At 43.9% G+C, this 288,358-nt stretch overlaps 5 protein-coding genes across 12 annotated transcripts in view; 2 read left to right on the top strand and 3 right to left on the bottom strand.

Moving 5' to 3' along the window:
- LOC139418996 (glycine receptor subunit alpha-3-like) overlaps positions 1–23,196 on the bottom strand; it is a 102,494-nt gene extending 79,298 nt beyond the window's left edge. The window contains exon 1 of the mRNA XM_071168802.1: positions 22,838–23,196. Within this exon, the coding sequence (XP_071024903.1) occupies positions 22,838–22,908 (71 nt within the window). The 5' untranslated portion in view covers positions 22,909–23,196. The remainder of the gene's footprint in view (positions 1–22,837) is intronic.
- A 115,498-nt stretch (positions 23,197–138,694) lies between these two features.
- Positions 138,695–213,421, bottom strand: LOC139418993 (neuronal membrane glycoprotein M6-a-like). 4 transcript variants are annotated; one of them, XM_071168800.1, is made up of 7 exons: positions 213,237–213,421; positions 150,159–150,351; positions 146,737–146,893; positions 145,136–145,289; positions 144,626–144,702; positions 143,758–143,823; positions 138,695–142,020 (listed from the first exon to the last, which is right to left on the bottom strand). In XM_071168800.1, exons 1-7 carry the CDS (start codon positions 213,238–213,240, stop codon positions 141,940–141,942), a joined length of 732 nt encoding a protein of 243 aa, XP_071024901.1. In that variant the 5' UTR covers positions 213,241–213,421; the 3' UTR covers positions 138,695–141,939. The 4 variants fall into 4 exon arrangements, with proteins under 4 accessions (XP_071024901.1, XP_071024899.1, XP_071024898.1 ...); XM_071168798.1 differs by having other exon boundaries at positions 138,695–141,327; XM_071168797.1 differs by lacking the exon at positions 213,237–213,421 and adding an exon at positions 192,539–193,154 and having other exon boundaries at positions 138,695–141,327.
- An 8,009-nt stretch (positions 213,422–221,430) lies between these two features.
- LOC139419711 (WD repeat-containing protein 17-like) lies at positions 221,431–250,600 on the top strand. Its single transcript, XM_071169696.1, has 27 exons — positions 221,431–221,467; positions 236,023–236,151; positions 236,377–236,560; positions 237,139–237,369; positions 240,479–240,730; positions 240,992–241,114; positions 241,578–241,765; positions 241,965–242,133; positions 242,875–242,966; positions 243,215–243,384; positions 243,581–243,745; positions 244,005–244,207; positions 244,660–244,809; positions 245,027–245,157; positions 245,455–245,580; positions 246,013–246,168; positions 246,550–246,614; positions 246,767–246,899; positions 247,102–247,193; positions 247,361–247,460; positions 247,809–247,948; positions 248,333–248,444; positions 248,635–248,879; positions 249,118–249,219; positions 249,341–249,439; positions 249,573–249,762; positions 250,239–250,600. Exons 2-27 carry the CDS (start codon positions 236,029–236,031, stop codon positions 250,356–250,358), a joined length of 3,861 nt encoding a protein of 1,286 aa, XP_071025797.1. The 5' UTR covers positions 221,431–221,467; positions 236,023–236,028; the 3' UTR covers positions 250,359–250,600.
- Positions 250,601–253,491: 2,891 nt separating this feature from the next.
- On the bottom strand, positions 253,492–262,760 carry LOC139418992 (ankyrin repeat and SOCS box protein 5-like). 5 transcript variants are annotated; one of them, XM_071168796.1, is made up of 8 exons: positions 262,422–262,760; positions 259,118–259,175; positions 256,677–256,756; positions 256,207–256,314; positions 255,887–256,037; positions 255,577–255,711; positions 255,039–255,230; positions 253,492–254,732 (listed from the first exon to the last, which is right to left on the bottom strand). In XM_071168796.1, exons 1-8 carry the CDS (start codon positions 262,440–262,442, stop codon positions 254,605–254,607), a joined length of 873 nt encoding a protein of 290 aa, XP_071024897.1. In that variant the 5' UTR covers positions 262,443–262,760; the 3' UTR covers positions 253,492–254,604. The 5 variants fall into 5 exon arrangements, with proteins under 5 accessions (XP_071024897.1, XP_071024893.1, XP_071024895.1 ...); XM_071168792.1 differs by lacking the exon at positions 259,118–259,175; XM_071168794.1 differs by lacking the exons at positions 259,118–259,175; positions 262,422–262,760 and adding an exon at positions 260,633–261,050.
- Positions 262,761–263,387: 627 nt separating this feature from the next.
- LOC139418991 (signal peptidase complex subunit 3-like) lies at positions 263,388–266,558 on the top strand. The gene is made up of 4 exons (XM_071168791.1): positions 263,388–263,613; positions 264,204–264,354; positions 265,808–265,923; positions 266,358–266,558. Exons 1-4 carry the CDS (start codon positions 263,471–263,473, stop codon positions 266,488–266,490), a joined length of 543 nt encoding a protein of 180 aa, XP_071024892.1. The 5' UTR covers positions 263,388–263,470; the 3' UTR covers positions 266,491–266,558.
- Positions 266,559–288,358: the final 21,800 nt, after the last annotated feature.

Genomic DNA, 288,358 nt, shown 5'->3' with positions numbered 1-288,358 from the left:
TTCCCTTGACTGGCTATTACAATGACTGCGTGAATCCACCTGGCCAGATGTTTGATGTATTGCTGTGAAGTTGACATGCATATGGCGATGACTTGGGATTGATGGACCTAACGAGACCTTTGTATAAACACTTTTTTTGATCCCCTTGAGGCTTGATTACGTCTTGAATCCAAACCGCCCATTTTGACCCATGTCATTTTGACGACTAACAGCATTAGCCACTGTGTAACGCTTCTCGTTGGTGGAAGGAGAGGAGGACCAAAATGCAGCGTGGTAAGTGTTCGTCATGTTTTAATTGAACAATCTGAACACTACACAAAATAATAACGAAGCGAAAACGAAACAGTTCTGCCAGGTGAACAGACGCTAAACAGAAATTAAACACCCACAACCAAAATGGGGAAAACAGGCTACCTAAGTATGATTCTCAATCAGAGACAACAAACGACACCTGCCTCTGATTGAGAACCATACTAGGCCAAACACATAGAAATATAACAACATAGAAAAAAGAACATAGACTACCCACCCCAACTCACGCCCTGACCAACCTAACACAAAGACATAAAAAAGGAACTAAGGTCAGAACGTGACACACTGATCAGGTTGCTTAGGGGAGTTATTGGATGGTAGTACTGTACATTGGAAGGACAGGGCCAAGCTTCAATTGTTTTCAGGAAATCAATATTTAGCTTTTTTTGAAGGGTCACACACGCACACACGTAATCCATACACACCCTGAGAGCCTCCAACTCCGCAAAACATCTTCACACACCCTGAGAGCCTCCGACTCTGCAATACATCTTCACACACCCTGAGAGCCTCCGACTCTGCAATACATCTTCACACACCCTGAGAGCCTCCGACTCTGCAATACATCTTCACACACCCTGAGAGCCTCCAACTCTGCAATACATCTTCACACACCCTGTGAGCCTCCGACTCTGCAATACATCTTCACACACTCTGAGAGCCTCCAACTCTGCAATAGATCTTCACACACCCTGAGAGCCTCCAACTCTGCAATACATCTTCACACACCCTGTGAGCCTCCAACTCTGCAATAGATCTTCACACACCCTGAGAGCCTCCAACTCTGCAATACATCTTCACACACCCTGAGAACCTCCAACTCAGCAATATATATTCAAACCCTGAGAGCCGCCAACTCTGCAATACATATTCACACACCCTGAGATCCTCCAACTCTGCAATACATCTTCACACACCCTGTGAGCCTCCAACTCTGCAATAGATCTTCACACACCCTGAGAGCCTCCAACTCTGCAATACATCTTCACACACCCTGAGATCCTCCAACTCCGCAATGCATCTTCACACACCCTATGAGCCTCCAACCAGCAATACATATTCACACACCCTGTGAGCCTCCGACTCTGCAATACATCTTCACACACCCTGAGAGCCTCCAACTCTGCAATAGATCTTCACACACCCTGAGAGCCTCCAACTCTGCAATAGATCTTCACACACCCTGAGAGCCTCTGACTCTGCAATACATCTTCACACACCCTGAGAACCTCCGACTCTGCAATTCATCTTCACACACCCTGAGAACCTCCAACTCAGCAATATATATTCAAACCCTGAGAGCCGCCAACTCTGCAATACATATTCACACACCCTGAGATCCTCCAACTCCGCAATGCATCTTCACACACCCTATGAGCCTCCAACCAGCAATACATATTCACACACCCTGTGAGCCTCCGACTCAGCAATACATCTTCACACCACCTGAGAGCCTCCAACTCAGCAATAGTTCTTCACAAACCCTGAGAGCCTCCGACTCTGCAATACATCTTCACACACCCTGAGAGCCTGTGCAATATATCTTCACGAGTGCACATGTAACATAAGGGATTCCTTCGAGTCATGCAGACTTGACTGAGACCTGAAGACTTGTGTTAGCTTCCCCAATGAATTCCCTGGCTTTAGGTCAACAGGCTCACATAGTGTGGCTCACAGACAACCCGGTTTCAAAACCAGTAGGGCACACACTCAAACATAGCCACGCAAGCAATCCCAACCTATCACAAACACTCACACACACTTCATTTAATCCATTTACTTAATGCTTCCATATCTGTCTGAAATATATCTGTCTGCACAATAGACTGATTCTGTGTGTGTGTGTGTGTGTGTGTGTGTGTGTGTGTGTGTGTGTGTGTGTGTGTGTGTGTGTGTGTGTGTGTGTGTGTGTGTTTGACTGGGGCTCTACAACATCAATACCAACCTCAGCCAGTCGAGCAATCAATCCACCAGCCAGGACTGATGGGCTCCCTGGGACATCGATATAGAGCACAACTCACTGCCATCATATCTCTGACAATTTAATATCCTCTTCTACAGCACATTAGCCTCACATCAACCATCTGAGGCAGAAAACACAGATCTATTCGTACCGGGGCTGAAGACAAACATAGACTAGAGTCCATTGCCTTGGTACTGTGACAAGTCTTCCGTTGGGCTGTTTGGTGATGAGAGAGCGATAGAGAGGCAGAGAGAAATAGAGAGAGAGAGAATCTCTTCAGATGTACTGTATCGAGTGAATTCGAGTGAAATGTCCAAGATGTCTGATGTCAGAAAGATCTTTCATAGTGAAAAAGAGAGTGAGGGGGACATGTGTTACATGCTGTCTCTACTGGAGTACCTCTCTTAGTGGATGGTTTCTCCCTAATCTGTCCTCTTCAGAACACAGCAGGTAATAAAAGGCAGTGTATGTCTAACCTCCCACATGAAAAAATACTACAGTTTACTATAGAATACTACAGTACTACTAGTATACTGTAGAATACTATACTGCACATTGTAGTATCCTTCGATCATGTGTAGTACTTACTGTATCATATTCTAGTGTACTGTAGAATACTACAGTAAATACTACAGTATTATCCACCAAAAAAACACTGCAGTAAATACTACAGTTATGTCAGCAAAAACATGAATGTTTTTTTAACTATAGTAAATGCTACAGTATTTAACTAGCATATACCCTGCCCAACCCCTCCCCCATATCTCAATGTGTGCCACACATGAGTGAGAAACCTACATATATTGTGTTCCCTACAGGTTGTAGAAAAGAGAAGACGCTCTGAGCTATCCATTCAGACCAGGCCCCCAGTGTACGGTCTGGAGTGTGAAGTCACGAGCTCTGCTTGCCGGCTACTGTGTAGCAACCTAGCAGGGCCAAAAGTCCGGGTCTGCCCTAGAAAGCATGTGTAAATTACGATCGCCAGAGCGGCCAAACAATATTTTTTAGACAGCCGCTTTGTGCTCTAAAACGTGTTTATTTTGATCAAGTTTGATTATTTCCAAGTTTGATTTATTTTTAAGTTCGCTACAAGTCGAGATATGTAATTAAATAGTGATCCATTCTGACTACTACATTTGTTGTCACACGGGCCCTCATGCACGCTCTTTGCATGTGTATCTCAGGCTGGATGAAAACAACTACATCGACCATAATCCTTTGCTAGTCAACAATATAGCACCTTCAACAATATGGCACGCTTCAAATGTAAATACTTAAAGTGCCATCAGGAGTTTTCCATATGAATACATGGATGACGTCAGCGCTATCACTAAATCAATCAAATGTTTTTATATGTCTTATGCGCCGAATACAACAGGTGTAAACCTTACAGTGAAATGCTTACTTACAAGCCCTTAACTGACAATGCTTTAAGAAGTAAAAAATTATACTAATAATAATTTAACAGCTGCAGTAAAATAACAATCGAGGCTATATACAGGGGGTACCGGTACAGAGTCAATGTGGTTAGTTGAGGTAATTTAGGTAATATGTACATGTAGGTAGCTGTTCAGGAGTCTTATGGCTTGGATGTAGAAGCTGTTAAGAAGCTTTTAGAACCTCGACTTGGCGCTCCGGTACCGCTTGCCATGCTGTAGCAGAGAGAACAGTCTATGACTTGGGTGGCTGGAGTCTATTTTTAGGGCCTTCCTCTGACACCGCCTGATATAGAGGTCCTGGATGGCAGGAAGCTCGACCCCAGTGATGTACTGAGCCGTACGCACTACCCTCTGCAGTGCCTTGCGGTCGGAGGCCGATCAGTTGCCATAACAGGCAGTGATGCTATCGGTTTTGTTGTGCCCGGTTCACGACTGTCTTAGTGTGTTTGGACCATGATAGTTTGTTGGTGATGTGGACACCAAGGAACTTGAAGCTCTCAACCTGTTCCACTACAGCCCGTCGATGAGAATGGGGGCGTGCTCAGTCCTCCTTTTCCTGAAGTCCACAATCATCTCCTTTTTCTTGATCACGTTGAGGGAGAGGCTGTTGTCCTGGCACCACATGACTAGGTCTTTGACCTTCTCCCTATAGGCTGGCTCATCATTGTCGGTGATCAGGCCTACCACTGTTGTGTCATTGGCAAACTTAATGATGGTGTTGGAGTCGTGCCTGGCCATGCAGTCATGAGTGAACAGGGAGTACAGGAGGCGACTGAGCACGCACCCCTGAGGGGCCCCCATGTTGAGGATCAGCGTGGCGGATGTGTTGTTACCTACCCCTACCACCTGTGGAAGGCCAGTCAGGAAGTCCAGGATCCAGTGGCAGAGGGAGGCGTTTAGTCCCAGGGTCATTAGCTTAGTGATGAGCTTTGAGGGCACTATGGTGTTGAACGCTGCGCTGTAGTCAATAACTAGCATTCTCACATAGGTGTTCCTTTTGCCCAGGTGAGAAAGGGCAGTGTTGAGTGCAATCAAGATTGCATCATCTATGGATATGTTGGGGCGGTATGCAAATTGGAGTGGGTCTAGGGTTTCTGGGATAATGGTATTGATGTGAGCCTTGACCAGCCTTTCAAAGCATTTCATGGCTACAGACTAGAGGTCGACCGATTAATAGGAATGGCCGATTAATTAGGGACGATTTCAAGTTCTCATAACAATCGGAAATCGGTATTTTTGGGCGCCGATTTGCCGATTTCAAAATATATAAATATATTTTTATACCTTTATTTAACTAGGCAAGTCAGTTAAGAACATATTCTTATTTTCCAATGACGGCCTAGGAACGGTGGGTTAACTGCCTTGTTCAGGGGCAGAACGACAGATTTTCACCTTGTCAACTCGGGGGATCCAATCTTGCAGTTAATTAGTCCAACGCAATAACGACCTGCCTCTCTCTCGTTGCACTCCACAAGGAGACTGCCTGTTACGCGAATGCAGTAAGCCAAGGTAAGTTGCTAGCTAGCATTAAACTTATCTTATAAAATACAATCAATCATAATCACTAGTTAACAACACATGGTTGATGATATTACTAGAAATGATCTAGTGTGTCCTGCGTTGCATATAATCTGACTGGGCATACAAGCATACAAGTATCTAAGTATCTGACTGAGCGGTGGTAGGCAGAAGCAGGAGTGTAAACATTAATTCAAACAGCACTTTCGTGCGTTTTGCCAGCAGCTCTTCGTTGTGCGTCAAGCATTGCGTGGTTTATGACTTCAAGCCTATCAACTCCCGAGATGAGGCTGGTGTAACCGAAGTGAAATGGCTAGCTAGTTAGCGCGCGCTAATAGCGTTTCAAACGTCACTCGCTCTGAGTCTTCTAGTAGTTGTTTCCCTTGCTCTGCATGGGTAACGCTGCTTCGATGGTGGCTGTTGTCGTTGTGTTGCTGGTTCGAGCCCAGGGAGGAGCGAGGAGAGAGACGGAAGCTATACTGTTACACTGGCAATACTAAAATGCCTATAAGAACATCCAATAGTCAAAGGTTAATGAAATACAAATGGTATAGAGGGAAATAGTCCTATAATTCCTATAATAACTACAACCTAAAACTTCGTACCTGGGAAGACTCATGTTAAAAGGAACCACCAGCTTTCATATGTTCTCATGTTCTGAGCAAGGAACTGAAACGTTAGCTTTCTTACATAGCACATATTGCACTTTTACTTTCTTCACCAACACATTTTTGCATTATTTTAACCAAATTGAACAAGTTTCATTATTTACTTGAGGCTGAATTGATTTTATTGATGTATTATATTAAGTTAAAATAAGTGTTCATTCAGTATTGTTGTAATTGTCATTATTACAAATAAATAAATAAAAATTGGCCGATTAATCGGTATTGACTTTTTTGGTCCTCCAGTAATCGGTATCGGTGTTGAAAAATCATAATCGGTCGACCTCTACTACAGAGGTGAGTGCTACTGGTCGATAGTCATTTAGGCAGGTTACCTTAGTACTCTTGGGCACAGGGACTATGGTGATCTGCTTGAAACATGTTGTTATTTCAGGGACAGGTTGAAAATGTCAGTGAAGACACTTGCCAGTTGGTCAGTGCACGTCCCGGCATCGAAACGAGCATAGAAGTAATTTCGGTCATCTGGTAGGTTTGTGTCACTGGGCAGCTCGTGGCTGTACTTCCCTTTGTAGTCTGTAATAGTTTGCAAGCCCTGTCACATCCGACGAGCGTCGGAGCCGGTGTAGTACGATTCAATCTTAGTCCTGTATTGACACTTTGCTTGTTTGATGGTTAGTCGGAGGGCATAGCGAGATTTCTTATAGGCTTCCGGGTCAGAGTCCAGCTCCTTGAAGGGGCAGCTCTACCTTTAGCTCATTGTGGATGTTGCCTGTAATCCATGGCTTCTGGTTGGGGTATGTATGTACGGTTACTGTGGGGACGACATCCTCGACGCACTTATTGATGAAGCCAGTGACTGATGTGGTGTACTCCTCAATGCCATCAGAAGTTTCCCGGAACATATTCCAGTCTGTGTTAGCAAAACAGTCCTGTAACTTAGCATCCGCTTCATCTGACCACTTTCTTATTGACCGAGTCACTGGTGCTGCCTGCTTTATTTCTTGCTTGTAAGCAGGAATCAGGAGGATAGAATTATGGTCAGATTTGCCGAATGGAGGGAGGGGGAGAGCTTTGTACATGTCTCTGTGTGTGGAGTAAAGGCGATGAAGAGTTTTTTCCCTCTGGTTGCACATTTAACATAATGATAGAAATTAGATAAAACTGATTTAAGTTTCCCTGCATTAAAGTCCCCGGCCACTAGGAGCTCCGCCTCTGTATGAGTGTTTTCCTGTTTGCTTATGGCCTTATACAGCTCATTGAGTGCGGTCTTAGTGCCAGTATCGGTCTGCGGTGGTATATAGACAGCTACAAAAATTTTGATGTAAACTCTCTTGGTAAATAGTGCAGTCTACAGCTTATCATGAGATACTCTACCGTAGGCGAGTAAAACCTTGAGACTTTCTTAGATTTTGTGCACCAGCTATTGTTTACAAATATGCATAGGCCTCCCCTTGTCTTACCAGAGGCCGCTTGTCACGTCCTGACCTTAGTTCCTTTTTTTATGTCTCTATTTTAGGTTGGTCAGGGCGTGAGTTGGGGTGGGCATTCTATGTTTTGTTCTATGTTTGTATTTCTATGTGTTTGGCCTGGTATGGTTCCCAATCATTTTATTATCGATTGATTGTAAGTTGGCTAATTGGACCGATGGTAAAGGTAGATTACCCTCTCGGCGACGGATGCTTACAAGGCACCCGGATCGTCGTCCACGATACCTCCGTCTTTTCCTCCTGCGAATGATGGGGATGTGGGCCTTGTCGGGTGTCTGGAGTAAATCCGTCCCATCCGACTTGTTGAAGAAAGATTCCTCCAGTACGGGGTCTTTGTTCACACCCTAGAGGGGGGAATTGACTTCAGCTGTGTGCTTTTGAGGGGATTTGAGCGCATGACAACAAGTGCTAGACTATGATGACTTATAATAGTGTAGTTACAATACATGTACAGTATTAGGGCTAGCATGACTTTTTGTGTAGCTTATACCAAATGATTTGCATGGCGTATTTTCAAGGAATCATTACGAAAATATATCTATCACAAACCAACTAAGTTGCGAAGAAGTTGTTATATTTCATTCCTACTAGTCTCTACAGTAACATTAAGTTCATATTGAAACGTAAAAACCATCACTGCGTAGCTCGAGGACCCCAAAGAGCAACAACTGCAGCATTTATGTTGGCAAAAACTCACAATAATGACTTGAGTAAACTTAATTAGTGCATGGAGAACTCTCTCAGTGAGTTTATTTATTTTCAGTCAACCCACATGATGAGCGGTTTGTCTCAGAAATGACTCACGGCTATTGATTAATTTATTTAATAAACATAAAGCCACAAGAATACAAACCACCCCCGAGTCTTATTGCCATAGCGATGCTCTAGTCTCTCTAGCCTAAGTGATACACAGTCAAAAAAATGATTCCTTGTGAAGTCTAATTGTTACCAGGTATATTTAAAGCCTCCCTCCAGATCCTTGCTTCCTTCTCATCCGCCTGCATATGAAGCAGGCTCACACTAAACTCATCTTGGGCTTTACCCGCCTTGTTTTCAGTGCCTGTCAAATGCACAGCGTGATTCACCTTTACGATATAACACCAGTTTTGCCTGCCGCCTCAACCACCGAAAAAGAAGCCATTCAGATCTGCTCCAGCAGAGTATAATAGATATTATGGTGGGGAAAAGACTTGGGATTATGTGATAATTGTTTCTATATATCTAAGACTTCTTATATGCAGAAAAAAAAGCTTTCTGTTCATATCATTCAGCAAGCCAAAGAGATATCCAGTCTGAGAGACAAACTGTATTTGACGTCGTATTGTGGTCGTAAAATACTGCCTTCTCTTTCCCTTAGCTCCAGCCAGGCCTCTCCCTTGTCTGATTACAATGACTAGAGACAAAACAGCGGGCCTTCGCTGGCATTTCTCATCTTCTGCGACGTGTTCTCCTCTCCGGAGTGTCATTTGTACTCTTGTTCCCACAAGGACATTACAATGAGGGTCATGCCTGTCACACACACACACACACACACACGCACGCACACGCACACGCACACACACACACACACACGCACACGCACACACACACACACACAATAAGATGCAGACACACGCTGAGTCGACACTAGGCTGACACTGGGCCGACCCTCCAACCCCTCAGGCAACATGCCAGCATAGCCAGCGGTGCCCGATGACCTCTTGACCTTGCATCATTCCCCCTTGCCCCCTGTGTCACCCCTGCGTGTCACGGAGGGTTACGGACGAAGGGGATGACAACTCAACGGGGGTGACACCGGACTGGCCTGCCTCACAAGAGAACGCGACAGGCTGCAGCCCAGCTGTTTGGGATTCGCTCAAATGGCAGAGTCACAGGCACAGCCATGGGTAAAGAGATGCCTGCGGAGTGGCACGACATGATTATTTTGGGCTAACCGTCTGGCCCTTTCGCTTGCTTGCTTAGTCGCTCACTGACCCTACCTCCTCAGGTCATGCAGTTGTACGGAAGTAAGTAAAGAAGAAAAACTACCCAGGTTGGGTTAGATTCCATTGTTTTCTAGTATCTTTGTAGAACTCATATAACAAGCTGTCGGGAGAACTGCTTCAGTGTCCAGTTCACTCAATTTCAAAAAGCTAAAGGGTGAAATAAAGGTCTGCTTGGGAATGTTTTGGCAGCGTGCCATATGACAAATCCCAGTGTGTATGTGTGTATGTATGTACCAGTGTATGTATGTATGTATGTATGTGTAAGGGCTTTCCTCCTCTTCGTCTGAAGAGGAGAGGCGAGAAGGATCGGAGGACCAATATGCGGCGTGGTAAGTGTCCGTGGTTCTTTTAATAAGAAATACTTAACATGAACACAACTGAATACAAAAACAATAAACGTGAAAACGAACGAAACAGTACCGTGTGGTGAAAAACACAGACACGAAAACAAACACCCACAAACAAACAGTGAAACCCAGGCTACCTAAGTATGATTCTCAATCAGAGACAACTAATGACACCTGCCTCTGATTGAGAACCATACTAGGCCGAAACATAGAAATCCCCAAATCATAGAAAAACAAACATAGACTGCCCACCCCAACTCACGCCCTGACCATACTAAATAATGACAAAACAAAGGAAATAAAGGTCAGAACGTGACTGTATGTATGTATGTATGTATGTATGTATGTATGTATGTATGTGTGTGTGTGTGTGTGTGTGTGTGTTCAGTGCAGCCATGCCTGACCCTGACTCACTCTTGTTGTGCTCACTCAGTCAACTCAGTAGGCCACTGAACACTGGGGTATTCACTCTACCACTTGGCTATCTACAGAACACAGAGGGGTTGAATCAATGTCAACACAAAAACATATCCTCTGTCAAAAGAGGGGCTTTCTTCGACTTAATATTAACATTGTTCCTGTATTTGTCTCCACATTCTACACGGGTGAGTTGGGTTTAAGTGAGCTAAGGCATTATTAACCTCTATGTCAAAACCATCATGAATCCCATTATCTTAAGAACATAATGTTTATTGCATGAAAAGAGTGTTTCATCATAATTCAAGAAGAAAAGGTGGAGTTTTGCATCATTACAAATTCAGATACACACACACACACACACACACACACACACACACACACACACACACACACACACACACACAGAGCATTTGGAAAAGTATTCAGACCCCTTGACTTTTTTCATATTTTGTTAGGTTTTACAGCCTTATTCTGAAAAATTGAATAATGACAAACCAAAAACAGGTTTTTAGAAACTGAAATATATTTACATAAGTATTCAGACCCTTTACTCAGTACTTTGTTGAAGCACCGTTGGCAGTGATTACAGCCTTCTTGGGTATGACGCTACAAGCTTGGCACACCTGTATTTGGGGAGTTTCTCCCATTCTTCTCTGCAGATCCGATCAAGCTCTGTCAGGTTGGGTGGGGAGTTTCACTCCACAGCTATTTTCAGGTCTCTCCAGAGAAGTTAGATTGGGTTCAAGTCCGGGCTCTGGCTGGGCCTCTCAAGAACATTCAGAGACTTGTCCCGATGCCACTCCTGCATTTTCTTGGCTGTGTGCTTAGGGTCGTTGTCCTGTTGGAAGATGAACCTTCGCCCCAGTCTGAGGTCCTGAGCACTCTGAAGCAGGTTTTCATCAAGGATCTGTCTGTACTTTGCTCCGTTCATCTTTTCCTCGATCCTAACTAGTCTCCCATTCTCTGCAGTTGAAAAACATACCCACAGCAGGATGCTGCCACCACCATGCTTTACCATAGAGATGGTGCCAGGTTTCTTCCAGATTTGACCCTGACCAAGGCCCTTCTCCCCCGATTGCTCAGTTTGGCCAGTTGGCCAGCTCTAAGAAGAGTCTTGGTGATTCCAAACTTCTTCCATTTAAGAATGATGGAGGCCCACTGTGTTCTTGGGGACCTTCAATGCTGCAGACATTTTTTGGTACACTTCCCCAGGTCTGAGTCTCAAAACAATCCTGTCTCGGAGCTCTACGGACAATTATTTTGACCTCATGGCTTGGTTTTTGCTGTGACATGCACTGTCAACTGTGGGACCTTATATAGACAGGTGTGTGCCTTTCCTAATCATGTCCAATCAATTGAATTTACCATAGGTGGTCTCCAATCAAGTCGTAGAAACATCTCAAGGATGATCAATGGAAACAGGATGCACCTGAGCTCAATTTTGAGTCTCATAGAAAAGGGTATGAATAATTACGTAAATAAGGTATTTCTGTTATTATTCTTATTTTTGTAATAATCAAAAAACTTTTTTTGCTTTGTCATTATGGGGTATTGCGTGTAGATTGATTATCCCCCCCCCCCTCCCCTCCCCCCCATTTTAGAATAAGGCTGTAAAGTAACAAAAAGTGGAAAAAGTCAAGGGGTCTGAATACTTTCCGAATGCACTGTGTCATTTTATATATATATATATATATATATATATATATATATATATATATATATGTGTGTGTGTGTGTGTGTGTGTGTGTGTGTGCGTGCATAGCATTAGCATTAGGCTAGTGCTGCCATGCAGTGAAATCAGGCCTGAATGTTTCTGCTCCAGATCCTCCATAGCTTTGAGATAACTTAAATAAACATAGTTTTAAGCAGCTTACTAGGCCAGCTAGCTGCTTCTGCTTTGGCTCTGATTTCCACAGGCAGCTCTGAAGATTTTCACCCAGCAAAAAGACAGAGAAAGGGAGAGACAGAGAGAAAGGGGGGGGGGGGCAGAGTGCCCATACAGAGAGATGGGGGAAAGAGAGAGAAAATAACTTCAAGAAGAAAAGAGCGTTGGGGCAACGAGCGACGCGTCCAGCAAACATCATCAATACCTCAACACTTCCCCTCCTTAATCTATCCGTTAAAATGCAAGCCAGTGACACAAGGCCGACGGAGGGGGGAGGAAGGGAGCGGATCGAGTTTAAGACCCCCAGATTCTCCTCTCTCCCTTCGCAGAGAGAGTTATTCCCGAGAGTCAGAGAGCCAGCGGCGTCAAGCGTACGGCTATTATGTGCTAATGTAGTCAATGGTAAAACATAATGGATATGTCCCTAAGCAGGGCAAATCAGACACTGAAAAACATATAACGGAATTGTCCCAAAGCGCACATTCAAGTAGAGTTAGAATGGCAGAGCCGCTGCTGAAGCATAGAAACTATGAGTTAGCGGGGAGACATAAAAATACGTTATAGAATTGTCCCCAAGCACACCTGGAAGTATAGTTACAGTATAATGGAGCAGAGGAACTATGGCTGGGCCCTGGTCAAAAGAAGTGTACTGTATAGGGAATAGACCAAGACTATAAATGAGCAGTTATCTGTGCCCAGGCGGGTAGGGTAGATGCATGTCTCATGCCTCATGCCCCTTGCCCTGCACCCGGAACATTCCACTCCAACGAGCAGCCAGTGAGTCGCCCTATCTGGAGAAAGAGAGGGCACAGATGTGGTTTCACATCGGCCCTAGCATCATGTAGGGGGGGTGAGAAGACGTTTATACTGTCGTATCCACTCATACATCAAGTACCATGCAGACGTATAGTTACTTAGCTATCTGTATATCTCGGAGTTAAAGCTCAAGTAGGAAGAGGGAAATGTCCAATTGACTCAGGCTCAAGGTGATGTACAGTAGCTAGCTGGTGTAGATATGCAAGGCAAAAATCCATAGTGCCTCTTGTAAACCATCTCATGTTAATACAGGCTAAGTCAGTGAAACGAGCCATCAAGCAGACCGTTGCTCTTTTCCCTCTTATATCCAGAACCTTACATCACAGTCACATGTATCTCAAAGAAAACCATCCAGCTGCAAACCAGTACTTTAGATTAGAGCGTCCACCAGCCAGACTGTGTTAAAAGTGTTGTTAGTTCTATGGCAGCAGGCGGATATCTACCAGAGCTTAGATCATAACCACATCTTCAAACATCCTTTATAACAGTGCTTTAGAAGAACCACTATCAGGCTTTGTGAGTGTTGGTAGTTCTAGCAGGCAGATAGTTATCTTCCAGAGCTTATCTCCTAGGACATGGTTGGAAGTTCTAGCAGGCAGATATCTATCTTCCAGAGCTTATCTCCTGGGACATGGTTGGAAGTTCTAGCAGGCAGATATCTATCTTCCAGAGCTTATCTCCTGGACCTCCATGTTAGAGCACAGTGACCATGTCAGCTGCTATGACATATTTTAAAACGGGTTGTTTGGATCCTGGAAGCCGATTGGTGGATAGCAGGGAGTTATAGCATCTCAATCCCCAAATTATCCAGGTAATGCCTGTTAACAGTTCCATTAGATTGATCAATGCACATCCACTTTCCCTCAGCCGTCAATTTATAAGCTTCATCTCCCGTGGAAAAAAGTGTCTAGACAATATTTCACCATGCTACCAGGCTAGCATTTGGTTTGCAACAGTTGGGATTTGTCTGAACCTTGCTGTCTGCCTGACCTTTTTTGTGATCTCCACTGTGCCATGCATATGAACGTGAGGAGGCTGACAGCTTCTCTGACCCACGCCAATTCATTTATCAGGATCATTAATGGATATATCCAAAGAATTGGAAGTGCACATAGTTGGCTGTCATTTCAGCTGCTTGGTGTGATTTAGTGGGCTAGCTAGCTAGCAAAGGAGAAGTAGCTAGCATGCATAGATAACGTGGTTGCTTAGCAACAAAACCGACGCGCAGCGCAACTATGGGGCAAAACAGACGGTTCGCCTTAGATTGTTTTATTACATTTTTGCACTGTCTATATGCACACACACAGGACTCTACACACTCACTGACACTCCAACACACACATAACAGGCTCACACATTTATACTGACTCTACACACACACACACACACACATATATCCTGATGCCTAGTCAGTCACCTTACCCCTATACCTACAGTATCTACCTCTACCACTCTTGTATCCCAGCATATTGTAAATGTGTATAGCTTCTTACTTTCTCGTGTCCTTATTTCTTTTTCTTTTTTTCTCGTGTGTTTTTGTTCTACCTTGTTATTTTTAGTGCTACATTGATATTGATCACTGCATTGTTGGGTCTGGAGCAAAAAAGGCATTTCACTGTACTTGTGCACGTGACATTAAAACTTGAAACGTGTAAACTAGATTTTGTCTCCGATGTTTATTGAAAACATAAATACATTTGCACAATGAGCACTTGTTGGTTCTCAAATACATCATTACAGTTGTTGATTAGCTAGCCAGCAAATGTTGGGCATATTAGCATGGACATGACATCTGTCAAAACACTTAAAAAGAAGTCATGGTAACAAAGAACAATATAAAACTAGCTGAAACGAACCACCTACGACTCCACACATTGCAGCTTCTTGTCATTGTCTCTAGCTATCTGGCCATCCAGAATCACAACAACACACGGCCTTCTGCCCCATTGAAGCACACGCATCATTTTTGTGATGTTGTCAGCTAACCCTTCTATAGCTGCATGCCAGTGATTTGTTTAGCATCGCTACCCACTGCAAATAGAATAGATAGAATGAACAACCAGCCCATTTGGCTAACAACTTCACAATCTCAGAACTAACCACTGACTTTTGCATGGCGGAAAGATTAATTAAAAAATGTACTCAATATAACAACATTTCTGAAAACATGTTGTTCATCTTTTTTTATATGTGGACAACCATTTTATAAAAGCAATAAGGCCCAAGAAACAAGGAACTCCCTCCTAAGGGCTGTAATTCCCTCCTAAGGGCTGTAACTCCCATCTAAGGGCTGTAACTCCCATCTAAGAGCTGTAACTCCCATCTAAGGGCTGTAACTCCCATCTAACGGCTGTAACTCCCATCTAAGGGTTGTAACTCCCATCTAAGGGCTGTAACTCCCTCCTAAGGGCTGGAACTCCCTCCTATGGGCTGTAACTCCCATCTAAGGGCTGTAACTCCCATCTAAGGGCTGTAACTCCCATCTAAGAGCTGTAACTCCCATCTAAGGGCTGTAACTACCATCTAAGGGCTGTAACTCCCTCCTAAGGGCTGTAACTCCCATCTAAGGGTTGTAACTCCCATCTAAGGGCTGTAACTACCTCCTAAGGACTGGAACTCCCTCCTATGGGCTGTAACTCCCATCTAAGGGCTGTAACTCCCATCTAAGGGCTGTAATTCCCTCCTACGGGCTGTAACTCCAATCTAAGGGCTGTAACTCCCATCTAAGGGCTGTAACTCCCATCTAAGGGCTGTAACTCCCATCTAAGGGCTGTAAGCTGTAATTCCCTCCTAAGGGCTGTAACTCCCATCTAAGGGCTGTAACTCCCACCTAAGGGCTGTAACTCCCATCTAAGGGCTATAACTCCCATCTAAGGGCTGTAATTCCCTTCTAAGGGCTGTAATTCCCACCTAAGGGCTGTAACTCCCATCTAAGGGCTGTAACTCCCATCTAAGGGCTGTAACTCCCATCTAAGGGCTGTAACTCACATTTAAGGGCTGTAACTCCCTCCTAAGGGCTGTAACTCGCTGTAACTCCCATCTAAGGGCTGTAACTCCCATCTAAGGGCTGTAACTACCATCTAAGGGCTGTAACTCCCATCTAAGGGCTGTAACTCCCTCCTAAGGGCTGTAACTCCCATCTAAGGGCTGTAATTCCCATCTAAGGGCTGTAACGCCCATCTAAGGGCTGTAACTCCCATCTAAGGGCTGTAACTCCCTCATAAGGGCTGTAACTCCCATCTAAGGGCTGTAACTCCCTCCTAAGGGCTGTAACTCCCTCCTAAGGGCTGTAACTCCCATCTAAGGGCTGTAACTCCCTCCTATGGGCTGTAACTCCCTCCTAAGGGCTGTAACTCCCATCTAAGGGCTGTAACTCCCATCTAAGAGCTGTAACTCCCATCTAAGGGCTGTAACTCCCATCTAAGGGCTGTAACTCCCTCCTAAGGGCTGTAACTCCCATCTAAGGGCTGTAACTCCCATCTAATAGCTGTAACTCCCATCTAAGGGCTGTAACTCCCATCTAAGGGCTGTAACTCCCTCCTAATGGCTGTAACTCCCATCTAAGGGCTGTAATTCCCATCTAAGGGCTGTAACTCCCATCTAAGGGCTGTAACTCCCATCTAAGGGCTGTAACTCCCATCTAAGGGCTATAACTCCCATCTAAGGGCTGTAACTCCCTTCTAAGGGCTGTAACTACCATCTAAGGGCTGTAACTCCCTCCTAAGGGCTGTAACTCCCATCTAAGGGCTGTAGCTCCCATCTAAGGGCTGTAACTCCCATCTAAGGGCTGTAACTCCCTCCTAAGGGCTGTAACTCCCATCTAAGGGCTGTAACTCCCATCTAAGGGCTGTAACTCCCATCTAAGGGTTGTAACTCCCTCCTAAGGGCTGTAACTCCCATCTAAGAGCTGTAACTCCCATCTAAGGGCTTCGCCTCGGGAGTTATCACATGGTAATCCCCAGGTTCTCATGCCTTATTGCTTACTGAAGACCCTGTCAGGCCTATCCAGCACCTCGTCACAGTCCACTCACTCAATCGCCCTGATACAGAGGGTTGAGTCACTCTGTGTGTGAGTGTGTGTATGTGTTTGTGTGTGTAAGACACAACCAGGGTTGTATGAGTCAGCAAGCCAGTGTGGCCACATTCATGACAACAAATAAAGTGCAGGGCCCAGAGAGACCGCAAGCTCTGGAAGACATGACCAAGTCAGACACACACGAGCGCACACCATTCAAAACCAATTTCAATCCTTAGGCAATCTATGTTTTGGGGAAAAGTGGTGAGCACTATCACAACATCCAGCTTTATTGTCATATCTTGTATTCTTCCACATTGGATTGATACGCGCCTGTAAATACACTAGAAGAAAAAGTCTACGTCCCAAATGACACCCTATTCGTTCTTATAGTGAACTACTTTTGACATAGGGCTCTGATCAAAAGTAGGTCACTATAGTGAAAAGGTTGTCATTTGGGATGTAGGCTAATAAACTAAGGCTGTTTTTACAGAGACAGCCCAATTCTGATATTTTTTCCCACTTAATGGTCTTTTGACCAATCACTTCAGATCTTTCCACATCAGAACCTGATCGGATTGGTCAAAAAGACCAAATTAAATCAAGTCACATTTTGTTACATCTCACATAGGTTAATAGACTAACAGTGAAATGCTTACTTACAGGCCCGTCCTAACAATGCAGCTAGAAAGATTTCAAACATAATAGAACAAATAATAACACGAGGGATAAATCCACAATGAGTAACGATAACTTGGCTATATACACGGGGTACCAGTGCCAAGTTGATGTGTAGGGGTACGAGGTAATTGAGATAGATATGTACATATAGGTAGTGGTAAAGTGACGAGGCAACAGGATAGATAATAAGCAGTAGCAGCAGTGTATGTGATGAGTCAAAAAAGTTAGTCCAGGTAGCTATTAACTATTTAACTATTTAACAGTTTTATGGCTTGGGGGTAGAAGCTGTTCAGGGTTCTGTTGGTTCCAGACTTGGTGCATCGGTACTACTTGCAGTGTGGTTGAAGAGAGAACAGTCTATGACTTGGGTGGCTGGAGTCTTCGACAATTTTTAGGGCCTCCTTCTGACACCGCCTGGTATAGAGGTGATAGATGGCAGGGAGCTCGGCAGGCCCCCGTGTTGAGGGTCAGCGTGGCGGAAGTGTTTGCCTACTCTCTGCACCTGGAGGCGGCCTGTCAGGAAGTCCAGGATCCAGTTGCAGGGGGAGGTGTTTGGTCCCAGGGTCCTTAGCTTAGTGATTGAACGGTGAGCTGTAGTCAATGAACAGTCTTCTCACATAGGTTAATTTGGTCAAGGTGGGAAAAGGCAGTGTGGAGTGCAATAGAGATTGCGTCATCTATGGATCTGTTGGGGCGGTATGCAAATTAGAGTGGGTCCAGGGTATCTGGGACGATGGCGTTAATGTGAGCCATGACCAGCCGTTTAAAGCATTTCATGGCTACAGATGTGAGTGATCTCCCTGAACCAGTCTGTCATTTAGACAGGTTACCTTGGCGTTCTCGGGCACAGGGTCTATGGTGGTCTGCTTGAAACATGCAGGTATCACAGACTGGGTCAGGGAGAGGTTGAAAGTATCAGTGAAGACACTTGCTAGCAGGTCAGCGATAGTGAAGAAAAGGCCAGAATTGTGCTGCCTGTGTAAATGTAGCCAAAGAGATTCCAGATAATTGACACCAATTAAGTCCCCAAGGGTTGCTCTGACATTTACACTTAGAATTTTACACCAAATAGGGGTCAAATGGTTAAAGGTATCTTCCAGCCAACAACACATTACTGTACAGTATTACCATTGGTCAAAGCTCTGTGACAGAGAGAGAGAGAGAGAGAGAGAGAGAGAGAGAGAGAGAGAGAGAGAGAGAGTTCCGCACTACAGAAACCTGACCTCTCAAAACACCCCCACCACTAACAGCAGCACATCTCCCTCTCGACACAGGACCTTAACTGTCTGTGCTGAATTAGTACAAGGAGAGAGATGAAGTTGAGTGACAGCAGTCAAGAAGGTGCTTCTTAGTGACCTCAGTATGTTTGGCTGAGCATGGTGTTCGTTTGCACTACCATAGGTGGGATTTGGTTTGATTTCCTGCATGGGACACTAAACATAATTACATGTTCAACTGTTAATCACTTTTGCGTAAAAAAAACGTCTGCTAAACGACCATATTATATGATATTATCAGATTACAGATTGAACTGCCTCTAGTGTGCTTTCCCTACGATGTCTGAATCCTGCATTGGACACATGTATAAATATGACTAGGTGTTGAACTGTAAATCGTTTAGGATGAACGAGCATATCATCATTACTATTTATGACAGTTTAAATAGGTTTCCTCCAGTGTGCTCGCTCTCTCTGCGTGGTGTAGACCGCCTGCGTGTGTCGCCCACTGGTTGGCACGGTAATGCCCGGTGGGGCGTGGGAACACTCGCTGTTTACCTCAAAGATCATTTAGTAATCCCCACAGAGCAGGCATGTACTGAACAGCAGTGCACGTAAAACAGTGCATGTTAAACTAAACCCAGGGGGATGGATTGGAGGATACAAACACGCGCGTGTGTGTGTGTGTGTGTCCCAGTGAGGGCGGATGGACACACAGTAGATGCACACACCACATGGGTTCTGGTGACAATCATGTCAGATTGTCCAACAGAGGATTTGGAGATTAAGACTCTTTGTTCTAAGTTAATGACTCACGAGGCTGGGCTGAAGAAGTCTAGCTGTTTGCGTTTATCAGTGATTTAGACTCTTTGTCCTAAGTTAATGACTCACGAGGCTGGGCTGAAGAAGTCTAGCTGTTTGCGTTTATCAGTGATTTAGACTCTTTGTCCTAAGTTAATGACTCACGAGGCTGGGCTGAAGAAGCCTATCAGTTAGTGTTTATCAGTGTTCCCCAAACCTCTCTTCGGGAACACACAGCCATGTAGCTATACTAATTTGATGTGTTTCAGCACTGGTAGCCCTTGATTAGTTGAATCAGGTTCCAGTTGTGGAATAAATGAAATAAGTGGAACTGGCTGGGAGTACGCTGACTCCAGGAGAGGTTAGGGAAACCCTGGTGTACATGAGTTACTCCCCAAAATATAGTGACTGCCTGCCTAAACGTCCGCAGGGGGACACGAATGAGTCCAAGCATGAAATCTACAGTGAAATATTAAAAGCTCTGCTTTCCAAAAATCCCCCTCCCAAAACTCCAGTCTGCCTGCAACATCCTCTCCCTCAGACTTCCATTTTGTAAGCAGTCCAGCAATGACATGGATTCAAAAAACAGATCCTATAAGAGCCCAAATGGAGGTCATTAAACTTTGAGAAGCAGGAAAAACATCCCTTTCTTGTAAGTAAGCATTTCACAGTAAGGTTCACACCTGTTGTATTCGGCGCATGTGACAAATACAACTTGATTTTATTTTATTTTTGTGTGCTAAAAATGGAATCCACTACTTCTCCTGGCAGTGCTGCCCGCCAGGTCACCTCTCTCTCCTCTCCCAACCCTGGTATGACAGAGAGCTTTATCGTGGAATACTGCCTCTAAAATGGTGCCTACCAGGGCTTACCCCTACCCTCTTCACCATGCGCTTACCCCTACCCTCTTCACCATGCCCTTACCCCTACCCTCTTCACCATGCCCCTTGCCACCAACTCTACAACCCTGTCTGATGCCGCTTCAATGGTTTCTGACCGTTTGCTCATGTTGCTCCACATTGCCATAGTACAGCACAAGGGTCTGCTCTAGAGGGAAGCTAGCACCCCTCGCGGACCACAATGCCCGGCACAGTGCAAACTTTGCAAACAGTAGGCTAGGTACCCAAGTGAAATGTCTCCCTTGATGAAGATCTATCTGGCCAGCAAAACATAGACAGACTTTCCCATAAATGTTTCATTTGCAAGTACTCAGCTTCCCCTACACAGTGTGCAAAGAGTCCCTTTCGCCATTCAAGTGAAGTGACAAACCTCAAACATGGACTGGCTGCCATGCACGGCCAGAGTATTGAAGATGAGGGAGAACAGTGTTTAAAGCCTAGACCCCTCAACCAAGAATAAGCATCTGACCTATATATCCTCGGAATTCTAATTACACACATAATCAGAGTCCCAAATGCCACTCTATTCCCTGCATAGTGCACTATTTTTGACCAGGGCCCAAAAGTAGTGCACAATGTAGTAGAATAGGGTGCTATCTGGGATCCAGCCCATAGATAAACCCTATAGAAAACTCTCCAGTCTCCTTGGACTCTGAGCTGACACTAAACCAATACACATTGCAGTGGCCTGCATCCCAAATGGTACCCGATAGCCTAAATAGTGTCCCACTTTTGACCGCTTACGGTGCCTTTCGGGACACAGCCATGATATCAATAATTCAATACAGGGGGGGGATGCCAGCGGAGGACCATTACTATCACAGACACATCACACGAGAATAATGCGTTGTGTCGTTAAATAATGGAGGATGATCGACGGTTCATGTACTGGGCCTTTGAATGAGAAGACTTGTGTTGGTGGGGAAGATGCACGGCTTGAGTGGGATTAGACTTTGCAGCAATTGCATTACCTCTGTGGAGTTGTACTGTGATTAGTTGAGAAGGACTCAGGGAAGGAATGAGAGCCGGAGAGAGTATTGAAGTGGGAAGAGAGTATTGAAGTGGGCGGGCTAGAGATATCCTTAGAGAGAGAGAGTAGCTATTGAAAGGGGAGTCCAGCCCGCTTACAACGAATAAGATATTGCAACATGCCGTGTGTTTTGTAGAGATGAGTGGGCCCGACGGTTTGCTCTGTAGCATAGCTGTTTGTCAAGCCTGACATAATGTCAATTAACAAGGCCCTATGACGTGGGTAGACTGTCAAACTTGTTACACATGAACCAAACTGACATCTGAACACTGCACTTGGCTTGAGCAAACATATGTGGATCAGACATGTGTAGGTGATCATGTGTAACCTGCTCTCTAGATGGTAAGTAGATTTGGGTATGTGCTTGAGTTGTATCAACATGAAAAAAGGCTTTTGTTATATCTATCAATGTTACATATCATGTTTCTTGGACATATGTGCTTATGTGTGAGTGAGTGAGTGAGTGAGTGAGTGAGTGAGTGAGTGAGTGAGTGAGTGAGTGAGAGAGAGCTTTACTATTAAAGCCTTAATATTTGACCAAATCCAACACACCAGCCTCTCCAGCATGTTGTATTCCATAACAAATGACAGTGGCTGGCTGGGACCATAATTGCACTATAAAGATTGCTTCTATGTGAGAAATCTTATGTTATAACTTGATCTACAAATACCTTCACTTTCACAATAGCCAATAGTGTTTAATCGTTAATTAACTGTCAATCATTTAAGGTGTTACATATATAGAGATAATTCTGCTCATTCGGATTGCAGTCAAATATACAATTTCTTTGGATAATTTACGCGGCTTTTTCTTTGATCTCGGCCCAGAAATCTATTCCATGAGATTTCTCGATAACGGAACCTGTTACTGAGAGAGTGAGAAGAGAATTCCTCGTCAAGATCAGATCAGCACACTGAGCATGCCGATCGAATTCCTGGGAAACGGGGATTTGAGAAATACGCAGACAGTTTACAGGGTCTAAATTTAATACAGACAGAAATGTAATTCACTTATCACGAATACTAAAGGGCGGTGCATCATGATCGTACCGTTTCTGACTGATTTGTTGGGTAATGGCCAAAATCCCTCGCGGAAGGATCACCACATGTGTGTTTGTCGAGATAAGACATCATGCATAGGTGACTCTCTTAGAGGCTTTTGTACTTGATATGATTCTTATATCTATGTGCCTGTAGCCTAATCCCCAAATTTGAGAGGAAAATCCACTCCGTATTAAACGCTTCCAGTGTTTTAGGGTCATATAGCCTATTTGCGAACCACTCAAGTCATTGGCGCAATCAAAGCACCTAACATGAATCAAACAGTTCGGGAACTTCAACAATCAGTGTGAGTAAATCAAGCCGCGTAATGTTGGCTGCTGCCGAACTCCCTTACCTTAGCAACACAGCTATTTCCCACGCGAAGAATCCCAATACAGCTACAGATTGCAGCCTTTTCCGCGTCATCTCAAGATTTGAGTTGCATATACATATACCCGGGAACGCCTCAGCTGCCTCTGTTCGCCACTTAGGGTAAGACTCTTGACTTTCAGCACCGTGGACAGTGCTCCAACTGATGTCGACACAATCCAACACGCGGCAGGCTCGTGGCGCACGGTAAACGCAAACGCATAACAGTTTCGGAATCCCACATATTACTAATCGACTTCACTACTCATAACTGGACAGGTTTTTACCGACCTAGCAACGACATCAACAAGAGAGCATAGTCAATTCTGAAATACGACTCTAAAGTAGGAACACCAGTAATGTGGGGTAGCGCTCGGCAGCTGTACACATTCTTGACACATTCACAGACATCTCAGCGGTCTTGGAGAGCGGGGGCACAGAGAGAGCTGGCCCCAGACGCGCGCTGCACCTGTGACTGACAGCGAATTATTCCACTCGCTCCTATAAATGTTCCAGCAGAGCCACGCTATAGCTTCAATTAGACAAGCACTGATGTGGAACATCATTACTGCATGGGCATCCCGCATCTCTCTCTCTCTCTCTCTCTCTCTCTCTCTCTCTCTCTCTCTCCGTTTCATTGACATATTACAGCACGATCCTGTAATATGTATCCAATTTGTTGTCATTTACTAGATGTTACTTGTCGAGTTGCTGTCCAGATCAGCCTCATGTGTAAGCTATAGCAGCCATAGTTTACACATGACTATTTACTATTATATTACAAAACAACAACATTGAGTGTTATTCATGATTGCTTTTAAGTACCATTATGGATTACTACATTATGCGTCGTATCTCTACGGGTCTTGATCGTTTCCCCCGCTATGACCATGAGAAAAGCAGTCAGGAAAGCTTAATAAATAAATAGTCCATTCATGGATTTTAGAACATGGACAATTAGGATAGAGTTACTGCCAGGGAATGTGACGTTTCAACCAAAGCTTACCTTCATATGAGTAATATGTCCGTTCATGTATACAATATTGAGAACATCCGTATGCATATGATATTATGTATAAGGTCGGGTCGGATCTGCACGCACGCACGCGCGCACCCACACACACGGGATGACGAGTAACATTGTGAGTTCAAAGGGGGTGTATGATGCCAGGCTAATGAAGACTGGCAGTGTGGTGCCATGAGCAGGGTGTCCAGCACAGCTGGGTGGAGGTGGTTGCATCTGTGTGTGCTGTATTGTAGACACACACACAATCACAATCAAATGTAGTGGGTCATGTTTTTGTCAAACCGATCTGGAATCAGATGATAAGCAGGCATGGGGCAGCAGGCATGCACTCCGAGTTTAGCCTGCCGAACAGAGCACTCATGCAGTCAGACTATTTGGCCTGTCCCTGTCAGTTTGACTTGCATAACTGATGCTATCAGAAATCCAGTCTCTACACATGTGAAAATTGCTGTTGAACTGGGTTGAACCCTGATGTCCATAGAATGGTGTGTAATTATTTATTGATGTTGCCAAGGTGATGGGGGGGATGGTGTAGAAGTGTAGTGTGGTCAAGTGCTGGTTCCTCAACAGCTGTGATGACTACACCACAGGCCAGGACAGGTCTGTAATGCCTCTGGGCTGCTGGTGATAGCTTGTTAATTTCATTTTACCCCAAAATTTTAAAATAAACATAATATGTTGCTCAAAAGATGGAGAAAATTGAGTGATTGAACTCATTGGAAGTCTGGTTTAAATCTTCTTACCTTGACACGTGGCTCTGTTTTCAGAGGACCGTGGGTAATTCAAACATTTTAGACTTATTCATTATTTTACACAATGTTGTATGCATGCTTGAAGAAAGAAAGTGTACATCTATATTACTATTAATATAGATGTACTTTTTTTTCTTCGTGTGTAAGCTTCTTGTGTTTTCAACCTTTCCTGTTAGTGCTCCCAGTCCTTGGCGAGGTGTTGCACCATACGTGATTAAGTGGTGTTACAACACGCCATGTAATGTTTCAGAACATCTCAGGGCCATGTTTCAATACTCCAGCAAAGTTAAGGTTTCGTCTCCTTCACGTTGGTGGCAGCTCAGTTGCCAGTAGTTTTGGTATTACAAAGCACTTCATTTTAACAGTGTATGAACAGGAAAAGACATATTTGAAAAAAGGATGTCGGCTATCAGGCAGCTCATTTCTTATAAAAATTTATAAAAAAGTGACACATGACATGCAACTTCTCCTAGCTTCTCCTAGCTGGCTCCCTAATTGCTTTCTGTATGTCATCTAGTGCTAAAGCACTGGCCTTGCTCTCCTGATAGTTCTTTCTATCCTGTTAAGGAATGATTCTCAAACTTTTGTATAATTTCAGCCAGTAGTTTTGAAAGTGGTGCTCACAAGCCAAAACGGTTCGCCGTTATTTGTGTATTAAGTCATCCATTTTGTGTTATATGTTCCCGAATTTTACAATTCTTATGATATTGTCAGAATTTTGCAATTTTTGTGATATGTTTACAGATCCAATTCTCGCAATCTGTTACGAATTTGTTCTTAAGATTCCAGAGTGCATCTTTAAGGAAAAACGAGAAGCTCCTCTTTGGAGGAGGTTGATTTATTTATCCTAATAAACTCAGTTTCACAGTTTGCGACATTTCCTTTAACCACTTGCCTCCCTAGAGTGCCTGGTGACTCAAACTGGCATGTGCCACAAAGCTTCAGAACTCAAAACGCCCCCTGGTTGGAAGTTTACAGTCTAATTACAGAATACCCTAGTGAGTGTGAGGTTGATGCCGGTATCTGCAGATGTTCTTCTGACGCACAGTGAGAAAGAGAGAGCTCTTATGGATGCTAAGTTCATTGCCAGGCCATGTCTGCCACTGTCAACATTCTCAGTCAGGCTAAGAGCTTGTGGTGAGAGAACGAGAGACGATGAGAAGTTTGAAAGTCTGCGTGGGTGGGTGAGAGGGTATGACAGATGAAGAAGGTGAGAGAGAGGGTGGTTGGGATGTTATGGATGCTGTGGATAGGTGGAGAGGATGAGAGACAAGGAGGGGGTGGTCTGGTATCTAAGGACTTTTATTATCCATACTCATCTATAGCCGCTTGTCAATTTGCCCTCTGATAATTTCCCCATCCTTCCTCGGTGAGAGAGAGATGTTCAGCAAGGCCAAAGATCCATGACTGATCAGTCCCTGTCACTGTACCTGTCCCTGCCTCTGTCTCTGTCCCTGTAATAGATTCATATCAGGGACTATGTTCCCCTATTCACACTAGAATGCATGACAGAAACAGTGCTTCATTTGAATTGGTTTGCTAGTGTGGATTTAGGAATAGAGCTTGGGACTCATACATCTTTATACAAAGTGTAGTATGAGTTTGGACAACTCTTATGGCCTTGCTGGTAAAATGTAATTTAGGAGAGCCAGGATAAGGAGGACATATCAGACCTAAGTGGCATCAGGGAGACTAGAGGGACTAGAGAGGAGAGAGGAGCTCGAGAGTGATAGTCTGTAAACCCTGGATGATGATTTAAGAGTGTGGTCAGAGTGGAGTATAGACTTGGCTTTCATTGCCGGAGACCCACAAAATGCGAAATATGGAAATTGCAGGAGTAATAACAAGTAGCTTCGAAAGTCTCACAGAAGTATTTAAATCTACCATTTTAATTGCAAATGAACACATCGTTTTGAATAGAATGACACTGTGAGGCTATCCAGACATCTGGTTCAGTTACCTTTGAACGAGGCACCCGTATTATAACTCGACAAATGTATCTACAGAAACCCTTTCTACGGGGCAGCGTCCATATCTTTGATTGTGCATATTAACCAACTGTCATCTCTCAGGTATCCCTCCCTGGGATGATGGTGCTTCCGTTTGTCACGACTCTCCTTGTTCGGGCGGTTCTCGGCGTTCGACGTCACCGGTCTTCTAGCCATCATTGATCCATTTTTCATTTTCCATTGGTTTTGTCTTGTCTTCCCACACACCTGTTTTCAATCCCATTCATTACCTGTTGTGTATTTAACCCTCTGTTTCCCCTCATGTCTTTGTCAGAGATTGTTTATTGTCAGTGTAGTGTTTTTTGTATAGGTGCGCGACGGGTCTTCGTACCCATATTTGTTTATATTCATTGTTCTTATTAGTGTTATGGAGCATGTTACTTGGACATTTATTAAAAGACTCCATTTTTACACTCCGTTTGACTCTCCTGCGCCTGACTTCCCTGCCACCTATACACATATCTCTGACACCGTTTGCTTAACCAATAGGACTAATCTGGTGGATTTTACCTCCTTATGTTGAGTCTGGCCAATGTGCATGGATTAACAGACACTCCCATCAACATGACTAGAGGTTGTTAGGCAGGTGATGAACGATATTCTACACACAGGCAGCCAAACGACTTCCCCCATTCACATCCATCATTAAACAGAATACACTGTATATCTCCGCCTCGCAGTAAACAGGCAAGCTGCTGATCTTATTATGACACTTATTTCTTAATCTACGGGATGAAAGCCAAGCATGACATAGTGGAGGGGCTCCATACGACAGAGATTATGGCTGCTGTATCGTAGCTGCGGAAAAGATAAATTGCTCAATTGTGGTTTTGTGGCCAGCCATTATAAATCTTCCCCCAGTGTGCTGTGGCAGAGTATTATGGAGAGGTTTATATTGGAGGTGTCGGTGGGGCATGGTTGTAGTTCAGCGGGTCTGGAATCTGAAGCATATGGAGTGATTCATAAATAATGGAATTGTTATTATTAGCCTTGTTTTTATTCCTATAGGGCCTTTCAAGACAACGCTACAATGTCTTCTGTGTTTATTGACATGATAGACAATGGAATAGGAATAACAAGATGATGTCATTGTATGTACATATGTAGGATCGTATTTTGATCACTCTTTTGTTCTTGAGAAATTTCCTGCACCTCAGGGTATACAAACTTGTAGTGCATTCAAGGTTTCAAAATACTTCTAAAGTTTGTAATTTACATTATTAAATGTCAGACTTGATTTGCCCAATCAAAAAATGTTTTAATTCACATTTCCTGTTGCGCCATGATTATTTTCCTGCTGCAGTAAACGGATTCAAATTAAGATCCTACATTTGTGTATGTTGTCTATAGCACATATATCCACTACATGGCCAAAAGTATGTGGACACCTGCTTGTCGGACATCTCATTCCAAAATAATGGGCATTCCACTAGATTTTGGAACACTGTTGTGGGGACTTGCTTCCATTCAGCCACAAGAGCATTAGTGAGGCTGGGCACTGATGTTGGCCCGGGGTTGAGGTCAGGGCTTTGTGCAGGCCAGTCAAGTTCTTGGACAGGGATGTCGAGAAATGATTTCTGTATGGACATCGCTCCGTGCATGGGGCTATTGTCATGCTGAAACAGGAAAGGGCCTTCCCAAACTGTTGTCACAAAGTTGGAAGCACAGAATCGTCTAGAATGTCATTGTCTGCTGTAGCATTAAGATATCCCTTCCCTGGAACAAAGGATCCTAGCCCGAACCATGAAAACCAGCCCAGACCATTTTTCCTCCTCCAACAAACTTTACAGTTGGCACTATGAATCCGGGAAGGTAGCGTTCACCTGGCATCCGCCAAACCCAAATTCCATTGGACTGCCAGATGGTGAAGCATGATTCATCACTCCAGAGAACGCGTTTCTACTGCTTTCTAGTCCAATGGCGGCGAGCTTTACACCACTCCAGCTGATGCTTGACATTGCACATTGTGATCTTAGGCTTGTGTGCGGACGTTGCTTCCAGAGGCAGTTTGGAACTCGGTAGTGAGTTTTGCAATCGATGACAGAGGATTTTTACTCGCTACACTCTTCATTCCCTCGGCAGTCCTGTTCTGTGAGCTTGTGTGGCCTACCACTTCGCGTCTGAGCCGTTGTTGCTCCTAGACGTTTCCACTTAACAATAACAACACTTACAGTTGAACGGGGCAGCTCTAGCAGGACAGAAATTTGACGAACTGACTTGTTGGAAAGGTGGCATTCTTGACAAACACGTCACGTTAAAAATCAGTGAGCTCTTCAGTTCGGTCCATTCTACTGGCAATGTTTGTCTATAGAGATTGCATGGCTGTGTGCTTGATTGTATACACCTGTCAGCAACGGGTGTGGCTGAAGTAGCTGAATCCACTAATTTGAAGGGGTGTCCACATATTTTTGTGTGCTAGTGTCCATTGTATTGTATTTGACGTAAGACAATAGAAGATTAGCCATAACATAACAGATCTTTCTGTTGAAATCAACAACGATCTTTCTGTCCTGCACAGCCGTGATCACAACATGGCCCCTGATTCACGCTCTAACAGAACTCACTTTATTATATAGCATACCCTGCAACAAGGACAGAAGTCTTCCCTTTCATGCATAGTTTTATGCCATCTTTAGCACTCTGGGGGTATGCTAATTCCAGGAGCTTTGCAGTCGTTAATGATTTACTCACAAGCTGCCAAAGGGAGGCTCGTACTGTAGCAGCACAAATCAAATGGGTCACACCAGCGCTAAATAACCCTCTAGCTAGTGCCTATACGGACCTCCCTTAATAAGAGGACTGTAGTGCAGACACAGCTAGCCCCATGGATGGATCCAAACAGAACAGGCAATTTGGGGGAGACTCCATCGAGTCATCAACATTGGGCATCTGGACTGGAATGGTCTGGCTGAATGTTAGGGAGGGGAGCATGGTGTGTGTGTGTGTGTGTGCGTGTGTGTGTGTGTGTGTGTGTGTGTTTGTGTGTGTGTGCGTGCGTGCGTGCGTGCAGAAGAGGAAAGAACAGGAAAATATTTTCCTCCACACTAAAACCCCAATATTCAGCCCTGTGCCGAGTTGTTGTCTGTCTGGAAGGTGGTTTGATTGTCTGCTATTAAGAGCCACAGGCTGGCTGGCTGGGGAGAGATATTGGAGAGAGAGTCTGGTTGGAAGAATGGAGTGTATTGCGAGTCAGAGTAAGTACATTAAAGGTAAACAACTGACTTATAAGAAGTGGTAGGAGTTTTGATTCCCCCATGCTTTTTGGCTGTGGTGGCCAGTCATGATAATGATTCAAAAAATACATGTGTATCTACGCGTGCCAGGAAATAACATTTTTCCAAAATGACATCTAACGATATAGGCAACCTTTGACATTTTGTTCTGTGCTGTTCTGTGCAGTGCATTGGTTATGACGACTTGACTTGACCCAGACTGGAACAATAAACACTTTGGTTTACAGTTGACAAACTGTTTCCCTCATGCTTCACGCACAAGAAAATACCACAGAACATACCATAGGACTGGAAGGTCCAGCATTATTCCAGAAAAAACATACATCAAGAACTAAGCACATGACTCATCTTCAGCCAGTACCTCTTCTTCAGAGAACATATTAAGTGTGTGTGTGTGTGTGTGTGTGCGTGCGTGCGTGCGTGCGTGCGCGTGTGCGCGCGTGTGTGTGTGTGTGTGTGTGGAGGGGGGGGGGGGGGTGTTCAAACATAATGCGTTGTGAGAAGTCACATTACACAACATGTTTTATTCAGCCGTCTGTAGCAATCTCATCTTTGATGTTAATTGTATTCTTCTTAATTTGCCCACATACAGTACTCTCAGGACCTAAGCCCTCTATTTTATTTTTACATTTTAAAATGTAACCTTTATTTAACTAGGCAAGTCAGTGTGCTAGCCTACAATAACCATCTTGAAAGGACTATCAAATATTTACTTTATTTTTTATCTAACCTTTATTTAACCAGGCGAGTAAGTGAAGATAAACATCTTATTTTCAAGTAGCTGCAGATGTAGGATGTTAATTTGAGCCAGTTTGCTAAAGCAGAGAAATATTCCTGCAGCAACAGGAAATGTGAATTATTATGTGGATTATAATGAATGGACATTTTTCTAGGGGTCGATAATTTTTTTTGAAAGGGAAAATCAAGTCTGAAATTTCAAAGTGAAAACTACAAATTTCAGAAGCCTTTTTAAACCACAAATACACTACACATTTGACATTTTCTACAACAGGGTGATCAAATTAATATCCTACATCTGTTGCTGCACAAAGACTAAAACCTTCTGAAATATGCAGATGTACCCAAAGCCACATGCTTTGTCTGCAAGAACTGAGTATTCAGTCAAACATAAAAAATGATGTCACACAAACATTATGATAGAAAAGAAGGGAAGAATGAATGACGGAAGAAGAGAAGCCAAGGAAAACATATCAACTCAAAACCTTGATCCAAGGCTATATTGTGTTTGTCGTTATCAAGAAAACAGGGTCACCATTTGGCCCCAAACTGTGATCACACCATTCTACAGAAACATGAAATTGAACCGTTACTAATGTAAACCTCCCATGGGTTTGATCATTCCAACAATTGTTGCTATACATAATTTACCCTAATGGTGTCTGCCTACAGGGAAGAAATTATGCAGTATCATCACCACGCCAACCCAGCCAACCACAAAAGCCAAACCAGCTAACACTCATATCCCAGTGCTACACTAACTACACTGCCACTGCCCACTCTTTTAGCTACAGATGTAGGACCTTAATTTGAGACAGTTTGTGAATTGTGAATTATTATGTGAATTATAATCAAACTTTTTTGTTGGGGTTGAATAATTTTTTTTTGTCAGGGAAAATCAAGTCTGACATTTTTAAGTGAAAATTACAAATGTTAGAAGCCTTTTAAAAACCCAAATACACTACAAGTTTGTATTTCATGCTGTGCAGGAAAATTCTCTGCAACAGAAGTGTGATTAAATTAAGATCCTACATCTGTATAGTACCCCAGAGGAAATACTAATGATACAATCAAATATAAACTGATAATGAGGATAAAACACACATAATATCCAAAAAGACAACGCTCATATCCCAGTATTTTTTTATTTTATTTTTGTTTTATTTCACCTTTATTTAACCAGGTAGGCTAGTTGAGAACAAGTTCTCATTTGCAACTGCGACCTGGCCAAGATAAAGCATAGCAGTGTGAACAGACAACACAGAGTTACACATGGAGTAAACAATTAACAAGTCAATAACACAGTAGAAAAAAAAGAGAGTCTATATACATTGTGTGCAAAAGGCATGAGGAGGTAGGCGAATAATTATAATTTTGCAGATTAACACTGGAGTGATAAATGATCAGATGGTCATGTACAGGTAGAGATATTGGTGTGCAAAAGAGCAGAAAAGTAAATAAATATAAACAGTATGGGGATGAGGTAGGTAAAATTGGGTGGGCTATTTACCGATAGACTATGTACAGCTGCAGCGATCGGTTAGCTGCTCAGATAGCAGATGTTTGAAGTTGGTGAGGGAGATAAAAGTCTCCATTATAATATCCTCACAGCCACTGCCCACTCCTTACGATACACTACTTCCACACAGGATTGGATAGGTTTCTTTAAATAGTTACCTGTCCAAATTTGTAATCAGCAATTTAACGTAAAAATATATATACATTTCCAATGCTGAATTAAATGTCATTGAGAAAACAGAAAGCTGTCATGATTTTAATCACACTTCTAAGAAGTAATTATCTATCTTATTCAAAAGTATCGATCATCTAATTACAATATTTTGGCTGTTAACGTAACTGATTACAGTTTATTTTTTTGTAATCAGATTACTGTAGTCAGTAAGATCATATAGATCAGGGACGGGCAACTGGCCCACAGACCAATTTCACATAAAAAAATATAGAAATTCAACTTAGAGACTTAAAATAACAGAATACACAATGTGCAATTTTGCAATTTCAAAATTTGGTTATGCATCAACAGTAACTCAATTAACTCATGTCAGCTAAACATTTATAGATGGGTAAATGAGTCTACCAGCCAGCTATCTAAACTTATAGTAAGCAATGGTTGAATTACCGACCGGGTGGGGCCCATTGATCATCAGTTATCATGTTAAAAACTGCAAACAGTTGCCTCCACTCTATGGCAAAATGTGTAGAATTGCAGGAAATGAGCTGTAAAACTGCACATTTGTCTCTCTGCCCCATATTCAAATGTGTAGAATTTCATGAAAGGAGTTACAACATTTCAAAATCTTTTCTCCGCCCTATGGAAAAATGTGTAGTATTGCAGCAAACTTGCTTTAAAACGGCACCATTTTCTCTACGCCTCATGGAGAAATCTGCAGCAATACTACCCCACCCCCGTCAAAGTTGCCCATCCCTGAAATAAATTATACCATCAGAAATGGACCAAAAAAAAAACACTTTCAGAAAAAAACCTTCATAATATCACTCTCACCCACCCACACAACTGCAACCCCCAAACACACACACACACCATAGTATCCCTCTCTCCCATAATGTCATGCACACAGCTACTTTGAGTCGTCTGAGTTGGGAATGCCCCAATTCAATGAGATGGGAGACAGAGCCAAAGAGCCTGTATAGTGAGGGCTTTCCAATTGAATCGTGCACATGTGCGGCCTCTCTAATCCCCCTCGAAGCGCTCCAGATCTGACAAGATCGGGATCTGGATCTGTCAGACCGACTGGAATGACAACGAGACCAGAATGAGTTGTCAGAAATGCCCGTGGCGAGGACGTGATATGCAAACACAACATGCTTCCTTCACCACTTAGCGTGCGATGTGGGATTACGACACAAACAATCAACCTATTATTTTGTATGTTGTTCATTGTGGAGGACATGGTAACGTATCAGGTACCAGGGATGTTAATGGGCATGGGGGTTTAGAATGTAGCTGTATGTGATGGAGAGGCCATATGTACAAAATGTATATGAATAGAAGTAGTCTCAAATTTCCTTAAAATAAATATCTTCCTTCAGAATTGAGTAGTCTGTCGCTAGAGGACGATTAAATAGCTGCTCTTGAGGATCAGAGATGCTATTTTCCGGGTTAGTTCTCCCTCCTACGCAGTTTTCTTAGAAAGAAAGAATTTTGTGCAGTGTTGATAAGGCCTCGGCTCTAAAGCGAACAGACACAAACCATCACGTTATCAAATGGGATGAGGGAAGAGATGAGGGAAGAGAGAGAAGAGAGAAATTGGGGAAGAGAGAGAGAGAGAGTGTGTGGGGGAGAGAGAGCCCTATAAAGAGCGAGAGATTGAGAGAGATAGAAAGAGAGAGAGAGAGTGAGAGAGTGACAGAGAAAAAAACTGAGCAAACTAAAATGTTATTTGGCCCTAAACAGAGAGTACACAGTGGCAGAATACCTGACCACTGGGACAGACCCAAACTTAAGGAAAGCTTTCTCTCTCCTGCCAAATATATGACCCTCAGATTACGCAGACCCACAAAGAATTCGACAACAAATCATATTTTGATAAACTCCCACATCTATTGGGTGAAATACCACAGTGTGCAATCACAACAGCAAGATTTGTGACCTTTTGCCACAAGAAAAGGGCAACCAGTGAAGAACAAACACCATTGTAAATACAACCCATGTTTATGCTTATTTATTTTCCCTTGTGTACTTTAACCATTTGTACATTGTTACAACACTGTATATATATATAATATGACATTTGTAATGTCTTTATTGTTTTGAAACTTCTGTACATGTAATGTTTACTGTTAATTTGTATTGTTTATTTCACTTTTGTATATTATCTACCTCACTTGCTTTGGCAATGTTAACACATGTTTCCCATGCCAATAAAGCCCCTTGAGAGAGAGAGAGAGAGAGAGAGAGAGAGAGAGAGAGAGAGAGAGAGAGAGAGAGAGAGAGAGAGAGAGAGAGAGAGAGAGAGAGAGAGAGAGAGAGAGAGAGAGAGAGAGAGAGAGAGAGAGAGAGAGAGAGAGAGAGAGAGAGAGAGAGAGAGAGAGAGTCACACCCTGACCATAGTTTGCTTTGTATGTTTTGGTTGGTCAGGGTGTGATCTGAGTGGGCATTCTATGTTGGATGTCTTGTTTGTCTATTTCTATGTCTGGCCTGATATGGTTCTCAATCAGAGGCAGGTGTTAGTCATTGTCTCTGATTGGGAACCATATTTAGGTAGCCTGGGTTTCATTGTGTGTTTGTGGGTGATTGTTCCTGTCTCTGTGTTTTGCACCAGATAGGGCTGTTTTGGTTTTCCACGTTTGTTGTTTATTCATGTATAGTTTTCCTTTATTAAACAAACATGAATCATCACCACGCTGCGTTTTGGTCCGCCTCTACTTCACCACAAGAAAACACAGACAGACAGACAGACAGACAGACAGACAGACAGACAGACAGACAGACAGACAGACAGACAGACAGACAGACAGACAGACAGACAGACAGACAGACAGACAGACAGCGGGGGGAGAATGGTTATCAAATGTTCCGTTTACAATCACTTCAAGAATAAGTAAATATTCATAAAGTCCCATAATGAATAAATATACACTATTCACAAATTCATGTTTTGATATTTTGTTTCGACTGAACTGATTGTAGTGTCAATGTTCTTATGCAAACAAAAGACTAAATAGACCTTCCTGTATTCTCAGCATTGGTGGAGGTAGATGGTAGTCGATCTACAGTACAGTGGGGGTTGGGGATGAACCCATACACATCTTCCGTCAGCCTAAATCAATCGGACATCTCACTAGAAAAATCAAAGGAGAGTCATTTATTGAACAGGCTTCAGTGAAGTGCAATCATATAGGACGACTTTCAGGGCTATACAGCTATAGGTCTAGTTCACCTGAATAGCTTGCTTGAGTTGCTCACATCTGGTATTCTCCTGATGCTGCAGCTGGTCATTTGAGATTAATATACTTAATTTATTTACACCCACAAAATTACAGGTTTTACTTTTGAATGATGTGACAAAATTGACCCCTGTTTTCCACAGATAAATTCCCAATTAGCTAGTAATAACAGACTGTGCTAATTGTAGCTGTATGTTTGAATAATTCCACACAGCTTTATGCCTCACAGTGTGTAATAATATTGCTATCATACTGCTGTTAGCCATTATGATAATTTACATGACACTGATGATGGAAGGCAGATGAGCAGCAGTAGCTGAAGCCAGCAGTCAGAGGTCAGTGGCTAGGTGACTAGGGCAGAGGTAGATAATATAATGTACTAGGTGAGGTCAGAGGTCAGTGGCTAGGTGACTAGGGCAGATAATATAATGTACTAGGTGAGGTCAGAGGTCAGTGGCAAGGTGACTAGGGCAGAGGTAGATCATATAATGTACTAGGTAAGGTCAGTGGCTAGGTGACTAGGGCAGAGGGAGATAATATAATGTACTAGGTGAGGTCAGAGGTCAGTGGCAAGGTGACTAGGGCAGAGGTAGATAATATAATGTACTAGGTAAGGTCAGTGGCTAGGTGACTAGGGCAGAGGTAGATAATATAATGTACTAGGTAAGGTCAGTGGCTAGGTGACTAGGGCAGAGGTAGATAATATAATGTACTAGGTAAGGTCAGTGGCAAGGTGACTAGGGCAGAGGTAGATAATATAATGTACTAGGTAAGGTCAGTGGCTAGGTGACTAGGGCAGAGGTAGATCATATAATGTACTAGGTAAGGTCAGTGGCTAGGTGACTAGGGCAGAGGTAGATAATATAATGTACTAGGTGAGGTCAGAGGTCAGTGGCTAGGTGACTAGGGCAGAGGGAGATAATATAATGTACTAGGTGAGGTCAGAGGCAAGGTGACTAGGGCAGAGGTAGATAATATAATGTACTAGGTAAGGTCAGTGGCTAGGTGACTAGGGCAGAGGTAGATAATATAATGTACTAGGTAAGGTCAGTGGCTAGGTGACTAGGGCAGAGGTAGATCATATAATGTACTAGGTAAGGTCAGTGGCTAGGTGACTTGGGCAGAAGTAGATCATATAATGTACTAGGTAAGGTCAGTGGCAAGGTGACTAGAGCAGAGGTAGATCATATAATGTACTAGGTAAGGTCAGTGGCAAGGTGACTAGAGCAGAGGTAGATCATATAATGTACTAGGTAAGGTCAGTGGCTAGGTGACTTGGGCAGAAGTAGATCATATAATGTACTAGGTAAGGTCAGTGGCAAGGTGACTAGGGCAGAGGTAGATAACATTTTTTTTATTTCACCTTTATTTAACCATGTAGGCAAGTTGAGAACAAGTTCTCATTTACAATTGCGACCTGGCCAAGATAAAGCAAAGCAGTTCGACACATACAACAACACAGAGTTACACATGGAGTAAAACAAACATACAGTCAATTATACAGTAGAAAAATAAGTCTATATACAATGTGAGCAAGTGAGGTGAGATAAGGGAGGTAAAGGCAAAAAAGGCCATGGTGGCGAAATAAATACAATATAGCAAGTAAAACACTGGAATGGTTGATTTGCAGTGGAAGAATGTGCAAAGTAGAAATACTGGGGTGCAGTAGGGAAATACAGTAAATACAGTAAATACAGTAGGGAAAGAGGTAGTTGTTTGGGCTAAATTATAGATGGGCTATGTACAGGTGCGGTAATCTGTGAGCTGCTCTGACAGCTGGTGCTTAAAGCTAGTGAGGGAGATATGTGTTTCCAGTTTCAGAGATTTTTGTAGTTCGTTCCAGTCATTGGCAGCAGAGAACTGGGCGGCCAAAGGAAGAATTGGTTTTGGGGGTGACCAGATAGACATACCTGCTGGAGCGCGTGCTACAGGTGGGTGCTGCTATGGTGACCAGCGAGCTGAGATAAGGGGGGACTTTACCTAGCAGGGTCTTGTAGATGACCTGGAGCCAGTGGGTTTGGCGACGAGCAAAATTGAGCTTTTTGGCCATCAAGGAAAACACTATGTCTGGTGCAAACTCAACACCTCTCATCACCCTGAGGACACCATCCCCACAGTGAAGCATACTGGTGGCAGCATAATGCTGTGGGGATGTTTTTCATCGGCAGGGACTGGGAAACTGGTCAGAATTGAAGGAATGATGGATGGTGCTAAATACAGGGAAATTCTTGAGGGAAACCTGTTTCAGTCTTCCAGAGATTTGAGACTGGGACGGAGGTTCACCTTCCAGCACGACAATGACCCTAAGCATACTGATAAACCAACACTCGAGTGGTTTAAGGGGAAACATTTAAATGTCTTGAAATGGCCTAGTTAAAGTCCAGATCTCAATCCAATTGATAATCTGTGGTATGACTTAAAGAACCCACCCAACTTGAAGGAGCTGGAGCAGTTTTGGAGCAGTTTTGCCTTAAAGAATGGGCAAAAATCCCAGTGGCTAGATGTGCCAAGCTTATAGAGACATATCCCAAGAGACATGCAGCTGTAATTGCTGCAAAAGGAGGCTCTACAAAGTATTGACTTTTGGGGGTGAATAGTTATGCACGCTCAAGTTCTGTTTTTTCGTCTTATTTCTTGTTTGTTTCACAATAAAAAATATTTTGCATCTTTAAAGTGGTAGGGACGTTGTGTAAATCGAATGATACAAATCCCCCAAAAATCTATTTTAATTCCAGGTTGTTACGGCAACAAAATAGGAAAAATGCCAAGGGGGGTGAATACTGTCGCAAGCCACTGTATGGGTGGTACAGTACAGTAGCCTACTGCCTGGTGCTCTTGGCGGAAGACATACAGATTTAATTTACCTATAGTGTTTTGTATCTCTCCCCACAGTTCTCTGACACCAGGAAGTGAAGGGATGAGGGTAGGGATGGGTACCGAAACCCGGTATTAAATGTGCCCCGGGGCTAAATAATGAAAGAATGTAGTATCGATAAGCTCCAACGTTATTGATTCTGCTTTCGGTACTGGAGAAATTAAGAAAATACATGTCCTTTTTGTTATTGCTACATAAACGTTATCTTGCACATTTAATCTCATCAACCGTTTCTAATTTGCAATAAGATGAAGACATTTGTCTATGATGCATTTTCGCTATTCCCAATCCAGAAGAGAGATCTCTCTCACTCTACAGCACCCTGCTCTTAATTAGTGACCATGGCGGAAATAACTAAAAATGCAAGGTGTGGCTACACTTCACCAGAGTCGATGCTGACAATGCTCGTTGCCACAAGTGCAAGGGCGGAAACACGAGCAATCTGTCCAAACATCTATGGAAAGTGCATCATGTACAGGCAGAGAAATGCACAGTTTTCGACTGCCTAGCTCGTAGTTCATCTCTCGTCTGATCTACGTTAGGTATGTATGCTAGCAGCCTAGAGCCACACACGGAGTTAACTAAATTTTGCGAACATGGGTTCATGATCAAAAGTAACCAGTAGCCAGTTGCAGCTACAATGAACCAACCCACTCCTCCCTCTAATATCGCTGGTCCAAGCCAAAGACAAGCCCAAAGCCCCTTCACGCTGGCAGCTAGTGGGAGGATGACTGAAGAGAGATTGAATGAGTGCCACCTAGCTGTGTCATAGTGAAAGGCCTACACCCCCTTTACACCCCTTTGTGGAGTCCAAGGGCTTTAGGTAACAGTCTGTAAGTATATATGGAGTTGTATTCATTTTCAGGATATTAAAAAAAAGAAGTTTTTATTTAGTAGTATAAAAGGGTCCCATCACTCCACAGTACAATACACAACAAGACAATAATTCAATAATGATAATTCAACACATGAAAACAATATTTTTTTTTACTGTAGGAAGAGGAGCAAATATACCCCTCCCTCCAGGAGTTACCTCAGTGACGCATTCATTCCTACCTGGTATGGTGTAGAAAAGGCCAATGTGATCACTGAGCTGAAGGACGTGCCAAAGCTGGCCATCACATCAGATGGGTGGACCAGCCTCTGTCCGGACCACTATCTCACTGTTACAGTGCACTACATAAGCCAGGGCAGTGTAAAACAGAAGGTCCTCCACACCAGGACAGTGTAAAACAGAAGGTCCTCCTCACCAGTGCAGTGTAAAACAGAAGGTCCTCCACACCAGGGCAGTGTAAAACAGAAGGTCCTCCACATCAGGGCAGTGTAAAACAGAAGGTCCTCCTCACCAGTGCAGTGTAAAACAGAAGGTCCTCCACACCAGGGCAGTGTAAAACAGAAGGTCCTCCTCACCAGGGCAGTGTAAAACAGAAGGTCCTCCACACCAGGGCAGTGTAAAACAGAAGGTCCTCCACACCAGGGCAGTGTAAAACAGAAGGTCCTCCACACCAGGGCAGTGTAAAAACAGAACGTCCTCCACACCAGGGCAGTGTAAAACAGAAGGTCCTCCACACCAGGGCAGTGTAAAACAGAAGGTCATCCACATCAGGGCAGTGTAAAATAGAATGTCTTCCACACCAGGGCAGTGTAAAACTGAAGGTCCTCCACACCAGGGCAGTGTAAAAAAGAAGGTCCTCCACACCAGGGCAGTGTAAAACAGAAGGTCCTCCACACCAGGGCAGTGTAAAACAGAAGGTCCTCCACACCAGGGCAGTGTAAAACAGAAGGTCCTCTACACCAGGACAGTGTAAAACAGAAGGGCCTCCACACCAGGGCAGTGTAAAACAGAAGGTCCTCCACACCAGGGCAGTGTAAAAGAGAAGGTCATCCACACCAGGGCAGTGTAAAACAGAATGTCCTCCACACCAGGCCAATGTAAAATAGGTCCTCCACACCAGGGCAGTGTAAAACAGAAGGTCCTCCACACCAGGGCAGTGTAAAACAGAAGGTCTTCCAGTCCAGGACAGTGTAAAACAGAAGGTAATCCACACCAGGGCAGTGTAAAACAGAAGGTCCTTCACACCAGGGCAGTGTAAAACAGAAGGTCCTCCACACCAGGGCAGTGTAAAACAGAAGGTCCTCCTCACCAGGGCAGTGTAAAACAGAAGGTCCTCCACTACAGGGAAGTATACAAATTGCAAACTGGTGAAGTAGTGGCAGAGGAGATCTCAGACACTCTGGAGGAGTTTGAGATCGAGCCGAGCAAGATTGTAGCTGTGACTGTTGATAATGCTGGCAATGTGGATGTTGTCATCAAGAGGCTACACATCCTAAAAATAGGATGCTTTGCGCACACATTGAATCTGGCAGCGCAAAAAATCTACACAATGACTTCCATTGATAAATGGGCAACCTGTGTGGTTCAAGAGATCCTCAATGTCCAAAACAGTCTTGAAGGAGAAGCAGCATCTCCTTGGTAAGAAGCCAGTTCAATCTATTAAAGTATTATTTTGAAATTGCCACATTTAACAATTTAATTCAATATTTAACACTCACTCATCCTTGATGTAAAGACCAGATTGAACTCACTCTATCTAATGATAGAGAGATTCATGGAGCAGTATCCAGCGATCCAAGCAGCAGCCTTGGATACACGACTGCGAAAAGCAATGACCAAGGACAACCTGGACTGTCTGAAGGAAGAGGACTTCCATAAGGCTGAGGAGCTTGTCCAGCTCATGGGAATCCTCTATACATCCACACTGTGTGTCATGTGAAAAGAATGCCACCTGTGGACAGATCAAACCCATCCTCCACAAACTGGAAGAGCACTTCACTGAGAAGCATGAAGATACAATGTTTGTGGCAACCATCAAAGATGAGGACATTCAAGCCTTCCTGCATGAGGCCACAGCAATGGACCCCAGATTTAAAGGGAAGCCGGTTAGTGACGTCACCTGGGACAGGCTGAGGAAAGCAACTGTCGAGGCCAATGTGACAGGAGCAACACCAGGGTTGACAGAGGAGCCAGAGTCGACAGACACAGAGCACCAGTGGAGACGGAGAAGGAGAGGAAATGGAGGAGACGGTCCATCCATTGTACACAACAAGGAGTGCCATGGATGAGCTGTTCTCAGAGGATGACAGGGACCTCACCCTCAGCGACCGTGTTGACCTAGAGGTGGAGCTCTTCAAAGGCCTGCCTCCCATCCCCATGGCTGAAGATCCTGTGATGTGGTGGTGGGAGAAGAGGGCTACTCTGCCCCTCCTCACAAACAATGCAACAAGCTATCTCTGTGCTCAAGCCTCCTCCACCCCTAGTGAGAGGGTATTTTCGACTGCAGAGAACACAATAAGCCAGGAGAGGTCCTGACTTCTGCCAGAGAAGGTAAATAAGTTGATCTTTCTCCAGAATAACTGCTAAGAACTGTTGGTCCTTTTGCAGCCCGCCTGCATTCCCCACCCGTGTTGCTCTATACCACTGTATTGTCTTCTGCAGCCTATCTGCATGCCCCACCTGTGTTGCTCTATACCACTGTATTGACTTTTGCAGGAAAATATGGTTTATTTAATTTGTTTTACATTTCCATCATCACAACATTAGTCTATAATAGTGATCTGTTCAAAACATTTGTTTCTTTTGTTGTAAATAATAGTTTATTTAATTTATTTTACATTTCAGAAAATAAAGCAATGTTAATTCTGTTTTGTTTCATTTTTTGTTGTTGTAAAAAATAACAAAAGGAACCGATAAGAGTACCGTTAAAGTACCGGATCGATAAGCAGTATCGCTAAGAGTAGTAATACCGTTAAAATCTTAACTATACCCTTCCCTAGATGAGAGGTGGCGGATGGGCGCATCCTGGTTCAAATCTGGAGTCAGAGTGGGATCAGTGCACCCTAGTGTGTCAGGATTACCACCGCTGGGGCATGGAGGGAACGGGAGGGGAGCTAGGAGAGTCAGAACATCCCATCAGTTCAAACCGGATGACCTGGAGCAACGACTAAAGCCGTGGTCTAAGCATAATGGTTCCCCCCTACCCCCTTCTCAAAAGTCTCCTTGACTTAAAAGTTTTCCTCAGGAAGCCAAGCAGGAAGCCAAGCATACTTGGCTTCTCTTAAGCTGCATTCAACACTGAAGCCAGCCATTACTTTACTATTCTGACAAAATTATACGCAAACGTTACCAAGGCCGGGAGTTACAAAATGTTTAACTTGTTGTTGTTGTTGCAAAACGATATTCCTCATGTGTAACAAACTAGTGACGGCCTGTTACATAATTTGTTGCTGTGTGCTGAAGTATAATTTAAAGGTCTTGATATTCATCATTCATGTTGTTCCACATCCATATCTCTAATGAATCACGCATAAAATATGCAACACCCCTCCCATGTAAATGCCGCTCCCGCATAGAATGCACTCACTTTTTCAAAAGTGTGTTTAAGGCTCAGTGAAAAGTTAAGTTTTGCCTGTGTTTTGTGTCATCTTGTACAACTGCTGATGAAACTAACTCTGTAAAAGTTTGAATGAATTGGATCAGTGTTATTTCCTGATAGTTTTGGTTTGCCTGGTGACATTACCAGGCAGCAAACTGGTTGTTAATAGACCAATAACAAAGAGAGTTCCAGACCTCTCTGCCAATAAGTGCTAGTTTTAAGTTGTCCCCTCCCCACTCCCCACCATGCCCAGACTGTCCTAGCAAACATTTTTTTTTTTTATATATATATAGTTTTTGGCTAAAAAGCTATTTTATTTATTGGAAAACTATTACAGTAAGGCACTTAATGATTTGTGATTTATATAAAGATGGCTGCATTGGGCCTTTAAGGGTGATTGCATTCTGCACCGCATTAAAAACACACACACACACACACACACGTTATGAAATCTGGAAAGGGGAATTTTCTAATCTGTATTCAGTCAATTAAAACTAAACCACAGTCTATCAAATGGAAAAACAGTATGTGAGATTAACAGCTGCGTCACGTGTTCCTCTCCTCCTGTATGGGGGTAACTTCCACGAAGGATGGGGGACATTTACTCCCCCTCCACACATTCTGAAAGGAGGACCCACGAGAAGTTGTGCCCCCCCACGTCTCAAATCAAAGTTCCATCCCTTGTCCTCCTGCTTCCTAATCAATCTTCTAAATGATATCTATGTATGGTCAAAGAAAAGCGATTGATTATTTTATCAAACAAAGTTGAATGAGTCATAAAGACGTGTTTATCTGTTGATGTGCAGCAAGAACGTCACTCCAGAAAGGTCTTTGCTAAATGAATGATTCAAAGTTTAGAACTAGCGTAGAAGAACACGAAGGTGATTCAGCTTTGTCTAGATAAATAATACATGGATCCATTTTATTGTTGCGTCTGTATCCCTTAACGCCTTTATGAGATTGCTTATTGGATTTACAAAAAGATGAATACCTATAAATAATTGATGTGTCGAGGCGTGTGATTTTGTGGCAGTTTAATTTGTTTGGTAGAGTTGGATAACTTTCAAATCAATTATTCAGAAGCAATTAATAAAAACAAAATGTGGAAATAAACGGGATCTTCCATCATAACTTCTTCACGGGCCAACGGTTTGGGGGGGGGGGGGGGGCTACAGTTTATGGTGGTTTACAACAGGGAGATGTTATCAAGCAGTGTAAAATTAACACTGTGCATATCTACAATGGCTCTCGTTGCAGTAGTGTGTTAGTAAAGGGGGATGAAATAGCCTCAGGTTAGTCTTAGGCATATTGTTGTTTAATCAGACACTGGACGTATGTTTATTGCTTTTTCCGTGGGTGACAACTGATCCCCATGGAGACCAGCAATAATCACAATAATGATAATGAAAGTCAGGTGTGGCCGGGCTATTATTTAGCTACAGGTATGAAAGATATATAATTATGAATATCCTATGAATGCACACAGCATGCAGTTCTTGCCAAGTGCTTACTAATCAAAAGGCAACATGAAGATGGCTGTTGGCTGTTTTAACACATACTGTGCCTGTTTGCAAGGGGATTCATACAGTACATGCCTTTTCTGCTCATTATGAGGTGTTTTCTCTACTCTTTTAGGTAATGCGTGCATGTATGTTAGATGTGCTTTCATCTTGGAGTGGGTACATCATAGTTGGTTAACATATTTCTTTCTCCCAACACATCAAACACATGCCTGCCTGCTGCATCAAGTGGATTAGGTTATTTCCTTCCCTCGAACAAAGTGGTGTGTGTGTGTGTGTGTGTGTGTGTGCGTGCGCACAGCCACTCAACCAGTCACTATGACACAACATATTGATAGACTTTTGAAAATACATTTATAACAAGGATCAAAAAGGATTTCTTGGCCAAACGAATGATTTTACTGCTGTTTGCTCTGCCTGGATCATTCATCGCAATGAAAGAAAACCCTTTCTGACATAACAGAGGTCAGAAAGTATAGAATTTGCTAAGTACATTTATTTCAACTGTATCAAAGTCTATAAAAAACTATGTTAGCACCTTTTTCTGGGGAATATAAATACCTAATTGATGCAAGGAAGAAAACACAACCCACATATTTGTCAATGGCCAGACACGGGTCAATGACCTCTGGTCCAGATACAGAGCCATGGTTCAGGAAACTAGAGGGAAAGTCACAGTCCTTCAACAAGATACCTAAAAACAATCAATACCTCAATACTTCATTCAGCTCTGACCCTACACAGCAAGGTCGGACGAGCAAGAAAGCCAGGGAAATTCACCAAGGGCTGCTTGCTTATATAACCAACACAATGTTGGGATATCCTGAAGCTACTCTAGTTGAGGAAGTAATACAAGTAATCAGAATATAGGACCTAGAATAATGGTAACCATTAGATGGTAACCATTGGTAACCAATGGTAACCATAAGATGAAATAAATACCATAGTGCAGTTTATTCAAGGTTTCACAGGTAACCTATAAGCCTATGACAGTGACAGGCTCAAGAGATATCAACAACATCTGACAAAAAACAAAAGAAGGGACCTCAAAGCACAACAAAACCCAGACCACCCCATCACACCGTCTCTCCATCCCTCCATCCCGAGAATGGAATGCATGCCAATCAGGACTGCTGAGAGATGGGGTTCAGGGATTCATGCTCAGGCATACATCTGATCATCCCTTCGTTCTGTTAATCTGTTGCACCAGATGTGAAAAGCGAAACAGGATGACCTTGCTCCTGGGCTTCCTGACCTTTCTCATCGGAAGCATTCTGCTATTGACAGTGACATGCTCTTTATAGGCTGTTTGAACCTTCAATCCCGTGTGTGACGGCGTGAGAGAGGCATGTGAAGTGGGAAGTCAGAAGTGCCCTCAGCGAAGTGAGTGAGTTAACGAACGTGCTCCTATATTGTCGAGGCAGAGTCATTTCTGCTTCGTCGCGACACAATACTCCACAGGAGACATCATAGAAATAGAATCATTAGATTCTATTGCTACGGGAGAAATATCACTGTGTGGATGGAAGCAGTGTGTTTTACATTTAGACCTGTGATACTGTGTAAGACTGAATAAATTCAGTGATCGCTGCTGTGCTTTTTACTCCTCTCCTCTCTCCTGTCCGGCTTGCTCATCTCAAAAACGAATCCAATTTTCTGGGGCTTTTCAAGATGAGTGCAGCTTGCTTCTTTCTCTATGGCCATGTCTGTGGGAGTGTGACTCTGAAATGAAGCATATGAAATAACACTGGATAAGGGGGTTGGACTCGACAGACTTCTAATAGATAGGATAGAGTCAGACGTGAATGTGGAGTTGACTAAGAGGGGGGTTTTATTGAACAGCTATTTCGTAGGAGAATGAAAAAGCAGTTGTGTTGACAATTGATCAATCTGAATGACATTCCGGGCCCCAATGGACACGTAATAGGCCTATATCCACCTAGTTCAAATATAGCCACAGTTTTAAATACGGAATCCATTCAAATGTAATTCAGTGTCAACACTGGGGTTCCAGTGAATCAGAAAATGTACTACTTTACCTGGAAATCAAAATGTGGTTTCAATATAATATGGACACCAATTAGATATAAATACAATGTGGACAAATTCAAATGAAGGGTAAACACGTTATGTTGGTGTTAACTATGTGGAATATGGTATAGGAGTCAAATCAATCCATCACCCAATACAGTATAGCTGAGCCTTACTCAAAGTTATAGTCTGGGAATCTGTCCAATGGTCATTTTCATTCTTGATATACACACATTACAAACACATGGCGGGGCCAGTGTAGCTTTCATAGGAGTATGTCCTAACTCTTACCTTTCCAAGAAGAATCTTCAGAACAGGCTCATCCTTCCATCCATGGACTCAGCAGATGTGGGGGGAAGAAGGGATGCAGAAGGAGGGAAGGCTCTAGGGAACAGACAGGGACTGCATTAGAGTTATTGGTCATCCCATCCCATCCCAGGCTCAGGAGGGCCAGCAAAACCCAACTGCATTAGAGATTCTAATTTAGGAATGGCTCAGCACTCAGTAATCACTCAGGAAGAGTTCCAAGTTCTGATCACTGAGGAGAGGAGAGAGAGGAGATGCCTGAGAATTGTTTCATTTGCATATCTCCATGATGACCTCCGTGTGACTTGTTCTTTGGTTTAGCTTTTGCAGACGAGTGGCTTCACCAACACATCAACAATGTTTAAAAAACAACAGACCTACATATTTTCAAATTTAACGTATAAAGGATTATTGAATGTAAAAAGCAATTTGCGGTTTCATTTTCTATTTCAATTGTTACCTGTTGATTGTGTAGTGGCCATCACCACTGATTAGCTCACTAACACAGGTGGACGGAATTGGGTTGTTTGATTAAAGCCTACAGTGGTTCTCTTTTAAAAAGTTGCTTCGTAAAAAGTTGCGTCGTACTGCAGCACAGCTTGCAGGCTACCGCAAAATTCTCAGGCACATTATTTGAGTGTCAGCCATTGCTGCTAGTTAGTGCTAGTTTGACCACCAGAGGGCATTTTTGAGAAGCTTTTGACTGTTTTTAATGTTGGCTGCAGTAGAGAATTTAAAACCTTTTTTTGTAAGAACATAGTATATGGGATTGATTTTAAGAAATTAAGCTTAATTAACTGTATTCATATAATGGTGTTTCTATTCCAATAAAAACAAAAAAAATTATACAACAAGACTAGTCCCCATGCTCTGTCATTCAGTAATAATAATAATCGTTGGATAACAGATCGGCACCCGGAACTCATTAAGAGGCGGCTTCTATCTTCAGTCGAGTGATTCATTCAGAAGGTTAAACCCAGGTTTTAGGCCTGCAGTAGGTTATAATAAACGGAAAATTGGAATGTTAATTCATAAACCATGTGCCATGGAATCGATACATCAAAAATCTCTTCCCAACTATTTTGCAATGTATTTTTGCACAACTGTCAATGTTTTGGTCCATGAAACTGGTATATATTTTTATTTATCACAATTTTCTTTAACCAATTTCGGTCTTTAATGCAGGGCCGACAGACTTACAAAGTTCCTTACTTTTTGACATTTTTTACATAAATTGAGTGAAATGAACTGAAAACTAGCACTAACTGGCATTAATGGCAACAATGGCTGACACTTAAATAACATGCCATAGAATTCTGCGGCAGCCCGCAAGCTGTGCTGCAGTATGACACAACTTTTAAAGGAAGAACCACTGTACATGCACAAATTGAATGTGAGATTAGGTGGCTCATTTGGTAGAGCATGGCACTTGCAATGCCAGAATTGTGGGTTCTATTCCCATGGGGGACCAGTAGGAAGATGTATGCACTCACTACTTACTGTAAGTTGCTCTGGATAACAATGTCTGCTAAATTACTAAAATATAAAAACATGCAAATGCATTCAAAATGGGGTGTATTCATTCCGCCCATTCTGTTTCTTAAAACTTCTTATGGCTGGGGGCAGTATTGAGTAGCTTGGATGAAAAAGGTGCCCAGAGTAAACTGTTCTGCTACTCAGGCCCAGTTGCTAATATATGCATATTATTAGTAGATTTTGATAGAAAACACTCTGACGTTTCTACAACTGTTTGAATGATGTCTGCGAGTATAACAGAACTCATATGGCAGGCAAAAACCTGAGAAAAAAATCCAACCGGGAAGTGGGAAATCTGAGGTTTGTAGTTTTTCAACTCTTTGCCTATCGAATATACAGTGTCTATGGGGCCAAATTCCACTTCCTAAGGCTTCCACTAGATGTCAACAGTCTTTAGAACCTTGTTTGATGCTTCTACTGTGAAGGAGGGGGGAATGGGAGCTGAATGAGTCAGTGGTCTGGCAGAGTGGTATGAGCTGGTCACGCGCGTTCACGTGAGAGTTAGCTTGCGTTCCATTGCATTTCTGAAGACAAAGGAATTCTCCAGTTGGAATATCATTGAAGATTTATGTTAAAAAATACTTTGTTTGACATGTTTCTACGGACTTCAACGGAACTTTTTACTGCTGGCCTGCGGGTCATGAATTTGGATTACTGGGCTAAATGCGCAAACAAAAAGGAGGTATTTGGACATAAATGACGGACTTTAGCGAACAAATCAAACATTTATTGTGGAACTGGGATTCCTGGGAGTGCATTCTGATGAAGATCATCAAAGGTAAGTGAATGTTTATAATGTCATTTCTGACTTCTGTTGACTCCACAACATGGCAGATATCTGTATGGCTTGATTTGTTGTCTGAGCGCTGTACTCAGATTATTGCATGGTGTGCTTTTTCGGTAAAGCTTATTTGAAATCTGACACAGCGGTTGCATTAAGGATTTTAATTATGAGATTTCTGTTGTTTTGAATTTGGCGCCCTGCACTTTCACTGGCTGTTGTCATATCGATCCCGTTAGCGGGATTCAAGCGACAATAAGTTTTAAACAGAAGCAAACGGTACAAAACGGGGAGGGACCTACCTGAATTTGTCCAATAGAACGTTTTTCTCTGTTTGCTTCCATTGGGTTCTTAAACGATGTGATTCTTTATTCTAGACAAAAACAAACAACAGTTTCAAAAAAAATCCACTCAAAAACAAAATGTATTATTATTATTGTTATTTGTTTCATTTGTCCACTGTTGATACAAAACACATCACACTGTGACACTTTCTGTATTTTGAAAGTTCTATTCTTGAAAACTTCACTGCTGACATGCAAAACATTTTGGGACCGTATCAACAGTGGACTAATGAAGCAAATTCAAAAAGATCGTTTTTTTGTGGTATTTTCCTTTAAAGCAGTTGAGCTGAATACAAAATTACCTAGTGGTTCTTTAAAAAACTTCAAAGCCCAACAAACACTGTTTTAATTATAGCATTGGCATGATGATGCTTAATTATGTTGAGCGTAATGTGTTGATTCCTTTTATTTCCCCTAAAGTGTTTTCATGTACTCCCCACATTGAAGTGTTAATGATACTGACAGGAATAGTGAGGCAAATTATCATCCTTCTCCAAAAGGCTTTTAAAATAATTGAGCACACCTGACCTGGAAATATGAGCTAACAAGGCAGAAGCACAATCACTATTCTAACCAGAGAAAAGAGAGAAGAAAGATAGAAGAGAAGAGAGAGCGAGAGAGAGCGCGAGAGAGAGAGAGAGAAGACAGGAGAAAGAGAGAGAGAGAGAAAGACAGAAGAGAGCGAGAGAGAGAAAGAGAGAAAAAAGATAGACAGGAGAGATCAAGAGAGAGAGAAGAAAGACAGGAGAGAGAGAGAGATAGAAACACTTTCATTCTATGTGAGTGAGATGTATAGTACATGTTTAAGTAGTTTCATAGCTGCAACACATAGTCAAAGCAAGAATAGCACACAACAGCACATCACATTTCAGCCACATTCACACAAGATCCAAATAATCATAGCACATTATCATTTCACATACAGTACATTGGTCACGCTACAACTGTGACATTAGCTGTCACGGCTGCTCTTTCAATGTTCACAACATGCCATGCCAACTTTGTCCTTAAACGATAGAAGCCAAGCCCTTCTGAAGTAACTCAACAGACATGCTGGTGTGGGTGGGTGGGTGTAAATATGTATGGGGTGTGAATGTGCTCTGGGTCTTGTCAACACTGGAGGAGGGGCAGACCGAAGGGGAGGGCATATCATGTTATATAGGCCTTGTGAAACAGCCCGTCTTGATTGACAGCTCAGCCCAACACTCAAGAGGAAGGGGCTGGAGGTCAAGGACCGCGATGTACGTTCAAGTACTGAACAAATATGATTTATTTTCTGTGTCTCCTTTACTCCCTGGGTTACATGTGTTCCAGATCTGCATTGCTTGCTGTTTGGGGTTTTAGACTGGGTTTCTGTATAAGCCCTGTGTGACATCTGCTGATGTAAAAAGGGCTTTATAAATACATTTCATTTGATTGACACCGATCAGAGATCACAGAGAGTGACGCAGATGAAGCCCGTTGAGATTGTCGGAACTGAGCCATCATCTATATGCTTTCTTATCATTACAGCACGTTGAGTATCAAACCGACACAGGGCTGATGAACCCCTTTTCAATGAAATGGTAATGGTCTACTGATTAAAACAAGTTGCACGGATTTCATTTGTTAATTCATGAATCATGATGCCGTGACATGACATGATGATAGAATACAACACACTTGACAGATGCTAGAAGCGTATACTGTGGGAAACACCCCCCCCCCCCCCCCCCCCCCACACACACACACACACACACACGCACACACATCACTGTATTCATTAGTGGAGAACCCTGCCTGAAACGGGGCAATCAAACAATTAGCCATTCTACTGTTACCAGCTGCATTAAAATCAGTTAAATGTAACTAAATGTAAATGAAAATGTAATCTACGTAACAACAAAAGTCATTATTTAACAATAACTAGTAATGCTGCATACTCCAAGAAAGGTTCAAATCTCACCTTTATGGTAAAAAATAGTTTAAAATGTAGGCACTTCTGAGGACACGAGCTTAAGTACACAGTATAAATATGATACAAATATAAATATTTTCCTATTCAACAACACTGTATGAAGGCTTGAAATGACTTATACGCTAAATATAGTATAATCAAATTATAACTCGACTAACTGTAAGATTTCACCTACCTCATAAGTGTAAAATACATATTTGTATATTTATTATTTCTGAAAGGTCTCTCTTGATCAAAACATCTACCCCCATCGCTGTGATCGTCTCAGAGAGCTCTGGCTTGGCTTCCTGAACTCATTAGGAATTCACCTTTCAATTCATATTAATAATGTCCATCTATCACAAACAGAATGTGTTTAAACCCCCCCCCCTGCTGCGCTACGATGTAAGGATTCCAGACATGTGCTTTGTCAGGGTTCACTGTGACATAGGGTTCAGCCAGGAGTTGATGGACAGTCAGATGAGCGAATGAAATGGTAGGAGGGACATCCCATCTTCAAGTGGTTTCAGATTTCACATCCTATGTCACACAGGCTCACAGATCGATCCATAAGCAGAAATATTGGTGGGAACCGGTACCAGAACCACGCAGGTCCCTTAAACAGGGGACTTTACATCTAAGAGTTTGATTAATTAAGAGTCGTAGTGCCCTTACTCCATTTCTGCTCTCACACAACACTAAACCACCAGAAGCTCTCTTCTCTTCCAAGATCACAGGCATGGAACATGTATTATAGATGAATGTCAAATAGACAGGGAGTATTATTCCCAAAGTCTCAGCGGGTGGATGGGGAGGGAAGCCAGCCAAGGCATCAACAATAAGCCATTTTGGGGACAGGTCGGAGTTGGTGAGCTGCTCTTTCTGTCTTCTCAGCCAAGCTCTTTAACAGTGTGATACATTTCTGTGGCACCTACCCTCCCTGAACAGCTTGCAAAATTCAGAGCAGTACAATGTGAGTGAGGAAGAAAGTAGGGAGAAGTGGCTGAGCACATGTGAGCGTTAGTGTGAGAGACAAAAGGGCTTTTGTCAGCCAGGAGAAATGGGATTATCAGCCAACAGTATGGTCCCACTGGAGAGAGAGAGAGGAGCTCCAGAGAGAGAGAGAGAGAGCTGGTGTGTGTTTGCCTGAGTGAAAGAGAGTGAAGTGAGTGAGAGAGTGAAGAGTGTGAGCAAGACTCCCTATGCATAAAATATAGGTCAGAGATTGCCTATAAGAGAGAGAGAGAGAGAGAGAGATTGTTCAGCATGATAAAATATCATGCCAAGCAGTAGTCATATGCTTAATTATCCGGAGTGCAATTATAGTACTTAGCTTTAAAGTGGGGTAGGGGGAATGGAGAGAGATCGGGGTGAGATGTAGCAGGAGAGGAAGTGAAGGAGAGGGATAAAGAATAACAGGGAGAGAGGGAATGGGGAAGAAAGTGAACACTGAACGATTGAGAGAAAGGGAGGTGGTGTGAGGACTCCCAGTAGAAAGGATAGAACCAGAGAACCAGGGGGGAGAAATTGAAAATGTCTGGAGATTTCACTCAACCCTGGCGCTCCCTAATATATGAGCTGACGTGTGCAGAGATGAGGAGGAGAAGAAGTGACTGGACTCCTGAAAAGCAGCAGACTCACTCACCCGCAATTGCTGACTAACACCTCCAGATCACTGACAACAGACTAACACCTCCAGATCACTGACAACAGACTAACACCTCCAGATCACTGACAACAGACTAACACCTCCAGATCACTGAAAACAGACTAACACGTCCAGATCACTGACAACAGACTAACACCTCCAGATCACTGACAACAGACTAACACGTCCAGATCACTGAAAACAGACTAACACGTCCAGATCACTGACAACAGACTAACACCTCCAGATCACTGACAACAGACTAACACCTCCAGATCACTGACAACAGACTAACACGTCCAGATCACTGACAACATACTAACACGTCCAGATCACTGACAACAGACTAACACCTCCAGATCACTGACAACATACTAACACGTCCAGATCACTGACAACATACTAACACGTCCAGATCACTGACAACATACTAACACGTCCAGATCACTGACAACATACTAACACGTCCAGATGATTCCACATGAGCTGACGTGTGCAGAGATGAGGAGGAGAAGAAGTGACTGGACTCCTGAAAAGCAGCAGACTCACTCACCCGCAATTGCTGACTAACACCTCCAGATCACTGACAACAGACTAACACGTCCAGATCACTGACAACAGACTAACACCTCCAGATCACTGACAACAGACTAACACGTCCAGATCACTGACAACAGACTAACACCTCCAGATTACTGAAAACAGACTAACACCTCCAGATCACTGAAAACAGACTAACACCTCCAGATTACTGAAAACAGACTAACACCTCCAGATCACTGACAACAGACTAACACCTCCAGATCACTGAAAACAGGCGCGATAGCAAAACCCGTGTCTCATCCAATACAGTCTCGAGTCAATTTGTGAGTTTAATAAAGGTCTCTCACTCTCTCTCTCTCTCTCTCTCTCTCTCTCTCTCTCCCTCTCTCTCTCTCTCTGAGTTGAGGTTGGCCTATTTTCATTTTCATTACTCAGGTTAATTCAATCTCCACACAAATATGTGTGTGTGGGCGTGGGCTAGAATGTGTGTGCGTGTGCATGCACCCTTTGCCATCCTTTCTCCTAAATAGCAGAGTGTCACATGGGCCTCAAGTTAATCTAATCAGCCAATAGGAGCACAGATGGGGCCGGGCACCAGATAGAAATGAGAATGACTGCATCTTGGTTTGCAGAGCTGGGAGACATGAAGCGCTCATCATTACCACTGAGCTACAGCTCAGCTGCCGGTGGTAGCTAGCTTTCCACCAAAGCTATTCTTCATGGTGCACAGCAACACATTTCTCTCTGTCTCATCAGAGCATTACACACAGCATACATGCTCTTTCAACAATCCATCTGGGTATCAGCTCCAAGGCATACGGCATTTGAAGAAGCCCTTTGAAATAAACTGCTATTTTCTTGAGACTTTCTGAGAACTGGTTTTCTTAGAACTTTCCAATGAAATTCTCGCCTGAAAAAGGTCTTCAAACTCCAGCAGCCAATGTAATGTAAGGGATATAGGACCCAAAGTTGACATAATCAATCTGGGACACACACATTACAAGGCCAGTTAGATGAGTCTTCTTTAAAATCCTGCGAGGAAAACCTTTGACCTTTACCCAGCACCGATCAAACCTGACCATCCACGACCAACTGAGCCGTAACTGATCCCAAATGGAGACATTTTCCTCTAAAACCCCACTGTGAAAGGTGTAATGGAGAGGTCACAGAGCCCGATCATGGAGCTGATGACAGCTACCAACCAACCGGCTGACATTCTCAACAATGATATACTAGGGAAGACAGTTACTCCATTCCAAATGGTGTGTGTGTGTGTGTGTGTGTTGTGATAAGTATGTGATTTCCATTACTGTATCAAATGTAATTGCATTGTCATAGTTTTGGCACATGGAACAAACAATGTTCCTTTATTCCGTGTAGAGCAGCCACGTTTTGCCTAGGCACCAAGTAAGCACTAGACAACTTCCACATAGTGTGGAGGTCTTATTAACCAACTCTGGGACAACTGGAGAAAGCATGTCTCACACACTCAGTCTGAAACCACATCCCCCGGCTGAGGAAAGAACAAAGAGAGAGAGAGAGAGAGAGAGAGAGAGTGTGTGTGAGTGAGTTAGTGAATGAGTGAGTGTGTGTGTTTCACTTTAATATGATTATGACCCATTAATAACAGGGCCACGGAAATAACAGGGAAAACATTACGTATAATAGCAAATCTGGAGACCTGAAAAAGGGAATTGAGTTGTAATTCTATGTATTTTTCATAAGCCGGGGCAAACTTCCCGATTTTGACAGGGAGGCATTCAACAACTGAGCCTTGTGTTATTTATAATAAATGATAGAATCATATTTATAGCCTCCCCCCCTCTTCTTTTTTCTTGGGTTATTCAAAGTGCTTGCATAATAAATGGCGGAGTCTTGATCTTTTAAAAAATTCAAATGGGAGATGTAAGATGCATTTCACAACCTCCGAAAACCACATGCGATTTGAAACAAGGCCTGCCAACGGAGAGACCGATGCCTTCACATCAAAGCAGTGAGAACAATCAGGGTGGGCCTCTCTGCCTTTTGCTCATTACCCATGCTCAGAAAGCAACACAGACAGGATAGAGCTCTTGAAAGGGAGAAACGGGTCTAGTGAGAAAATGAATTATAATAGATTCTACATTAAACATATTCACATTTGAGAGTGTTGTGTTGTTCTCTTTTGACTAAGAATATAATATCTAGATTACATTACAATCAAGCCATGTATCGAGACATGAGTAGAGGATGGTTGGAACTCACCAGGGATGCTGGGAAATGGCACCAATTTGTAAGTTCAATAGAGTTATCCGACTCAAATGGTTGTGTTATATTTCACAGATCAATAGGTTTGGAATGAGCTGATTTGTCTCTTCCGTTGGTCTTGCCATTGTTCAACCTGATGTTTTCACAATCCAAGGAGGTGATTGTAGTGGAAGTGCCTTTAAACACACAACACTACCGCCACCCACAAATGTATTTGATGCAATTTCTCGTGTCTGTTTGCCACATTAAATAAAATCAAGACGTAGAGAGGTGAAGTTGACGTTAGAGACAGCAAAGACACAAGCAAAATAACATTTCCCCCTCACTAGGGCCTCATGAACGGTTTCCATGGATATACCCTCACCTGCTCTGTTTATTAAAACAAATTATTCTGATTGAAACCGTTGTTACCACACCTGCCATATCTCCTCTAGTAACAAACAGCAATTACTTCCAGAGGCTAGAATCGTTTACAAAACCTGTCAATAGGGAAAGGGGAAACTGAATGCATTTATCCGAAATGTGTCTTCCGCATTTAACCCAACCCCTCTACAATACGTTATGGTTAGAGGTAACTGTTATTGGTTCCCTCCCTGATTACGAGAGGATGGGTAGGCTAAACTGGATTATATGGAGCAGATCCCAGGTGGTACCAGTTGTTAGCCTTATCAGGCTTGTCACCAAAGATTACTTTCCCGTTTCCTCATATTCGGGAGGAGCACATATGTTTGGCCATGCAGGGAGTGGAGATGGTGTACAATACGCAATGTGTCATAACAGGATATCTGTTTATTTGAAGTTTTGCAGGATGAAATCTCTTGTTTTCAAGAGTGCAAATAAAACATATTAATCGAAAATCAACAAGAATAATATAGTGATGGGTTCTGACCTATAAACGTCAAACATCCTTAATCATGTCGCAGAGGGAGAGAGAGGAAAGCAGGACCTGTAAATACTGTCAGAACATGTTGTTGTTCGACGTCAGGGACCCTATGGGGAGGTGTGAGGAATGTGGGGTTGAGGTCAGGTCAGATGAAGTGAGGAAGAACAGCCATCACTAAAGTTCTGGATAGCAACAGAGGTGTGTTGGCTGTTCAGATGTGTAAGGAGGGGCTCAGCATAGGAGAAAGGGTTAAATACCCGTGCTTGTTTGAATATGTTCCTTGTCTTATGCAGCTGAATGACCCAGCGGGGTCTGGGCTTGGTTTAAGCTTTAATAAGCATCCGTGAGTTTTTTACTCTATTTATTTACAACCTAACAATGGTAACTACTATCTTAGAATTATATTAATAATAATAGAAATGACATAATAATAATACAAAAAGAAAACGTGCATTAACAGTATAAAAAACTACTAATAGTCCTACAACTAATACAAACTATTGCTGCAACTACTAATACAACTAATATAACTACTGCTAGAACTTCTAATACAACTAATATAATTACTGCTAGAACTGCTAATACAACTAATATAACTACTGCTAGAACTACTAATACAACTAATATAACTACTGCTAGAACTACTAATACAACTAATATAATTACTGCTACAACTACTAATACAACTAATATAACTACTGCTAGAACTACTAATACAACTAATATAACTACTGCTACAACTACTAATACAACTAATATAATTACTGCTACAACTACTAATACAACTAATATAACTACTGCTAGAACTACTAATACAACTAATATAACTACTGCTAGAACTAGTAATACAACTAATAGAACTACTGCTAGAACTACTAATACAACTAATATAATTACTGCTAGAACTACTAATACAACTTAATAAAAAATACTGCCACAACTACTAATACAACTAATATAACTACTGCTAGAACTACTAATACAACTAATATAATTACTGCTAGAACTACTAATACAACTAATAAAAAATACTGCCACAACTACTAATACAACTAATATAACTAATGCTAGAACTACTAATACAGCTAATATAACTACTGCTCGAACTACTAATACAACTAATATAACTACTGCTACAACTACTAATACAACTAATATAATTACTGCTAGAACTACTAATACAACTAATATAACTACTGCTACAACTACTAATACAACTAATATAATTACTGCTAGAACTACTAATACAACTAATAAAAAATACTGCCACAACTACTAATACAACTAATATAACTACTGCTAGAACTACTAATACAGCTAATATAATTACTGCTAGAACTACTAATACAACTAATATAACTACTGCTACAACTACTAATACAACTAATATAATTACTGCTAGAACTACTAATACAACTAATAAAAAATACTGCCACAGCTACTAATACAACTAATAAAATCAACTGTTACAACTACTAATATAACTAATACAAAATACAGCTACAACTACTAATGCAACTAATAAAAACTACTGCTACAACTACTAATATAACTAATACAAAATACTGTTATAACACTAATACAACTAATAAAGACTACTACTACAACCATTCAAGTTGGAAGTACAGAATCGTCTAGAATGTCATTGTGTGCTGTAGCGTTAAGATTTCTCTTCACTGGAACTAAGGGGCCCGAACCACGGAAAACAGCCCCAGACCATTATTCCTACCCCACCAAACTTTACTTCTGGCAATATGCATTGGGGCAGGTAGCGCTCTCCTGGCGTTCAACATACCCAGATTTGTCCGTTGGACTTCCAGATGGTAAAGCTTGATTCATCGTTTCCACTGCCCCAGAGTCCAATGGAGGTGAGCTTTACACCATTCCAGCTTATGCTTGGATTTGCGCATGGTGATCTTAGGCTTGTGTGCGACTGCTCGGCCATGGAAACCATGACATTCCTTCCAGAGGCAGTTTGGAACTCAGTAGTGAGGACAGCGGTCCTGGTCTATGAGCGTGTGTGGCCTACCACTTCGCGGCTGAGCTGTTAGAGATCCTAGATGTTTTCACTTCACTTCACAATAACAACACTTACAGTTGACCGGGGCATCTCTAGCAGGGCAGACATTTGAGGAACTGACTTGATGGAATGTTGGCATCCTATGACGGTGCCACGTTGAAAGTCACTGAGCAGTCTTCCCATCAAGGCATTTGCAGTTGGAGTCACACGTGTTGTCCCCTGTCCGCTGCTCTGGCTGTGTGCTGCTGTTGTGGGTGTCTGGAGTGATCAGTGGTGACCCGTCATTCAGATTAGCATGAATGAATACGTGTCACATATCAGTTTGCAAACATGCAGGTATTTCAGGCTAGCTCAGTGCTATCTGTGGTGGTAGGGCAGTCAATGGAAAATACAGAGTGTAGGGGTTGGTATGTTCTCTAGTTTCACCGTAATTGGCTCAGTGTTCTGTCACTCATGAGTACACTACGCCATCAAAAACTCTACAGGGAGAGCTCGGAAATTCAAGCCTCTTGGGTGCTGCCATGGATTTACATTAGAAGTGCCCATCCAAGAAGGCTCATGGTCATTGGCCACAGATAAAATGACGTCAAACTGGGAAAATACGTTTTGAACGGTCATCCAACTAGGAATTCCAAGTCGGGGAACCCTGGCCTCTTTCTAGAGCTCCGACCTGAAGAACACTGACGTCATGATTCAACCTTGTTTTTTTACGAGTTCCCAGTTGTATTGAAAGCACCATAAATCCAGAAAATGCAAGACTTTAATGACAAAGTTTCATGACAAAATGTGTCCACAAGAAGGACCGAGAAGGACCACCCACAAGAAGGACCACCTTCCTGTTCAAGTGAGCACAGAACAACAAGGTGAGTCCAAAAATGTATTCTATGCTGCTGCATAAATGATGTAATATGCCAGGGAGAAATATATACTGTATCTAAGAAAGTAATACTAAGTGTATATTGTATAGTAAGCTGTTAGTAGCCCATGTGCCTCACCCTAATAATTGGGTTCCCTTTCCCCCCTCATAACTTAGCCTACTGTTCTAACTTGGTGGTGCACATGTAGCCTACAGCCTGTTTTAAAGAAATGCAATCATCGAATACTGTAAGAGCTTTCATTGTCTGCTCATATGACCCTTTTATTTATCCTACAGTTCTGACTTGATGTAGTGGCGAACAAATAGTTAAATTGACTACGTCCGTCTTAATGCGCTCATTAATGTCTTAATCAAAATGACAGACGGCCTCTTCTCCGCTCATCGTTCCTTTATGCTAAGGTTTGTACATCTCAGTTGTTAGTAGAAACCACATTTTTTTAAAGCAAGTCAGCCATATCAGCTATGTTTTTTATTGAAGGCAGTAAATGAATGAACTGTTTCGCTGCCAGACAAGGCTCTGCTGATAGACAGGTGTAGCAGTGGTAAGGGTTCACTCCATGATGCTGAAAAGAAAGCTCTACTGTTGGGACAGCTCTATGTTGGCCCTAACAGTTTGTGGGCCCTGCTCACCGTTATAGTGCAATTCATGTATTGTTTAGTGTTGTGTTGTGGCTTTGAGGGCATGCATTTTTTTTGGGGGGGGGAATGAGCTACATGCTAAAAATGCTCTCCATGGGGCAGGGGTTGAGCATATGTGTTAGTGCTGGGGATGTTGGGTGTGTGGTTGTCAATGCAGCGTGTATCAGTGGTACTGTATGTGTGATGTTTGTATGATTGTTAGGGTCAGGAATGGTGTGTGGTTTGGAGAGGTTGTTGGTTTGTGTGCGTGTGGTGTGTGTGTGTGGATGTCTGTCTTCAAGGTGGAGAGGACGATGGTCCTCATCTCCTCCAGCTGTCTCTCCAGGGACTGGCTGTAGTGCTCTCTCCTGACGAGTTCCTCCGTCATGCGTTTCAGCTCCATCCGCAGATCCTGGTTTGCCTCTTTAACCTGCCTTACAGCACAGCACGACTGTTGTATCTGTGCTGTTAGCTGGATGCAGGTCTGTGGGTCAGGTTTGGTCTGTTTGCTGGAGACGCTGCAGAAGGCCTATTCATTAAAGACGGTGTAGTCTCCCTGTTATATCTGTTCCTATGTCCATACTGGTGTAGCATTGAGAATGAACAAAGTATGGGCATGCATTCTACGTGATACGCTGCTGTGGATTTCTGAATGATTGTGGACTACAGGAAAAGGCGGGCCGAACAGGCCCCCATTACAATCGACCGGGCTGTAGTGGAGCGGGTCGAGAGTTTCAAGTTCCTTGGTGTCCACGTCACCAACAAACTATCATGGTCCAAACATACCAAGACAGTTGTGAAGAGGTCACGACAAAACCTTTTCCCCCCAGGAGACTGAAAAGATTTGGCATGGGTCCCCAGATCTTCAAAATGTTCTACAGCTCGAAAGCATCACCGCCTGGTATGGCAACTGCTCAGCATCTGACCGTAAGGCGCTACAGAGGGTAGTGCGAACGGCCCAGTACACCACTAGGGCCAAGCTCCCTGCCATCCAGGACCTATATAATAGGCGGTGTCAGAGGAAAGCCCATACAATTGTCAGAGACTCCAGTCACCCAAGTTATAGACTGTTTTCTCTGCTACCACACGGCAAGCGGTGCCGGAGCGCCAAGTCTAGGACCAAAAGGCTCCTCAACAGCTTCTACCCCCAAGCCATACGACTGCTGAACAATTCATAAAATCGCCACCGGATAATTTACATTGACCCCCCTCCCCTTTTGTACACTGCTGCTACTCACTGTTTGTTTGTTACCTACGCATAGTCACTTCGCCCCCACCTACATGTACAGATTACCTCAACTAACTTGTACCCCTGCACACTGACTTGGTACCGGTGCCCCCTGTATATAGCCTTGTTATTGTAAGGGAATACCCCCCTGAATTGGACAAAAATGAATGGCAAGATATTGGCATTGGACAAACCATATACACGATGTCCAATACCACCCAAAGCGGCGTTGATTCGTGCAAAGTATATGGCAAATGTCATATGGCAATTGCCAATTGTAACACCTCAAAAATCCAACAGGGGGCGAGTGCGCTCCACCGGGGTTTTTCATATTGGAAATGCAACCCAAGTCAACATCCAAAAGAAACATTTTGAAAAAAGGATATTTTTTTCAAAAACTTTTCACCCCTTAAAAAAGTGCTTTCTGGGCCTTTTTTCGAAATTCTTTCGATTTTTTTGTCAATTACACATGTGTAAGAGCTGTATGAATATACTTTTGTCCAATTTTTTTATCATTTTTTTTTTTTTTAATTACATGCGCATAAGGCATATGTTTTGTCCATTTGCAATATGATTTCATAGGAAGTCAAAAGTCAAAAGTCAAAAATGTCAAAATTTGGTAAAAAACTTCACACATCCTTAAAAAAGTGCTTTCTGGACCGTTTTTCAAAATTCTTTCAATTTTTGTGTCAATTACACATGTATAAGAACTTTATCAACATACTTTAGTCATACTTTATTATCATTATTATTATTTTTTTACTTGTGCATAAGGCATATGTTTTCTCCATTTGGAATATGATTTCATAGGAAGTCAAAAGTCAAAAGTCAAAAATGTCAAAATTTCATAAAAAACTTCACACACCCTTAAAAAAGTGCTTTCTGGACCGTTTTTCAAAATTCTTTCGAATTTTGTGTCAATTACACACGTATAAGAACTGTATCAACATACTTTATTCGTATTTTATTATCATAATTTTTTATATATTTTTTTACTTGTGCATAAGGCATATGTTTTGTCCATTTGCAATATGATTTAATAGGATGTCAAAAGTCGAAAATTTGATTTTTTTTTTAAACTTTAAAAACTAAAAAAAAGTGCTTTCTGGACCGTTTTTCGAAATTGTTTCGATTTTAAGACAATTAATCATGTGTAAGAAGTGTATGAATATACTTTTGTAAAATGTTATTATCATAATTTTTTTTTTTTTACTTGTGCATAAGGAATATGATTTGTCCATTTGCAATATGATTTCATAGGAAGTCAAAAGTCAAAGTCAAAAGTCAATTTTTTGGGGGCCAAAATTGACTGAACTGATGAACTCGGGACGGCCGGGCAGTGATAGTTGTTAATTTCCATCACTCGTTGTGTTGATTTCATCATGTCCATTTGGTGATGTTTTTTCACTATAGAATCATATTGCAAATGCGCGTGCAACTGGTAACCGAAAAAAAAAATGATGATTTCATTATGTCCATTTGTTTATGTTTCCTTACTTTTTCAAAGTCACTGTGCATTTGCAATATGTTTTAATGGGCAGGTACCATCACAAATTTGTCATGCTCAAAATTCAAACTATACTTTGCTCAAACTATACCTTTGTCAACTTGTATTATCATAATTTTTTTTTGTTTTACTTGTGCATAAGGCATATGTTTTGTCCATTTGCAATATGATGTCATAGGAAGTCAAAAGTCAAAGTCAAAAGTAACGATTTTCCTCCTTGCAACTGGTGATCTGAAATGTGCAACTGGTGATCTGAAATGTGCAACTGGTGATCTGAAATGTGCAACTGGTAACCCAAAAAAAATAAATGTGATTCTATGTTTCCTTACTTTTTCAAAGTCACTGTGCATTTGCAATATGTTTTAATGGGCAGGTACCATCACGAATTTGTCATGCTATAAAAATCCTGCAGGAATGTGAAATTGACTGGCCCGATGAACTCGGGATGGCTTTGCAGTGATTCTGGGTCATCTCAATCGCTCGTTTGGGTTGATTTCAGAATGTCGCTTTTGGTGATGTTTTTTCACTATAGAATCATATTGCAAATGCACGTGCAACTGGTCACCCAAAAAAAAAATGTTTTGATTTTTTTTGTTTATGTTTCCTTACTTTTTCAAAGTCACTGTGCATTTGCAATATGTTTCAATGGGCAGGTACCATCACGAATTGGTCATGCTATAAAAATCCTGCAGGAATGTGAAATTCACTTTTTTACATGCCTTGCTACAGGGTCCTTGAACGAGCTATCGGACAGAAACGTTGGGGTCCGTCTCTATGGGCCGAGCCGGTTTCAATGCACCTAGCCTTGCGTCTCTGAGACTTTTCTAAACGTCGTCATTTTCGTAATGGTCAAAATGAATTGAAGGTATTGCAAATGTACGAGACTGTTTCTCGGTCCGAGAACCGTCTAGAGCCACGTAACTCACCACGTACCATCGACCGGAGGTCTAGAACAGGTTTCTAAAGTTTCGGAACTCTAGGTCTGACGGTTCTTTTTTAGCTCCAACAAAGCTAACTATTGCAGCCACTGTCTGTCTCTACGCACCCCAATACGTCCCTCCATCCAAGTTGTGTTTTAGTGTGATTTTTTTTTCCTTTGATTTTTTGGGGGGAAAAATGACTGATTTACAGTTCATGGGGGTTGCCTAATCACACATATGAAGTTTTGGAAAGATCAGACTTTTTTAACCCCTCGAAACAGCCCCTGAGACACCAATTATGGCACTTCCGGTTGGCACAGGAAGCTATAAATCAACACATATCCTCATTGGGGTATGCTGTTACAGAATCCTGAGTTTTAAGTCCTTACGTTAAGAACTGACTGATTTACACAGGGTTGAATGCACTATGTCTGTCAAACTGCAGGCAGGGTATGGGTAAACACTTTTAGGGGCATTTTAACCACTTCCGGTTGGTCCAGGAAGCTCAGAATCAACACAGGTAGACCTCATAGTGGCCTGATGGACTGGTACCGAAGACAGGTTCATACGGCATTCATAACCCATATAGACTTCAGGTTGAAATTAGGGGTGCAGGCAATGTATTCCTATGGGGAGAGATGACACTGTAATCTGTGAGATCAAAAAACACTGTTTTACTGTTAAGGGTTAATGCCACACGGTCAAGGTTAGGCTTGCACGGATCGGGAGGACCTTAGGAACATTCATGTGGTGGAATTTTTCTTCTCACCTAAACGGTTCTCTCACTGTCACTCAAAAGCAAATTACATTGTGGGGCAGGCTTCATTTTGGGCCTACTTTTCTAATGGTCGTTGCGCTTAGACCGAGCGAGCTACGGTCAAGCGGGATAGCTCGTTGAACTCAGCACAGTCTGGAGACTATGGTGATGCCATTTTTTGTGTTGATTTCAGAATGCCATTTTGGTGATGGTCCCTCTCCGTTTAAACATATTGCAAATGCACAAAAGTCAACTAGCAAGTCAGTGTCCATCAGTCAATTAGATGTCATTATGACACCAAACCCACTTTTTACTACTCATTTAGAAGCCAACTATCACATATGTCAGAGCAGTCCCATAATTCACAGCGCCTTTAGTTTAAAACATAATAAAAAGGTAAAACACATAGTTACGTTCTAGCTGCGGGTCCAGTTCGGACATTATGTGAAGTCCTATGTGAGGCGACCCCGAATCCCGAGTTTCGGCTCGATAGGTCATTTGGTGTCCGAGAAAAACCCTAATTGGTGCTGAAAATCCACTTTTTTCCATGCCTTGCTACAGGGTTCTTGAACGAGCTATCGGACAGAAACGTTGGGGTCCGTCTCTATGGGCCGAGCCGGTTTCAATGCACCTAGCCTTGCGTCTCTGAGACTTTTCTAAACGTCGTCATTTTCGTAATGGTCAAAATGAATTGAAGGTATTGCAAATGTACGAGGCTGTTTCTCGGTCCGAGAACCGTCTAGAGCCACGTAACTCACCACGTACCATCGACCGGAGAACTAGAACAGGTTTCTAAAGTTTCGGAACTCTAGGTCTGACGGTTCTTTTTTAGCTCCAACAAAGCTAACTATTGCAGCCACTGTCTGTCTCTACGCACCCCAATACGTCCCTCCTTCCAAGTTGTGTTTTAGTGTGATTTTTTTTTACTTTGATTTTTTTGGGGAAAAATGACTGATTTACAGTTCATGGGGGTTGCCTAATCACATATATGAAGTTTTGGACAGATCAGACTTTTTTAACCCTTCGAAACAGCCCCTGAGACACCAATTATGGCACTTCCGGTTGGCACAGGAAGCTATAAGTCACCACATATCCTCATTGGGGTATGGTTTTACATAATCCTGAGTTTTAAGTCTTTACGTTAAAAACTGAGTTATTTACGGAGGGTTTAGTATGTGTGTGTTATTTCAGAAAATCATAGAAAATCACAGAAATCTCGCAGAGCTCCGCAACACACTTTAAAAAGATTCGTATGAACACCCTGCAACTGGATCTGTAACCGTTGAAAAAAAAACCCGCCTATTTGTGACCATCACCAAGTTGTCATTGTTCCGTTTCTCTTAAATGACGATAGATAAATGGCTGGTTCTTTTTTTATTGACACCGGAGGCTCCTTGACTTTGACCTGAAGTTGAAAAATAATTTCTCTATTTCCATTTTGGACCTTTAATCCCAGAAAAACGGCCATAACTCAAAAACCGTTGAGGCCTAGACGCCATCTTGTTCGGGGCCAACTGCCCATTATGCCAAACCTACGCTCACCAAGTTTCGGCTTCGAAATATTTTCCGTTTTCGAGATAAGGCCCCGTCGTGATTCGTGATGTTTTGCCAAATTGCCATATGATTCCGTATGCCCTCCTGTGGGAATTTCCGGGATAGCGGAAAAATGGTCCAAAACTTGTTTATTTTATAAAACGGAAACCGAATGTCCGACAAAGTTCATTTGATGACTTCCCGGTAGGTCTGGCCCTACCGCACGGCCCGACGCCGACCGCGAATTTTACAAATGTTTTCGGACGTCTAGTAAGGGACCGTACATTTGCAATATGGACTTTTTCACTGATCATACACGAAATGCCGAAATGTTCCCTTAATTGTGTTACTTTTTATTATTACTTTTTATTTTAGTTTACTTAGTAAACATTTTCTTCTTCTTGAACTGCACTGTTGGTCAAGGGCTTGTAAGTCAGAATTTTACTCTAAAGTCTATACTTGTTGTATTCGGCGCATGTGACAAATAAAGTTTGATTTGATTTGATTTATAGTATATGTTTTATTTTCTAGTCAATTATTCAGCACCTGGGATTGAGAGAATCATTGCTGAGTGGCAAAGTTCAATAAAACGAGTGGTAATGAAAACACTAGACCTGAAACCAATAACCACAATATCCATACACCTGCAAGAATCCCCTTCCCAGACTGAACGGTTGGATGGATTAATAAAAACATAGCCCTCAGGGTCGAAACACTGCACAATGGAACCACGGGAGCATTCAACAGTGTGTGGTTATCTTTCTTACTGTAATGAAAATATAAACCTTGGACCAAAGGGATGGTGATGGTCACTGCATTGTCTCTGATTTCCTCCTCTCCCATTGGTTAACAGACTTTGGCCTGGCTACCCCACAGCACAGCATCAGCAATATATCTAATGAATGTCAGTCTGTATGACAACATGGGAATTAGCCCAGACTGGTGACCAATAGTAGCCGACTGAATGGTCAATTGATCCTAAATAGAGAGATGGACAGAAGCACGTGCACACGCTCGTGCGCATGCGCACACGCACACTGATCCACATCAATTATTGGCCATTCCATTATGCCACAGCATGGAGACGCACTGAGCCCGTTACACCCATCTGGGAGTTTATCTAGCATCCTATTGGATGTCGTCTTGAGCATCTCAGCAAATGGAGTGTGTAATATGGCAGTGTGTTGGAGTGTGTTATAGGGGAGGTTTTTGGTCGGTAGACTGGACTGGCATTATCATGTCCACTGCACTGTATACTGAGAGATTCCGTGGAATTTAATTGTGTAGACTAGATGGAATTAAGTCAATCAAAGGAATGAGGATACAAGGGAGGAGTGGGCTGACTCCCCACACATCTGATCTATGACTTATTATCATCATCCAATTAGTCAAATGAAGGGTTATTCCATAACATTCTGACATTAAAAACGTTATACTGCAATAGATAACAATTAAGTTTCTGTGTCTGTGTGTGTGTGTAAGTTTGTCTCTGTCTCAGTGTGTGTCTCAGTGCGTATGTGGTCCTAGGCAGGGTATCATGTCTGCTTGTGATTCCTGACACGCACCCGCCGCGATGCCTTAAGTGTGGCTGAGAGATTCTTATCCCTAGAGCTACCTCTTCTCTTCATCCCTTCTTCTCTTTCCCTCTCTCACCTCTTTAGTTCTCATCACACTCTCCTCCTTTAGGGGAGAGAAGGAGAGAGGGAGATGAAGAGAGCAAAAGAGAGAGAGAAAGAGGAAAAGAGAGAGAGAGAGAGCCTGATAAAGAATGGATAGGATATAGTATATCAGCAGGATAGGCCCCTTTATGCCTTAGTAATGGTAAAATGAGAAATGGCAACCCACTGCCTGTACAATGGCCCAGTAAACTGGTCCCTAACAGGTCCTACTGGCCCAAAGACAGATCCTCTGATCTTCCGATCCTACATCAGACTTTAATTTTTCATCGGTTGTCGAAGCCCAGAGAATAAAACAGAGTTGGCAATTTATGGCCTGATATTTCTGTTGTTAATCACTACCAAAGAGCTTGTTTCATGTCCAAATAGATGGATATTAGCAATGTAATGACCAGAAGCTAAATTCATCATGGCGGCTTTGCCTTTTCTTTGTCTTTCTTTTTTAACCTGTCTAGGTCAGCACGTTCCCTCTGTTAGCCTTATAGGTTTAGCATTTCATCTAATCTGAGCTGACTTTCTTCCCCTTTAGGGACTTTTGCCTGATTTGTGAGTGGAAGGTAATAGTTTCTCCGCTTCCTTAATGTGTTCTGTTGTTAGACGGGTCATGGATTTAGCCTTGTGCCTTTCTCCCTATAGCAATAACCTGATGTTATTGTGGAGTCGGACAAAATGTCATTTTCACCTTGATAAAATGTCGACATATAGCTAGCTACATTAGATCCTGTTCTGCACTAGCATATGGTGATATTATATTGGAAGTTATCCCCCCCAAGAAAATCTATGTACTAAACCTGCTGACTTCCAAAGGATTAATCCAAATTTGAAAACTATAAAATGTGGGAGATTTCAAATGCTTGGGGATACCTGGCTATAGTAAACATGTAGGATTTAGCTGTGGGAGTCTGTCAGTTCCATATGCTTGACAGCATTATGTTCACTGTTACAGAGTGAGAACTATAGCCGTGAGTGGAGGTAGAGCCTCGCGTGTCATTCTGACTATGGTATGTGTACAATATCAATGCGTTAATATACAGTACAGCATAGATGTGATGTATCTAGCCAGTGGCGCGGCTAAAAGCATTGTGGGAAGGAGGAAGTAAACGTGGGATAGCAGAAAGCCTATATGGCGGTAATAAGAAGTGGCTTTTTGACTCTGTGATGTTCATCTCTCCTGTGTTTGACTCACGCACTTCGTGCAGTCAGGCAGCAGGAGAATCTAGGTCGCTTTAAAATACTATTTGTTTCAAATGCTTTGTTTCTCCCTCTGAAGATCTGACGTGCGACTTGAAAAAGTTAGAGCTCGTCGGGAACTTCTCAACCTACATTCTTTCAGATCATTTTTTGGGGGGTGCTTTCAAATCTCAAGTATTTGATTATGAATTGAATCGTCTATGGTAATGGGCATCTGCTGCTGTAAGGTCAATTTGAGGGGTTTTCTAGACAAAGTCCATGATTCTGCATACCAGCAGAGAACATAAGCAACTCATTACCGACTAACAGAAATAGTCCCAAATTTAAAACAACCTGCTAACAAGTCATTACAAAACATGAAACAAACAACCCAGTCATAAACTCAACATGAAACCGTACGGAGTTACACAGCTTAGCGACACAGGAACACAGCAGGAGAGGAGGATGAGAGACAAAGCTGAGGCAGTGCCACTGCAGACTAATTATCTGCTCAGGGATTTTCATCTGCAGCTTCAACAGGCTCTGGGAGAGAGAGAGAGAGAGAGAGAGAGAAGAGGAGGAGATGACAGGAGGAGGGGGAGGAGGGGACCTCCCATGGGACCAACCACCTCCAACCCTCCTCTCTTTCTAACCCCCTTTGTTTGTTGCTCACTCATTCCCACTCGAGCACTGAGGTATGAGGAGAGAAGGGGTAGAATATCCCCCTCTCTTATAGAGGAGGGAGGGTTATTGAGAGTTCCATATGGAAAAGCTCTGGGATAATTTCATTATGGAAATTCATAAGGTTGTGAGAGAAAGGTAGAGAGATAGCGACAGGTGTATACAAAAAGTGATTTCAGAAAGTATTCATGCCCCTTGACCACATTTTGTTGCTTTACAGCCCGAATTCAAAATGGATTCAGTATTTATTTTTTTTCCCTCACCCATCTACACACAATACCCCATAACGACAAAGTGACAACATGTTTTTAGAAGTGTTTGCAAATTTATTGGCAATGAAATATAGAAATATCTCATTTACAAACAGTACCAGTCAAAACTTTGGACACACCTACTCATCCAGGGTTTTTCTTTATTTGTACTATAAGACATCAAAATAACACATATGGAATCAAGTAGCAACCAAAAAAGTGTTTAACAAACCAACCATAGATTTCAGATTTGAGATTCTTCAAAGTAGCCACTCTTTGCACACTCTTGGCATTCTCTCAACAAGCTTCTTGAGGTACTGTAGTCACCTGGAAGGCATTTCAATTAGCAGGTTTTCCTTGTTAAAAGTTAATTGTGGAATTTCTGTCCTTTTTAATGTGTTCAAGCCAGTCAGTTGTGAGTTGACAAGGTATACAGAAGATAGCTCTATTTGGTAAAAGTCCATATTATGACAAGAACAGCTCAAATAAGCAAAGAGAAACGAGAGTCCATCATTACTTTAAGACATGAAGGTCAGTCAATGCCTTAATGACAGCTTTGCAAACTCTTGGCATTGTCTCATCTAGCTTCACCTGGAATGCTTTTCCAACAGTCTTGAAGGAGTTCTCACATATTCTGAGCACTTGTTGGCTGCCTTTCCTTCACTCTGCGGTCCAACTCATCCCAACACCATCTCAATTAGGTTGAGGTCAGGTCTTCTGATGCACTACTCCATCACTCTCTTTCTTGATCAAATAGCCCTTACACAGCCTGGAGGTGTGTTGGGTCATTGTTTTTTATTTCTCTATTTGGTTAGGTCAGGGTGTGATTTGGGGTGGGCATTCTATGTTGTGTATTTCTATGTTGGCCTGATATGGTTCCCAATCAGAGACAGCTGTTTATCATTGTCTCTGATTGGGGATCATATTTAGGCAGCCCTTTTTCCCACTTTCTGGTGTGGGATCTTGTCTACATTTTAGTTGCCTGAGTGCACAACAGTAGCTTCATGTTTCGTTCGGTTGTTTGTTGTTTTTGTTCAGTGAGTTTCGGTTTATTAAAACTATGTGGAACTCTACTCACGCTGCGTCTTGGTATCATTACTACGAACGTGACACTGTCTGTGTTGGGTACAAAGAATAAGTAGTCATTGAGTACTTTGACTCAAGACATTTCAGCTTTTCATTTTTGTATTAATTAGCACAAATGTCTACATTTCATAATCTCACTTTAACATTATGGGGCATTGTGTGTGGGCCAGTGACAATTGAATCCATTTTAAATTCAGGCTATAACACAACAAAATGTGCAAAAAGTCAAGTAGGCACTGTATATGCAGATGCCATGCTTAAGAAGAGGTGTGTATCTGTGCCAATGAGTGTGCATGTGTGTATGCAAGTGTGTGTATGCAAGTATGTGTACAGTATGTGTGTGTGTGTGCCATCCCCTGTGATTTTCATGAAGGATGGGTCTCAGAGTTGTGTGAAAGTATGGACAGATCTGACCACATTAAAACACACAGGAAGCTATTAGGTCTCCAGAGATCCTCAGGGATATTTCTGCTAAGTAAATCACATACTGTACGGTATAGTATGGTACATCCGTTAGCAAAAGGCCAAGGGGGATCTTACGTGATAATAATGTTCTTTGTGTTTTAACAAGGCCATTAACGCCAGACCCAGAATGAAAGTATTTTAGAAAGAAGGCAATAGTTGTGTAAAATCAACATTGATACTCAATAAATATGTAGAAAAGGGTTCTATGCCTCAATCAAATTTGTGTACGTAATTATAAACAAAGTGTAGGGTCAAAACTCATACACAGATTGCAACATAAAAACTCCTGTTTGACGAGTTTATGAAAAGTAATTAATGCGCTATCAAGCAGAATGAAAACAAGGTCTCTCTCTCATTCTCTTGCGCTCTCCCTCTTCTAAGTGAGTTCACAAATTATGATTATTTGGCAATTTTCTGTGTCAGTTTAACCCATTTACTGTGTTAGTTCACTCCATTCACTGTGTCAGTTCACCCCATTCACTGTGTCAGTTCAACCCATTCACTGTGTCAGTTCACCCCATTCACTGTGTCAGTTCACCCCATTCACTGTGTCAGTTCACCCCATTCACTGTGTCAGTTCACTCCATTCACTGTGTCAGTTCACCCCATTCACTGTGTCAGTTCACCCCATTCACTGTGTCAGTTCACCCCATTCACTGTGTCAGTTCACCCCATTCACTGTGTCAGTTCACCCCATTCACTGTGTCAGTTCACCCCATTCACTGTGTCAGTTCACCCCATTCACTGTGTCAGTTTACCTCATTCACTGTCAGTTCACCCCATTCACTGTGTCAGTTCACCCCATTCACTGTGTCAGTTCACCCCATTCACTGTGTCAGTTCACCCCATTCACTGTGTCAGTTCACCCCATTCACTGTGTCAGTTCACCCCATTCACTGTGTCAGTTCACCCCATTCACTGTGTCAGTTCACCCCATTCACTGTGTCAGTTCACCCCATTCACTGTGTCAGTTCACCCCATTCACTGTGTCAGTTTACCTCATTTACTGTGTCAGTTTAACCCCATTCACTGTGTCAGTTCACCCCATTCACTGTGTCAGTTCACCCCATTAACTGTGTCAGTTCACCCCATTCACTGTCAGTTCACCCCCTTCAGTGTTCCACACTACTTTACCATTACATAAAAAAAGTTTAATGTCAAAATAGTTTTTTAAGTCAACCCTTTGTCTTACCTTGAAAACCATTGAGAAACCCAATTACGGAAATGTCAAGGTGTATCTTTTGTGCTTGTCAAGTATATCCCTGGCCCATTAGTAATTTAACATGCAGCCCTTTGTAACATGGCTCTTGCATTTGCAGAGGATGAGATTTCTTCAAAACAAGCACAACACCTCCCTTCTTTAAACACAAGAAGACAAGAGCAGTGTAGTGGAGGTAGAGCTGTGTAAGACATACAAAGTCAATCGGGAAGCCAATCATGCAGCCAGATTTTTCCCGGTGCATCCAAGATAACAAGACTGTTAGAGGAATGGAGTGTAAAGACAAAAACAAACGCCTCACATATCTTGTCCAACTTGTTTAAGAAGAGGACTTTGTTTCTTAACCTTGAGTACCTGGTCTTGCCACAAGGGGTACTTGGAAAACCCCATAAGTGCATAAGCCTAATGATCAGTTGCACATGAGCGGGGACTTCAAGCAGGCTGTATAGTGACCAAAACAACTTGAGAACCACTGCTCTACGCTGTACCATCTGCCTCTGAGCCGGCCATTTTCCGGCCCAGTCTCTCCCATCTGTCCTCTCTATCTTCTGGCAGGAACAGTCCTGCTGAGCTGAGCGAGGAACAAACTGCGACTGGCAACGAGTCACTCTGAGAGACTCCAAGCCTCTGGAGGGTTGAAAGACGGTTTGTTCATCGGCTCCCGTGACTCCCCTCTCAAAACAGAAAAGCATTTGAGTCATGCAAATGTCGCTACGTGGAACTTCCTTTTGCTGAGTCTCTGATTCACGGGGGCACGCTTGCTTTTCTGTGAAGTCAAACTGCTCTCCTCTCTCCGGATCAGAGTCACGCAAAGGGGATAGTAGAGCATTGGATGGAGAGCATAGTAAGCAAAAAGGACAGTAATGAAAAAGAAAAAGAGAGGACATTGGTTCATAAGGGAGGTTGAGCTCAGAGGGGAATATGGCTTTGAAAGGCGCAGCAGAGTGGATGGGAGGAAGAGTATGAAGGCAGGGGTGTACTTGAAAGTACTACTTAAGTCATTTTGGGGGGTATCTGTATTTAACTTTACTATTAATATTTTTGTACTACTTTTACTTCACTAGATTTTACTTCACCACATAATTATGTCGTTTTTACTCCGTACATTTTCCCTGACACTCAAAAGTACTCGTTACATTTTGAATGGTTAGCCGGACAGAACATCTCTGGTCATCCCTATTGCCTCTGATCTGGCGGACTAAATGATGTCTGAGTGTTGGAGCCCCTGGCTATCGGTACACTTAAAAAGAAAAGAAAATGGTGCCGCCTGGTTTGCTTCATATTAGGAATTTGAAAAGATGTATACATTTACTTTTGATACTTAAGTATATTTAAAACCAAATACTTTTAGACTTTTACTCAAGTAGTATTTTACTGGGTGAATTTCACTTTTACTTGAGTCATTTTCTATGAATTCTATTAAGATATCTATACTTTTACTCAAGTATGAGAATTGAGTACATTTTCCACAACTGGATGACGGGAGGCAGGATGGAGGAATGGAGAATGAGATGAAGGTGAAGGAGACAGAGGTCTGAGGCACTGCATCTCAGTGATAGAGGCGTCACTACAGACACCCTGGTTTGATTCCAGGCTGTATCACAACCAGCCGTGATTCGGAGTCCCATAGGGCGGCACAGCGTCGTCCGGGTTTAGCTGTTGTAGGCCGTCATTGTAAATAAGAATCTGTTCTTAGCTGACTTGCCTACTTCAAAAAAAGGTAATATAATTTATTTTTTATTTTAATTATTTTTACAACAAAAAAACGGTATTGATCCCAACGGCCCTGTTGATCAAGGATCAAAAACTGCAATACTACAGTATATACCCCACCAATGAAAATAACATAACATTTGTGGACAAAAAACAACTAATGGAATGAAAACTAACTTCATCCCTAGGTCTGACGATATTGATAAATTATATAAATTCTGCTTGGTACTCCCAACCTTTTAGTTAATGATTCATAAAGGTGTTCTCAGTCTCCGTACAGCATTAACATTTATAATGTCTACTTGTTTTTTTAGTTTCTTTAATCAGGCCAGAATTACCTTATTTAGCCTTTTACTTAATTTAATTCAAATCAAATATTATTGGTCACATACACATGCTTAGCATATGTTATTGCGAGTGTAGAGAAATGCTTGTGCTTCTAGTTCCGACAGTGCAGCAACATCTAACAAGTAATCTAACAATTCCGAAACAACTACCTAATACACACAAATCTAAGTAAAGGAATGGAATAAGAATATGTACATATAAATATATGGATGAGCAATGACCGAGTGGAATAAGCAAGATGCAACAGATGGTATAAAATACAATATACAGTGCCTTGCGAAAGTATTCGGCCCCCTTGAACTTTGCGACCTTTTGCCACATTTCAGGCTTCAAACATAAAGATATAAAACTATTTTTTTGTGAAGAATCAACAACAAGTGGGACACAATCATGAAGTGGAACGACATTTATTGGATATTTCAAACTTTTTTAACAAATCAAAAACTGAAAAATTGGGCGTGCAAAATTATTCAGCCCCCTTAAGTTAATACTTTGTAGCGCCACCTTTTGCTGCGATTACAGCTGTAAGTTGCTTGGGGTATGTCTCTATCAGTTTTGCACATCGAGAGACTGAATTTTTTTCCCATTCCTCCTTGCAAAACAGCTCGAGCTCAGTGAGGTTGGATGGAGAGCATTTGTGAACAGCAGTTTTCAGTTCTTTCCACAGATTCTCGATTGGATTCAGGTCTGGACTTTGACTTGGCCATTCTAAGACCTGGATATGTTTATTTTTGAACCATTCCATTGTAGATTTTGCTTTATGTTTTGGATCATTGTCTTGTTGGAAGACAAATCTCCGTCCCAGTCTCAGGTCTTTTGCAGACTCCATCATTCTTCCAGAATGGTCCTGTATTTGGCTCCATCCATCTTCCCATCAATTTTAACCATCTTCCCTGTCCCTGCTGAAGAAAAGCAGGCCCAAACCATGATGCTGCCACCACCATGTTTGACAGTGTGTTCAGCTTTGTTGCTTTTACGCCAAACATAACGTTTTGCATTGTTGCCAAAAAGTTCAATTTTGGTTTCATCTGACCAGAGCACCTTCTTCCACATGTTTGGTGTGTCTCCCAGGTGGCTTGTGGCAAACTTTAAACAACACTTTTTATGGATATCTTTAAGAAATGGCTTTCTTCTTGCCACTCTTCCATAAAGGCCAGATTTGTGCAATAGAAGACTGATTGTTGTTCTATGGACAGAGTCTCCCACCTCAGCTGTAGATCTCTGCAGTTCATCCAGAGTGATCATGGGCCTCTTGGCTGCATCTCTGATCAGTCTTCTCCTTGTATGAGCTGAAAGTTGAGGGACGGCCAGGTCTTGGTAGATTTGCAGTGGTCTGATACTCCTTCCATTTCAATATTATCGCTTGCACAGTGCTCCTTGGGATGTTTAAAGCTTGGGAAATCGTTTTGTATCCAAATCCGGCTTTAAACTTCTTCACAACAGTATCTCGGACCTGCCTGGTGTGTTCCTTGTTCTTCATGATGCTCTCTGCGCTTTTAACAGACCTCTGAGACTATCACAGTGCAGGTGCATTTATACGGAGACTTGATTACACACAGGTGGATTGTATTTATCATCATTAGTCATTTAGGTCAACATTGGATCATTCAGAGATCCTCACTGAACTTCTGGAGAGAGTTTGCTGCACTGAAAGTAAAGGGGCTGAATAATTTTGCACGCCCAATTTTTCAGTTTTTGATTTGTTAAAAAGTTTGAAATATCCAATAAATGTCGTTCCACTTTGTGTCCCACTTGTTGTTGATTCTTCACAAAAAAATACAGTTTTATATATTTATGTTTGAAGCCTGAAATGTGGCAAAAGGTCGCAAAGTTCAAGGGGGCCGAATACTTTCGCAAGGCACTGTATACTGTTGAAGTCGGAAGTTTACATACACCTTAGCCAAATAAATGTAACCTCAGTTTTTCACAATTCCTGACATTTAATCCTAGTAAAAAATTCCCTGTCTTAGGTCAGTTAGGATCACCACTTTATTTTAAGAATGTGAAATGCCAAATTAATAGTAGAGAGAATGATTTATTCCCAGTGGGTCAGAAGTTTACATACACTCAATTAGTATTTGGTAGCATTGCCTTTAAATTGTTTAACTTGGGTCAAACGTTTCGGGTAGCCTTCCACAAGCTTCCCACAATAAGTTGGGTGAATTTTGGCCCATTCCTCCTGACAGAGCTGGTGAAACTGAGTCAGGTTTGTAGGCCTCCTTGCTCGCACACACTTTTTCAGTTCTGCCCACAAATTTTATATATAATTGAGGTCTGGGCTTTGTGATGGCCACTCCAATACCTTGACTTTGTTGTCTTTTAGCCATTTCGCCACAACTTTGGAAGTTTGCTTGGGGTCATTGTCCATTTGGAAGACCCATTTGCGACCAAGCTTTAACTTCCTGACTGATGTCTTGAGATGTTGCTTCAATATATCCACATTATTTTCCCACCTCATGTTGCCATCTATTTTGTGAAGTGCACCAGTCCCTCCTGCAGCAAAGCACCCCCACAACACCACAGACCAGCCATTACCCCCATTTGTTTATCTATAGCTTAATAATAACTTGATGTAAAATGTATGTTCTGTTTCATGTATCTCAACATTTACTTTATGTGAAGCAGATTTACTGCTACTAGATCTATCTCAACATTTACTTCTACATCAGAAAATGGATTCCCTAAATGCCTGTGGACTTAAAAAGCCGGTTTGATGGAGTCTTGCGACTCGCACACAGGAGATGGAAAGCTGGACATTTATTGGACATGATTCATGATGATCAGGGTCCAATGCATTGCCCTGAGGCCTAGACGCTTTGCTAACCTGGACTCACTGCATGCTAACGCTCGCTCGAATGGATACAAGCTCTCTGGGCGAAGAGTGAACTTATTAGCGTCCAACGCTAGGTGATCATGTCACTGCCGATTTGTCAGTTGGTTTGGATTCTATTCACCAAGGGCATTCCCAGTCAATACAACAAACGCAAAGTGGTGGAGGACGCGAGGTCAAGTTCGATGGACAAATGCAAACAGACGGGTTACCACGGAGATGGGAGTTGTCTCCTTGGAAAAAAGAAACAAACAAGGTTTCGAAAAAGCGCAACAATAGGTTTTGGTCACTGATATTAAGGCGAACGACTAGATGCGCACACCTCAGGCAAGTGGCTGAGTCAGTCACGTCCAATACGGTCTGCTTCTGCTCTATGGTACTGATTGGACGGGAAATCAAAAGACAGGAAATGCCTTTTCACTAAGTCAAGTAGAGAAGACAAGATGAAGAGGGAGATGAATGGACGTTCTTGTCCTCTAGCGAATGTCTATCAGTGAGACCTTTTTAAGGATCCCTGGATTTTTTCATTCCATTTAGCAGACAGCTAGACAATGGATGGGAACAATCCCCTGAATATAATGTTGTGAGCTATCCTTGGTTTGTAGAGGATACAATGCACACATCAGAGGCCTGGCATGAGACGTCAAAATGTAATATTTTTTTTTGGGGGGGGGGCATCAGATAACCGGACAGCAACCAGATAAAGGCGTCTTTATGAAATGCTTATGTACTGCTTAGGTGTTAAACAAGGGTTATGAAATTGTTATGAAGTGAAATAAAGTGTTACCACAACCGGTAACCAACCTGACCCTTACAAGTCAAGAAACCTCATTACAACAACTTTTCCCAAATGTGCCCCTATCTTCAGTGTGTACTGTATCTGCCTATAAAGATAGGAATACAACTCACTGTGGAATGTGCACTCAAGTACAATTCCAGTGGAAAATACACACACAGAGACAGAGACAGAGTCAAATCTCCATGCTCTACATTCACACACACTACATTTTCATAAGAATATGTGGGCTGGTTTCCCTCAGAAAAACTAACTGGGCTGACAGTAACTCGAACTGTCAGACAATATCAATATCTAGGAGGCAGGGAAATGTATCAGCCCCAGTGTTACCCAGTGAGTTAAAGACTGAAAATCTACTCTGCATCAATATTTAATCACTCATGTCGCAAGTGACTCATACGAATAGCAGTGGGAAATAAATATGGAACGGAATCTTGGAAAGTTCCAGAATGTTGAAGAGTTACACTACTGCTTTCACCTGGGAGTAATTGGATGCTACATGAGTTGCATTATGTTACAGTTGTCCCCAGGAGCCACAATCAAGGAGGAACAGGCTTCTAATCCATGTAGATCTAACCCAAATATGGATACACAATACACAAGAAATCCCCAGTCTTCTGCTACATGGATTCCACTCAGCTGTCAGTCAGACAAGCAGCTCTTTGGAGTAAAGGCACAGAAGAGCAGTGCCTCCAGAAAGTATTCAGACCACTTGACTTTTTCCACATTTTGTTGTGTTCCAGCCCAAATTTTAAGTGGATTTTGTGTCACTGATTAATACACAATACCCCATAATGTCAAAGCGGAATTATGTTTTAGACATTTTGGGAAATTAACAGAAAATGTAAAGCTGAAATGTCTTGAGTCAGTAAGTATTCAACCACTTTGTCATGGCAAGCATAAATAAGTTCAGTAGTAAACATTTGCTAAACAAGTCACGTAATAAGTTGCATGGAATCCCTCTGTGTGCAATAATAGTGTTTAACGTCATTTTTGAATGAACCACCTCATCTTTCCCACACATACAGTATGTGTGGGAAAGGTCCCTCAGTCAAACAGTGAATTTCAAACACATATTCAACCACAAAGACCAGGGAGGTTTTCCAATGCCTTGTAAAGATGAACACCTATTAGTAGATGGGTAAAAAAATGAATCATAATAATTGAATATTCCTTTGAACATGGTGATGTTATTAATTACACTTTGGATGGTGTACAGTATCAATACATCCAGTCACTACAAAGATAAAGTTGTCCTTCCTGACTCAGTTGCCGAAGAGGAAGGAAACCGCTCAGTATTTCACCAATGGAGATTTTATAACAGTTACTGAGTTTAAGGGATGTGATAGAAGAAGACGGAGGATGGATCAACAACATTGTAGTTACTCCACAATACTAACCTAATTCACAGAGTGAAGGACGTCTGTACAGAATATTCCAAAACATGCATCCTGTTTGCAACAACGCACTAAAGTAATACTGCAAAAAATGTGGCAAGGCAAATGTACTTTTTTCCCTGATACAATGTAGCAGTCTTCTTCCTCCTCTGACGGGGAGCAGTAGGAAGGATTGGAGGACCAATGTGCAGCGTGGTAAGTGTTCATGATACTTTTAATAGAACACAGAAAAATACAAAATAACAACGTGAAATAACAAAAATCGAAACAGTTCCGTGTGGAACACACAGACACAGAAAATAATCACCCACAAATCAAGGGTGAAAACAGGCTACCTAAGTATGGTTCTCAAATCAGGGACACGATTGACAGCTGCCTCTGATTGAGAACCAGGCCAAACATAGAAATACCAACTCATAGAAAAACAAACATAGACAACCCACCCAACTCACGCCCTGACCATACTAAAACAAAGACATAACAAAAGAACTAAGGTCAGAACGTGACAGTACCCCCCCCAAAGGTGCGGACTCGGCCGCAAAACCTGAACCTATAGGGGAGGGTCTGGGTGAGTGTCTGCCCGCGGTGGCGGCTCTGGCGCGGGACGTGGACCCCACTCCACCATAGTCTTTGCCCGCCTCTTTACCCTCCTCCATGGCCTCTTTACAGCGGCGACACTCGCCGCCGACCTCGGACTGGGGACTCTAGCAACGGATCCCGAATGGACGGGAGATTCTGGCAGCACCGGACAGGCGGGAGACTCCGGAAGCTCCGGAGTGAAGGGTGATTCCGACAGCTCAGGACAGACGGGCGACTCTGGCAGCTCAGGACAGACGGGCGACTCTGGCAGCTCAGGACAGACGGGCGACTCTGGCAGCTCAGGACAGACGGGCGACTCTGGCAGCTCAGGACAGACGGGCGACTCTGGCAGCTCAGGACAGACGGGCGACTCTGGCAGCTCAGGACAGACGGGCGACTCTGGCAGCTCAGGACAGACGGGCGACACTGGCAGCTCAGGACAGACGGGCGACTCTGGCAGCTCAGGACAGACGGGCGACTATGGCAGCACAGGACAGACGGGTGACTCTTGCAGCTCAGGACAGACGAGAGACTGGAAGCTCAGGACAGATGGGAGACTGGCAGCTCAGGACAGACGGAAGACTCTGGCAGCTCAGGACAGACGGAAAACTCTGGCAGCTCAGGACAGACGGGAGCACCTGTAGGGAGGAAATGGAGAGACAGCCTGGTGCGGGGGGCTGCCCCCGGAGGCCTGGGGCGTGGAGGAGGCATCGGATAGATCGGACCGTGGAGGCGCACTGGAGGTCTCGAGCACCGAGCCTGCACAACCCTACCTGGCTGGATACTCCCCTACTGCTACTGCTTGGTCCTTTTTTGGTGGGTAGTTCTGCAACGGCCGTTGTTGATGGTGGAAGAAGAGGACCAATGCGCTGCGTGGTAAGTGTTCATGATACTTTTAATAGAACACAGAAAAATACAAAATAACAACGTAAAATTACAAAACCGAAAAAGTAAAATAAAATAAATAAATAAAAGAATCACCCGGAAATCAAGGGTGAAAACAGGCTACCTAAGTATGGTTCTCAATCAGGGACAACGATTGACAGCTGCCTCTGATTGAGAACCATACCAGGCCAAACACAGAAATACCAACTCATAGAAAACAAACATAGACAACCCACCCAACTCACGCCCTGATCATACTAAAACAAAGACATAACAAAAGAACTAAGGTCAGAACGTGACATACAAAGTGTTATGCTTAGTGGAAATCCAATACAACACATTCCTGAGTACTACTATCCATATTTTGAAGCATATATTGGTGGCTGCATCATGATATTGGACGATGTATGGCAGAGTTCCTCTTATTTTGGTTATTGCTTTGTCCCAGAGCAGTTTCTTTCAGTTTCCTAGAAAACACCTTGACTCCCTGTTTGTTCAAGGGTACTAGGTCGTACATCAGCCAGGGGTGAATGTCACAGTGGTTCGATAGGTAAACATTGTCCAAGAGAGCACAGCCTCTAGACAGCTCAGTGTTGTTGCTCGGAATAATGTGGAAGGGCACATCTCCATATGGCAACAGGTTGAACATAGTGATTTTGGTGTTAGGAAACCTCTCTGCATCTCTGGCTGCCACTTGCTGCATTGCAGTAGCTACAGTACATGTCCTCTCCTTGCCATCAAATCATTAGTACCTGCGTGGATTATAATACGTTTTGCCTTGTTTAATTTGATGCTTGACAGACTTTTCAAGGTACTTGCTGTTGTTGGGCTCCATAGCTTTCACACTGACATGCCAGGGAATAGCAGTTTCTCGCTGATAAATTTCCCTTCGGAATTACATAAAATGAAGGCTTTAGGGTACTCAGCTGTTGTGGGCTGTGGTGTCTGGAGCGATGCTCTTTGGCTGGGGACCACAGGTGGCCTTTCCTTGTCTTCCTCTGTCCTGAGGGTCCCAGCATGGCTCCTCTGGCGCTGGGGCTCTGGGGCTGGGATGTGAGGATCTTGGGGAGGTCTGGCCAGACCTTTCTGGCAAGAGGAATGTGCTGGTGTGGGAGGAGGAGTTGTACTGGGTCTGGTTACTGACCTCTTCTGCTGAGTCTGTGTGAGTACCGGAGGTTCACTATGAGAAGCAGTGGTACTGCCGATAAGGGGATGTGAGGGTGTGGTGGTGAGGGTTGTGGTAGGCTCCAGTTGTTCTCTTAGAGTGGGGATGGTGGTGTCTCTGTGTTCTAGCCATTCTATGACTTCTGACAACTCCCATTGTAGCTCCTCCCTGATGTCTGCTACCTCTCTCCACTTGATACTCTCGATCGTTGCCCGTTTCTCTCTCAGCTCTTCCTTGTCCTGCCTCAGAACTGTCCCTCACCACCAAGCTCAGGGAGATACCAAAGGCCAGGGACAGGTTGTCTCTCTCCATGTCTGCTAGGGTGGCTTCGTTAGATGAGGGTGGGGGGACTCAAACAATCTGTATTTTCTGATTGAAGTGTAGCAGTTAGAGTGCCGTTATCTTTCAAGGTGTCTGCTAGCTCTTTCAGTGATGTAAACTCATGTATATAGAGGACAAGGGCCTTGAATCACTACGTGCCATTGTTGTAGGTGTTAATGGTGAAGGGTCGATAATCAGGCTCCTGTTCATCAAATACCAAGATCTGTGGACCATTAGTGATTCCTCTCTTTCTGACATGGCCAAGGTACCTACATGGCGGGGGGGGGGGCAAGCTCTTGATACTTCTGCCATTGTTATTTTTTAAATAAAGCACTCCCTTTATAATAAAAATATAAAAGCTTTCAATATGTAATTCAGTGTAACTGACAATCCTAACTCACATTTATGTGCTTTTTTTTGTTTGTTTCCTTTCCAATGCCTTGTACTGTCTTTCCTCCTGAAATCCTCCTGAAATCCTCCAAATCAATTCCTGCCGCTCTGGATCATTACACCGGATCATTACTCTGGATCATCGCAGAGCTAACTAGCTAGCTGCAAACGAGTGGCTACTGTTAGCTAACGCCTCTTTCCTGAAGCAAGCACCAGCTAGCAATGAGCTAGCCTCGAGCTATTACCATATACCAGGTCATTTTTTCCATCTACGTAACATTGCAAAAATCAGAAACTTTCTGTCCAAAAATTATGCAGAAAAATTAATCCATGCTTTTGTCACTTCTAGGTTAGACTACTGCAATGCGCTACTTTCCGGCTACCCGGATAAAGCACTAAATAAACTTCAGTTAGTGCTAAATACGGCTGCTAGAATCCTGACTAGAACCAAAAAAATTGATCATATTACTCCAGTGCTAGCCTCCCTACACTGGCTTCCTGTCAAGGCAAGGGCTGATTTCAAGGTTTTACTGCTAACCTACAAAGCATTACATGGGCTTGCTCCTACCTATCTCTCTGATTTGGTCCTGCCGTACATACCTACACGTACGCTACGGTCACAAGACGTTGCATTGCAGTAGTCTAACCTAGAAGTAACAAAAGCATGGATTAATTTTTCTGCATCATTTTTGGACAGAAAATGTCTGATTTTTGCAATGTTACGTAGATGGAAAAAAGCTGTCCTTGAAATAGTCTTGATTTGTTCGTCAAAAGAGAGGTCAGGGTCCAGAGTAACACTGAGGTCCTTCACAGTTTTATTTGAGACGACTGTACAACCATCAAGATTAATTGTCAGATTCAACAGAAGATCTCTTTGTTTCTTGCGACCTAGAACAAGCATCTCTGTCTTGTCCTAGTTTAAAAGTAGAAAGTTTGCAGCCATCCACTTCCTTATGTCTGAAACACAGGCTTCCAGGGAGGGCAATTTTGGGGCTTCACCATGTTTCATCGAAATGTACAGCTGTGTGTCATCCGCATAGTAGTGAAAGTTAACATTATGTTTCCCGAATGACATCACCAAGAGGTAAAATATACTGTATAGTGAAACAATAGTGGTCCTAAAACAGAAATAATCTAGATCCAATAATAGTTGTTTGGACTGCAATACATCTCAAACACGTAAAGTACATCCTCTACAGGTTGTGTTTCGTTCCCTCTCACATTGATGGTAAAATGCCTGTGCAATTAAAGCTGTTGAAACATTTACATAATATTATGTGTATATTAAAAACCTGGAGTTACTGGACTTATATTCAACTGTCTCACTCCCCCTCGTTCCCTTGGAACAACATTAAATATGGATAAAGTTTTAAAACCTTTTTTTTTTTTACGGTTTTGGAAATTGCACTTGGATTGATTGTGTGCAGCTGTGATATGTTACGCGAGTTAGAAAAGGTATTTTAGTGAAATTGGTTTCCTTGATGAGCTCCTAACAGTTTAAAAAGATTCATTTGGAATTCATCTTTTTAAGCGGGATTATCTCTTCTCAGCCTGCGGCAAGGTGGGATTATTGTAGTAGAACTGCTAGTTTCCTCACAATGATGAATGTAGATAAACACACTTATTTTAGTATGGGTAGATTTCAACCCAGAACACTTCTAGTCCAAACTGTCAGTTTTACTAAAGAAAGAGAAACTTATGTAGGACATTTAAACAAACGGTTTTCAACAATAAGATAACTAGCAGAAACAACAGGCTTACCTACTGGGGACACAAGGCTAATATCCATCTAGGCTCATTATGAAGGACTAAAGGTCGTAGCAGTTTAGTAGTGTCTGGACCTTTGGTAGTAGCCTTTTTGCATGCATAATTACAATAGTCATTTCAAAATCGCTGCAGCTAATAGAACAGACATATGTATTATGACCCCCATAATGGTGAACCTCACAAAAGGTCCCACCTCACATATTTTGTTAGCGATAATCTACCAGAACTGCTATGACCGATATTACATAATTGAGCAGGCATTGTGCAGGCTCCATATTTTGGGAGCTTTACCTGACATACCTCCCTGGCTTCCGCAGACTGTCCATCCCCAAAGGCACCCTATTCCCTATATAGTGCAATACTTTTGAGCAGGGTAGCAGTGCACTAGGTTGCCATTTAAGACACAGCCAGTGTACAGATGTAGGATCTTAATTTGAGCCAATTTGCTACAGCAGGAAAATAATCCTGCGCAACGGGAAATGTGAATTATTAATGGCCATTTTGGTAGGGGCTGATACATTTTTCATTATGGAAAATCATGTCTGGATTCAAAGTGGAAATGACAAACTTTAGAAGCCTTTTTAAACATAAATACACTACAAGTTATGTGAGGAGACATTTGCAGCCAGGAGCAAAAAACATAATTTTTTCAGGGGAGTGAAAAGAGAAAAGTGCATTTGGGTACTGAAGTGAGCAGAATGAGAATCATCCCCTCCCCCACACTTAGCTGTCACGTTCGATCCCGTTCCTCCCTGATAAAAAGTTTTTTTAAAATAGGAGAACTTCCTTGTAACCCCACAATAACCCCATTCCGTTTGGGTTGTGTCCCCCACCAGAAGGAAACCCTCTGGTGATAATAGCATGTGAAGCATCCTCCAGCTAGCTTCCTGTTATGGTTCCTTGTACACTCATTTAAACAGTGTCATGGGCCACATACGGAATACTTGTTGACAGTTCTGTAAGTCGCTTTGGATAAAAGTGTCTGCTACTGTGAATGCCTTATCCTTTCAACAGCCCATAAGAGGCCCAACTCTTATGAGGTTGGCCTTTTATGGCCTGTTGAAAGGATAAGGAAGAATAAGGATGAGGAATTATGAGTCAATAGACCCAGAGTAACCCATGGGTCTTGTCTTTTTCTCAGCATGGGCAAACTGCACTACAGGGGAGAGATGGAGAAGGAAAACAGAATTGATACTGAGGAGAATCGATGTGTTGCCCAGTGAGAGACCTATGAGGAAGAGAGACAAAGCCCTTTGAACAATTTGGCAAAGCGATACTATCACCTCCGTGAGCTGCATTACCATTACCTGTCTTATTAAGTCACTGTCTCTTTAACGGCTTTCTCAGAGATAGCCCACTGCACAACTTGATAGTCCCGGCCACGTAGGCCTATCACCAAAGACTACTCCTTCTCCCGAGATACAGTATATTCTCATTCAGAATATTGCATTCATTTTTAGAAGGTACAGTAGTTATACTGAAAGGTAAAGTTAGGAGTACACACTAGAAACGGAAATCACGGTCACGGTTGTCGTCAAAGAGCAGGACTAGTGTTTGCTACGGTGTCAGTAATTCCACCACTAAACAGACGCTCCAGTGTGTTTGATTGTTAACATCAGTGGGCAAGAAACGTGTCTAAAGTCTGGGACTGGCCAGACCTCTGTGCGCCAGTGAAGCAGAACTCTTGCTTGGTGTCACTCTGTGGTGCACATACTAAATAATGTATGCTGTTATAACAGCGAATTCATCCACTCCCCCCCAGAGGGTGATGACATAACGATGCGCTGCTAACTGCTAGACTTCTATCTCTCTGTGCCTTTCGCTCAGCGAGCACACACACACACACACACACGCACGCACACACACACTTTCTGAGTTCAAAAGAGTCATGATATCAGTCTAATGGGCCTTGCACTTATTTTCTTTCTGACGACGGAGGCGCTCCGGTTGTTTCTTTTTTAGGGCTGGCGTCTATTCTTCATCCTCACAGTGACGTCCAGCCGTTCTGCAGTCCAGTTGCTGCTGAAATTGGGTCATAAATTTGTGTCTGAAAACATTACACACACACACACACACACACACACACAACTCGATACAGTACCTCTCATTCCCTAGGAGCCAGGCACCAGCGAACCTGTCAGTAAATCTGTAGACTCATTGGATGTCTGTTCCCCTCGCCGACGCCTGTTGAATGGACATGCGCTGTTGTTGTCATTAAGTGTTTTCATCATTCATCAATACTGCCTTTTTTTAGCCTTCATCTTTCCCAGACTATAACATATTACATGAAATGACATGGTCATGTTTTTTTGTTGTATTCATTTTTTAAAATTTGATTTGTTTTATATATATACTGTACCACACACACACCTGCTTGTTAATATATTAAATATTGTAGTTCAAAATATGTGATGCATGTTTCATTATGGTACTACACGTAAATACATCACTGTAAAATGACTAGTAGAGAGAATACTACAGACACAGTGGAATCATTGAACAAAATATGAAATTCATTGATGAAATACAATAAAATCACAACATAGGTTTCTTTGAATCACAGCAAAAATAATTAGCTGCAAAAAAGAAAAAAACTGCAGTGTTCCTCACCTGGCTTACTGTAAAAAGCTAAACAAAGGGTTGATTACTGTACTTCTTTATTTCCATCAACCTTGTCTTGTGGATTTGGCCATAGGTTCTCATCCACATCCACAATGGATGTTTTCATTAGCCAAACATCTTGTGAAGAATCTTCGGGCGAATCCAGGCCTGACGCTGGTCTGCCGTGATGTCATTGCATGGTGAATCCAGGCCTGACGCTGGTCTGCCGTGATGTCATTGCATGGTGAATCCAGGCCTGACGCTGGTCTGCCGTGATGTCATTGCATGGTGAATCCAGGCCTGACGCTGGTCTGCCGTGATGTCATTGCATGGTGAATCCAGGCCTGACGCTGGTCTGCCGTGATGTCATTGCATGGTGAATCCATAGCCTGGAGAAGGGTGGCTTGTTCGTGAAGACGCCTATCATATGCCTCAATCGGGTTAACGAAAGGAGAGTATGGGGGTAGGTGCAGGGTGGTGAATTGTGGATGGGCCTGAAAACATGCTTGCACCATTTGAGCATGGTGGAACCTGACATTATCCCACACAATAACATAGGTCACGCCATCAGCTCTACAGACCTGATTTAGCTCATCAAGGAAGATTACAAGGAGAGCTGCATTATATGATCCAATACGAGGTCTGCGTCCCACCACACCATCTTCTGATATAGCCGCACACATGGTGATGATGGCCCCACGTTGGCCAGGTACTTGGATGGTTGCCCGCTGGCCAATTAAATTCTGACCTCTCCTCCTTGTCTTGGCCAGGTTGAAGCCTGCCTTGGTTTTTGTCAGCATCCAGCTCCATAACCCTCTAAAAGTACATTTTGGAAAGAGAATTACTGATTACAATGATGGAGAATTTTGGGAGAATTTTTCACAACAGGCATCTTGAAACTGAACATACCTGAACATACTCAGTCCTCAGTTGCTTCACTCTGTCTGCATTTCTTTCAAAAGGCACACGGTATAGCTGTTTTAGAGACACCTGGTGCCTTTTCAGCATGCGTGCAATAGTCGGCTAATTTATGGCTTCCACATTGTTGAACATGTCGTCATTGTCCAAGATGTGCTGCCGAATTTCTGTAAGGGAACATCATTTCTGACCTGAACCAAATTGACCACAGCCTGCTCTTGTTGGTCAGTCACAATTTTGCCTCTGCCTCTTCTATGTGGCCTAGTCTCAATTCTGCAGGGGAAATTACAGTAACAACACATTTAGTCACATCACCTACTCTGTGGTACAAATTGGCATGCAGTATACAGTCATTTGACAATTGAGTGTAGCCTAATGTTTAATGCATGCTGAAGACTTACTGGTTCTCATTGCAGAAAGTTCTGACGAGGCCAAGGTTGATCTTCTGAGGTTTGGTTGAATCATTGTAGCTGCCTCAGTCATTGTCATGCCATGATTTACGACATGGTCTACAACTATTGCTCAGATTGCATTGGGCACTCTTTGTTGTTGCTGCCGCTGTCTTGGTCCGTGGCCTTGTCCTCTACCACGTTCCACCATACCTCTCAAACGAGGCCCACGACCACCTCTCAGAAGGGGTGCTTGTCCTCTGCCCTTCCTTTGACCACCACGTCTTCCTCGTCTTCCTCCTCCCACTGCTTGACCTCCATTGTGACCTGGATCACCTGCCGGTTCCATGTTATCGCTGTGTTGTTGTAGGTGGATACCACTCATTTCACTATATACTCGTACCACAATGTGAAATCAATCATCAGTAACGAGTTGGCAGTATTGGAAAAGCAATGACAAGAACCTGCATACAGGCACTTTATTAGGTACACCTGCTTGTTAAGGCAAATAGTCTGCTCCTTCGAATAACGGATCATGTGGCTGCTTGCAACTCAATATATAGACTATATAGAGTAAATAGCTTTAGTTGTTGTTCGACCAAACATTAGAACGGGCAAGATGTGTAACCTAAGCAACTTTGACCGTGGTATGATTGTTGGTGCCACACATGGTGGTTCCAGCATCTCAGAAACCGCTACCCTCCTGGGATTTTTACACACTACAGGCTCTAGAGTTTACATAGAATGGTGCAATAAACAAAACACATTCAGTGAGAGGCAGTTCTGTGGTAAAAACACCTTGTTAATGAGAGTAGTCAGAGGAGAATGTCCAGACTCATTCAAGCTAACAGAAAGGCCACAAATGCTTAAATAACAGCCGTTTAAAACAGAGGTGTGCAGAATGGCATCTCTTAAAGTACAACACCGTTAATAATTCAGGCTGTTGTGGAGGCAAAAGGGGGTCCTACCCAGTACTAGATAGGTGTGCCTAATAAAGTGACCGGTGAGTGTACAGTAATGTCAAATCTGAAAACATGGTTTGGAAAAGTGGTACATGGGACCATAGAAACGGTGTCTGATAAAGAATGATGATGAAATATTACATCCATAGATAATGTAGTCCAATTGGTTCATATTCCACGGTAATTGGTGTCAATGGATCTCGTTATCCTGAAACTTTCATGATCTAAACATGGAATATTGTTTGTCAATTTCCATAAAACTATGCATTAAGAGTAATGCAACAGTTACTTCTCATTTTGAGCAGTTGTATCAATTGATAGTTAGATCATTGTAATGAAATTAATAGACAGTCATCTCAGACGTAATGTGTGAATTGCATTTTGAAATGGTAATACTGATGTTAAGTCATATTGAACAGGTAATTTTAGTTCAATGAACAAATTATCTTAGCTTTATGTGTATTGTATCCAAGCAATTGGAAAAAGTGTTGTGTTTAGACAAATGTGCATTTTGATCATTGGTTGTGAGTGTTGTGTCAGAGTTTTGAAAAATGCCATCAATGTTCTGAATAGTGCCTAAGTGATAGTAAAACACTGTAGTATGCAGACTGAGCTGGTTCCCTCCATATTAGCATTGCCCATGGTGGCTGATCATTGCCCTCTACGCGTCTTCAGTTTAGACTTGGTTGTAATCTGTCGACATGATGTACTACGATCAACAGGGGGAGATTTTGGAAATGTTCATTGTACTTTCATACTTAGCCTTTTCATATAGCCGCCATATTGATTTAAACGTCTATTAGGCTTGACTGCAGTTGTGTGTATATGTGTGTGTGTGTGTGTGTATATATATGTGTGTGTGTGTGTGTGTGTGTGTGTGTGCGTGTGCATGTTTGTCATCTTTTTCTTCTTACAAAATGTGTAGATTTCAAAAGGGATTTTGACTAAGACACAGTAAACCCAGAAAATCCTTCAGGCAGATCACTCCCATTTCACTTACTGGTGCATATCTTTGCTCAACACAGGTAAAACATTTTCTTTCTGGTTATTCCATTGCCCTCTGCCATTGTTTTGGCCATTTAAGTCGCAGCTTCTCAAACATTCCCTGTGATGTCCTGCACTGCAGGATTTAATCTGACAGCCCGGCTTGTGATCTCTCAAATTACCACAAAAAAACACTCCATTCTCCTCAGTGAGAAACCAGTCTAGATAAACCAGGCAAGATTAAAATACAATCCCTTATCTGCAGCGAAAAAAGAAACAGGCTAGACTTAACAATGTTTCAAGTTTCAAACGGTATTCACCACATGCACAGGACAAACAGGTATAAAACAGTACAGTGACATTCTAACCTTGAGGTTTTTCCAAACAATGCAGGGATAATAATAGAAAATCGAATATTTAAAAAAGAAAAAAAAGACTAAAAACCACACAAGAACTACAAAGAATCCATGTACTGTACAGCGGCCTGCGAAAATATTCACCGCCCTTGGCGTTTTTTCCTATTTTGTTGCCGTAACAACCTGGAATTAAAATAGATTTACGCAACATGCCTACCACTTTGAAGATGCAAAATATTTTTTGTGATACAAACAAGAAATAAGACAAAAAAACTGAAAACTTGAGCGTGCATTACTATTCACCCCCCAAAAAATCAATACTTTGTAGAGCCACCTTTTGCAGCAATTACAGCTGTGAGTTTCTTGGAGTATGTCTCTATAAGCTTGGCACATCTAGCCACTGGGATTTTTGCCCATTCTTCAAGGCAAAACTGCTCCAGCTCCTTCAAGTTGGATGGGTTCCTCTGGTGTACAGCAATCTTTAAGTCATACTACAGATTCTCAATTGGATTGAGGTCTGGGCTTTGACTAGGCCATTCCAAGACATTTAAATGTTTCCTCTTAAACCACTCGAGTGTTGCTTTATCAGTATGCTTAGGGTCATTGTCCTGCTGGAAGGTGAACCTCCGTCCCAATCTCAAATCTCTGGAAGACTGAAACAGGTTTCCCTCAAGAATTTCCCTGTATTTAGCGCCATCCATCATGCCTTCAATTCTGACCAGTTTTCCAGTCCCTGCTGATGAAAAACATCCCCACAGCACAGGGATGGTGTTCTCAGGGTGATGAGAGGTGTTGTGTTTGCACCAGACATAACGTTTTCCTTGATGGCCAAAAAGCTACATTTTTGTCTCATCTGACCCGAGTACCTTCTTCCATATGTTTGGGGAGTCTCCCACATGTCTTTTGGCGACCACCAAACGTGTTTGCAATGTTTTTTCTGGCTACTCTTCCGTAAAGCCATCTTCCAATACGCCAATCTCCGCTGTGGAGCTTTGCAGCTCCTTCAGGGTTATCTTTGGTCTCTTTGTTGCCTCTCTGATTAATGCCCTCCTTGCCTGGTCCGTGAGTTTTGGTGGGTGGCCCTCTCATGGCAGGTTTGTTGTGGTGCCATATTCTTTCCATTTTTTAATAATAGATTTAATGGTCACAGTCGTCATATGGAGGAGACCAAGGCGCAGCATGGTAAGCGTACATACTTCTTTATTAAAGAAAGAACACTGAACAAAACTAACAAAACGAATCGTGAAGCAAATATGAGTAGTGCAGACTGGCAACTAAACATAGAATAAGAACCCACAAAACACCCAAGGAATATGGCTACCTAAATATGGTCCCCAATCAGAGACAACGTTAAACAGCTGCCTCTGATTGAGAACCAATCTAGGCAACCATAGACATATAAAACACCTAGACTTCAAAAAAAACCTAGACAATACAAAAACTAAACAAACCACCCTCGTCACACCCTGACCTAACCAAAATAATAAAGAAAACAAAGATAACTAAGGTCAGGGTGTGACACCTTGGGATTTTCAAAGTTTCAGATATTTTTTTATAACTCAACCCTGATCTGTACTTCTCCACAACTTTGTCCCAGACCTGTTTGGAGAGCTTGGTCTTCATGGTACCGCTTGCTTGGTGGTGCCCCTTGATTAGTGGTGTTACAGACTCTGGGGCCTTTCAGAACAGGTGTATGGATATATACTGAAATCATGTGACAGATCATGTGACACTTAGATTGCACACAGGGGGACTTTATTTAACTTATTATGTGACTTCTGAAGGTAATTGGTTGCACCAGATCTTATTTAGGGGCTTTATAGCAAAGGGGGTGAATATATATGCATGCACCACTTTTCCATTCTTCATTTATTTTTCATTTCACTTGACCAATTTGGACTATTTTGTGTATGTCCATTACATGAAATCCAAATAAAAACACATTTAATTTACAGGTTGTAATGCAACAAAATAGGAAAAACACCAAAGGAGATTAACACTTTTGCAAGGCACTGTATATACCGGTCATTGCCAGTACCTTATTCAATGTGCAGGGATACTAGAGTGGTTTATACATAAAAAGTATCTGGTAGTAGGAATATATAATTACTTGTACTATATACACACACATGTAAACAGGAATAATAGTGACCATTAGCAGCATAAATAGATTCATGGTACTGGTAATCAATAGACAGCAACATAATGGAGTAACACATCTAATCAATAATGATTTTAGAAGCAGCGTAGGTGTCTGAGTGTGTAGAGACCTGTGGATGGGCATAGAGTCAGTGTGGATAGTCTATGGGAGAGGGAAAGCAGTAGTTGTTAGCCATTTAACAGTCTTACGGCCAGGGATAGAAGCTGTTTCGGAGTCTGTTAGTCTGAACCTTGATGCACCAATATCGCCGGATGGGAACATGGAGAGCAGTCCATATCTAGGTTGGTTGAAGTCTTTGGAAATTCGGACTTTCTCAAACACCGCCTGGCATGTGCGTCCTGGATGGCTGGGCGCTCGCCCCCAGTGATGCGCTGGGCCGTCTGCACCACCTTCTGTGAGGCCTTCTGGTCGAGGGCGGTGCCGTTGCCATACCAGACGCTGATACAACCAGTCAGGATGCTCTGAATAGTGCAGCTGTAAAAGCTCCTGAGAATCTGAGGGGTCATGTCATGAGAGAGAGGCTTGCCGTGCCTTCTTCACGACCGTTTTGATGTGACCATGTTAAGTCCTCAGTAATGTGGACACCCAGGAACTTGAAGCTCTTGACCCGCTCCGCTGCGGCCTCATAGATGTGGATGAGGGTGTGCTCTCCTCTGGTTTCCTGTAGTCCACAATCAGCTCCTTTGTCTTACTGACGTTGGGGGAGAGGTTGTTGTCCTGGCAACACACTGCCAGTTCTCTGACATCCTACCTATAGGCTGTCTCATCGCTTTTGGTGATCAGGCCTACCACCGTCGTGTCATCAGCAAACTTGATGAGGGAGTTGGAGTCGTTCGTGGCCACACAGTTGTGGGTAAACAGGGAGTACAGCAGGGGGCTGAGCACACACCCCTGAGGGGACCCCATATTGAGGGTCAGCGTGGCGGAGGTGTTGTTGCCTACTTTCACCACCTGGGGCCGAAGGAAGACCAGGATCCAGAAGCCGAGGGAGGTGTTCAAGCTCTGGACTCAGGTGTTCAGTTCCTGAGTCCAGAGCTTGGAGGACACTATGGTGTTGAAGGCCGAGATGTAGTCGATGAACAGCATTCTCACTTAGGTATTCCTCTTGTCCAGGTGGGAGAGGGCAGTGTGGGGTGCAATTGAGATTGCATCGTCTGTAGATCTGTTGGCATGCAAATTGGAGTGGGTCTAGGGTTTCTGGGTTGATGGAGTTGATGTGTACCATGACCAGCCTTTCAAAGCACTTCATAATTACAGCTGTTAGTGCTACAGGGCGGTAGTCATTGTGGCAGGTAGCCTTAGAGTTGTAGGGAACAGGAATGATGGTGGTCAGTTTGAGACGAGGGGATTATAGACTGGGACAAGAGGTTTAAAATGAGCGTGAAGATGCCTACTAACTGGTCTGCGCAGGCCAGAGGTATCAGATTAAAAGACTGTCCGTTCTCCTCTGTGAAAGGCTAAACGTTACTGCTGATTATGCAGACTGTCTGGACAGTATGGGGTCCAAATGTTCTAGACAGCGCAGATAAACATGACATTTACCCAGGGGGCAATGGGGCGATCTAACACCCACAGCTTCCCTTAAACTCCTCCTGAACTTGATGAGCCCCCTCTGTTGAGATTTGAACTCCACCATCATTTGCACAAGGTAACATTTACATTACATTGCCCCCTTCGCTCATGTGGTGTGTGGTTGGTTCCTCCTAATCCCAAAATAATCTTGTTTCTGGAAAGCTATTATTAGATTGAATCATGCAACAGTGTTTATTTGTCACATACACCAAATAGGTGCAGTCTTGTTTTACAGGGTCAGCCATAGTAGTACATCGCCCCTGGAGTAAATGAAGGTTAAGTGCCTTGCTCAAGGGCACATAAACAGATTTCTTGGGTATTTGAATAAGCAACCTTGTGAATACTGGCCCAACTCTCTAACCACTACACTACCCGCCACCCCACTCTGTTGGGTAACTCTGTTGGGTGAGAGGTCTGGTCAATCAAACAAACTCACACATTCCATGTTTAACATACAGTATGCTGGTGACTGCACTAAATCATGGATGAACATTTGTGAGGATTGCGAGTACAATTTAGATACAGAATGAGCCTTTGGGTCCTAGAATAATAACATATGAAAAGTAATGTTTGACAGTGATAGGAAATCATTTATTGAATCAATGCAAAAATAGCAGTTAGAAATCCTTTGTTTAAACAAACTAAACTTATCTAAAGTGCTGGCTGAGTGGACATAGAACGTAATCCAATATCTATATGAGTGTGTATGGCTCAGTTGGTAGAGCATGGCGCTAGCACCACTAGGGTTGTGGGTTTGATTCTCGGGGCTAATCATACGTAAAATGTATGCACGCATGACAATAAGTCACTTTGGATGACAGTGTCTGCTAAATGGCATACATTACTATAGTAATGCTGATCTATGTAGATGAAGCCTAACCTAGCTGTGACCCAATGAACATTTCCATATCAGTGACCTTATATCCTGCGTCACCAGTTTTATTTTTTATTTCACCTTTATTTAACCAGGTAGGCTAGTTGAGAACAAGTTCTCATTTGCAACTGTGACCTGGCCAAGATAAAGCAAAGCAGTTCGACACATACAACAACACAGAGTTACACATGGAATAAACAAATATACAGTCAATAATACAGTAGAAAAGGTCTATATACAGTATGTGCAAATAAGGTAGTTAAGGCCATAAATAGGCCTGGTGGTTAAGTAATTACACTATAGCAATTAAACATTGGAATGGTAGATGTGCAGAAGATGAATGTGCAAGTAGAGATACTCGGGTGCAAAGGAGCAAGATAAATAAATACATACAGTATGGGGATGAGGTAGTTGGATGGGCTACTTACAGATGGGCTATGTACAGGTGCAGTGATCTGTGAGCTGCTCTGACAACTGGTGCTTAAAGCTAGTGAGGGAGATATGAGTCTCCAGCTTCAGCGATTTTTGCAATTCGTTCCAGTCATTGGAAGCAGAGAACTGGAAGGAAAGGCAGCCAAAGGAAGAATTGGCTTTGGGGGTGACCAGTGAGATATACCTGCTGGAGCGCGTGCTACAGGTGGGTGCTGCTATGGTGACCAGTGAGCTGAGATAAGGCGGGGCTTTACCTAGCAGAGACTTGTAGATGACCTGGAGCCAGTGGGTTTGGCGACGAGTATGAAGCAAGGGCCAGCCAACGAGAGCGTACAGGTCGCAGTGGTGGTGTAACGATCGTCGTTGCATGACGGATCGGACCAAAGCGCAGCATGGTAAGTGTTCATGATTTTATTGGATCAACAAACACTCTGAACAAAATAAACCAAGAGGGAAAACCGAAACAGTCCTGTCAGGTGCAGAACACTAAACAGAAAACAACTACCCACAAAACACAGGTGGGAAAAGGCTACCTAAGTATGGTTCCCAATCAGAGACAACGATAGACAGCTGTCCCTGATTGAGAACCATACCCGGCCAAAACAAAGAAATACAAAACACAAATAAAGAAACTAGAATGCCCCCCTAGTCACACCCTGGCCTAACCAAAATAGAGAATAAAAACCTCTCTATGGCCAGAGCGTGGCAGGTGAGTAGTATATGGGGCTTTGGTGACAAAACAGATGGCACTGTGATAGACTGCATCCAATTTGTTGGAGGCTATTTTGTAAATGACATTGCCAAAGTCGAGGATCGGTAGGATGGTCAGTTTTACGAAGGCTTTGTTGCAAAATAGGAAGCCGATTCTAGATTTAATTTTGGATTGGAGATGATTAATGTGAGTCTGGAAGTAGAGTTTACAGTCTAACCAGACACCTAGGTTTTTGTAGTTGTCCACATATTCTAAGTCAGAACCGTCCAGCATCACTACACTACACGGGCAGGTGAGGGCAGCGATCGGTTGAAGAGCATGCATTTAGTTTTACTTGCATTTAAGAGCAGGAAGGAGAGTTGTATGGCATTGAAGCTCATCTGGAGGTTTGTTAACACAGTGTCCAAAGAAGGGCCAGAGGCATACAGAATGGTGTCGTCTGCGTAGAGGTGGATCAAAGAATCAACAGCAGCAAGAGCGACATCATTGATGTATACAGAGAAGTGAGTCGGCCCGAGAATTTAACTCTGTGGCACCCCCATAGAGTCTTCCAGAGGTTCGGACAACAGGCCCTCCGATTTGACCCACTGAACTCTATCAGAGAAGTAGTTGGTGAATTAGGCGAGGAAATCATTTGAGAAACCAAGGCTGTTGAGTCTGCCGATGAGAATGTGGTTATTGACAGAGTTGAAAGCCTTGGCCAGGTCAATGAATACGGCTGCACAGTAATGTCTCTTATTGATGGTGGTTATGATATCATTTAGGACCTTGAGCGTGGCTGAGGTGAAACCATGACCAGCTCTGAAACCAGATTGCATAGCGGAGAAGGTACGATGGGATTCGAAATGGTCGGAAATCTGTTTGTTAACTTGGCTTTCTAAGACCTTAGAAAGGCAGAGTAGGATAGATATAGGTCTGTAGCAGTTTGGGTCTAGAGTGTCTTCCCATTTGAAGAGGGGGATGACCACGTCAGCTTTCCAATCTTTGGGACTCTCAGACGATACGAAGGGGAGGTTGAACAGGCTAGTAATAGGGGTTGCAACAATTTTGGCAGATCATTTTAGAAAGAGAGGGTCCAGATTGTCTAGCCCAGCTGATTTGTAGGGGTCCAGATTTTGCAGCTCTTTCACAACATCAACTATCTAACTATTTTGGTGAAAGATAAATGGGGAGGCTTGGGCGAATTGCTGTGGGGGGTGGATGGCTGTTGATCGGGGTAGGGGTAGCCAGGTGGAAAGCATGGCCTGCATTAGAAAAATGCTATTGAAATTCTCAATTATAGTGGATTTATTGGTGGTGACAGTGTTTCCTAGCCTCAGTGCAGTAGGCAGCTGGGAGGAGGTGCTCTTATTCTTCATGGACTACAGTGTCCCAGAACTTTTTTGAGTTTGTGCTACAGGATGCAAACTTCTGCTTGAAAAAGCTAGCCTCAGCTTTCCTAATTGCCTGTGTATATTGGTTCCTAACTTCCCTGAAAAGTTGCATATCACAGGGGATATTCGATGCTAATGCAGAACACCATAGGATGTCTTTGTGTTGGTCAAGGGCAGTCAGGTCTGGGGAGAACCAAGGGCTATATCTGTTCCTGGTTCTACATTTTTTGAATTGGGCATGCTTATTTAAGATGGTGAGGAAGGGACTTTTAAAGAATATCCAGGCATCCTCTACTGACGGGATGAGGTCAATATCCTTCCAGGATACCTGGGCCAGGACGATTAGAAAGGCCTGCTTGCTGAAGTGTTTTAGGGTGCGTTTGACAGTGATGAGGGGTGGTCGTTTGACAGCAGACCCATTACAGATGCAGGCAATAAGGCAGTGATCGCTGAGATCTTGGTTGAAAACAGCAGAGATGTATTTGGAGGGCAAGTTGGTTAGGATGATATCTATGAGGGTGCCCGTGTTTACGGATTTGGGGTTGTACCTGGTGGGTTCATTGATAATTTGTGTGAGATTGAGGGCATCAAGCTTAGATTGTAGGATGGCCGGGGTGTTAAGCATGTCCCAGTTTAGGTCACCTAGCAGCACAAGCTCTGAAGATAGATGGGGGGCAATCAATTCACATATGGTGTCCAGGGCCCAGCTGGGGGCAAAGGGTGGTCTATAGCACGTGGCAATGGTGAGAGACTTGTTTCTGGAAAGGTGGATTTTTAAAAGTAGAAGCTTGAATTGTTTGGGTACAGACCTGGATAGTAAGACAGAACTCTGCAGTAGATTGCAACACCGCCCCCTTTGGCAGTTCTATCTTGTCAGAAAATGTTATAGTTAGGGATGGAAATTTCATGGATTTTGGTGGTCTTCCTAAACCAGGATTCAGACAGGGCTAGTGCATCCGGGTTGGTAGAGTGTGCTAAAGCAGTAAATAAAACAAACTTAGGGAGGAGGCTTCTAATGTTAACATGCATGAAACCAAGGCTTTTACGGTTACAGAAGTCAACAAATGAGAGCACCTGGGAGGTGGGAGTGGAGCTAGGCACTGCAGGGCCTGGATTAACCTCTACATCACCAGAGGAACAGAGGGGGAGTAGGATAAGGGTACGGCTAAAGGCTATCAGATCTGGTTGTCTAGTACGTTCGGGAACAGAGAGTAAAATGAGCAGGTTTCTGGGCGCGATAGAATAGATTCAAGGCATAATGTACAGACAAATGTATGGTAGGATGTGAGTACATTGGAGGTAAATCTAGGCATTGAGTAATGATGAGAGCGATATTGTCTCTAGAGACGTTTAAACCAGGTGATGTCACCACGTTTGTGGGAGGTGGAACTAATTGGTTGGTTAAGGCATATTGAGCAGGGCTAGAGGCTCTACAGTGAAATAAGACAATAATCACTAACCAGGATAGTAATTGACAAGGCATATTGATAATAGGGAGAGGCATGCATAGCCGGGTGATCATAGGGGTCCAGTGAGTGGATGGGCTGGCTGGAGACACGGCGATTCAGACAGCTAGCAGGTCCTGGCTAGCAAGCTAGCAAAAGGGTCTTAGAGGGACGTCGCGACGGAGGAAAGTCTGTTAGCCTCCGCGTGTGGTGACGTCGATAGACCAGTCGTGATAAATTGGCAAAATGGGTATAGTGGCCCAAGAAATTGGCTGATGGATCTATTCAGCTAACAGTCCAATATGCTCTAGACAGCTAGCGGGCCGCTGCTAGCAGCTAGCAGGCCGCAGCTAACCGGCTAGCAGATGGGCATTCAGGGGCGTAGGGGTCAGTTGAGTACCTCCTCGAGCAGATTACGTCGTAGTCCATTCGTGATGGATCGGCGGGGTTCTGTGCCCCATACCAGCAGTAGAAGGGGTCCGGATATTGCAGCCAACGAGTGGCTGATGGACCTCTTCAGCTAGCCGGGAGAATGGGCCTAGCATGAGCTAGCTCCAGGCTAATTGGTGCTTGCTTCGGGACAGACGTTAGCCAGGAGTAATCACTCGGATAGCAGCTAGCTAGCTGCGATAATCCGGGTGAAAGGTTCAGAGCTTTTCGGGGATATGGAGAGAAAATAGGTCCGGTATGCTCTGGTTTGAGTCGCGTTGTACAAACTGGCGAGAGCTTTCCGAGCTAAAGGTTAGCTGATGACCGCTAGCAGTGGTTAGCTGACTACTAGCTAGTATCTAGTGAGCTGGCTAGCTTCTGTTGAGGGATTCCGGTTCTGAGGTAAATAAAAATACTTTCGAAAAAACAGATCCACACCTTATTGGGTGAGGCGGGTTGCAGGAGAGCATTTTGAAGTTGAGGTTTAGAAAAATCTAAAAAAGATGTGCGAAGAAAAATATATAAAAAGATATATACATGGAATCTACAAGACGAAGGACAAAGACATCTGACTGCTACGCCATCTTGGATATAGCGATTGAATGATTGAATGATTTCAAGGGTAGCACTTTATATCCATTAGTTTAACCCTCAAACTCTTCTTTTATGATTTTGCCTTTCCTTCCATATCCAGGACAACCTGTTTACCTCCTAGCTTACTGGGCATATTTAGCATTCATACAGCTAGCTATGTTAATGGGACTAATACACGCTAAGTGCTTTGCCAAACAAGAACACTTGGAAATCCAACAATGGAAAATATAAATGTGATATCCTCTTAAGTGAAGTAACCTATAGCTTCATGTCTTCAACTACTACACTGCTAGACCTCCCCAGTATCTATAAATATGCATTTCCCTGTTTTGTTCCTGAACTTTCCCATGTGCATTAATACCTATACTTCCAGAATCAGTTATGGAATCCAACAATGTAATTATTTTTGAAACACAACTGCCCACATAACCATTACATGAAACACAGAAATACCCATAAATAACCATAAATATGCCTCTTTGGTCCCTGGACCTTTCCCTGTGCATCAATACCTGTGAAGAAGTTGAGAAAATACATTGTTTTGCCACGCGACTGACTCTAATGAAGCAGGCAGGATGTTACATCATAGCTGCTTCCTCTTGAATGGCTGACCTTCCGAGGCAGTGAAGTTAAACACACTGCATCTATTAGCTTTCTGTTTCTCTTTATTTGAGTCACTCCCGGTTCCCTGGGGGTAAGGGAGAAACTGTCAACTCGGAGAGTCAGCACACTCCTCCTCCTCACCACCCACAGACGTGCCTCCTCCTAGATCGATGCTCATTCAACAGCGGGAGTCTCCCAGTGCGCCGGGCGGAAATCCTGTACACGCAAACATACACACACACAAAATTCATGCTGAGGCCCTCCAGGGTCTCTCCTGGGTCACGCATGTTACAGTGCAGTTCTCTCTGCTCTCTCCCTTCCAGAGACAAAGGAAAACCCTGAATTATGTCAAAATTATTAACATTTTCATTAAAATACCTTGAGCTGATCACAGGCGTGGAAGTAATACCTTGTCAACTTTGGGGCGGATTTGTACTAACGTTTCTTGCCAGCTTCACCCATAAATGTGTACATTCACTGACATTTTACTTTGCTGCATTGTTTTGCCTATAGGAGTACACTGTAGCTAGCTGAGTGCAGCATTCACTGACAGAAGAACACTGCAGAGCGATTTGTGTGACATTAAGGCTAATTGTGCTTGACTGAGGAAACTTGTAAATAGAAATGGGTGACAAGGGTCATCCTTGTCGAGTCCCTCACTGTCGATCCTAAAGCTAGCGCTGTCTTCTGCTGGATCTGTCTCAAGTCTGTTTCTGCTGACTGCTAGGTGGTGTGTCAGCTTCTCAAAACTCTTTTGGTCACCAGCAGGTTTTAAAATGAGAACTGATGCTCTGTCAGTGTCAACTGAGCAACATTGTCTTACAATGCCTTATAACATAGTTGTAGAAAGGTAAGAAGCCTAGCTTAACATGACGCAACTCTTAATGACAACAAATCTTTCGCTTATGACAGCTGACATAACACTGCATATGTAGGATCTTAAATTGATCTACAATGCAGAAAATGTAAAAACTTGTAATGGGGATGTATTTGAGGTTTAAAAACGCTTCTGAAGTTTGTCATTTACACTTAAAAATTTCAGACTTGATTTTCCATTATGAAAAATATATCAACCCCTACAAAATGTCCATTAGTTATAATCCACATAATAATTCACATTTGTTGTTGCTGCAGGATTATTTTCTTGCTGTAGCAAGCTGACTGAAATTATCATCCTACATCTGTATAGGAGACATGGTGTAGATAGCTGTTATAGGATATATTAAGCCATTTTGGTGAGTGACATTTATCCCGACAGTATGTTTTAGCATTATCTCACTGATATGACATTGTTTTAAATCCATTATGATACTACACAGTGGGTTAAGTACGACTATCAGTATACACTACCTGATCAAGCCCTTGTCCCCCCGATTGTTCAGTTTGTCCGGGTAGCCAGCTTTAGGAAGAGTCTTGGTGGTTCCAAACTTCTTCCATTTAAGAATGATGGAGACCACTGTGTTCTTGGGGACCTTCAACACTGCAGAAATGTTTTTGTCCCCTTCACCAGATCTGTGCCTCAACACAATCCTCTCTCGGAGCTCTACGGACAATTCTTTCGACCTCATGGCCTGATTTTTGCTCTGACATGCACTGTCAACTGTGAGACCTTACATAGACAGGTGTGTGCCTTTCCAAATCATGTCCAATCAATTGAATTTACCACAGGTGGACTCTAATCAAGTTGTAGAAACATCTCAAGGATGATCAATGGAAACAGGATGCACCTGAGGTCAATTTTGAGTCTCATAGCAAAGGGTCTGAATACGTGTAAATAAGGTATTTCTGTTTTTTATGAATGTGCAAAAATGCATTAAAGCCTCTTTTTTATTTAATACATTTTAGGATAAGTATGTAACGTAACATGGAAAAGTCAAGGGGTGTGAATACTTTCTGAAGTATGATGAATGCTGATGATGCCCTCTTACCTTTCTCACATTTGCATGTCTGAATCGTGTTGTAGTAAGTACACGTTTAGCATGTTAATCACAGAGTGTCGGTGTGTGGGTGCTCTCCATGAAGTCTGAATGTGGGGCTCTACAGGGAATGGGCTCAGCTGTAAAGCTTATGTGTTTTGACTTGTGTTGCACATGTTCAGCATGTCAATCATAGCTGTTATAAGATGTGTACTACTTCTGTATGGAAAGGTAGGGTACAGTCGTAGACAGTTGGGGTCTGTGAAGCCTCAGTGTGCTTGTCTATTGGAAAAAGTCTCAGGAGTGAAGCTTAGGTGTGTCTTGACTATTGAGTTGTACATGTTAAGCATAATAGCTGTTATGCGATGTGTATAACTGAAGTCTCCACGTGATTGTCTACAGGGAATGGCTCAGGTGGTGTGAGGTCTGTGGGGCCTATTCTTAGAGTCAGTGGTAAGCTGGATTTCATTTTACCGTCTGAGTTCGAGTCGCTGGGGCGGTAACAAAGGTGGCGGTGCATTCAGATATCCTGGTGTGTGTGTGTGTCCTATCTTAGCTTCCAAGCACGGGTTCATTTATTCTAATTAATAAACCAGTGATGCGTGCACATGCCAGTAAATGAGAGTTAGAGGGACGGAACCCCAACGTTACCACATTAATAACAAATCAGAGAAAGAGTTGTTAAACACACACACACAATGACACACACACAATGACACACACACAATGACACACACACACACACACACACACACACACACACGGTCCTCCACCTATATATCCTAGGAGATTGCAACAACAAAATGGTTTTCTCCTGATGCAAAACGAAATGGAAAATATTACTACCATTACGCAAAACTTGATACATTAAAGATGACATGGCCGTGAGCTGATTTGTTAATGGGCTGTTAGTAGCTAACAAACAGTGTTTCATATGGATTTATCAGCAAAACTGCTGGGGGAGGGGGGGCAATGCCTTTTCCCCCATTTGTTCTCAAAATGACATTACACAGCTTGCTCATAGATCAACCTTTATTAAATATCCAATGTTGACATATTATGATACAATATGTTGAATACAGTCGTCACAAATGAACCACATCTGTACATGCCGTATCTGACACTCAAAATGAATATGTCCTGTTAACCCCAACAGTCGATTTACCGCAGCCCCTCAAAAATCGAATTAGGATAATAATAATAATAGAAAAACATTAAAAAACTTCATTTTAAGCTGTTTTTTGTATTGGGTGCGTCTCAATACATCGCCGATGTCGCACTTCCGCATCTGTGGTGAAATGAGACCGAGCTGGAGCGGTGTTTGTCAGACCATGAGACATCTGTGGTGAAATGAGACCGAGCTGGAGCAGTGTTTGTCAGACCATGAGACATCTGTGGTGAAAGGAGCCCGAGCTGAAGCGGTGTTTGTCAGACCATGAGACATCTGTGGTGAAAGGAGCCCAACTCCCATTGCATACTGTTTTAAATCACCAACTCCCATTGCATACTGTTTAAAATCACCAACTCCCATTGCATACTGTTTTAAATCACCAACTCCCATTGCATACTGTTTTAAATCACCAACTCCCATTGCATACTGTTTTAAATCACCAACTCCCATTGCATACTGTTTTAAATCACCAACTCCCATTGCATACTGTTTAAAATCACTAACTCCCATTGCATACTGTTTAACCTCTTTGATCTCTAGGGGCGCTATTTCATTTTTGGATAAAAAACGTTCCCGTTTTAAGCGCGATATTTTGTCACGAAAAGATGCTCGACTATGCATATTCTTGACAGTTTTTGAAAGAAAACACTCTGAAGTTTCAGAATCTGCAAAGATATTGTCTGTAAGTGCCCCAGAACTCATTCTACAGGCGAAACCAAGATGATGCATCAACCAGGAAATGAGCAGAATTTCTGAAGCTCTGTTTTCCATTGTCTCCTTATATGGCTGTGATTGCGCAAGGAATGAGCCTACACTTTCTGTCGTTCCCCCAAAGTGTTAGCAGCATTGTGACGTATTTGTAGGCATATCATTGGAAGATTGACCATAAGAGACTACATTTTCCAAGTGTCCGCCTGGTGTCCCTGCGTCGAAATTGGAGCGTAAAGCCAGGTGCAATTATTTTTCCATTTGAGAGCAAGGAGAAACCAGGCTTCCACGAAGGATATATCATTGAAGAGATATGTGGAAAAACACCTTGAGGATTGATTCTAAACCACGTTTGCCATGTTTCAGTCAATATTATGGAGTTAATTTGGAAAAAAGTTCGCATTTTGAGGGCTGAATTTTCGTTTTTTTTTTTTTTTTTTTTTTTTTTTTTTTGGTAGCCAAATGTGATGTACAAAACGGAGCTATTTCTAATACACAAAGAATCTTTTTGGAAAAACGGAGCATCTGCTATCTAACTGAGAGTCTCCTCATTGAAAACATCAGAAGTTCTTCAAAGGTAAGTTATTTTATTTGAAGGCTTTACTTGTTTTTGTGATAGTTGCCTGCTAAATGCTAACGCTAATGCTAACGCTAATGCTAACGCTAAATGCTACGCTAGCTAGCTACTGTTACACAAATTATTGTTTTCCTATGGTTGAAAAGCATATTTTGAAAATCTGAGATGACAGTGTTGTTAACAAAAGGCTAAGCTTGAGAGCTAGCATATTTATTTCATTTCATTTGCGATTTTCATGAATAGTTAACGTTGCGTTATGGTAATGAGCTTAGGTCTATAAATAGAATCCCGGATCCGGGTTTGGTCGTCGCAACAGGTTAAAATCACTAACTCCCATTGCATACTGTTTAAAATCACTAACTCCCATTGCATACTGTTTAAAATCACTAACTCCCATTGCATACTGTTTTAAATCACTAACTCTCATTGCATACTGTTTTAAATCACCAACTCCCATTGCATACTGTTTTAAATCACTAACTCCCATTGCATACTGTTTTAAATCACCAACTCCCATTGCATACTGTTTTAAATCACCAACTCCCATTGCATACTGTTTTAAATCACCAACTCCCATTGCATACTGTTTAAAATCACTAACTCCCATTGCATACTGTTTTAAATCACTAACTCCCATTGCATACTGTTTTAACCTCTTTGATCTCTAGGGGCGCTATTTCATTTTTGGATAAAAAACGTTCCCGTTTTAAGCGCGATATTTTGTCACGAAAAGATGCTCGACTATGCATATTATTGACCATTTTGGAAAGAAAACACTCTGAAGTTTCAGAATCTGCAAAGATATTGTCTGTAAGTGCCCCAGAACTCATTCTACAGGCGAAACCAAGATGATGCGTCAACCAGGAAATGAGCAGATTTCTGAAGCTCTGTTTTCCATTGTCTCCTTATATGGCTGTGATTGCGCAAGGAATGAGCCTACACTTTCTGTCGTTCTCCCAAGGCGTTAGCAGCATTGTGACGTATTTGTAGGCATATCATTGGAAGATTGACCATAAGAGACTACATTTTCCAAGTGTCCGCCTGGTGTCCCTGCGTCGAAATTGGAGCGTAAAGCCAGGTGCAATTATTTTTCCATTTGAGAGCAAGGAGAAACCAGGCTTCCAGGAAGGATATATCATTGAAGAGATATGTGGAAAAACACCTTGAGGATTGATTCTAAACCACGTTTGCCATGTTTCAGTCGATATTATGGAGTTAATTTGGAAAAAAGTTCGCGTTTTGAGGGCTGAATTTTCGTTTTTTTTTTCTTTCTTTTTGGTAGCCAAATGTGATGTACAAAACAGAGCTATTTCTAATACACAAAGAATCTTTTTGGAAAAACTGAGCATCTGCTATCTAACTGAGAGTCTCCTCATTGAAAACATCAGAAGTTCTTCAAAGGTAAGTTATTTTATTTGAAGGCTTTACTTGTTTTTGTGATAGTTGCCTGCTAAATGCTAACGCTAATGCTAACGCTAAATGCTACGCTAGCTAGCTACTGTTACACAAATGATTGTTTTCCTATGGTTGAAAAGCATATTTTGAAAATCTGAGATGACAGTGTTGTTAACAAAAGGCTAAGCTTGAGAGATAGCATATTTATTTCATTTCATTTGCGATTTTCATGAATAGTTAACGTTGCGTTATGGTAATGAGCTTAGGTCTATAAATAGAATCCCGGATCCGGGTTTGGTCGTCGCAACAGGTTAAATCACCAACTCCCATTGCATACTGTTTTAAATCACCAACTCCCATTGCATACTGTTTTAAATCACCAACTCCCATTGCATACTGTTTTAAATCACCAACTCCCATTGCATACTGTTTAAAATCACTAACTCCCATTGCATACTGTTTAAAATCACTAACTCCCATTGCATACTGTTATAAATCACCAACTCCCATTGCATACTGTTTAAAATCACTAACTCCCATTGCATACTGTTTAAAATCACTAACTCCCATTGCATACTGTTTAAAATCACTAACTCCCATTGCATACTGTTTTAAATCACCAACTCCCATTGCATACTGTTTTAAATCACCAACTCCCATTGCATACTGTTTTAAATCACCAACTCCCATTGCATACTGTTTTAAATCACCAACTCCCATTGCATACTGTTTTAAATCACCAACTCCCATTGCATACTGTTTAAAATCACTAACTCCCATTGCATACTGTTTTAAATCACTAACTCCCATTGCATACTGTTTTAAATCACCAACTCCCATTGCATACTGTTTTAAATCACTAACTCCCATTGCATACTGTTTTAAATCACCAACTCCCATTGCATACTGTTTTAAATCACTAACTCCCATTGCATACTGTTTTAAATCACCAACTCCCATTGCATACTGTTTTAAATCACCAACTCCCATTGCATACTGTTTTAAATCACTAACTCCCATTGCATACTGTTTTAAATCACCAACTCCCATTGCATACTGTTTTAAATCACCAACTCCCATTGCATACTGTTTCTTCTTCTCTCTTTATTTTACATGAAGATTTTCTTTTCCTTAAAATCCTTAAGAGTCTATAGACGCACCCATGCGCCAATCTGAGTAACAATTTAAAAAAATCCCCATCAAAAGCCGTCAGTTCAAGCTAGAGAAATCAGCTTTTAGCGTGAACAGCGTCTCAATCCACCGCAACCACTTATGTCGGCCTTCCGCATCTGTAGTGGAAGGTGGCTAAGCTACAGCGGTGTTTGTTAGACCATGAGACATCCTGAAAATCAGTCTTCTCACGAATACGTCTGTAGCTTCAGAACCTTTTGGCCTGCAAACTAACATGACCCCACTGTGGAAAGGGGAGACTCAAGAACACGATGGTGTTCTCCGATGTTGTTCTTTGCTCGACGACCCCAACAAATGTCACAAGATTTGTCTGAAGGTAACGGATACAAATTAATGGAATTATGGAGGTAGTTTTGTGCAAACAAAAATAATAAGGGGTTAAATATGTGTAAAAAATTATCTATATTTCCCGAGCTTTCGTATATCCTAGGTTAACCTCTAAGCTAACATATGGAATTGTTTAAGATGGAGTCACGTCCTGACCATAGAGAGCCTTTATTTTCTATGGTGGAGTAGGTCAGGGCGTGACTGGGGGGTTAGTCTAGTTTATATTTTCTATGTGGGGTTCTAGTTTTGTTTTCTATGTTGGTGATTGGTATGATTCCCAATTAGAGGCAGCTGATAATCGTTGTCTCTAATTGGGGATCATATTTAGGTAGCCTTTTCCCACCTGTGTTTATGGGATATTGTTTTGAGTTAGTGCATGTAGCACCTCTGTAGTCACTGTTCGTTGTTAGTTTATTGTTTAGTTTTGCTAAGTTTCACTTTCTAATAAATTAAATTGAATCAACATCTGCTGCGCCTTGGTCCGTCTCTACAAACGATCATGACAGATGGTCATGCTATGGATCATTTAGCTCTTTGATTATGAATTTTAGGACCCCTTACGGTATATAAAAACATATTTAGAAATTCTTTAATGAACTATTGAATTTGGCCTTTACTATTATTATTCCCCATAGAATAACACATTCAAAAACAGAAAGAAAGACATAAAAATAAGGTTTTGAAGTGTCTGTCCAATATCTAGGAGATAAAAGAAAGCTTAAGAAATACATTTGTTTTTTTGTACACATATTTAACCCCTTATTTATGTTGGCACAAAATGACCTCCATACTTCCATTCGTGGCCTATGCCCATGATATCTCTAGCTTAAACTGATGGATTTTGATGGGTATTTTATTACGTTACTTAAACTTATGCACGGGTGAGTCAATTAACTCGTAAGGATTTTTTTTAAACAGTGTCTTTTCCTTAAACAGTGTCTTTCCTCCTCTCTTTCCTCTGCTCTAGTCTCATCCTCACAGTTGTTCATGTATTGGTCTATTAACTGTTTACTAAGCACCCTTGTCGACAGACAGCACAATTATAGCCCCCCCTCTCACTGCCAGTGCTTAGCGGTTAAATCTCTGTAATGAGACATGCAATGCCACGCTGTTCTTCTTTATATCACGTCGTGGAGGTGCACCACTAAGCCCTGATACCCAGAACGCACTAAAACTATCCTGTCACATGGAATAAACCGCCCCGTAGCACTCACTTCCGTCATCATGAAGTGCTTTGAGAGACTAGTCAAGGACCATATCACCTCCACCCTACCTGACACCCTAGACCCACTCCAATTTGCTTACCGCCCAAATAGGTCCACAGACGATGCAATCTCAACCACACTGCACACTGCCCTAACCCATCTGGACAAGAGGAATACCTATGTGAGAATGCTGTTCATCGACTACAGCTCGGCATTTAACACCATAGTGCCCTCCAAGCTCGTCATCAAGCTCGAGACCCTGGGTCTCGACCCCGCCCTGTGCAACTGGGTACTGGACTTCCTGACGGGCCGCCCCCAGGTGGTGAGGGTAGGCAACAACATCTCCACCCCGCTGATCCTCAACACTGGGGCCCCACAAGGGTGCGTTCTGAGCCCTCTCCTGTACTCCCTGTTCACCCACGACTGCGTGGCTATGCACGCCTCCAACTCAATCATCAAGTTTGCGGACGACACAACAGTGGTAGGCTTGATTACCAACAACGACGAGACGGCCTACAGGAAGAGGTGAGGGCCCTCGGAGTGTGGTGTCAGGAAAATAACCTCATACTCAACGTCAACAAAACTAAGAGGATGATTGTGGACTTCAGGAAACAGCAGAGGGAATACCCCCTTATCCACATCGATGGAACAGTAGTGGAGAGGGTAGTAAGTTTAAAGTTCCTCGGCGTACACATCACAGACAAACTGAATTGGTCCACCCACACAGACAGCATCGTGAAGAAGGCGCAGCAGCGCCTCTTCAACCTCAGGAGGCTGAAGAAATTCACCAAAAGCACTCACAAACTTCTACAGATGCACAATCGAGAGCATCCTGTCGGCCTGTATCACCGCCTGGTACGGCAACTGCTCCGCCCACAACCGTAAGGCTCTCCAGAGGGTAGTGAGGTCTGCACAACGCATCACCGGGGGCAAACTACCTGCTCTCCAGGACACCTACACCACCCGATGTCACAGGAAGGCCATAAAGATCATCAAGGACAACAACCACCCGAGCCACTGCCTGTTCACCCCGCTATCATCCAGAAGGCAAGGTCATTACAGGTGCATCAAAGCTTGGACCGAGAGACTGAAAAACAGCTTCTATCTCAAGGCCATCAGACCACTAACATTGAGTGGCTGCTGCCAACACACTGACTCAACTCCAGCCACTTTAATAATGGGAACTGATGGGAAATGATGTAAAATATATCACTAGCCACTTTAAACAATGCTACCTAATATAATGTTTACATACCCTACATTATTCATCTCATATGTATATGTATATACTGTACTCTATATCATCTACTGCATCTTTATGTAATACATGTATCACTAGCCACTTTAACTATGCCACTTTGTTTACATACTCATCTCATATGTATATACTGCACTCAATACCATCTACTGTATCTTGCCTATGCCGCTCTGTACCATCACTCATTCATATATCTTTATGTACATATTCTTTATCCCCTTACACTTGTGTCTATAAGGTAGTAGTTTTGGAATTGTTAGCTAGATTACTTGTTGGTTATTACTGCATTGTTGGAACTAGAAGCACAAGCATTTCGCTACACTCGCATTAACATCTGCTAACCATGTGTATGTGACAAATAAAATTTGATTTGATTTGAACTGTCTCCCCTCTCTCCCTGCCTCGCCACAGAAAGCAGAGCTGTTGCTGAGCAGGGGTGAGCGGGTGAAGGAGTGGGTGGGGGGTTAATGGAGAGGTAAAGTGAAGCTGAGCACAGACAGAGGTTCCCCCCTCCCCAACCCAAGGCCAAACACCATGCTATCAACAGAAATGAGGACAGTAAACGCCATCTGTCTGAGCTCCCACCCCCATCAATAGTACTACCTCATCACTGAGCATTCCATTCTGCTCCACCCTTTCAATAACCCTTCATTCCTGAACGATCTGCCACTCTCCCTCCCCACCTCAATCAATAACCTACTCCATCAGGCCCTGAGAACAATCAGGCCCCCTCCCCCCAACACCCTGACTGTCACCTTCAACCCCTAAGCACTGCCACTGAACACACACCTTCCAACAATCCCACCAGGCTAGTGAAGCTGAACTGAACACACACCTCCTAGCAATCCCACCAGGCTAGTGAAGCTGCACTGAACACACACCTTCCAACAATCCCACCAGGCTAGTGAAGCTGCACTGAACACACACCTTCCAGCAATCCCACCAGGCTAGTGAAGCTGCACTGAACACACACCTTCCAACAATCCCACCAGGCTAGTGAAGCAGCACTGAACACACACCTTCCAACAATCCCACCAGGCTAGTGAAGCAGCACTGAACACACACCTCCCAACAATCCCACCAGGCTAGTGAAGCAGCACTGAACACACACCTTCCAACAATCCCACCAGGCTAGTGAAGCAGCACTGAACACACACCTCCCAACAATCCCACCAGGCTAGTGAAGCAGCACTGAACACACACCTTCTAACAATCCCACCAGGCTAGTGAAGCAGCACTGAACACACACCTTCCAACAATCCCACCAGGCTAGCGAAGCAGCACTGAACACACACCTTCCAACAATCCCACCAGGCTAGTGAAGCAGCACTGAACACACACCTTCCAACAATCCCACCAGGCTAGTGAAGCAGCACTGAACACACACCTTCCAACAATCCCACCAGGCTAGTGAAGCAGCACTGAACACACACCTTCCAACAATCCCACCAGGCTAGTGAAGCAGCACTGAACACACACCTTCCAACAATCCCACCAGGCTAGTGAAGCGGCACTGAACACACACCTTCCAACAATCCCACCAGGCTAGTGAAGCTGCACTGAACACACACCTTCCAACAATCCCACCAGGCTAGTGAAGCAGCACTGAACACACACCTTCCAACAATCCCACCAGGCTAGTGAAGCGGCACTGAACACACACCTTCCAACAATCCCACCAGGCTAGTGAAGCTGCACTGAACACACACCTTCCAACAATCCCACCAGGCTAGTGAAGCAGCACTGAACACACACCTTCCAACAATCCCACCAGGCTAGTGAAGCTGCACTGAACACACACCTTCCAACAATCCCACCAGGCTAGTGAAGCTGCACTGAACACACACCTTCCAACAATCCCACCAGGCTAGTGAAGCTGCACTGAACACACACCTTCCAACAATCCCACCAGGCTAGTGAAGCAGCACTGAACACACACCTTCCAACAATCCCACCAGGCTAGTGAAGCAGCACTGAACACACACCTTCCAACAATCCCACCAGCCTAGTGAAGCAGCACTGGGAAACACGTTAACCTCAAACGTCACGTCAGTCAAAGAAGTGGACATACTGCAGCAACCTCTACATACTCAATGCCCTTCTCTCAGCAGCTGTAGCCAGTTACTGTCAGGGCCAGACAGAACCCAACAAACAAGGCATCATTAGAAATAAACACAGTGTGTCACCTATGCATTCAATGCCCTTCTCTCAGGAGCTGCATGTCGCTAGTCACTGACAGGGCTAGGTGTTCTGAGGACCGCCCACGCTGTGTCGACCCCATTCCCCCCGCCTTCCCATCAGGCCGTACCGCAGTTGCTCTGGCGGTGTTTGCTCGGGCAGTGGCAGATACCTGCAGTGTGTCCGTGACGCCACCCGCCTTCGCTCCTGTCCGAACACATTTTCTGTGACACACACACCCTGTGACACACTCTGGGCAAAGAGCAGGAGAGAAGATGCCCAACTCACGTTGTCGACCTGAGTTAATGTTTACCGTATAGTCTCAAACTGACTTTGTGTGACTAGTGAATCACCGACTGATATGAATGAACAAGGTATTCACGTGTACAGTGATACTACACTAGCTATGAAAGTATCCTGGGGTGTAGATATGGATTTATATAGGGAGCATATATTAAATGAATCTGGTTATATGTTCAAGGCTTGTAAGCACTTTTCCTATGGCACATAACAGCATCATTCATTTGTGTCAGTTACATAACAATATCAGTGGAATGTCAGTAGAATGGCATCACATTCCATAATGTTACCCATTATCCCATTATAATATCCATAGGCCTCAGGGTGTCTGAAAGGCACCCTATTCCCAATGGAGTGCCTAGGGAATAGGGTACCATTTCAGATGCACTTCTAGTGTGCGATTGTTGCCAGCAAATTAACCCGAAGCCATTTGCAATATCCTAGCATCTGCAGATACATGTAGCGCAGATGTCTCAAGCACAGTGAGTGTCTTAGTTAGTGATTAACCTTTCACATTCAACATGGAGAAATCAGGGAGGTAGTTTGATTCAGCTCAGTATAATCAGGGTCTCGCTGTTGGGCGGGGGGGCTTGGAAGGACACAGCCGAGATGCTCCCAGTCTAAATGTCATGCTGTTTATAGTGACTAATCAAGCTTCAATGTGGTGTTTATTTCAACTGTCAGGCCTTTTATGTTTGTTTGTGTACAAGCGCTTTGAGTGAAGTGAGATACCAGACTGGAGTAGTCTGTGCGTATGTACACTGTTTCATTCTACCTCTCTGCGTCCTCTCTCTCCCTCCCTCCACCAGTCTGTCTCTTCAGTTCTCTCTCCTTCCTTTCTCCCCCCCATCGCTCTGTGTGACTAGAGTCATTAGCATTACAGCGGACACTTTCTTCTCAATTAACCATGTCGGTAAATCAAGCAAAACACCCTAGCAACACATGCCCATCCTGCATAGCAACGCATATTCTAAGAACAAAGTGTATCATAGCGGGGGGTTATAAAAACAATAAAAGGCATTTTCCATAGGAGCCCCTGTTCTAATCCGCCTGAATGAAAGACAAGTTGTTCCTTTGTAACCGTCTAAACGGGAATACAATCCCAAACGAGCCAACTCTGTCACCGAAGTGAGTGAACCTGGAGAGTGGTCAGCTCTCTGTAACGATCTGGGTGTAGTGGGTGCGAAGTCAGGTGCAGGAAGCAGAGAGTTCAGGGTAGTGCTATTTAATGCACAAACAGTGAACATAAGCCACCCCACGAAACACAGGGTGCACACGAAACAAATGCCCCAAACACAGGGACTTAAACAGTCCAGCAAAAACCCACAAAATGGGAAACACATTAACCTCAAATGTGCACACTAGTCACACAAACAATCCCGCACAAAGAGCAGGCGGGCCTACTGGTAAATAAAGCCCGACTAATCAGCCTAAACACAAAACAGGTGAAACCAATAAACAGAAAGGGGGAAAAGGACCAGTGGCAGCTAGTAAGCCGGTGACGACGACCGCCGAGCGCCACCCGAACAGGAAGGGGAGCCACCTTCGGTAGGAGTCGTGACACTCTCGTAATTAACTTTCTGTGCCAGGCACGGTTTCCAGTGCACACACGCGCACACACACACACACACACACAGCTTGCCTTAGATAACATATTGCCATTCAGTACAAGGAAATATGGTAGATTATATTTTCCCCTACGAAAGACAATTATCCTACAAAATGAAAAACTGGATTCATATTCTGTTATGTTTTATGTATGATAAACCTGGGGCCAATGGAGCAAACATGTATTGAATTCCAGTATTTATATGGGGCTTGCCTAACAGCAATTTTGTTTATCATAGTTTCATATTTATGAAGGCATAAACAGCCGTTAGTGCTGATAGACAATATTGTTTTATGAGATATTTCTAAATATGGAATGACGATATCATGAACAATTTGTACGCACCGTTCGTGCGAAGTCAAGCAGTGAACATTCAGTCCAGGAAGACTATTTACTGTCTTCACAGAACATTCTCTCTCCAGAGCATTCTCTCTCCATCTTCTCCCACAAAATTCATCGTATCTAATAATGGAATAACTTTGTGGAACCTTTGAATGTCTGGTCATTTGCATGAGTTTTGTGATTCCCATGAAAAGGTGGCCTATTGTATGGTTCAGTAAAGGTTCCCTGGGTTGGACAGAAACCTTATTTCCAGGAGAGTTCTGCTTGAGAGAACCCATCTCCTCTTGTCCTCATCGTCCTCCACCCCCTCCATTTCCCTCCTTGTGCTGTCCTCAAATCCACCTTTCCTCCCTCTCTTCCTACCGCACCTCCAACTCTACTCCTCCTCTACTCCTACCTGCTCCCTCTCTCATCCCATCCACCGTCACCCCGGAGGCCCCAGGTCCGTGAGATGGGACCTCCACTCGTCACCCGTGGCTGGAGATGGAACGGTCCATCTGTACTGACCACATGGCAGGGGACAGGCCAACTTAAGTATGGACAGGTCTGTGGGGATGGGAAGGGGCCGTATGGGTGTATGAATTGTAATGAGAGCCCTGGTGGATCCCTTTGCACACAAACATACTATGTCTGTTGTTTCAAAAAGAGATCGGAACAATTCCCATTCCAGGCTCCAAATTGGTCGTAAAATGCAAAACAGTCCATCTAAAATGTTACTAAAGCATTTCATAGTTTGTATTCAATATCAAACTCAATGTAGAAGCTACATTAGAAATGACCCTAAGGCTGGTACAAATCTCCATCCCATGTATATGGTCAGAAGCAAAACCAATAACCCAGACTTATTGACTATAACTTCATACGTTATTCAAAGCACCATCCAGAAAAACTATCATCCTTAACCGAGCAGACTTCAGAGTGGCTGGAAGCTCGTCTATAAACCCAGAGCATCATATTACCCACATCCAGACACGGATGGTCTTGGAATTGACTGGAGGCACCAGTAGCAACCCATTAGGTTGTAACTTGGTGTGTGTCTCAAATGGCACTCAATACCCTACATAGTGCACTACTTTGGGTCAAAGTAGTGCACTATGTAGGGACTAGGGTGCCGATTGAGACACATTCTTGGTAATGGCGTAAACATATAGTGAACTGTGGCAGTTATCTAAACGGGGATGTCAACTCTAGTTGGCTCATTTAAAGAGCGGTGATGGTCCGTAATGAGCGCGGCTACGCACTTTTCAACCCTACTGGCACCGGCGCTGTCCGTTTAGATTCGTTGATGTTGCATTGTTAAAATGTGCTACCTCGTCTTCTTAAAAATGTATTTTGCGAGTTACACTACAAAATCATACAGGCACAAAAGTTATGTTATTTACTAAAAAGAGACATGCTGTAGCACATATTGACTTAAGCTATGGAAAGTGGGTCATTATTATTTGCCCCGCACACTATCTTTCTTTCTTTTATTTAACCTTTATTTAACCTTTATTTAACCAGGCAAGTCAATTATGAACACATTCTTACTTATAATGATGGCCTAGCAAGAGTCAAAAAGCCTCCTGTGGGTACGTGGGCTGGGATTAAAATAAATAAAAAATAGGACAAAACACACATCATGACAAAAGAGACACCACAACACTACATAAAGAGAGACCTAAGACAGTAACACAACATGACAGCAACACACCATGACAACACAGCATTGCTAGTAGCACAACATGACAACAACACAACATGGCAGCAACATGACAACAACACAACATTCTCTAAGCACAAGACAACAACACATGCTAGCAACACAACATGGTAGCAGCACAACATGACAACACAAATAGTAGCAGCACAACATGACAACATGGTAGCAGCACAATATGACAACAACACAACACAACATGACTCCACAAAGCAAGTACTGCAGGCTCTAGTTTTATCTTATCCTGATTATTATGATTATCTTTGGGGCGGCAGGGTAGACTAGTGGTTAGAGCGTTGGACTAGTAACCGGAAGGTTGCAAGGTCAAACCCCCGAGCTGACAAGGTACAAATCTGTCGTTCTGCCCCTGAACAAGCAGTTAACCCACTGTTCCTAGGCCGTCATTGAAAATAAGAATTTGTTCTTAACTGACTTGCCTAGTTAAATAAAGGTAAAATAAATAAAAACAAATTGTCAAGAGGAAATACCTAGTTAAGCTGCAGCTGGCCCAGAACAGAGCAGCACATCTTGCTCTTCAGTTGAGGAAAGACTGACTGCATCACTTCTTGTTTTTATAAGAAACAATATGTTGGAAATTCCTAATTGTTTGCACAGTCAACTTACACACAGCACTGACACACACACTACTTCACCAGACATGCCACCAGGGGTCTTTTCACAGTCCCCAGGTCCAGAACAAATTAAAGGAAACATACAGTATTATACACAGCCATGAGTGCATGAACTCCCTTCCATCTTCATAAGTGAACAGCAAACCTAGTTTCAAAACACAAATAAAGCAACACCTCACAGCACAGCCCCTCTCCCCCATGTGACCTACCTGTTGTGTGTATGAACTGACATGTATGTGTAACTAATAGATGCACACACAAACTACTTGTGAATGTTTTTAAATGTATGTAAATTGTGAAGTATTTTGTCTGTAAGGGAATACCCCCCTGATTTGTACAAAAATAAATGTCAAAATATTGGCATTGGACAAACCATGTACACGATGTCCAATACCACCCAAAGCGGCGTTGATTCGTGCAAAGTATATGGCAAATGCCATATGGCAATTGCCAATTGTAACACCTCAAAAATCCAACAGGGGGCGAGTGCGCTCCACCTGGGTTTTTCATATTGGAAATGCAACCCAAGTCAACATCCAAAAGAAAAATTTTGAAAAAATGATATTTTTTTCAAAAACTTTTTACCCCTTAAAAAAGTGCTTTCTGGGCCTTTTTTCGAATTTCTTTCGCTTTTTTTTGTCAATTACACATGTGTAAGAACTGTATGAATATACTTTTGTCCAATTTTGATATCAAATTTTTTTTTTTTTAATTACATGCGCATAAGGCATATGTTTTGTCCATTTGCAATATGATTTCATAGGAAGTCAAAAGTCAAAAGTCAAAAATGTCAAAATTTGGTAAAAAACTTCACACATCCTTAAAAAAGTGCTTTCTGGACCGTTTTTCAAAATTCTTTCAATTTTTATGTCAATTACACATGTATAAGAACTTTATCAACATACTTTAGTCATACTTTATTATCATTTTTTTTTTTTTTTTACTAGTGCATAAGGCATATGTTTTCTCCATTTGGAATATGATTTCATAGGAAGTCAAAAGTCAAAGTCAAAAGTAACGATTTTCCTCCGTGCAACTGGTGATCTGAAATGTGCAACTGGTGATCTGAAATGTGCAACTGGTGATCTGAAATGTGCAACTGGTAACCCAAAAAAAAATAATTTGATTCTATGTTTCCTTACTTTTTCAAAGTCACTGTGCATTTGCAATATGTTTTAATGGGCAGGTACCATCACGAATTTGTCATGCTATAAAAATCCTGCAGGAATGTGAAATTGACTGGCCCGATGAACTCGGGATGGCTTTGCAGTGATTCTGGGTCATCTCAATCGCTCGTTTGGGTTGATTTCAGAATGTCGCTTTTGGTGATGTTTTTTCACTATAGAATCATATTGCAAATGCACGTGCAACTGCTCACCCAAAAAAAAAATGTTTAGATTTTTTTTGTTTATGTTTCCTTACTTTTTCAAAGTCACTGTGCATTTGCAATATGTTTTTTCACTATAGAATCATATTGCAAATGCACGTGCAACTGGTCATCCCCCCAAAAAAAATTTAGATTTTTTTTGTTTATTTTTCCTTACTTTTTCAAAGTCACTGTGCATTTGCAATATGTTTTTTCACTATAGAATCATATTGCAAATGCACGTGCAACTGGTCATCCCCCCCAAAAAAATTTAGATTTTTTTTATGTTTCCTTACTTTTTCAAAGTCACTGTGCATTTGCAATTTGTTTTTTCACTATAGAATCATATTGCAAATGCACATGCAACTGGTCATCCCCCCAAAAAAAATTTAGATTTTTTTTATGTTTCCTTACTTTTTCAAAGTCACTGTGCATTTGCAATATGTTTTTTCACTATAGAATCATATTGCAAATGCACGTGCAACTGGTCACCCAAAAATAAAAATTTTGGATTTTTTTTGTTTATGTTTCCTTACTTTTTCAAAGTCACTGTGCATTTGCAATATGTTTCAATGGGCAGGTACCATCACGAATTTGTCATGCTCAAAATTTTTTAGATGTATTTTTTTTTGTTTCTTACTTTTTCAAAGTCACTGTGCATTTGCAATATGTTTTTTCACTATAGAATCATATTGCAAATGCACATGCAACTGGTCATCCCCCCAAAAAAAATTTAGATTTTTTTTGTTTATGTTTCCTTACTTTTTCAAAGTCACTGTGCATTTGCAATATGTTTTTTCACTATAGAATCATATTGCAAATGCACATGCAACTGGTCATCCCCCCCCAAAAAATTTAGATTTTTTTTATGTTTCCTTACTTTTTCAAAGTCACTGTGCATTTGCAATATGTTTTTTCACTATAGAATCATATTGCAAATGCACATGCAACTGGTCATCCCCCCCAAAAAAAATTAGATTTTTTTTGTTTATGTTTCCTTACTTTTTCAAAGTCACTGTGCATTTGCAATATGTTTTTTCACTATAGAATCATATTGCAAATGCACATGCAACTGGTCATCCCCCCCAAAAAATTTTAGATTTTTTTTGTTTATTTTTCCTTACTTTTTCAAAGTCACTGTGCATTTGCAATATGTTTTTTCACTATAGAATCATATTGCAAATGCACATGCAACTGGTCATCCCCCCCAAAAAAATTTAGATTTTTTTTGTTTATGTTTCCTTACTTTTTCAAAGTCACTGTGCATTTGCAATATGTTTTTTCACTATAGAATCATATTGCAAATGCACGTGCAACTGGTCATCCCCCAAAAAAAAATTTAGATTTTTTTTGTTTATTTTTCCTTACTTTTTCAAAGTCACTGTGCATTTGCAATATGTTTTTTCACTATAGAATCATATTGCAAATGCACATGCAACTGGTCATCCCCCAAAAAAATGTTTAGATTTTTTTTGTTTATGTTTCCTTACTTTTTCAAAGTCACTGTGCATTTGCAATATGTTTTTTCACTATAGAATCATATTGCAAATGCACATGCAACTGGTCATCCCCCCCAAAAAATTTTAGATTTTTTTTGTTTATGTTTCCTTACTTTTTCAAAGTCACTGTGCATTTGCAATATGTTTTTTCACTATAGAATCATATTGCAAATGCACGTGCAACTGGTCACCCAAAAAAAAAAAATTGGATTTTTTTTGTTTATGTTTCCTTACTTTTTCAAAGTCACTGTGCATTTGCAATATGTTTTTTCACTATAGAATCATATTGCAAATGCACATGCAACTGGTCATCCCCCCAAAAAAATTTTAGATTTTTTTTGTTTATGTTTCCTTACTTTTTCAAAGTCACTGTGCATTTGCAATATGTTTTTTCACTATAGAATCATATTGCAAATGCACGTGCAACTGGTCATCCCCCCAAAAAAAATTTAGATTTTTTTTGTTTATTTTTCCTTACTTTTTCAAAGTCACTGTGCATTTGCAATATGTTTTTTCACTATAGAATCATATTGCAAATGCACATGCAACTGGTCATCCCCCCCAAAAAATTTTAGATTTTTTTTGTTTATGTTTCCTTACTTTTTCAAAGTCACTGTGCATTTGCAATATGTTTTTTCACTATAGAATCATATTGCAAATGCACGTGCAACTGGTCACCCAAAAATAAAAATTTTGGATTTTTTTTGTTTCCTTACTTTTTCAAAGTCACTGTGCATTTGCAATATGTTTCAATGGGCAGGTACCATCACGAATTTGTCATGCTCAAAATTTTTTAGATGTATTTTTTTTGTTTCTTACTTTTTCAAAGTCACTGTGCATTTGCAATATGTTTTAAAGGGCAGGTACCATCACGAATTTGTCATGCTATAAAAATCTTGCAGGAATGTGAAATTGACTGGCCCGATGAACTCGGGATGGCTTTGCAGTGATTCTGGGTCATCTCAATCGCTCGTTTGGGTTGATTTCAGAATGTCGCTTTTGGTGATGTTTTTTCACTATAGGATCATATTGCAAATGTACAAGAGTCAAGTGGACAAGAGTCCATCAGTCAATTAGATATCATTCTGACCACCAAACTGATACAAACTGACACCAAACCCACTTTTTCCAACTCGTTTAGTAGCCAACTATTACATACTTCAGAGCTGGCCCAAAATTCACAACCCCTTCGGTTCAAACCATAAAAAAACCATAAAACACGTAGTTACGTTCTAGCTGCGGGTCCATTTCTTATGTTATGTGTTGGCCTAGCTGAGGCGACCCCGAATCCCAAGTTTCGGCTCGATAGGTCATTTGGTGTCCGAGAAAAACCCTAATTGGTGCTGAAAATCCACTATTTTCCATGACTTGCTACGGGGTCCTTGAATGAGCTATTGGACAGAAACGTTGGGGTCTGTCTATATGGGCCGAGACGTTTGCAATGCACCTAGTCTTGCGACTCTGGGACATTTCTAAATGTCGTCATTTTCGTGATGCAAAAATGAATTGAAGTTATTTCAAATGTACGAGGCTGTTTCTCGGTCCGAGAACCTTCTAGAGCCACGTAACTCACCACGCACCATCTACGGGAGGTCTAGAACAGGTTTCTAAAGTTTCGGAACTCTAGGTCCGACGGTTCTTTTTTAGCTCCAACAAAGCTAACTATTGGAGCCAGTGTCTGTCTCTACGCACCCCAATACGTCCCTCCTTCCAAGTTGTGTTTTAGTGTGATTTTTTTTTCCTTTGAATTTTTTTTGGAAAAATGACTGATTTACAGTTCATGGGGGTTGCCTAATCACACATATGAAGTTTTGGAAAGATCAGACTTTTTTAACCCTTCGAAACAGCCCCTAAGACACCAATTATGGCACTTCCGGTTGGCACAGGAAGTTATAAATCAACACATATCCTCATTGGGGTATGCTGTTACAGAATCCTGAGTTTTAAGTCCTTACGTTAAGAATTGACTGATCTACACAGGGTTGAATGCACTATGTCTATCAAACTGCATGCAGTGTATGGGTAAACACTTTTAGGGGCATTTTAACCACTTCCGGTTGGTCCAGGAAGCTTAGAATCAACACAGGTAGACCTCATAGTGGCCTGATGGACTGGTACCGAAGACAGGTTCATACGGCATTCATAACCCACATAGGCCTCAGGTTGAAATTAGGGGTGCAGGCAATGTATTCCTATGGGGAGAGATGACACTGTAATCTGTGAGATCAAAAAACACTGTTTTACTGTTAAGGGTTAATGCCACACGGTCAAGGTTAGGCTTGTTCAGATCGGGAGGACCTTAGGAACATTCATGTGGTGCAATTTTTCTTCTCACTCTAACGGTTCTCTCACTGTCACCCAAAAGCAAATGACATTGTGGTGCAGGCTTCATTTTGGGCCTACTATTCTAATGCTCGCTGCGCCTAGACCGAGCGAGCTACGGTCAAGCGGGATATCTCGCTGAACTCGGTACGGCCTAGGGATTATGGTAATGCCATTTCCTGCTCTCTGTGTCTTTAAGCACCGCACTTTATCACTCCATCCTTCCTGTGTGTGTGTGAGGGAGCTTTTCTTTGACATCTGTTGGGATTAATGACTGATTTACAGTTCAGAAGGGTTACCTAGTCACACATATGAAGTTTTGGAGAGATGTGACTTTTTTAACCCTTCGAAACAGAGAGTGTGACCCAATTAAAGGCACTTCCGGTTGGCACAGGAAGCTATAAGTAAACACATGTCTTGATTTACATAGCCACTTACAGAATCCCGAGTTTTAAGTCTTTACGTTAAGAATTGACTGATCTACACAGGGTTGAATGCACTATGTCTATCAAACTGCAGGCAGTGTATGGGTAAACACTTTTAGGGGCATTTTAACCACTTCCGGTTGCTCCAGGAAGCTTAGATTCGACACAGGTAGATCTCATAGTGGCCTGATGGACTGGTACCGAAGACAGGTTCATACGGCATTCATAACCCATATAGGCTTCAGGTTGAATTTTGTGGTGCAGGCAATGTATTCCTATGGGGAGAGATGTCACTGTAATCTGTGAGATCAAAAAACCCTGTTTTACTGTGAAGGGTTAATGCCACACGGTCAAGGTTAGGCTTGTTCAGATCGGGAGGACCTTAGGAACATTCATGTGGTGGAATTGTGCTTCTCACCCTAACGGTTCTCTCACTGCCACCCAAAATCAAATGACATTGTGGTGCAGGCTTCATTTTGGGCCTTCTTTTTTTCAAGTTTGCTGCACTCAGAACGAGCTACGGTCAAGCGGGGCGTCTCCTTGAACTCGGCACAGTCTGGAGACTATGGTGATGCCATTTTTTGTGTTGATTTCAGAATGCCATTTTGGTGATGGTCCCTCTCCGTTTAAACATATTGCAAATGTACAAAAGTCAACTAGCAAGTCAGTGTCCATCAGTCAATTAGATGTCATTATGACACCAAATGGATATCAATTGACACCAAACCCACTTTTTCCTACTCATTTAGTAGCCAACTATCACATATGTCAGAGCAGTCCCATAATTCACAGCGCCTTCGGTTTAAAACATAATAAAAAGGTAAAACACATAGTTACGTTCTAGCTGCGGGTCCAGTTCGGACATTATGTGAAGTCCTATGTGAGGCGACCCCGAATCCCGAGTTTCGGCTCGATAGGTCATTTGGTGTCCGAGAAAAACCCTAATTGGTGCTGAAAATCCACTTTTTTCCATGCCTTGCTACGGGGTCCTTGAACGAGCTATCGGACAGGCACGTCGGGGTCCGTCTCTATGGGCCGAGCCGGTTTCAATGCACCTAGCCTTGCGTCTCTGAGACTTTTCTAAACGTCGTCATTTTCGTAATGGTCAAAATGAATTGAAGGTATTGCAAATGTACGAGGCTGTTTCTCGGTCCGAGAACCGTCTAGAGCCACGTAACTCACCACGCACCATCAACCGGAGGTCTAGAACAGGTTTCTAAAGTTTCGGAACTCTAGGTCTGACGGTTCTTTTTTAGCTCCAACAAAGCTAACTATTGCAGCCACTGTCTGTCTCTACGCACCCCAATACGTCCCTCCATCCAAGGTGTGTTTTAGTGTGATTTTTTTTTCCTTTGAATTTTTTGGGGAAAAATGACTGATTTACAGTTCATGGGGGTTGCCTAATCACATATATGAAGTTTTGGACAGATCAGACTTTTTTAACCCTTTGAAACAGCCCCTGAGACACCAATTATGGCACTTCCGGTTGGCACAGGAAGCTATAAATCACCACATATCCTCATTGGGGTATGCTGTTACAGAATCCTGAGTTTTAAGTCTTTACGTTAACAACTGAGTTATTTACGGAGGGTTTAGTATGTGTGTGTTATTTCAGAAAATCATAGAAAATCACAGAAATCTCGCAGAGCTCCGCAGCACACTTTAAAAAGATTCGTATGAACACCCTGCAACTGGATCTGTAACCGTTGAAAAAAAAAAACGCCTATTTGTGACCATTGCCAAGTTGTCATTGTTCCGTTTCTCTTAAATGACGATAGATAAATGGCTGGTTCTTTTTTTATTGACACCGGAGGCTCCTTGACTTTGACCTGAAGTGGAAAAATAATTTCTCTATTTCCATTTAGGACCTTTAATCCCAGAAAAACGGCCATAACTCAAAAACCGTCGAGGCCTAGACGCCATCTTGTTCGGGGCCAACTGCCCATTATGCCAAACCTACGCTCACCAAGTTTCGGCTTCGAAATATTTTCCGTTTTCGAGATAAGGCCCCGTCGTGATTCGTGATGTTTTGCCAAATTGCCATATGATTCCGTATGCCCTCTTGTGGGAAATTCCGGGATAGCGGAAAAACGCTCAAAAACTTGTTTATTTTATAAAACGGAAACCGAATGTCCGACAAAGTTCATTTGATGACTTCCCGGTAGGTCTGGCCCTACCGCACGGCCCGACGCCGACCGCGAATTTTACAAACGATTTCGGACGTCTAGTAAGGGACCGTACATTTGCAATATGGACTTTCTCACTGATCATACACGAAATGCCGAAATGTTCCCTTAAGGTATGTAATGTATTTTTCGTTATATGTCGGACACCAGTAAGACTAGCTGTCGCCATTGTCGTTGACTTGTGGGGATCCTAATGAATTAAAATCAAACATGGTAGCAGCACAACATGACAACAACACATCATGGTAGCAACACAACATGACAATAAGATATCATGGTAGCAACACAACATGACAACAACACATCATGGTAGCAACACAACATGACAATAAGACATCATGGTAGCAACACAACATGACAACAACACATCATGGTAGCAACACAACATGACAATAAGACATCATGGTAGCAACACAACATGACAACAACACATCATGGTAGCAGCACAACATGACAATAAGACATCATGGTAGCAACACTACATGACAACAAGACATCATGGTAGCAACACTACATGACAACAACACATCATGGTAGCAACACTTCATGACAACAACAGATCATGGTAGCAACACTACATGACAACAACACATCATGGTAGCAACACTACATGACAACAAGACATCATGGTAGCAACACTACATGACAACAACACATCATGGTAGCAACACTTCATGACAACAACAGATCATGGTAGCAACACTACATGACAACAACACATCATGGTAGCAACACTTCATGACAACAACACATCATGGTAGCAACACTACATGACAACAACACTACATGACAACAACACATCATGGTAGCAACACTTCATGACAACAACACATCATGGTAGCAACACTTCATGACAACAACACATCATGGGAGCAACACTACATGGCAGAAGCACAACATGTCAGCAGCAAAAACATTGTTAGGCACAGACAACAGCACAAATAAAAAAAATCCACAAAAAATGCATCACACGAACCAGCCACAAGTGTCATTAAGTGTCCATGATTGAGTCTTTGAGTTTAGAGATGGAAATAAAACTGTCCAGTTTGAGTGTTTTTTTGCAGCTTGTTCCAGTTGCTAGCTGCAGTGAACTGAAAAGAGGAGTGACCAAGGGAAGTGGGTGCTTTGGGGACCTTTAATAGAATGTGACTGGCAGAACGGGTGCTGTATGTGGAGGATGAGTGTTGCAGTAGGTATCTCAGATAGGTGGGAGTGAGGCCTAAAAGGGTTTTATAAATAAGCATCAACCAGTAGGTCTTGCGCCGGGTATACAGAGATGGCCAGTTTACAGAAGAGTATAGAGTGCAATGATGTGTCCTATAAAGAGCATTGGTGGCAAATCTGCCTCTCGAGAGCCGGCTTACCTACTAATGTATAAATTACGTCTCCGTAATCTAGTATGGGTAGAATGGTCCTTTGAATCAGAGTGAGGAAACCAAGTCTAGATTTAACCTTTGCCTGCAGCTTGGATATGTGCTGAGAGACGGGAGTATGGATAGACAGTACATTGCCCAAGTACTTGTATGAGGAGACTAACTCAAGCTCTAAACCCTCAGAGGTAGTCATCACACCGAATCACATGACCTTTGTTTTGGAGGTGTTCAGAACAAGGCTTATGGCACAGAACGCTTGCTGGGCACTAAAAAACCTTTGTTGTAGAGTGTTCAACACACAAGTATGACTGTATCATCTGCATATAAGTGGATGAGAGTGATTCCTAGAGCCTGAACTTTGTTGTTGATTTAAATTGAGAAGAGCGTGGGGCACTTCCTTGGTGACAGGCAGAGGCTGAGACAGCAGATAGGTGAGACAGATGAGAGAGGTAGTTAGCAAACGAGGCCAAAGACCCTCAGAGACACCAATAGTTCTTAGCCGACCAACAAGAATGGAATGGTCTACCTGTATCAAAAGCTTTGGCCAAGTCAATAAAAATAACAGCACAAGACTGCTTAGAGTCAATGGCTGAGATGACATAATTTAGGACAGGTTCTAGTATCCATAACCAAAGCGGAAACCAGAGAGAAAACTATAGACATCAAGAATGCCAGTCAGTTGATTATTGAGAAGTTTTCCCAACATGGGGTGGCAGGGTAGCCTAGTGGTTAGAGCGTTGGACTAGTAACCGAAAGGTTGCAAGTTCAAATCCCTGAGCTGACAAGGTATAAATCTGTCGTTCTGCCCCTGAACAGGCAGTTAACCCACTGTTCCTAGGCCATCATTGAAAATAAGAATTTGTAACTGACTGGCTAAATAAAATAAGAAATTGGCCTATAACAGAGAGCATTAGCTTGATCTCCCCCTTTTAAATAAACAACGCACCACGGCTGCCTTCCAAGCACTGGGAACCTCCCCAGAGAGGAGAGACAGGTTAAAAAGGTGAGAGATAGGCTCAGCGATGATAAGGGCTTCAACCTTAAAGAAGAAAGGGTCTAAACCATCTGACCCAGATGTTTTTTTGGGGTCAAGCTTAAGGAGCTCCTTTAGCACCTCAGACTGCAGGGAGAAGCTGTGTAGGGCGGCAGGGAAAAAAGAGGGAGGAGCATCAGGGCTAGTCGAATTAGAAGGGCTGGGAGATGAAGAAGTGTTGGACGGGCAAGGAGGCATGGCTAAGTCAAATAGGATTCTTGACTTAATGAAGTGGTGATTAGTCTAGGTCCAAAAGGCTTCTTAACAGCTTCTACCCCAAGCCATAAGACTCCTGAACAGCTAATCAAATGGCTACCCAGACTATTTGCAGGTCATGAAGGAAGGTTTGCTCATTAAAAGTTTTCAGCAAGCGTCTATAATAAATAAGGACAGGTTGTTTAACTGAGCATTACAAACACAAGCCTTCAAACAGTGATCACTAAGGTCATTACAGAAAACACCAGACTGATACCTATCAGGATTATATGTGAGAATAACAAGGAGAGTAGCCTTTTCTGGGTGTTTGGGGTCATACCTGCAATGGATAGCCAATTCAGAATTATTTTGTTGGGTTTTTTCAATATTTTTTGTTACATCATGTTTCCGCCATCTTCCTACTACTGAAAAGAATGATAACTAACCTGGTTTTTGATGAACATTTCTACTTCGTCAAGTTGGAGGCACAGGACATACTGCTCACCCTGGACCGTGCCCTAATCCCAGAGAGTCGGAAAAGAAAAATGTGGCTTAAGAGAGGTCAACGTGCGGGCACCCTGATGAGTTCATGAACAGCTTCTACGCTCCGTTCTATTGGCAAATGTACAATCATGAGAGAACAAACTGGACAAACTCTGTTTGAGACTATCCTATAAACGGGACCTGAAGAACTTTAACATATCCTATGTTACTCTGAGTCACATAATATACAGATTTTTTATGCATCGGCAGTACAGAACAGCATAGATGGGTAAGCACAAGGGGGGAGGTGAGTGTCTCTTTGTTAACAACAGCTGCTCGCCTGACTTAGAATACCTCATGAGAAGCTTTAGATCACACTATTTACCAAGAGTTTTAATCTATATTTTTCGTAGCCGCCTATTTACCACCACAAACCGATGCTGGCACGAACAAGAAATTGACAATAAAATGGACAAGTGGACAAGAAAATGCTCATCCAGAGGCGTCACTCCTAGTGGCCAGTGATTTTATGGCAGGGAAACTGAAATCTGTCTTACCCTAATAACTACAGCCAAAAAAGCTATACATCACCTTTACTCTCCCTCACCCTCCATTTGGCAAATCTGACCATAACTATATCTACTTGATTCCTGCTTACAAGCAAAAACTCAAACAGGAAGTACCAGTGACACTCTCAACACGGAAGTGGTCCGATGAAGTGGCTACTAAGTTACAGGTTCGCTAGCACAGACTGGAATATGTTCTGGGATTCATCCGATGGCATTGAGGAGTTTACCACATCAGTCACCAGCTTCATTAACAAGTGCATTGATGACGTCATCCCCACAGTGACCATACGTACATATCCCAACCAGAAGCCATGGATTACAGGCAACATCTGTGCTGAGATAAAGGCTAGAGCTGCCACATTTAAGGAGTGGGACACTAATCTGGGTGCTTATAAGAAATCCCCCTAAGCTTTCTGACCAACCATCAAACCGACAAAGAGTCAACACAAGATTAAGATCGAATCCTACAGCACCAGCTCTGAAGCTCGTCGGATGTGGTAGGGCTGGCAAACTATCATGGATTACAAAAGGAAACCCAGCCGCGAGCTGCCCAGTGACAAGAGCCTACCAGATGAGCTAAATGCATTCAATTCTCACTTTGAAGCAAGCAATACTGAATTATGCATGAGAGCACCAGCTGTTCCAGACAACTGTGTGATAATGCTCTTTGTGCCGATATGAGTAAGACCTTTAAACAGGTTAACATTCACAAGGCTGCAGGGCCAGACGGATTACCAGGGCATGTACTGACCATCTGGCAAGTGTCTTAACCAACATTTTCAACCTACATGTTTCAAGCAGACCACCATAGTCCCTGTGCCCAAGAACGTCAAAGTAACCTGTGTAATTGACTATTGTTCCGTCACACTCACATCTGTAGCAATGAAATGCTTTGAAAGGCTAGTCATGGCTCACACCATCACCCAGACACACTGGACCCACTCCAATTCACATATCTCCCCAACAGATCCACAGATTACACAATCTCCATTGCACTCCACACTGCCCTTTCCCACCTGGACCAGAGGAACACCTATGAGAGAATATTGTTCATTGACTACAGCTCAGCATTCAACACCATAGTGCCCTCCAAGCTCATCACTAAGCTAAGGACCCTGGGACTGAACACCTCCCTCTGCAACTGTATCCTGGACATCCTGATGAACCGCCCCCAGGTGGAAAGGGTAGGCAACAACACATCTGCCATGCTGACCCTCAACATGGGGGCCCCTCAGGGGTGCGTGCTTTGTCTCCTCCTGTACACCCACGACTGCGTGGCCTAGCAAGACTCTGCCGACACAACGGTGGTAGGCCTGATCACATACGAGGATGAGACAGTCTATAGGGAGGAGGTCAGAGACCTGGCAGTGTGTTGCCAGGACAACAACCTCTACCTCAACTTCAGTAGGACAAAGGAGATGATCACGGACTGCAAGAAATTGAGCACTCCCCCATGGGGTGGCAGGGTAGCCTAGTGGTTAGAGCGTTGGACTAGTAACCAGAAGGTTGCAAGTTCAAAACCCCCGAGCTGACAAGGTACAAATCTGTCGTTCTGCCCCTGAACAGGCAGTTCAGGCCGTCATTGAAAATAAGAATTTGTTCTTAACTGACTTGCCTGGATAAATAAAGGTAAAATAAATGTTTAAAAATCAACAAGGCTGTAGTGGAATTGGTCGAAGGCTTCAAGTTCCTCGGTGTCCACGTCACTAAGGATTAATCATGGTCCACACACACCAACACAGTCATAAAGAGGGCACAACTACCCTCAGGAGGCTGAAAATATTTGGCATGGGCAATATAGATCCTCAAACATTTCTACATCTAAACCAATGAGAGCATCTTGACAGGCTGCATCACCGCTTGCTATGGCAACTGCTTGACCTTCTGACCGTAAGGCGCTACAGAGCATAATGTTTACGGCCCAGCACATCACTGGGGCCGAGCTCCCTGCCATCCAGGACCTTTATACCAGGAGGTGTCAGTGGAATGCCCTAAAAATTGGCCAAGACTCCAGCCACCCAAGTCATAGAATGTTCCCTCTGCTACCCATGGCAAGCATTACCGATGCACCAAGTCTGGAACCAACAGTACCCTGAACAGCTTCTACTCCCAAGCCATAAAACTGCTAAATAGTTATTCCAGGTAGCTATTTGGATAACTATTTAACTATCGGCATTTACCCTTTTTGCGCAAACTTTTTTTGTTACTCATCACATACGCTGCTGCTACTATTTATTATCTGTCACTTTATTCCTAGTTATGTACATACACATCTACTTCAATGACCTCGTACCCCTGCACATCCACTCAGTACTGGTGCCCAGTGTAGTTATGTACATACACATCTACCTCAATGACCTCGTACCCCTGCACATCCACTCAGTACTGCTGCCCAGTGTAGTTATGTACATACACATCTACTTCAATGACCTCGTACCCCTGCACATCCACTCAGTACTGCTGCCCAGTGTAGTTATGTACATACACATCTACTTCAATGACCTCGTACCCCTGCACATCCACTCAGTACTGCTGCCCAGTGTAGTTATGTACATACACATCTACCTCAATGACCTCGTACCCCTGCACATCCACTCAGTACTGCTGCCCAGTGTAGTTATGTACATACACATCTACCTCAATGACCTCGTACCCCTGCACATCCACTCAGTACTGCTGCCCAGTGTAGTTATGTACATACACATCTACCTCAATGACCTCGTACCCCTGCACATCCACTCAGTACTGCTGCCCAGTGTAGTTATGTACATACACATCTACCTCAATGACCTCGTACCCCTGCACATCCACTCAGTACTGCTGCCCAGTGTAGTTATGTACATACACATCTACCTCAATGACCTCGTACCCCTGCACATCCACTCAGTACTGCTGCCCAGTGTAGTTATGTACATACACATCTACCTCAATGACCTCGTACCCCTGCACATCCACTCAGTACTGCTGCCCAGTGTAGTTATGTACATACACATCTACCTCAATGACCTCGTACCCCTGCACATCCACTCAGTACTGCTGCCCAGTGTAGTTATGTACATACACATCTACCTCAATGACCTCGTACCCCTGCACATCCACTCAGTACTGGTGCCCAGTGTAGTTATGTACATACACATCTACCTCAATGACCTCGTACCCCTGCACATCCACTCAGTACTGGTGCCCAGTGTAGTTATGTACATACACATCTACCTCAATGACCTCGTACCCCTGCACATCCACTCAGTACTGGTGCCCAGTGTAGTTATGTACATACACATCTACCTCAATGACCTCGTACCCCTGCACATCCACTCAGTACTGGTGCCCAGTGTATAGAGCAATCGCTGCTCATTGTGTATTTATTATTACTTTTATTATTACGGGTTTTATTTTTCTATTATTTCTCTATTTTCTTTCTCTCTGCATTGTTGGGAAGGGCCCATAAGAACGCAGTCTACACCTGTTGTTTACGAAGCATGTGACGAATAACATTTGATTTGATTTGATACCTCGTGGGATTGGTAATGATCTGAGATAGATATAGGGAGTCCCGTGATTTTAGGATCCTTATGGGCCCTGGTCAAATGTAGTAGACTAAAAAGGGAGCCATTGGGACACAAACACACATTGTCTCAGTGAAGTAACTAATTGGTGTCTACGGTGGCGATCAACTCTCTCTCTCAGACTCAGTTCTTCTCTGTCACCGGGCCCTATTATCCTCCTGTATATAGAAGGAAGGGAGTTATAGAATTCTCCTGCAACTCTCCAACAGTTCCATTTAGAATTATGGAGCCCGGCAGCGAAGCCAAGGGCAAGTCTCACGACTGCTTGTGTTCCTCAAGAGTATATGTGTGTTTTTTGTTTGCTATACGTGTGTCTGCTGTGTGATTGTATGTGTGTGTGTGTGTTTTACTGTAGTTGTGTATATGTGTGTGTGTACAACTGCATCTTAATTCCAATGCAATCACCCCCATCATCCACTCCAAATGGAGAAGTGAATCGCAGTGGAGTGAGGGAGCGGAGTGGAGGAGAGGCGTAGAGAGAGGCTTTGGAATCTGTTTATGATATTATTGAGACAAAGCCACCTCTGCATAATTCATGACACAAGGGAGCGAGATAAGGGGATGAGGCGTGCAAATCAGTCCCGTGTGATGCTTTTATCATAACAGACCAAGTGCAGGCTGACAACTTGGTGGTGGGTCTGTGTCGTGTGTGTGTGTGTGTGTGTGTGTGTTGCCTTTGTGTTCATGCCTGCATATACAGAAGGGAATTGGCGATTGGAGTTGACAGCAGAGTGGATTATATCTGCTCTGCCTGGGTATTGCTGCTCCACTGCGTCACTGAAACACACTTTACCATAGGGATACGCTTTGTATTAAGCTCTGGTGTTAAGTCGACACCGGCTGCTGGAGGCAAGCACACGTGACACAATCAATGTTGTTTCTCTCTCCCTTACACTTCCTCAAGGTCGTGTCTTCACTCAGCAGTGAACACAACACAATACTTAGCCCCTGACTGACTATCATCACTGACTGATAGGGAGCCTGAAGAACGTAAACTCTTCTATTTTCAGACCGGAGACCAGACACTTCTGGCCCTGAGCTAAGTAACGAACTTTCATCACTCAAAGATTGCATCTAAAATGGCACCCTATTTCCTGTATAGTGCACCACTTTTGACAAGACGGCCCTGGTTCAAAGTAGTGCACTATATGCTTAGGCTTGTCTACTTAGTATTTTCTATTTTGGGACCAGGCAATTCTGGCCCTCAGCAGAGACACTGTTCTGTCACACTGACTAGCATTTGAATGGAACCCTCACTCAAAGGTAGAGGCTATTGAGGCCATAGAGACATACTGTACACTATAAAATGCTTCATTGGCACATAGGGATGTCTGTCTCAGGCCATTCTAAAGGTTTGACGACTCTGAGCCTTCTTGTCGCTGTTGATGACCTTTGAGGATACTTTCTTTTTTTGTCTTCTACATTCCTTCACATGTTCTTCTTTGTTATGATTGCCAGTTCAGCCCGTTTTTGGTAGGTGACAGCACCTCAGCCTAGAGGCAGCAACAACTTCAGCTATGTTCACCATGCTTTCCGTCTGAACATAGATCTGTGCCCCAGCAAATGTCAATGTAAGTGCCCACCCCCCCTCTCCAGTGTATTGAACATGAAGACCAGTAAGCACTTTACCCTCCCCTTTAGTTTTCAAAGTGGCCCAACACGTAGCCAGACACCGCAGGGGAGAAAAGCATAGCAGTACTATGCTTGTCCTTAAACCCCCCTTTGACCTCAAACTCCAGTCACTATGGAGCTCTCTATGATTTCAGCACTCTCCTGTGAAACAAGATGGCACACCTGTCAAAACACAACAAACTCAGCGCGGTAATGCAGTCAAATGTCTAACCTGTACATGCAACCAGACAGCTGTGGACGCTACTTTACATTCAACAGCAACACAAACGACGACTGTGGAAGAACTGAAGATGAAGAAGAAAAGCATCCGATTTTCTACTTTTTTTTTTACCTTCCTACCTACAGTACTGGGGCTGGTTAGGTTTGTTATGGAGGTCAGCGGCGCTGCATGGGGCAGAATAGTATACATGTTGAGGCCGGGTGCTATTCATAATCGCTCAGGAATGAAGCTGAACTTTTGGGATGTTTGACCTATGTGTTACTTTGCACATCGATACTTTTCACATTGAGTCCCAGTATGCCTTGACTCAGAGTGAATTTAGCAATACATTGGGGCAGTACACTGTGGTACACCTACTGTGCTCTTCTACCTGCTTTCCTGTCCATCTCTCCATCCCCTGATGTCTCCCTAATGATGAGCGGGTGGAGAACAGTAGCACTGAAGAGTAGCACTGAACAGACAGACAGACAGACAGACAGACAGACAGACAGACAGACAGATATTACCATTCACAGTCACATCTCTTAAAACATCCATTTAACCCAAAAACTACCGCTCCAAAACCGGCCAATGAAAGCTCACGCTCATAATTCATGCAATAAAAGGAGGGCTTAATCTTCCATTTATTTCCTGAATAGTTTTGTTAGGTTTCAATGCATCACTGTCAGTAGTGATAGAGTGGGTTTGGAAGCGTGTCTTTTGGTGCTTCGCCAGAGCCACCCAGATCAATTGTTCATCCACAGTTGAGATGAGCTTTCATTGTTCAGAGAAGTTAAGTCTTACACAGGCTGTTACTGCCACCAACTGGCTAGAACCAGTATTGCACACACTTTCTGTCATCCACAAAACAATTGTCATCATCAACTAGATGTTGTTATTCTTACTCACGAATATAAGACAACACTGAAAACCAAGTTTCCAAAGGAGACAACAATAACAGTTATACATTATAAACTGGGGGAACTAACTTGAGTCTCTGCAGTCTTCAGTCTGTGATCTCGTCCCTTGGTTCCCCAAGGTATTGTTCAGTAGATGGTCCTGGCAGGTCTGGGTTGTATCCAGTTGCCAGTTCATATTCGTTTCCTCACCAGCTAGCTACAGATTGTAACACCAGATAATGTGATTTAACCATTTTTTGGAGTAACCATTATACTGGGATTTACATGCTTGCCTATACAAAATGTTAGCAGAGATTTTTCAACTAAGCTGGTTGGTATTGGCGATACTATCTTTGTCCTCAATTTGTGGAAACTAGAGTCTCAAAATGTCCATGTCCAGTTGCAGGGGTCAGTTTGAATTTAGAAAATGCTCCGTTATTAAAATAAATGTTTTTCCCTACATGAAGCAAGTCAACAACATGTATGCTGCCATCTTGTCTTTTTGTAATCTTCTCTAATTGATTGAGACAGGTGGGTCCACCCCAAAGTGCTGCATGTCATGATGACAGACACCTGTCTCGATCAATGAGAGAAGAGCAGTTGTTGTGGGGGGTTAAGTGCTTTGCTCAAGAGCACAAATGCAGGCATCTAGGATTTGATATCAGTTGCTAGCTCACTTCTGCAGACTGACAGACCCAAGACTCAAACTGGCAACCACACAACTTTGCTCTCAGAACAGCCTCAATGCGGTGGGGCATGGCCTCTACAAGGTGTCGAGAGTGTTCCACAGGGATGATGGCCCATGTTGACTCCAATGCTTCACACAGTGTGTGAAGTTGGCTGGATGTCCTTCGGGTGGTAGACCATTCATGATGCACACAGGAAACTGCATGAAAAACCCAGCAGCATTGCAGACCTATTAAACGCAGATACTTTCACTCCCCTGTAAGACCTATTAAACACGGATACCTTCACTCCCCTTTAAGACCTACTAAACACGGATACCTTAACTCCCCTTTGAGACCTATTAAACACGGATACCTTCACTCCCCTTTAAGACCTATTAAACACGGATACCTTCACTCCCCTTTAAGACCTATTAAACACGGATACCTTCACTCCCCTTTAAGACCTATTAAACACGGATACCTTCACTCCCCTTTAAGACCTACTAAACACGGATACCTTCACTCCCCTGTAAGACCTATTAAACACGGATACCTTCACTCCCCTTTAAGACCTATTAAACACGGATACCTTCACTCCCCTTTAAGACCTATTAAACACGGATACCTTCACTCCCCTTTAAGACCTACTAAACACGGATACCTTCACTCCCCTTTAAGACCTATTAAACACGGATACCTTCACTCCCCTTTAAGACCTACTAAACACGGATACCTTCACTCCCCTTTAAGACCTATTACACACGGATACCTTTACTCCCCTTTAAGACCTACTAAACACGGATACCTTCACTCCCCTTTAAGACCTATTAAACACGGATACCTTCACTCCCCTTTAAGACCTATTAAACACGGATACCTTCACTCCCCTTTAAGACCTACTAAACACGGATACCTTCACTCCCCTTTAAGACCTATTAAACACGGATACCTTCACTCCCCTTTAAGACCTACTAAACACGGATACCTTCACTCCCCTTTAAGACCTATTACACACGGATACCTTTACTCCCCTTTAAGACCTACTAAACACGGATACCTTCACTCCCCTTTAAGACCTATTAAACACGGATACCTTCACTCCCCTTTAAGACCTATTAAACACGGATACCTTCACTCCCCTTTAAGACCTACTAAACACGGATACCTTCACTCCCCTTTAAGACCTATTAAACACGGATACTTTCACCACCACCAATGCGGCAAACTGTTAAATGTGCTGAAGTCATGTGTGCAAATGAGGGGATAAGACACACACATGTACGTTACATGTCACATATGTCTGATTCAAAGGATGTGATCCCAAAATGGCACCCTAATCCCTAGTGCACTATTTTTGACTAGAGCCCTAGTGAAAAGTACTGCACTGTAGAGGGAATAGGGTGCCATTTCAGACGCACCCTCGGTCTAGCCTTTTTGTGACATGGTGAATGTCATCTAAGCTGCTCTAGTCTATATCTGATCGAGGCTTGTTTCTCTTCGCACACTACCTTAAGGTCAGGCTGTCTTTGATTGGCCCAAGGGCTTCAGTCTATCTGCTCAGGATGAGAAGTTCACCGGGGTTAGTTAGAGTTTGCTGAACACGTTTTCATTTGGTGCACTGTATCCACAAATGTAATATGCTATTTAAATGCCACGGGTAAAGGTTAGCCAGTATAGAGAGAGCATGCATAATGTTTCCCCAGGCCGGTGAATGTTTGTGATATGATATCAGGCACTCTTCTTCAAGCCAAGCTATCTGGTATAGTGGGGTATAGTAAGGCCATTCTATTTGTGTGGATGGATGGAAACTGCCTTAGGTGATGTGTGTGTTTTGGACAGTCTTCAAACACACCTGCATTGCATAAATGGGTTCAGAAATATATTTGCAAGAGCTATAACATCATCATCATTATGCAAGGCCCACTTTCTTCTTCTGCTAATAATGTAAATCTATTTCCATTCCATGCACATTGCCAGAGGTGTGTATAAACGGAAACCTTGTAGGCATGTACATACCCACTGGGCAAAATCTGGTTGAATCAATGTAATAAAATAAAATAACACATAATAAAATAAATAATAATAAAATAAAAATATGTGATGATGTTGAATCAACGTGGAAAACTGATTGGATTCGCAAAAAGTCATCAACGTAAGTCATCAACATAAGTCATCAACGTAAGTCATCAACGTAACTCATCAACATAAGTCATCAACGTAAGTCATCAACGTAAGTCATCAACGTAAGTCATCAACGTAAGTCATCAACGTAAGTCATCAACGTACGTCATCAACGTAAGTCATCAACGTAAGTCATCAACGTAAGTCATCAACATAAGGGAATTTACTCCTTTTTCACCCAACTCTAAACCTAAATCCAATGACATGGTAACGTTTTTTTGTTGATTTCACATTGAATTCAGGTAAACTCGAATTCAGGTAAATCAGAACTAGACGTTGAAGTGACGTGTGCGCCCAGTGGGTATACAGGTATATACATATACAGCTCTGACATAAATACATAAATAAAGAAATGGACTCTGGGTTTAATTATTAACAAGTACACAAGTGTATTTTATTTAACGCAAGCAAGTTTGTTCCTACAGTTTAAAAAAAAAGCCACTGTTTAAGCCGTTGGCACATGTATGTACAAAACAGATTGTGAAGAATCGTACAGCCTGCTACAAAGCATTCTTAGTGAAAGTACAAAAGACTAATATGGGAGGAGAAAGCGGAAAGCATTGTCAGGTTAATACTGAAGAAGTGAATACGCAACATCGGAACAAGTAGTATCTGTTTTATAAGACAGGGCTTTCAAAAATGAATATGACAAACCAAAGGAGGAAGGGAAACAAAATCATTCACGACAACCTAATAGGCTATTTGTTTACTTAGCATAATACTGTTAGCGTAGGAACCGCAATGCTGCACATATAAGAAATCAGTTGACTCAGACAGTCCAAGCGTAAAAATGAGAAATGAAAATTATGAAGAGAGAGGATTTTTAAAAACTTTTTGAATCAGTTAAAAACTATTACCACTGAATGCATAACCATGCCACAAATAACACCTAGATTCACGGTTCTTTTTAACTAGATAATACAAGTCATTTTTTTCTTGGTTAATAACCAAACGTTGCATGACTACAGTACAGAGATTCAGCTTCAAATCCAAACGCACTTAACACCAAGAAAGAGCTCACGATGGTTGAATAAGTGCACCAAGACATTTTTGTTCTTTTTTTAGTTAGCAACGGAATGATGAAACGCTGTACTGCAAAACTAGAGTAGTAGAAAGAGTTAAGACAAAGTTTGGTCCATACTCAAGAGTAATATAGTTTTAATTGTTTTATTGACATTTCATGTTTTTTAGTATAGCTTCACAGACAGTCAGGGTTTGGGTCAGTTTTTTTTTCAATTCAGTAAATTCTGCAAAAAGTTCAGTTTATTTCCTGAATTGACAGGACATAAATGGAATTGAACCCAACCCTGCAGACGGTTAAGTTATCTCTCAATGTGATATTCAACTTTTTCCACGTGTAGCAATACGGCCGTTTCAGGCCTAAAGCTTGTTCATCCGCTTGCCGTCTAGATTCTGTTACCATATTTATTTCACTGGTATCTCTGAAATGGACGTTCACAAGAATATCACCAAACTTTGACCAATGAAATGAATGACCTGAAATTGAAGTGTCTCACATATATGTATATATTTATATACCGTAGATATATATACAGAGCAGAATACTGACAAAAAAAAACATCTCATATTTTTTCTTCTGATAACTTGCATTTAAAAAGTTGAAGATTAAAACATATAAAACTGAAACCTGTCAAATGTTATTTTGCATGTGAGTTATGGCTTGTGATGAATGAGAAAAGTGGTTTTCTACAGAGTTTCACCCACGGCGAGATCCTGAAAGGCCATTCTATCAGATGAATTGTCATTCCCACGAAGCCTCTTCTTCTTCCTCCTTATACTACATATCATCATCATCATCATCTTCATCACTCTGCTGACTTGCCACTCAAACAACTGTTTTCTTTTCACAGTTTCAGAACACTATTAATATTGACAGACAATCAGTGTTTTTCACTTTCAATGACTAGGCTACTCAACAAAGCCAGCATACATTTCTGACAGGCCAAGCTACAGTTATAGCAATATGTAAAAAGCCACTTGAAGGTACTTTGTTCTGTTTGAGAATCCCTGGCACTCCCAACCAATAAATAATTTTCTGGAAAAAAGATTCTGTACATAGTTTTTATACCGGCGATGCTTACTGTTTCGGAAGCTTATTATGCTGTAATTTACCTGTAAATGATACAAGTTTCGGTCCCATTTTGGTCTTGTTAAGTGGATATGTTGAAATAAAAATGGATGTTAAAAACCTATGTTTGATTGGAGCTCCGTTGGATGACGAGTGTTTAGGAACGTATAAATATATTACGCGTAAATGTGAATTAAAAAGCGATTAAAAACTCAACAGCCCCCTCCTAAAACCCAACATAAATAAATGGAAGCACTCGACGTCGAGATATAGAACAACACGGTAAAAAGCAATGACACATTGTAAAAAGATGTGCTACTACCAATATACAAAATGCAAATGGGGGAAAAAAGAGGGGAAGAGGTAGAAGAGGGGAAAGGGGAGAACGGGTAGGGTATGAGAAGAAGAAACGGAGGAGTAAAGAGGAGGAGAAATACAAAGGAAATCTCAATACAGGAAAGAAGGGTTTGTCAGAGAAGACACACGGTATCCCGTAGGAACGACTTGTCTCGTCACACCCGTAAGCTTAGTGAAGTCGAAACCACCCACAACACGACACCACAAACCCCCCCCCCCCCCCCCCCCCCCCCCCCCCCCCCCCTTACACTTGTGCCCCTACGAACATAAACACCAGACATTGAATAGCTTGTGTGGTTTCTGTGTGTGTTCTGCTGCGTGTGTGTCATGGACGTGTGTGTGTGTGTTGGAGAGGGAGGGAAGGATAGGGGGACGGGAGGGGGGGGGGTTCGTATGCTTTAGGTGTAGGCATTGAGACGCTCTTTAGAGCGAGTGGAGTGGATGTCGTGGAGCTCCTGCTCCTCCTTGGACTTAATGTCCTCGTACTTCTGCATCCGACACGCGTCCTTCACGTAGGCCCAGTTAGCAGACAGTACCATTAGGTAGTGGACCTGTATTAGAGGGACACATGGGTTACAGGGATGTTAGTGGGAGGATTGTTAACCCCTCGACCGAGCCTATAACTCAGGGGAGAGTTTATTAAGTAATGAATTAGGCTGAAACAGAATTAGTTAGATAATTAGACAAAGCTATAACCAAAAACCCAAAGCAGATCTTGTAGTGGCACTGTGCCTTCACTGGTTTCAAACTGAAAACAAACCAACCAAACTTTAAGGGATGGATTAGTTGATCAACCTTATTCTTTAGTGAGCTCTGTGTCTGTTACGGCTGTGTCAGCATTTGTGCTAGTCAGGTGAACGGGGTGTGACAGGAGAGCCCGGTTATCAATATACCCATCGATAGCAACCAGAGGGGCTTGGTTATTATGATCAGTGGTGCCAGCAAAGCATATTTTAGTGAATAATAACAGAATCATGTGACGTGACCGATGACAGAGCTGGCGATGCTTTGGGGGCGACCCCTAAGCTCCTAGGTTCAGAGTTCAGTTCGGCCATGTTGATATCGAGGCGGTCGGCTCCTCTCAGCTCCTGACGGCGTACAGTGATGTCACTGAGACCACTGAGGTCAGGGGTAAAGGTGATGGGCCAACCGATAGGCCCCCGTCAGAAGCGGGTGCAGTATTTGCCCAGACTCTGAGACGTCAGGAGGACATTGTTACGGATAAGGACCGTGGCAGCTGACGCCTGTTCCTCATCAGACCAGAGAGGAAGAGAAAAGGAGAGAAGCAGTTATTGGACTCTGGGTCGCGTTCATTAGGCACCAAATGGAAGAAGAAGGACTGAAACAGGTGGCGACTGCGTTGAGCGCCCGACCTAAGGAACATATCCCTGATGTGTTTCTGCAGTAACTCTTTTCTCCACTGAGGGGCAGTGAGGTGTCAGTGATCAGCCAACCAGAGCATCTGCTGCAGAGGCTCTGAAGAAGTAGTTATGAGGTAATTAAATAAAGAAAAACACCAGCACTCCTCTGGTCCAGTGTATGACATGTATCTATCGATGATATTGTGTTGTAATGATGATGTGAAGATTCACATGCCTAACGAATTCCCTAAGCTTGGGATAAATAGGTTATTACATTATTTTGTTATATAATGACATGACCCAAACTCATCATGAATAAACAGACTCACCAAGATAGATCCAAGTTGGAGATACAGACAGTACTTCCTTCATACAATCTCACAATGATCTAAGATAATTTATCACAGAAAATATTAGACGAGAAGATGGTACATCAATATTGTCTATGCAAATTGATTTCTTACCCGTTTTCTAAACCTTAGCTCTCGGTGAGAACTAACACGAACACACTTAGGTGAGTCATCCCCTTGTGTATTACCATAGACATCCACTGGGTGGCCAAAGAGCACACAGTTGGGCCACAGACACAGACTTTGTGTTGTGAAGAGCCACTCCCGCCCAAATTGATTACCATTTCATTTACTCTTGTCTTTTATAGTCCTCAGACAACGCAGCAACAATGTCCTATTTTGCAGATTTAAAACATTACGTCATGGGTCTAAGGACTGGAAATGTATGACGTTGTTTATATTTTGTGCTAACAGGAAGCTGTTATGGACCTATCTATTTGATGACAACCAAACCATAAGAAACTGGTGTCATTGATGTTTCGACAAAACATTTCTCTGTTATTTTCACTGTGAACATATGTTTTTGTTTAAAAAGGAACTAGATACCGAATAACAGCCTTCATTAAATGTGTATTCTTCCACCCTGGCTACAGACGCAGCAGTCTTCTCCAGTAAAGATGGTTGCTCCAGTCCTCACCATCACTTAGCTGCTCTCAACAAGCCCCTTTCTTCTTCCCCAGTTTCCATGGCAACTGCGCCCTGTGCTTCTCCATCGCTAGGGTAACACCTCCCTCTAATCAACATCTCTCTCTCTCTCTCTCTCTCTCTCACTCTCTGTCGCTATGTCTTAATCTCTGTGTGTGTCTCTCTCACTCTCACTCTCACTCTCTCTCTCTTTCTCTCTCTCTCTCTCTCTCTCTCTCTCTCACTCTCTGTCACTATGTCTTACTCTCTGTGTCTCTCTCTCTCTCTCAATCACTCAATGTCTCTCTCTGTCTGTCTATCACTCGATCACTCTGTCTCTGTTTTGCACTTTCTCGATCTGCCTCGCTCTTAACACTGGGAGGACCTCTTTCAAAGGCAGCAGCCTAAAAAACAGTCCCTTTTTCCTCCCGATTACCAAATCTCTTGAATCCCTAGTCGTATAACCTTTGGTATGTCCCCACACAACAAGACAATCCTCTCCCACTGAGGTTTACCCTGCCTGCCTAGCTTTATGTGTTCAGACAGAGGGGAGGGAACAGAGTGGCGATGCTATCGACAGACATTTAAGGACCAATAGGCAGTTCACTCAACCCTCAGACATAAAGTAGAGCTGTCATTGTCTCACCATGGCGATAACTGCAGCCCCAGCCCCGGCCAGGGCACAGACGAACAAGTGGAACGTCATGTCCAGCTGAAAGACAATCAAACACAACAGAGCTTTATTAGTCACCAGGAAATAAAGACAATATACAACATCGGTGCTTGTTTTGTTGGTATTCAAAATGGGACGCAAAGCATCGTTCCAACTTGTCATGTCTGTGTTTACAATATTTCCAGGTCATGTTGAGATTAAAAAACTGAATCACAAAACGGTTGCTTTGAGAGTGAGATAGGGCAGGATGTATTAAGATTTGTCCCAGTGCAATATTAGCTCACTTTTTCAAAGGGACTTAAACGGAGGTAGGACAAAAGGATAAAGGAGGATAAAGGTTCGACAGAAAGACAGGCTAATCTTTATCAAGCTAAGTTTTTTGTTCCCTTTCCACAAGAGGTTAAAGTTCAAACCCCGAGAAATCTGGTAGCGCCACTACACTCGTCACACTCACACAAACCACCATTTAAAAAGACAGAGGAACCCTATAGCAGTGTTCCCAATCCTAGTCCTGGGGTCCCAAAAGGGTGCACGTGTTGTGTTTCTGGACCTAACACTGACACACCTAACTCAAATCAAAGGCTTGACGATGAGTTGATTGGTTGAATCAAGTGTGTGAGCTTTAGGGCAAAAACCAAAAAGTGCATTTTGTTCCCCAGAGCCAGGATCGGGAAACACTTTCCTAAAGCATTTATGATTTGAGAAAACTTATTCCAGCTCTATGGACAGACAGCCTTCAATGTGAGAGAGGAGCCTGACCCCTGAGGTGCGGCGCTCACTAAAGTTCACAGCCAACAGAACCCCCCTTCATCGCTCCCCAGCCACACACACACATCCTTACCTCGTTAGACTCACACATCTTAAAGAACTTCTCGGAGCCCGTGCACACCTTCCTCTCCTCCCCGATAGTTACCATGCCTGCGAGAAAAAACAACAATCCAGTTCACATTTACATTTCAAGTGACTTAGCTTGGCAGGCGCTTCGATCCACAGAGACCTAACAACAGCTACTGCGGCGAGTTACAACAAACACTCATGTTAACGGGCTGTAAAATAGATCTCCTTCAGGAGCATTAAATAACTGCAATGAAATGTAAAGAATACTGATTGAATTGTGTGCCCTCGAAGTGAGAAGACTAAACGACACACTATCCAGTATAGTATGCTCTATAGGTCATCGTCTTGTCAGACATCTTATCCACACTCATGGTAGAACACAAACAAACAAACAACTGGAAATAAACCACCAAAGCCCTGGTTAACCACTGCCAGTGTCAGTGACTGTGTACGTATACTGTGAATGGCAACAGTGGTGTGAATGGATGGCGGTGCCACCCGGGCCCTCCCTTACCAAACTGGCGCAGGTCCAGGCAGAGGTTGGCCCCCTCCACCACAGTGGTGTTCTGACAGATGGTCCAGATGTTGAAGTACATGAAGACGGGCAGCGAGGTGAAGGCTGTCACACCCAACCAGGCCAGGAAGAAGATATAGGTCAACATAATGAACTGCAGGAAGAAATGGAGGACACAAGAGGGAATGGTTCATTAGAGACAGAGGAAAGAAGAAGGAGAAGAAGAAGAAGAGCACAGAAGGAAATGAGGGAGGGGAATAAAGAGAGGGAAGAGAGGGAAGAGATAGGAGAAGGAAGAGAAGGACAGTCCATTAGAAAGAGAGAGGGAGGGGAAGAGTTAGAGGAAGGAGGAGAAGGAAGTGAAGGACGGTCCATTAGAAAGAGAGAGGGAGGGGAAGAGTTAGAGGAAGGAGGAGAAGGAAGTGAAGGACGGTCCATTAGGAAGAGAGAGGGAGGGAAAGAGAGAGAGGAAGGATGAGAAGGAAGTGAAGGACGGTCCATTAGGAAGAGAGAGGGAGGGAAAGAGAGAGAGGAAGGATGAGAAGGAAGAGAAGGACAGTTCATTAGAAAGAGAGAGGGAGGGAAAGAGAGAGAGGAAGGAGGAGAAGGACGGTCCATTAGGAAGAGAGAGGGAGGGAAAGAGAGAGAGGAAGGAGGAGGAAGAGAAGGACGGTCCATTAGAAAGAGAGAGGGAGGGAAAGAGAGAGAGGAAGGAAGAGAAGGACGGTCCATTAGAAAGAGAGAGGGAGGGAAAGAGAGAGAGGAAGGAAGAGAAGGACGGTCCATTAGAAAGAGAGAGGGGGTGGAAGATGGAAGAGAGGGAGGAAGGAGGAGAAGGACGGTCCATTAGGAAGAGAGAGGGAGGGATAGAGAGAGAGGAAGGAGGAGAAGGAAGAGAAGGACGGTTTATTAGAAAGAGAGAGGGAGGGAAAGAGAGAGAGGAAGGAGGAGGAAGAGAAGGACGGTCCATTAGAAAGAGAGAGGGAGGGGAGGAAAGAGGGAAGAGAAGAAGGAAGAGAAGGACGGTTCATAAGAAAGAGAGAGGGGGTGGAAGAGAGGGAGGAAGGAGGAGAAGAACGGTCCATTAGGAAGAGAGAGGGAGGGAAAGAGAGAGAGGAAGGAGAAGAAGGAAGAGAAGGACGGTCCATTAGAAAGAGAGAGGGAGGGGAGGAAAGAGGGAAGAGAAGAAGGAAGAGAAGGACGGTTCATAAGAAAGAGAAAGGGGGTGGAAGAGAGGGAGGAAGGAGGAGAAGGACGGTCCATTAGGAAGAGAGAGGGAGGGGAAGAAAGGGAGGAAGGAGGAGAAGGAAGTGAGGGATAGGCCCATTAGAAAGAGAGAGAGAAGATGACAGTTATAAGTCAGTAGAAGGCTGACTGGCTCATCAGCTGTCATTAGCATTGGGCCATAATTCAAAGAAGAGACATCTTAAGCTGTAAGTTCTCCATCACCAGATCTCTAATCCCGTCTCTCGGGTACTTCCTCCAGAAAGATGTGTCCTAATTGTCTACCCTAATACTTATTATACCTATCCAACGCCTTCAGAAACAAAGGGAGCGGATAGGGCGCAGAGGATAGGGGTTGATTTAAGTGTGTTTCTTACCCAGGCGGAGACGCACCGTCCGCAGGCGGTGATCTTGAAGTCTCCGTACAGGTCCCTGATGGCGCCGGTGGTGAAGAAGCCCTCCACCATCAGCAGGATGCCGTAGACGAAGAATGCCGCCGCCACGCCGTAGATGACATACTTCAAGATGTCAATCCTGCGGAGGAAGACAGAGAGACAGGAGCAGAGCGATGGGATCACTCAGTTGGTGTGGCTAGCACACCAAGACTAGCGGTTTCATTCCCAGGAACCATAGAATTAGGAATTAGAATACTAATGAAATATTCATTTAATAGGATCTTTATGACAGGAACTTACAAAGATCCATTTTTGGAATCAAAACATTGCTAAACGATACAGGTGTGTGCATTGAGTGTGCAGGCCATTTAGTCTGTAGGGTTATGTAAAAAAGCTCTAATGTCCCAGAAAGAACCTGGGTAGGAAAGTTAGGGTTAGCTCCATCCCTCCGGGTTAGGAAAATATTTCGGAGATAGTATTAGACAAACACAATGGGTTGATTTCACAAGTTTTACTCTGATAAAGATGATTTTATAGCGGTGTAAACCGTATTTTTATGTGAAGTGAATTTCACACCTAGTACAGCACACACCACATATTAGTGGCCTAAAAAGTGTATAGAAAGCCCAGTTACATCAGTATAAAAAGCCCAGTTACATCAGTATAAAAAGCCCAGTTACATCAGTATAGAAAGCCCAGTTACATCAGTATAGAAAGCCCAGTTACATCAGTATAGAAAGCCCAGTTACATCAGTATAAAAAGCCCAGTTACATCAGTATAGAAAGCCCAGTTACATCAATATAAAAAGCCCAGTTACATCAGTATAACAAGCCCAGTTACATCAGTATAGAAAGCCCAGTTACATCAGTTTAGAAAGCCCAGTTACATCAGTATAGAAAGCCCAGTTACATCAGTATAAAAAGCCCAGTTACATCAGTATAGAAAGCCCAGTTACATCAGTATAAAATGCCCAGTTACATCAGTATAGAAAGCCCAGTTACATCAGTATAACAAGCCCAGTTACATCAGTATAAAATGCCCAGTTACATCAGTATAGAAATCCCAGTTACATCAGTAAAAAAAGCCCAGTTAAATCAGTATAACAAGCCCAGTTACATCAGTATAAAATGCCCAGTTACATCAGTATAGAAAGCCCAGTTACATCAGTATAGAAAGCCCAGTTACATCAGTATAGAAAGCCCAGTTACATCAGTAAAAAAAGCCCAGTTAAATCAGTATAGAAAGCCCAGTTACATCAGTATAGAAAGCCCAGTTACATCAGTATAGAAAGCCCAGTTACATCAGTATAGAAAGCCCAGTTACATCAGTAAAAAAAGCCCAGTTACATCAGTACAGAAAGCCCAGTTACATCAGTATAGAAAGCCCAGTTACATCAGTTAGGCCAGGTCTACTGCTCATGTCACAATCTCCCGCCATTTCCAACATCTAGTAGAAGCACACACACACTTGCATTCACTAGCACACACCCCCTCCCTCCCTCTCGGCAGGCGGAGATCCGGTGAGCAGGTGCTCCCGGGACAACCCAGAGTGATTTCAGAGGGATTAAATCCCCCAACGGCCCCGTGCCAAGACATCACGCAGACGTACAAACACATGCATACACACACACACACACAGGATATTGGAATCCACACAGGAGTGAAGAAAATCGATCTCCGTCAGTGTGCTGCATCAGGGAAAAATCTCCCTCCCTCCCACTCAGACACATATCCATGATCAAACACCTGATAAATACACCTGCCAAGGCAGCAGCAGCTCTTCCTGGAGTCCAGCAAAATGAAAGCAGTTTATACAATTTAAAAAACATTGCAATACATTTACAGATTTCACAACACACTGTGTACCCTCAGGCCCCTACTCCACCACTACCACATATCTATAGTACAGAATCCATGTGTACGTGTGTGTATAGTGCGTATGCTATCGTGTGTGTGTGTGTGTGTGTGTGTATGCATGTGTCTGTGCCTATGTTTGTGTTGCTTCACAGTCCCCGCTGTTCCATAAGGTGCTTTTTATCGGTTTTTAAATCTAATTGTACTCCTTGCGTCAGTTACTTGATGTGGAATAGAGCTCCATGTAGCCATGGCTCTATGTAGTACTGTTTGCCTCCCATAATCTGTTCTGGACTTGGGGACTGTGAAGAGACCTCTGGTGGCATGTCTTGTGGGGTATGCATTGGTGTCCGAGCTGGGTGACAGACCTCGGTGCATTCAACATCAATACCTCTTAATACCACTTTGAGCCAGGAGAGATTGACATGCATGTTATTAATATTAGCTCTCTGTGTACAGCCAGGGGCCAGCCGTGCTGCCCTGTTCTGAGCCAATTGCAATTTTCCTAAGTCCTTTTTTGTGGCACCTGAACACACGACTGAACAGTAGTCCAGGTGCGACAAAACTAGGGCCTGTAGGACCTGCCTTGTTGACAGTGTTGTTAAGAAGGCAGAGCAGCGCTTTATTATGGACAGACTTCTCCTCATCTTAGCTAATGTTGTATCAATATGTTTTGACGTCAACTTGCTCAATTCCCACATGATCTATTACAATATTTAGTTGAGGTTTAGGGTTTAGTGAATGATTTGTCCCAAATACAATTCTTTTAGTTTAAGAAATACTTATAACTAACTTATTCCTTGCCACCCACTCTGAAACTAACACTTAACAAAGAGTTGCAGTCATTTCAGTCACTGTTTAGTGAGACTCACCCTCGCTTCAACAGTTCAGTACTATACTGTTGTGTATTGAGATAAGAGAGGGGAGTCAGGATAGTTACACTTGATCACATTTTAAATACTCCTCTTGTTGGGTATATGTATAGATAGTGAGTAATAATGTAGGTGTAAGGGAGATTTGCCGACCTCAATCTACACTTACAAGACAGTGTGCACCGCTAATGGTTAAACACTTCAGAAGAAAGAAAGAGAAGGAAATGTTCCGTTAAGTAACTGTGACTCACTTCCAGTAGAAATCACCAGGGACTGCTTGGGGTACATGTACATTTTACTATCTAGGGCGACCGAGGATATGGCGTCTCGATAAGGTGTTAACTAGGTGTGCCAGTCATAGCACAGGTGAGATTGGAACCATTCCCTTTACAGGTACTGAAGCTTTCAAAATAGGGCACTTTTTTGTGTGTGAGGACACACAGACTGTTGTTTTAACCACACTAACAAGGCTAGTTCCTTCAGGGGTCGAAGCAGACAAGGAGTAGGAAGAAGTGAAAACTCCAAGGCAACTTCTCCTCATTGAGTTTCAACAGATCTCCAGGCTGCATGTAGGTGTTTTGACAAACCAGACCATGAGTCATTTTGAAAAGGGCGGGGGGGGGGGGGGGGGGGGAGAACACTGTGACACCCCTCCCACGCAAACACACCCACACTCACATGGTTAAGACGTCCAGGGTTTCCACAGGAGCTCGGACCACCTCGAAGTAGTTCTGCAGGATGGTGGCGGTGCCAGAGAGGGCCTCGTGCCCGCAGCCACAGAACAGCGCCACCCCAGCGTACAGAAGGATGGTGGCGAAGAGAGAGGCATACGGGAGGACGCCCAGGCATTTGACGCAGCACTCAAAGCATCCTGGACAGAGACAGAGAGGGAAGAGGAGAACTTTTAGACTAAAGACGGTGGTAGAACATCTTAGATAGTCACATGTGCTCTAGTTATGTAATACGGTACATCTCACACTCTATTCACGGCTCGACAGGAATTGAAATACGTTTGACACCAGAACCAAAGGAAATAATAGCAGTGTAACAGCGAGGGAATCGTTGTTTCAGAATCAGAAGATCATTAAATCAGCGTTTTTCATTTAACCTTTTATTTTATTACATATATTTTACTACACCAAATCCCACCGCATCTCATTTAAAACGCACAGGGATCAAATGATATCCTATCTATCATCCGATAACAACAAACCACATTTCTCCAGTTGACCGAGAGCCAATAAATCGGCTGTTGCCATCTCGGGAAGGAAGTTTAATGTCACTCCAGCCAATCATAATCGCTCCTCGGACAGATTTATGGGTTTAATACAAAGAGAGCAAACGGTATTGATCTGTGGATTGCGGATTGCGGCCCTGCAAATGGAATCCCTCCCTTCACCCAGGCTAGAGCAGCTGCTGGATGTATGACTAGTCGTAAACACGGTGAGTGAGTGAGTGAGTGAGTGTGTGAGTGAGTGTGAGAGCTACAAAACAGAACACAGATAGCTAGAAGGAGAAGACAGTGAGAGAGGGATAGAAGGAGAGATGCAGTGTAATGGATAATACTGTGTCTGTGAGGGGGGGGGGGTATGTTTTATTATCTCAGACTACAGGAAGTATCTATCTGACCGTCTCCGATGAAGGAAAAGCGTGTTTGTGATACTTGAGTGTAACGCTCCCATCTATCTTCAACTGGACTGGATAGGCGAGGTTCAGATATCGCTTATCAAACGAATCGGCAAACGTCCAATTGTAATATTGAACTCCTATTTTCCATAGCCTTGTCCCAGATCCATTCGTGCTCTTGCCAATGCCAACAACATTGCTGTTTGGCATGACAGTGAATGAAAAGGAGTTGGCATGATAGCTCAAACAGACTGGCACTCAGGCTAGGCTTTCCTTGTTGTATTACTAATGTGCAGTAGGTGACTTCAGCACAAATCCCAGTTCTGTTCAGCCTCTATTGTACATTGGTGCCTCTGGACTTGCTTTAGTTAGAACACTTGGAAGGCATTTAAACTGCAGGGTCCCAGTTGTGTTGTGAATGAATAGCCCTCACACCTACGCTACACCTTGACATCACCTGAAAGCACTCCTGTCTATTTCTGTTATACCCCTCTCTGCATACACAGGATGCTCTGGAGACCATCACTGCTGCAGCCTGGAAAACGTGTGTGTGTGTGTGTGTGTGTGTGTGTGTGTGTGTGTGTGTGTGTGTGTGTGTGTGTGTGTGTGTGTGTGTGTGTGTGTGTGTGCATGTGTGCGTGTGCGTGTGTGTGTTAGTCAGTTGATGTCAGGTGGTATTGAGTCTACTGTGAGCACAGGGCCAGATTTCAGCCAATAGGAAATCAGACTTAGTTCAGAATCCTCTGCACTTCTCTTTCACTGTCAGTCCTGCTTATTATCCCCTTTAAGGCACAAAGGCGTGTGTGTGTATGCGCGTGTGCATGTGTGTATGTGTCTGTGCAGTCAGGCGGGAGACAGGAAAGACCGTCAACACACTCCCCATGTCTTCAGAGAGCCAAGACTGACACAGGGAGAGAAGAAACTGACAAAATGATCAGAATCTATACTGTTTCATATCACCATCATCCCATCAGGCCGTGTGGTATACTGATTTTCATGTATATTCTTGATGAATAAATATTGGTGAATAAATGACAGTGATAATAGTAAGCCAAGGATATATGATCATTTTACGGTACCCTCCTCTTTGTGCATTGAGGGAGGATTACTGTATCGTGCAGGGGTATGCAGCAAGATAAAACCAATCTCTGTGTCAAAAAAGTACAGGGTCACCTGTTTCTAATTGCCCCAATCCTAGTCATATTAGTAACCTTGATTAACAGTACAGGGTCACCTGTTTCTAATTGCCCCAATCCTAGTCATATTAGTAACATTGGTTCCTCGGTGTTGGACTGAATCGGCATGCCTATATACAGTCGCTAGTGAATGTCTACACACCCCTTGCACAGTCTTCAACATGTTCTGTGTGTGTGTATGTGTGTGTGTGTGTGTGTGTGTGTGTGTGTGTGTGTGTGTGTGTGTGTGTGTGTGTGTGTGAGAGAGAGAGAGAGAGAGAGAGAGGGAGTGTGTGTGTTCCTGTGGCAGACTAGACACAGTGGGGTATTGATTTCTGAGCCCAGTCCATCAGGGCACAATATGGGCAGTGGGCACCTTCATTAATCTACAAACACACCTGATAAATCGGCCAAACGATGGAGTCATAAGTATCTGTATGACGGCAGCTGATCAATTATTTACAAAGCTGATGTGGGTGAGGACTTGGGGAATGATTCAAGCTGTATAACTTGGATTAACAGACCAGGGTATTTTCCCATTCCAAGTGATACTGGGTTGATCACATTTCTTGAAAAATCGTACTGCATTTACTAGAGTCAGCTGTAAATACTATAGCTATAACTTCACTATTTCATCTTATTAATTCTATAACTGGTGCAATGAATTGCAAAGATGACACGACTGCACCTCCACTGCTTTCACTGAAGTACTCCTTTCCGTCTTGCCCCAATGCCCAGCTCAGAATACTAACACAAACTGTGCTCTCTCAGTTGAGAAACATTCGAAAGAGTCCATGGATATTCATTGGAAACGTCGGCCGGATGCCCCCAGGACTGAATCTGGGAAAGCCATTGTCAGCACAAAGTGGGAACGAGCAGCTCAGTTCACTTTCTTTCCCAGGAAAAAAATCCTTCACTCTACGAATCTATTAGCTGATGTGTGTGTGTGTGTGTGTGTGTGTGTGTGTGTGTGTGTGTGTGTGTGTGCGCACAGTACGCCCGAACACAGCGAAGGCCTGCCAACGGAATAAGACAATGTTTGTTTTCCGTTACCCTCAGCCCAGCAGAGACATGAATGAATAGAGTGGTGGCAGGTTGTAATTACATTGCCCTCCTCTATACAATATGTCAGGCTAGACGCTGTGAGGAGGATGTGTCCGTAGCCATGCCATCCTCTTCTTCTGCCATGCTGTTACCCACTGTGGGGGAGTGTAGTAGTTGTCTGCATGGCAACATGCCTATGGGGGATACGGCCGGTAGTCTAGTGGTTAGAGCGTTGGGCCAGTAACCGGAAGGTAAAAATCTGTTGTTCTGCCCCTGAGCAAGGCAGTTAACCCACTGTTGATTAAGGCAGCCCCCAGCACCTCTCTGATTCAGAGGGGTTTGGGTTAAATGCGGAAGACACATTTCAATTGAATACATTCAGTTGGACAACTGACTAGGTATCCCTCTTTCCCTTTCCCTGTATATATGCACACTCACATGTACACGGACACAGGCCGGCAGATAGGCATGGACACAGGCCGGCAGATAGGCATGGACACAGGCCGGCAGATAGGCATGGACACAGGCCGGCAGATAGGCATGGACACAGGCCGGCAGATAGGCATGGACACAGGCCGGCAGATAGGCATGGACACAGGCCGGCAGATAGGCATGGACACAGGCCGGCAGATAGGCATGGACACAGGCCGACAGATAGGCATGGACACAGGCCGGCAGATAGGCATGGACACAGGCCGGCAGATAGGCATGGACACAGGCCGGCAGATAGGCATGGACACCCAGAGCCAGCACCAGCCAGTGGTGGAGAACGTACCCAATTGTCATACATGAGTAAAAGTAAAGATACCTTAATAGAAAATTGTAAAAGTGAAAGTCACCCAGTAAAATACTACTTGAGTAAAAGTCTTAAAGTACCTGGTTTAAACATACTTAACTATCAAAAGTAAATATAATTGCTCAAATATACTTAAGTGTCGAAAGTAAAAGTAAAAGTATACATTATTTCAAATTCCTTATATTAAGGATATCCAGGGGCACACTCCAACACTCAGACATAATTTACAAATGAAGCATTTGTGTTTAGTGAGTCCACCAGATCAGAGGCAGTAGGGAGGACCAGGTATGTTCTCTCGATAAGTGTGTGAATTGGACCATTTTCCTGTCCTGCTAAGCATTCAAAATGTAACTAGTACTTTTTTATTTTCCTAGGCAAGTCAGTTAACAACAAATTCTTATTTTCAACAACAGCCTAGGAACAGTGGGTTAGCTGCCTTGTTCAGGGGCAGAACAACAGATTTTTTACCTTTGTCAGCTCGCTGATTCGATCTTGCAACCTTTCGGGTACTAGTCCAACACTCTAACCTCTAGGCTACCTGCCGCCCCATCACCATTTCCCTGGGTGTCAGGGAAAATGTACAGAATAAAAAGTACATTATTTTCTTTAGGAAAATAGTGAAGTAAAAGTTGTCCAAAATATAAATAGTAAAGTACAGAACGCCCCCCAAAAATACTTAAGTAGTACTTTAAAGTATTTTTTACTTAAGTACTTTACACCACTGGCACCAGCCCTAACCCACCCAACCCTCCCTCCCTCACTCCCTCCCTCCACACACGCCCAATAGGATGTCATCAGAGATGATCCAACACCCTACTGACTGCCTGGTTCAGACCCCTCAGTTCAAATACACGTCCGACAATGTCCAACACTCAACACAGTTGCCTGATGAACAACCAGCAAGGGGAGGGCTATGTTGTATCATCATTCTTTGCGATATGTCATAGACGCCCACAGGCATGTCAGGAAAAGGATGATTTTGCCAACAGAGAGAGAACTTATGGCGGTGTGTGCATGTTTGAGATCTGGGAAGGAACATATTGTCTTATTCATCTAGTATATTCATGATTGGGATAAACCCATGTATTCATCTAGTCTAATCTATGCTAGGATACAGACTTGATAGATAGCTGACATTAGATTGATAACTAAGCAATAATTACTTTCTGAGTGGATAACACACCACACATCATCTCTACAACTAATGGGACCTAATATGGGATCCATCTGATCCATGACAGTTCTCTAAGGACTCAAATAATAACACAGATCCATGATCTATCTCTCTATGTCCACCCTATGAACATGAATAGTGCTACATAGATGATTAATAACTGTATGTAAGGCCCAGTAAACGAACAGACACAGAGTAGTCCGTGGGCAAAAACTGGTTGAATCAATGTTGCTTCCACGCCATTTCAAAAAAGAAATTCAATGTGATGACATTGAATCAAAGTGGAAAACGGATTGAATTGTCTTTGTTTTCACCTAAACCCAGTGGCATGTTTTGTAGATTGTTATGTTAGTCAAAAACTCAACCAAATATTAAATCAAAATTATAAATGACGTCTGTGCCCAGTGGGATGTCCTGTTGATCGATGAGGTAACAGTAGATGAATGGCCTCTTAAAGGTATCTTAAAGGGGATGCGAGTCTCTTAATGGGGAGGCTAGGGGAAATTTACTGTAGTGCTGTGCTGGTCTTAAGTGGTTGTTTTTTCATCTAGATGGATGGTGGCACATGCACACAAACACTCACATTGAATGGTGATGGATAGAGATGCTCGCTTGGCTCAATAGTTCTATGTCAGCACTATCAACTCCATTTCCCAGGGGGCTTTGGCTTGGATGCCTATCTGGTCTGCTCAGCCTTCTACACTACTTATTAAAATGGTAATCTCTTCTCGCCTCCTCCCTGTGCCCTGCGGAGGAAAAGTTCCCTTTACTTAAAATAAGACGTTTCAAGGCAACCCCCGCTTATGAATTATAATCAAGAAAGCCTAATTCTTGTTTAAAATCCTGGGCGGGTGTTTAAGACAGGCTATTTATATAGGGTTAGATACCATGTCTGGTTATGAAGCTTGATAGCCAGGAACAATACCCCACAATTCCCTGTTTCATACTCTCCCGGACACAGATTAAGCCGAGACTAGATACCCTCCATTGAGTTTGCTTTTCAGTCCAGGCTTAATCTGTGTCTGGGAAACCAAAGACTCCAGCCACCCTAGTCATAGACTGTTCTCTCTGCTACCGCATGGCAAGTGGTACCGGAGCACCAAGTCTAGGACCTAGAGGCTTCTAAACAGTTTCTACCCACAAGCCATAAGACTCCTGAACAGCTAATCAAATGACTATTTGCAACCCCCCCCCCTTAAGGGCTTGTAAGTAAGTATTTCACTACCTACCACTGTTGTATTCGGTGTGTGTGACAAATAAAATGGGATTTGATTTGAAACCAGCCCTTACAGAAATAGTGAGCAGAATGGATTTTAGCCTAGGCTACAGCTCAAGTGCTAATGACATAGAAGTCGCTAATACAAAAGAGCGTAGGCTGTGGCATAAGCATTGATTGGCTTTGTACACTATTATCCCCTGCAGGTGCATAGGCCTCTTCCAGAATGGCTGTCATTACGAAGCAGCTGCTCAGACATTTAACACACGTTAAAGTGAGGCAATAAAAAGAGAGAGAGGGGAGAAATGGCGTCAGTCAGATTGTTATTAAGTGATTTTAAAAGCTGTGTGATATTCCATTCCAGCTGGCACATTGACCCGCCTCTGTGCCCACTCCTTTGAAGGGTATTAGAGATTTAGAGTTGGAGGTTCTGCCCGCCCTGCTCTTACTGTCAGTCATTTACGTCATTGGGAATGCAGCCAATCAGCTCATACTACTATTGTCAGCATTGACCTTACTTGGAATGCAGCCAATCAGGTCATACTACAAACAGTCAGTCATCGACCTGAGTGAGATCACAGCCAATCAGCTCATAACACTAACAGTCACTCATCGACCTCAGTGGGATCATAGCCAATCAGCTCATACTACTAACAGTCACTCATCGACCTCATTAGGAATGCAGCCAATCAGGTCATACTACAAACAGTCAGTCATCGACCTGAGTGAGATCACAGCCAATCAGCTCACACTACTAACAGTCCCTCATCGACTTCAGTGGGATAATAGCCAATCAGCTCATACTACTAACAGTCACTCATAAACCTTGTCATGTACTGTCATGTTGTGTCTTGTCTCTGTCCTTTCCCTTCACCCTGTCTCCCTCTGCTGGTCGTTGTTAGGTTACCTTTTCTCCCCCGCTTTCCCCCAGCTGTTCCTTGTCTCCTCTAACTACCCATTCACCCCATTTCCCACCTGTTCCCTTTTTCCCTCTGATTAGGTCCCTATATCTCTCTCTGTTTCTGTTCCTGTCCTTGTCGGATTCTTGTTTGTTGTGTTTCATGCCTGAGCCAGACTATCGTCATGTTTGCTGTAACCTTGTCCTGTCCTGTCGGAATCTGCCGGTCTATCTGAGCCTACCTATGTTTGGTTATTAAAGAAGCTCTGTTTAAGTTAGTTCGCTTTTGGGTCCTCATTCACTCGCCATAACAGAAGAATCCGACCAAGAATGGACCCAGCGACTTCGGATCCTCTCCACTCAGCCGTCGGGATCCAGGGAGCGATGCTAGGCAGACACGAGCAGGAAGTGTCTGCTGCTCGACATGCCGTTGAGACCCTGGCCACCCAAGTCTCCAACCTCACAGAACAGGTTCACCATCTCCGCCTCGATCCACCGGCCACTTCCAGGGCTTTCGAATCTCCGGAGCCCAGAATCAATAACCCGCCGTGTTACTCTGGGGAGCCCACTGAATGCCGCTCGTTCCTCACCCAGTGTGATATTGTGTTTTCTCTCCAGCCCAACACTTACTCCAGGAGCACTGCTCGTGTCGCCTACGTCATATCTCTCCTTATTGGACGGGCTCGTGAGTGGGGCACGGCAATCTGGGAGGCAAGGGCTGAGTGTACTAACCAGTATCAGGACTTTAAGGAGGAGATGATACGGGTTTTTGATCGATCTGTTTTTGGGGAGGAGGCTTCCAGGGCCCTGTCTTCCCTATGTCAAGGCAATCGATCCATAACAGACTACTCTATTGAGTTTCGCACTCTTGCTGTCTCCAGTGGCTGGAACGAGCCGGCCTTGCTCGCTCGTCTTCTGGAGGGTTTCCGCGCAGAGGTAAAGGATGAGATTCTCTCCCGGGAGGTTCCTTCCAGCGTGGATTCCTTGATTGAACTCGCTATTCGCATTGAGCGACGGGTTGATCTTCGTCACCGAGCTCGTGGAAAGGAGCTCGCGCTCTCCGTCGCCTCCCTCTCCGCATCACTACCATCTTCCTCTGCCGGCTCGGGTGCTGAGCCCATGCAGCTGGGAGGTATCCGCATCTCGACTAAGGAGAGGGAACGGAGAATCACCAACCGCCTCTGTCTCTATTGCGGTTCCGCTGGTCATTTTGTCACTTCATGTCCAGTAAAAGGCCAGAGCTCGTCAGTAAGCGGAGGGCTACTGGTGAGCGCTACTACTCCTGTCTCTCCTTCAAGATCCTGCACTACCTTGTCGGTCCATCTACGCTGGACCGGTTCGTCAGCTTCCTGCAGTGCCTTAATAGACTCTGGGGCGGAGGGCTGTTTTATGGACGAGACCTGGGCTCGGGAACATGACATTCCTCTCAGACAGTTAAAGGAGCCCACGGCCTTGTTCGCCCTGGATGGTAGTCCTCTCCCCAGGATTCAGCGTGAGACGCTACCTTTAACCCTCACTGTTTCTGGTAATCATAGTGAAACCATTTCTTTTTTAATTTTTCGTTCACCTTTTACACCTGTTGTTTTGGGCCATCCCTGGCTAGTTTGTCATAATCCTTCCATTAATTGGTCTAGTAATTCTATCCTCTCCTGGAACGTCTCTTGTCATGTGAAATGTTTAATGTCTGCTATCCCTCCTGTTTCCTCTGTCTCTTCTTCACAGGAGGAGCCTGGTGATTTGACAGGGGTGCCGGAGGAATATCACGATCTGCGCACGGTGTTCAGTCGGTCCAGGGCCACCTCTCTTCCTCCACACCGGTCGTATGATTGTAGTATTGATCTCCTTCCGGGAACCACCCCCCCCCGGGGTAGACTATACTCTCTGTCGGCTCCCGAACGTAAGGCTCTCGAAGATTATTTGTCTGTAGCTCTTGATGCCGGTACCATAGTCCCCTCCTCCTCTCCCGCCGGAGCGGGGTTTTTTTTTGTCAAGAAGAAGGACGGGTCTCTGCGCCCCTGCATAGATTATCGAGGGCTGAATGACATAACAGTGAAGAATCGTTATCCGCTTCCTCTTATGTCTTCAGCCTTCGAGATCCTGCAGGGAGCCAGGTTTTTCACTAAGTTGGACCTTCGTAACGCTTACCATCTCGTGCGCATCAGGGAGGGGGACGAGTGGAAGACGGCGTTTAACACTCCGTTAGGGCACTTTGAATACCGGGTTCTTCCTTTCGGCCTCGCTAACGCTCCAGCTGTCTTTCAGGCATTAGTCAATGATGTCCTGAGAGACATGCTGAACATCTTTGTTTTCGTTTACCTTGACGATATCCTGATTTTTTCACCGTCACTCCAGATTCATGTTCAGCACGTTCGACGTGTCCTCCAGCGCCTTTTAGAGAATTGTCTTTTTGTGAAGGCTGAGAAGTGCACTTTTCATGCCTCCTCCGTCACATTTCTCGGTTCTGTTATTTCCGCTGAAGGCATTAAGATGGATCCCGCTAAGGTCCAAGCTGTCATTGATTGGCCCGTCCCTAAGTCACGCGTCGAGCTGCAGCGCTTTCTCGGCTTCGCGAACTTCTATCGTCGTTTCATCCGTAATTTCGGTCAGGTGGCAGCTCCTCTCACAGCCCTTACTTCTGTCAAGACGTGCTTTAAGTGGTCCGTTTCCGCCCAGGGAGCTTTTGATCTCCTCAAGAATCGTTTTACATCCGCTCCTATCCTTGTTACTCCTGACGTCTCTAGACAGTTCGTTGTCGAGGTTGACGCGTCAGAGGTGGGCGTGGGAGCCATCCTTTCTCAGCGCTCCCTCTCTGACGACAAGGTCCACCCATGCGCGTATTTTTCTCATCGCCTGTCGCCGTCGGAACGTAACTATGATGTGGGTAACCGCGAACTGCTCGCCATCCGGTTAGCCCTAGGCGAATGGCGACAGTGGTTGGAGGGGGCGACCGTTCCTTTTGTCGTTTGGACTGACCATAGGAACCTTGAGTACATCCGTTCTGCCAAACGACTTAATGCGCGTCAGGCGCGTTGGGCGCTGTTTTTCGCTCGTTTCGAGTTCGTGATTTCTTATCGTCCGGGCTCTAAGAACACCAAGCCTGATGCTTTGTCTCGTCTCTTCAGTTCTTCAGTAGCCTCCACTGACCCCGAGGGGATTCTCCCTGAGGGGCGTGTTGTCGGGTTGACTGTCTGGGGAATTGAGAGGCAGGTAAAACAAGCGCTCACTCACACTCCGTCGCCGCGCGCTTGTCCTAGGAACCTTCTTTTCGTTCCCAATCCTACTCGTCTGGCCGTTCTTCAGTGGGCTCACTCTGCCAAGTTAGCCGGCCACCCTGGCGTTCGGGGTACGCTTGCTTCCATTCGCCAGCGTTTTTGGTGGCCCACCCGGGAGCATGACACGCGTCGTTTCGTGGCTGCTTGTTCGGTCTGCGCGCAGACTAAGTCCGGTAACTCTCCTCCTGCCGGCCGTCTCAGGCCGCTTCCTATTCCCTCTCGACCGTGGTCTCACATCGCCTTAGATTTTGTCACCGGACTGCCTTCGTCAGCGGGGAAGACTGTTATTCTTACGGTTGTCGATAGGTTCTCTAAGGCGGCTCATTTCATTCCCCTTGCTAAGCTTCCTTCTGCTAAAGAGACGGCACAAATCATCATCGAGAATGTTTTCAGAATTCATGGCCTTCCGTCAGACGTCGTTTCGGACAGAGGTCCGCAATTCACGTCTCAATTTTGGAGGGAGTTTTGCCGTTTGATTGGGGCTTCCGTCAGTCTCTCTTCCGGCTTTCACCCCCAGTCTAACGGTCAAGCAGAACGGGCCAATCAGACTATTGGTCGCATCTTACGCAGTCTTTCTTTTCGTAACCCTGCGTCTTGGTCAGAACAGCTCCCCTGGGCAGAATACGCCCACAACTCGCTTCCTTCGTCTGCGACCGGGCTATCTCCTTTTCAGAGTAGCCTCGGGTACCAGCCTCCGCTGTTCTCATCTCAGTTCGCCGAGTCCAGCGTCCCCTCCGCTCAGGCTTTTGTCCAACGTTGCGAGCGCACCTGGAAGAGGGTCAGGTCTGCACTTTGCCGTTATAGGACGCAGACTGTGAGGGCTGCTAATAAGCGTAGAACTAAGAGTCCTAGATATTGTCGCGGTCAGAGAGTTTGGCTCTCCACTCAGAACCTTCCCCTTAAGACGGCTTCTCGCAAGTTGACCCCGCGGTTCATTGGTCCGTTCCGTATTTCTCGGGTCATTAATCCTGTCGCAGTTCGACTTCTTCTTCCGCGATACCTTCGTCGCGTCCACCCGGTCTTCCATGTCTCCTGCATCAAGCCCGTCCTTCGCGCCCCCGCTCGTCTTCCCCCCCCCCCCCCCCATCCTTGTCGAGGGCGCACCCATCTACAGGGTCCGTAGAATTTTGGACATGCGTCCTCGGGGCCGTGGTCACCAGTACCTCGTAGATTGGGAGGGGTACGGTCCTGAGGAGAGGAGTTGGGTTCCCTCTCGGGACGTGCTGGACCGTGCGCTGATCGAGGATTTCCTCCGTTGCCGCCAGGTTTCCTCCTCGAGTGCGCCAGGAGGCGCTCGGTGAGTGGGGGGGTACTGTCATGTACTGTCATGTTGTGTCTTGTCTCTGTCCTTTCCCTTCACCCTGTCTCCCTCTGCTGGTCGTTGTTAGGTTACCTTTTCTCCCCCGCTTTCCCCCAGCTGTTCCTTGTCTCCTCTAACTACCCATTCACCCCATTTCCCACCTGTTCCCTTTTTCCCTCTGATTAGGTCCCTATATCTCTCTCTGTTTCTGTTCCTGTCCTTGTCGGATTCTTGTTTGTTGTGTTTCATGCCTGAGCCAGACTATCGTCATGTTTGCTGTAACCTTGTCCTGTCCTGTCGGAATCTGCCGGTCTATCTGAGCCTACCTATGTTTGGTTATTAAAGAAGCTCTGTTTAAGTTAGTTCGCTTTTGGGTCCTCATTCACTCGCCATAACAAACCTCAGTAGGAATGCAGCCAATCAGTCATTGACTTTGACAGATGTGAAAGAGAGCTGTTCAGACACTCATAGAGATAGACAAACAACACAGAGACACATTCATTTCACTATAAACCACTTATTATCCTCAAATATTCTTCCATTTTGAATGCCTGCCTTCTGATTGGTGAGGGTAAGATACAAATCAGCAGGTTTGTGAACTTCCTTACACAATTATAGTCTATATACTTGTCAATCACCCAAATGATTTCTGTTTGGCTTCCCTGTCTGTTCAGGCTCTTTCTTTCATCCAACTGTTAAATGAGCCAATTCAGTTTACCACTGATTCCATCCTGTGTTTGCATACATAGTCTTCGATATAGGCTGTGCAGCCTTGGGCATAGGGGGACATGTCAATGTCCATTTCTGCACTGACGACTTCATTTATGCAAAGCCTGACGTTTGAGCTCTGACGTACAAGGCAGAGAGCATGGGTTTACATATGGTCGCGCTTTTGAACACAAACAAAGGAAATCAAGTTCTTACGTCTAAATATGCGGCCTTGTCTATAATTGAGCTCGGAGCTATACTGAGATAATTTGCTAATTAAACTGGGACTTCTTAAAGACCGCCTTGAGACCTCACATCAAACATCATGGTACACAAAACCTTGTGTGTAACCGTACATTTTTCCCCCCAGCACCTGTGAGAAGAAGTTCGTGATCAAATTACTGTCACAGCTACTTCTCACAGCATCGAGTCCTGCTCCTTAAGGCATGACCATTTTGCACGATTCAAATCTCATTTGTAATGGACAGCCGAACCCTAGTGAGATGAGAGGATCAATCATTAGCCTTGCTAGCACGTCCTCACCACCGCCGCCTCCCTCCCTGTCCTCAGACGGACTTACAGACAGCTAGCGGTCGGCGCTATTACCCATCTCTCAGCCAGCCGGCGCGTGTGACTCAGAGGCAGTACTGAGATAAGCTCCGCTGCCTTCCTCCTCCAACTGGACTCCTGACTGGAATAGCAAACAGGCCGAATGGCCCAAAGGCAAATGGATAATGACCTAACCGTCCGTGGGTTAGCTACTAGCCGATATATACCACGGCCGTTTCTCACACTGAGACTGACTCTCTAGTCGACATTTTCGGTACAGTCCATGTTTCACACCTCCACGTTTCTAGGACTGACTGTGACGCCGTCTGAAATGGCTCCCTATTCCCTATATATGCAGACTAAAAGGACGCAGGGGCCAGTTAGGACGCAGCCATTATCTCACACTGCCAGTCTAGTTGATGTTTCACACCCGCCATCTCAGTGTGAACACCAGTGTGATGCGTGGTGAGAGGAGCCCGGGTGCCAAAATGGCTGCCTTGGCGTGAGTCCGCCAAGGTGGGTGTTACTCATTAGTGGTGGATGACGGGGAATTGGGTTATTACTATTATAGGACATAGTGAACCACACACTAGGCCTGCACATCCATTAAGACTCAGGTTAACTACCTACAACCCAGAGCCTGTGTGTTTGTGTGTGTGTGATAAGGGGGGGTGAGATGTGTATCTGTTTGTCCAGTGCATTGTTAATGTTGACCGGCGTCCAGTAGAATAGCATGGCAGGTATTGATAGATTACAGAAGGGGACTAGAGCCCTTGCATGTGTATGAAGAGGAGCCATGCTTAATCTATACAGAAGGAGATATCCCAGCTGCCTTGGCAGACAGTACAGCATCCCATCAATTAGATGAGTTAAAGAGCTGAGACAAGGGAACGTGAAATTAACCTGAATTTCCTTTGACTGAATGAATTTCCTTTGACTATAATTCTTATTCCAGTCACTTAATACAACGGCAGCGTGGCTACAGGCACACATGCACGCACATGGACAAATGCCTGAATTTCTGCGATAACGATAAATAGAAGGATAAGTTTATAATATTAACGTTTTCTTTTTTATCCCTCGAACTACGACCACTAGTTTGATGGTTGTAACCATCAATTGTCCCATTAACAAACACCCGTGTGAGCAAACTTATTTCCTTTCAAACTTCACATTTGTCTAGTTTACAGTAGGCTACTTATTGTAGTGAACGATTTCAGCAAAATGCCCGCGATAAGTATGGTTGGTGTCGATTTATATGGTCGATTTATCGTCCCAGCTCTAACACAGACAGACAGACAGGCAGGCAGGCAGGCAGGCAGGCAGGCAGGCAGGCAGGCAGGCAGGCAGGCAGACAGACAGACAGACAGACAGACAGACAGACAGACAGACAGACAGACAGACAGACAGACAGACAGACAGACAGACAGACAGACAGACAGACAGACAGACATACAGACAGACAGACAGACAGACAGACAGACAGACCCAAAACCTTGATCCCAATATGATCAGATCAACTATCCTTGACTAACACCACACTCTTCCAGTCCAGCTCACCCTTTCGCAGTCTAGACCAATAGAAACCAGACACCCCATTTAGTCTAGTCACCAGGTCTCATAGGGCAGTAACCGATGTGCCAGTGTCACAGGCCACTTCATTCTACTCCATTGTCCCTTCATAATTGAATCAAGCAGCACTGAGATGTCTGTTGGAAGGCTAAGTCAATACCAGACAGTCGATACAGATGCAGTATCTACCTGGAGTACCATCTACTGCCACAGAGTAGGGAGAGACAGGCCCGTACACAGTGTTGGGATAGAAGACGATATCATAAGCAAACGATACAGTATCTATCTACTTTCTATGTCACAATAGGAAGAGATGGGAGAATATAGCTTACAGTAACCACATAGAATACGATGTATTCCATTATCCACATGAGCATATCACTTAACATGTATGTCCCAATATATTGCTTTAGGTGAAGTGGTATGCTAGTGTGGGTATGCTAGTGTGGGTATGCTAGTGTGGGTATACTAGTGTGGATTTTGGCACTGAGCAGATAGTATTCCCTTTGTGTCTCAAGTCAACCCTTTGTCTCATTGCAACTCATGCTCCACCGACAGGCTGCATCCTGGGTAATATCTCCCATGCTGCTCGGCTCCACAGGGGGTGACGATTGGCCTCTTTTTTTCCTCTCTCAGCATCCTATCTGTTAATCTTGTCGCATAGTAATCCTCGTTATTGTTATTAGTACAGTTTCTCGGCACGCGAGACCGATAGACAGACATCATTATCCAAGATGAAACACAGTAAAGAAGACACAGAACTCACATTTGATTTGACAGTCCTTTATGAATTGTAAATGTTTCAGAGCGATGTGTGACTCAAATCAAACTCGGCGCAATTCAATGACACATAAATGTTTTATAGTTCTTGCAGGCTTAAATGTGTATCTATCTTCAATAAAGAATTGATCGCAAGTGATTTGAAATCCCTGGGTGTGACTGCGGATGTAGTGTGGTAGTATTGTGGTAGTGTTACCACAGAAACCTACAGTGTGACTGTCAGGGACAGTTAGGGAAGCAATGCCCTCAGAGCAGGACGGACAAGCAAAGATCACAACAATAACACTCTACTTTCCTCAGGCTATAACACGTTAACCACACACCCACACACACACCCACACACACACACACAGACAAACACATAAAATATGAAGGTGTTTTCATCACCATTACCATCAAATCAGATGCAATAAGGTTTGAAAAAATGCCAGAACATTCAAATGAATGTCAGGTCCGCTAACCAATTAGGCGACCAGTTTCATGGGGAACTCATTGGATTGATTGGTCGGTACAACAGGTTAATTGTAGTAATGCATGTGTAAATCGGGTTTGGACTAGCTGTTTCTGAATTCATTTCCAGAAGTGGATGAATTATCCCCGTCGGCAGTGAGGCAGGCAAGCTACATGCGTTTTATATGATTAGAGCCTTGTTGCATTGGTACCTACAGGGCATTCTCTTTAAACTATCACTTTTTAAATGATTTATGAAGATGCCGGTATTTAAAATACTGGATAGGCAGACAGACGGAAAGAAAACGGAAAAATTATGAGGAAAGAAGTGTGTGTGTGTGTGTGTGTGTGTGTGGCATAGAAAAAACAAGTGTGGCTCTAGCAGGTGTACATTTCCACTAATAGGATTTAAAGTCAGTATTAAGGGATAGATGTGGCGTTGAAGCGGCCCTCCCTCTCTCCATTTCCAAAGTTCAAAGGATGATAGGAGATTTGGGTTGGGGGGGGGGGGGGTGACGAGGTATTAAAAAAACATGTTTTCTTAATACTGTTAAGAAGGATAACACACATTCTATCTGTCAATCATTGGAGTATTAAAATGAATATTAAAATGTAATATGGCTCAGCCCAGACAACAGAGAGACTAGGAGAGATTGGGAGAAATGGAACTGGGGAGGATCCTTCAGTACAACACCAAGCAACAAAAGAAAAGAAGCTGTTCAAGCCTCTAACACCACAGGAGATGTGAAAGCAGCCTGGTGAATAATTAATATGCATCATTTGCATATCAGTCTAGAAAAGTAGCAGTAAGAGCAGTAACAGGGTCCCAGAGCCCCTACAGTAACTGCAGGTGCCGCTTTCTCAGGGGCATCTCAAAGTGGTCAATACACAGCAAATCATTGTTTTGTTTGATTGATGTGTTTTTTGTTGTTTGGGTGAAATGGTTTAATTGGAGAAATCGGTGGCATAGTATGAAGCCACTTGAAAGACAGTCCAACAACACTTCCTCTGATTGTCAGTGGTGCAAAGCACTCAATAAAAGTGGCAAAGCACTCAATAAAATGTGTGAATCAAATCAAATCAAATTGTATTTGTCACATGCGCCGAATACAACAGGTGTAGACAGTACAGAGAAATGCTTACTTACAAGCCCTTTACCAACAATGCTTTAAGAGGTTAAGAAGAAAAATGTGTAGCAGAGAGAACACCGCCTGATATAGAGGTCCTGGATGGCGGGAAGCTTGGATGGCGGGAGGTCCTGGATGGCGGGAAGCCCAGTAATATACTGGGCCGTACGCACTACCCTCTGTAGTTCCTTGCGGTCGGAGGCTGAGCAGTTGCCATACCAGGCAGTGATGCAACCAGTCATGATGCTCTCGATGGTGCAGCTGTAGAACATGTTGAGAATCTGAGGACCCATGCCAAATCTTTCCAGTCTCCTGAGGGGGAATAGGCTTTGTCGTGCCTTCTTCACGACTGTCTTAAGTGTGTTGGGACCATGATAGTTTGTTGGTGATGTGGACACCAAGGAACTTGAAGCTCTCAACCTGCTCTACTGCAGCCTCGTCGATAAGAATGGGGGCATGCTCGGTCCTCCTTTTCCTGTAGTCCACAATCATCTCCTTTGTCTTGATCACGTTGAGGGAGAGCTTGTTTTCCTGGCACCACATGGCCAGGTCTCTGACCTTCTCCCTATAGGTTGTCTCATTGTTGTTGGTGATCAGGCCTACCACTTAGGTGTCATCGGCAAACACTTGATGCTGGTGTTGGAGTCGTGCCTGGCCATGCAGTCATTAGTGAACAGGGAGTACAGGAGGGGACTGAGCACACACCCCTGAGGGGCCCCCGTGTTGAGGATCAGCATGGCGGATGTGCTGTTGCCTAGCCTTACCACCTGGGGGTGGCCCATCAGGAAGTCAAGTATCCAGTTGCAGAGGAAGGTGTTTAGTCCCAGGGTCCTTAGCTTAGTGATGAGCTTTGAGGACACTATGGTGTTGAACGCTGAGCTGTAATCAATGAACAGCATTCTCACATAGGTGTTCCTTTTGTCCAGGTCTGAAAGGGCAGTGTGGAGTGGAATAGAGATTGCATCATCAGTGGATCTGTTGGTGCGGTATACAAATAGGAGTGGGTCTAGGGTTTCTGTGATAATGGTGTTGATGTGAGCCATGACCAGCCTTTCAAAGCACTTCATGGCTACAGACGTGAGTGCACGGGTCGGTAGTCATTTAGGCAAGTTACGTTAGTGTTCTTGGGCACAGGGACGATGGTGGTCTGTTTGAAATATGTTGGTATTGCAGACTCAGTCAGGGACAGGTTGAAAATGTCAGTGCCAGTTGGTTACTTGCCAGTTGGTCAGCGCATGCTCGGAGTACACGTCCTGGTAATCCGTCGAGCACTGCAGCCTTGTAAATTTTGACCTGTTTACTTACTTACTTTTTGACCTGTTTACTTACTTACTTACTTACTCACATCAGCTACGGAGAGCGTGATCACACAGTCGTCCGGAACAGCTGATGCTCTCATGCATGCTTCAGTGTTACTGCCACGAAGCGAGCATAGAAGTAATTTAGCTCATCTGGTAGGCTTGTGTCACTGGGCAGCTAGCGGCTGTGCTTCCCTTCGTAGTCTGTAATAGTTTGCAAGCCCTGCCACATCCGACGAGCATCGGCCCCATGCTTTGTGTGATGCTTGATTGTTTTTCTCCTCAACAGACTGGTGCATGGTTGTGATAATTCGTCCCAAAGATTCAATGGCAAAAATACTGTGAAGCAATGTCTTGTGACAGTGTTATGTTATATGAAAGAGGTGTATCAGCTTCTAGTCTACACACAGAGAGAGGCAGCACCTCATGTTGAGTCTAACTCCTCCTGCCTGAGAACAGAGTGGTGAGGTCAGATACCAGAATTTGATATGACGTTCAGAGGAGTCAAAATAGAGAGAAAGAGATAGAGATAGAGATAGAAAGAGAGAGCCTCAAAGAGAAAGAGAGAGAGACAGAGAGATAAAGAGAGATACAGAAAGAGAGACAGAGAGAAAAAGAGAGAAAAAGAGAGAAACAGAATTCAACTGACCTGAGGTGACGCTATGTTGAGAGTTGTCACCAAACCTCCCTCCCTCCCTCCCTCCCTCGACACCACTTCAGAGGCATTCCCCTGGGGACAGGCCGGATAGCCCTAGCAGACAGCCGTCACATGTCACTAGCATCCCTTCAGCTGACAGAGTTCTGGAGCTCACAGTCAAGTCAAACAGGCTGTGTGTGTGTGTGTGTGTGTGTGTGTGTGTGTGTGTGTGTGTGTGTGTGTGTGTGTGTGTGTGTGTGTTTCCCTGACTCTTCCCTTCTCTTTCTCTAGGTAAACCACAACCAGCTTTCCCCCCTCTTTAAACAGCTTTGATAAAACGGTTCTGAAGTTCTCAGTGATGTCATCTTTAGCAGGTTTTCTGAGTCGGTTAGTTGGTTTTGACCTATGGTGTTTGGGGTCATAGGCGGTTATATTCAAGGTTATACCCCGGTCTAGTGTGGCTTACTCGTCTTTAGATAACCCCTTCCACCTTGTGTGGTGAGGTCAGGATGTGGATGTGAACCACAAACTTGAAATCCCTCTCCGATTCAACATAATCTACCATTCAGAAAAGCTTGTTTGCTTTATCCATATGTCCTATCTTCTTTAGATGGAAATACAAGCATGGCTTTCCAGAAAGCATGTAGGCTATAGGTTATGGCTCTGCCCTAAACCACTCAAATCCCTCTAAAACACATCAATAGGCCTACTGTAACTATCCACTTTTAGTCCTTTGGAACGCTTCATACTGTAGTGCACTGACCACATCAACTAAATCCAACCCTATTGTCCTGTCAGTACAGGTCTATAGGTCTCCTTATAATGAGGCGATCTGCTCCATCACCTGCAGTTAGATTTTAGCGCTATGCATGCATGCTAGCATTTAGCCGTAGCGATGATGTTGCCTTGACGGGGCATATGTTAGAGAAGGCTGGACAAATGGGAGAGTGCAGAGGCAGAGGCAGAAAGCTCGGGATGGGAGACAGAGAGGATGCTTCTTCCATTATTTAAGGCTGCTAGCCTGCCAGGGTCATTAATAATGTAGCTAGCCTAGCGTCGCGCTGGGATCGCCTTGCTCTGTGCTGCTGCTGCTGTTGTTGTGATGCTGTGGGGAGAATCATTCAGGTGGCCGGGTCTGAGGGAGAACTTATTATTAAGACATAACCAGGATCAGAGGTGTGTGTGTGTGTGTGTGTGTGTGTGTGTGTGTGTATGTGTGTGTACAGTGCATTGCAGAAGTATTCACCCCCTTGGCGCTTTTCATTTTTTGTTGCATTACAACCTGTAATGTAAATGGATTTTGGGGGGGATTTCATGGACATACACAAAATAATAAAAATTGGTGAAGTGAAATGAAAAAAATGACTGAAAAGTGGTACATGCATATGTATTCACCCATTTGCTTTGAAGCCCCTAAATAAGATCTGGTGCAACCAATTACCTTCAGAAGTCACATAATTAGTTCAATAAAGTCCCCCTGTGTGCAATCTAAGTGTCACATGATCTGTCACATGATCTCAGTAAATATACACCTGTTCTGAAAGGCCCCAGAGTCTGCAACACCACTAAGCAAGGGGCACCATCAAGCAAGCGGCACTATGAAGACCAAGCTCTCCAAACAGGTCTGGGACAAAGTTGTGGAGAACAGATCAGGCTTGGGTTATAAAAAAATATCAGGAACTTTGAACGTCCCACGGAGCACCATTAAATCCTTTTTAAAAAATGGAAAGAATATGGCACCACAACAAACCTGTCAAGAGACGGCCGCCCACCACGGACCAGGTAAGGAGGGCATTAATCAGAGAGGCAACAAAGAGACCAAAGATAACCCTGAAGGAGCTGCAAAGCTCCACAGCGGAGATTGTCGTATCTGTCCATAGGACCACTTTAAGCCGTACACTCCACAGAGCTTGGCTTTACGGAAGAGTGTCCAGAGAAAAGCCATTACTTAAAGAAAAAAATAAGCAAACATGTTTGGTGTTCACCAAAAGGCATGTGGGAGACTCCCCAAACATATGGAAGAAGGTACTCTGGTCAAATGAGACTAAAATTAAGCTTTTGGCCATCAAGGAAAATGCTATGTCTGGTCAAACCCAACACCTCTCATCACCCCGAGAACACCATCCCCACAGTGAAGCATGGTGGTGGCAGCATCATGCTGTGGGGAGGTTTTTCATCGACAGGGACTGGGAAACTGGTCAGAATTGAAGGAATGATGGATGGCGCTAAATACGTGGAAATTCTTGAGGGAAACCGGTTTCAGTCTTCCAGAGATTTGAGACAGAGACGGAGGTTCACCTTCCAGGAGGACAATGACCCTAAGCATACTGATAAAGCAACATCCGAGTGGTTTAAGGGGAAACATTTAAATGTCTTAGAATGGCCTTGTCAAAGCCCAGACCTCAATTCTATTGAGAATCTGTGGTATGACTTAAGATTGCTGTACACCAGCGGAACCCATCCAACCTGAAGGAGCTGGAGCAGTTTTGCCTTGAAGAATGGGCAAAAATCACAGTGGCTAGATGTGCCAAGCGTAGAGAGACAAACCCCAAAAGACTTGCAGCTGTAATTGCTGCAAAGGTTATTTCTTGTTTGTTTCACAATAAAACATATTTAGCAACTTCAAAGTGGTAGGCATGTTGTGTAAATGAAATGATACAAACCCCCCCAAAAATCCATTTTAATTCCAGGTTGTAAGGCAACAAAATAGGAAACATGCCAAGGGGGCTGAATACTTTCGCAAGCTACTGTATGTGTGAGTGGTGTGTGTGCGTGTGCGTGTGCGTGTGCGTGTTTAGGTAATGTCAGTGAAATAAGTATTTGTCCTATAATCACCATAACAATGCCAAAACAAGACCATATCAACCATGGCACATTGTTGTCAACAGTGACAGTAACATAGGTGAAATACAATTACAATCAGGCAGAACGGCATATACCATTGACTTTTATGAGAACACACAAAATTTATGTTCATACTCAATCCCACACAGTAAATCCATGCTGCATTTTGGACAATAAATATAATATAATAAATATAATATAATACACACACTGCTACAGTACAAGCAACAGAAGGCGTCTCCCTCATGACAAAGAGACTCCCCCCCCCCCGCCACCTTTTCAGTCTTTCCATCTGTCAGAGCCCATGTCAAACAGGCACCCCAGGGATTACCCCCTCCTCCTCCTCCTCCGCCTTTAATCCATACGGGATCAAAGGTCATAATTATCTAATGGTTACCTCCGAGTGGGGAAAAGAATAGAACAGGCGTCTTCAATAGAACCCAGGATCTAGTGGGCAATTGGAATACAAGGCAGCATGCCCCCTTTGCCACTCTATCCTTTCTCTATACAACTATACACCAGCTAATCCGGTGAGGTGAGGGAGGGGACTGGGTAACGAGACAATGGAAGGGGAATTACAACCCGCTACGCGCAGCTTGACTGAACAAAGACACACAAGGGTCATAGACATTAGGCAAAGAAGCTATTGTTAGGGTTAGAAATACTATATACCGTAGTATATAAATCAAAGTGAATTAGCAAATCGGTTTCGTTGATAACGTGGCTATAAGTGACCTTCTTTTGTTCAGAAGGAACAACCCACCTATGTAACAGTGAGGAATAGAGAGGACACCTTCCTCTTTCCTCTTGTTGCGGGTGTGAGGAATAGAGAGGACACCTTCCTCTTTCCTCTTGTTGCGGGTGTGAGGAATAGAGAGGACACCTTCCTCTTTCCTCTTGTTGCGGGTGTGAGGAATAGAGAGGACACCTTCCTCTTTCCTCTTGTTGCGGGTGTGAGGAATAGAGAGGACACCTTCCTCTTTCCTCTTGTTGCGGGTGTGAGGAATAGAGAGGACACCTTCCTCTTTCCTCTTGTTGCGGGTGTGAGGAAAAGAGAGTACACCTTCCTCTTTCCTCTCGTTGCGGGTGTGAGGAATAGAGAGGACACCTTCCTCTTTCCTCTTGTTGCGGGTGTGAGGAATAGAGAGGACACCTTCCTCTTTCCTCTTGTTGCGGGTGTGAGGAATAGAGAGGACACCTTCCTCTTTCCTCTTCTTGCGGGTGTGAGGAATAGAGAGGACACCTTCCTCTTTCCTCTTGTTGCGGGTGTGAGGAATAGCTCCCTGTAGCTGCTTTTACACTGTACCAACCTCTCCTCCTCATGCCGGTGTGTATAGGTCTCTGCGGCTCCTCCTCCACATCTCCTCTCCGCCCGACTCATGTGCGCATGTTTAATCGACCAGCGTGGTTGCCATGTCGACGGGCGACAGGGAGGGAGAACAGAGCAAATTCGGCTCTAGCACTCAGTGACCCAGTTAACTGTAAAATGTCACAACAGATACACTGGGAAGGACAACGTGTGTGTGTGTGTGTGTGTGTGTGTGTGTGTGTGTGTGTGTGTGTGTGTGTGTGTGTGTGTGTGTGTGTGTGTGTGTGTGTTGTATATTATGACTTTGGGTTAATTCACATTAAGTAAGGTCTAGGAAGATCTGGTTTAAAGCCACTCACAGTAATCCACTACTATGCCACATCTCCATATTTGGAGATAGTTAAGATGTGGAACAGATGTCAGAATCGACTGAAAGATAAACATGCAGAGCAGAGTGTGTACTGTTTCTGTAAACGCTGGTTCCCTGGCTTATATTTACTGCTTTGTACAGATCAAAAGTCTAGTTTCAAATACTGTATTATTCATAGTACGAAGTCTGAAAATCTGTAAATTGGGGACAGGAAGGGAAATAAAAGAGAGTACATGTTGACACAGAGTGGAAGGATGCTAGAGAAAGAGACAGCGAGACGGACGGATAAAGAGAGATACAGAGAGACTGTCAGAGATAGACAGAGAGAGACAGAGAGAGAGAGAGAGAGAGAGACAAAGAGAGAAACAGAGAGACTGTCAGAGATAGACAGAGAGATAGAGAGACACAAAGAGAGAAACAGAGAGACTGTCAGAGATAGGCAGAGAGATAGAGAGACACAAAGAGAGAAACAGAGAGCCTGTCAGAGATAGACAGAGAGATAGAGAGACACAAAGAGAGAAACAGAGAGACAGACACAGAGATTTGAATTTGGAAGTTTACATACACTTAGGTTGGAGTCATTAGAGCTTGTTTTTCAACCACTCCACAAATTTCTTGTTAACAAACTATAGTTTTGGCAAGTCGGTTAGGACATCTACTTTGTGCATGACACAAGTAATTTTTACAACAATTGTTTACAGACAGATTATTTCACTTATAATTCACTGTATCACAATTCCAGTGGGTCAAAAGTTTACATACACTAAGTTGACTGTGCCTTTAAACAGCTTGGAAAATTCCAGAAAATGATGTCATGGATTTAGAAGCTTCTGATAGGCTAATTGACATCATTTGAGTCAATTGGAGGTGTACCTGTGGATGTATTTCAAGGCCTACCTTCAAACTCAGTGCCTCTTTGCTTGACATCATGGGGAAATCCAAAGAAATCAGCCAAGACCTCAGAAAGATAATTGTAGACCTCCACAAATCTGGTTCATCCTTGGGAGCAATTTCCAAATGCCTGAAGGTACCACGTTCATCTGTACAAACAATACTAAGCAAGTATAAACACCATGGGACCACGCAGCCGTCATACCGCTCAGGAAGGAGACGCGTTCTGTCTCCTAGAGATGAACGTACTTTGGTGCAAAAAGTGCAAATCAATCCCAGAACAACAGGAAAGTTGCTGGAGGAAACAGGTACAGAAGTATAAGGAAGAAGCCACTGCTCCAAAATCTCCATAAAAAAGCCAGACAAATGGGTCTTCCAAATGGACAATGACCCCACGCATTCTTCCAAAGTTGTGGCAAAATGGCTTAAGGACAACAAAGTCAAGGTATTTGAGTGGCCATCACAAAGCCCTGACCTCAATCTTATAGAACATTTGTGGGCAGAACTGAAAAAGTGTGTGCGAGTAAGGAGGCCGACAAACCTTACTCAGTTACACCAGCGCTGTCAGGAGGAATGGGCCAAAATTCACTTATTGTGAGAAGCTTGTGGAAGGCTACCCAAAACGAGTTAAACAATTTAAAGGCAACGCTACCAAATACTAATTGAGTGTATGTTAACTTCTGACCCACTGGGAATGTGATGAAAGAAATAATAGCTGAAATAAACCATTATCTCTACTATTATTCTGACATTTCACATTCTTAAAATAAAGCAGTGATCCTAACTGACCGAAGACAGAGAATTTGTACTCGGATTAAATGTCAGGAATTGTGAAAAACTGAGTTTAAATGTATTTGGCTAAAGTGTATGTAAACTTCTGACTTCAACTGTAGATAGATAGAGAGAGAGAGAGAGAACGAGAGAGAGAGAGAGAGGGAAAGGCAGAGAATGAGAGAGAGAGAGAGAGAGAGAGAGGGAAAGGCAGAGAATGAGAGAGAGAGATAGAGAGAGAGAGATACAGACAGTGAGAGGGATGACCCAGAGAGCTTTGGCGTCTGAGTCCTTGGGCCTGAGCCTGAGGTGTTGTTGACCTGCTCTGAGGGGTATCAGCAGTGTAATGTGGTTAATACGGCTTTAAGGACAGATCCACTACCACTCATCCACTACCAGTCACGTGTTATACTACACAGTAGGGAGAGTACAGCAGGCAGCCTGTCGAGACAATAAATACAATGTTACAATACAATATAATATACAATACAATATAGCCTACTGTAGTATTCCTTCCAAATATTTTAACATTCTCAATATCGGTCTCAAAAGATGCGTCTGTGACAATGCATGAACGATGGTCTATTGTGTATAAATGATATGGTTCAATGTGTCAGTGGTCCAATGTGGTCCAATCATTGACATGGAGTGTGCTTTTCCTTTTCCTTGTTTGCCCTTTTATCAATGCCGTAACTTGGCAACACTATGTTAATTCCCTGACAACCCTTGCATGGCGTTCTTGTGTCCAATCACGAAATAACAATCCGAGTTTCCCCCTTTCATGACTTATTATTGCAGCAATTATTGACGGCAGACAGTTCTGAGCCAGCAGATTTCTGAGCCTGCATTCAGTCTGAATAAGTAAGTCTTGGTAGCTACGGTCGCTAACCCTCTTCAACGGCTGTCAAGTTCTTTGCTTGTTTGGCACACCAAGCTGATTCGTGACTGAAGCTTGACTGGTTGGATAAAAGAAAGGCGCCCCTGGTATCATTTGTAGAAGCAATTTGGAAGGGGTACACTGCTCTGGTCGTGTCTTTTCGAGGGTCTTTTGTGAGCCGGGACTGATGGTGATTACTGGTATTCACTAACAAATAACAAGCTGACCCGAAGCCCATTATAGAAACTCTGTGTCTGGTCCTGACGTCAACAGGCCAGACTGAATGAATGAGGGGTCTGTGTTCGGGATGTTAGAATGCTCTTTTGTCTTCCACTGATTGGGCTTGTGTTATGTTCCAGTGATGGGGGGGGGTAGACGGGTAGACTGACTAGAAAAACAGAGAGACAGACCGGGCGGTCGGGATCACTGAGGTCAGTGCAGTGAGGACAGGGACTTACTGTAGGTGGTTAAGATAATGGGATTTAGGTGACCTCTACGGTTAAGGTAATTGTAGTTAGGTGACATCTATGGTTAAGGTAATGGGAGTTAGGTGACCTCTATGGTTAAGTTAATGGGAGTTTGAGGTTCAGAGAGGTTACCAATTTCTCAGTTGATTGCATTGGAGCATGATGACAGTGATATGAGGACTGTGGGTTTGATAACCCCATGGGCCACTTAATTGTATGTTGTCGCAGACAAACTGAACAAGGTGAATATAATTAATTCAGTATATTAACACCCATCATGGCAATTAAGATGTTCAAAGGTTTCTGTATTCAATAGGCCATTCATAAAGAACAGGACATGCTATGATGACAGGTTGGGCTGATGGGGTTGAACAAGGACATTAGATGGGAAGGGCCCGAGCTCTGAGGATGCTGTGTTAGCCCACTTGGGGAGGAGAGCTGAGTCTCACGGCCAAACTCCTGAGGGTTCTGGCTGTCAGGTGGCTATAGCCTGCTGGCTTATTCACACCATGTCCAGCTGGCCTATCTGGCTAGCTAGATGTACATCTACCAGCCTCAGAGAGACAGAGAGAGAGGAAGAGAGAGAGAGAGAGAGAGAAAGAGAGAGAGAGAGAGAGAGAGAGAGAGAGAGAGAGAGAGAGACATTTTATATACGAACATGAACATATGAACATCTCAAAAAACCCTCCTGATGATTAGAACCAGATCACTGTCCCAACACACACACATGCCCAACGGGCCTGTAGGTCATAGAGAAGGGTCTAAATCCTGTGACTGAGCCAGAGCCCAGACTGCAGCTACTGCTCTGAGGGGAGGGGTGACAGCGACACGACAAAACAGCCAAGCCCAGCCTGGGCCATTACCATACAATAGACAACAATAAAGCAGTGGGCCTCAGATTGTACAAAAACAATAACAACGGACCCCTTTGTGCCTGTCGTGTGTTTACTCAACTCTGACATGGAAAACAGCTAGCAACGAGGCAAACATGATATCGTCACTAAATCATGTAAACAACAAAGAACACAAAGGAAAACTAACCTCACTGCAATGATTCCCCCGATTACTTTTGACGCCAATTATCTAGGCTATTACACCAAGATGGCTCTCTTTTTCAAAATGGCCGCCGTTATAACTCATGGGTTTTCCATAGGTTGAATGAACATAGTTTAATATAATGTTATCTTATGGTAATACTGTGCTATTATGAATTGAATGTTCATAAATCACGATTTCTTTCTCCAATTACCCCTATTGTAAGTGTCTGTTTTTACAATGTTACTTTACGTCAGTATCAAATAACCTAAGCGCTCAATGCGGCTCTAGGCTTTATTACAAAACCGTTTTGGCAGCCAAGGGTAGTAAGCAACATTAGGGTTGTAGCAGCAGCAGAATCTTCTGCAGGATTTAAAGTCCATCTATCAACATGCACTACGCTGTGCAGTGCAGAGAGATGCACGAGGAATCCGTGCCAGGGTTTACAGATGTTCCACTTGTTCACTAGATATATAGTCCTGCATCCAAGGCATGTGACGTCTCATAGGACTCAGATCAACTACAGTGTGTAACAGTGATGAGTAACTTTGCCTGGTTCCTGAACACTTGTGTTAGCTCCCCAAGCCAACCCATCGGCTTTAGTGGCTAACACTCTCTTGTGGCAGGCAGGAGATCCAGAGGTGGATCTTCAAATGATAGCTCTATGGATTGAGACTTTTAGGCATCCGTTTGTGTCTCATCCATAATGTATGGTGCTGTATAAAGCAGTGAGTCATGGACACAGTGAGAAGTGATGATGAGTGATGGAGGAGTGATGGAGGAGTAATGGGGGAGTAATGGGGGAGGGATGGAGGAGTGATGGAGCAGAGATGGAGGAGTGATGGTGGAGAGATGGAGGAGGAGGGATGAAGGAGAGATGGAGGAGGAGGGATGGAGGAGGGATGGAGGAGGAGGGATGGAGGAGGGATGGAGGAGAGATGGAGGAGGAAGGATGGTTTTTCGGCTGTCCCCATAGGAGAACCCTTTGAATAACCCTTTTTGGTTGCAGGTAGAAGCCTTTCGGGTTCCACGTAGAACTCTTTATACAGAGCGTTCTACATGTCACCATTAAGAGTTCTACTATGGAGACAGCCGAAGAACCCTTTTGGAACCCTTTCCACCGTAGAGGTCACTGTATAGTTCCATAATACCCATTTCAATTCAATTCAATGTTAATGTTTTATTCTTTATCCCAGAGGGGGTAATTGTGCAGGCAAGGTGGGAAAATGTATATTCTCCTCTCTACTGTTCCTCCATTCCTGCACCTTGGTTGGAGAGATAGTGTTCATTTCCTTATGCACGGACACTAGCAGTGTGTCACTCCTCTTCCTCTGGCAGTAGCAGGTTCTTGGTCCATGACGCTCTTCTACAAAAGGATAATCAGAGTGATGCTCCAGAGAGGTCATGCACTGTACTGCCTGGGGAATGGTATGTGATAGCAGCTGTCACTGGCTACATTACAAGCCTCCCCAAAACAATTCTTCCAGCCTTCACTCAAGCCCTGGTCCGTTTTCTCTCCTCCTCTTCAACACTCCCATTGTATTATTTACAGTTCCTCTGACCTCCACTACAGTGAGCAGTGGTGTAAAGTACTTAAGTAAAACATACTTTAAAGTACTACTTAAGTCGTTTTTGGGGGTATCTGTTCTTTACTTTTATATTTATATTTTTGACAACTTTTACTTTTACTTCATTACATTCCTAAAGAAAGTTATTTACATTTTCCCTGACACCCAAAAGTACTCATTACATTTTGAATGCTTAGCAGGGCAGAAAATGGTCCAATTCATTGCCAGGGTCATACTGCCTCTGATCTGCTGGACTCACTAAACACAAATGCCTTGTTTGTAAATTGGAGTGTGACCCTGGCTATCTGTTAAAAATAATAATAATTATAATCTTGTGCTGTCTGGCTTGCTTAATATAAGGAATTTTTAATTATTTGTACTTTTACTTTTGATACATAAGTATATTTTAGCAACTACATTTACTTTTGATACTTAAGCATATATAAAACCAAATACTTTTAGACTTTTACTCAAGTAGTATTTTACTGGGTGACTTTCACTTTTACTTGAGTCATTTTCTATTAAGCTATCTTTACTTTAACTCAACTATGAGAATTGAGTACTTTTTCCACCACTGACAGTGAGACTGAAAACACAACCCAAGCCCAGAGACACCGATGCTCTCAGGTCTTTATAAAGCAATATGTTGTGTGTGTGGTGTATGTGTGTGGTGTATGTGTGTGTGGTGTGTGTGTAAAAACGACACATCAAAACATCTCACACCACACACAGAGAGGACTAACCAAAATCACAAAACAAACAATCAAACCATAATAACCTAAGTTCCTTTGTCAATAATTGTCTCAAACGTCACTGCTAAAATGTAACGATGAATACAAACAAAAAAGGGTGTTGATCTAAACACCTAATACGATGACCATCCCTCCATGTCAAACAGCAAAGGATTGAATCTACACAAGGTGAATGAAAAGAAAAGACCTTGACTATAATTGTCTTTGTAGTGGGAGCGTATGATCCTAGCTGACAGCATCTCCCCCCGCCGCTAAAAGCAATCCTCAAGGGGTGGTGGGGGGACCGGATGATATTAAAGCCGCTTCACGTACCAAGGAAAGGTTCATTTAAAACGCCCTGCCATGGTGATGTACGTCTTAACCCATCGTGTTTTTTTGGCGGTCAGAGAAAATGTAAATCTAGTAGATTTGGATGAGAAACTGCTTTGAGAAACTGAGAAACTGCTTTGAGTCTGGTGGAGAAAGATAAATGTTTCTGAATGTGTGGTGACGTACACAGTTTGACTGCAGAGATGTTTCATTTTGGCTCTGCAATACGGCCATTAGCCATTCACATAGAATTACATATAAAATTTTATAGGATCTCCACGGCCATACAGTATTTGATCCTCATGTAGCCTATAGACAGACTACAGTGATGGAAATAAACACATAGACATCCTGGCTGTACCATCACAGGGCTCACAGCATCACTAAGCTGTTTCCACAACAACCCAACTGGATTGCTCTGCGGCTATATGACCAACCAATCCTGTAGCACTCAGGTCTGTAGCCATAAAGTGCTTTGAAAGGCTGGTCAGACCAACTACAATTTGCATACCGCCACAACAGATCCACTGATGATGCAATCTCTATTGCACGCCACACAAACCTTTCCCACCTGTACAAAAGGAACACCTATGTGAGAATGCTGTTCATTGACTACAGCTCAGAGTTCAACACCATAGTGCCCACGAAGCTCATCAATAAGCTAAGGACCCTGGGACTAAACACCTCCCTCTGCAACTGTTTCCTGGACTTCTTGATTGGTCGCCCCACAGGTGTTAAGGGTAGGTAACAACACATCTGCCACGCTGATCCTCAACACGGGGTCCCCTCACTGGTAAGTGTTCAGGCCCCTGCTGTACTCCCTGTTCACTTATGACTGCATGGCCAGGCACAACTGCAACACCAGCATCAAGTTTGCCGATAACACCTAAGTGGTAGGCCTGATCACCGACAACGATGAGACAGCCTATAGGGAGGAGGTCAGAGACCTGGCCATGTGGTGCCAGGACAACAGGGCAAAGGAGATGATTGTGGACTATAGGAAGACCGAGCACGCTCCAATTCTTATCGACGGGGCTGCAGTGGAACAGGTTGAGAGCGATGTGTGTCCACATCACCAACAAACTATCATGGTCCAAACACACTAAAACAGTTGTGAAGAGGGCACTACAAATTCTATTCCCCCCCAGGAGACTGAAAAGATTTGGCATGTGTCCTCAGATCCTCAAAAGGTTCTACAGCTGCACCATCGAGAGCAGACTACTGGTTGCTTCACTGGCTGGTATGGCAACTGCTCAGCCTCCGACCACAAGGCACTACAGAGGGTAGTGCGTACGGCCCAGGACATCACTGGGGCCAAGCGTCCCACCATCCAGGTCCTCTATACCAGGCGGTGTCAGAGGAAGGACCTAAAAATTGTCAAAGACTCCAGCCACCCTAGTCATAGACTGTTCTTTCTGCTACCGCACGGCAAGCAGTACCGGAGCGCCAAGTCTAGGTCCAAGAGGCTTCTTAACAGCTTCTACCCCCAAGCCATAAGGCTCCTGAATAGCTAATCAAATGGCTACCCTTCTTTTACACTGCTGCTACTCTCTGTTTATTATCTATGCATGGTCACTTTAACTCTACCTACATGTACATATTACCTCAATTACCTCGACTAACCGGTGCCCCTGCACATTGACTGTACCAGTAACCCTTGTATATAGCCTCGCTATTGTTATTTTATTGCTGCTGTTTAATTATTTGTTACTTTTATTATTATTATTTTTTTACTTAACACTTTTTTCTTCTTGACTTCTTAAAGCATTGTTGTTTATGAAGCATTTGACTGTAAGGTTTACACCTGTTGTATTTGGCACATGTGACAAATCAGATTTGATTTGAATCCCACAACTGCTATACAGGCTAAATCCTGACAGAACTAAACAACACAGGGTAGGCAAGCTGCCATTTCACAGGAAGCTATCCCTCAAAAGCCCTTCTACATTATGTGTACTTCACTGGAAAAGTCCTGTGCCAGGCATGTCTGTCAATTAGACCATTAGGTACAGTTTATGCAGATGTAGGATATTTCTGCTTGGCAGGAAATGCACATTTGTAGTGTATTTAAGGCTTCTAAAGTTTCCACTTTGAAATTTCAGATGTGATTTGCTGTAATGAAAAATGTATCAACCTCTACATGTCACGTTTCTGACCTTAGTTCCTTTATTTTGTCTTTGTGTTAGTATGATCAGGACGTGAGTTGGGGTGGGTTGTCTATGTTCGTTTTTCTCGGTTGTGTTTATGTGTTTGGCCTGGTATGGTTCTCAATCAGAGGCAGGTGTCGTTCGTTGTCTCTGATTGAGAATCACACTTAGGTAGCCTTTTCCCACCTGTGTTTTGTGGGTGAATGTTTTCTGTTTAGTGTATGTCACCTTTCAGAACTGTTTCGTTTCATTCTCCGTTGTTATTTTGTTTAGTGTTCTGATGAATAAATTAACATGGACACGTACCACGCTGCATATTGGTCCGATCCTTCCTTACTCCTCCTCAGACGAGGACGACGAACGCTACACTACAAACATGTCCATTCATTATAATCCACATTATAATTCACATTTCCTGTTGCTGCAGGATTATTTTCTTGCTGTAGCAAACTGGCTCAAATGAAGATCCTACATCTGTAGCTAAACAGAGTCTGGGCTAACTGCTAACAGGACAGGAACAGGTTAAACTACGTATAAATAACTTAAAGCTATTGCTAACAATAGCATCATGGTATAAAGCACATCCTGTTTTTGGGTTGTGTCAGATTAGTGTTTTTGTCTACAATTTAGAAGCACCATTGTTCTCATCCACATAGTGTTGCTCAATTCATTTGCTTTGTGGGGAAAGTGGCCATTTTGGGCGGCTGAAAAGCAGCTCCGTCTTTTAAGTGTTGTCAAATGCATTATTCCATAGCACCATTTTCCACAGGATGACTCATGGCAAATGTATTATTCCTTCACTAGCTTTAAATCTTTGTCAGCTTATTCTAATATGCATTACCATAACCTCTCATGCTACAAAGACGGGCCAAATAAACGTTGAAATATATCCAAACCTGTATGCTTTTTGGGTAAGACTTTACTTAAAGCCCACCGGTTTAATGCATTATTATTGTATCATCACTTGATATAAGCACGCATAAACCTGGGTCTCATACTTTATGTCACTGGGAGTATTAAAGCCTGTCAGGGATCAATTAGATTTAGCCGCAGGCCGATGTTTTTCTTGAGCGGATGGTCTGGGGGCCGGAACATAATTACAAATAAATTGCAGACTGCAAATTGACTGCATGACGCCCAAACATATATAATATTTGACTAAAGCGTAATCATTTCAAACCTTGCTTACAAGTGTCTCTCTGTTATGCGTGGGAACACTTGGGTACACATTTCCAACATTAAAACCACTTGGAGCTGATTTCCTGGTGTTTTTTACAGTCCTCTATGTCCAGCAATAAAAATGTGAAAATAAAAAATAAAAATGTGCTCAAAAAACGAATAATGTAACTTTGGGCTAAGTGTTGGGGATGCTACTATAATCAATAGAGGTGTATAGTGTTTCTGTGAGAGCAGAGTAAGTGATGCCCTCCAGTAACAGATACCCTGTAATCACCCCGTTCACTAAGCAGGGGCATTAGGGACTGTAGCTTGTGTCATCACATCACTGTGAGAGAGGGGAAAAGATAGCCGCATCCTATTCATTTCCACTGGTTGGTTCCCAACGGCATGCCAACGCATTCCAGTCTCCACATCAACAAACTAATTTAATGTATACCCGCACAGCAAGAGGAACGCAGTCTTTCATCAAGTGGAACGTCTTTCACGCTCATATGTCTCTCTTCCCTTTGAAACGCTACCTTCCATTGCTCAAAGGCTTTTAGATAGATAGTTTCACTACCACGTCACCCCCGAGAGCTGACAGTAACAAAGGCTTTTAGATAGATAGTTTCACTACCACGTCACCCCCGAGAGCTGACAGTAACAAAGGCTTTTAGATAGATAGTTTCACTACCACATCACCCCGAGAGCTGACAATAACAAAGGCTTTTAGATAGATAGTTTCACTACCACGTCACCCCCGAGAGCTGACAATAACAAAGGCTTTTAGATAGATAGTTTCACTACCACGTCACTCCGAGAGCTGACAGTAACAAAGGCTTTTAGATAGATAGTTTCACTACCACCTCACCCCCGAGAGCTGACAATAACAAAGGCTTTTAGATAGATAGTTTCACTACCACATCACCCCGAGAGCTGACAAATACAAAGGCTTTTAGATAGATAGTTTCACTACCACGTCACCCCCGAGAGCTGACAGTAACAAAGGCTTTTAGATAGATAGTTTCACTACCACGTCACCCCCGAGAGCTGACAGTAACAAAGGCTTTTAGATAGATAGTTTCACTACCACATCACCCCGAGAGCTGACAATAACAAAGCGGATCTCTCTAGCAACTGTGGTAAAGAGAATCGTCTTTGGACGAAACACCCATGGCTGGAAACAGACATCGGCGCCCGTGGCAACCCTTTACCAGTCCAACAACCCAACAGCAACCTTTCCACACGTCTTCCATAATACATGAGGTCTGTGGCTGCGATCAACCAAAAGAGGCATGAAATAAATAGAAAGGCCTATCTTTACGACGTCAGCGAGGGGTCAGAATAAAACACAGGGGTTAAGTGCCTGGGTGCTTCCCTCAAGAGCAGCAGACACAACAACAGAACCCTGACCTCTCCCTTCTGGCCCTGTACTTCATCTTAAATTCTGAATCAACAGAATTTGAACTGCCTCAGTCTGTGGACATGGTACACTCAGCTCCCTACCTCTGCAGTCATTACGCTGGGAGTCTGACAGCTCGGAACGATGTATCACTGCGACCTCATCGTGTGTCTCGCTACACCATTATCCTCTAACGAGACACATTTCGGGTTGAACGCATGCAGTTGTGGAACTGACTAGGTTTCCCCTTTCCCTTCCCTCCCTTCCCTCCCTTCCCTCCCCTCCTCCCCATCATTATACTCAATCCCCCCTGGTCTCACTTTAAGCCTCCAATTCAACAACCATCTCCTAACACCAGCATGACATTGGGGAATGACAAGAGTGTCCATGTCTGTGTCCTGCTATAGTGTTACCAACTGGGTTTGATTCATGTTCATTTGCCTTGGGGGGGACAAACAGGAAGTGCTAAATGATGGTGCTGGTACTAACTGCACTGTAATTAGAGGTCATTCATTAGCCTCCGTGTCAGTACCGGCCCAGGCAGCATCGTAAACCAGGAACACTCGGCAACAGCATTAAACAAAGTGTCTTTTGATGGAGTCCATCCTGCAAGACACCGCAGCACTGCCGATGGCTCTGCTAATGAAATCAAATCACATTTCATTGGTTGTATACACATATTTAGTGGCCTTCCTAGGGAGCTAGCATCTATGGTGCTTTCCTGTTCCATTGCGAAAGACTGACAATGTACAATATAGCCCGAGGGTAACACTTTACATAAGGCAAACAGGTATGATGCATTATAGTATCTATGAATGCCTCATAAGGTCTTAGTATCGTCTGATAACTGCAAAATGAAAATGAATGAACTGTTCTTAAGCTGACATCCTTTTAGGATGACAACACAATGAACAGAATGAGCCATGACGAGTGGGCCGTGGCAGTTTGCTGTCTGGCTGTCTGTCTGCACACAGCGTAACAAAACAAGTCCATTGTACATTTAAAGATGGTCCTTTTAGAACTTCTGGCATGAAAATTCAACAAAAAGCGATCCGTGTTAAACAACGATTCTCAACACAAATATGTGGCGCAATGTAGGCTACCGCTCGCAAGGACACTGGGATGGGAAAGGACAAATCTCAGGCTAGATCATTGCTATTAGCCTGAAACACCACTGACATTGCACCAATCTATAGATTGTATTGTCTATCACTGTGCACTATCAAAATCCAATGCCTATAACCCTGTCTAGCTAGATTGAGTATGCAGTTCTAGTATGTTCTACTGTGCTCTAGATTGACAGTACACACAGAGTAATTTACTCCAAGCTGCATGTGTCATAATCCGTTGATGTTTACTAAATGACAGTAAGTGTTGATGTAATGTCAACAAATGACTGTATTCCTGGCTGGGTTTTGAACCCATGACCTTGGTGTCACACGTCATTTAGCCTAACAATGGGGTTATACAGTGGCGCCCTGGGGAACATACAGTCTGGTAGAGTAGGCTAATCAACAAAGGCCTTGAGGTAAGCAATTGTACCCATCTGAACAGAGCACAACAAAACAGTTGCTTGACTTCAATACAATTCTGCTACAAAATACAAGCAAACAACAAAAAAATATAGAAGACTGTAAGAGAAGCCAGTTATAGCCAGTCCAGCGCTAGCCAAAGTCCGCTTTCCCAGAGACCCCAGGCAGAACACTCATCGGACGTAATCGGTGGCGTTGCCCTGGTACCTTGACCTTCCTCTCAGAACTTTAGTCACCAGGCTCCTCAAGCTGTAACAATGATAGAGCTTGTTAGCATAATTGCAGGCCGGAGAGGAGTGGAGCAGACAGAATGGAAGAGAGGGAAGCCCCGGCCGGGTCTTTCTGGCCTAAATAGACTACACAAGGACCATCCAGGCAGGAAGTTTTATGGTTCAGGTCTTATCAGTGCCAAGGCCAGGCTAGCAATCACCCTGGAGCAACGGAACACTACTCCATGTCTGCCTCCTTCTCTCCCTGCCTATCTCCCTCTCTCCCTGCCTCCCTCCCTCTCTTCCTGCCTCCCTCCCTCTCTCCCTGCCTCCCTCCCTCTCTCCCTGCCTCCCTCCCTCTCTCCCTGCCTCTCTCCCTCCCTGCCTGCCTCTCTCCCTCTCTCCCTGCCTCCCTCCCTCTCTCCCTGCACCCTCCCTCTCTCCCTGCCTCTCTCCCTCCCTGCCTGCCTCTCTCCCTCTCTCCCTGCCTCCCTCCCTCTCTCCCTGCCTCCCTCCCTCTCTCCCTGCCTCCCTCCCTCTCTCCCTGCCTCCCTCCCTCTCTCCCTGCCTCCCTCTCTCTCTCCCTGCCTCTCTCCCTCCCTGCCTGCCTCTCTCCCTCTCTCCCTGCCTCCCTCCCTCTCTCCCTGCACCCTCCCTCTCTCCCTGCCTCTCTCCCTCCCTGCCTGCCTCTCTCCCTGCCTCCCTCCCTCTCTCCCTGCCTCCCTCCCTCTCTCCCTGCCTCCCTCCCTCTCTCCCTGCCTCCCTCCCTCTCTCCCTGCCTCTCTCCCTCCCTGCCTGCCTCTCTCCATCCCTGCCTGCCTCCTTCTCTCCCTGCCTCCCTCCCTCTCTCCCTGCTTCCCTCCCTCTCTCCCTGCCTCCCTCCCTCTCTCCCTGCCTCTCTCCCTCCCTGCCTCCCTCCCTCCCTCCCTGCCTGCCTCCTTCTCTCCCTGCCTCCCTCCCTCCCTCTCTCCCTGCCTCCCTCCCTCTCTCCCTGCCTCCCTCCCTCTCTCCCTGCCTCTCTCCCTCCCTCCCTGCCTCTCTCCCTCCCTGCCTGCCTCTCTCCCTCCCTGTCTGCCTCCTTCTCTCCCTGCCTATCTCCCTCTCTCCCTGCCTCCCTCCCTCTCTCCCTGCCTCCCTCCCTCTCTCCCTGCCTCCCTCCCTCTCTCCCTGCCTCTCTCCCTCCCTGCCTGCCTCCTTCTCTGCATGACCCCCACGCCCCACTAACTGCCTCCTGGATACTGAGAGTTATAGATCACTTTCTCTAGGCCAATACCCACGGGTGGGTGAAGGGGACGGTGATTTGTAGCTTATAGCTTGCACAGGTACTGTATCAAGTAGATTCAAATATCTATCTTGGAACCCACAGTCTGAGTCACAGACCCTCAAGAATGTAATAAAAGAGCCTAGACAAGCCCGAAGGTGAGTTTGCTGTCGGTAGAGTGTGAGAGATTTCTATACAACTATATCACTGAAAACACTGGTTCAACATTTTATCCACACGCATAGAGAATGAGAGTATTTTTGTCACTGAACCTCAGTTTGAGGGGATCAGTGTCATTTCAGCAACCATTTCACAGCACAGTACACTCTCTAACTATATTTCCAGGCTCAATCACTGATGGAATCCACAGTGGACCAGTAGTCAATTATTTATGTACCAGAGTCAGTAATGTGACAACAATTGTCTCAACTCGACTGTTTGTACGAACAGAAAAAAGCTCCACTGTCCTAAATGACAAGCAACGTCCAATAACTTTACCCCAAGTGAAGGAAGAGAGTCAATTAGTCATTCAAATTGATCAACATAAATCTATCAGCCGCAAAAATCCCACACAGCTCTGTTACAGAGATCCAAGAGAGTGCTAAGGGTGGATGTTCATACATTCCTACGTCGGAGTTCTGTTGATAGCAACAGCAGCATGACGCTAGCTGTAGATGGGGGAGTGCAGCCTAGGTATTTCATTACACTCCCGCTGCGGCTTATCACGCCCAGATAAATCAATAGTGCTTCAATATTCAAACTGCCTCAGAGACCGGCTTGATTCTAATTGAATTATATTATAAGCCCTCCATTTTCCAAGCTATGAATGCTTTGCAATATGGGGAAGTGCTGTACTTCCTGATACAATCAACAAGAGATTGGAGATGGTGGAGGATGACAAGGAATAGTTTATTGAAATCAGGCAGGAGATTTTAGTCAACAAATAGCACTTTTGTCTCAACCAGTCATCACCATAACATTCAGCATCTCCATCCCCATAATCACCCCCCCCCCCCTCCCACACACACACACACACACACAGTACTTCGTAATGCTCTGTATTTCTAAATCTAAGTGTTTGGGGAGACCAGATATGTTTATGTGTGTGTGTGTGTGTGTGTGTGTTTTTGTGTGTGTGTGTGTGTGCGTACAGTGATTAATGTCTGTGTAAGTGTGTGTTGCCGCGTTGATATATGGGTAGGCGGTATTTGCTTTCTCAAAAATCGACACCATTACCTTGTTAATCTCCATCCTTCCTTCTTCAAACCCACTCCCGCTATCCCTCCTGCTTTCTCCAAAACAGCATCCCTCCATCCATCAGAGAGAGAGCGAGAGAGAGCGAAAGAGCACCTCCCATCTCTCCGTCGTCACTACCATCGCTGTCGTTTTGTTTCTCCACAGCACATCTCTCCTCACCCAGCTACCTCCCTCCCTCCATCCCTCCTTCTGTCATCCCTTGCCCTCTCCCTTCAATTGTCCCTTCCCTTTGCCTGCTAAAGAGATTTGCATTGATCATTTTTTCTGTGGGTTCGGCAATATTTGTGGTTCGCCAAGCATGCCGCAATGAAGTATAGGAGACCCGCAGCCGCATAGAGGGAGGTAGAGAGAGAGAGAGAGGTAGAGAGAAAGAGGGAGAGAGAGAGACTATCAGTATTCTGCTATCCAACACCCCAAGGCATTCATTATTATCTCAAGAAAGCAACAACTGCCTGGACAAATAGTCATAGACCCTCTTTTTTCAGCACCTGATGCTTTAGACTCTAGAGAGTATGTTAATGAACAGATGACATGCAGGGAAACAACTAATGGGAACTTCAAATGGTTCGAGTCCAGCTGTTGAAGATTTGTCCAAAGGCCGGAGCTAACACATTTCCTCCCAGAGGTGGGTGGTGCTCACTCAGAAGTAGACAACCATCTAATCCCACCAACCCCTGTTGGTAAACATAGACAGACTCTGTTGCTGTCAAACTGTGACGGGGAACATTTTGGATTTGGTCACATTGAGTACCATCGCCATATGGTTGTAGTTATTTTGGCATTGGAAGGGAGAGAGAGAGATAGAGAGACAGAGACAAAGAGAGAGAGAAGGGATAGAGAGAGAGAGAAACAGAGTTGTTAACATATGTTTCCCATGCAAATAAAGCCCATTGAATTGAATTGAATTGAGAGAGAGAGACAGAGAGAGAAGAGATAGAGAGAGGTAGAGAGACAGACAAAGAGAGAAAGAGAGAGAGAAGAGAGACAGAGAGAGAGACAGAGAGAGGGAGAGGGAGGATGAGAGATAGAGAGAGAGGATGAGAGAGAGATGGAGAGAGACAGTGAGAAAAGAAAGCTTATGGTCTACAAAAACAAAATGTTATGTTTACGCTGCCCTGTTTTTCTTTCTCTCTCTCCCTCCATCTCCCTCTTTATGCTCTCTCTCTCTCTCTCTCTATCTATTTCAGAAGTGGGTCAGGACTAATGAGCAGCAGAACAGTTACTTAAAGATGCGCCGGGGACCACTGGAAGGACAATGACCATGGAACCTTCACTCTCTCACTCTCTCCCCTATCTTTCTTTCTCCCCCTTCTCTCTCTTTCTCTCTCTCTCTCTCGCCCTTCCCCCTCTCTCACTCCCTCTTTCTCCTTCTCAATTCAACTCAAGAGGCTTTATTGGCATGGGAAACATGTTTACATTGCCAAAGGAAGTGAAATGGATAAGCAAAAGTGAAATAAACAATAAAAAGTGAACCGTAAACATTACACAAGTTCCAAAAGAATGAAGACATTTCAAATGTTCTATATGTTATGTCTATATACAGTGTCTTAACGATGTGCAAATAGTTTAAGTATAAAAGGGAAAATAAATAAGCATACATATAGGTTGTATTTATAATGGTGTTTGTTCTTCACTGGTTGCCCTTTTCTTGTGGCAACAGGTCACAAATCTTTCTGCTGTGATTGCACACTGTGGTATTTCACCCAGTAGATATGGGAGTTTATCAAAATGTGATTTGTTTTCAAATTCTTTGTGGGTCTGTGTAATCTGAAGGAAATATGTGTCTCTAATATGGTCATACATTTGGCAGGAGGTTAGGAAGTGCAGCTCAGTTTCCACCTCATGGGCAGTGTGCACATAGCTGGTCTTCTCTTGAGCCAGGTCTGCCTACGGCGTCCTCTTTTAATAGCAAGGCTATGATCACTGAGTCTGTACATAGTCAAAGCTTTCCTTAAGTTTGGGTCAGTTACAGTGGTCAGGTATTCTGCCACTGTGTACTCTCTGTTTAGGGCCAAATAGCATTCTAGTTTGCTCTGTTTTTTTGTTAATTCTTTCCAATGTGTGAAGTAATTATCTTTTTGTTTTCTCAGGATTTGGTTGGGTCTAGTTGTGTTGCTGTCCTGGGGCTCTGTTTGTGTTTGTGAGCAGAGCCCCGGGACCAGCTTGCATAAGGGGCTCTTCTCTAGGTTCATCTCTCTGTAGGTGATGGCTTTGTTATGGAAGACTATCGCTGTCTCTCTCCCCCTCTGTCTCTCTCTCTACACTCCAACCCCAAGTGTAACCTTTTGTAACCTGTTTTTAGTGGAGGGGCGGGGGTATGTGGTTCATATGTGTAAATTGTGTATGTGAAAGCGGTGTGGGGGAGGAGAGGGAGGGGCAGGGAAGGAAGGAAGGGAAGCATCTGCTTGGGCTAAAGATGGGTCCCCATGCTTTACTCTGATTGGCTAAGAGTGTTCGTCATCTATAAAAACAGTCAAAAATATTCATTCCATCTCCATAACAGACATTCGCATTGTTCATCCATAATGGGTAAATAGTCTTAGCTAGCGCTGCATACGTGTTCTGTTGATCCCCCTCGACAAGACAACACCTGCCCATCCTCCAGCACAGTGCCGTTAAATGAGATGAATGGTACAGCAGCCAAGCACCCCGCCACTAAACAAACAACTGTTACTGAGACAAAGGGACAGGAGGACAGACAGGCGCGCTAATCTGATTTGAGCTGATTTCAGCTTAGATAGCAAAGTAGTGGCTGCATTGTTGCCATACCCGGGGAAAATCGAGAGAGTGAGAGGAGGAGGGAGGGATGGAGGGAAGTCAATTCACTTCTCTGCTGTCTCTTGTGAGCCGTCAAGACAAGCGTTCAAGCAGAAGACAAGACAATTCCCATGGACCCCCCCTCCAATCCACCACTCAACAAACAAGGGACATCCAAGCACCCGCCTCCTTCTCTCTCTCTCCCTCCACCCATCCTCCCCTCCCTCCACCTTTCAAAACAGCATCGCTCAAATCAAAATAAAACCAAGGAACGATGATGACAATCAATAATAATGAAAAACAATCTCCCAAAAACACTCAAGTAATTACAATCCATGTGTTTCTTAGTCTGCATCAGTAGCTTATTCTCTGCTTGGCAGCAGCCAAATACACGCCTGTGTCAAAGAGAGAGTGTGTAACATCGGCATACAGTACATACAGTTGGAGCAGCAGCAACACAAAGGAAAAATGGATAGCTCCGAGATATATATATATATTATTTAAAGATTTTACACCGTACCTTTTGAATTCTGTCCTTCTTCCATATTCTCTTCCATTGTGTCTGGGTTTGTGTCCACTTCGATTTCAATACACAGAAATTTCACAAAGCCTCTCGGTCACAACTGTATAAAGCCTCCTCTTGGCTGGGTGTGTGTACAGTGTGAGTGTGTGTTGGGGTGTGTTTTGTCCCCTAGCTGTGAGTTGTGGCGTTGTAGCAGTGAGCAGCTCCTAGGGAAGTCCGCTCTCAGTGTTGTGCCGTCTCTCTCAGACTCTCACTCACACCCCTCCCTCGCTCCTCTCTTTCTCTCTCCGGCACTCACACCCCTCCCTCGTTCCTCTCTCTCTCTCTCTCTCTCTCTCTCTCTCTCTTTCTCTCTCCGGCACTCACAGACATCCCTCTCTTTCAGCTCTCACTCCCTTCCATCTCTCTCGGACTCTCACACCCATATCTCTCTCTCTCTCTCTCTCTCTCTCTCTCTCTCTCTCTCTCCCTTCCATCTCTCTCGGACTCTCACACCCGTATCTCTCTCTCAGAGCGCGGCAGCCCCTGGTCTCATTCCCTCTGTTCTTCTGAAGACGATCAATTCCTCCTGTCCATGACTAGAAACCACAACACCAGGAAGCACATAACTGTACTGGGAGAGAAAGATCAAACTCCTCTCCCCTTTAAATGTCTTAATCATCAATATGTTTTTGGAGGAAGGGGTGTAAAGGAGAGACTGATTCCAGGAGGAATGGAAGGAGAAACTCGACTTCCCTGTGAGTTTCTTTAAATGGAAATTGGGAACAATACTGCTGAACTGGAACGACAGAATAGGAGGAATGGGCTCGCTACAAGGAGAAAGACATAAGCAGGTGTTCAGCCATAAAAACAAGGTACTGAGGGTTTGTATTAGAAGCAGGATGGTGGAAGCAGCAGCAGCCCGGCACACTGTGAGCAGATGGAGGGTTGTAAACAGCCCAACAGCCACTCTCCCTCTCACCCTCCTCTCCCACCAAACCCCCCTGTTTTTTAGAGTAAATGGAAGAGCCCGCCAGTCAGCCTGTGGTTAAGTTATGCTGCACCGACTAGTGAAAGGAAGAGGATATATGTTTTTACCTTCTGATATTTAATGGTGCACACACACACACACGCACACACACTAGTGATAGGGGAAAATATCGATACAATTACATATTATTTTGGACAATATTATATCGATACTTTGACTCCAAGTATTGATGAGACTTCTTTGCTGTTGCTAACTAAAGGCTTTAGTCTCAGAGAAGGTTAGTCATCAGACAGGTCCCTCTTGCAAAAAAGATTGTATCTCAATGAGACAAACCTTTATAAAGGTTAAATGACAACAATTGATCACTGGTTTCACCTAGATCGATTTGAGTTGTGTATCTCCACTCTGCCTCGTTCCCCAGCACCTCAGCCAGTACTACCGAGGGCTACTGTCTGTATGAGGCACTGATTGGTTATGGTTGGCGAGTACAATCAGGGCTGGACACAGCACTAATCAGTCACATTGCTCTGGCCAACAGCCAACACACACACACACACACACACACACATTCAAGCATTGGCACAAAAATGAAGTACTGCGTGTTACTGCTTCGTACACACACACACACACACACACACACACACACACACACACACACACACACACACACACACACACACACACACACACACACACATACGTGCACATTGAGATAAGATCTGCAGCCAAATCAATGATCTCACAATCAATCAATATTAGCAATTGGCGTTAAATTATGACAATAGAACGGTGACAAAGAAACACGTTAAAGGTGACGGCACATGGTGATGAAAATGATGAAAATACAAATGATGACTCAAGTTCATTATCAGAACAGACACAGATGAAATAAACCATAGCCGTCTTTCACTGCTGTGTGAATCTGATCCTATTCATTGTCTATGCTGTCAGCAGCAGCGGCACGTCCACGTAAAGACAAGTGGGAGACCTGAGCACAACTCTGCTCTGGCTGCAGGAACTGAACGGAGGCTGCGGTAACCACGGCGCGCGCAGGTACAACAGCCTAGCAACGACAGCACGAGCTGCGCGCCTGGCGACGGCGGTGAGATGTGATGTGGCGGCCGCCGCCCGAGATGAAAATGACTGGCTGCAGTCAGCGAGGTCATTAACAATGTAGCAGCTATAGAAGTGAGGCCCTTTCATGGCTACTAGATAGGAGCGAAGACGACTCTTTCTCAATTCAGCTTTCCTTGCATCGTCTCTCCTCGCCTCCTTCTCCAAATGCTTTGGAGGAGAAAGTCCTCCAATACAATTGAGAAGGAAGAGAGGAGATAGAATGCAAGGGATCACAGAATGACAAATTGAGATTGAGCCGCAGACTCCAGAGAAAAGCAGCGCAGCTGATAATAATTGTGTGCAAGTAGTGCCAGAGCAGAGTTTATCTGGGCAGAGGAGGAGTGAGGAGTGACCCTGCATCAGGTGTGGTCTGAGGGGAGTGTAGAACTCACGTTGATGAAAGACACTATAGATAGAAATACGGAGTGGATGTGGAATCAGATACGGTTGGGCTTGGGCTGACAGCTGACTGAAGATCTCAGGACTGAATCAGATCGTCCAGATGCACAAGGCAGATACTCTAGACGTATAAGAGATAGAAGAACAATACTGAATGAAATACTGATACTACAGATACTACAGATCTGGAAGTAAGCCATGTGCTTTTGTGTAGAATTCAAGTGACAGGAATGTAGGTCTACTGCGCCAATGAACAACGACAGATTTTTTTAGTGACACTCACAGTGCAGAACTTTTAGTTATTTTTCCTTTGCTACTTATGCTATGAACCAGCCACTTATCTGGCCATTACTATGCTATTAATGTCTCTAATCTCAGCTTCTCGCGCATACTAATCAGACTAAAATGGCTAAAATGGCAGAGAGGTTGAGTTTCTGAGAACCTATGGCCAGGATGGATGACTCATACCACAGGTCTGGAGGTAGGCCCGCATGCACACACGCCCGCACACACTACTGCTTCTGCTTCTGTATCAAAAATAGGTCAAATACAAAAAAAGTAACCAAGCAGTATAGTTCTGAACAAGACAGTGTTCCAACGACAAAACAATCCAATCTTCTCTACCATACAAGTTGTCATTTTCTCAAGAGACACATTACTGAAACCAAGACACAGACTCAACATACTGATAGCCTAGAATATGTCATGTAATCATTCTGAATACATGCCATACAGATGAATTATGAATTCATCATTTGGTTAATTGTACATTATTGAACATTGCTTACCTCTAGGACCTAGGTTATTAAATAGCAGCATAATTATTGTTTTAAATGAGGGCTGTAGAAAGTTGACAAACAGTACTATGCAGAGACTGTATTGGCTCTAACATGGGTGGAAGACTTCTATGTACAGTTGAATAGTTGTGAGTATGTATGTTACTATGTACTTTAGGACTAATAGTTGTGAGTATGTACGTTACTATGTACTTTAGGACTAATGGTTGTGAGTATGTATGTTACTATGTACTTTAGGACTAATAGTTGTGAGTATGTATGTTACTATGTACTTTAGGACTAATAGTTGTGAGTATGTATGTTACTATGTATTTTAGGACTATAAATTGTGAGTATGTATGTTACTATGTACTTTAGGACTAATAGTTGTGAGTATGTATGTTACTATGTACTTTAGGACTAATAGTTGTGAGTATGTATGTTACTATGTACTTTAGGACTAATAGTTGTGAGTATGTATGTTACTATGTACATTAGGACTATAAATTGTGAGTATGTATGTTACTATGTACTTTAGGACTAATAGTTGTGAGTATGTATGTTACTATGTACATTAGGACTATAAATTGTGAGTATGTATGTCAGCAGCTGATAGGTGGTATAAGGAGATTAGACAGTATGCCTCCTTGCTTTCATAAAATAATTTCCCCAACAGTCACCAACTCTAGGAATCAAACAGATGGTGTGTGTGTGTGTGTGTGTGTGTGTGTGTGTGTGTGTGTGTGTGTGTGTGTGTGTGTGTGTGTTCATTTTAGCCCTTATGTGTATTTGTTGTCATACAATAAAGGTTCAACCACTTTGAAGACCATTGTATGTCCTACATAAGCCTCTCTGAAAGAACATATAGAGTAGGCTTAGATAACCATCTAGTTTGGTTCTATGAAATCCAGAACAGGCTACATTAGACCTGGGGTTTGACCCCACATGTGGATCTGCTGTCATCTCTGCCCACTATATGATCCTGTGGGTAACATGATAACACACCCAGTGGCTATGGATCTGCCTGGCTCTTTGTTTGTGTGTGTGTGTGTGTGTGTGTGTGTGTGTGTGTGTGTGTGTGTGTGTGTGTGTGTGTGTGTGTGTGTGTGTGTGTGTGTGTGTGTGTGTGTGTGTGTGTGTGTGTGTGTGTGTGTGTGTGTGTGTAGCCTAGTCTAATAGTATATTTGGATGCTTTGTATTGATCCTGAAAGCACCCAGGTGATGTGATGGTTGTTGTGGGCGTATCGCTCTGCTTGCTCTGCTACCGACTTCCTATCTCCTAGACACACCACTTCAATCACACCGTCTCTTTCCAGACTGATGCACCTTCTTGAATCTATTACAGGCTACAAAAAACACGTCTCCCTTTCTCTCTGACATATTCAAGAGTTCATATATCTAAACATTTCATAGAGGAATGTGTCTTTATCTAAGCACTCCCCCCTCCAATTGCAGCAGAGAGAGAGAGAGAGAGAGAGAGAGAGAGAGAGAGAGAGAGAGAAAACCAAAAGCCCCCATAGGATTCCCCTAGCAGAGGCGGTTCATTGCTCAAACGGATTGCTGGGAGCAGAGGAGTGTTGAAGTGACAGAATCGGGACTGCCGACCTGCGTAGCCTATCCATTATAAAGAGGCTGTAGTGCTGGAGTGGTGCACAGACTAGAGCTAGCACCCCACAGAAAACACAGGCTCAGAGAGATTCCACATTTTAGATTCCACAAGCTATTTCCATTGTAAACAACTGGTGGTAGATTCTGTGTATGTGTTTATGTGTGGGGAAACACAGGCTCACAACATATGGGGCCTGTTCAGGGGGGTGAAATGTTTAGGAGTGTTCTGATAAAAACACATTGTGTGTAGAACAGGAATGACTGTCTACGTAGAACAGAATGCAATGTACCTAATCAGTCAGCTCTGGACATTCCATTTCTATCTTCACTCTGAGGATTTTATTTTGAACGTCCTGGACATTTCAGCAAACCGAATGAACAACTTGAATGTTGCTAGTTTACATGAGAGCGGAAGCTATTAACACAAATCTGCAAGCTATTCACAAGCACGGAAGTGTGTATGTTTACATATTAAGACACACACCTTTGGTTGATATGATGAAAATCCTGGAGATGCTTCAAAGCCATTTGTGAACATAAGAAACTCACCGAATGAATAAACAAAGCATATTCTCTACGATTTGCAGTAAGAAATTTAGTCAGAAGTATCGCAACTTGTTCTTTAACAGAGAAGTAAGTCAGAGGGCTGTTCATTTCACTTTCAAGACGGCAGATGAAAGATTTCTCCAGTGGTGCCGGGTTGTACTTCTCAGCTCGAGCCGCCACATATATCTGACTACAGTACATGCAGTGAAATGAATATGTGTCTGTGAGGGCAAAGTCACTGATTTATTCACAGACAAGACAAAGCCATGTCACAAGATAGCATGAAGGACGCCAAAGGTAGTGGACACTGTCTCCTACTGAGTCTTCACAGTAGCACAGAGGAGGCTGGTGGGAGGAGCTATAGGAGGACAGGCTCATTGTCATGGCTGGAACAGAGTTAAACATATGTTTGATTTGCTTGCTACCATAAAATGCATTCCATTCCAGCCTCCTCTGCAGTAGCAGGGACATATTATCTGGGTTATATGCATTTTTACAGTATGGGTATAACAGGTACTACAAAAGGCTTATTTGAATTAACACAAACAACACAATAACTATAAATGCTAACCTAAACAAAATCATTAAAACATGGAATTTGCATTTAAATAGCATCCCTCATCTACTGTATATATAAGTGTATCTCACACCCACTATGAATTGGGTATTCCCATCGGCACTAACCTAAAGAAAAGGAGGACGGATGGGGGAATTCTCCTCTTCTCTAATATACTGTATACTTGTGTGACCTACATACAATGGATTGTGCACCGCCTGAATCTACCTTGGATACTAATCATTCTGGCTTGGTGTGTGCAATATAGCCTGGTTAAACCAGACTGAATGCTGCACTCAATGAGGAGGGTGGCGCTCTCTAGTAACGGTAATGATTACCAATATCATCGACGTGTGTGTGTGTGCGTGTGCGTGTGTGCGTGTTTATGCGTGTGTGCGTGTGTGTTTTTGAGTGTGTGTGTGTGCGTGTGTGTGTGTGTACACACGGCTGATAGTGAATAATATAGAGGAAGATGAAACATCCAAGTCATGTGTTACATAAGATCCCTGTCTAGTGACCGACTTGATGAGAAGATGAGCTGTTATTTTTGTCAGCAGACGATGTAGAAGAGGATGAGACAGCTGATTGACTAGTGTGTGTGTGTGTGTGTGTGTGTGTGTGTGTGTGTGTGTGTGTGTGTGTGTGGTATTCGTGATGTGTTGCTTCACTCAGTGACGGAGGGGGCGATAGTGCTTTTGCCCGCTGCTTCCTGCTTACTGCTCACTAAAGTCTTGCGTAATTGGTCAGATGCTGGAATAAATTCTGGGTCCATACGCAACCCGGAACGAAGAGCTCCACCCTCTCTCTCTCTCTGCAAGTTACAGGCCGAATGTCCCCTCCCCTTCCGAAATTCCAAACACCTACGAAATGGTGAATTGTCCAAAGTACTGGGACCAATGCAGCTTGTTACCTCACCATCCCGTTGTATCGTGACAGATCGACTGTACCATTTATGTCTACATGGTCTGTCTACAAGAGATTACAGCAGTGGGGGTTGAGCTTGTGAAGCCTCTCTAAGCCAAGTTGTAGGTAGGTGGGATTACTATTTACTGACGGTCTACTGTCTGTCAGTCAGTGATGTTAGCCAATAGTGTGACAAATTACCATGCCTAGGCAGTCTCCCCTAAAGGACTTCATAATGTGCGGAGTAAAGAGAGACGACTTCAATTGACTCACATCAGACGACGCAGTGAATGACTATATCTTACAACGGGTAGACCGGAGACTCGCTGTGAAAAGAAGGGCAACAAACATCATCAGTCAATCAATCAGTCAGCACACTGAACATTGTTATAACGTTCCCTCAATCTCTTACCTGTTCCACTGGTGTGACAGTCAACCAGGTTGCTGAGCAGTGGCTGCCCTACGAGGCGTCCCCCTGTAGTTAGTTCTACCACACGGATGTTCCCATCTGAAGGTTATACTGTAGGTTCATAATTAGTGATGGTTGTTGATCATACAGTGCTGTCATAGAACGTGTCACAGTGTTACAGAGTCAAGTGTGGCTCAGGTGGCAGAGCACGCTGGCAGGGTTGTGGTGCACGCATCGTAAACGGATGCACGTAAGTCGCTTTGGATAAAAGCATCTGCTAAATGGAATATATTTAATGATGTTTTATATGGCCCCGTGTGGCTCAGTTGGGAGAGCACTGTGCTTGCAACGCCAGGGTTGTGGGTTCGATTCCCATGGGGGACCATTACAAAAATGTATCCACTCACTGCTGTAAGTCACTCTGGATAAAAGTGTCCGCTCGAATATAATTGAATCTAGAATATAATTTTGAAATAGTCAGTCATCACACCATTATTAACAGTGACAAAGGCTACAGTGGTTACATCCCGGTTTGAGTAGGACATGAGAAGGAGCTGGACAGGAATCTGTTTTAAGGCGGCCATGGAGAGTTAGGCTCTGCAGTCGCTTCTTTAGTAATCGTGACGATATGCTGTTAAAGCTTTTCTTTGTGAACCCTGGCTAGGAGGAGATCAATGTAGCCTATGTATTAAAAATGTGTGTGTGTGTGTGTGTGTTTACACACGCGTGCATGTATATACAGTGCCTTGCGAAAGTATTCGGCCCCCTTGAACTTTGCGACCTTTTGCCACATTTCAGGCTTCAAACATAAAGATATAAAAGTGTATTTTTTGTGAAGAATCAACAACAAGTGGGACACAATCATGAAGTGGAACGACATTTATTGGATATTTCAAACTTTTTTAACAAATCAAAAACTGAAAAATTGGGCGTGCAAAATTATTCAGCCCCTTTACTTTCAGTGCAGCAAACTCTCTCCAGAAGTTCAGTGAGGATCTCTGAATGATCCAATGTTGACCTAAATGACTAATGATGATAAATACAATCCACCTGTGTGTAATCAAGTCTCCGTATAAATGCACCTGCACTGTGATAGTCTCAGAGGTCCGTCAAAAGCGCAGAGAGCATCATGAAGAACAAGGAACACAACAGGCAGGTCCGAGATACTGTTGTGAAGAAGTTTAAAGCCGGATTTAGATACAAAAAGATTTCCCAAGCTTTAAACATCCCAAGGAGCACTGTGCAAGCGATAATATTGAAATGGAAGGAGTATCAGACCACTGCAAATCTACCAAGACCTGGCCGTCCCTCTAAACTTTCAGCTCATACAAGGAGAAGACTGATCAGAGATGCAGCCAAGAGGCCCATGATCACTCTGGATGAACTGCAGAGATCTACAGCTGAGGTGGGAGACTCTGTCCATAGGACAACAATTAGTCGTATATTGCACAAATCTGGCCTTTATGGAAGAGTGGCAAGAAGAAAGCCATTTCTTAAAGATATCCATAAAAAGTGTTGTTTAAAGTTTGCCACAAGCCACCTGGGAGACACACCAAACATGTGGAAGAAGGTGCTCTGGTCAGATGAAACCAAAATTGAACTTTTTGGCAACAATGCAAAACGTTATGTTTGGCGTAAAAGCAACACAGCTCATCACCCTGAACACACACCATCCCCACTGTCAAACATGGTGGTGGCAGCATCATGGTTTGGGCCTGCTTTTCTTCAGCAGGGACAGGGAAGAATGTCGTTCCACTTCATGATTGTGTCCCACTTGTTGTTGATTCTTCACAAAAAAATACAGTTTTATATCTTTATGTTTGAAGCCTGAACTGTGGCAAAAGTTCAAGGGGGCCGAATACTTTCGCAAGGAACTGTATGTACCACGAGAGGGAGAGATGTATATTTATGACTCTACTGTATTGAAACCAGGGACTGGGGTTTCTGTGGAGTGAATGTCATTTTCGCTATGTGAATTAGCATGTTGAAGTAATGTGATGTATTACGTTGAGATTGTTGCCCTGTATTTTCACACCACAATAAAATATGTTACCTGCTTCGATTGAAGCAAGCCCAATGTCTAAATCTGTGTTGTCTATGTCTGGGTTCAATACAGTACCTGAGCCTTGCACTACAACAGCTAAGCGATGAGAGGAGTGGAAGAGGAAGAAAGAGTGAAACAGCGAGGATGGAGGGATGGAGGAGCGAAACAACGAAGATGGAGGATGGAGGGATGGAGGAGCGAAACAACGAAGATGGAGGATGGAGGGATGGAGGAGCGAAACAACGAAGATGGAGGATGGAGGGATGGAGGAGCGAAACAACGAAGATGGAGGATGGAGGGATGGAGGAGCGAAACAACGAAGATGGAGGATGGAGGGATGGAGGAGCGAAACAACAAAGATGGAGGATGGAGGGATGGAGGAGCGAAACAACGAAGATGGAGGATGGAGGGATGGAGGAGCGAAACAACGAAGATGGAGGATGGAGGGATGGAGGAGCGAAACAACGAAGATGGAGGATGGAGGGATGGAGGAGCGAAACAACGAAGATGGAGGATGGAGGGATGGAGGAGCGAAACAACGAAGATGGAGGATGGAGGGATGGAGGAGCGAAACAACGAAGATGGAGGATGGAGGGATGGAGGAGTGAAACAACGAAGATGGAGGATGGAGGGATGGAGGAGCGAAACAACGAAGATGGAGGATGGAGGGATGGAGGGGTGGCAGCGGAAGAGGGACGGGAGGGACGGGAGCTCATATCACAGTCTGATGTCATGGCTATGACCCAGACTCAAATTGCACACTATTCCCTATACTATTCCCTATATAGTGCCCTATGGGTCCTGGTCAAAAGATGTGCACTATAAATGGAATAGGATGCCATTTGGGACTGGGACATACATACAGGCAACGCTCCAGAAAGCTTCTCATGTGTGATGCACTGCCTCTTGCCTCCACATTTAATACACATACATGGTAGTTACTTTGGCATTTCTAGTCTCAGGGACATTCAATAATATTATATTAAATTACGTTTGGGCTGTGTTGGGAGATTTTGTGTATCCGAGAAGGATGGTGTTTTGTGTAGTATGTGTATTAGAGTGCTATGGCTGCAGGCTGTGGTTGACTTAACGCTGCAGGCTGTGGTTGACTTGACTTGACTTGTCCCACCCATGACCTGGATAACAGTTATACTGCCAAATTATAGGAGAAGAGGACAGAGAGTGGGAAAGGGGCAGAGCTATATCAGTGAGGGAATCCTCTCCTCTCTACTCTACTCCTCTCCTCTCCTATCCTATCCTCTCCTCTCCTCTCCTCTCCTCTCCTCTCCTCTCCTCTCCTCTCCTCTCCTCTCCTCTCCTCTCCTCTCCTCATATATAGCCACCATGCCTCAGTGACATTGGGAATGCTCTTTCTGTGCCTTTAGTGGAAGCTCCGATGTGAATTATGACCACTGTGTTAGAATATGATCATGTACTGTTTGTGTGTGTGTGTGTGTGTGTGTGTGTGTGTGTGTGTGTGTGTGTGTCTCTGTGTGTGTGTGTGTGTGTGTATGTGTGTGTGTGTGTATGTGTGTGTGTGTGTGTGTGTGTGTGTGTGTGTGTGTGTGTGTGTGTGTGTGTGTGTGTGTGTGTGTGTGTGTGTGCATATAAGAGAGGGAAATCAAAAGAGTAGGCCTGATTAAGATTGTCCTCATGTGGATGTCATGTGTACACACACACACACACACACACACACACACACACTGCTTAGCCAAGTCATTAGATGGTGGTGAACAGAAGGAGGAAGAAAAGGACTAAAGGAATTAGCTGATCGCAGACTCCCGGCTTGGTATTACTCAGTAACCATGGCAATGCACTCTGGTAGAAATGCATTGTCTGCCGGTGAAGAAAAATACGCACAAAACACCTGTTAGAATCTACCTGACTTCTATACATGTTTCTGAAACGCTCAAACAGGCATATCTCCATGTTAGGTCTATGGTAAACTGCCGTGGAACACACTGAGCATGCCCTGCATGTGTCTGTAAGTTCCAGGCTCATAATAAGCATACAAGGCAGTCAGAGAGAGTCCAAGGCTACGCTACAATAGACTGCAGGAATCAATACAGGCCTGTTGAGAGCAACTCCATTAAGAGGTGAATGGAAGAAAGGGATAGAAAACAGAGCGAACGAGAGAAGGATCAACAGAAGAAGAATACATGTCCTGCCAAATTCTTATTTTAAATAATCACAGTACATAAACCTGTAAAAGAAGGATTAGCATCATTTGTGTGTTTTACTGTCGATGTTTTCGCACAGAAAGAGACTCGCAGGTAATCTGACAACAAAAAACTACCTTCTCAGAAATGTTTTACTTTTTACACATAGTACTTAATCTATTGTGATATATGGAGAAGAAATTCTAACTCATAACAACAGTTTCCATCCTCTTTTCCAGCACAATGTGTATGAGGACTTCATGTCTTATTTAGATTAGTCCTAAAATGTTATGTAAGCATGCTATGATTACCCAGAATGCTCCCTGTTGAAGCTCTGTGTGGGGGTCTGAAGGTTGTGGTTCTCCTCTACCTGTACCCACCACTGTACACGCACGCACGCACACACACACACACACACACACACAGTATGTGTCACCTTCCTTCAAGTAATATTGAAGGGATGAGAACGGACGAGGCTGTCTAAACCTTGGATCACGGTACCTCTGTTTCATTACAGTAGACTAACAGATCTAAAGAGCAACTCAATCCCATAATGTGTGTGTGTGTGTGTGTGTGTGTGTGTGTGTGTGTGTGTGTGTGTGTGTGTGTGTGTGTGTGTGTGTGTGTGTGTGTGTGTGTGTGTGTGTGTGTGTGTGTGTCTGTGTATTGTAACTTTGCACAATACACAAAGAAATGTGGTCTGAGGCTGTTGAAATGTACAATACAGAGACCATAAAGTTTTCCCCATAGCCAGCCTGAACCCGCACTCCTCTCCCCCTGTCTGTCTGACCCGGTCTACATCTAATGCCAGCCCGTCCCAGCTCAGCACACATTCTCCTGCAGAGATGCTTTCTTCTTCTTCTTTAAGTACCCAATGTGTGGTGAATGCGGGAGGTCAAAGGGCGATTGTGTCATAAGGGAACTGAATTTCATTCCAGAGGGGATTGAGTTTGGACACTGAGAGTTCTGAGAGCCTTGGCAACAGTGAAGTGCGCTTGCTAGAGCCACAACGCTTTTGGTGGCAGGACATAGCTACTGTACTAAACACACTTAGCTGGTCTGCTACACTCAAGGGCACTCCACAAGTGTACACTCGGGTGTTCACTACAGTACACTGATCCACTACAGATATGAACAACACAATGTGTTCCTCTTTTACAGTAACACCTGAGGGAATAAACAGGAACAGAGAGCAGCCTAGCTCACCATGTAATAGCACCAAGACAGTGGAGCCAACAACAATAAAGGACCATGTGACTCAAAGACAGAGAACGAGAGGGTCTGGATTTTAGATCAAACACCTTTGTGCCCTGGTCAGTTGGACGAGAGCCTACTTTCTGCTAAAGCCTCACCAGGAAAAACGGTGGATCACACACTGGCTATTTGGTAATGTTTTGTGCAGGTACTTGTTTGACATATTACTGCATTGTTAGGAGCTAGTAACTTAAGCATTTCTCTGCACCCTCTATAACATCTGCCAAACTGTGTACGCAACCAATACACGTTGATTTGGTTTGGCCTATGGGGAATCAACAGCAGAAAGGTCTTTACGATAGAGAAAGAGAGAAACGACAGACAATTGGTCAGAATATGAACCTATGATGGAAAGGGTCATCTAAAGAGAGTAGAAAGCAGCCAGTCAGACCTTGCTAGGGGGGGTATACACTACTAGATAGTCCCTGTGACTTAGAGAGGAGACTTCTCACTGGTTCAGTGTCTCGGAGCATCTGGAGAAGTGAGTTAGTGGTGGTGGAAGGGAGTTTTGTATGTCAGGCTCTCTCTCTGGCCAAATCTGATCTAGGAACAGTTCACAACCCGTAACTCCATCCAAATCGAAAGCAGAGACACAGAACAGGAGAGCAGGAGTAGGTGGGTGGCTCAATGACCCCCCCCCCTGCCCACACCCCCAAGACATACAAGTGCTTGCTCACTATTTACTGCTGCTTGGAAATCCAACACTGTGGAGTCCGACGGGAGGATGAGAAAGAAGAGAAACACGGAAGCTGGCGCCAGGATGGGCCGCACATCAAAACTTGGCCAGCACCGCCTGCTGCCGTGGGTAGATTGTCTGTTATTGAGATTTGAGCTTTTGTCATTCCATACAGGAAAGTAAAATGACCTCTCTTCAAACACACACACACACTCAGAGAACTTCGATTAAGGAGATAGAAGTTTGGAACAATGGGGGATTCTAGCCTGGGGTCTCTGCCAATGATTGCAATTCCATACAGCCTAATGCTGACAGTGCTGTTGTATCATAATAAATCATTCTCCTCCACAGTAGTGTGTGCATGCCACACACACACACACACACACACACACACACTGGGTAATCTGTCCTCCCTGAGGGTGTAAGGGAGCGGATAAACTTCTCAGGTTCAGGTAGAATAGAAAAATCACAACTATGCAACTGTATTCTAATTAGTGTCCAAATCTCTGTCACTGCATACTCTTCACACAGTAACGTCTGTACACCATCTGACTAATGTTCACCAATGTAGAGGTTGAACAGCTGCGTCATGGGCGTTTTAGCATATTGGCATATTTAGCAAATTGGCATATTGGTGACTTATTGGCCAGATGGAATGAGATAGGCAGACATGTTATTGGCATGGCGGGATGGGGTCTGTTAGTGGGCCTCATACTCTCATGCCATCTGATGACACTTGATCTAAGGCTGCAAAGCGGCAAGAGTTCCCGCCTAGAGACCCCAGGAGTGTGCACATGTGTGTGCAGCCGTGCATATGTCTGTGTCTCTGTCAGTGTATGTGTGTCTCCGTGTCTGTGTCCAACCCATGGGGTCAGGCCCAGACCCAGCAAAGCCTGGGATGCAACAGATGAAATCTCATAGAGAAAAGACAGACAGACAGACAGACAGACAGAGCTATTCACATTAGCAAACTCTCCCGGTTCTCAGCTGGAGCAGGGAGTCAAAGGACATGAAGTGAAATTGTTCCACAAACACTGCAACGCTTGTGAAGATTATCAAAAGGCCCCACAGAAAGAGGAGAATGCTTGGAGGGGGCACAGAACAACCGCATAATACCATCATTTAGCACTCATGTGACTTGCTGGATGCATAATGGAGGGATGATGCAAAAAATAATGACTGAAAGAATGAATAGCCGTTACACAGTAACAATGTCTGTCTGTCTGTCTGTCTGTCTGTCTGTGTTTGTCTTTTCTCTATGAGATTTCATCAGACGTAATACACCATGGGGAATTTGCTGCTTGGGTTATAAACACTCCAAACAATGAAATGGCAGTCGTTCTCAGGGTGCATATCTCTGCCAATATACTCCACTAAAATTGCTCTGTGTCAAATATCCATGAAAAAAAGATATCCTTATAAAAGACCAACCATAGACAACAACAGATGACATAATCCAGATTGTTTCTTTCCTTCATTCTCTAGATTGATGAGCACCTTTGACCAAGGCCTACAAAGACAAACCAATAACAAACCAATTAGAAACTACTTTGAACCTGTGACAAACACTCTCCTCAAGGGGCCAGGTGAGGCTCAAGGCCACTTCCCCTCATTCAAGATTAGTTTTTCCTGGCAGCTGTACTGTTCTTTCCTTTCCTCACATCTGTTTGTGTTCCACCAGTAGCAAATTGACATGGCAGCGAGAGACACAGAGAGAGAGACAGAGAGAGAGAGACAGACAGAGAGAGAGAGCGAGAGACACAGAGAGAGAGAGACAGAGAGAGAGAGAGAGACAGAGAGAGAGAGAGAGAGACACAGAGAGAGAGAGAGACAGAGAGAGAGAGAGACAGAGAGAGAGAGAGAGCGAGAGAGAGACAGACAGAGAGAGAGAGAGACAGAGAGAGAGAGAGAGAGAGAGAGAGAGAGAGAGAGAGAGAGCGAGTGTAACGGTTCTCCTCTTGTGAAGTAAAGGCGGACCAAAGCGCAGCGTGGTGGTTGTTCATTGTACTTTATTTACGACACTATACAAGAACAAACTAACGAAAAAACAAGAAACGTGAGAACTCAAAACAGCCCTGTCTGGTGCAAACACAAAAACAGGAACAATCACCCACAAACAAACAGTGAAACCCAGGCTACCTAAGTATGATTCTCAATCAGAGACAACTAATGACACCTGCCTCTGATTGAGAACCATACTAGGCCGAAAACATAGAACTGACCCAAAACATAGAAAAACAAACATAGACTGCCCACCCAACTCACGCCCTGACCATACTAAATAAATACAAAAACAAAGGAAATAGAGGTCAGAACGTGACAGCGAGAGAGCGAGAGATAGAGAGACAGAGAGAGAGAGAGAGACAGAGAGAGAGAGAGAGAGAGAGAGAGAGAGAGAGAGAGAGAGAGAGAGAGAGAGATAGAGAGACAGAGAGAGAGAGAGACAGACAGAGAGAGAGCGAGAGAGAGACAGAGAGAGAGAGAGAGAGAGAGACAGAGAGAGAGAGAGAGAGAGAGAGAGAGAGAGAGAGAGAGAAAGAAAGAGAGAGACAGAAAGAGGCAGCGAGAGAGACAGAAAGAGAGAGACAGAAAGAGAGAGACAGAAAGCGGCAGCGAGAGAGAGAGAGTCAGAGACAGAGGGGGGGGGGGGGGGGGGGGACCAGAAAAAATAGCAGCCGGCCCTGTCCTTCAGGGGAGAAATTAAACATTGGGTTGACATCATTGGAACAATGGAGAATCTGACACACTTTGAAGTATTCTTTATGATTACCTTTCATTTGCGTTACCTTTTCACGTTCAATTGAAAAAGAGGCAAAGCTCTTGATATACTGTATACTGCCACTTGTTTTGCACTACATCTGTGTCACACCCTGACCATAGTTTACTTTGTATATTTCTATGTTTTGGTTGGTCAGGGTGTGATCTGAGTGGGCATTCTATGTTACATGTCTAGTTTGTCCAGTTCTATGTTCGGCCTGATATGGTTCTCAATCAGAGGCAGGTGTTCGTCATTGTCTCTGATTGGGAACCATATTTAGGTAGCCTGGGTTTCACTGTGTGTTTGTGGGTGATTGTTCCTGTCTATGTGTTTTCACCAGATAGGCTGTTTAGGTTTTCGTTACGTTCATCACGTTCTTTATTTTGTAGTGTTTGTATTGATTCGTGTTTTACGTTTGTTCATTAAAACATGGATCGCAATCTACACGCTGCATTTTGGTCCGACTCTCCTTCACATACAGAAAACCGTTACAGAATCACCCACCACCAACGGACCAAGCAGCGTGTCAACAGGCAGCAACAGCAGCGTAAAGAGGAATGGACATGGGAGGACGTTATGGACAGCAGGAGTATGGACTATACTACTTGGGAGGAGATCGACAGGTGGGCGGCCGACCCAGGGAGAGTGCCGGAGCCCGCCTGGGATTCGCTGGAGCAGTGCGAGGAAGGTTATCGTAGAATGGAGGCGGTGAAAGCAGAGAGGCGCTGGTATGAGAAGGCAGCACGGCGACGCGGATGGAAGCCCGAGAGGCAGCCCCAAAAATTTCTTGGGGGGGGGGCTAACAGGGAGTATAGGAAACCTGGGCAGACTCCCTGTGCTTACCGGGGGGCTAGAGAGACCGGACAGGCACCGTGTTATGCAGTGGTGCGCACGGTGTCTCCAGTGCGGGTGCATAGCCCGGTGCGGTATATTCCAGCTCCGCGTGTCGGCCGGGCTAGATTGAGCGTCGAGCCTAATGCCATGAAGCCGGCTCTACGCAGCTGGTCCCCAGTGCGTCTCCTTGGGCCGGCTTACATGGCACCAGCCTTGCACTCGGTGTCTCCGGTTCGCCTGCATAGCCCAGTGCGGGCTATTCCACCTCGCCGCACTGGCAGGGCGACCGTGAGCATTCAACCAGGTAAGGTTGGGCAGGCTCGGTGCTCAAGAGCTCCAGTGCGCCTGCACGGTCCGGTCTTTCCAGTACCACCTCCACACCCCAGCCCTCCGGTAGCAGCTCCCCGCACCAGGCTTCCTGTGCGTGTCCTTGGCCCAGTACCACCAGTGCCAGCACCACGCATCAGGCCTACAGTGCGCCTCGCCTGTCCAGCGCTGTCGGAGCCCTCCTCCTCTCCAGCGCTGTCGGAGTCTCCCGCCTGTTTAGCGCTGTCAGAGCTTTCCGCCTCTACAGCGCTGCCGGAGTCTCCCGCCTGTTCAGAACTGCCAGTCTGCAAGGAGCTGCCAGTCTGCATGGAGCTGCCAGTCTGCATAGAGCTGCCAGTCTGCAAGGAGCTGCCAGTCTGCATAAACCTGCCAGTCTGCAAGGAGCTGCCAGTCTGCAAGGAGCTGCCAGTCTGCATAGAGCTGCCAGTCTGCAAGGAGCTGCCAGTCTGCATAAACCTGCCAGTCTGCAAGGAGCTGCCAGTCTGCAAGGAGCCGCCAGAGCTGCCAGTCTGCAAGGAGCCGCCAGAGCTGCCAGTCTGCAAGGAGCCGCCAGAGCTGCCAGTCAGCATGGAGCCGCCAGAGCTGCCAGTCAGCATGGAGCAGCCAGAGCTGCCAGTCAGCATGGAGCAGCCAGAGCCGCCAGTCAGCATGGAGCAGCCAGAGCCGCCAGTCAGCATGGAGCAGCCAGAGCCGCCAGTCAGCATGGAGCAGCCAGAGCCGCCAGTCAGCATGGAGCAGCCAGAGCCGCCAGTCAGCATGGAGCAGCCAGGGCCGCCAGTCAGCATGGAGCAGCCAGGGCCGCCAGTCAGCAGGGAGCAGCCAGTCAGCATGGAGCAGCCAGAGCAGCCAGTCAGCATGGAGCAGCCAGAGCAGCCAGTCAGCATGGAGCAGCCAGAGCTGCCAGTCAGCATGGAGCAGCCAGTCAGCATGGAGCAGCCAGAGCTGCCAGTCAGCATGGAGCAGCCAGTCAGCATGGAGCAGCCAGAGCTGCCAGTCAACCAGACTCTTCCAGATCTACCAGTCAATCAGACTCTTCCAGATCTACCAGTCAATCAGACTCTTCCAGATCTGCCAGTCTACCAGACTCTTCCAGATCTGCCAGTCTACCAGACTCTTCCAGATCTGCCAGTCTACCAGACTCTTCCAGATCTGCCAGTCTACCAGACTCTTCCAGATCTGCCAGTCTACCAGACTCTTCCAGATCTGCCAGTCTACCAGACTCTTCCAGATCTGCCAGTCGACCAGACTCTTCCAGATCTGCCAGTCGACCAGACTCTTCCAGATCCGCCAGTCGACCAGACTCTTCCAGATCCGCCAGTCGACCAGACTCTTCCAGATCCGCCAGTCGACCAGACTCTTCCAGATCCGCCAGTCGACCAGACTCTTCCAGATCCGCCAGTCGACCAGACTCTTCCAGATCCGCCAGTCGACCAGACTCTTCCAGATCCGCCAGTCGACCAGACTCTTCCAGATCCGCCAGTCGACCAGACTCTTCCAGATCCGCCAGTCGACCAGACTCTTCCAGATCCGCCAGTCGACCAGACTCTTCCAGATCCGCCAGTCGACCAGACTCTTCCAGATCCGCCAGTCGACCAGACTCTTCCAGATCCGCCAGTCGACCAGACTCTTCCAGATCCGCCAGTCGACCAGACTCTTCCAGATCCGCCAGTCGACCAGACTCTTCCAGATCCGCCAGTCGACCAGGATCTGCCAGATCCGCCAGTCAGCCAGGATCTGCCAGAACCGCCAGCCAGCCAGGATCTGCCGGATCCAACTACCTGCCTGGGCTTCCTCTCAGTGCTGAGCTTCCTCTCAGTGCTGAGCTTCCTCTCAGTGCTGCGCTACCCATCAGTCCCGAGCTACCTCTGTCCCGAGCTGCCCCTCTGTCCCGAGCGGTCATTAAGGAGGGTAACCTATCTAGGGACGCTAAGGAGGTGGACTAAAACTATTATGGAGTGGGGTCCACGTCCAGCGCCAGAGCCGCCACCGCGGACAGATGCCCACCCAGACCCTCCCCTATAGGTTCAGGTTTTGCGGCCGGAGTCCGCACCTTGGTGGGGGGGGGGGTACTGTCACACCCTGACCATAGTTTACTTTGTATATTTCTATGTTTTGGTTGGTCAGGGTGTGATCTGAGTGGGCATTCTATGTTACATGTCTAGTTTGTCCAGTTCTATGTTCGGCCTGATATGGTTCTCAATCAGAGGCAGGTGTTCGTCATTGTCTCTGATTGGGAACCATATTTAGGTAGCCTGGGTTTCACTGTGTGTTTGTGGGTGATTGTTCCTGTCTGTGTTTTCACCAGATAGGCTGTTTAGGTTTTCGTTACGTTCATCACGTTCTTTATTTTGTAGTGTTTGTATTGATTCGTGTTTTACGTTTGTTCATTAAAACATGGATCGCAATCTACACGCTGCATTTTGGTCCGACTCTCCTTCACATACAGAAAACCGTTACAATCTGAGGGATGTGGCTGGAAAAATAATGAATATACCATTGAACCAAGTCCCAGATCCCAGATTGTAGCTGTAAATCTAGTGCCTGGTGAGTTGTATTTGCATTAAACATCTCACCGTAGCTTCTGTCACTTCCTCATATCTAGCAAACAGACAAGCAGCATGATGTGATTATGAGACTACTTAAAACAGCATATTAGCAGCATGGTAAATAAAAGGGCATGGTAATAAAACCACATGTTTTGAGGAAATTGTGTGTGTTGAGGGACAGTGTATGTGTGTGTGTGTGTGTGTGTGTGTGTGTGTGTATGGGGGGACAGTGTGTGTGTGTGTGTGTGTGTGTGTGTGTTTTTGCATGTGTTCAATACCATTTCATTACTGGGTTGAAGGCGCCTGGCAACGCAACTCAATTGAAAGCACTTTAGTTATATCCCTTCCATGCACAGTGTACACATTCCTTTCCCAGGAAAGCTACTGAGTTCAAGCCATTCATTCTTATTCAAGGCTACTCAATATATACTGTTACAGAAGGCTCCCACAAGACAAAGAAACTGTTGCTTGTATCAAATAAAATTCTGATAAAGGCTGGACACGGGCTACCCATCCCTCGCAGGAATTTAGTTCTAAACATGTTGACGTTTATTTAATAGATAATTTAAACACCTTTATTCCACATGCGGGAACATTGCATTCCTCTTTCTAAAATGTATGCACTAGCAATATGATTTCAACAGTTTCCGAATCAGCAATTCAAACGCTCTGTTGTAACATCGTTCATCCAGTGTCAGAAAGTGTCAATCACCGCAGCACCCAAACCCACGTTCCGTTATCCTTGTTCGGAAGTAGCATCAACAAGTCGCCAGTAAATCATAAACAATGAGAAAACAAATTGTATTTCACTTACCCATCTCAAGCTATTTCTCTTCACTATGGTGGTGAATAAAGTTGTCAGGTTGTAGACCTCAGTAGCAACTTTCCAGATACAGCAGTCCAGTCCAATGTGGGTCGCAATGCACAGACGTAACAGTAATCAATCGAGCGGGTGAACTGGCAAGCGCAGAGTTCTAGAGGGGAAAATCCGGAGGAATCAATGGTGTTTTGTCCGACCGAATTAATGAGTAAAGAAAACGGACAAAAGTACAGTATTGTGTGGTCTGTCCGAAGCGAAATCCCTGGTTCATTTTAACAAAGAAAAAGCACACAGAGCATGGGTTGTCTGCATGTATGGCTACGTTAAATTCAAGTCATCAATTCAAACTGTGATGATTGAATATGCCTTCATTTCAAAACGTCGATAAAACCCTATATTTTTACATTAGACACCACAAAGTTGTGAATTTAGATGGTCAATAAAATCAATAAAACACTTGGGGTATCCTAGCTTGGGTTGTAGTCTATTGCGTTATAAACAGGTAGGAGGTAGGCCTCCGCTTGCTTAAACGTCAGATGTTACCATGGTTACTAGTCCCGAATGTGGTGATTCTTTCCATTGACTGTGGTGAAGCTTTCCATTAACGGTATGGCACAGCCACGCACATTTAGGCTACATAGAATAAAAAAAGAAAACTCCCTCGTCTGTCATGAATGTTGAATAAGCATAGTCTGCTGATTGTCCGTGTGGTTGGTTCTTAATAAGGTCGAAATTTGAGACAAAATATTTAATGTATTTTTTAAAATTTGTTTAACCTTTATTTAACTAGGCAAGTCAGTTAAGAACAAATTCTTATTTACAATGACGTCCTATACCGACCAAACGCTGGGCCAATTGTGCACCGCCCTGTGGGACTCCTAATCACGGCCGATTGCGATACAACCTGGATTCAAACCAGAGTGTCTGTAGTGATGCTTCTAGCACTGAGATGCAGTACCATAGACTGCTGCGCCACTTGGGAGTAGTATTAAACTGACTTCAAAACATTTTGTATTGTATTTTGTATTTATTATGGATCCCCATTAGCTGCTCCCAAAGCAGCATACTCTTCCTGGCGTCCTGCAGAATTAAGGCAGTTTATACAATTTTAAAAACATTACAAAACATTCACATATTTCATGACACACTGTGTACCCTCAGGCCCCTACTCCACCACTACCACATATCTACAGTACTAAATCCATGTGTATGTATAGTGCGTATGTTATCGTATGTGTGTGTGTGTGTGTGTGTGTATGTACGTGTCTGTGCCAATGTTTGTTTTGCTTCACAGGTGTTTTTTTTCATCTGTTTTTTAAATCTAATTTTACTGCTTGCGCCAGTTAAACATGGGTCTTTGTGCGGGGCAATCAATACTTGTTTGCTCATCAGCTAAGGCACGTGCCCAAGACGAAAGTTCATGCACGCAATGCATGCATACTAACTGAAGTCTTGCTGGTGTTTACATGGTTTTGCGCATGTGCCAGGTGTTAGAAATTTCAACGACGCTACCAGCTTTCTAAAAGGTGAAGTAAATAATATTTTCCTGCCAATATTTTGTCAAACATTTACACCAGCTGAAGGACCAACCACTGGTAGAGAATGACGCTGCAATGAATAGCAACCCTTTTACGGGCTCCTGACCAATTCTGTTATTTTGGTTTTTTTGTGCTGATCTTAACTTTTTTTCTACATAATGTTTTCGCAATCGTTTCTTGTGACCGAAAATAGCTTTTTTATCTTTATTTTTTACCCCTTTTTCGTGGTATCCAATTGTTTTAGTAGCTACTATCTTGTCTCATCGCTGCAACTCCAGTGCGGGCTCGGGAGAGACGAAGGTTGAAAGTCATGCATCCTCCCGTTACACAACCCAACCAAGCCGCACTGCTTCTTAACACAGCGCGCATCCAACCCGGAAGCCAGCCGCACCAATGTGTCGGAGGAAACACCGTGCACATGGCAACCTTCGTTAGTGCGCACTGTGCCCGGCCCGCCACAGGAGTCGCTGGTGCGCGATGAGACAAGGATATCCCTACCGGCCAAGCCCTCCCTAACCCGGACGACGCTAGGCCAATTGTGCGTCACCCCACGGACCTCCCGGTCGCGGCCAGTTACGAAAGAGCCTGGGCGCGAACCCAGGGTCTCTGGTGGCACAGCTGGCGCTGCAGTACAGCGCCCTAAACCACTGCGCCACCCGCCCTAAAATAGCTTCTTGAGATCAGAAAAGCGATCACTAGCCTCGATTTGGGTGAAGATTTGTACTTCAAAGAATCTGAGGAGCTGGACATACTGCTCACCCCGGGCCAGGCCCTAATCCCAGAAACTCTGAAAAGGAAAAGAAAAAGGTGGCGTGAGAGAAGCTGACGGATGGGTAGACAAACTATGTCGGCGAATACATAAACCGCTTCTACCCTCCGTTCTATTGGCAAACATACAATCACTGGAGAACAAACTAGACAAGCTCCGTTTGAGACTACCCTATCACAGGGAAGTGAATAATTGTAATATCCTATGTTTCTTGGAGTTGTGACTGAGCAAGGACTTGGATAATATACAGTGCCAATCAAAAGTTTGAACACACATACTCATTCCAGGGTTTTTCTTGATTTTTTACTATTTTTCTACATTGTAGAATAATAGTGAAGACATCAGAACTGTGAAATAACGCATAGGGAATCTTGTAGTAACCAAAAAAAGTGTTGAACAAATTCTTCAAAGTAGCCACCTTGGTAACAGCTTTGCAAACTCTTGGCATTCTCTCAACTAGCTTCATGAGGTAGTCACCTGGAATGCATTTTAATTAACAGGTGTGCCTTGCTAAAAGTTAATTGGTGGAAATTCTTCTTAATGTGTTTGAGCCAATCTGTTTTGCTGTGACAAGTTAGGGTTGGTATACAGAATATAGCCCTATTGGTAGAAGACCAAGTCGATATTATGGCAAGAACAGCTCAAATAGGCAAAGGGAAACAACAGTCCATCATTACTTTAAGACATGAAGGTCAATCAACCTGGAAAATGTAAAGAACTTTGAACATTTTTTAAAGTGCAGTCGCAAAAACCAGAAAGCGCTATGGTGAAACTGGCTCTCATGAGGACCGCCACATGAAAAGGAAGACCCAGAGTTACCTGTGCTGCGGAGGATACGTTATTTAGAGTTACCAGCCTCAGAAATTGCAGCCCAAATAAATGTTTCACAAAGTTCAAGTAACAGACATTACTAAAGGACACTAATAATAATAAGAGACTGGCATGGGCCAAGAAACACGAACAATGGACATTAGACTGGTGGAAATCTGTCTTTTGGTCTGATGAGTACAAATTTGAGATTTTTGGTTCCAACCGCCGTGTTTTTGTGAAACGCGGAGTAGGTAAACGGACGATCTCTGCATGTGTGGTTCCCACCGTGAAGCATGCAGGAGGAGGTTTGATTGTGTGAGGGTGCTTTGCTGGTGACACTGACTTTGATTTATTTAGCATTCAAAGCACACTTAACCAGCATGGCTACCACAGCATTCTGCAGTGATACACCATCCCATCTGGTTTGCGCTTAGTTGGATTATCATTTGTTTTTCAACAGGACAAATACCCAACACACCTCCAGGCTGTGTAAGGGCTATTTGACCAAGAAGGAGAGTGATGGAGTGCTGCATCAGATGACCTGGCCACCACAATCACCCGACCTCAACCCAATTGAGATGGTTTGGGATGAGTTGGAGCACAGAGTGAAGGAAAAGCAGCCAACAAGTGCTCAGCATATGTGGGAACTCCTTCAAGACTGTTGGAAAAGCATTCCAGGTGAAGCTGATTGAGAGAATGCCAAGAGTGTGCAGGAAGTACCAGTGATTCACACAGTATGGAAGTGGCCAGATGAAGCGGATGCTAAACTACATGACTGTTTCACTAGCACAGATTGGAATATATTCAGAGATTATGACGGCATTGAGGAGTTTACCACATCAGTCGCCGACTTCATTAATAAGTGCATCGATGACGTTGTCCCCACAGTGACCATACTTACATTACATATCCCAACCAGATGCCATGGATTACAGGAAACATCCGGAACTGAGCTAAATGCTAGAGGTGCCACTTATAAGGAGCAGGATGACACAACGGTGGTGGGCCTGATCACCGATGATGATGAGACAGCCTATAGGGAGGAGGTCAGAGACCTGGCAGTGTGGTGCCAGGACAACAACCTCTCCCTCAACATCAGCCAGACAAAGGAGCTGATCATGGACTGCAGGAAATGGAGGGCTGAGCACTTTCCCAGTCACATCGACAGGGCTGTAGTACAACAGGTTGAAAGCTTCAAGTTCTTCGGTGCCCACATCACTAAGACTTTATCATGGTCCACACACACCAACACAGTCGTGAATAGGGCATGACAACGACTCTTCCCATGCAGGAGGCTGAAAAGATTTGGCATGGGCCCTCAGATCCTCAAAAAGTTATACAGTTGTACCATTGATATCAACTTGGCTGTACCAGGCAGAGGAAGTCCCTAAAAATTGTCAAAGACTCCAGCCACCCAAATCGTGGACTCTCTCCTACCGCACGGCAAGCGATACCGATGCACCAAGTCTGGAACCAACAGCCAACAGGACCCTGAACAGCTTCTACCCCCAAGCCATAACACTGCTAAATAGTTGGTAACCCCCTAAAGTCGATTGACGCACTGGTGCAATCCACTGCGTCCGCCGCTGTTTTCTTTCTGCTTCTGCGGTGAAAGGTGGCAGAACAAAATTGGTCTTCTCACGAAAATGCCTGTAGCGTCTAAATGTTTTGACCTACACACTATTATAACCACTCTATGGAAAGGGGAGACTCTCACGTGATGGTGTTCTCCGTGTCACTCGTCTAAAGTGTCACACGTCTGAAGGTAACCGGTACCGGTTTTAAAAAATAAATGGAAGTATGAAGGTAGTTTTGTCACTACCCAAAAAAGGGGTTCGGTATGTGTAAAACATATATATTGCCTGAGCTTTCTCCTAGATCTCCTAGATCTCCTATCTCCTAGATAAAAGACAAACACTTCAACAGCTTGTTTCTACTGGTTTATTTTTTTTGTCTTTGTTTTGCAATTTATGAATGTGCTATTCAATGTGTTTCTCTGGGCTATAGTAGTAAAGGCCAAATTCAATATTTTATAAAGTTATTGTTTTATATATATATCTTTAATACCTAAAGTGGTCATAAATTCTAAATCAAATAGCTAAATTATCCATAGTATGACACCCCACCCCCTGACCCTTTTACTCACCTGATCACTCACCTGATTTTACAAGAAAGTTCCCAGAACCCATTTAAGCTGTTTTTTAAAAAGGTTCCCAGAATATTGAATTAGGTTGTGGGAACAGTCTGGTGGGAACATTGTGATGGGAACAGTCTGATTGTAACAGTCTGGTGGGAACAGTCTGGTTGGAACAGTCTAGTTGGAACAGTCTGGTGGGAACTGTCTGGTGGGAACAGTCTGGTGGGAACAGTCTGGTGGGAACAGTCTGGTTGGAACAGTCTGGTGGGAACTGTCTTATTGGAACAGTCTGGTGGGAACAGTCTGGTTGGAACAGTATGGTGGGAACAGTCTGGTTGGAACATTCTGGTGGGAACAGTCTGGTGGGAACAGTCTGGTTGGAACAGTCTGGTTGGAACAGTCTGGTGGGAACAGTCTGGTGGGAACATTGTGGGGACATCACAAAAGACATGTTCCCAAAACACAAAAATTATCCAGTTATAAAATATTTATTTTATGGTGCAAAAAACATTTGCCTGATATTACAAGAACGTTCCCAGAACACATTTAGTATTTTCTTTGAAGGTTCCCAGAATGTTGCATTAGGTTGTGGAAACAGTCTGGTGCAAACATTGTGGGGAAATATTTTATACAAACATATACATTTTGGGGGAGTGTTCTGGGGTGGTTGTCATAGATATTGTGCACCACATTTTTGTGAACGTCAGAACATTGTAAGGATATCTCATCGAAAACATTTTTATAAATAAATAGATTTTATCAGAAATATTCTCAGAATGTTTTTGGGATGTTATCAGCCTAGACCTTAGCTGCTTTTAGCAACGCTAGCATACACTAGCATTGCTAGGAATTAGCTTGACAAAAAAAACGGGATAGTCCACCGGAAACCAGAAGTTAAATAAAATTCCATTTCAACTGTCAGTAGGGTTGGTCCTTATGTAGAGGGGATTTAGAAAAAATCATCTAATAGAACATAAATTAAACCGGCTTTCCAAACCACAGGCAAAGTGAAATAACTAACATTTAATGGAACATATAATTAAACTTGGGTCTATTGTAGACCCATGCAGTTTCTCTTCACTTACCTCATGCACGTGCACCATAGCTGTACAACAAAAAAAAACAAGAACTTGTGGGGGACTTTTATCTTGACATGAGGGAAGCAGAGAGGAACTGCATGGTTTGTTTTTTCACTTTGCCTGTGGTCTTGGTTATTTCCTCGGTTATGAGGTTGAGGGTGGTATTGTCCAGGGAAGGGATAGCCAGTTGCCTTTAGATGTACATTTACACATTCTGCATTCGTGGAGATGGGCTGTGCTGCTTTGAGCTGCAGTGGATTCATGTTTAACTGTTTATTTACCTTCAAAGGTTTATTCAGCTATGTCTGTGAGTCAATTTCCTTTTTGGGTGTCATGTAGAGTTGTGTATTTTAATATTTTCTTCACTGTAGCCTAAACATGGACATTGGACAACCTGCACCACTCCCTCGCTGTAAATAAACCATTCAGCACTTGAAGACCTGGTTACAAGTCATGCCTTCCTGCACCTACATCCTTGGCTACTATGGGTCTGCTATTTTACACTATTATTTGCATAACATAATAATAGTAATAATTTAGAGGCCCCCCTCTCTCTCGCTCTCTTTTGCTTTATCTCTCTCTCTCTCTCTCTCTCTCTCTCTCTCTCTCTCTTTCTCTCTCTCTCACACACACACATACATATACACACCCACCCCTTCCTGTGGTTGTTGTTTATCAATTTTAGGGGAAATGACGTCTCTACCTAGTCCTTCCATAGGCACGTGTAATGAATGATATGGTGCTGTATGTGAATTGCTTTCCTGTTATTGGCTACTCTCCTGATGCGAATAGCATATTTCTGTACACAAATATTATAGCTGAAAAATATATTATATACTGAATTACTTATACTGAAATCATAATTTAATGTCGGATTCCATCAATATTTATTTACATTATAAATGTAGCTTTTTGGGCTTTAGAATTGGCAACATTGCACCTGTGCACAAGTCATGTCAGTCTATTTCAATAATTTCTGATCCGCCAACCTTCGCCTGTCGTGTAAATTCACACACTCACATTGCTCTCGTTCTTTCACTGCTGTTACTAAACAGACAGTTTCCCTCCTACAGTAGACTCAAAAACAGATGTTTTAGCCAGAGTAGTGCTGCCATCTTCTGGTCATTCCGTAGTAGGACACATGTATCGTTCATTATAATTGGGAGTCGCACTCAATATTGTTTTTCCGTTTGGTGCATTCAGCTAGGTGCGCATTATACACCCCCCCTCTTTTTACTCACAAATGCAGGCACATTGTTTACCAATTTATTATTAGTTTTTAATCTGATTGATTCACAAAGAAATGTGGTAATGTGTAGGCTATCATCAGCTTTGAATTACCCAAATATCTATTCATATAACGTCTATTTATCCAGTCAATCAATTCCCACCGATTTTCTTAAATTATACATGACTTATATTATTACGTAAGACGATCATGATAGGGAACACCAAAACTAAATGTGTTGTAGCCAATGTAGGCTATATCCATTATCATTACACACAGTGCTTGGAATTACGAATTAGAATACGTGAGTATTTCGAATGTTCTAATAATGGAATAGAAAATGATCGAGTTATTTTGGTTGGACTACAATCAGGCGAAGCCTATCTATGGCGGTTACGCACCGCTTACTGGTCAATATGAAAAATAAAATAAACCACCGATATGCCTTTAACCGTGAAACTGACGCCTAGTATCTTTGATTGCCAGGCTAAACAATCAATGGACGTCCAGAAAATAACAACGTGGCTAAAACCGTCCGCTGAAGTAGCCAATCGTTGCAGCCGCAGCAAAGCCTATTTGAGCCTACTACGTCCTCTAACTGACAATTTTTGTCTGAGGAGCGATTTCAGCACCACTTCGCTGTCCACTGACAGGATCACCGAAGGTAAGAAGACTCAAGATTGGCACTTTCTTATTCCACTTTGAATGGTTTTAAAACGTCCCTAAGATATTCAGGAACTCCGACAGATTAAGTGTAGTATTTTAAACATCCGTTGTGGTTTAATTAGCTCATAAATACATAACCATGTGTGGGTTATTAGGCTAATCGTATTGAATAGACTGGAGTGGAGTCGCGACGCACCCTTAGATACTGTGGTAACTCGCTGGAACTCTGTGTCCACAACCCATATGTCAACACATTGTGTCATGTATGCAGGATAAACTTGCTTGTAACTTACACGTTGCACGGGTCATGCTCTTGGACAGAGTGAGTATTGTAATGCAGTTGCAGCTTATGCTACTATGATACGTGGTAGGATAAACTAAGCAAGTGCTAAGTAGCCTAGTCCACCTGGTGTGTTACAGTAAATCTGGGACAACAGTGTAGCATGCAGAGTTTACACAAAAGGCTATTTATTCTACACATAAGCATGTGAATCATTATATTGGTGGTTTTAGCTTGAATGCTATTATTGCAGATGAGTTTGATCCATCAGATAGCAGTGCTAACGTACTGTTGCCCAGTGTTTCATGTAAGTAAAAGCCTACCACTGCAAACGACATGTTGATGTGTTGAATGGCAAATGCCTACAATCCTCATGTTCACCTGTGTTTTATGTTATCACACGTTGCGCTGCGTTTTGCATTGGCGCCTTGCTTGCAGTGGAACACTGCGTTCCCAGGTGGATTCTCTCTGTCTCGCCACACTGACAGCCAGCAGTGCCACACTCAGGGGCCTCTATTAACATTTCAGATTGGCATTGTCGTCATTTAGCAGACGCTCTTATCCAGAGCGACTTACAGTCAGCGCATTCATCTTAGGATAGCTAGGTGGGACAACCACATATCACAGGCATGTAAACTCCGACGTTACACAGTACACTGTCAGCAACCACCTGTCAGCAAATCACCACGTCGTTAAACGTCTCCTAAACGGTCAGCGTCAGTTAGTGGAGAGGAACGATAGACAGAATCCACTGAGGATACTGTAGCGAGTAACAGGTGTTTCGTTCTCACACATGAACTGACTGAATTAATTAAGACTAAGCTATTATTAGCTGCTAGTGGCTCTGCGTACTGTATCATCCAAGTACTGGGGAAGAGAAGAGCAAATAGAAGCCATACTGTCCTAAATACAGTCCAGCATGATATTGGGGAAATAGGGAGAGAAGCGTTTAAACGTGTCTGTTGATATAACCTAGTCTTGAGTCTGCAGAGGTTGTGTCCCATCTTAAAGTTACCCACAGGGTTCTTGATTGTCAACGTGACTGTGATTGTACAGGTGTGCAAAAGAGGATTTCGTCTTTGTTCATTTTTGTCCGGGCTGGATGACATTATCTACAGGATGATATACATCACCTTTCACAGTACCTGCACTGTATTTATAAACTGTTGACCAATCGAGAGCTTGGGACTTTAAGGGTCTATCTGCATTTTTTACAAAATTGGGTTATTGACATAGCCTTGTTCTGTTCAATGTATTCCCACTGCTTCACTTTTCCTAAAAAAGTTCAGGAGTAACAATGTGCTTAACAAGTCACAAAATAAGTTGCATGGACTCACTCTGTGTGCAATAATAGTGTTTAACAAGATTTTTGAATGACTACCTCATCTCTGTACCCCAAACATACAATTATCTGTGTACAGTCCCTCAGTCGAGCAGGGAATTTCAAACACAGATTCAACCACACAGACCAGGGAGGTGTTCCAATACCTTGCAAAGAAGGGCACCTATTGGTAAAATAAAAAAAGCAGACATTGAAAATCCTTTTGAACATGGTGAAGTTATTAATTACACTTTGAAGGTATAGTATATCAATACACCCAGTCACTACAAAGATACAGGCGTCCTTCCTAACTCAGTTGCCGGAGAGGAAGGAAACCGCTCAGGATTTCACCATGAGGCCAATGGTGACTTTAAACAGTTACAGAGTTTAATGGCTGTGATAGGAGAAAACTGAGGATGGATCAACAAAATTGTAGTTACTCCACAATACTAACCTAAATGACAGAGTGAAAAGAAGGAAGCCTGTACAGAATAACAAATATTCTAAAACATGCATCCTGTTGCAATAAGGCACTAAAGTAAAACTGCAAAACAAATGGGCAAACAAATGTTACTTTATGTCCTGAATACAAAGCGTTATGTTTGGGTCAAATCCAACACAGCACGTCACTGAGTATCACGCTTCATATTTTCAAGCATGGTGGTGACTGCATCATGTTATGGGTATGCTTGTCATCGGCAAAGGTTAGGGAGTTTTTTGGGATAAAAATAAATGTAATAGATCAAAATCCTAGAGAAAAACCTAGTTCAGTCTGCTTTCCACCAGACACTGGAACACAAGTTCAACTTTCAGCAGGACACTAATCTAGAACACAAGGCCAAATATACACTGGAGTTGCTTACCAAGAAGACATTGAATGTTCTTGATTGCCCTAGAAAATCTATGGCAAGATTTGAAAATGGCTGTATAGCAAGAATCAACAGCCAACTTGACAAAGCCTGAAGAATTAAAAAATAATAATGTGCAAATATTGTACAATCCCAGGTGTGCAAAGCTCTTCGAGACTAACCCAGAAAGACTCACAGCTGTAATCGCTGACAAAGGTGATTCTAACATGTATTGACTCGGGTGTGAAAACTGACTCGGGTGTGAAAGATATTTCTGTATTTCATTTTCAATAAATTTGCAAAAATGTATACAAACATGTTTTCACTTTGTCATTGTGGGGTATTGTCTGTAGATGGGTGAGGAATTTTTTTTGTAAATCCATTTTGAATTTAACAGAACAAAATGTGGAATACGTCATGTGCTATACCCTAATTCCTGTTGTGAGGTTCAAAAGAATACCATATAACAATTGCTGACACCATTCAAACCAATGAGGGTTCTGAACTTAAAGACAATTATCTCAGAACCATCTTGTTGCAGATAGAACCTTATCGTCCCAAGCTCTCCAAATGTAGATTTGGCTTATTGTTTTGTTGCGCAGTACGTTGTAGCCTACCTAACACACGAGAAAACCTCAGTTCAGATGCTGGTCTAATCTTCCATGTGTCAAATGAGTTCATCTCTGTTTCTAACTGGATGTGACTCAACTAAACTAGCGATAGCACGGCGTTATGGAAAGTCTATCGATGGAGGATATTATGGTGAACCATCTGCATTATTAACAGTTAGATTGGGGATACAGTGTCGCTCTGGTTTAATTTCAGTAGCACTTATAAACCATTCCCACAGGTCAACAACATGGTCCTAGGAGGTGTTTGGTTTCCACTATGCATATTTCCGTAGGTCCACACGCAACACAGATCTGACACAACATGAATGGCATTCTCAGGTGGAAATAGCCCGACACACACACACAACCACAAGCATTTCGCTACACTCGCTACACTCGCATTAACATCTACTAACCATGTGTATGTGACAAATAAAATTTGATTTGATTTGAAATAATTCAATCTATTCAACTCAATCCATGGCATCTCACACTCTAAGGTCAGGGGTCAGGGAGAAGAGAGAGGAAAGAGTATGGGTAATCATCCTACCTACTGACATGCTACGCACGACTCAGGTTCTTACTAGATAGTAGTGTGTCAGGGTGAGTGAATGGCTCCTGTAGCCTGTAGGCCAGGGTTGTGTCCCAAATGGCATCCTATTCCCTATGTAGTGCACGTTTTTTGTGTGCCATAGGGCTTTAGTCAAAAGTAGTGCACTACATAGGGAAAAGGGTTCCATTTGTGACACAGATTAGTTGATGTCAGGTGGCATTTAGTCTACCATGAGCACAGGACCAGACTTCAGCCAATAGGAAATCAGACTTAGTTCAGTATCCTCTGCAAGTCACTTTCACTGACAATCATGCTGATCGCCTTAGGGCACAGAGGTGTGTGTGTGTGTGTGTGTGTGTGTGTGTGTGTGTGTGTGTGTGTGTGTGTGGGTGGGTGGGTGGGTGGGTGGGTGGGTGGGTGGGTGTGGGTGGGTGTGGGTGGGTGGGTGGGTGGGTGGGTGGGTGGGTGGGTGGGTGTGTGGGTGTGTGTGCGTGTGTGTGTGTGGATGGCAACAACGTAGACCTAGTCCTGTTCCACTCTCATGTAGCCACAACGCTGCAAAATATCAATTTTGTAGCGTATGGAATTGGAAACTAGTATTTTAAGGCTGTATATTAACATGTTGAATTAAAACATTACGGCTGTTTGTTGCTTCTTCAACGGATTAAGGATTTAGTGTCCAATTTTGTCCAGCAGTCCTTCCTTATAAATGGTTTGCATTTATTTGAAATGCTTTGAATCTATACGTAGCCTCATTTCCATGTAAAAGGATCCATGAGTACCAGCATGTGAAGTTCATAGGAGCATATCAAACTGGATGTCCAATAAAAGATAAGACTATATTTATTTTTAATTAAGGCATATATAAATCTTTCAATCATTTTACATCCTAAAAATTGGGAATAAGCAGAGACTTTGATTTCTGGTCTAACAGATGGAAAAGGGGTCTTAAAAATCATGTACCAGGAAAAAGTCTTAAATGTTAAATAATATCAACACTTATATTACGTTTTGGAGAAATGTTTCTGCCTTCTTGAAATTCCTGTCCCAAAAACTGACGTATCTGTAAGGCACTTTCTAATTTCTCTCCCTGAGGAAGAGGGAGGATAAGGAAAGTTCACACAAGTAACAAGTAAAGGTGGACCTACCAATGAGTTATAGTTTTTTATGCATTATCAAGTGAATAAAACTCTAAAATCTGTTACCATATCAGTAACGGTTTTTGGAATTGAATTGGCTACAATCGGAAACCATAGTTGTCACAAACCACAATTAGTTTCACAAATTTGGACAGCACAGTACAGTAGAGTACAGTACAGTAAATAACAGTAGAGTACAGTAAAGAAAAGTAGAGTACAGTACACAGTAGAGCACACTAGAGGTTGAGTACACTATAATGTAAAGTACTGTAGTGTACTGAACTATACTCTACTTTACTGTTCTGTACTGTACTGAACTCTACTCTACTCTACTGAACTCTGCTCTACTCTACTCTACTGAACTCTACTCTACTCTACTCTACTGTACTGTACTGAACTCTGCTCTACTCTACTATACTGAAGTCTGCTCTACTCTACTCTACTGAACTCTGCTCTACTTTACTGTACTGTACTCTGCTCTACTCTACTGTACTGAACTCTGCTCTACTCTACTCTACTGAACTCTGCTCTACTCTACTCTACTCTACTGAACTCTGCTCTGCTCTACTCTGCTGTACTGAACTCTGCTCTGCTCTACTCTACTGAACTCTACTCTACTCTACTGTACTGTACTGAACTCTACTCTACTCTACTGAACTCTGCTCTACTCTACTCTACTGAACTCTACTCTACTCTACTCTACTGTACTGTACTGAACTCTGCTCTACTCTACTATACTGAACTCTGCTCTACTCTACTCTACTGAACTCTGCTCTACTTTACTGTACTGTACTCTGCTCTACTCTACTGTACTGAACTCTGCTCTACTCTACTCTACTGAACTCTACTCTACTCTACTGTACTGTACTGAGCTCTGCTCTACTCTACTCTACTCTACTGAACTCTGCTCTGCTCTACTCTGCTGTACTGAACTCTGCTCTGCTCTACTCTACTGAACTCTACTCTACTCTACTGTACTGAGCTCTGCTCTGCTCTGCTCTGCTCTGCTCTGCTCTGCTCTACTCTACTCTACTGAACTCTGCTCTGCTCTACTCTACTCTACTGAACTCTACTCTACTCTACTGTACTGTACTGAACTCTGCTCTACTCTACTCTACTGAACTCTACTGTACTGTACTGTACTGAGCTCTACTCTACTCTACTCTACTCTACTCTACTCTACTCTACTCTACTCTACTGAACTGCTCTGCTCTGCTCTACTCTACTCTACTGAACTCTACTGTACTGTACTGTACTGAGCTCTACTCTACTCTACTCTACTCTACTCTACTCTACTCTACTCTACTGAACTGCTCTGCTCTACTGTACTGTACTGTACTGTACTGTACTGAACTCTACACTACTGAGCTCTTCTGTGCTGTACTTTGATGTTCAAACTTGTGAAACATAGACGGCTATGATTGGTCCGGTCAGAAGCCAGAAGCACAGTAAAGTAATAGTGTGTAGAATAATACCCAAATATGTGAAGGAGGATATTGCACATTTCTACCTTTGTGTACCTAGTTAGGATACATCACCATGAAGAGAATGACATTCATATCCATAATTATGCACTTCTGTTTAGTACAGACCATGGACCCATGATGAAATTCTGTTACTGCAATTCCGTTACCGATTGTAAATCCACTTCACTTACTGTAGTTCAATACCAAAATATAATTTTTCAAAGTTAAAGTGTCATGTCATAGCTGACACTCCATTATTTCTGCAGACATCTTTGAATCTTAATTCAGAGCAGATATTTAACATTCTGTTACCAAAATCTCCACAGTTCTTCCAGTCACTGTGTTTTAGTCAAATGTTCAGTGTAACGTGTCAAAAGTAGTCCTTGTGCGTAGAGTTGTATGGTTTGTTCGACTTTTGAATCAATGTTTTTTGTTTGGCATCCATTTTAAAGTGAAAAATCTAATTCTCAGCGCAATTCCGTTGCCGTGGAATTGCCCGAGAGCAACACTTTTCACAGATTATTTCATATATTTCATTGCACAACTTTGAATGCCTCTTGTGTTTCCATAACAAGAGATGTCCATAAACACTATATTGGAAAACACTTCTGGTGTGTATTGGAAAACTACTCTGGTGTGTATTGGAAAACACTTCTGGTGTGTATTGGAAAACACTTCTTGTGTGTATTGGAAAACTCCTCTGGTGTGTATTGGAAAACACTTCTGGTGTGTATTGGAAAACACTTCTTGTGTGTATTGGAAAACTCCTCTGGTGTGTATTGGAAAACACTTCTTGTGTGTATTGGAAAACTCCTCTGGTGTGTATTGGAAAACACTTCTGGTGTGTATTGGAAAACTCCTCTGGTGTGTATTGGAAAACACTTCTGGTGTGTATTGGAAAACACTTCTTGTGTGTATTGGAAAACTCCTCTGGTGTGTATTGGAAAACACTTCTGGTGTGTATTGGAAAACACTTCTGGTGTGTATTGGAAAACACTTCTGGTGTGTATTGGAAAACTCCTCTGGCGTGTATTGGAAAACACTTCTGGTGTGTATTGGAAAACTCATCTGGTGTGTATTGGAAAACTCATCTGGTGTGTATTGGAAAACACTTCTGGTGTGTATTGGAAAACTCCTCTGGTGTGTATTGGAAAACTCCTCTGGTGTGTATTGGAAAACTCCTCTGGTGTGTATTGGAAAACTCCTCTGGTGTGTATTGGAAAACACTTCTGGGTGTTTGGAAAACACTTCTGGTGTGTATTGGAAAACTCCTCTGGTGTGTATTGGAAAACACTTCTGGTGTGTATTGGAAAACACTTCTGGTGTGTATTGGAAAACACTTCTGGTGTGTATTGGAAAACACTTCTGGTGTGTATTGGAAAACTCCTCTGGTGGGTTATTGGAAAACACTTCTGGTGTGTATTGGAAAACACTTCTGGTGTGTATTGGAAAACTCCTCTGGTGTGTATTGGAAAACTCCTCTGGTGTGTATTGGAAAACTCCTCTGGTGTCTATTGGAAAACACTTCTGGTGTGTATTGGAAAACACTTCTGGTGTGTATTGGAAAACTCCTCTGGTGTGTATTGGAAAACTCCTCTGGTGTGTATTGGAAAACTCCTCTGGTGTCTATTGGAAAACACTTCTGGTGTGTATTGGAAAACTCCTCTGGTGTGTATTGGAAAACTCCTCTGGTGTGTATTGGAAAACTCCTCTGGTGTCTATTGGAAAACACTTCTGGTGTGTATTGGAAAACTCCTCTGGTGTGTATTGGAAAACACTTCTGGTGTCTATTGGAAAACACTTCTGGTGTGTATTGGAAAACACTTCTGGTGTGTATTGGAAAACTCCTCTGGTGTGTATTGGAAAACTCCTCTAGTGTGTATTGGAAAACTCCTCTGGTGTGTGTTGTCAGTGTGGACATCCTTCATTCTTTCCACCGTGAACAGAAGGAATAAATAGAGGTGAATGATATAGTCTTCTCTTCTTCATGATCAACCGACGGCTAGCTTGTCAGAATAGACAGGAGAGAGAGAGAGACCATTGTAAATACAACCCATATTTATGTTTTTTTTATTTTCCCTTTTGTACTTTAACTATTTGCACATTGTTATAACACTGTACGTAGCTATAACATGACATTTTAAAAGTCTCTATTCCTCTGAAACGTTTGTTAACTGTTTCTGTTTCGAATTGAATTGAGAGACTCATTCCACTAAAAACAACACAATAACCCCCCATAAAAACACATTTCGTGCCACCCGAACCTCCACACAATCACATTACACAGTACACAACAACACAGTACAATACAATTCCCAATCCAGCACCACATTACAAACATACATCCAACCCCTCCTCTCCTGTTGTACAGACAACCCCCCCTGACCCCCCCATACCTCCTGAAACATCTCCACACCGTTAATCATTTTATAGAACTCAAAATCAACCCTAAGGCAGAGAGAGAGAGTTTTTATTCTTGTCATCATTTGTTTTGTTCATGTAAATTCCATTACATTTCATGCCAATTAGACCTAATCTTCCTGAAATCAATTAAATGAAATTCCCGGAGTTAGAAGGAAAGGGGGGGGACTCGACGGCAAAGTGGAGAGAGAGGCAGCATATGACTGGCATTTGTAGATCGTGCTGCTGCAAGGTTGCAAAAACCTCTGGTCCTTTGGTGGCTAATTAAACCGTACGGCTGTTCTTCCCTTGGCAGTAAAGGCAACGTGGCTGCAGCGATATAGAGCCTTTGAAAACATCCCCAGCTTTCATGTGCAGAGCTGATATAGGCCTAGGAGTCTGAATAATATTACCCAGTGAACATGACCGCGGTCTTGCATTTTCCATTCCAGTCGTCTTCAAAAACATATGAATTCACTTGGTTGTCGTGAGGAATTGAATTCATTAGACTTGTTGATCATACATGCCGGTCGTCATACTAGAGGATGGGAGGGGTTCAAGAAAAGGATAGAACGTTGTAAAACTCTTTATTTAGGTTGTGGACTGGTTCGTCCTGCTGTGCTCCTCTCCTTGGATTGTCCTTGGTCTCTGTGACCAGTAACAAACCAACACCACAGCAGTGTGTAGGGCTTCCAGCCAAGTAGTCCTGCAGGACACGTCTCATCTAGAGATTGGTGTAGCAGTCTAACGACTGGCTGTAGCTGTAGTATTTATAATGTCGCTTAACGGAGAGTGCATTGTCAGGCAACTCTGCAAAAAAGCAGGACTTGGTGTCATTAGTCTATACTTAAGCAATAAGGCCCGGGGGGGTGTGGTATATGGCCAATATACCACGGCTAAAGGCTGTTCTTATGCACTACGGAATGTAGAGTGCCTGGATACGGCCCTTAGCCGTGGTATATTGGCCATATACCACAATACCTTATTGATATTATAACTGGTTACCAATGTAATTAGTACCAGTAAATAATGTTTTTTGTCATACCCATGGTATACTGTCTGATATACCACAGCTTTCAGCCAATCAGCATTCAGGGCTCAAATCACCCGTTTTATAGTTATGATTTTATCATTCATACTCTGAATGGATGTTTTAACTCTTTCAGTAAGGATGAGCAACTTACACCTCTCTTTCTCACTCTGTCTGTTCTCCCTCTCCCCACTTCTCTATCTCTCCCCCGTCTCTCTTTTTCTCTCCCTCAAGCAGTGCTCAGGGCTACTTCAGTTGAACAGCCTTCCTGAGTCTGCCTCCATCGCCTAGGTAACGCTGCACCAAGTTTCCTCTCTGTCGCTCACCCCCGCAGCCGAGGGTGCTGGGATGTGAGTCTGATCACGAACATAGTCGCGGCATCACCGAACAAACCCACCTACACATCCATCCACTTCTCCTCCACCCATGTCCACCACATGACACACTTAGAATAATACATATACCATTAAGTGACTTACAGTCATGCGTACATACATGTCTTTTAACTTATCGGTGGTCCGTAGGGAATCAAACCCCCTATCATGGCGTTGCAAACACTATGCTCTACCAACTGAGCTACCACTTGACTCTCCATCTAATCCATTCATTCATTAGTTGAAGGTACATTTGTCATTCTCCTGCTAATTAGAGACTAGTGTGTCTTTAGTCATTACCGTATCTACTGTCCTGTCCACACACACACACACACACACACACACACACACACACACACACACACACACACACACACACACACACACACACACACACACACACACACACACACACACAGACACACACACACACACATACATGGATGCCACAGGAGGTTGGTGGCACCTTAATTGGGGAGGACGGGCTTGTAGTAATGGCTGGAATGGTATCAAATACATGGGTTCTATGTGTTTGATGCCATTCCATTTGCTCCGAACGCACACTCCCGCTCACACACAAACTTTCTCTCTCTCTCTCTCTCTCTCTCTCTCTCTCTCTCTCTCTCTCTCTCTCTCTCTCTCCTCTCTATCTCTGTAAAATATCATATGAAGACCCTCCAAGCCCCCTCAACCAATCTCAGATCCTCAGATGAGTTTAGAGACCAATCTGATACTCAAAGTCAGGAATATCTCTATCTCCAGCATCCTGTCTTTTTCCACCATCATTGTCATGCAGATTGAGGATTTATAATAGAGATTGTTAGCCTCTCTAGACCCAGTGAGGGATCTCTCCACTGTGTCCTTATCAGCAGGGGCCATTACGCTGATTGCATTGTTACCATTTTTCTGACGGAGGAGAGAGCCAGCAGCACAGGAGACTGGAACTGGGGATCGCAAGGGGGAACGGTGGGTCCCTGCTAGAGGTTGTGCCGGGTTAGTTAGGTGGTTGTGGGTGAGGTGTGCAGTCAGTGAGGTGTGCAGTCAGGGGTTTAGGGCGAGGAAGTGTGTATTGTTTATGTTACGCTCCTGAGTGTGTGTAGGTACTTGTATGTTTGTGTGTGTGCATTGTGCGTAGGTGTGTATAGGTAGGGGATTTATCATCATGGTACATGAGTAGGTTCACAGATGTATGTGTGAATCGGGCTGTGTGTGTGTGTGTGTGTGTGTGTGTGTGTGTGTGTGTGTGTGTGTGTGTGTGTGTGTGTGTGTGTGTGTGTGTGTGTGTGTGTGTGTGTGTGTACGAGGGGGAGTTATAAGACACGTCATTTTAATACAGGGAGCTGCAGTTGCCTGGCTACCGGCGGGGGCTGCACTTGTCTCCCACACATACACACACACACACAACTATGCTGCACCAGTCAATGAGTGCACACACACATACACACACAGTCATACACACACGCACACATACACACACTCCTCCGTCTCTATCTCTGAGACGAACACACAAGGCTCCTCTCTCTTCACTCGCCGGCTCTGTCTTCGCTGTGACAACATCACCACACCTCAGCTCTGTAAGCTTAGCTAGCTACATTCCCTCTAACAGAGAGCCTTGTCAATCTGTTAGCTAGCTACCTTCGCTCTCAGAGAGCCTTGTCAATCTCTTAGCTAGCTACCTTAGCTCTAACAGAGAGCCTTGTCAATCAGTTAGCTAGATACCTTCGCTCTAACAGAGAGCCTTGTCAATCTGTTAGCTAGCTACCTTCCCTCTAACAGAGAGCCTTGTCAATCTGTTAGCTAGCTACCTTCCCTCTAACAGAGAGCTTTGTTAATCTTGCTTTGGAGAGACTGGAGGGTGAAGGGATCCTTCTGGAAAATGGACACAGACAATCTGGAGTGGTACACTAAGAACGATGCCGACGTAAAGGTAGGGAAAAGAGGGGAGGAGGAGATAGAACGAGGGAAGGAGAGAGAAGGGGAGGAGTCAAGCTGTGTTTTGTCTATGCGTTTTGTCAATGCGTTTTGTCGATACGTTTTTATCGATGCGTTTTGTCAATGTGTTTTGTCTATGTACGTGTTCACGGGTTCTGTTATGTTCTGTTTCTGTCTGGCTGAGACAGAAGACAGGTTATGATCTACAGGACTTTAATGAGGACCAGCCAACCTTTTGATACAGGATGCAGGAACTGTCACCTGTTATAAAGCGAAGGGCACAAGGGTAGACGGCATCCAAAGGTTTAAGAGTAGTGGAACTGGCACGAAAGTTGAGTGTACAACTTTCTGTCAGACAGGAAACAATGTGTGCTTTCTGATAGTGTCAAGTCAACTTACCTTGATATTACTAAAGGTGTCCCACAGGGGTCGATTTTGGGACCTGTCCGCTTGACTATTTATATAAATAATATTGGTCTATCTGCAAAAACCGGTAACATTCATCTGTATGCAGATGTCACTGTACACTACTGTCGCTACGGCTGACCAGGTTTTTTTTGAGCTGCAATCTGATTTAGTCTCCTTGCAGAAGGACCTTGTCGATTTAAAATTGGTACTTAATGCCGGAAAAACTAAATGTATGCTGTTTTCTAATTCTCGTAGAAATATTTGAGATGGCTCACACATTTATGCATTGGATGGTTCTTTCATCGAGCAGGTTCCCGCCTATAATTATCTGGGCTTTTGGATTGACAGTAATTTGACGTTTAAGAAACGTACGGTGACACCATTTATCGGAATGCAGCAGCCATTACTCTTAAACCTTTGGATGCCGTCGACCACAGCGCCCTTCACTTTATTTATCACAAGTTACAGTTTTACTACGCGTCACTGCATCCTGTATCGAAAGGTTGGCTGGTCCTCATTAGAGTCGCCTAGATCCCTTCATTACTCCCTTTTTTGCTTACAACGCCAGCATATTGAGCGACAACCGTCCTGGTTTAGGGACACCGGTCCCGTAGAGGTTCCGACCTACCAAACGTACTGTTCAAAATGTAAAATGCGCGACACCAAACCTGTTCACAGGGATGGTTAACTCTCAAGGTTCCACTAGTACTTATCGATCTAAGTAAATCCTCCTTCAGTTTTAGTCCGCCCCATTTTTTGGAATAGCCTACAAAACTCACTACATGTACACCTTGACTCTCTGGCGCCTGTAGGGCAATTCAGGACTTTAATGTTGAATGAATCTAATGATAATTGAAACTGTTTGGATTTCATGTAAATAATTGTATTTGTGGCGTTTGAGGCTGCAGTGTTGATTCTGTCATTTGTAGTTTATTTCATTTGTATTGATCATTTTGAATGTGTTGTATTGTTGTCCTCAGGGCACCATGGCAAATGGCAAATGGTAAAATAAAAATAAAAATCCAAATAACTTCACAGCTCAGACTGTCAGGAAATAGGCTGAGAGAGGCTGGACTGAGGGCTTGTATGCCTGTTGTAAGGCATGTCCTCACCAGACATCACAGGCAACACTGTTGCCTATGGTCGCTGGACCAGACAGGACTGGCAAAAAGTGCTCTTCACTGACGAGTCGCGGTTCTGCCTCACCAGGGGTGATGGTTGGATTTGCGTTTATTGTCGAAGGAATGAGTGTTACACCGAGGCCTGTACTCTGGAGCGGGATCGATTTGGAGGTGGATGGTCCGTCAAGATATGGGGCGATGTGTCACAGCATCATCGGACTGAGCTTGTTGCCATTGCAGGCAATCTCAACGCTGTGCGTTACAGGGAAGACATCCTCCTCCCTCATGTGGTACCCTTCCTGCAGGTTCATCCTGACATGACCCTCCAGCATGACAATGCCACCAGCCATACTACTTGTTCTGTACGTGATTTCCTGCAAGACAGGAATGTCAGTGTTCTGCCATGGCCAGCGAAGAGCCCTGATGATCTCAATTCCATTGAGGGCCATTCCCCCCAGAAATGTCCGGGAACTTGCAGGTGCCTTGGGGGAAGAGTGGGGTAACATCTCACAGCAAGAACTGGCAAATCTGGTGCAGTCCATGAGGAGGAGATGCACTGCAGTACTTAATGCACTGTTACTTTTGATTCTGACCCCCCCTTTGTTCAGGGACACATTATTCCATTTATGTTAGTCACATGTCTGTGGAACCTGTTCAGTTTATGTCCCAGTTGTTGAATCATACAAATATTTACACATGTTCAGTTTGCTGAAAATAAACACAGTTGACAGTGAGAGGACGTTTATTTTTTGCTGAGTTTACATGCTGGTGTTTTCACTGATTCATGTACAACATCTCTCGAATCTGTTTGCTTACAAAGTGACTGGCACTCCATGTGAAATGTCAAACTACGTTTCTTATCAGTACGCATTTAAGGCAACTGTGCTGTTATTGTGAGAATGGCCTATTACAGCTAAATAGTAAGCCATTTTAAGGTATTATCAGTTCTGAAATGCAAGACTGATGTACAGTACATGAGAACAGAACATACTTTAGACCTGAATGTATCCCTCAATCCATGAATAAGAATCACAGAGCATTGCCTGTGTTCTCTTCTCTGTGTGTCGCAGATAAAGATGTCCCAGGTGAAACAGGTGGGCCTGCTGGCTGCCGGGTGCCAGCCCTGGAACAAAGATGTGTGTGCTGCCAGTGAAGACCGGTTCGCTTACTGTGCAACACTTGCTATATATGTCTACCAGGTAATTAGCTTGGCAAACATCGGTGTGTGTGTGTGTTTGTGTGTGCTCGTGCGTGCGTTGGCGTGCGTGCGTCTCTCTTTACGTGTGCTCTCTCACTTCTCTGTTGAAAGGACACTCATCTGCAAGTGATTTCTGTCATTGACGTTTTCCTTATCTATCGTTATCTCTGCCACTCCATCTGTTTACATATGCAACACCAATACCAATGTATCTGCACCCATGCAGTTGGACCACAGATACAATGAGTTCAAGCTTCGAGCCATCATGTCAGAGCACAAGAAGACCATCACGGCCATATCGTGGTGCCCACACAACCCCGAGGTGTTTGCCAGCGCCAGCGCTGACAACCTGCTCATCATCTGGAACGTGGCAGAGCAGAAGATTGTGGCCAGGCTGGATAACACCAAAGGTACTGATAATGAACTATGCCCAGTGGAGGCAGATGTACAGGGGAGTGGGTGGGCCAGAGGTGTGTGTTCAGTAGGGAGAAAACATTTTGAACAGACTAGATAACACCAAATGTACTGAACATAGAGACACATGGTCTGTATAACGCAAAAGATACTGGTTCTGATCAATCATCAGAATAGAAATGAGGAATGACTGTGGACCAGTGGTAAGGGAGTTTACCTGGGAGTAGGCTCCTCTTTAGACACTACTGATGGGAGACTTGTCAGAGAGGCTAGAGAGAGTAGGTTGGGTTGCCTTGGGAGGGTGACTCAGTGTAGTGAAGTGTTTGTGTGCTTAGTAATGTCATCAGGACTGGCTATTGTTGCTGCTACACTGACTTCTATCAGGAGGGAGATGGCTGACGACTGGGTGGTTTGGTGTTATTTGTTTTTCTAGGAGAGAGAGAGTGTGTGTGGGCGGGTGGGGGGGGGGTGAATGTGTGTGTTTGTTTGTGTGTGTGTGTGTATCTAATGTGTGTGTGTATCTAATGTGTGTGTGTATCTAATGTGTCTCCAACCCTTGTGTACCCTCACCCAGGCATCCCAGCGTCTCTGAGCTGGTGCTGGAACGCAGGTGACGGCGTGGCGTTTGTGTCCCACCGGGGCCCTCTCTACCTGTGGGCCATCAGCGGGCTGGACGCCGGCGTCACCATCCACAAGGAGGCACACAGCTTCCTGTCCGACATCTGTCTGTTCCGCTGGCACCCCGTCAAGAAGGGCAAGGTGGTGTTTGGACACACAGACGGGAGCCTCTCTATCTTCCAGCCAGGTAAGACTGAGGCTGCATCTCAATAGTTTAAAGATAGTCTAGACTGAGGCTGCATCTCAATAGTTTAAAGATAGTCTAGACTGAGGCGCCATCTCAATAGTCTCTAGGTAGTCTAGACTAAGGCTGCATCTCAATAGTCTAAGGATAGTCAATCCATCAGTCAAATGTATTTATAAAGCCCTTCTTACATCAGCTGATGTCACAAAGAGCTGTACAGAAACCCAGCCTAAAACCCCAACAGCAAGCAATGCAGGTGTAGAAGCACGGTGGCTAGGAAAAACTCCCTAGAAAGGCCAGAACCTAGGAAGAAACCTAGAGAGGAACCAGGCTATGAGGGGTGGCCAGTCCTCTTCTGGCTGTGCCGGGTGGAGATTATAACAGAACATGGCCAAGATGTTCAAATGTTCATAGATGACCAGCATGGTCAAATAATAATAATCACAGTGGTTGTTGAGGGTGCAACAGGTCAGCACCTCAGGAGTGAATGTCAGTTGGCTTTTCATAGCCGATCATTCATAGTATCTCTACCGCTCCTGCTGTCTCTAGAGAGTTGAAAACAGCAGGTCTGGGACAGGTAGCACATCTGGTGAACAGGTCAGGATTCCATAGCCACAGGCAGAACAGTTGAAACTGGAGTAGCAGCACGGTCAGGTGGATTGGAGACAGCAAGGAGTCATCAGGCCAGGTAGTCCTGAGGCATGGTCCTAGTGCTCAGGTCCTCTGAGAGAAAGAAAGAAAGAAAGAAAGAAAGAAAGAAAGAAAGAAAGAAAGAAAGAAAGAAAAAGAAAGAGAGAGAGAGAAATAAATAAATAAATAGAGAAAAGAGACAGAGAGAATTAGAGAGAGCATACTTAAATTGACACAGGACACCGGATAAGACAGGAGAAATACTCCAGGCTGAGACAGGAGGGGTCGGGAGACACTATGGCCCGGTCTGACGATACCCCCGGACAGGGCCAAACAGGCAGGATATAACCCCACCCACTTTGCCAAAGCATAGCCCCCACACCACTAGAGGGATATCTTCAACCACCAACTTACCATCCTGAGACAAGGCCGAGTATAGCCCACAAAGATCTCCGTCATGGCACAACCGAAGTTGTAGCCAACCCGGACAGGAAGATAACATTAGTGACTCAACTCACTCAAGTAACGCACCCCTCCTAGGGACGGCATGGAAGAGCACCAGTAAGCCAGTGACTCAGCCCCTGTAATAGGGTTAGAGGCAGAGAATCCCAGTGGAGAGAGGGGAACCGTCCAGGCAGAGACAGCAAGGGTGATTCGTTGCTCCAGTGCTTTTCCGTTCACCTTCACACTCCTGGGCCAGACAACACTCAATCATATGACCTACTGAAGAGATGAGTCTTCAATAAAGACTTAAAGGTTGAGACCGAGTCTGCGTCTCTCACATGGGTAAGCAGACCATTCCATAAAAATAGAGCTCTATAGGAGAAAGCCCTGCCTCCAGCTGTTTGCTTAGAAATTTTAGGGACAGTAAGGAGACCTGCGTCTGTGACCGTAGCGTACGTGTATGTATGTACGGCAGGACAAAATCGGAAAGAAAGATAGGAGCAAGCCCATGTAATGCTTTGTAGGTTAGCCTTAAAACCTTGAAATCAGCCCTTGCCTTAACAGGAAGCCAGTTTAGAGGGGCTAGCACAGGAGTAATATGATCACATTTTTTGGTTCTAGTTAAGATTCTAGCAGCCGTGTTTAGCACTAACTGAAGTTTATTTAGTGCTTTATCCGGGTAGCCGCAAAATATAGCATTGTAGTAGTCTAACCTAGAAGTGACAAAAGCATGGATTAATTTTTCTGCATCATTTTTCGACAGAAAGTTTCTGATGTTTGCAATGTTACGTAGATGGAAAAAAGCTGTCCTTGAAAAAGTCTTGATATGTTCTTCAAAAGAGAGGTCAGGGTCCAGAGTAACGCCGAGGTCCTTCATAGTTTTATTTGCGCCGACTGTACAACCATCAAGATTAATTGTCAGATTCAACAGAAGATCTCTTTGTTTCTTGGGACCTAGAACAAGCATCTCTGTTTTGTCCTAGTTTAAAAGTAGAACATTTGCAGCCATCCACTTCCTTATGTCTGAAACACAGGTTTCCAGGGAAGACAATTTTGGGGCTTCACCATGTTTCATCGAAATGTACAGCTGTGTGTCATCCGCATAGTAGTGAAAGTTAACATTATGTTTCCCGAATGACATCACCAAGAGGTAAAATATATAGTGAAAACAATAGTGATCCCAAAACGGAGCCTTGAGGAACACCGGAATTTACAGTTGATTTGTCAGAGGACAAACCATCCACAGAGACAAACTGATATTTTTCTGACAGATAAGATCTACACCAGGCCAGAACTTGTCCGTGTAGACCAATTTGGATTTCCACTCTCTCCAAAAGAATGTGGTGATCGATGAGTACACATCCGTACTCAGTCTAGACTGAGGCTATCTCAATAGACTATAGACATTCTCGACCGTGGCTGCATCTCAATTGGGCTGGGCAAGAACTGGCAAGAACTGGCAAGAACCGGGCATGCGCTTCCCTATTACAAACAATTTTACATTTGAGTCATTTAGCTAGCAGACAGTCTTATCCAGAAAAACAACCACATATTACAATTATTGCAAGTACAGATGTAGGATCTTAATTTGAGCCAGTTTGCTACAGCAGGAAAATAATCCTGCAGCAACAGGAAATGTGAATTATTATGTGGATTATAATTCATGGATATATTTTGTAGACGTTGATACATTTTTTGTTAGGGCAAATCAAGACTGACATTTTAAAGTGAAAATGACATACTATAGAAGCCTTTTAAAACCTTGAATACAATACAAGTTTGCATTTCCTGCTGTGCAGGAAAATTCCCAGTAACAAAAGAGTGATCAAATGAAGATCTTACATCTGTAGACCCTTCTTCGAAATAGCTGCTATCAGTAGAATCAGTTCCAGGAAGAAAAAACACAACCTTTAAATATGTATTTGTTGACTGTTTTTTCCACATGAGAACCTTTATTTGGTACCTCCCGGTATTTCATTAGGGGCTGTGGTGACTTTATTTAGTCAGTTGATGCAGCAGGTCTCCTCTCCTGTCCTAGGATCGAAAAACCAGAAGCACGTGTTGCGCCCGGAGTCTTTAGAGGGGACGGACGAGGAGGACCCGGTCACAGCGTTGGAGTGGGATCCCCTGTCTACAGACTACCTCCTAGTGGCCAACCAGCATAATGGCATCCGAATGGTCGACTCAGAGGGGCTCACCTGTGTCACTACCTTCAGCTTCCCCAGTTCAGCTGCCTCTGTACAGTGTCTGGCCTGGGTCCCCAGTGCACCCGGCATGTTCATCACTGGAGGTAAGGACATATTGGGGTAGGGTTTACGGGTAGGGTACAATGGGTTAGGGTGTAGGGGGGAGGGGAAAGCTGGGTCCCCAGTGCCCCCGGCCTGTTCATCACTAGAGGTAAAGACATAGGGTGCTGGGGGTTACGGTAAGGTCACAGCCCTGGGTTTGGTCTTTACACGAGGTCGGGTATGTAGCTAGAGGTCAGTTGTGTAAGGCTCAGGCCTTTAGAACTGTCAATACCACTGTTCCAACGTGTTCCTTCTGTTCCCAGATTCTCAAGTTGGTGTGTTGAGGATATGGAACGTGTCCAGATCTACACCGCTGGACAACTTTAAACTGAAGAAGACCGGCTTCCATGCTTTACATGTGTTAAACTCTCCCCCGGCCAAGAAATGTAAGCATCTGACACACTACTGACACATTAGCTCTGATAATCCACAAATGAGGGTAGAATCCAAAGTCTGCAGCACACTCTTAGAAAAAAAGGTGCTATCTACAGCTGTCCCAATAGGAGAACCCTTTGAAGAACCCTTTTTGGTTCGAGGTAAAACCGTTTTGTTTCAAGGCATAATCCTTTTGGGTTCCATCTACAACCCTTTCCACAGAGAGTTGTATATGGAACCCAATAGGGTTCTACCTAGGGTTACACTATAGGGACAGCGGAAGAACCTTTTTGGATCCCTTTTTTCTAAAAGGGAACAATAACTTCAGAGTTTTGGATATGAATGACTGATCTTGTGAAATAAGATTGCAATATCTCTTGGAAAAACTGTAACTTTTGTGTGTTCTTTCCCCATTCTTGCTATCACCTGACCCCGCCTGGCCCCGCCATTATTTGCCTCCTACCCTCATTTTAGCCTTGAGCTCCAGCTCCCCGACAAAGAGCCACTACACATCATCCACCAGTGAGGCTGTTCCTCCTCCTACTCTATCCCAGAACCAGGCATTCTCCCTCCCCCCGGGCCACGCGGTCTGTTGCTTCATGGATGGAGGGGTGGGGCTCTACGACATGGGAGCCAAGAAGTGGGACTTCCTACGAGACCTGGTGAGGGAGGGAGGGGAAGAGATTGGGTGGGGGGGTGAAAAGAAGGGAGGACAAGTGGTAGCAAGGGAGGTAGGGAAATTGGGATGATGCTAAGGGCGTTCTTCTATTTCTTGTTTGTGTTTGCATTTCTGTTGTACATAACTCCCAATCCAGTTCACGTTGAAGAAGACCTGACCATGAAACAATATGTTGTTCTCAGGGTCATGTTGAGACCATATTTGACTGTAAGTTCAAGCCAGACGACCCCAACCTGTTGGCGACAGCGTCGTTTGACGGGACCATTAAGGTGTGGGACATCAACACCCTCACAGCGGTTTATACGTCTCCCGGCAACGAGGGTGTGGTCTACTCTCTGTCCTGGGCTCCTGGTAAGACATGGGGAGAGAACACACACAGACCATAAAACTTTGGGTGTTTCTCAATATGCATTGTACCGTTGCTCCACACTCTCGTGCTCCGAGTGCACTCTCCGAGGACGAGAGTGTGGAGAACGCACAAAACATGACATTTGAGAAGCACCCCCCTACTGTACTACCTCACGCTGCACCTCCCCATTCAGTGAACCTTCTTCCAGCCAGGACAATGGCAACAATAGAGACGAAACAAGATATACACAAAGCAAATGTTTTACTTCATAACTATCAGCTAGCTATATGTGACTCGTAATAATCTAGCTAACCAGACAGTTTAACAGGCAAAAAGTCCCCCTATTGAATTACTAGTCTTGCTATCTCTGCACAGTACAGTGGATATTGTAGGCAGGTAAACATGCCAAAAAATAACACAGTATGCATTTTTTAATATATCAAGAAAAAAACATTGTAGTCAGTTTATTTTTTCTCGCTTCAGCTCAAATAATGCCCGTTGATTTCAAGAATTGAGCGTGTTTTTTTTACATGGTTGCGTCATATTTCTGTGCACACTTTCCACACTTTGCACACTTTCCATTGAAGCTTGCGTCTATGCATTAATAATGATTTACTGAATATAAATTAAGAAGTCAACTTTATGCACTTTTTTTATGATTCAAACCAGTTATGAAACATGCGTTCTTTCATTTGGAAGTCGTAAATATGTCTCTTGTTATCTTCGTGTGTGTTCTTCGAAAGGAGACCTGAACTGCATAGCCGGAGCCACGTCCCGGAACGGTGCATTCATCTGGGATGTGAAGAAAGGCAAGATGATCACACGATTCAATGAGGTACGTCAACAACACTGACGAAAAACACGACAGTCATAAGGGCTTTTCACATTACTGAGCCGAACCGAGCTAAACCAAACCAAGCTGTACTGAGCTAGCCTGGTCACGCATCCACTAGCCAGCACAGTTTTGTTCGGGTCGGCATGATAGTGTGAAAAGGTTAGTAGAGTGATCTATCAATAATCTCTTTAGTTTATCAATATTTATTTTTACGTTTTAGACTTTTTGTTCCCTTGTGTACTCAACAGCATGGGAATCATGGTATCTTCTGTATCGCATGGAGCCATAAGGACTCTAAGAGAATAGCCACATGTAGTGGCGACGGCTTTTGCATCATTAGGACCATCGACGGCAGGGTCTTACACAAGTACAAGCACCCTGCTGCTGTGTTTGGTTGTGACTGGAGCCAGAATAACAAGTAAGAGTCCACTTGTGTAGTTCACCTTCATTACTGTATAACAAGTATACTGGAAGATACAGTTAGTTACCTATATTCTACTAGATCTATCCTTTCTCTCGCTCTCTTTTTCCTTCTTTCTTTCTTTCTTTCTTTCTTTCTTCTGTCTGTCTCTTTCTCTCTTTCACTCTTTTTTTCTTTCTCTCTCCATTCCCAGAGACATGATAGCCACGGGCTGTGAGGATAAAAATGTGCGTGTGTACTACCTGGCCACCAGTTCTGACCAGCCACTCAAGGTGTTCACGGGTCACCTGGCCAAGGTGTTCCACGTGCGCTGGTCTCCTCTCCGAGAGGGTATTCTCTGCAGTGGCTCAGATGACGGGTACACGCAGCACATTAATACATTATTCATATATGTTCTTTCACTGAGTCTCACAGCACATTGCATTAGGGTAATTTATCACATCCACCAATGTGTAACAGTACCTGAATAATGTATGGCAAACACTTTGTCCAGATACTGATACACAGGTAGTTATTTGATATGCTATCATTATCAATACAGATGCCATTGGTTTGAGTAGTCACTCTATTATGTACATGGGAGTCCGTATATAACCCCTCCCTCCCTCCTTCTCCAGGACTGTGCGTATCTGGGATTATACCCAGGATGCCTGTATCAACGTGCTGAGTGGTCACACGGCGCCGGTCCGAGGCCTGATGTGGAACACGGAGGTGCCCTACCTGCTGACCAGCGGCAGCTGGGACTACACCATTAAAGTCTGGGACACCAGGGACGGAACCTGCCTGGACACCTGCTACGACCACGGCGCTGATGTTTATGGTACCGGTCCTCAGTAATGAATCAGGAACACCACACTGCAGCCATCATCAAATAGACTCAGCCACAGGCCCAGGATAATTTCTAGACTGCAAACTGACCAGAAGCCCAAACATGTCATATTTGACTAAAGCATTATCATCTCAAACCTTGCTTGCGTTTGCATACAATCACATAACTCCTACTATTATGCGTGGGAATCAAAATTTAAATCACTTGGAGCTGATTTGCTGGTGTTTTCATAGCCTTTTATGTCCAACAAGAAAACAAATTGAAATATAGGGGGGGGGGGGTTGTTAACAAACTTTGGGGGCCAAATAAAAGTATCTGGGGACCACCAGTTGGGGAAACCTGCTATGCTTTATAGAGGCCAATGAATGTGAAATGAAATGTAAGGTACTGTTTCTACACTGACACTGTGTCTGCAATGCTGTAACCTGATCTGATTCCTCCAGGCCTGACTTGCCACCCCAGCCGTCCGTTCACCATGGCCTCATGTTCCCGGGACTCTACGGTCAGGTTGTGGTCCCTCACTCCGCTCATCGCTCCGCTCCTGGTCAACGTCCTGGCTGACCACAGCTGGGATGACATCATCGGCAACACGGGTCAGTCAGTTATCACTCTCCCACCAGTTACTATGACTATATTGTTACAGAAGTGTTGATTGCTCATAACTCTGTCTCCACCGTGAGAAAGTGATACCGCAAATATTTATCAGTCCAAACACGACATAGCCTCACAAGAACCATTATTCTGAATGACATCATTCTGAACCTGTGTGTGTCTGCATGGTAGAGTACTATATCCCCTCCTCTCCTCCAGATAGGGCCATGGTACCTGGTGCTACCCCTCTGCTCTGTGGGAAGGTGTCCAGAGACATCAAGCAGGAGCTGGATAAACTCTCCAGTGAAGTACGGGTGAAGAAACTAAGGTGGTTCTCCGAATGTTTCTCTGTGAGTATATTTACTCGCAATTTTCCTTAAATGAATAGCACTTTATTTACAGTCATTTAGTTATTCCATTCCTGTAGTCCAGACACATGGTTTTAATCTGATGGTTTGATGGAAGTATAGTCGTTTGTTCCTTGGTATAGTTTTACATCATCATCATAAATCTCTAAGTTAGTACTCCTATTTGGTAGTAATATTAGCACATATTACTGGAATCACCATGTATTATGTACTGTACTTTACATACTACCTACTCTTATGACGTGCTTAGGAATACTTTTTCTATGTTATTTCCTCCAGCCACCAGGGGGGAGTCATAACCTGTGGGACCTGGTGTCAGTGATCAATGGGCAGGACGACAGTCTGCTTCCCCAGAGCTACGGCAAGGGCATCATGCACATGAAACACTTGGTCCGCTTCAAAACCGTAAGTCGACCACTGACTGACTGACTGTCTCATCTCACACATGGTCGCGGCAGGGTAGCCTAGTGGTTAGAGCGTTGGACTAGTAACCGGAAGGTTGCGAGTTCAAACCCCCGAGCTGACAAGGTACAAATCTGTCGTTCTGCCCCTGAACAGGCAGTTAACCCACTGTTCCCAGGCCGTCATTGAAAATAATCATTTGTTCTTAACTGACTTGCCTGGTTAAATAAAGGTAAAATAAAAAATTAATAAATAAAAATGGTCCAGTCCCTTCAGATCTGCAAACATCCAAGGGTTAGGGCAGAAGGAAAGGGGGATGGAGTGATTTTGGACCAAGCGTATGAGTCGTATTTCTAAGGGGTTCGTTTTTCAAAAGAACATCAAACGTTTCGACTATTCACTTACAGTACACATTTCAATGTGTCTGTTCTGTAGTCTGAGGCCCAGGAATTGACCATAGTGAAGATGTCTAAGTTCGGCGGGGGGATCGGGGCTCCCAGTAAAGAGGAGAGACTGAGAGACGCAGCAGAGATCCATCTGAGACTGGGGCAGATCCAGAGATACTGTGAACTCATGGTGGAACTGGGAGAGGTAATGGATGGATTAATTTTAGGCCCTAGGCTACACTCTTAGAAGAAGAAAAAAGGTTCCAAAAGGGTTCTGCGGCTGTCCCCATAGGTAGAACCCTTTTTGGTTCCTGGTAGAACTCTTTTGGGTTCCGTGTAGAAGGGATTTACCTTGAACCGAAAGGGGTTATTCAAAGGGTTCTCATATGGGAACAGCCTTAGAACCATTTTTGGTAGTAGATAGAACCTTTTTTCTAAGAGTGTAGAACAACTATGGGTGTATCAGGAACAATACATGGACTCATACGGCATTGCAGTATGTCCCCCATTAAAGGGTGTCAAATTAACAATCACAGCATTAATTGCTGTACATAATGATGTTTGTCATGTTTTCTGTATTTGTCAGTGGGACAAGGCATTGTCAGTTGCCCCTGGTGTATCCATAAAGTATTGGAAGAAACTCATGCAACGGTATGTTTTGAGTTAGTTTGTCAATTCAAGAGGCATGTAATGGTTACATGTACATTTGAGCCATTTAGCAGACGCTCTTATCCAGAGCGACTTACAATTAGAACCACAACAGTGGTTGTTGACTTCCTTCCTCAATGCATGTGTCCTCGTAGAAGAGCAGACCAGCTGATGCAGGAAGAAAACCATGATGTCATCCCGTACTGCATCGCCACGGGAGACGTGAGGAAGCTGGTCAACTTCTTTACTGCCAGGGGTCAACTGAACGAGGCGCTGCTAGTGGCTCAGGTATGACAACATTGGCATCCTATGATTAATTGTATAGTTAGAAAACAAAGTAACATAATATAAAACATGTATTGGTTCCAATCGGAACCCCTGTTCTCTAAAGGAGAGAACAACATACCACCATGTTAATTGGCTTATCTGGATTGATGAAGGTTCAGTCAGCCAAATTGCTGTCGTATGTCATACCTTTGTTCTTGTACAGGGAGCTTGTGAAGGCAACATCCACGTTCCTCAGACCGCCGTAATCAACCATACCACCACTACAGACAGCGACGACATACAGGCATATAACGGGTGTGTCCTTTTCACATGAAAATACACCATTTGGCCTAATGTTGGTGTGTTCCACAGCATACGTAATCACCATCCTGTCCATGGTGCATTGCATCCATACTGGGCAACTGAATATCCCCTCGTGACCCCAGGCTTGTGAGGGTGAAGTGTAATCTCTGTTGTTCCAGGCTACTGCAGTGTGTATGTAAGGAGCTAGCGGAGTGGTATTTCCAAGATGGCCGTGCTGTGCTGGCGGCCTGCTGTCACCTGGCTGTGGACAACACTGAGGTAAACACACAGACCGGGCATGATGGCGTCAAAGGTTACGTATATGATCCTCTCTGTATGTTCTCTTGTAATACACACATAACATTCACTGTTGCGCATGCTAGTTGTGCACCTGAAACCTAAAGCTGGTCATGAGCTACCCTCCTGCAGGGTTTTGTTCCAACCCTACTCCCAATACACCCGGTTCTACTAATCAGCGGCTCCTCAAGGCCCTTGATTGGCTGAATCAGGTGTTTACATGTAGGGCTGGAGCAAACACCTACAGAGCACTAATGCCCATGAATGTGAACATAAATGTGCATATTTAGTAGATGCATAACTTATCATGTTGTTGTGTGTCCCCCACAGCTAGCCATGGCCAGTCTGATCCGTGGTAATGAGCTGGAGCTGGCTGTGTGTGTAGGGCTGGTGTTGGGAGAATCAGCCAATCAGGCCACTCACTACGTCCTGGAGCTACTAGCCAGGAAGTACATGACCACACCCACCTGGTAAAAGCCAATTACAACTCTCAACTCTAATGAACATGACAGGCTAGATTTTATATATATTTATATATATATATATACATGTATTCTCCATATGATTGTGAATATACAGAGTGCATTTGTTTATCATCTCCATCTTCTCATTTCTTGTAGCTTTCCATCAGTTGGAAGCAGGTATTATACATGTTTCATGTATCATAACCCTATGTTTACTGCGATAAAGGATTTGACTTTATTCTGGATTGATTTTGTTCCATCCGGTTGTACCTGGTCTTGTACAGTACCTTACCTCATTCCTAAAGAGTGCTTAGGTTTTCAAAGGGATGTGTGGATGTGTCCTCTGCAATCCAACAACTGGACTGATGTCACCACTCTTCTCCTTCCCAGGGACCTGGCGTCTGACCTTCTCCAGATGATCCCAGACAACGAGGTCCTGCTGGCCAAGCTGTGTGCCTTCTACCCTGGGAGCTCCTCGGAGATAGACCAAATCCATGAAAAGGTTGGTGCTGAATTTCATCGGAAATACTCTATTGAGCATCTGTTTTAGTACAAATTGGGTCCGGGAAACCTGTCCTTATTGTTTAAACAGAAAAACATAGAAGTAGACCTATTGAGAATATGACATGAAAATGTCAACAACAACATTGAAGTATAAAATGCATGTTAAATAATTGGTGGTGTTGTTTCAGTGTGGTCTTCCCAGTCTGGAAGAGTGTCAGGCGTTAGCTGAGTCTGCTGTCAGCGAGGGAGACATCTTCAACGCTGTCAAGTACTATCTAATGAGTCCAGAACCCGAGGCAGCCCTGCTTGTTGGCATCGCCCACGTCAAAGAACAGCTGAGTGATTCTGACTGGACCGTAGACTCTGTCCATCCTATCCTGGACCTTCTGGGTTACATTAGAACGGACCGGCTCATACTTGCCAAGTTCACTGAGTAAGTGAACGGGAATCAGAATGTGTGAGACAACGTCACCTGGGTCTCGGCAGGTAGCCTAGTGGTTAAGAGTGTTGGGCCAGTAACCCGAAAGGTTTATGTTTCGAATCCCTGAGCCGACTAGGTGAAAAATCTGTCAATGGGCCCTTGAGCAAGGCACTTAACCCTAATTGCTCCTGTAAGTTGCTATTGATTTGTCCTCAGCCCTCTCACCTTGGATGTTCTTTCTGTGTTATAGAGCACGAAGTGAGCTGCTCATCCTATCTGGCTACATCGGTGCACTGTTGGCCATCAGAAGACAATACTCCAGCATTGTTCCTGCACTTTACGAGTACACCAGGTAAGATGCAAAAAACCACAGTATGGAGCACTTTCTAAATGTCTGTGTTGAACCTACATCACCTAAGGCTTCAACGTTGAATTTAAAAGCCCTATCTCTGACCTCTCACCTTCCTCCCCAGTCAGTTGATGAAGAGGAGAGAGGTGTCTGTTCCCTTACAGATAGAGCAACTCTCTGTAGAGCTGGAGGCATGGATGGCCTGCACACAGTCTCTCATCAAGTGAGTGGAAGAATTGTCTTATCAATCCATGACTCCATGGACTAGCAAGACAGTTTGAGGTTCAAAGTCTGAAATGAAAACACACCGGTGTTTACCTGTCTGAATCGTTTGATTCTGTCTCCATGCCACCCAGCTCCAGGGGTCCTGATGAGGCTCCTTACACCCCTCCGTCAGAGGCCCAGAAGGCAGAGCACGCCCATCTGCTAGACAGACTCCAGGAGGAACCACTCAGGGGCCTGGAGGGGCCCGACTATGTCACAGGCTCCAACCTGCCCAGCCACTCTGACGTCCAGGTCTCCTGCTTTACCGGACTCAGGATCCAGGTCAGCCTCAAGCAATCAACCAATTAATAATAATAAATCAATCAAAGTGTATTCAGAAAAATACGTTGGTCACAAAGGGACAGTTTGGAGGACACAGAATTTGTTTAGGGACTAGGCTTAATCTGGGTCAGGGAAACAAAGGTCTCAGCAGCAACCCAGACCGAAACCGCCATGCTTTCTAACCCCTTGTAAAGAGGACCATGCTATAAATAACCCATAAGTGGTTACTATTTGTAGTCCCCTAGTGGTGGGTAATCACTATGTGGGTGGTAATCAGTAAATTGCTGCTCAAGCTGTGTCCACAGCGACGATTTGAAGTGCCTTTCTGCTTCAAGTGTGTCTCAGTCACTTCCTCTGGTGATTCAAGGGGAGAGAGATGACGTTACTTCAACCTTTCAACTGTTTTGCAGGCCATGGTGATAAGGTCAATGGTAGAAGAATAAAAGTAGTGCTGTGGTTTTCCTTTCTTCACACAGGGCCCTGTGTTTTTCCTTGAGGACGGTAAATCGGCCATATCATTGAACGACGCCCTTATGTGGGCCAAAGTGAACCCTTTCTCACCTCTGGGGACGGGTGTCCGTCTCAACCCCTTCTAAGAGCCAGCCTAGCCAACGAGGATGGGCTACAGGACTAATAGCATTTGATTGGTCAGCCTCCGAGGCCAAGGTCACACGACCGTAAAAGGTCGACGTCAGGACCGACACCTGCTCTTCCTGAGAGAAACAAGGAAAAGGGATGGACGTTCCAGAACGAAAGAAGAGAGCTGGAAGGATGCTTAAAATGAGTTCTCTTCACTATGTGCTTTTTTACAATGTGTGCACCACAAGTCATCCAGTCAACAGTGTTACAGCTTCTCATAGAAAACGTGTTGCCGTACTTAGACACTGACAAAGAGGGTTCGCATGGTTGTAGTGTTTCTATGTAGGAGCGAGACCATTGTAGTTCTGCTGTCTTGTTTTAGACACACCGTCACGTGCACATCAGTACACAGACAGACAAGTCGACGAGCTATGTGATTCTTATTGTGCTCATGGTCATAGCACCAGCATCATTTGACTGATGAATACCATATTTGTGTTGTATTGCTGTTGGTTTAACGTTGCGCAATGTTGCATCATCATTTCTGTTTGTTACAGAAATTAGCCCGCACACATACATGTACAAGAGCAAAGCGTATGATGATGTAGGCTTACAGTGGTAGTTGATCGAAAGCAAACAAACAAATACAGAGAAACGTACCTGTTAGCCTTTTATTTAGCTTAGCATCAATCAATCAAATAATTGATGTAGGACTTGATTGCTTTCGCATTAAAACAGCTTAGCAGCATCGTGTCTGTACAGTACTGTGTTTGACTGTGAATGTATAAGACTTCTGCTGGACCCCAAAAAATGATGTGGACCTGTAAAGTTGTCAATTTAAAACCTCTTTGGGCTAGGCGTCCCGCTAGTGACAACTTCCGGTGAAACTGGAGGGTGCGTAACTCAAATGAATAATCATAATACTTATGGATATTAAACATTTAGGTACATACAAGTGTCTTATCGGTTGAAAGTTTAAATTCTTGTTGATCTAACTGCACTGTCTGATTTACAGTAGCCATTACAGCGAAAGCATGCCATGCGATTGTTTGAGGACGGCGCCCAACTTCAAAATATTTTTCCACCGGCACAGGTTTCATTAACTCGCAAATAGCGATTAAATATTCACTTACTTTTGAAAATATTCCTCTGATTTGTCACCCAAAGGGTCCCGGCTATAACATATAGTGTCGTTTTGTTAGATAAAATCCTTCTTTATATCCCAAAAAATCTGTTTAGTTGGCACCATCGATTTGAGTAATCCACTCAATCAACATGCAGAGAAAGGAATCCAAAAATCTACCACTAAACTTTGTTAAAACAAGTCAAAATAAGTTTCTATTGACTCCTCAGATACCCTAAATTGTAATCAAACCATAATATTTAATACAGAAGAAGTATGTTCAATAGAAAAATTATATTAGCAGGTCGGTCTTGTCTTCATTGTGCGCGCATACACGAATTTCCAATAGTGTGTCCTTGTACTTAAACTCAGGATTCTTACTCGTTTTGGAAAAAACAAGCCTGAAACCTTGAACATAGAGTGCTGACACCCTGTGGAAGCCATAGGAATTGCATACTGGGAGCTAGATTTCATTATTTCCCTATACTTTCCATTGTAAAACCATGCGCTCTCAAAAAAAGAAAAATTCCGGTTGGTTTTTCTTTGGCTCTTCTCCTACCATATCTATTGTGTTATAGTCTCCTACATAATTTAAACATTTCTACAAACTTCAAAGTGTCTTCTGTCCAATGGTACCAATTATATGCATATCCTGGCTTCAGGGCCTGAACAACAGGCAGTTTACTTTGGGCACGTCAGTAAGGCGGAAATTGAGAAAAAAGGACCCCAGCCCTAACTTATTTTAACTTGTGAATAGGTTATTGTATTGTACATAAGACTGTAATTCCTATTGAGTTGCGCAGTACTATTTCAGGGATCACAGTTGCTAGCTAGAAGGGTAGGTAGTTGGTACTGTACACGGCTAGGGACTTACAAGTGTAATAGCTGTTACGATACTGGATCCATAGAATTAAAACTCATATTCTATGGTGGGGTCGACGCTTTAGAATGTCTCTGAGTCTCATCAGCGTTACCTCGTCATAATCATTTGTAGCCATCACCGGACTGCAGAATTTGAAGTGATTTCATAATAATGACAAGCTTCTGTATGCAAGTCATTAGTACGATCACAATTTGGCGGACAGGGTGACAACCTGCTAAGACTAGCTAGCTTATATGTTAAACAGAAAGCTGTGATAAAAAGGCAATGTTTGATAATCATTTTGCTTTTGATACACAGACTTGAATAAATAGGCTAATTAATCATTTAAAAAAATGTAATACCTGAAGGTTGTGCCTTAAAGTAGAAAACTATTTATCACTGCAACATACAGTATATTGGTAAGTAGGGATCACAGTTAATGTAAAGAGAAGAGGTTTTCTTCCTTCTGCTTAATGAATCAAACATTTATTCACATAATTTATACAAGTGCTGTAATGTTTTTTTTACTAATGTATTGATATTAGTTTTCCACCTATGCTTCAATTATCTTCAAATGCGTTTGTTTTTATTTATTTATCTATGTATTTATTTATTGATTATGTTTTACTTAGACATATGTACAGTTTGTTTGTACTGCCATTGCAGTTTATAAAATGTGTTCATGAAAATATCAAAATGTTAGTTTTGTAACATAAAGACGATACCAATGTAAACATGTAAAATGTGTAAGCAGGATATAGTTTTGATTGATGGAAAAGGTGAAGGATCTTCTAAATTGGTCATGCTCCAGAGCACCATCTAGTATTGTAGAAAAAAAATGAAAAAGTCTACCAACAAAAAAAACAACTGAACTAAACCACAGCTGAAAAATGCCAGAAGTATAATCTCCAAGACAACCACATCATGGAATAAAATTCTTATTTATTAGAGTGAAACAGGTGAGAGGTATGTGAAATTTTTGGCAAAATACTATACATTTTTCAGTGAGTTATACATATACAGGTCACGTTAATATATATATATATATAATATATACATATTAGTTGGCTAATGATATAAGACAATAATTGAAATACAATGTTATTCACACCATAAAAGCCTCATATAGAACAGACACAGAGTATCATGGGTACAATTTTGAATATTTTTTACTTTTTCCAGAGTCAATGAATCTTTAATGTACACATGTCAATGTGTAATGAATGAGCTGCATATATCCGTCATTGGATAACACGTTAAATGGGTGTGGTCTGTGGTCACTAAAGATCCCATGGCACTTATCATAAGGGTAGGGGTGTTAACCCCGGTGTCCTGGCTAGATTCCCAATCTGTCCCTCATACCATCACAGTCACCTAATCATCCCCAGCTTTCAATTGGCTCATTCATCCCCCCTCCTCTCCCCTATAACTATTCCCCAGGTCATTGCTGTAAATGAGAATGTGTTCTCACTCAACTTACCAGGTAAAATAAGGGTAAAATAAAATAAATGAATAACAAATATATGCTACCAATGATGCAAACAAGATAACACTGTACATTAAGGTACATAATGGTATCTTGTTTGCATCATTGATAGCATAAAGGCAGCTCATTCAAACAAGATGACAGAACATGAATTGTGTACATTAAAGTACATTATGTTATACATTACATTAAACATGCAATGGCCCCTTTCATTATTTGGGTCAATGAATATTAGGCAGTTAAACGTGGACAGGAATATTGGACACAAAACCAAAGTGACATGCAAGGTGATCAACTTGACTTTGATAGTATTTGTGCAGAAAAACATGATTTACACCAGTACACATCTTTACAGGCAACTTTCTGACAAGTTGGGATCACAACGATCACTGCAATGGGGGTGTCATTTGAACTGATAACACAGTATTATACAGTGTTAATATTTAGTTATTTTGAACATTCAAACTCATGTTTTGGTCAATGTAACAGAATATACATATTTACATGACCTTGTACGTAGGTGCCTCAGAGAAACAGTGAAAACAGATGTCAGTGAATGGGAGGGTTTCTGTGCATTTGAGGTTCTGTTTTAAAAAAAAAAAAATTTAAATGAGGTTCATTGAGTAATAATGAATTCATTTGATGATGAAATGGACGGAGCGAGAAACAGAGAGAAAACAAAAGAGAGGATGGGATAAAGAATATCCTCTATTATGACGATGCTCTCATTTAGAAAAACAGAAAGAGAAGGGAGAGAGCAACAGACAGAGAGAGAGAGGGCGTTGATGTGTTCTATCTGTACTGGAGGAAGCGTTTGAGAAGGTTGGGTAGGTGTAGCTGAGGGATGAGGTGTAGTCGAGATCGGCCCATATAATCTCTGACACTGAGACGACACAGCTGATATAGTGGCTGAGGTGTTGCTGCAGAGAGAGAGAGAGAAACAGAGGGAGAGAGCAAGAGATCGAGATATTATCTGATTAATCCAAGACAGCCTCAATATCATCCACTTGTATAAAGCAAATAACAATGTTTTACAAGGGATTCTGACTTCTTCCCACCAGCTGAATGGAGATATTTCCTAACCTGGTCCCAGATCAGAAATAGTATCAGAAAACTTCTGATCAGACCACAAGTTTGGCATGAAAACAAACATATGAGTTAGCTATACAGTGCAAACTGATCTGGAATCAGGCTAATAATCCCATGTGAACTGAGAATAATCTTACCTTCATACAGCAGTAACGTCTCCTCTGCTGAGCTGTTAGGTGGGGCTGACTCCACCGGTCTCTTCAGCTCTAGGTTTTTAGCGTTAATGTTCGCTCCAAACTCTAACAACACATTGATGATCTCAGGAGAGTCCTTCTGAGCTGCTGCATGGAGCGGGCTCTCCAGGAACCTGCCCTTCTGCACATTGGCCCCTTTGGAGTAAACCAGACACCACTGGTTAAGTTCAGTAGGTCACACTGTAGCAAAATGGTTTGCAACAGAAAACATTCATTTGTGCTCTGATTGGACACGTTTGTGTTGTTCCTTCCCGTTTCACTCAGTTTCAAAAAAATTCTCCCTCCTGAACATGCTCCATGTTTGTGAGTACTGCATCAGTCAAAACAATGTCCTGTGACATACCTTTCCTTAGTAAATGCAGAATACAGAAGGAAAAAAAAGACAAACGAATGAATCATAAAAATAAAATACAAAAATGCATTGACGTCAATGGGAGAGATCATGTGAAGTTAGGACCAAAGTGTCTGGTTAGTTACTGACCTCCATCGAGGAGTTTCTGTGTGCACTGGAGTCCTGAGGAGATGCAGGCGATGTACAGGGGGGTTCCTAGGTGAGGAATATCATAGTCCACGTCTGCTCCCCATGTGATCAGTGCCTCCAGACAAGCAATTCTGCCTACACACAATACGCCCTGTGTTACCAGGATACTCTCATTCAGAACGCATTCAGTACTCTTATCTTAGAATAGAGGGGTGAAACATACTAAAATTACAGACAGAGTATTTCAAAACCACACAGTAAAGTGACAGTATGACACACATATCCTGCAATGGCAGTCCTCCTACAGTACCTTTGCTGGAGGCTTCGTGTATGGGCGAGGGCTGGCACATCTCTGACTGGGGCTTGGCACCGTTTTCCAGCAGTACCTCTGTACAGGTGGCACTGCCCGCTGAGCAGGCATTGAACAGCGGCGTCACCCCATCAATGGTGGTGGCATTTACCTGATTAGATAGATGGAGCATTGTCAGAAAACCACGAGTATCTATAAGTTACAACAAAGGCGAGTCAATCGGAATGTAAAAAGAGGAGTTGCTGCCACATCATAATGACGTCTCGTTCTGACGTGGAGCGTTATGCGTTTGTGTGTGCGTCCGTTTGGTCATGACTTACATTGGCACCAGCTGCAATAAGCGCCTTGGCACATGACGCGTGGTCTGACAGACAAGCCTCATGCAACGGCGTCACATGGTCTATGGTAGGGATGTTTGCGTTGTAACCCTGGGATGACAACAAGAAATGTTTGCATTCGTTATATAGGTCTCATTTGCCTACACTTTATTTTGTGTAAATGCGCTACAGATGGTCATACTATCAACACACTGTCTGTTGAGAAGCAGCTGCTTGCTAAGGTTACGGTTAGGTTTCCAATACGGGTCACACACTTTTACCTGGAACCAAAAAGTTTTTTTTCAAAGGGTTCTCCTATGTGAACAGGCAAAGAAGCCTTTTTAGTTTCTAGATAGTGTAGAGTGAGGGTTAAGGTTATGTCTAGAGTTAGGGTTGAGTTTAGGTTTAGTTTAAGAGTTAAGGTTAGGGTTCGCTTTGCGTTGTAGTGCCCCGCCCCTCTGTGTGTGACTCACCTGTGAGAGTAGGGTCCTGAGGGCCAGGAGACGGCCCTGACAAGCTGCCTCGTGGAGAGGGGACCGGTCCGCCCATGACCCTGGGAGAGGGACAGACAAAACAACACACATTACAGTCATACGTTTACAGTGATAGCGCTTCACTATCATACAAGCTCTTATTGGTCACATCCACAAATATATATATCAGACTTGAATGGTAATGTGCTGGTTATATATACAGTGGGGAGAACAAGTATTTGATACACTGCTGATTTTGCAGGTTTTCCTGCTTACAAAGCATGTAGAGGTCTGTAATGTTTTATCATAGGTACACTTCAACTGTGAGAGACGGAATCTAAAACAAAAATCCAGAAAATCACATTGTATGATTTTTAAGTAATTAATTTGCATTTTATTGCATGACATAAGTATTTGATCACCTACCAACTAGTAAGAATTCCAGCTCTCACAGACCTGTTAGTTTTTCTTTAAGAAGCCCTCCTGTTCTCCACTCATTACCTGCATTAACTGCACCTGTTTGAACTCGTTACCTGTATAAAAGACACCTGTCCACACACTCAATCAAACAGACTCCAACCTCTCCACAATGGCCAAGACCAGAGAGCTGTGTAAGGACATCAGGGATAAAATTGTAGACCTGCACAAGGCTGGGATGGGCTACAGGACAATAGGCAAGCAGCTTGGTGAGAAGGCAACAACTGTTGGCGCAATTATAAGAAATGGAAGAAGTTCAAGATGACGGTTAATCACCCTCGGTCTGGGGCTCCATGCAAGATCTCACCTCGTCAATGATCATGATCCTCAATGATCATGAGGAAGGTGAGGGATCAGCCCAGAACTACACGGCAGGACCTGGTCAATGACCTGAAGAGAGCTGGGACCACAGTCTCAAAGAAAACCATTAGTAACACACTACGCCGTCATGGATTCAAATCCTGCAGCGCACGCAAGGTCCCCCTGCTCAGGCCAGCGCATGTCCAGGCCTGTCTGAAGTTTTCCAATGACCATCTGGATGATCCAGAGGAGGAATGGGAGACGGTCATGTGGTCTGATGAGACAAAAATAGAGCTTTTTGGTCTAAACTCCACTTGCTGTGTTTGGAGGAAGAAGAAGGATGAGTACAACCCCAATAACACCATCCCAACCGTGAAGCATGGAGGTGGAAACATCATTCTTTGGGGATGCTTTTCTACAAAGGGGACAGGACGACTGCACCGTATTGAGGGGAGGATGGATGGGGCCATGTATCGCGAGATCTTGGCCAGCAACCTCCTTGCCTCAGTAAGAGCATTGAAGATGGGTCGTGGCTGGGTCTTCCAGCATGACAACGACCCGAAACACACAGCCAGGGCAACTAAGGAGTGGCTCCGTAAGAAGCATCTCAAGGTCCTGGAGTGGCCTAGCCAGTCTCCAGATCTGAACCCAATAGAAAATCTTTGGAGGGAGCTGAAAGTCCGTATTGTCCAGCGACAGCCCCGAAGGATCTGGAGAAGGTCTGTATGGAGGAGTGGGCCAAAATCCCTGTTGCAGTGTGTGCAAAACTGGTCAAGAACTACAGGAAACGTATGATCTCTGTAATTGCAAACAAAGGTTTCTGTACCAAATATTAAGTTCTGCTTTTCTGATGTATCAAATAATTATGTCATGCAATAAAATGCAAATTAATTACTTAAAAATCATACAATGTGATTTTCTGGATTTCTGTTTTAGATTCCGTCTCTCACAGGTGAAGTGTACCTATGATAAAAAATTATAGACCTCTACATGCTTTGTAAGTAGGAAAACCTGCAAAATCGGCAGTGTTTCAAATACTTGTTCTCCCCACTGTATATATATATATATTATATTTATATATAACCAGCACATTACCATTCAAGTCTGATACATTGATACATTGACAGCATTCATCATAGCCTTCACTCTCTGTCAGTATCCTTATTATTCCATCCTTACCGTAATCCTAATCTAGAATTACTTTCCAAAAGCCAGTAGTACCAGTCCACTATCCATGTTTATATGTTCAGAAAACTGAAACCCAGTTGTCACAGCTGTCACTAATATTACGGAGCATATAACAGAGCGCTGGATAGGTTTTCACTCTCTCACTGTGTGGATGGAGCTATATATAGCTGTAGCTCAACCGGGCAGGCCATCTGGCAGGCATAGCCTTGTACAACTGGCAGGCATAGCCTTGTACAACTGGCAGGCATAGCCTTGTTCAACTGGCAGAGCAGAGCTCAGTCTCTCCCTACACACCCAACAACACTGCCAGCCACGTCAGAGAACAACATTTAGGTGTTTTTTATATTTTATTAGTCCTTTATTCAGGTGAAATCCTATTGAGATATGAGTCTCTTTTATGAGGGAGCCTTGAGTATAAATAAATGTCAGCAAGAGCTCCACATAAACATCACACAGCAATATTCAACACTACATACCCATGTCTCCGTCTCCCCATGGAACATCTAGCCATTGATAGGTATATGACATTCCTGCCTGTTGGAGAAGAGGGCGCCTGTCACATACTGTACTGTTATTGTACTGAAGGGGTCTTGTTGTTACTCCATGGATTCACACAGGCAGAGCTGTGACTGTGCCGGCCATCTTTGGAAGGGCATCTGCATCACCTGACAAGCTCATGTAGTACATTGAAATGGCCTTTTGTTGCTACTATCTTTCATGATGAATAGGACAACTAAAATACTGTATATTTATTTTTTGTTGTTGCAAATTCTGAATTCCTTTTTAATATATAGACCAAAAATGACATTCATTTTGATATATATTTTGGGGGAAAGGACAATAACAGAGATTCCTCTATCAAGGTATACATAACATAACAACAGGTGGCAATGGGGACCACCACTGCGGCAGAGATAAGTAGAGTTTGGAAGCTGTTCTTATGAAGCACATGTCAGAACCACAGTAAGTAGTTAATTCCAGTCACAACAGCAACAGTAACCTGGAATCCCACCTCTCTCTATTTTCTATCCATTCTCCAGGAAACCAGCCAACCTTTCCCACGGTGGTGATCCTCTGTAGCTGGTTGCCTGGTGCGGCTGAAGCCCATTATTCTCATTCGGACAGCACAGGGTGTCTCTATTCTAGCAGGGTAAAATGGTGGCTCTCATGAATATTGCAACAGTGCACTGAACATGTGACTTTGCTTTTGCCACACTGAGCCAGAACACAGGAAGCAGAAAGGGCTGTCATATCTGCAATTTGTATTTCTGTTGATTTCTTCTGCTTAAATAACAAACTACTGCATTTAGAACATTTGAATGTCAAAGGCCAAAGTCAATTAGTAATCACCCAGTTACAACCCTAATGTGACCCAGCTACTGTTTAGATTGGATACAACCTTTAAAGAGATATAATCAGGTTTAATTGACTGAAGCTGCTGCTTAGTCCAGTTCAAAGGTCATACTCTTATTGTCTTGTGTGAAAGAGTCATGAGAGCACATGGTAACTTCAGCTGTTGTAGGCCAGTCATTAATAGACACATACCCCAAGGCCTACTACACATAGGCCTAGTAATACTACTACAAATAATAATACACTATAATAATGTGTTAAATAAATAAAACATGCATTCGTGTTATGATGTAAGATATATGGATCTGTATCCATATCAATAGGATAAGCACTGGACTGCTCTAGGGACCCATTTGACCAGATGTGTCCAAGGCCTTTGTTTGATTATGTCATGATATTCTTATATCATAGAGCTTCGTTTCACATGCTATAGCACAGTCCCAAATAGGCTGGATGCCTATGAGAATGTTCTAGAACAGGTGATCACGAAACATTTCCATGTCAACCCCTCTGTCTATCTCTAATAAACTTGACACGAACAGCACAGGTGTCCTATAATAACATTGCACAGTGACAGTCCGAGGCGCACTCACCCAGTGCGCAAATACGCAATTGTGTGTGCGTAAAACGCTACTGACCTTGGCTAGTTAAAATACCCCAGCAGCGTTGTTTCTTTTTTGCGGTGTAATCGTCTGTGTTCTCTAACGTTCTTTTCCTCTGCGTGTTTTCTGGCTGCTGTTCGCTCGAGCTCTCTGCAGGTGGAACTTCAGGCATGTTTACATCAGCTATCTGTCCCCGCAGCACTGTGCACCATGATCCAGTCTAAATCCTGCTCTCTGGTTGGCTGCTCGGCTTGTTGTCGTTTCACAGCCAAGGACAAGCACGACAATAACATGAACATGCAGAGAGTGAGGTAGGGAGAGAGAGAGTGAGAGAGAGAGAGAGAGAGAGAGAGAGAGAGAGAGAGAGAGAGAGAGAGAGAGAGAGAGAGAGAGAGAGAGAGAGAGAAAGCGATAAGAAGGTGTGGGGGTGAGATATTGTGATAGGGTGAAGAAGAGAGAGAGAGAGAGCGAAAGCGATAAGAAGGTGTGGGGGTGAGATATTGTGATAGGGTGAAGAAGAGAGAGAGAGATGACTGAGGGGATGAAGAGAATGTGGTGGCTGTGGCAGTGGCACCCTGCTATTTTTATCAGAGGTTAAGAAATGGCTTAGACCAGAAAAGCCTTTACCCCGCTGGTCTCAGGGTTAGGAACTGTTCTGTTTGTAAAGGATTCATTCTGCATGGTTTGAAATATTAAAGTTTTACCTTTGAGTTGAGTACAGTATTTGCTCTTTTGAGTATGTCTAGTTGCTTATGTATCAATCATTTGCTTGCAATATTCAAATGCAAAAACCATGTACTGTTTATAACATTGGTCATGTTATAAGGTCATAATTGTCAGGTTATATTTCAGGGACCAACATAATGCAGGTTTTCTTTGGTACTAAATTCATTGATCAGTTCTTGATCGACCAGAGAGTTCACATACCTGATGTCCCTGGTCTGAAATAGTCCTTGATTAGAAGGGAATTTTAATACCTAGTTAATAAGTATTTTGTCTTTCCAGAGCCATATTTGAATAGACCTACTATAGGTTTTCAAATCATAATAGACTAGTTAAACTAGTTGTACTTGGGGATGGAAAGCTAGAGCCTCTCTAACCTCTCTCTAACATGCTTCTGTTCAGCTCAAAACATTCCTGGCTGACAGTCGCTGTGCGTAACCTAGGTGGAGTATGACAACAGGCTGCAGCCTGTAACTGCCAAGTCTCAGCTGTGATAGAAACTGTCTATGAATTGTGAGGCATTTTAATAAGGGCACAGCTCCACGGTATGACACCCATCCAAGGGGCACGCGCAATTGTGCAAACACGGACAGCTGCAAACCTCTGGCTTGAATATATTAATTTGACAGACTCTCAAAAATGTACATTTCATGTGTCATCTAATCAGATCACTTGATGATTGCAGTGCATGGAATACGCCAAGGGCGGAAGCAATGTTGAATCAGAGACTTCTGTCATGCCAACCCAACATGCCGTCATGATGCCAAAGGTTCTGGGTCTTTCCCCTCATCCCAGGTGCTGTTGTTACAATGCAGGTGTGGTTGTTCCCCCAGTACCTCAGCATGAAAAGAGCATTGAAAGACATCAAGAAGAAAGTATATTTAATACACAATGTATCTAAGTGTTTCTAATGTCCCCGGGCCACAACGATAGGCTGGGTAGTTCCTGGGCAGACTGGATACAGTTGGCCTGGCATGTTACAGACACAGAGCTTTTAGAAATCTGGAATACCCTAATACACACACGTTACTGTAGAAAGTGTGTGTATGACCCTCTACTATAGAATAATAGTCTGTTGCCTTTCACGGAAACAGCTACTTACTGTGCCCTTGTCCAAAATCATAAAACTCTTCTGCAATGCGGGCAGCCTCCTTCCGATTCCCCTTCACCACATAGAAGTGGGTGAGAATATTCAGGCTGATCTTGACAAAGAGCTTGACGCAAAACAGAGCGAATATGGAGAGGTAGACATTGGAGTAGTGTACTGTTCCAAAAGACTGGCTATCCACATTTGGAGTCATTGCTTCCTTGCTTGTCTAGCCTTGCTTATGTCTTGCCTGGCTGTCGGTGGCTGGCTGCTAATGTTTTGGAAATTTAAATGGGGGGCCTGGCTATCTGTGTTGTGTTGACTCTGGTACTGGGTCATATGCCAGCCCAGAGTGACACAGAAATTCCCCTCAGCAGCTGGGTCGAGACCAGATAGGATAAGTTGGAGAGAGCAGCTGTATTATAGCGCTGCCTGCCTGCCTGTGGGACAACTGGGGCCCATAGTCATACAGTGTCTCAGAGTATGAGTGCAGATCTAGGCTTAGGCCACTCCTATCCATGTATTCTTCTTCATTATGATCTAAAATGCAACACTGAACCTAGATCAGCACTATCAGTACTCCTACTCTAAGACGCTTTGTGGATACAGGCCTATGGCCATTTAGACTCTGCCAGCAGCCCTAGGGCAGGGAATACAGTACAGCTATAGCCAGGGGCTTTCTGACTGTGACCTATGATTACAAAAAAACTTAGTTGACCTGTGGTTTGTTCCATTTTGTTGTGATGCTTCAGAAAGGTTCAAAAATATGTGTTGAGTATTTCTTCTCTTGAGGTTTAACATTATCTTGACTCATATACTTTTACTTCAAAATTATATTATCCAATCAATTGTCTACTATCATGAAATTCCAAGTTCTTACTGGTCGTGTGAACTGTAGTTCACCTCCATAATACATGGGGGCAATGTTTCACTTTAATGTTCCATCGATTACGGAAAAAACATCCAGTTCCGTATTTCTTTGTGTCAAACTACACTTCCTGCTGTTGCGGGTAGAAGTGTTTCGCATCGCTGTGTATGAAACTGTAATATAATTGTATTTCAAAATGAATACAGTGTTATCGAGGGCAAATTCCCTCTTTGCCTTCTCGCTCAGCGTGATGGCAGCTTTGACGTTTGGCTGTTTTATCACGACAGCGTTCAAAGACAGGAGGGTACCGGTGGATATCCACGTCTCGAGAGTAATGCTGTGAGTGATGACTAGTTATTATTATTATTGAACATGCATTGCTTTGGTTTAGATAGATCACATTTTTATTCGTATACATAGTTATAGGTTGGCTACATAGCTAGATCGGTGTATGAGTCTTTGCAATGGTGCTAACTAATTCCATCTCGAGGTGATCATTGAATCCATATGGCAATATTGACGCCAGTCAATCTAACAGACACCAGTGTATTAAACTGCCTGAGCAATGAACAACCGTTGTTTTTGTCTTTGGCTACAACGTAGCCTGCCAGCCAGACCGGATGCCAGCTGCTGCTTGCAACATTGTATCCAATAGTTGAACAGCACGTCAGCGCGGTATATTTTGTCAAACTGTAAACGAGCTGCCAGCAGATGGAATGTTTCCGACCTTACTTTTGACATTTAGCTATCGTCACACAGCCAGAAACCATAAAGTAAATGTAGCCTACTACTATCTATGGTGTAGCCAAGACAAAAAAAAAACAGATATTTTGACAGCTTACTGTTCCACGTGGTGAAAGGAATGTCTTGGCCTAATTCTAGGATGCAATGCACTGCACACAACTAACTCGGCCTTTACCATTTGACAGGAAAAACGTGGATGACTTCACAGGACCCAGGGAAAGAAGTGACCTGGGGTTCATCACCTTTGACCTCTCTGCTGACATAAAGCCCATATTTGACTGGAACGTCAAGCAGCTCTTCCTCTACTTGTCTGCCGAGTACACCACCAAGAGCAACGTAAGTGTCTTACAACGGGTGTATACATTACGTCTTGCAACTGGAACGGTTGACCATTTAAGAAATAAACGGGGAGGTACCTACCTGAATTGATCTAATAGAACTCTTGTTTTCGTTGCAAATTGTTTTCCTTTTCGACTAAACGTTTTCTGTTGCGAAATGTTTTGCAGAATCGCCGTGATGAACACAACCCAGACCTGTTCTCTTTCCTGTTGAGCTATCAATTATCATACGTTCCTCTTGGCTTGCTTTGAAGGGATGACCTTCTATAGGTAGAATACCCTATATATAGAAATGCAGAAAAATAGTCATACTTCTACACCACCAGGAGCAATGTAAGAACTGACCTCTTTCCTTTATGATGTATCAATGATCAGTATCACACGTTCCTCCTATTGGCATGGGTAGGCTGGTTGCCACACGCTGTTGACACATTGGTTCTTCTACAGATCACACACATTTAATTGGTGGGAACCAAGAAGGCAATATGGTTTGATGGGTGAGATTTTATAAATAGTGTATCCTAAGAAGTAGCCTGGGTTGGTCTCAGGTCTGTCTGTGCTGTATAGTTCAATGTAAACTATGACTATAGGAATTGGACACAGTCGTGAAGACAGCACGTCAACGCCTCTTCCCCCTCAGGGGGCTGAAAAGATTTGGCATGGTTCCTCACATCCTTAAAAAGTTCTACAGCTGCACCATTGAGAGCATCTTGACTGGCTACATCACCATTTGGAATGCAATTGCTTGACAACCCACCATAAGGCGCTACATGGGTAGTGCGTACGGCCCAGTACATCACTGGAGCCGAGCTCCCTGCCATCAAGGACTTTTATACCAGGTGGTGTCAGAGGAAGGAAGACTCCCGCCACCCTGGTCATAGACTGTTCTCTCTGCTACCGCACCGCCAGCGGGCCATAAGACAGTTAATCAAATGACTACCTGGACTATTTGCATTGACACCCTTTTTTAAAAATATATTTGCACCGGCTCTATGCACACTTACTGAACTCTACACACACACACACACACATGCATATTGACGGCACAGACACACTTTCACAAACGCTGCTGCTACTCTGTTTATTATCTGACCTGATTGCCTTGTCACTTTTACCCCTACCTACATGTACATATTACCTCAACTACCTCGTATCCCTGCACATTGACTCAGTACCGGGACTCCTTGTGTATATAGTCTCGTTGTTATTTAATTGTTACTATTTCCGTGTTTATTTTTAGTAAATGTTTCTTGCTTTTTACGCTGCGTTGTTGGGAAAGGGCTCGTAAGTAAGCATTTCACAGTGAATACACCTGTTGTATTCTGCTCATGTGACAAATACAATTAGATTAGATACAGATCTGGGATCAGGACACCTAGGAAGGTGGAGTGCATGGTAAAATAGCTGCCAACTAGTGATATTTAACTGCGACGTGTTGTGCTTTCTTCCAGGCCCTGAACCAGGTGGTTCTGTGGGATAAGATCGTGCTGAGAGGAGAGAGCACCAAGCTCAACCTCAGAGACATGAAGTCCAAGTACTTCTTCTTCGATGACGGAAATGGTCTTCGGTGAGCGCCCTCTGTTCACCCTCTCACTTTTATTCTGCTGCCAGTAACCTAGCGATAACGAATCATGTTTTTGATATAGCATTGGTGTGGAATCTGACTTGACGTCATTTTATTGAATCAAATCAAATAGTTTGTCACACACAGTTTACCGCAGGTATAAAAGGCACATCGACATAATCATTTTGCGACACCTTTTAAACCTGCTATAAACTCTGACAAATACAATTCCATCTGATTTTACATAGAGAAACAAGTATTTGTTTTGCATTTAGGCCTACATGTTGAATAGTTAGGGAACACCCTTTGTATGCAGCAGAGGGCAGTATAGGACCGCTTTTGGCACATCTGCCGCTTGTCTCGCAGTCTTTTGAAGGGAAATTTTGTAGGAATGCTCTACAATGTTTAAGGCCTTTTTGTGATGATCTCTCCACCAGGGCGAACAAAAACATTACCCTGACTCTGTCCTGGAACGTGGTGCCCAACGCTGGGATCCTGCCCCTGGTCATGGGCTCTGGCCACATGTCTGTCCCCTTCCCCGAATCATACGAGACCACCAAGAGCTACTAAACTGTTCTATTGTTTGTGTTTGTTGTCATCTTTTATGACTTTTAATAAAAGTGGACATTTGGGAACGGTTCAATTGTATGCCTTTTGCATTGATGCTGCCGCAGGAAAAAAGACTGTCTAAATGTTGCTAGCGGTGAAATCCTTTTCTTTTTTTTCCTAAATTCCTCTCAAAGCTCATTAGAGAGACCTTGGATCCTCTACTTAATGCACTGTGAGAGAGGTGAGGAAATAACGAGGAGTAAACAAGGATATGCCTGCTAGTAATCCTTGGTTTAAATGGTCATTGCTGAGATGGACTTAGTAACTAGAAAGTCAGGACTCAGCATGCTTCATGTAACTCTACAGTAGTACTCAGTACCTGTGTAATGAATGGCAATGTGAAATCGCTGAATAATGACGTTTTTGTTTGTTCACTGCTTTCTTTTTTAGAAAAAATATCTGAAAGATAATTCTGTACATTTGGTTATTAGTAGAGAAGCGGAAGAGGATTGGTTTAAAAGGGTTTCCGAGTGGCGCAGCTGTCTAAGACACTGCATCTTAGCGCAAGAGGTGTTACTACAGTCCCTGGTTTCAATCCAGGCTGTATCACATCCGGGTGTGATTGGGAGTCCCATAGGGCGGCGCACAATTGGCCTAGCGTCGTCCGCGGTAGGCCGTCATTGTAAATAAGAATTTGTTCTTAACTGGCTTGCCTAGTAAAATAAAATAAAAACATGCCTAATGTTACTTTTTACTGACAGATGGCGCCATATGACCACAAACACAACCTACCACTTACCCGAAGCGTTCAGAGTAGTTGCCACATTTAGAATGATGGACATAGGCCCATAAGATAATTTTCGATGTCTTATAATTGAGTTCCACAAAACAATATATGTTCTGTTCATAATGTTTTGAAATTATGGTATATGAATATAATGGCTACAACGGCATCGTTTGAAATGTGCCTTTGTGCTCCAAATAACTGAACATAGTTCAATGTCCCTCTAAATAATGTCCATAGGTAGTAGACTAGACAGATTGGCGATTTCAACATTTAATTGAAGGCCTCACATTTGAGTGGGTTTGGGGAGGTAGCGAGGGGAAAAACATCCATTGTATGACACAATAGGAACAGAAAAGCCCAAGGTTGTTGACACAGCAGCCACAGTTGAAGGGGAAATGTAATTATAGCTAGCAAGATATTTGTATTCAAGAGACTGATTTGAATCTTGGAAAATAACAAATTCATATGAGTTGTTCTTAGACCATATGTGACATGCAGGGGAACCAAACAAAAGTTGGGGAAATTCAGCTGCGTATAGCAGAGCGCCCTGCTATTTAGACGAGGGGTGTTTAGTGAAGAGTTGTACAGGTTATTAAACCCAAAGTGACATACACTTTAAGACAAGAGGAAAGCTCACCAGGGTAGCAGGGTATCTCCTAAACTAAGGCCTAGGTTCAATCAGATCATGCGTTAACAAGCGATAGCTGACACCCGCATTATAGCTGATGTTTAGGCAGTGTTGGAGGTGGAACTGGGTTGGGAGCTGTCAAATTGGTGAGCAGCCTCTTGTGCACTGTCACGAAGCCACACCCGCCCCACTGGCGTTAGAAGTTCAGAACGAGAAAGTGTAGGCTATATAGAAATAATTACGCTCAAAATGAAAAATCATTAAACGAAATGAGAATTTCTATAATTCTAATCGAGGTGTAGGTTACATTCCATTGTTCGAATTTGTAAACAAGGCTGCATGGGATTTATGTTAATGCGACTGTGCAGCCAATGGATATGTCTGCTTTAGGTATAATGCCACGAGCTGCTGGTGGATTTGACAGCCTTAAGGAACAGTTCAAACCTCCAAAACGGGAGGGTTGTGTTTAAAAAAAATCAAATTGGCCAAATCAAATGTATTTGTCACATACACATGGTTAGCAGGTGTTAATGCAAGTGTAGCGAAATGCTTGTGCTTCTAGTTCCGACCATGCAGTAATATCTAACAAGTAATATAACCTAACAATTTCACAACAACTACCTTATACACACAAGTGTAAAGGAATGAATACGAATATGTACATAAAAATATATAAATGAGTGATGGCCGAACGGCATAGGCAAGATGAAGTAGATGGTATAGAGTACAGTATATACATATGAGATGAGTAATGAAGGGTATGAAAACATAAAGCGGCATTGTTTAAAGTGGCTAGTGATACATTACATCAAGATGGCAAGATGCAGTAGATGGTATAGAGTACACTATATACATATGAGATGAGTAATGTAGGGTATGTGAACATTATATAAAGTGGCATTGTTTAAAGTGGCTAGTGATACATTTAATTACATCAAGATGGCAAGATGCAGTAGATGGTATAGCATACAGTATATACATATGAGATGAGTAATGTAGGGTAAGAAAACATTACATAATATAAAGTGACTAGTGATAAATTGATTACATCAATTTTTCCATTATTAAAGTGGCTGGAGTTGAGTCAGTATGTTGGCAGCAGCCACACAATGTTAGTGATGGCTGTTTAACAGTCTGATGGCCTTGAGATAGAAGCTGTTTTTCAGTCTCTCGGTCCCCGCTTTGATGCACCTGTACTGACCTCGCCTTCTGGATGTTAGAGGGGTGAAAAGGCATTGGCTCGGATGGTTGTTGTCCTTGATGATCTTTTTGGCCTTCCTGTGACATCGGGTGGTGTAGGTGTCCTGGAGGGCAGGTAGTTTGCACCCGGTGATGCGTTGTGCAGAACTCACTACCCTCTGGAGAGCCTTCCGGTTATGGGAGGAGCAGCAGGATGCTCTCGATTGTGCATCTGTAAAAGAGTGTTTTTGGTGATAAGCCGAATTTCTTCAGCCACCTGAGGTTTGTCCGTGATGTGTACACCGAGGAACTTAAAACTGTCCACCCTCTCCACTACTGTCCCGTCAATGTAGATAGGGGGCTGCTCCCTCTGCTGTTTCCTGAAGCCCATGATCATCTCCTTTGTCTTGTTGACATTGAGTGTGAGGTTATTTTCCTGACACCACACTCCGAGGGCCCTCACCTCCTCCCTGTAGGCCGTCTCGTCGTTGTTGGTAATCAAGCCTACCACTGTAGGGTCGTCTGCAAACTTGATGATTGAGTTGGAGGCATGCATGGCCACGCAGTCATGGGTGAACAGGGAGTACAGGAGAGGGCTGAGAACGCACCCTTGTGGGGACTCAGTGTTGAGGATCAGCGGGCTGGAGATGTTGTTACCTACCCTGACCACCTGGGGGTGGCCCGTCAGGAAGTCCAGGACCCAGCTGCACAGGGCGGGGTCAAGACCCAGGTTCTCGAGCTTAATGACGAGTTTGGAGGTTACTATGGTGTTAAATGCTGAGCTGTAATCGATGAACAGCATTCTTACATAGGTATTCCTCTTGTCCAGATGGGTTAAGGCAGTGTGCAGTGTGATGGCGATTGCGTTGTCTGTGAACCTATTGGGGTGGTAAGCAAATTGGAGTGGGTCTAGGGTGTCAGGTAGGGTGGAGGTGATATGGTCCTTAACTAGTCTCTCAAAGCACTTCATGATGACGGAAGTGAGTGCTACAGGGCGGTAGTCATTTAGGTCAGTTACCTTAGCTTACTTGGGAACAGGAACAATGGTGGCCCTTTTGAAGCATGTGGGGACAACAGACTGGGATAAGGATTGATTGAATATGTCTGTAAACACACCAGCCAGCTGGTCTGCGCATGCTCTGAGGACGCGGCCGGGGATGCCGTCTGGGCCTGCAGCCTTGTGAGGGTTAACACGTTTAAATGTTTTACTCACGTTGGCTACAGTGAAGTAGAGCCCACAGGTTTTGGTAGCGGGCCGTGTCAGTGGCACTGTATTGTCCTCAAAGCGAGCAAAAAAGTCTGTCTGGGATCAAGGCATCGTGATCCGCGACGGGGCTTGTTTTTCTTTTATAGTCCGTGATTGACTGTAGACCCTGCCACATACCTGCCTCGTGTCTGAGCCGTTGAATTGCAACTCCACTTTGTCTCTGTACTGACGCCTAGCTTGTTTGATTGCCTTGCGGAGGGATAGCTACACTGTTTGTATTCGGTCATGTTTCCGGTCACCTTGTCCTGATTAAAAGCAGTGGTTGGCACGTTCAGTTTTGCACGAATGCTGCCATCAATCCAAGGTTTCTGGTTGGAGAATGTTTTAATAGACGCTGTGGGTACAACATCACCGATGCACTTGTTAATAAACTTGCACACGGAATCAGCGTATTCATCAATGTTGTTGTTTGCCGCAATGCGGAACATATCCCAGTCCACGTGATCGAAGCAATCTTGAAGCGTGGAATCCGATTGGTCGGACCAGCGTTGGTCCGGGAGCTTCCTGTTTTAGTTTCTGTCTGGCTGGGAGCAACAAAATGGAGTCGTGGTCAGCTTTTCCGAAGGGAGGGCGGGGGTGTTACGGGGAGTGAATGAGGACCCAAAAGCGAATTAACTTAAACAGAGCTTCTTTAATTACCAAACATAGGTAGGCTCAGACGGACTGGCAGATTCCGACAGGACAAGACAAGGTTACAGCAAACATGACGACAGTCTGGTTCAGGCATGAAACACAACAACCAAGAATCCGACAAGGACAGGAACAAAAACAGAGAGAGATATAGGGACCTAATCAGAGGGAAAAAGGGAACAGGTGGGAAACGGGGTGACGAGGTGGTTAGGAGGAGACAAGGCACAGCTGGGGGAAAGAGGGGGAGAAAAGGTAACCTAACAACGACCAGCAGAGGGAGACAGGGTGAAGGGAAAGGACAGAGACAAGACACAACATGACAGTACATGACAGTACCCCCCCACTCACCGAGCGCCTCCTGGCGCACTCGAGGAGGAAACCTGGCGGCAACGGAGGAAATCCTCGATCAGCGCACGGTCCAGCACGTCCCGAGAGGGAACCCAACTCCTCTCCTCAGGACCGTACCCCTCCCAATCTACGAGGTACTGGTGACCACGGCCCCGAGGACGCATGTCCAAAATTCTACGGACCCTGTAGATGGGTGCGCCCTCGACAAGGATGGGGGGGGGGGGGGGGCAAGACGAGCGGGGGCGCGAAGGACGGGCTTGATGCAGGAGACATGGAAGACCGGGTGGACGCGACGAAGGTATCGCGGAAGAAGGAGTCGAACTGCGACAGGATTAATGACCCGAGAAATACGGAACGGACCAATGAACCGCGGGGTCAACTTGCGAGAAGCCGTCTTAAGGGGAAGGTTCTGAGTGGAGAGCCAAACTCTCTGACCGCGACAATATCTAGGACTCTTAGTTCTACGCTTATTAGCAGCCCTCACAGTCTGCGTCCTATAACGGCAAAGTGCAGACCTGACCCTCTTCCAGGTGCGCTCGCAACGTTGGACAAAAGCCTGAGCGGAGGGGACGCTGGACTCGGCGAACTGAGATGAGAACAGCGGAGGCTGGTACCCGAGGCTACTCTGAAAAGGAGATAGCCCGGTCGCAGACGAAGGAAGCGAGTTGTGGGCGTATTCTGCCCAGGGGAGCTGTTCTGACCAAGACGCAGGGTTGCGAAAAGAAAGACTGCGTAAGATGCGACCAATAGTCTGATTGGCCCGTTCTGCTTGACCGTTAGACTGGGGGTGAAAGCCGGAAGAGAGACTGACGGAAGCCCCAATCAAACGGCAAAACTCCCTCCAAAATTGAGACGTGAATTGCGGACCTCTGTCCGAAACGACGTCTGACGGAAGGCCATGAATTCTGAAAACATTCTCGATGATGATTTGTGCCGTCTCTTTAGCAGAAGGAAGCTTAGCAAGGGGAATGAAATGAGCCGCCTTAGAGAACCTATCGACAACCGTAAGAATAACAGTCTTCCCCGCTGACGAAGGCAGTCCGGTGACAAAATCTAAGGCGATGTGAGACCACGGTCGAGAGGGAATAGGAAGCGGCCTGAGACGGCCGGCAGGAGGAGAGTTACCGGACTTAGTCTGCGCGCAGACCGAACAAGCAGCCACGAAACGACGCGTGTCATGCTCCCGGGTGGGCCACCAAAAACGCTGGCGAATGGAAGCAAGCGTACCCCGAACGCCAGGGTGGCCGGCTAACTTGGCAGAGTGAGCCCACTGAAGAACGGCCAGACGAGTAGGAACGGGAACGAAAAGAAGGTTCCTAGGACAAGCGCGCGGCGACGGAGTGTGAGTGAGCGCTTGTTTTACCTGCCTCTCAATTCCCCAGACAGTCAACCCGACAACACGCCCCTCAGGGAGAATCCCCTCGGGGTCAGTGGAGGCTACTGAAGAACTGAAGAGACGAGACAAAGCATCAGGCTTGGTGTTCTTAGAGCCCGGACGATAAGAAATCACGAACTCGAAACGAGCGAAAAACAGCGCCCAACGCGCCTGACGCGCATTAAGTCGTTTGGCAGAACGGATGTACTCAAGGTTCCTATGGTCAGTCCAAACGACAAAAGGAACGGTCGCCCCCTCCAACCACTGTCGCCATTCGCCTAGGGCTAACCGGATGGCGAGCAGTTCGCGGTTACCCACATCATAGTTACGTTCCGACGGCGACAGGCGATGAGAAAAATACGCGCATGGGTGGACCTTGTCGTCAGAGAGGGAGCGCTGAGAAAGAATGGCTCCCACGCCCACCTCTGACGCGTCAACCTCGACAACGAACTGTCTAGAGACGTCAGGTGTAACAAGGATAGGAGCGGATGTAAAACGATTCTTGAGGAGATCAAAAGCTCCCTGGGCGGAAACGGACCACTTAAAGCACGTCTTGACAGAAGTAAGGGCTGTGAGAGGAGCTGCCACCTGACCGAAATTACGGATGAAACGACGATAGAAGTTTGCGAAGCCGAGAAAGCGCTGCAGCTCGACGCGTGACTTAGGGACGGGCCAATCAATGACAGCTTGGACTTTAGCGGGATCCATCTTAATGCCTTCAGCGGAAATAACAGAACCGAGAAATGTGACGGAGGAGGCATGAAAAGTGCACTTCTCAGCCTTCACAAAAAGACAATTCTCTAAAAGGCGCTGGAGGACACGTCGAACGTGCTGAACATGAATCTGTAGTGACGGTGAAAAAATCAGGATATCGTCAAGGTAAACGAAAACAAAGATGTTCAGCATGTCTCTCAGGACATCATTGACTAATGCCTGAAAGACAGCTGGAGCGTTAGCGAGGCCGAAAGGAAGAACCCGGTATTCAAAGTGCCCTAACGGAGTGTTAAACGCCGTCTTCCACTCGTCCCCCTCCCTGATGCGCACGAGATGGTAAGCGTTACGAAGGTCCAACTTAGTGAAAAACCTGGCTCCCTGCAGGATCTCGAAGGCTGAAGACATAAGAGGAAGCGGATAACGATTCTTCACTGTTATGTCATTCAGCCCTCGATAATCTATGCAGGGACGCAGAGACCCGTCCTTCTTCTTGACAAAAAAAAACCCCGCTCCGGCGGGAGAGGAGGAGGGGACTATGGTACCGGCGTCAAGAGCTACAGACAAATAATCTTCGAGAGCCTTACGTTCGGGAGCCGACAGAGAGTATAGTCTACCCCGGGGGGGGGTGGTTCCCGGAAGGAGATCAATACTACAATCATACGACCGGTGTGGAGGAAGAGAGGTGGCCCTGGACCGACTGAACACCGTGCGCAGATCGTGATATTCCTCCGGCACCCCTGTCAAATCACCAGGCTCCTCCTGTGAAGAAGAGACAGAGGAAACAGGAGGGATAGCAGACATTAAACATTTCACATGACAAGAGACGTTCCAGGAGAGGATAGAATTACTAGACCAATTAATGGAAGGATTATGACAAACTAGCCAGGGATGGCCCAAAACAACAGGTGTAAAAGGTGAACGAAAAATTAAAAAAGAAATGGTTTCACTATGATTACCAGAAACAGTGAGGGTTAAAGGTAGCGTCTCACGCTGAATCCTGGGGAGAGGACTACCATCCAGGGCGAACAAGGCCGTGGGCTCCTTTAACTGTCTGAGAGGAATGTCATGTTCCCGAGCCCAGGTCTCGTCCATAAAACAGCCCTCCGCCCCAGAGTCTATTAAGGCACTGCAGGAAGCTGACGAACCGGTCCAGCGTAGATGGACCGACAAGGTAGTGCAGGATCTTGAAGGAGAGACAGGAGTAGTAGCGCTCACCAGTAGCCCTCCGCTTACTGACGAGCTCTGGCCTTTTACTGGACATGAAGTGACAAAATGACCAGCGGAACCGCAATAGAGACAGAGGCGGTTGGTGATTCTCCGTTCCCTCTCCTTAGTCGAGATGCGGATACCTCCCAGCTGCATGGGCTCAGCACCCGAGCCGGCAGAGGAAGATGGTAGTGATGCGGAGAGGGGGGCGACGGAGAGCGCGAGCTCCTTTCCACGAGCTCGGTGACGAAGATCAACCCGTCGCTCAATGCGAATAGCGAGTTCAATCAAGGAATCCACGCTGGAAGGAACCTCCCGGGAGAGAATCTCATCCTTTACCTCTGCGCGGAGACCCTCCAGAAGACGAGCGAGCAAGGCCGGCTCGTTCCAGCCACTGGAGACAGCAAGAGTGCGAAACTCAATAGAGTAGTCTGTTATGGATCGATTGCCTTGACATAGGGAAGACAGGGCCCTGGAAGCCTCCTCCCCAAAAACAGATCGATCAAAAACCCGTATCATCTCCTCCTTAAAGTCCTGATACTGGTTAGTACACTCAGCCCTTGCCTCCCAGATTGCCGTGCCCCACTCACGAGCCCGTCCAATAAGGAGAGATATGACGTAGGCGACACGAGCAGTGCTCCTGGAGTAAGTGTTGGGCTGGAGAGAAAACACAATATCACACTGGGTGAGGAACGAGCGGCATTCAGTGGGCTCCCCAGAGTAACACGGCGGGTTATTGATTCTGGGCTCCGGAGATTCGAAAGCCCTGGAAGTGGCCGGTGGATCGAGGCGGAGATGGTGAACCTGTTCTGTGAGGTTGGAGACTTGGGTGGCCAGGGTCTCAACGGCATGTCGAGCAGCAGACACTTCCTGCTCGTGTCTGCCTAGCATCGCTCCCTGGATCCCGACGGCTGAGTGGAGAGGATCCGAAGTCGCTGGGTCCATTCTTGGTCGGATTCTTCTGTTACGGGGAGTGAATGAGGACCCAAAAGCGAATTAACTTAAACAGAGCTTCTTTAATTACCAAACATAGGTAGGCTCAGACGGACTGGCAGATTCCGACAGGACAAGACAAGGTTACAGCAAACATGACGACAGTCTGGTTCAGGCATGAAACACAACAACCAAGAATCCGACAAGGACAGGAACAAAAACAGAGAGAGATATAGGGACCTAATCAGAGGGAAAAAGGGAACAGGTGGGAAACGGGGTGACGAGGTGGTTAGGAGGAGACAAGGCACAGCTGGGGGAAAGAGGGGGAGAAAAGGTAACCTAACAACGACCAGCAGAGGGAGACAGGGTGAAGGGAAAGGACAGAGACAAGACACAACATGACAGTACATGACAGGGGGAGGGCCTTATACGCGTCGCGGAAGTTGGAATAACAGTGGTCTAGGGTTTTTCCAGCCTTGGTAGCACAATCGATATGCTGATAGAATTTGGGGAGCCTTGTTTTCAGATTAGCCTTGTTAAAATCCCTGGCTACAATAAATGCAGCCTCAGGATGTGGTTTCCAGTTTACATAGAGTCCAATGAAGTTCTTTCAGGGCCGTCAATGTGTCTGCTTGGGGGGGAATATACACGACTGTGATTGTGATCGAAGAGAATTCTCTTGGTAGATAATGCGGTCGGCATTTGATTGTGAGGAAGTCAGGTGAACAAAAGGACTTGATTTTCTGTATGTTGTTATGATCACACCACGTCTCGTTAATCATAAGGCATACACCTCCGCCCTTCTTCTTACCAGAGAGATGCTTGTATCTGTCGGTGCGATGCGTGAAGAAACCAGGTGGCTGTACTGACTCAGATAACTTGTCTCGAGTGAGCCATGTTTCCGTGAAACAAAGAACGTTACAGTCTCGGATGTCTCTCTGGAATGCTACCCTTGCTCGGATTTCGTCAACCTTGTTGTCAAGAGACTGAACATTGGTGAGTAGTATGCTCGGGAGCGATGTGCGATGTGCCCGTCTACGGAGCCTGACCAGAAGACCGCTCCGTCTGCCCCTTCTTCTACGACGTCGTTGTTTTGGGTCGCTGGCTGGGATCCGATCCATTGTCCTGGGTGGTAGGCCAAAGATCCGCTTCGGGAAAGTCGTATTCCTGGTTGTAATGTTGGTGAGTTGACGTTGCTCACTTGTTCCTCCCGACTGTATGTAATAAAACCTAAGATTACCTGAGGTAACAATGTAAGAAATAACACATAAAAAAACAAAATACTGCATAGCTTCCTAGGAACGCGAAGCGAGGCGGCCATCTCTGTCGGCGCCGGAAGTACAAGAACATGGGAGGGTTGTGCATTTTTTTCATGGTTTACATTGGCTCTTTTGCAGGTTGTACTATCTAATTTCATCCATCCTAGCCACATTTCCACATCTGCTTGCATGCGCTTCCACTATATCAAGAAGTGTTGGTACTTCCCTTGTGCACTATGCTTTTCCACAAGCTAACTTTTACTAAGAGGGCAGAAGAAAACCTATTCCCCCTCAGGAGATTTGGCATGGGTCCTCAGATCCTCAAAAGGTTCTACAGCTGCACCATCGAGAGCATGGTTGCATCACTGCCTGGTATGGCAACTGCTCGGCCTCTAACCGCAAGGCACTACAGAGGGTAATGCGAACGGCCCAGTGCATCACTGGGGCCAAGTTTCCTGCCATCCAGGACCTCTTTTCCAGATGGTGTCAGAGGAAGGCCCTAAAAGTTGTCACAGACTCCAGCCACCCTAGTCATAGACTGTTCTCTCTGCTACCGCATGGCAAGCGGTACCAGAGCGCCAAGTCTAGGACCTAGAGGCTTCTAAACAGCTTCTACCCCCAAGCCATAAGACTGCTGAACAGCTAATCACATGCCTACTCAGACTATTTGCATTGCCCCTCTCCCCCTCTTTTACACTGCTGCTACTCTCTGTTGTTATCATCTATGCATAGTCACTTTAATAACTCTACCTTCATGTACATATTACCTCAACTAACCGATGCCCCCGCACATTGACTATGTACCGTTACCCCCTGTACAGTTGAAGTCGGAAGTTTATATACACTTAGGTTGGAGTCATTAAAACTCGTTTTTCAACCACTCGACAAATGTCTTGTTAACAAACTATAGTTTTGGCAAGTTGGTTAGGACATCTGCTTTGTACCTGACACAAGTCATTTTTCCAACAACTGTTTACAGACAGATTATTTAACTTATAATTCACTGTATCACAATTCCAATGGGTCAGAAGTTTACATACACTAAGTTGACTGTGCCTTTAAACAGCTTGTAAAATTCCAGAAAATGATGTCATGGCTTTAGAAGCTTCTGATAGGCTAATTTACATCATTTGAGTCAATTGGAGGTGTATCTGTGGATGTATTTCAAGGCCTACCTTCAAACTCAGTGACTCTTTGCTTGACATCATGGGAAAATAAAAAATAAATCATTCAAGACCTCAGAAAAAAATTGTAGACCTCCACAAGTCTGGTTCATCCTTGGGAGCAATTTCCAAATGCCTGAAGATACCACGTTCATCTGTACAAACAATAGTACGCAACTATAAACACCATGGGACCACACAGCCGTCATACAGCTCAGGAAGGAGATGCATTCTGTCTCCTAGAGATTAGTGTACTTTGGTGCGAAAAGTGCAAATCAATCCCAAAACAACAGCAAAGGACCTTGTGAAGATGCTGGAGGAAACAGGTACAAAATTATCTCTATCCACAGTAAAAACGAGTCCTATATCGACATAACCTGAAAGGCGGCTCAGCAAGGAAGAAGCCACTGCTCCAAAACTGCCATAAAAAAGCCAGACTATGGTTTGCAACTGCATATGGGGACAAAGATCGTATTTTCTGGTCTGATGAAACAAAAATAGAACTGTTTGGCCATAATGACCATCGTTATGTTTGGAGGAAAAGGGGGAGGCTTGCAAGTCAAAGAACACCATCCCAACCGTGAAGCATGGGGGTGGCATCATGCTGTAGGGGTGCTTTTCTGCAGGAGGGACTGGTGCACTTCACAAAATAGATGGCATCATGAAGGAGGAAAATTATGTGGATATATTGAAGCAACATCTCAAGACATCAGTCAGGAAGGTAAAGCTTAGTCGCAACTGGGTCTTCCAAATGGACAATGACTCCAAGCATACTTCCAAAGTTGTGGCAAAATGGCTTAAGGACACCAAAGTCAAGGTATTGGAGAGTTACCTCTGCTGCAGAGGATATGTTCATTAGAGTTAACTGCACCTCCGATTGCAGCCCAAATAAATGCTTCATGGAGTTCAAGTAACAGACACATCTCAACATCAACTGTTCAGAGGAGACTGCGTGAATCAGGCCTTCATGGTCAAATTGCTGCAAAGAAACCACTACTAAAGGACACCACTAAGAAGAAGAGGCTTGCTTGGGCCAAGAAACACAAGCAATGGACATTAGACCGGTGGAAATCTGTCCTTTGGTCTGATGAGTCCAAATTTGAGGTTTTTGGTTCCAACCGGCGTGTCTTTGAGAGACACAGAGTATGTGAACGGATGATCTCTGCATGTGTGATTCCCACCGTGAAGCATGGAGGAGGAGGTGTGATGGTGCTTTGCTGGTGACTCTGATTTTTTAAAATTTAAGGCACACTTAACCAGCATGGCTACCATAGCATTCTACAGCGATACACCATCCCATCTGGTTTGTGCTTATTGGGACTATCATTTGTTTTTCAACAGGACAATGACCCAAAACACACCTCCAGGCTGTGTAAGGGATATTTGACCAATGAGAGTGATGGAGTGCCTCATCAGATGACCTGGCATCCACAATCACCCGACCTCAACCCAATTGAGATAGTTTGGGATAAGTTGGACCACGGAGTGAAGGAAAGGTAGCTAACAAGTGCTCAGCATATGTAAGTACTTCTTCAAGACTGTTGGAAAAGCATTCATCATGAAGCTGGTTGAGAGAATGCCAAGAGTGTGCAAAGCTGTCATCAAGGCAAACGGTGGCTACTTTGAAGAATCTCAAATATAAAATATATTCAGATTTGTTTAACACTTTTTTGGTTACTACATGATTCCACGTGTAATTTCATAGTTTTGATGTCTTCACTATTCTTCGACAATGTAGACAATAGTAAAAATAAAGAAAAACCCTTGAATGAGTAGGTTTGTCCAAACTTTTGACTGGTACTGTACATAAGTATTCAGACCCTTTCCTCAGTACTTTGTTGAAGCACCTTTGGCAGCGATTACAGCCTTGAGTCTTCTTTGGTATGACACTACAAGCTTGGCACTTCTGTATTTGGGGAGTTTCTCCCATTCTTCTCTGCAGATCCTCTCAAGCTCTGTTTTGGGGAGCGTCACTGTAAAGCTATTTTCAGGTCTCTCCAGAGATGTTCGACTGGGTTCAAGTCTGGCTGGCCACTCAAGGACATTCAGAGACTTGTCCCAAAGCCACTTCTGTGTTGTCTTCGCTGTGTGCTTAGGGTTGTTGTCCTGTTGGAAGGTGAGCCTTTGCACCAGTCTTAGGTCCTGGGCGCTCTGGAGCAGGTTTTCATCAAGGATCTCTCTGTACTTTGCTCTGTTCATCTTTCCCTCAATCCTGACTAGTCTCCCACTCCTTGTCACTGAAAAACATCCCCACACCATGATGCTGCCACCATCATGCTTCACCGTAGGTACAGTGCCAGGTTTCCTCCAGACATGACGTTTGGCATTTAGGCCAAAGAGTTCAATCTTGGTTTCATCAGACCAAATAATCTTGTTTCTCATTGTCTGAGAGTCATTTAACTGCTTTTTGGCAAACTCCAAGTGGGCTGTCATGTGCCTTTTACTGAGGAGTGGCTTTAGTCTGGCCACTCTACCATAAAGGTCTGGAGTGCTGCAGAGATGGTTGTCCTTCTCTACAGAGGAACTCTGGAGCTCTGTCAGAGTGGCCATCGGGTTCTTGGTCACTTCCCTGACCAAACCCTTTTCCACTGATCGCTCAGTTTGGCCCGGTGGCCAGCTCTAGGTAGAGTCTTGGGGGTTCCAAACGTATTCCATTTAAGAATGATGGAGGCCACTGTGTTCTTGGGAACCTTCAATGCTGTAGAAATGTTTTGGTATCCATCCCCAGATCTGTGCCTCGACACAATCCTGTCTCGGAGCTCTACGGACAGTTCCTTCAACCTCTTGGCTTGGTTTTTGCTCTGACATGCACTGTCAAATCAAATCAAATCAAATGATGTTTGTCACATGCACCGAATACACAGGTGTAGCCCTTACTGTGAAATGCTTACTTACAAGCCCTTATTCAACGATGCAGTTCAATAAATAAAGTTAATAAAAATATTTACTAAATAAACTGAAGTTTAAAAAATGTAATAAATGCAAAAGTAACACAAGAAATGTACATAACAATAACGAGGCTATATACAGGGGTTACTGAGTCAATGTGCAGGGGTACAGGTTAATCGAGATCATTTGTAAAGTGACTATGCATAGATAATTAACAGCGAATAGCAGCTCTGTGAAAACAAAAAGGTGGTGGGTGTGGGGTTTCAATGTAAATAGTCCTCCCGTTGGCCGTTTGATTAGTTTAGTTATTCAGCAGTCTTATGGGTTGGGGGTAGAAGCTGTTAAGGTGTCTTTTGGTCCTAGACTTGATGCTCCGGTACCTGTTGCTGTGCGATAGCAGAGAGAACAGTCTATGACTTGGGTGACTGGAGTCTTTGACAATTTTTTTGGGCCTTCCTCTGACACTGCCTAGTATATAGGTCCTGGATGTCAGGAAGCTTGGTCCCAGTGATGTACTGGGCCGTACACACTACCCTCTGTAGCACCTTCTGGTCAGATGCCGAGTAGGTGCCTTACCAGGTGGTAATGCAACCGGTCAGGATGCTCTTGATGTTGCAGCTGTAAAACTTTCTGAGGATCTAGGGACCTATGCCAAATCTTTTCAGTCTCCTGAGGGGGGAAAGGTGTTGTCGTGCCCTCTTCACTTGGTGTGCTTGGACCATGATAGTTTGTTGGTGGACACCAAGGAACTTGAAACACTCTACCCGCTCCACTTCAGTCCCGTCGATGTTAATGGGGGCCTGCTCAGCCCTCCTTTTCCTGTAGTCCACGATCAGCCCTTTGTCTAGCTCACATTGAGGGAGAGGTTATTGTCCTGGCACCACACTGCCAGGTCTCTGACCTCTGTCTCATCGTTGTCGGTGATCAGGCCTACCACTGTTGTGTCGTCAGCAAACTTAATGATGGTGTTGGAGTCGTGCTTGTGGGACCGAATATAGACAGGTGTGTGTCTTTCCAAATCATGTCCAATCAATTGAATTTAACACAGGTGGACTCCAATCAGGTCATAGAAACATCTCGAAGGTGATCAATGAAAACAGGATGCATCTGAGCTCAATTTTGAGTCTCATAGCAAAGGGTATTTTTTATACATTTGCAAACATTTCTAAAAACCTGTTTTTGCTTTGTCATTATGGTGTATTGTGTGTAGATAGATGAGAAAAAATAAGGCTGTGACGTAACAAAATGTGGAAAAAGTCAAGGGGTCTGAATACTTTTCCGAATATACTGTATGTATTGTATTGTAACTGACAAAAAAAATCAATCAATCAATCCAAACTGTGCCATGTGATGAATGGAAAGAGACATCTGTTACAAAAGACAAAAAAGTTTACTGACATTTAGAGATTGTGAAGCTAAACCTTCGATACTGAGTAGGCCTACAAGATGGGGAGGGATGTGTTTTCTGTTTGTCGATATTGACATAGTCTGTTTATTGTGGTGTTGAAAATGCAAACCGTGATATTGAGGTGCACGAAGTCATTATGCTTTGTTTGTTGTTGTAAGGTGCATTGGCAAATTTGTTGCACATTTTTATATCATTATTAATATGGCATCAAAATGTTGAAAATCTGATTTCCCTGTAGCTGACCATTATCAGCAGGTGGCTCCTCAACCATCTGGCCCATAGCCCTGCATTCTGTAACAGGCAGGGAGAGTGAGTTCGACCGTGGTCGCTGGCGAACCATCAACCATCTGGCCCATAGCCCTGCATGCTGTAACAGGCAGGGAGAGTGTGCTCGACCGTGGTCGCTGGTGAACCATCAACCATCTGACCCATAGCCCTGCATTCTGTAACAGGCAGGGAGAGTGTGCTCGACCGTGGTCGCTGGCAAACCCTCAACCATCTGGCCCATAGCCCTGCATGCTGTAACAGGCAGGGAGAGTGAGCTCGACCGTGGTCGCTGGCGAACCCTCAACCATCTGGCCCATAGACCTGCATGCTGTAACAGGCAGGGAGAGTGTGCTCGACCGTGGTCGCTGGCGAACCCTCATTCATCTGGCCCATAGACCTGCATGCTGTAACAGGCAGGGAGAGTGAGTTCGACTGTGGTCGCTGGCGAACCCTCAATCATCTGGCCCATAGCCCTGCATGCTGTAACAGGCAGGTAGAGTGAGTTCGACCGTGGTCGCTGGCGAACCATCAACCATCTGGCCCATAGCCCTGCATGCTGTAACATGCAGGTAGAGTGAGTTTGACTGTGGTCGCTAGTGAACCATCAACCATCTGGCACATAGCCCTGCATGCTGTAACAGGGAGAGTGAGCTCGACCGTGGTCGCTGGCGAACCCTCAACCATCTGGCCCATAGCCCTGCATGCTGTAACAGGCAGGGAGAGTGAGCTCGACCGTGGTCGCTAGCGAACCCTCAACCATCTGGCCCATAGCCCTGCATGCTGTAACAGGCAGGGAGAGTGAGCTCAACCGTGGTCGCTAGCGAACCCTCAACCATCTGGCCCATAGCCCTGCATGCTGTAACAGGCAGGGAGAGTGAGCTCGACCGTGGTCGCTAGCGAACCCTCAACCATCTGGCCCATAGCCCTGCATGCTGTAACAGGCAGGGAGAGTGAGTTCGACCGTGGTCGCTGGCGAACCCTTAACCATCTGGCCCATAGCCCTGAATTCTGAAACAGGCAGGGAGAGTGAGCTCGACCGTGGTCGCTGGCGAACCCTCAACCATCTGGCCCATAGCCCTGCATTCTGTAACAGGCAGGGAGAGTGAGTTCGACCGTTGTCGCTGGCGAACCCTCAACCATCTGGCCCATAGCCCTGCATGCTGTAACAGGCAGGGAGAGTGAGTTCGACCGTGGTTGCTGGCGAACCATCAACCATCTGGCCCCTAGCCCTGCATGCTGTAACAGGCAAGGAGAGTGAGCTCGACCGTGGTCGCTGGCGAACCCTCATTCATCTGGCCCATAGCCCTGCATGCTGTAACAGGCAGGGAGAGTGAGTTCGACCGTGGTCGCTGGCGAACCCTCAACCATCTGGCCCATAGACCTGCATGCTGTAACAGGCAGGGAGAGTGAGCTCGACCGTGGTCGCTGGCGAACCCTCATTCATCTGGCCCATAGCCCTGCATGCTGTAACAGGCAGGGAGAGTGAGTTCGACCGTGGTCGCTGGCGAACCATCAACCATCTGGCCCATAGCCCTGCATGCTGTAACATGCAGGTAGAGTGAGTTCGACTGTGGTCGCTAGCGAACCATCAACCATCTGGCACATAGCCCTGCATGCTGTAACAGGGAGAGTGAGCTCGACCGTGGTCGCTGGCGAACCCTCAACCATCTGGCCCATAGCCCTGCATGCTGTAACAGGCAGGGAGAGTGAGCTCGACCGTGGTCGCTAGCGAACCCTCAACCATCTGGCCCATAGCCCTGCATGCTGTAACAGGAAGGGAGAGTGAGTTCGACCGTGGTCGCTGGCGAACCCTCATTCATCTGGCCCATAGACCTGCATTCTGTAACAGGCAGGCAGAGTGAGTTCGACCGTGGTCGCTGGCGAACCCTCAACCATCTGGCCCATAGCCCTGCATTCTGAAACAGGCAGGGAGAGTGAGCTCGACCGTGGTCGCTGGCGAACCCTCAACCATCTGGCCCATAGCCCTGCATTCTGTAACAGGCAGGGAGAGTGAGTTCGACCGTGGTTGCTGGTAAACCCTCATTCATCTGGCCCATAGCCCTGCATGCTGTAACAGGCAGGGAGAGTGAGCTCGACCGTGGTCGCTGGCAAACCCTCAACCATCTGGCCCATAGTCCTGCATGCAGTAACAGGCAGGGAGAGTGAGCTCGACCGTGGTCGCTGGCGAACCCTCAACCATCTGGCCCATAGCCCTGCATGCTGTAACAGGCAGGGAGAGTGAGTTCGACCGTTGTCGCTGGCGAACCCTCAACCATCTGGCCCATAGCCCTGCATTCTGTAACAGGCAGGGAGAGTGAGTTCGACCGTGGTTGCTGGTGAACCTTCATTCATCTGGCCCATAGCCCTGCATGCTGTAACAGGCAGGGAGAGTGAGCTCGACCGTGGTCGCTGGCGAACCCTCAACCATCTGGCCCATAGTCCTGCATGCTGTAACAGGCAGAGAGAGTGAGTTCGACCGTGGTCGCTGGCGAACCCTCAACCATCTGGCCCATAGCCCTGCATGCTGTAACAGGCAGGGAGAGTGAGTTTGACCGTGGTCGCTGGCGAACCCTCAACCATCTGGCCCATAGCCCTGCATGCTGTAACAGGCAGGGAGAGTGAGTTCGACCGTGGTCGCTGGCGAACCCTCATTCATCTGGCCCATAGCCCTGCATGCTGTAACAGGCAGGGAGAGTGAGCTCGACCGTGGTCGCTGGCGAACCCTCAACCATCTGGCCCATAGTCCTGCATGCTGAAGTGACAAATTCAATATCCAGTAGCTACAGTTATTGTTATTTGTGGTCGTAAACATTATTTAGAGATAATGAGGAGGGAGGGTGTGTTTTTTTTTACAGTACAAGGGGTGAATCTTGTGAAAATATTTTATACGTTGTCGAGGGGGCGAGTACATTTTTATAATGACACCTTGAGTTTGACCAATCCATTTCGAACTCTCTCTAATGTAGTCCCACCTCTAACACCGCCAAAACAACCTCTATGCAGAAGTCAGCTAAAGCGGATCTGATTGAATAGAACCCCATGTGTTTTTTTAGGACAGAAGTAGAAACACGAATGGGTAGAATAATTTAGGCGATAACTCTCACATTAGCAGAATGCGTCTTCACTGTGTGCGATGAGAAAACCGTTCAGCAGCTTTTAATTTATACGGGAAGTCACTGATAACCTTTTCAAACTATTTTGCCGAACTGGACTGTGCTGACTCAGATTTTTTAAAACATTATCCCATCTACCATCTATAGTGAATGCTTTACCAGTACAGCTCAGTGGTGTGAGAAGGGTACATAAAAGGTCTCTCTGTCATGTTGTGACACAGAGCAGAAGTACCAGAGTGGATCCACTTCACACAACCTCTTTCTTCAGAAGCACCGCACAGGGGCTTCTGTAATCACTCAAGGGCAAACCTAAGGCACGATCAGCATGTATTAAGCAGCCCTGGGAACTCCTCCTGTCAGAGACACAGAGCGCGGGAGGGCGACGTTATCCACCTGTCTGGCGAACAGGGAGGGAACCTGTTTTAGAGGGAGAAAGATGTGTGTATCAGGAGTGTGTGTGTGTGTATCAGGAGCATGTGTGTGTGTATGCACGCATCACTGTAAGTCGCTTAGGATAAAAGCGTCTGCTAAACAGCATATATTATTATTATGTCATTGTTGTATTATATTATTGTGTCAGGAGTGTGTGTGTCGGGAGTGTGTGTGTAAGCTAAGGGCTGAGAGATACCCTGGAGCCTTGAAGTCACATTCACACCCCACCAAGTAGAGGCCAGTTGTGTTGCGGCCATGGGCTATCTCATCCAAAATCTGCATGTTTCAGCAATAGTGGGACACCCTTCTGGTTACACACCAGTAAACAAAGAAAACAGGCAGACAGTTCAGGGGTGTCCTTTTCCAAAATTACAACGAGAGCTTGGATCATAGAACTGTGATGTTGCTGACAGGGCATAGCCGAATAGGAGAGCTCAGTCATGCATAGTTGTATGGAAGAAGAATAGTGAACGCATTATGATCTTCTAGACTCTTGCCCTGGATCCACACGTTAACAACATTGTCGAATCTTAATGTGACAGGTCAAATAAGGGTTAGATAGACATTGATGAATGGACTTTTTAAAGACATTTCAAAAGACAAAGAGATTGATTACGGGCAGGTTTGTGTTTTAGTCTAAGTTTCTGGAAAGTTTAACAGCAGTTTAACAGCAGAGCCTCATGATAATTTAAATTCACCCTCCCCCTTACAAACTTCCAGGAAGAAAAACAACATTCATCTTACACCCAAGCCTCAAGCCCCTCTAGTCTCTGAGAGAGAGAGAGCAGAGAGAGAGAAAGGGAGAGAGAGAAAGGGAGAGAGAGAGAGGGAAAGAGAGAAAGGGAGAGAAAGAGAGAGAGAATCACACTAGGTCATCAGGCAGATGGTCACAATTACATGGCACCTTCATGGCATCCATATCACAATGCACACGAGACATGGAAGGTCAAAGTTCAGCCTGCCTGCTGCTATTATTGTACCTTTCAAGTGTAGTGTTGCTAATGCTTTGTGTGAGGCACAACTCCCAGTCGCTGCACGATAGCCCAATGCGATTATGCAGAGTCTGGGTAGGGGAAGGTTGAAAGAGCTGCTACATTGGAATATTCAAGATTTGGAAAGGAAATAGGCCTTTCGGAGCCATGTGGGGGAGATAAAAATGATTCAGGTGGGACGATGGTTTGGTGTGCCAGTGACTAACAGGTTACTATAATTCCCTTAGTGTGCAGTGAGCTAATGAGCCAACAAGCAAAGTGAATTCATACACATTGCAACCACCACATGACCAAAATCGAATTGAATTTGCTCTCCTGTTAAATAAAATATGCTTGTGAGAGCATTCAGATGTTGTTCATTGGAAATTCAATCCCTGTGGAAATACAACCCCCTTTAAGAAAAACGACTTCACGGGGAATATGCTGATCATACTGGGAAAAAACCCTTACTGTAATTCCCCTTTGTCATACCTGATATCATGTGATGCCTTGTTTAGCTACTTTTCAGTCAGGTTTGAGGAATGCAGGGGGTAATTCTGAGGCAGACAGATTCTCCTTGCTACCCCTTCATTCACCCGTGGCAAGCGCTGCTCCTCTCTGGCAGCCTCTGTATCTTTGGCCCTAGTTATGATGCCATTCTGGCTCTTCTCCCAGTGTCTGGGAGGCACAGCCTCCTTGGTGGAGTATTACTCCTGTCAGGGTCGGGGGTCAATTCCATTTCAATTCCAGTCAATTCAGGGAGCATACTGAAATTGCAATTCCAATTCTCTTTTACGCAATTCAAAGAATAACATTTAAAATTAGAATTGGAATTTGGTTTACTTTCTGAATTGACTGGAACTGAAATGGAATTGACCCCCAACGCTGACTTATCTGCCCCAACCCCGTAGAAACATAGCATTGTTATGAATGGAAGTTGTTTAGGGCATAGGTCAACTTTCCCTCTACACTTACTCTACACACATCACAACCCTGGAAGGCAGCAGCAACTGGGCCAGGTGAGTGATAAGCAAGCGATTGCTCACAGGTAATCATTGTGGACAGGTGGATTTAAGTAGCCTTCCCGCGGTTGTTTGCTACATTTTTGCGATAGTATGCATTTTTCACGTCTTTCCATTATTAGTTTGTGTCATTAGCCTCAACATTAATGATCTGCTTGGGTTGGCTGACGACCGAGTCAAGACAGAGCTCGCCCTGGATCCTGGTAAGAATGCTGTCACCTCGGCACGCGTATCTAACAGAATGAGTTACAGTGAGAGAGGAACAGAGTCTGCTAATGTGTGTATGAATATAGAAACC

The sequence above is a fragment of the Oncorhynchus clarkii genome, chromosome 10 (assembly GCF_045791955.1).
Source record: "Oncorhynchus clarkii lewisi isolate Uvic-CL-2024 chromosome 10, UVic_Ocla_1.0, whole genome shotgun sequence".
Classification (NCBI taxonomy): Eukaryota; Metazoa; Chordata; class Actinopteri; order Salmoniformes; family Salmonidae; genus Oncorhynchus; species Oncorhynchus clarkii.
This window is presented reverse-complemented; position numbering and strand designations above follow the sequence as displayed.

Coding starts and splice junctions, on each gene's coding strand:
- LOC139418993 (XM_071168797.1), bottom strand. CDS start 192,575: ATGGAAGAGAATATGGAAGAAGGACAGAATTCAAAAG. Junction 150,352..192,538: donor AGAAGGACAGAATTCAAAAG/GTACGGTGTAAA, acceptor GTCTCTGTCCAG/GATGCTTTGAGTGCTGCGTC. Junction 141,328..143,757: donor GGGCTGCAGTTATCGCCATG/GTGAGACAATGA, acceptor CCTCTAATACAG/GTCCACTACCTAATGGTACT.
- LOC139419711 (XM_071169696.1), top strand. CDS start 236,029: ATGTCCCAGGTGAAACAGGTGGGCCTGCTGGCTGCCGGGTGCCAGCCC. Junction 237,370..240,478: donor CCTCTCTATCTTCCAGCCAG/GTAAGACTGAGG, acceptor CTCCTGTCCTAG/GATCGAAAAACCAGAAGCAC. Junction 244,810..245,026: donor TGACATCATCGGCAACACGG/GTCAGTCAGTTA, acceptor CCTCTCCTCCAG/ATAGGGCCATGGTACCTGGT.
- LOC139418992 (XM_071168792.1), bottom strand. CDS start 262,620: ATGACTCCAAATGTGGATAGCCAGTCTTTTGGAACAGTACACTACTCC. Junction 256,757..262,421: donor TGATTTTGGACAAGGGCACA/GTAAGTAGCTGT, acceptor TCCCTCTCCCAG/GGTCATGGGCGGACCGGTCC. Junction 254,733..255,038: donor GACGTTACTGCTGTATGAAG/GTAAGATTATTC, acceptor CTCTCTCTGCAG/CAACACCTCAGCCACTATAT.
- LOC139418991 (XM_071168791.1), top strand. CDS start 263,471: ATGAATACAGTGTTATCGAGGGCAAATTCCCTCTTTGCCTTCTCGCTC. Junction 263,614..264,203: donor CACGTCTCGAGAGTAATGCT/GTGAGTGATGAC, acceptor ACCATTTGACAG/GAAAAACGTGGATGACTTCA. Junction 264,355..265,807: donor AGTACACCACCAAGAGCAAC/GTAAGTGTCTTA, acceptor GCTTTCTTCCAG/GCCCTGAACCAGGTGGTTCT.